Source organism: Onychostoma macrolepis, chromosome 01, assembly GCF_012432095.1.
Source record: "Onychostoma macrolepis isolate SWU-2019 chromosome 01, ASM1243209v1, whole genome shotgun sequence".
NCBI classification, from domain to species: Eukaryota; Metazoa; Chordata; class Actinopteri; order Cypriniformes; family Cyprinidae; genus Onychostoma; species Onychostoma macrolepis.
In genome coordinates, this window is record NC_081155.1 from 44,690,733 (window position 1) to 44,979,090 (window position 288,358).

The 288,358-nt window shown below is 35.6% G+C and overlaps 15 protein-coding genes and 3 long non-coding RNA genes across 67 annotated transcripts; 7 read left to right on the top strand and 11 right to left on the bottom strand.

Annotated features, from left to right (window-relative positions):
• Positions 1–807: 807 nt before the first annotated feature.
• On the bottom strand, positions 808–6,368 carry slc5a3a (solute carrier family 5 member 3a). Its single transcript, XM_058791313.1, has 2 exons — positions 6,064–6,368; positions 808–4,868 (listed from the first exon to the last, which is right to left on the bottom strand). The coding sequence occupies exon 2, from the start codon at positions 4,807–4,809 to the stop codon at positions 2,767–2,769; it is 2,043 nt and encodes a 680-aa protein (XP_058647296.1). The 5' UTR covers positions 4,810–4,868; positions 6,064–6,368; the 3' UTR covers positions 808–2,766.
• Positions 6,369–15,811: 9,443 nt separating this feature from the next.
• On the bottom strand, positions 15,812–61,283 carry ptgfrnb (prostaglandin F2 receptor inhibitor b). Its single transcript, XM_058790993.1, is given in 10 exon segments — positions 15,812–21,388; positions 24,198–24,503; positions 34,173–34,280; positions 36,480–36,869; positions 39,879–40,301; positions 50,140–50,499; positions 52,680–52,979; positions 52,982–53,086; positions 57,291–57,656; positions 61,021–61,283. Coding segments are annotated over 10 exon segments (2,565 nt in total). The 5' UTR covers positions 61,064–61,283; the 3' UTR covers positions 15,812–21,224.
• Positions 61,284–65,943: 4,660 nt separating this feature from the next.
• Positions 65,944–71,511, top strand: LOC131538479 (uncharacterized). The gene is made up of 2 exons (XR_009270593.1): positions 65,944–66,904; positions 67,342–71,511. It is a non-coding gene; the product is annotated as an uncharacterized LOC131538479 (long non-coding RNA).
• On the bottom strand, positions 70,555–80,389 carry LOC131538443 (carcinoembryonic antigen-related cell adhesion molecule 21-like). Of its 2 annotated transcripts, none has more exons than XM_058772322.1 (5): positions 80,161–80,389; positions 75,560–75,856; positions 75,216–75,458; positions 73,806–73,964; positions 70,555–72,402 (listed from the first exon to the last, which is right to left on the bottom strand). In XM_058772322.1, exons 1-5 carry the CDS (start codon positions 80,216–80,218, stop codon positions 72,125–72,127), a joined length of 1,035 nt encoding a protein of 344 aa, XP_058628305.1. In that variant the 5' UTR covers positions 80,219–80,389; the 3' UTR covers positions 70,555–72,124. The 2 variants fall into 2 exon arrangements, with proteins under 2 accessions (XP_058628305.1, XP_058628310.1); XM_058772327.1 differs by lacking the exon at positions 80,161–80,389 and adding an exon at positions 76,626–76,732.
• Positions 80,390–89,496: 9,107 nt separating this feature from the next.
• Positions 89,497–92,122, top strand: LOC131538463 (uncharacterized). The gene is made up of 6 exons (XM_058772340.1): positions 89,497–89,583; positions 90,012–90,320; positions 90,581–90,847; positions 91,012–91,122; positions 91,533–91,573; positions 91,867–92,122. Exons 1-6 carry the CDS (start codon positions 89,523–89,525, stop codon positions 91,918–91,920), a joined length of 843 nt encoding a protein of 280 aa, XP_058628323.1. The 5' UTR covers positions 89,497–89,522; the 3' UTR covers positions 91,921–92,122.
• A 6,296-nt stretch (positions 92,123–98,418) lies between these two features.
• si:ch211-132g1.6 (uncharacterized) lies at positions 98,419–106,328 on the bottom strand. Its single transcript, XM_058772335.1, has 6 exons — positions 106,255–106,328; positions 105,299–105,391; positions 101,953–102,264; positions 101,604–101,846; positions 101,306–101,467; positions 98,419–99,726 (listed from the first exon to the last, which is right to left on the bottom strand). The coding sequence occupies exons 2-6, from the start codon at positions 105,357–105,359 to the stop codon at positions 99,638–99,640; spliced, it is 867 nt and encodes a 288-aa protein (XP_058628318.1). The 5' UTR covers positions 105,360–105,391; positions 106,255–106,328; the 3' UTR covers positions 98,419–99,637.
• Positions 106,329–109,337: 3,009 nt separating this feature from the next.
• Positions 109,338–110,728, top strand: LOC131544105 (uncharacterized). Its single transcript, XM_058782104.1, has 3 exons — positions 109,338–109,440; positions 109,631–109,918; positions 110,469–110,728. The coding sequence occupies exons 1-3, from the start codon at positions 109,374–109,376 to the stop codon at positions 110,726–110,728; spliced, it is 615 nt and encodes a 204-aa protein (XP_058638087.1). The 5' UTR covers positions 109,338–109,373.
• Positions 110,729–113,098: 2,370 nt separating this feature from the next.
• Positions 113,099–114,109, top strand: LOC131538473 (uncharacterized). The gene is made up of 3 exons (XR_009270592.1): positions 113,099–113,175; positions 113,647–113,687; positions 113,837–114,109. It is a non-coding gene; the product is annotated as an uncharacterized LOC131538473 (long non-coding RNA).
• A 146-nt stretch (positions 114,110–114,255) lies between these two features.
• Positions 114,256–131,347, bottom strand: LOC131538436 (pregnancy-specific beta-1-glycoprotein 7-like). The gene is made up of 7 exons (XM_058772311.1): positions 131,110–131,347; positions 128,967–129,067; positions 127,601–127,896; positions 127,261–127,500; positions 122,687–122,980; positions 116,924–117,217; positions 114,256–115,284 (listed from the first exon to the last, which is right to left on the bottom strand). Exons 3-7 carry the CDS (start codon positions 127,881–127,883, stop codon positions 115,259–115,261), a joined length of 1,137 nt encoding a protein of 378 aa, XP_058628294.1. The 5' UTR covers positions 127,884–127,896; positions 128,967–129,067; positions 131,110–131,347; the 3' UTR covers positions 114,256–115,258.
• Positions 131,348–131,855: 508 nt separating this feature from the next.
• LOC131544636 (carcinoembryonic antigen-related cell adhesion molecule 5-like) lies at positions 131,856–140,458 on the bottom strand. Its single transcript, XM_058782991.1, has 6 exons — positions 140,310–140,458; positions 137,181–137,477; positions 136,841–137,080; positions 134,607–134,900; positions 134,276–134,506; positions 131,856–132,943 (listed from the first exon to the last, which is right to left on the bottom strand). Exons 1-6 carry the CDS (start codon positions 140,365–140,367, stop codon positions 132,918–132,920), a joined length of 1,146 nt encoding a protein of 381 aa, XP_058638974.1. The 5' UTR covers positions 140,368–140,458; the 3' UTR covers positions 131,856–132,917.
• Positions 140,459–158,717: 18,259 nt separating this feature from the next.
• On the bottom strand, positions 158,718–162,903 carry LOC131548947 (T-cell surface antigen CD2-like). Its single transcript, XM_058790572.1, has 5 exons — positions 162,721–162,903; positions 161,697–161,987; positions 161,353–161,592; positions 161,027–161,191; positions 158,718–160,103 (listed from the first exon to the last, which is right to left on the bottom strand). Exons 1-5 carry the CDS (start codon positions 162,779–162,781, stop codon positions 160,039–160,041), a joined length of 822 nt encoding a protein of 273 aa, XP_058646555.1. The 5' UTR covers positions 162,782–162,903; the 3' UTR covers positions 158,718–160,038.
• Positions 162,904–163,073: 170 nt separating this feature from the next.
• LOC131548954 (uncharacterized) lies at positions 163,074–190,188 on the top strand. 11 transcript variants are annotated; one of them, XR_009273296.1, is made up of 6 exons: positions 163,074–163,469; positions 164,506–164,808; positions 165,302–165,510; positions 175,697–175,785; positions 176,572–176,874; positions 177,370–179,182. XR_009273296.1 is itself a non-coding variant. In XM_058790663.1 (5 exons), the coding sequence occupies exons 2-5, from the start codon at positions 163,704–163,706 to the stop codon at positions 165,562–165,564; spliced, it is 474 nt and encodes a 157-aa protein (XP_058646646.1). In that variant the 5' UTR covers positions 163,074–163,469; positions 163,625–163,703; the 3' UTR covers positions 165,565–165,862. The 11 variants fall into 11 exon arrangements, 10 of the variants coding, with proteins under 10 accessions (XP_058646646.1, XP_058646576.1, XP_058646636.1 ...); XM_058790663.1 differs by lacking the exons at positions 175,697–175,785; positions 176,572–176,874; positions 177,370–179,182 and adding an exon at positions 163,625–163,713 and having other exon boundaries at positions 164,506–164,567; positions 164,670–164,808; positions 165,302–165,862; XM_058790593.1 differs by lacking the exons at positions 176,572–176,874; positions 177,370–179,182 and having other exon boundaries at positions 175,697–175,965.
• Positions 190,189–195,095: 4,907 nt separating this feature from the next.
• LOC131547355 (uncharacterized) lies at positions 195,096–206,717 on the top strand. 38 transcript variants are annotated; one of them, XM_058787874.1, is made up of 19 exons: positions 195,096–195,282; positions 195,755–196,048; positions 197,105–197,365; positions 198,080–198,178; positions 198,537–198,569; positions 198,688–198,723; positions 199,154–199,180; positions 199,509–199,541; positions 199,813–199,845; positions 200,114–200,146; positions 200,414–200,446; positions 200,715–200,747; positions 201,622–201,654; positions 202,833–202,865; positions 203,137–203,169; positions 203,453–203,485; positions 203,783–203,815; positions 204,128–204,188; positions 204,380–206,717. In XM_058787874.1, the coding sequence occupies exons 1-18, from the start codon at positions 195,216–195,218 to the stop codon at positions 204,184–204,186; spliced, it is 1,206 nt and encodes a 401-aa protein (XP_058643857.1). In that variant the 5' UTR covers positions 195,096–195,215; the 3' UTR covers positions 204,187–204,188; positions 204,380–206,717. The 38 variants fall into 38 exon arrangements, with proteins under 38 accessions (XP_058643857.1, XP_058643866.1, XP_058643877.1 ...); XM_058787883.1 differs by lacking the exons at positions 200,114–200,146; positions 200,414–200,446; positions 200,715–200,747 and adding exons at positions 201,018–201,050; positions 201,922–201,954; positions 202,224–202,256; XM_058787894.1 differs by lacking the exon at positions 202,833–202,865.
• A 6,536-nt stretch (positions 206,718–213,253) lies between these two features.
• On the bottom strand, positions 213,254–229,317 carry LOC131550574 (uncharacterized). Its single transcript, XM_058792747.1, has 13 exons — positions 228,926–229,317; positions 225,236–225,529; positions 222,707–222,967; positions 222,095–222,355; positions 221,269–221,367; positions 220,878–220,910; positions 220,722–220,757; positions 220,265–220,291; positions 219,966–219,989; positions 219,645–219,710; positions 215,949–215,984; positions 215,254–215,309; positions 213,254–215,068 (listed from the first exon to the last, which is right to left on the bottom strand). Exons 1-12 carry the CDS (start codon positions 228,996–228,998, stop codon positions 215,260–215,262), a joined length of 1,260 nt encoding a protein of 419 aa, XP_058648730.1. The 5' UTR covers positions 228,999–229,317; the 3' UTR covers positions 213,254–215,068; positions 215,254–215,259.
• Positions 229,318–241,284: 11,967 nt separating this feature from the next.
• On the top strand, positions 241,285–250,481 carry LOC131544113 (uncharacterized). Its single transcript, XM_058782117.1, has 5 exons — positions 241,285–241,288; positions 242,690–242,983; positions 247,378–247,638; positions 248,123–248,416; positions 250,000–250,481. Exons 1-5 carry the CDS (start codon positions 241,285–241,287, stop codon positions 250,329–250,331), a joined length of 1,185 nt encoding a protein of 394 aa, XP_058638100.1. The 3' UTR covers positions 250,332–250,481.
• Positions 250,482–253,005: 2,524 nt separating this feature from the next.
• LOC131544123 (uncharacterized) lies at positions 253,006–257,506 on the bottom strand. Its single transcript, XM_058782145.1, has 2 exons — positions 257,431–257,506; positions 253,006–255,342 (listed from the first exon to the last, which is right to left on the bottom strand). The coding sequence occupies exon 2, from the start codon at positions 254,539–254,541 to the stop codon at positions 253,006–253,008; it is 1,536 nt and encodes a 511-aa protein (XP_058638128.1). The 5' UTR covers positions 254,542–255,342; positions 257,431–257,506.
• A 1,635-nt stretch (positions 257,507–259,141) lies between these two features.
• Positions 259,142–265,465, bottom strand: atp1a1a.3 (ATPase Na+/K+ transporting subunit alpha 1a, tandem duplicate 3). Its single transcript, XM_058763208.1, has 22 exons — positions 265,317–265,465; positions 265,067–265,180; positions 264,452–264,511; positions 264,026–264,229; positions 263,647–263,760; positions 263,423–263,557; positions 263,218–263,335; positions 262,859–263,127; positions 262,474–262,782; positions 262,220–262,354; positions 261,945–262,137; positions 261,653–261,828; positions 261,258–261,394; positions 261,000–261,150; positions 260,743–260,911; positions 260,505–260,659; positions 260,291–260,414; positions 260,063–260,208; positions 259,841–259,971; positions 259,590–259,691; positions 259,421–259,512; positions 259,142–259,264 (listed from the first exon to the last, which is right to left on the bottom strand). Exons 1-22 carry the CDS (start codon positions 265,326–265,328, stop codon positions 259,236–259,238), a joined length of 3,075 nt encoding a protein of 1,024 aa, XP_058619191.1. The 5' UTR covers positions 265,329–265,465; the 3' UTR covers positions 259,142–259,235.
• A 1,738-nt stretch (positions 265,466–267,203) lies between these two features.
• LOC131532007 (uncharacterized) lies at positions 267,204–268,939 on the bottom strand. Of its 2 annotated transcripts, none has more exons than XR_009268838.1 (3): positions 268,839–268,939; positions 267,640–267,866; positions 267,204–267,526 (listed from the first exon to the last, which is right to left on the bottom strand). It is a non-coding gene; the product is annotated as an uncharacterized LOC131532007 (long non-coding RNA). The 2 variants fall into 2 exon arrangements; XR_009268837.1 differs by having other exon boundaries at positions 267,640–267,869; positions 268,839–268,897.
• Positions 268,940–288,358: the final 19,419 nt, after the last annotated feature.

Sequence of the window (288,358 nt, forward strand, 5' to 3'; positions counted from 1 at the left end):
GTTTCATAACATCACATAATACAGTGATGTCTATTTTTGCATTCCCCTGGCATTTACTGTTTTATTTCCTGCTTTCATGTATGCATGTTATGTCACCTGTAAAGCATAAGGATGTTCTCAGGTGGCACGCGATGGACTGAAACCAGTTCACATACTTCTAGAAAGATTGTTGGTAAAACTGTCATGCAAGTTAAAACAATAGGTAGCCTATTCTAAAAATATACCTATTCAGGCTTAAGGAATAATAATTGACAGCTATATGGGTAGTTACCTTTTTAAATTTAGCATCAGGAGATAACAGTATGAAAAAGATAATATCAAATGTATGGATTCAGTAAGATTAATTAACGATGCATTAAATTGATCAAAAGTGACAGTAAAGACAATTATAATATAAAAGATTTCTATTTTAAATAAATTCTGTTCTTTTGAACTTTATATTCATCAAAGAATCCTGAAAAATAACATGCATCAGTTTCCAAAAAATATTCGGCAGCACAACTGTTTTCAACATTGCTAATTATCAGAAATGTTTCTTGAGCAGCAAATCAGCATATTAGAATGAATGATTTCTGAAGGATCATGTGAAGAATGTCACATAATCAGCAAACTCACCACGTCGCCAGACCTGAACCCCATAGAGAACATACTTTCCAGAAGGCCAACAATTCACTAAAAATGTTTTATTGGTCTTATGAAGTATTCTAATTTGTTGAGATAGTGAATTGTTGGGTTTTTGTTAAATGTGAGCCAAAATCATCACAATTAAAAGAACCAAAAGACTTAAACTACTTCAGTCTGTGTGCATTGAATTTATTTAATACACGAGTTTCACAATTTGAGTTGAATTACTGAAATAAATGAACTTTTCCACGACATTCTAATTTATTGAGATGCACCTGTATATACGTTCTGCACAGTGATTATGAAATCAGACAACAGTATGAAAGCATTTGAAAACTAGTTATGTTAACAATGAGAAATATGGAATGCATAATTGTGACAGCTAATTAAAACAGTAGTTTCTAAGAAGTAAAAGTAAAAAGTACATCCCTCTTACTTCTGGGAATTCAGAGTTGCCTGTAAACACACATACACATTCACACACGCTGGCCTTGATACTTCCAAACCACAATTGACCTGTACTTAGCCAAAGTTTGAACCCAAGTCAACTTGACTAGTAGATTGTCGCGTAAGTGACATTAATAAACCTAGCTCTGCAGACAGGGGAAACCTGTCTAAAAATGTAAACTCAACAAACCTATACAAATACAGAGCAAGAGAACTGTGTGGCATTTCATACCAAACTCTGTTGGCATAAAAATGTCATGTAAGGTCACATACGCAAAGTAATTAAAAAAAAAAAAAATCTTCATCTACATAGGGTGAGTTTCCAAAGAAACAAAACCACAAAGACCTGAATACAGAAATACTCACCACCTTACTGCTAAAAACTAACCAGCTATGAAAGACGCAAGCCAAGTAAATACAAAAGCGCCAGAGAGAGAGACGCCAAAATGATTTTTTTTCAGTTGCTATGCTAACATGGACTGGGAACGTGTACATTTTCAGGTCGGAGAGTTAAATATTTGAATGTTTTATTATTTGAACAAGAGTTTTTTTTTATTATCCCACATAATTCCAGTGACATTAAAGAATGACAAACACGCATTAACAAACAAAACCAAAAAAGTACTATGGTTTTTTTAATGGGGTCAGCGGTGAGTAGAGATGTTTTCAGTGGCGAGATTGACTTACACAGTGTCAGTTCACAGACTGTTGAATTTAACCTACATTACTCTAATGGAGTTACAAATGCACAATAAGACAAAACAATATAAGCAAGTAATACAAGCTCAATCAACCGCATTTGTGAAAACAGTGAAAAAAAAAAAAATTACTCATCTCGTTCTTGTATTTAATTTTCAGTTAAAAAATTTAAACAAACGCAAATATCAAGGTTACACTAAGGCACTTATAATGGAAGTTAATATGGCCAACGTATTCAAAAACTTAGGCAGAAACATGAAAATTGTTCTGTAAAGCTGTTAAAGTCATTGTTTTTACCTAAAAATGGTTTGTAAGTTTTTTTTTGTTAACGCACAACTGGTGGCTAAAGTTTTGGCACCATTCACTTCTATTGTTCTGTTAAATGGTCCAACATAACCAAGATTTTTCAAGAAAAGTAGGGATGCAACAGTAAGAAAAAAGTAGAAGTGGAGATTAAATGTTGTGATAATCAACATTAGGCCACAAATGCTGTCAACTGAGCTGAACTGGTTCTGAACCAGGAATATTCCTTAAAAGGAAAAACCATGTGGTTAATGATTCATGTGGTTTTGATATGATCAATACTAAATGTGGAGGTGACGTGTGACTTTACAAAAAAAAAAAACATACACATTTTAACTTATGAAGATGTTTCTTATTTTTAGATTTTGGCCTTTCAAATGTCACATGCAATTACATTCAATACTTTTAGAGTATTAATTATATATAATGTGAACGTCTGACATGTGATTGCACAGTATAGGCAGCGCGTTGGCAGCCAGCACTAAAAATCAATAATACTTGGCATTAAAATGTGAGTTGTACATTATGCAATACTACAGTGCAAAACACTATTGAGAAACATAAATTACAACCATAACTACACTGTAGATATATAGGTTTATAATAATCTATAAGAATATCAATAGAACATGTTTGCGATGTAAACTCAAATAGATCGATAGTTAAAATTATGCATTATACATAAATTATATATTACAAAGAAAAGTATACAAACAAGAAAATGCCAAGTGTGCAAACTAACAAGAGACCAAGATTGAGGATAATTTTGGTTTTTGGAGGTTCTTTGAGCATTTCAGTAACATTCCTGTCTTCGTCTCCAAAAGGTGAATCTGGTTCCTCTAAATTTGTATTATACCCACAAAACCACTCCAAACATTTCACACACCGTCCCTTATCTTCACCTACATGATCAATGTCCTGTTGTTTGTGGGTATGTTGAGACTCCAAGTGGCCATCTGGAAGTATTTCAGGCCCTGTTTGAATAACCTGAGATGATGGTTTTATTTCCACTTCATTCATTGTCTTCTCTTTTTTTGTTTCATCAGAAAGCTGAGGAAGTTTGCTGTTCTCGGTTTGATTCCTGTTGCGCAGTCCCCACAAAGTAGTCGTAGCAATCTGTTCCTTGCTCGGTGGATCTGTGCATAGACTGATGACTACTGTCACGAGCCCCGAAACCCAAAACAACACAGCCGCCACATACATGAAATGAACATCCTTGATGAAAGCAGGGCGGTCATCGGTTGTGTCACAGTCCGGCTCTCTATAAACAAAGGCAAGAATGAGTCTTACAGCTCCTAGCAAGAAGCCCACAATGCCACCCCAGAATGCACCGGTCTCATTGCAACGTTTCCAAAGGACGCCAAGCAAGAACAGTGCAGCAATGGGTGGAGTGAGGTAATCCGACACCTCCTGAATGTAGAGGAACATCTGACCACCTTGCATCTCAATGACAAATGGGACCCAGGCTATGCTAATGGCCACTATGAGGACCACAAACATGCGTCCCACCACCATGAGCTCTTTGGAGGAAGCCTGGTGACGCACCATCTTATATATATCAAGGGTGAAGATAGTACTGGCGCTGTTGAAGATCGAGTCCAGGTCACTCATGAGAGCAGCGAGCATCACCGCCATCATCAAACCTCGTAGACCTACGGGCATGATGTTCATGACGAGGCGAGGATAGGCGATGTTAGTGCAACCGGCTTTGCTGTTGCAGACTCGCATACAGTGCTCTGGACTGATGCAAGCAAGCTCATCAGCAAAGAGCACACGGGAGATCATCCCTGGAATCACAATGATAAACATTGGTAAGACTTTTAGGATGCCTGCCATCAGGGTTGACCCTTTAGCATGGGCAATATTCCGGGCTGCCAGGACTCTCTGGACTATGACTTGATCGGCGCACCAGTACCAGATTGAGGCTGGAGTCTGGCCCAGAAGAAAAGCAGGCCACGGCAGGTCTTTGTCCAAAGGACCTCTTAAGATCTTAAACGAATCTGGCTTAGGATGCACATCGCAGGAATTAAAGTTGGTGAAATTATTCTTGAGAACAATGGCAGTGACATTGGGAGAGGCGCTCATGTACTTGGTGCGTAAACCCTCAAGACCTCCGACCTTAACTAAACTGATAGCCATCAGGCATAGTGCTCCCGATATCATGAGGAATGCCTGCAGAGTGTCCGTGTAGATAACCGCCACCAGGCCGCCGGTTATCGTGAGAAGGGCGGTCATGGTGATGAGCAGGATTATGGACATGTACAGGTTCCAGCCCAGAGATTCCTGGATAAAGAGCGCTCCGGAATATAGATCCACTGAGAGCTTGGTGAAAATGTAGAGGAGAAGAGTTAGGGACGCGAAGAAAACCTTCAACCGCTTCCCGCCGAATCTTTTGGAGAGGTACTCCGGCATGGTGTACACACCTGAGTGGATGTAAACGGGTATGAAGACCCAGCCCAGGAGCTGCAGCAGAAGAATTGCATTAAACTCCCAAGCACCTACGGCAAACCCACTTGCTGCACCTGAGCCAGCCAGGCCGATGAAGTGCTCACTGCCAATGTTGCTCACGAACAGCGATGCACCGATCATCATCCAGTTCATGGAACGACCGGCAAGGAAGTATCCGCTCACAGTACCTCGATTTGCCTTCCACATCGCAAAAAAGCCAATGGCCAGGACAAGAACAAAGTACATGGCAACAACAACGATATCTGCTGCTTCCATTGTTGATGCCATTTTTTAATTGTTGGTGGAACGAGATATACCATTCGGTGGGCCACATATAGCAATGAATTCTGAAAGAGAGAAAATAAATAGATTTGAAAAAAAAACACTAACCCCATTTAGATGTTGGCAAACATGGTACAGGCCAGGAAAAAAAAAAAAGAGTACTTCTATTTAGGTCAGATGTCTGCAGACAGTGTTACAATTTATGAAACACTGTCTTTTCCATTTGTCACTGTACTTGCATTTCTCCTTTTCAGATTCTGAGGGCAGATTTTAATGACTGCTAAAATATTCTTGATACAGTAAAACTTTAAGTACAAAATAATTATTAGGGCTTTAGGAAAAAACAAATACAATGTTTAAAATTAAGCAAATTATGTTCAGTTTAAGTAAGGTAACCTAACAGTGTGTTTGTTTGTGGTTGGTGGATCGTGTTGATAGTTAATGTGATTAATTACACCTGTTTTCTCTGCTAGAACTTAGGAGAACTGACTTCAAACATCCACTGAAATCACCCAAACCCCAGCTGATTCAAGATATTGAGCAAAAATGAAGAAAAGCGATGTGAGTGAGGAGAAAAGAATGATCCTGCTGCATTTGACACACACAAATACAGATATTTTAAGTGAGACTTTAGAGTCCAAATACTCATTGGGGTCACAGCAGGAAGTATTTTAATTTAACTAAGTATAAAACTACTTTAAAACATTTATTTAAACCATGCAATAGTATTATGCAAACAGTTTGATGAACTTAATAGGCCTAACTGACTGACTACATGGAACATTTATTTGTGCTTTTATAAAAAAAAAAAAAAAATTGTCATTTAATTTAACTGCTAAATAAATAAACCAACAAACAAACAAAAAACAAAAAAACAGCAATACTTATATGAAAAATAAAATTTTGCCAATTATAACATATAAACAGTCACCTTACACTTACTGTATGTGTTTACACTAATAAACACACATTTGAAAATCGTAATTTTAAAAAAAAGTTAATTTCAAAGTTATCTGTCATCTACCACAGTTATTTGGTACCATCGTTATGCAAAACCACAAATGAACTTTAAACCAGTTATACCTGACAAGCACAAAGTAACACCCTGCGCAATAATAATAATAATAATAGCCTAATAAAATCACCCAATCACATGTAAAACTAGATTAGCTAAACTTTCAGATATCAGCGTCACAGGTCATGAACAGTCTCACAGAGATCTCGGTGATTTCTAAACGGTAAAAACTCATCCATACTTACCGAAGTCTTAAAAAGCAGAGATGCAATGCACTTGTAACGGTGTGTGAGGAGACAGTTATCGCCTCCATTTACTCCCCCCGCGCGCGCCCATGACGTCATCAAACCCGAGCTCTTATCCGTTCCGCCCACCCGCGGCTTTTTCGCAAGCAATGTGAATTCCGGTGTAGTACCACAGTGATGCTATCAGATGGACGTAACAGCGTGCTCCAAGGTACTTAAACCACGAAATGTCCCTTAAAATGCTTGTATCATGGCATACCATTGCAAATAGCGATGCAAATCCCATATGCATTATTATGATGCACTAACTGTCTGTGGCGTTTTGTCAGAAATTAGGACTACTGAATTCTATACACTTTGTTTGAAAAACGTACCATAGAAGATTTATTTCTGTAGCTTACAATTTTCCCATGCATTGCTTAATTACGCAATTATAGCTATTATTGGCCTATATAGCCTAATTGCGCCTAAGCAATGCAGGGGCAAATTATAATTACTTGCTGAGAACTAGTATCAGTTTATTTGAATTTACAGTAGGTAGTCACTGTACGGTATTCTAGTAAATTTTAAATGACTGACTTCAGACTCAAAGTCAGCAGCAACATGCAACCGATTTCCACTCATCATTATATCAGCATCTGTGAGTGCTAAGCATAAACCAGATAACCAGTAGAGATAAACTAACCCGTGATCACACCACGTAAACTGGAGCATAGCACAAGATTACATTTTTCAAAAAACACTGGATTAACTGCGACTACAAATAATCGTCAGATGATGGCGACATCGTCTTTCAATTCAAAAGTTTCCAAGCAGACAATGAAAGAGCACAAATCCAGAAGCTTTGTGATAGAGTGATACTTAGTACATGACTAGATAAAGATCTTTTTGTATGTGTACAGAGGCCAGGTGCGACTATGTAGGTCAGGGCTGAACCATAAACGTTCACAAGCCTACAATACAACAAAGTGAACTCATCACTATCTTTTTAGTGCTCTGTTGTGTAGTCTATCATAATCTAAACTAGCATATTATACAATTATAAAATACCAAACAGTGCAGTATAGCTCTGTATGTTAACGAAAATGACCCAAAAGAGTAGAGGACATGCATAGTGCCATATCTAATTAATCCCCACACACACTTTAAAAAAAAATTCATGCACCAGGCTACGGTATTCAGTAGCCTACATTTTGTAATGGTAGAAATTTCTAGCTTGACATCTCTTGAATACAGTACCCCACCTCCCTCTCTAGATTGCAGTTTTGTGATTGACAGCACTCTTTCAGTATGCACTAGGGGGCAGAAGTGCTCAAAGCTGACAGCAAAGCGGCTGCTTGTTCAAACACTGTAGTGAACACCAAAGCAGCTGTCAGAGGATGTGTGAAAACCCTCTAGCTATATTTGCAATAGCATACATGTTACTTATACTATTTTGGCAATTTAATACTGTATTCTGTGTCCGGTATGTACATTTTCTCCTTAAATGCACACAATGCAATGCACTTGGCTTGACCTTCCATTTGCAAAATGATTAGTAAATGGAAGGAATACGTTCTTTAATCACCATTCACTTTTATTTCAAAGACCAGCTCGGATATGCCTTCTGTCGAACCTATTTGCATTTGTGCTTCACTGAAGAAAGAAAACCATGTAGATTATTTCTTTCTTTTTTTTCAATGTAGACAAAATTACATTACTTTAACATGAAACATAAAACCTTCAAATCCTATTTAGAGGTGTTCTTTATCTTAAATTGCCAGAATAGTTTTGCTGCTGTTGTTGCTGTAGTGACCCTTCAGATCAGTTCCGCCTTTGACCGCAGCTTCAGGCCCCAGCAGCCATTGAACACAAATAGAATGAAGAGAAAAATAGGTTAGTCGAACCCTTGGGTTGTCTCAACACTGGCTTGAACTGATTCTGTGTCTGAGCTGAGAACATAAGTGACTGTGTAGTAGAGGACGACAGAAGATCCCTCAATATATACAAACTTTCTTTCTTTAGTGGTGTTTAGAAAGTTGACCTCACAACTACACACACACACAAAAATAAATAAATAAATAAATAAATAAACCTTTCCCCCGCCATTTTTCATTTGACCTCTGCTCTTGTTTCCTAGACTAGCTGTCAAGTAAACCTGGCATTATACTATGCATATTGTGATAGGACAAATTGCTTATGTTCCTCTATTGTAAGTCTGTTAAATGCATAAATATAAATGTAAATATGTAGGTCTCAACAATTAACAACATTTGTGCTACAGAAAATGAACAATATACCTCGAAAAAAAGAACATTTCCATAAGGTGAGTTGCATTGCATTCAAGTATATTCAGTTCATGCAGTTCCTGGGATTCAAACCCATGACCTTGGGTTTGCTAGCACCATGTAGACAAACAGGAATGCGATAACATCAGAGCCACATAACAACAACCTGGCAACCAGCCGGAACACCATAGCAACCACCTAGAAATGGAATAGCAACCACATCACAGCCTGGCAACCACTCTAAAAAAACCCAGAAACATTCTGGCAATCACACCCTGCAATGTGATAAAAACCACACAGAAGCCCTAGCAGCCTCCCTAATAGAAACCCTAGTAACTAGCCATGACATTCTAGAAACTACCCTGCAATGCAGAACGCTATAAAATATACAGAACGCTCTAACAAACATATAGTAACACACAGACAACCATTGAGAACACTTCAGCAATGCATTAGTGACCAAACACCCTAGCAACCATCCAGAGCACTTTAGAAACAACCAGCAGCACATTACCAAACACACAGAACACCTAGAAACCACATAGCAACACTCTGACAACCATCCAGAACATTTTACCACTTACCTAGCAACATATAGGCAACCGCACCGGATCCTGTAGCAACTGCATAGCAACACACTATAAATCACTCAGAACATCATACGAACCTCATAGCAACACCCTGGCAAACATTCAAGCACTTTAGCAACTACTCAGCAACGCCCTGTCAACAATACAGAATACAACCATCTGGAATAGTCTATCCAAAAACATACCGACAACCACACAGAGAATGTCCTATCAACTGCGTAGCAACCCCCTGGCAACCATCCGGTACATTCTAGTACTGAAATGTCCAAAGGGCAACTGTCTGACATAGACCTAGAATTTGATAACAACATTTACATTTACATTTATGCATTTAGCAGACGCTTTTATCCAAAGCGACTTACATTGCATTCAAGTTACAGTTTTTAAATTTTATCAGCTCTTGCTTTCCCTGGGAATCGAACCCATGATCTTGGCGTTGCTAGCACCATGCTCTACTATTTGAGCTACAGGAAAGCTATAAATTTAGTTTTCTCAACATTTAAAACCAACTTTAGAGTATAAAACCTTGCTTGAATAATATCAAAAACAGTCTGCAGATCACTCGAAGCTTCTTGTTTTGTAGGTGCAGAACAATAAATAACAGTGTCATCCACATAAAAATTAAAACTCGCTTTGTCAAGACAGTTTATGTATATAGTAAATAATAAAGGCCCCGATACAGAACCTTGGAGAACTCCCTTAACCACATCCAATGAATCTGATTTGCAGCCTTCAACCTGCACACATTGAGTTCTTCCTTTTAAATAAGCATTAAACCACAAAACTTCATTTTCTGATAAACCAACACATCTCAGTCTATTTAACAGAATATCATGGTCCACTGTGTCAAAAGCTTTAGTCAAATCAATGAATAGACATGTACAGTGGTGTTTTTCATCTAGGAACCCCAATAAATCATTTAAGACTTTCAAACCAGCTGTAATAGTGCTATGCTTTTTACAAAATCCTGATTTATTAATAGACAGAAATTTATGAACATGTAAATATTGCGTCAGTTGTTCACTAATATGTTCCAGAAGTTTTGACAACTACTACTCAGAATATACTGCATAACAACATGCTAATAACCACACAGAAAGCCCTAGCAACTGCATAGCAATGATTATAAACTACTCATAACATACTGCATAACAACACCCTGGTAACCATACAGAATGCCCTAGTAACTGCATAGCAACCCCCTAACAACCATTTGGAACATTTTAGAACCAATCCAGAAACATACTGCCCACCACACAGAATACCCTAGCAACTGCATAGCAAAACAATGATTATAAACTACTCAGAACATACTGCATAACAACACCCTGGTAACCACACAGAAAGCCCTAGCAACTGCTTAGTAATGATTGTAAAACTACTCAGAACATACAGCATAAGAACACCATGGTAACCACTCAGAATGCTGTAGCAACTGCATAGTAACCCCCTGACAACCAGCTTTTTATATTTTCACACTCATATTTTCTTCACTAGTTGGTTGATGAAATGGATTCATTCAGCTGCAAGCACTGGAAACACAATGACTTTGATTCTTTGTAGGTCAATGACAGCCACTAGAGCTCGACAGGCTGAACATGTGAACTCGGTCGCATAAAAGAGTGCTTCCTCCTCAGAGCCGCGCTGCACCAGTGAGCCGTTACAGAGGCCAGCGTTTGCTTCATGTGGTGCAGACCGCAAAACTTCACGTTACAATAATGAGGACATGCTATTTTAGTCACACAAGTGATGATGAAAGCACACAGTCTCTGCTTTGCGATGACATGAGAGTTTCTGCGCTAAACGTGCTGATAAGATGCTCCTACAGGAGAAACATTGTGAACATTAATGATCCGACGGCAATGTTCATATTATATGATAAAAGGAGGACATGCTGGACACAGATGGAGCTCATCAGACTATTTTGGGAAACAGAAATACATAAGAAATGCTTTCAAAGCAGAGTGTAAGAGAAAAACGTATATGCATTGCATACATGATGCAAATGTGTGAACACATCTCAGATTTTATTGCTCAGACATTGCTTTTTCAAGGCTCAGGTGGCAGTTGGCAGTGTTATTTATGAATTATTCATATACGATTAAAGCATTTATTAATATTATGGTTTTATTTTTAGCTTTATTTTAATTACCAAATTAAAAAAAATAATAAATAAAGTTAATTAACAACACTGATGATATTGGAGGTCTCAGTTATGTTTTTGTCTCAAACATTTCTCCTAAAATTAATAAAAGTAGACCTAAATGAGTCACTAGTTGTCATACAATGAAGAGTATAGAGCTATACAATGAATATGCATAGCCGCTGAGATCATTTGATGAGAAATATTTGAGTTCATATTGATGCCTTTTGATTACAGACTTTTATATCGACAATTCTGAGCACAGTTTGAGACGTTGTTGAGAAGCCAACATGATCTCACAGAATTCCGTGTAATGTTCACAGACTTAATTAACCTCCGAATCTGTGGTGGCATCACGGAATCGCCGAAAATTCCGTGATGGGCTCACAGAAGGCATCAGCCGTGGTCTTACATCAGTTTGCATTTAATTTCATTGTAGTCTATGAGAAACAACTGAGATATTAAAGAGATCTTGTTCTTTTTCTTTTCGATGGAATGATTCAGCAAAATGCAGTAAAAGTCCATTTTATTTAAAGTATATGTGACTCTGTCAGTTTAGTCCACAAATAAACGCAGAGTTGATGCCTTTGATGTTTATAGTTGGACTTTTTAACCATCAGTCACTTTAATCCTTAAATGAACAGCTTAGAGAATTATTGCTGACATTATTTGAAGCTAAAATTCACAGACTAAAAGACATTTACACCGACCCGAAACGGCACACTTAAATATGTCTGAATGTCAATGCATTAGAATATCAAAGCAAGTGTCATCAAATGCTACTCAAGTGTTTCTCTATTCTGAGACGGCCCATGAAAATGATTTGTATTAAACATAAGGAGAAGTGTTTCAACAGATACTTCAGCTTTAGTAGCTTCACAAGAAACTTGAATATGGTGTAGAAACCTAGTCTAAAAATCCCATCGGTTGTAAGTAACATCTCGGCTGGCCTGTAGAAAATAGTTTATGGCTTGATTTTATGTGTGGCCTGCACTGTCTGTTTGGAAACAGTTTACTGTGCTCTGAGTGTTGTATATTGTCAGGAAGGATGTTTAGAGTGGTTTTGTGGATGTGCATGAAGTTCTCTGCGGAGGATCCTTCTGCTGTCTTGAATAGATCCCAAAACTCACTCTACTCAACTACACAATCTGTATGATATTTTGCTCATCTGTTATGAAAGTGTCAGTAGCTTAATATATTTAATCTGAATGTGGTGTAGGCTGTGCAATGTCTTATTTTAGACTCAAAGCTTATATGCCACTACTTCACTGTAATGCATATTGTGTGAAGCACAATGACGTACTGCATTTGCAGAAATGTGCAGTAACCACAGCACTCTGTGTGAAATACTGTAGGCCACAATGCAGTGCATTGCATTTCCAAAGACGAATAAAGTGGAATTAACATTACCTGCAATATTTTAACATAAACTGGATTTTAATCCTATTTTGTGTACCTATCTGTCAAGATTCACAAGATTAATGTCATAAGATTAGTACAGTATGCTTATATGCAGTTCAGAATTAATCCATCTTCTTGACTCATTAGCCTATTTGATCAGAAGGTCTTTTCACAATTTAAATAATTAACACCGAAGAAGAAGAAACCCAGGGTAAGCCTTGGTTATCTTGAACATACTTTACCCAGGGTTAACAGTTAATCATTCATAAGCTGATGTTTTGTACTGTGCATGGACCCTTTTACATTTCTGGGGTTGTCAGAAGTGAAAGTTAATTTTTATTAGTGGATACTACAACAAATATAATTTTCACATTCCCATTTGCTCCAATAGCAAAAGAAACAAATCTACAATAACGTTTCTACGACTTTACAAAAGAGGGAAAAAATACTGAGAGATTGAGTACATTGCTAGAAAGATGTCCAATCTGCCATCACTCCTTCAGCTGTAGTATTCAAAACACATGTGCAGTAGTGTTAACTAGTTTTCTGTAATTTAATGGCAAGGTAATATAACAGTATAGTGTTATGAATTTAGCCTACTTTTTTTTATTTATTTTTTTATAAACACTTTGCCAGATTTACCTCATATTTGCCTCATATTACATACTGCAGACTGTACTCTCGAGTTTTTCCTGAATGGAGCTTTTGGTGAACTATAAAGGTAAAAAGCTGAAATGACATGTTTATACAATGCGTGGTGTTTCTGTAATGGTCCAAAGCATGCGATTGGCTGTCTGTAACATTCATAACATTCATGGTGCATTCAAGTCATGTAAAAAATGTTGTATTTACGAGTTGAATGCACATGAACGCCATCACAAAGTCATAATTGACACCTTAGTTATATGCTACGTCCAACAAGCCATGCCGCTTTCACACTACAGTACACATCATGTTTTCACAGAGTTTAAAATAGATCGTGGAGCAAAGAGGAAACTGACAACATGCCAACAGACAAGACAACAGGTTACTTCTGATATGAAACATGGTCTCAGCTTTCAAATTTTGTCATTCAAAAAAAATAAATAAATCTAACAGTAAATACAGTTTTGTGGCTCTTTAATGTGTCATGACAGATCGCTGTTCAAGTGGCGCGTGAACCGATCATCTCTTCCTCTTTACTAGTTATAGCACAAAATAAACGTTACTGAACATCAGAAGGCATTTTATAAGCGCAGAAAGTCATCAGTACACACCATTTTTCAAGTTCAAGTCAACCAAAGTCAATCTACTCTCCTGTCTGTTTTTTTTGTCGGACAAGATGGCGGATTCGGCGTTATGATTGGTCAGAACGCCTGTCAATCAAACTCCTGGTGACGGGTCAATTACATTTACATTTACAATTATTTAGCAGACGCTTTTATCCAAAGCGACTTACAAATGAGGATAATAGAAGCAATCAAAACCAACAAAAGATCAATAATATGTAAGTGCTGTTAGGGTTAAGGTCATTGCACACTGAGTCCGAAATTTTAGCATGCGTTTTTCCGTATTCCTCATCCAAATTTGTTGAAATAAATGAAAGTTTTTTTGTTTTTTTTTGTCATTGATAATGAAGCTATTTAAGTATTGTTGTTATCAAAATATGATAGTATTGCATAATTACGGTAGATTATTTGATGATTTACTACACCATAAATTTAATAAAAACAAAAAACAAAAACATGGGTAGCAGTGCTAACCCCACAAATAAATTATAAGCGTGAAAAGTTCCTTTATCCAGGGTTAAAAGCAGGTTTAGGACAACAATAAACAAGATTAAGCCTAATGTGAAAAGCCATGAGAATTTTTTATATTTACATGAATTTTCATACTAAATTGTATGAAAAAAGTTGATAACTGAATATCACTTGATGAATTAAACGTGCATGTGGCGTCAGCATGCTGTATTACTGAAATATTATATAGCCTACTGTAAAAACAGTAGCCTATATACTGTGCAGTATACAATAAACAGTAAGATATTGTGCAAATCATAAACTTTAAGGGTTAAAACAAAGCATTTTCAGTCTGGTATGGAAAGTGTCATATGGATCAGACCGACTGTGGAGAATCCTGAGCACATGAGCACAGCCCACGTCTGAGAAGTTGGCATCACTGGTTGATGATGGATGGATTTGTGCCCTGAGCAGCAGACTGCCTTACAAGGAGAACTGGACCTGTTTGTACACAGGCACATCGATCCAACATTGTCAGTGTAAATTTATGTCAGTGATCTTGACGGTATTTTTCCACTAACATAAACTGTGCATGTGCCAGTCTCCATGTCAAGAACATGTCCAGGGGCCAAAATCACAAAAAATAAAATAAAATAAGTTCTGAAGAAGCTCAATTCTCGAAAAAAGAAAATTACAAGCATTGGTGTTATCTGAAAAAATGCGGTATATTATTTTTGTTGCTACTGGCTTCAACTGAGTTTAGCACTCTGCGTTATTTGATTTTTTTCGTTTTTCTTAATTATTTTTAAATATCTTTGTTAAGAAGGGATAGTTCACCCAAAAACAAAAATTCTGTCATCATTTACTCACCCTGAAGTTGTTCCAAATATGAGTGAATTTATTTTTTTCTGCTGAACAAAGAAGATACTTTGTTGGTAACCAAACATTTAAGGGTAGCTATTGACTTCCACAGTATGTATGTTTGGTTACCAACATTCTTTAAAATATATTATTTTGTGTTGCATCTTTGGTTGTACTATCCCTTTATGAACAATGGAAAGAAAAATAACATTCTTGAAAAGTATTTTTAGGAACGCAAAATACTCTTAACATTTTCTTAAGTTCTTAAGTAGTTAAGGAAATATTTTATTCTTAATGTTCTGTAAATTCATGCAGGTCATATTTCACAATATTTCACATTTGCACAGTATGTAAACACACACACACACACACACATATATATATATATATATATATATATATATACACACACACACACACACACACACACACACACACACATATATATATATATATATATACACACACACACACATACACACACACACACACACACACACACATATATATATATATATACACACACACACACACATAGATAGATAGATTTTTTTTTATAATTTTATATTTATATTTCAAGATTTTATTCTGTGAATCTATCCCCAGGTCATATTTCACACTATTTCACATTTGCACATTATGATAGATAGATTTTTTTTTTAAATCTATTTTTATATATACGTGCATGTTGTGCAAATATATTCATAAATATGCGCAATATATGTTGGCACAGTGACTGACAGGTTCAGTGTAAATCTGTGCTCTCGCTCCGTTCCACTCCACAGTTTCTCACCCTGGTCAGTTTACATTGTTGCCATGACATTGACGAGACACCAAAGGATTCCTCTGTCTCTCTAAGCGCTTTAACATTTACACTGAGGAACAGAGATGTTCTCATAACACTCCTTCCCTTATTTTACCACTCGGCCCGGAGAGATGCAGGACTTTACAGGGCACTGGAGGCCACACTGGAAAATGAAACAGCATTTATGAGCTAATAACTTTATACCAGGAACCACCGCACACATCCCAGGACGTTTACAAAGATCGAATGAAAACAGCCAAGGCCAAATATTTGAGGTGACACTCACCTAGCAATACAATACTACAGTGTTTTTAAAAATGCCATGGCACATGATTATGATTATCATATTCCGTACCACATAAAAGTACCATTGCACTACCAATTGCTGTATCAGTACAGAGTGTCTGTGATGCTTTGGAAGGAGAATATGTTTCTGAATGAGCTTCAGGGTTGCCTCAAGAGCAGAAATGCAAATATAATAACACATATAAGCGAGAGTGAATTCGAGAAGAGCGACAGACTGCAGCTAAAAAAAGAAGAGGAAAGTGGAACATGCTGCAACACACAGCCTACAAATTGCCCGTCACAAGTGACAAACGTCTTTCCAGTCCCACACAGCCAATCAGCAGCAATTACAGCAGAAGAGTTTCCCAGAGAGTGGAAAAAGACCAAAAACAATGCAGAAAACATTTACTGTCATTTCCTTTGAGCCCCACGGAGGTATTTGACACATGCATAAAAATATATGGCGCTATCATGTAGAATTCAGTCCAAATGATGTATGATTGAGGTTTTCATAATGATATGTCATAAAAACAGTTTCTATTTTTTAAAAATGCTGTTGTTGTTTTTTTAAGTCTCTATTTTCTAATCCTGCAAAAGTATCAAGGTTTTTACAAAAATATTGGGCAGCACAATGGTTTTCAACATTGATAATAATCAGAAATGTTTCTTGAGCAGCAAATCAGCATATTAGAATGATTTCTGAAGGATCATGTGACACTGAAGACTGGAATAATGATGCTGAAAATTCAGCTTTGATCACAGAGATAAATTACATTTTAACATATTCAAATAGAAAACAGCTATTTTAAATTATAATAATATTTCTGATCAAATAAATGCCTTGGTGAGCAGAAGACACTTATTTAAAAAAAAAAAAACCTAATATAGAGATGCATGAAATAAAAACAATTTAATATGTACATATGCAAGATGAAGCAAATGATATTATAACATTTTAAATTTATTAATATTATTTATAATTTATTTATTTTTAAAAACAAAAGCACTGGACCATGACATCACATCCTGTTGCCCATATTCCTTCTAAAATATTTCTGTAATAATTTTGCATGCTTATTATCTAGTGTAACCACTCTTTAATCAGTTGGTTAACCACATAACTCAATTTTTCACTCAACAAACCAGTCAATAACACAATCTTACACCAATCATAATTCAGTACGCAAATTTAAAAAATAACAAAGACCAACTACTATTCAGTTTGACATCAACAGTCATTTTCACTGGTGAACAATGTCAAAAGAAAAGTTTCAAACTTCAATCTTATTTTTTTTTTTTTACAAAGTATAAACTTTACAAAACCCAAATTCAGAAGCACTCTCAAGACTGGAAAGATCTAGAAAATAAAGTTTAAATTGTCTGAATTAATGGCAGTTTAATACTGAGAAAAAGAGGTTGAAAACAAATCCACACCAGAATGTTTGCTGAGCACAAACACTGCGAATATCCACTATCTTCCATGTGGGAGATTCACAGGAGCTTTTTTTTGTCCCAGCACTGTTAGCCGATAGCTTCAGGAGTGGAGACAAAGACCCTCAGACGCAGACAAAGCTGAAAAAGGTCGGCCGATGCCCTTGAGGCGTCACTGAAGAGGAAAGTGCTTGTTCTGGGGGTCTCTTGGCCCTAATGCACAGCATTGAGTTTCAGCTCTACTTGTTCCGTGATGCAGCGTTGGAGGTGGAGAACGGAGGGCCGAGCTGTTAGCGGAGCTTCAAGACCAGGCCCAAGGCACAGATTCAACCTAAGCAAACCCTGACCTTCGTGTGACTCAGACTAACCCGTCTGTAGGAGTCAGTGAGTCGATATTTCATCAGCTCGAGGGGCGGCCACACTAAAAACTAGCTTTCATTCATACTCATGTGATCGCGGGGTGTGTGAGAATGGGCGTAGGACTTTCATCTTTCTCTCTCGACCAAAGTTCAAATTGGGTGGGTTTGCAAAATAAACATTTACCAATTAGGGACATTAATGCCACTGATTCACCTCTTTCACATCAGTACATGTTTACAAGAATCTGAACTTGGACTAAAAGAGAAAAGATAACCTTTGATGTTAGCTTGACAAATGCTGAAGGTCATTACAAGCAGACTAGGTTTGCTCTGGTGTTGCTAGGGCATTTTAGGTGGTTTCCATAGCATTCTGGGTGGTTATGATGTTCAAAGTGGTGCTAAGACGTATCTAGACAGTTGCTAAGATGTTCTAATTGATTGCTACAATGTAGCTGTTGCTAGGATGCTCCTGGTGTTTGTTTGTGTTTTAGGTAGTTGCTAGGGCATTTCTATGCAGTTGCTAGGATGCTCTTGGTCTTTGCTACTGTAGATTGTTGTAGGTAGTTGTTATGATGTTCAAAGTGGTTTCTAGGCTGTTTCTAGGATGTTCTTGATCTATGCTACAGTATATTGTTGAGGGTAGTTGCTAGGGCGTTTCTATGCAGTTGCTAGGATTGTCCTGGTTCCCAGAATGTTGTAGTTGCCAGGGCGTTTCTATACAGTTGTTATGTTGTTCTGGGTGGTTGCTACAATGTTCAAAGTGGTTTCTAGGCTGTTTCTAGACTGTTCTTGGTCTTCTTTGCTACAGTAGATTGTTGTAGTTAGTTGCTATGGTGTTTCTATGCAGTTGCTAAGGTGATCTGGGTGGTTGTTACAATATTTAAAGTAGTTTCTGAGTTGTTGCTCGGATGCTTTTGGTGTTTGTTATTTAGACAATTGCTAGGGCATTTCTATGCAGTTGCTAGTATGCTCTTGGTCTTTGCTAAAGTAGATTGTTGTCGGTAGGTGCTACAGTGTTTCTATGCAGTTGCTAACTTGCCACAGTGTTTTGGATGGTTGCTAAGATGTTCAAAGTGGTTTATAGGCTGTTTCTAGGATGCTCTTGGTGTTTGTTAGTATTTTAGGTAGTTGCCAGGGCATTTCCATGCAGTTGCTAGGATGCTCTTGCCTCTTGGTCTTTGCTACAGTAGATTGTTGTAGGCAGTTGCTAGGACATTTCTATACAATTGTTGGGATATTCTTGCAGTTTCTAGGATGCTCTTGGTGTTTGTGTTTCATGTAGTTCCTAGGGCGTTTCTAAGCAGTAGCTAGGATGCCCTTGGTGTTTGCGTTTTAGGTAGTTGATAGGGCGTTTCTATGCAATTGTTAGGATGCTCTTGGTCTTTGCTATAGCAGATTGTTTTAGGTAGTTGCTTGGGCATTTCTATGTAGTTTCTAGGATTCTCCTGGCTCTCAGAATGCTGTAGTTGCTGGGGTGTTTCTATGCAGTTGCTATGTTGTTCTGGTAGGTTGTAACAACATTCAAAGTTTCTAGGCTGTTGCCAAGATGTTCTTTGTCTTTGCTGCAGCAGATTGTGGTAGTTGCTATGCAGTTGCTTTGGTGTTTTGGGTGGTTGCTATGATGTTAAGGGTGATGTAGGTAGTTTCTATGGTATTTTATGCAGCTGCTTGTCTGTTCTAGATCTTTGTCACAGTAGATTGTTGTAGGTAGTTGCTAGGGTGTTTCTATGTAGTTGCTAGGATGCTCTTCTTGGTCTTTGCCACAGCAGATTGTTTTTGGTAGTTGCTAGGGCATTGCTATGCAGTTGCTAGGATGCTCTTGGTGTTTGTTAGTGTTTTAGGTAGCTGCTAGGGCATTTATATGTAGTTGCTAGGATGCTCTTGGTCTTTGCTACAGTAGATTGTTAGTAGGTAGTTGCTAGGGTGTATCCATGCAATTGCTTTGGTGTTCTAGGTGGTTTTTACAATGTTCAAAGTAGTTTCTAGACTGTTTCTCTAGACTATTCTTGGTCTTTGCAAAAGTAGATCGTTGTAGACAGTTGCTAGGGTGTTTCTGTGTAGTTGCTATGGTGTTCTGGGTGGTTGTTACAATTTTTGAAGTTATTTTTAAGCTGTTGCTAGGATGCGCTTGTGTTTCTATGCAATTGTCATGGTACTTTGGTTGGTTGCTATGATGGTCAAAGTGTTTCCTATAATGTGAAGTGAAGTGAAGTGATGTGTGGCCAAGTATGGTGACCCATACTCGGAATTTGTGCTCTGCATTTAACCCACCCAAGTGGACACACATTAGTGAACACACACAAACACGCACACACACACACACACACACACACACACACACACACACACACACCTGGAGCAGTGGGCAGCCAGGGGAACAGTTGGGGGGTCTGTGCCTTGCTCAAGGGTCTCACCTCAGTCGTGGTATTGAGACTGCCCCCATGTTGCTAGATAGTTGTAACATTTTTAAAGTTATTGCTACAGAACTGCTGATCAATTCCTAGGATGTTTTTAAACAGTTGTTAAGGATGGTTGTTCTAGGGTGTTGTTAGCTAGCTAAACAGATATGTTAACCCAATACATGGGTAGTATTGTCATTGGAAACAGGAGATGATGATATATTTTAACATTAGAACTTAATTATTTATAAAAAAAAATACTACTTATTCAAAAAACTATTTTTTCAAACATCATATATTGAAATCTAGTGTGACCGCCCATCGGATTACAGTCAACCAGTTGATAATGGTTGACTAGTTAGCTTCTAGAGGGATGGGTTGGTCAGAGCTGGTAAACTCTGGATGGGTTGGAGAACAAAACTGAACGGTACATACATTACAACACAGAATCACAGTAAAACATCATCTTTCACATTGTGACATGGGTTCAGCTCCTCCCATGTCTTGCAAAAAGAGAGTAGCACCAAACTCAGAAGAATCATGGTAGAAACGAGTGTCTTTAAACCCTGATCTGGAAGCAGACGGTCTCTTTGGAGCTTGATGTAGAGTAATATAATCCTTCAATCTATCAAAACCTGCTTGGATCTAGTCAGGCATCTCTTCTTGTTTCAATGATGAAACGTTCATAAATCCAACAAAACGTGCACCCAGCTGATATAAGAATGTGGTTAGTGCAATTTTTGAGTAATTCGCCCTGGTCGTTGACTCTGAATCAGTAGTTTTTTCCTCTGAGATTGTAGTTTCTCCTTCCAGGTGGTGCATAACATCATGGGATGCGTCCCAGCGTTCAGCAGTTGTCACCACGCCGTCCAGTTCGGCAGGGGACAACTGTACTGTCTTTGTCAATCCATCTCCAGCTCCATGAGTTTGTTGCGAGAGCGTGGAGTAGGTGTAGTGGTTTTACAGCAGCAGTGAGCACAGACCAGGCCCAGGACGAGAGAAACGACGCCTACAGTCACTGAAGCACAGATGCCGTACAGCAAAGGCAACTTCATTGAGTCCCACACTGAAAGGGAAAAAAATATACACACTTACACAAAAAGTTAGTGTATATTCACAAAAGAATTATTAAAAAATTATGGTATAAACTGCTTTTTAAAGTTTTAACAGAATTAATATAAACAATTATATAAATGCCTAATAAAGAAATAATTATGTCAATGCATAAAGGCATAAATAAATGCATTAAGTACAGGTGCTGGTCATATAATTAGAATATCATCAAAAAGTTGATTTATTTCACTAATTCCATTCAAAAAGTTAAACTTGTATATTATATTCATTCATTACACACAGACTGATATATTTCAAATGTTTATTTCTTTTAATTTTGATGATTAGAGCTTACAGCTCATGAAAGTCAAAAATCAGTATCTCAAAATATTAAAATATTAACATTTGAGTTTGAATAAATGACCATCCATACAGTATAAATTCTGGGTATCTCTTGTTCTTTGAAACCACAATAATGGGGAAGACTGCTGACTTGGCAATGATCCAGAAGACAAACATTGACGCCCTCCACAAAGAGGGTAAGTCACAGAAGGTCATTACTGAAAGGTGTGACTGTTTACAGAGTGCTGTATCAAAGCATATTAAATGCAAAGTTGACTGGAAGGAAGAATTTGGGTAGGAAAAGGTGCACAAACAACAGGGATGACCGCAAGCTTGAGAATACAGTCAAGCAAAGCCGATTCAAACACTTGGGAGAGCTTCACAAGGAGAGAACTGAAGCTGGAATCAGTGCAGCAAGAGTCACCACGCTCAGACGTCTTCAGGAAAAGGGCTACCAAGCCACTTCTGAACCAGAGACAACGTCAGAAGCATCTTACCTGGGCTGTGGAGAAAAAAAAACTGGACTGTTGCTCAGTGGTCCAAAGTCCTCTTTTCAGATGAAAGTAAATTTTACATTTCATTTGGAAATCAAGGTCCCAGAGTCTGAAGGAAGAGTGGAGAGGCACAGAATCCATGTTGCTTGAAGTCCAGTGTGAAGTTTCCACAGTCAGTGATGATTTGGGCTGCCATGTCATCTGCTGGTGTTGGTCCACTGTGTTTTCTGAAGTCCATAGTCAACGCAGCCATCTACCAGGAAATTTTAGAGCACTTCATGCTTCCTTCTGTTGACAAGCTTTATGGAGATGCTGATTTCATTTTCCAGCAGGACTTGGCACCTGCCCACACTGCCAAAGGTACCAAAAGCTGGTTCAATGACCATAGTGTTACTGTGCTTGATTGGCCAGCAAACTCGCCTGACCTGAACCCCATAGAGAATCTATGGGGTATTGTCAAGAGGAAGATGAGAGACACCAGACCCAACAATGCAGAAGAGCTGAAGGCCACTATCAGAGCAACCTGGGCTCTCATAACACCTGAGCAGTGCCACAGACTGATCGACTCCATGCCACGCCGCATTGCTGCAGTAATTCAGGCAAAAGGAGCCCCAACTAAGTATTGAGTGCTGTACATGCTCATACTTTTCATTTTCATACTTTTCAGTTAGCCAAGATTTCTAAAAATCCTTTCTTTGTATTGGTCTTAAGTAATATTCTAATATTTTGAGATACTGGTTTTTGACTTTCATGAGCTGTAAGCTCTAATCATCAAAATTAAAAGAAATAAACATTTGAAATATATCAGTCTGTGTGTAATGAATGAATATAATATACAAGTTTCACTTTTTGAATGGAATTAGTGAAATAAATCAACTTTTTGATGATATTCTAATTATATGACCAGCACCTGTAAATGCACAAATAAGTAAATGCATAAATAATAAGTAATGCATAAATGTATATATGTGACCCTGGACCACAAAACCAGTCATAAGGGTACATTTTTTGAAATTGAGATAAATACTGAACAAATAAGCTTTCCATTGATGTATGGTTTGTTAGGATAGGACAATTTATGGCTGAGATACAACTATTTGAAAATCTGGAATCTTAGGGTGCAAAAAAATCAAAATACTGAGAAAATTGCCTTTAAATTTGTTCAAATGAAGTTTTTAGCAATGCATATTACTAATCAAAAATTAAGTTTCAATATATTTACGGTAGGAAATTTACAAAAAAATCTTCATGGAACATGATCTTTACTTAATATTCTAATGATTTTTGGAATAAAAGAAAAATAGATAATTTTGACCCATACAATGTATTTTTGGTTATTGCTACAAATATACCCCAGCGACTTAAGACTGGTTTTGTGGTCCAGGGTCACATATAGTAAATGCATAAATAATACATGCATAAATAATAATAAATTCATTAATAAAAATGTATATATAATAAAGCATACATAAATAAGTAAGTAAATACACAAATAAATAAATGCATAATAAATAAATGTTTTGTACAGGCACAAAGAGGCACAAAGTTATTAAAGCAAATTTCATAGCTTTGATAGACAGGACATTTTCTGTGAAAAAATACTTAATTTTCAGTCTTCTATCATATTCATAAGACTTGACAGATTCACTATGCATTACTGTTGTATGAAAGAGAACTGTTTGAACAGTTTTTATTCTCCTATTTATCTTCCATGGTAAAAAGAAAATCATACAGGTTTTGAAAGATTTCCGGAAAGATGACAATTACATATTTTGCTAGACTATTTCAAGCAAATGCACAAGATTTCTTAATATTACACATGCATGCTCCAACACGCATTGAGAAGTTTCGAATGAACGCAATTTTGTCGTGGGAACGAGTGTCAAATGCTGGCAGCCTCCCATTAACATATAAAAGCTTGTGAAACTTGCATGACTTGGTTTGAGGGTAACATTTAGCAATTCTGTGCACTACTTTATTACTCACATGCAAACTTCACATTGAGGAAGACTCTCTGTGAGGAGACCTCCGGCGCTTTGCTCCAGACCCCGGTGACGATCGAGCGGATCCAGGGTCTTGTGGTGCAGTAATAGTCACCCGCGTCGCTGTCCTGTGTGCTGTGGACGTTCAGGGCGAATTTTCTGGGTCCCAGGCGCTCCAGGCTGCAGTCGCTGCTGTCGTTGCGAGGAGCCTTGTGCACAACGCCCCAGCGGTCCATACTGGCTAGCAGGGACGGGCTGTTTGAGCCCCTCAGACGACTCAGAAACCACTTCATCTCGTATGCTACATAATCTGATGGGGAAGAAATCACAAAAAATATGATTAATATGCACTGCAAATAAAAGCAGTAAATCAAAAATAAATAAATGCATAAATCATGCATTTAATAAAGTCCTTTAAAAAATGCTTGAATATGTAAATTAATGCATAAATTAAAAACGTATAAATGTGTATATAAATTCTTAAATAAATGCATAAATAATGCATTTAATGAACGCTAATAAATGCATAGATAAATGAGTAAACAAATGTGTAAATAAAGCAGAAATAAATACATGTATAAATGCATGAATAAAAGTGTAAGTAAATGCGTAAATAAATGCATACATAAATCCATGTATAAATGTGCGAAGTGCATTAATAAATAAATGTATAAATTTGGAAATAAATGCATAAATAAACAAATGCATAAATAAAGAAAGCTTAACTTGCACTACTCCGTGTACAGGGAGTAGTGAACACTGCTTAGGGACCCTGTGACTTTAGTTATGCTTTTTTCCCTCTCAATATAATACAATAACATTATGTCATAAGAATATATTAAGTTTCTAATCTACCTATGGAGCATAAAAAGCACAGAAAAATGCCTCTAGATTCAAAAATATTACCAATGAGAACATATTTTTAGGACTGCAAATCTCCAAAAAAACCATTTCCTTTGAGATGCATTTATTTAAGGATCCTCTACCACTTTTTTTTCTAGCATAGCTTATTATTATGGAGGTCGTGCCAAGATCTCATCAAATTGCAAATCTTTCAGCTCCATTTCTTGCAGAAGTCTTTTTCCCTCACTAACACACACTGGTTCAAAGAACTAAAGATCAATTAGAAGATGTGGCATGTCCTATAAAAATAATGCTTTCTGTCTCCCATCGCTGGAACGGCAATGAAATGCACATCTATGCGCAGAGAAAGAGTGAGAGAGATGACTATAAAGCCACGATGGTCCCAAACTAGCAATTAGACTGACTGTACGATGGCCCACTGCTGTCAAACCCACGCGCTGACTCAAAGACCTGAACACAACAGCCCTCTCCCCATTACACAGACCGAGACAATGAATGTCGGGAAGAGGAGGAAGACGGAGAAAATGAGAAAAACCACCAAAACATTGCAGGACATTAGCCTTGATGAAATTGTTATCGCTCTTTCATAGTTCAGGAAATCATGACGCATTCCTAAGAATGCTGTAAACCCTAAAACCACTGTAAAAATTATGATTTAAACAGATTTACAGCTAACATAATACACAAGTTTTAATAGAAGAATGAATGCAAATGCATTATTAGATAAATGCACAAATGCATGAATAAACGCATGAATGAATAATAAATAAATAAACTTATGTTTAATTTTACATTGTTGCCATGACACATTGCCAAGAATGCTGTAAACCCTGAATACACTGTAAAATTACAGCTAATATAATACACTAGTTTTAATAAAATAATTCATGTAAATGAATTAATAGATCAATTCATGAATAAATGCATGAATGCATAAATGCACAAATAAATGCATATATAAATGAATAAATAAAACATAAATAAATAAACACACAACATATTTATAATATATACACAAATAAATAAATGTACACATGCATAAATAAATGCATAAACAAATAAATGGCCAAATTCAGAAATAAATGCATAAATACAAAAATGCACAAATATAGAAATGAATGAATGAATGAATGAATGAATGAAACACATTTAGGTACAAATGAATGCACAAACCAAAAAAATAGATAGATAAAATATGAATAATTAAAGAGATCCATGTATGCTTCTTTCAAGAATCAACTTCTCAGGTATTTCTCCCTAACATAATAAAAAAAGAGAGTCAATAATGGACAAAGTAAGAATATAGAGCTTATCAAATGAATGCGAGCACACTAAGGAGATGTATGCGACATTACTGGAGTCTTTTGTTCCAGAGAAACATCAGAGAAGCAGAAGACTCTCAGTGCTGTATGAGAAACAGCAGAGTTACTACAGACCTCACTGGTGATTTTTCAATCCGGTGGGGAAGACATAAAGAGAACAAAAGTGCACTGACCTGGAGCGCAATAGATTTGAATCATATTCGATATCCTGCTAATTACAGTTATTCTGTGGAGTCGTCAGAGGATTGTGGGTAATGTGGTTAATTATAAGTCCAGCGTTCATGTTTGACCAGAATGCTATTGTGGAAAAAGAAATCCTTGAACGCCAAACAGTCTCATTTATAGCGATGGCCATTTTGCATGTTCAAATGACTTTTTTGTGAAAATAATAAATCCGATAGTGATTTTTGAGTGTGAACACTAGTAACTGTGATGCTCGCATCTAATCAGTGCACGATAATGGTAATGGTAAAACGGTAATGGCAGCGTTTTATCTTTGTGACGTATCAAGTCGTTTGAGATAGCGAGACGCTCTCAAGCAGAAATGCTAAGGCTCTAATATTCCTCCCACGATCTCCTCGATCCCGTGTCCATCCTGAGCTAATGTGTGTGGATCTTGACTTACAGTAATGAGGAAGGGTCAGGGGCTGGAGCGGAGCAGACCTCGTGAGATACGAGCTGACGGACGCGCACACATCTGGCCCGAGGGACTTATGAGTAGCGCAAAGCCATTCGATTTAATGTGCTTAACCCCAATGATTTGCGCAAGGGTCACAGATTTTTGTGGATCCTTTAAACACACGTGGCAGTCCTCTGAATGTAAAGGCCTATTCAAACTCATTTCCGCTGTGACACAATTTTGAAGTCAATGAGAAATGAAAATTTTTATTATTCCGTTTGTCTTCGTAATCTTTATCAAATGAAACAACGGTGACCACCTCAGGATGTGTTTTTTTTTTTTTTTTTCAGCTGAGGAGAAACAAAACTCACTGACCAATAAGATAAATAGATTTTTTTTAATTGAATAATAATAATAATAATAATAATAAATATATTATATTTAGAAACATAAAAATGTATATATAAAATATATAAAATATATCAAATACACAAATAAATGTATAACAGCAAATGATATATGTATGTGTGTAATAATATTAAATAATTACTGAATTTCAGAATAAAGTTATTATAAATTATATTATTTTATAATTATATATTATAAAAGATTATATTAAAAATATTAAAAACAAAATATATTATTGTAAAATATTTTAAAAATGTTTTAAATATAAATGTTAGAAAATGTATGCAAATTTCATACATATTTACAGTTATTTATAATAGCGCTTTTACCATGCAGATTGTGTCAAAGCAGCTTCACAGTATTAAAAAGGGAAATAGTGTCGAAACATGTTTGTATAAAACATACAACAATAAAATATATACAATTAAAATCAATTATACAACAAAAATATATAAATCAATACAATTTGAAATTTTTTTAAAAATTGAAATGTATACGTTTTTTTAAAAATTTGTTTAGAATTTTTAAATTACATTTTTATACTATAAAAATACAATTGCAATTTGAGGGGAAAAAAACGACTGTTTTTCTTAGTACTTAAAGCCTGATAATCATGCCCTCCAGCATGATTTGAGATCTTCCAAAAAAAGCATCTTGAGCCTCATCAGAAGTAAGAAAATCTGACCGACTGTACAAAGAGTCACATGATCAATAGAGAAAGTTCCAAATTGAAAGCTGATTTTGCACCTTTTATTTTCAGTGTGCTGTCAGACATTTAAACCGTATATCATGAAGATGTCTGGAGGAAGAACTAAAGGCACATCAAGGTGATACAGATGCAGAAGCTTGACTCGAACCTGCTCTTTTCTGGGACAACAGACATGCAGAGCCTTACATAAAAGACAAAAGATGGTTATGAAGCCCCGCAGCCGAGGGGAAGTACATGCTGTTCATCCCCTGAGATTACAGTGTTACTGATGTGGCAAGACTTTGGCCTTAGGAGGAAATAAAGCAGCGGAGAATGAGATCTATTAGAGGAATGATAGATTACAACGAGTTAAAGCATCCTTACAGATAAAACAACACGGCAGGATCTGTCTCCAGGAAAAGTTGTTCGTATTACAGCTGACACAATCTGATCTAATACTGTAATACACAAAACTCACAACTAAACGCATACAGAGTTATAAACACGTGCATAGAAAAGAAAACTCACAAGAGAGCTCATTCAGTCCTTATGAGTATTGTTATTGTTAACTAATTAAAAAAAAAAAAAAAGTAAAGCTGAAATAAAATAAAATACAAATATTAAATGAAAAAATTAAACATACAAGATTAAAAACTTGAGATAAAATGTCAGAATTGAAAGTGAGAAATTTTGGAAATTGTGAGAAAACTCAATAAAAAAAAAAAATTATGAGATAAAAGCTCAGAATTGTAGATAAAATGTCAGAATTGTTACAAAAAAAAGAGTGAAAATTGCGAGATAAAACAGAATTTGATAAAAAATTCAAACTTTCATGAAAAAAGGTCAGAATTACAAAATAAAAACTCTAAATAAAAACTAAGAATTTGAGAAAAAAGTCAGAACTGCATGAAAAGTCAAAATTGTGAGTTGTAGTTTTAGTTTTTATTCTATGCAGAAATAAGATTCAATTATTTTGGTACTGGCTTATGCACAAAGAATGCATCTGATGTTAATCAAAACTAGGTAACTTAAAATGGAGCTGCATATATTTTGAAAGGATCTTATGAAGCGACCTAAACTAAGACTCATAAATAAGAGGTTGTGCAGAAGTATAAACACACCTGAGGTGCAGCGCTGAAATAAATGGCTTGTGTTTGTGCACGTTACCTTGAGCGGTTCTCAAACAGTTTTAATCAAACAATAAAAATCACATAATACAGTATATATATATATATATCTGCATACGATACAATAACTCATTGAACTGCGTCTACATTATAAATGATAATACATGACGTCTTGATCTTGAGGCAGCGTGACATGTTGCTGCACGCTGAAAAACACACACAGCGTGACCCAGTTTCACATGACATCAGTTTATGAAGTCTTTTCCCAACATTAAACATTCATTTCCACGTTTGTGCTGCAATAAAGGCAAGCACAGACACGTCTGATCCCAAGCACCAACGTCCTCCAAAAGACTTGTTTATTTCCTTGTTCTAACCGACATTTAACTTTGCATATATTTCCAGCGAAAACCGTCATCATGAAGGTGAAATCTGGATGTTTTTGGGGTGTTGAAACACTTTCTCATACTTCAGTTCAATTAAAGTCACTGTAAGGTAACTTGGCCATTTGACTTCCTTCCTTTCCTTTGACTTTATTTTTTACTTAAAACCTATATTTTGTTTTTAATAAAATGTTAAATGTCAATTATATAAAACAAAATATATAAAATAAATGTAAAAATAAAAACTAATAATTAAAAGAAATTTAAAAATATAATGAGTAAAAGATAATGTGCAACCATCTACAAAACAAATGCTTAAGGACCCAACATGAATGAGTTTAATTTACGACGATGAAGTACAGTATTTTTTTGTATTTTTCAAGTGCCATTTGCAAAAGTAACTTCTCAGACCAGCCCTATTTGAAATTCAATTGCATTTATGCACTGACCTGTGAGTGACAGCGGCAGATGGTATAAATGGATCAAATTAAACATGTCACAAGTTCATTACAGTACGTGAATTATTGAACTCGAATGACTGCTCACAAATCACTGTGTAATGCAATAAAGACTTCATATTACAGTATGTCATAAAATGAAAACCTATTATGCTTTTGAAATTGTTTAAATGATTTTTGGATATCCCCATGCTATCATTTCAGTTTTGGCTAATATAATGTATATTAATTATATATATAATACAATATAATTATAGTTTACTAAAACTAAACTTAAAAATATATATTTTCATTGTCTGAAATAAGATAAATGTTAACTGGAATAAAATAAACTATGAAAATGTAAACTTGCATTATTTCAACTAGTTGTCAAGGCAACATTAATCTTGTTTTTAAAATTTTGTTTAACTTAAAATAAACTAAAACTGAAATTAAAATGAATAAAACCTATATCAATATAAGAAATAAAAAACGTCGCAAATAAAATTACGCGATGAAATAACTAAAATTAAAATGAAAACAGAAAATATAAAAACCTAATTCAAAATATTAATATAAACTATAATAGTATTTCAATGATACATGGCAATACATAGACTAGTTATTTATCAAAACAGTTAAAGTTCATGTTGAAAAATTACTGCATGTTATTGTTAATTTTGTTCATTATAAAATCACACTAACATATTATGGTTATAAAAGGTTCTGACTGTGACATTAAACAAAATAAAAAGTGACAGGTTTGCTGAAATGGAGAAAGTAAGCTCTCTGTATTTGTCTATATATCTCTCAGCAAATCTCTCCTTTCCTCCTGTTTCACACATGAGCCAAAAAGTCTGAATTAAGACTAATATATATATATATACAGTGAGGAAAATAAGTATTTGATCACCCTGCTATTTTGCAAGTTCTCCCACTTAGAAATCATGGAGGGTCTGAAATTGTCATCGAGGTGCATGTCCACTGTGAGAGACATAATCTAAAAAAAAAATCCAGAAATCACAATGTATGATTTTTTAACTATTTATTTGTATGATACAGCTGCAAATAAGTATTTGAACACCTGAGAAAATCAATGTTAATATTTGGTACAGTAGCCTTTGTTTGCAATTACAGAGGTCAAACGCTTTCCTGTAGTTTTTCACCAGGTTTGCACACACTGCAGGAGGGATTTTGGCCCACTCCTCCACACAGATCTTCTCTAGATCAGTCAGGTTTCTGGCCTGTCGCTGAGAAACACGGAGTTTGAGCTCCTCCAAAGATTCTCTATTGGGTTTAGGTCTGGAGACTGGCTAGGCCACGCCAGAACCTTGATATGCTTCTTACAGAGCCACTCCTTGGTTATCCTGGCTGTGTGCTTCGGGTCATTGTCATGTTGGAAGACCCAGCCTCGACCCATCTTCAATGCTCTAACTGAGGGAAGGAGGTTGTTCCCCAAAATCTCGCAATACATGGCCCCGGTCATCCTCTCCTTAATACAGTGCAGTCGCCTGTCCCATGTGCAGAAAACACCCCAAAGATGATGCTACCACCCCATGCTTCACAGTAGGGATGGTGTTCTTGGGATGGTACTCATCATTCTTCTTCCTCCAAACACGTTTAGTGGAATTATGACCAAAAGTTCTATTTTGGTCTCATCTGACCACATGACTTTCTCCCATGACTCCTCTGGATCATCCAAATGGTCATTGGCAAACTTAAGTCGGGCCTGGACATGTGCTGGTTTAAGCAGGGGAACCTTCCGTGCCATGCATGATTTCAAACCATGACGCCTTAGTGTATTACCAACAGTAACCTTGGAAACGGTGGTCCCAGCTCTTTTCAGGTCATTGACCAGCTCCTGCCGTGTAGTTCTGGGCTGATTTCTCACCTTTCTTAGGATCATTGAGACCCCACGAGGTGAGATCTTGCATGGAGCCCCAGTCCGAGGGAGATTGACAGTCATGTTTAGCTTCTTCCATTTTCTAATGATTGCTCCAACAGTGGACCTTTTTTCACCAAGCTGCTTGGCAATTTCGTAGCCCTTTCCAGCCTTGTGGAGGTGTACAATTTTGTCTCTAGTGTCTTTGGACAGCTCTTTGGTCTTGGCCATGTTAGTAGTTGGATTCTTACTGATTGTATGGGGTGGACAGGTGTATTTATGCAGCTAACGACCTCAAACAGGTGCATCTAATTTAGGATAATAAATGGAGTGGAGGTGGACATTTTAAAGGCAGACTAACAGGTCTTTGAGGGTCAGAATTATAGCTGATAGACAGGTGTTCAAATACTTATTTGCAGCTGTATCATACAAATAAATAGTTAAAAATCATACATTGTGATTTCTGGATTTTTTTTAGATTATGTCTCTCACAGTGGACATGCACCCACGATGACAATTTCAGACCCCTCCATGATTTCTAAGTGGGAGAACTTGCAAAATAGCAGGGTGTTCAAATAATTATTTTCCTCACTGTATATGTATATATATATATATATATAAAAAACTTTTTTTTTATCATCACTTGAGAAACTTTACTCCTACAGTGTGAACATTACATGAACTTTCATTGTATAAACACACCTAAAGGAAGTAAAACATGGATGATAAATCAACAGTAAAGTATATCGAATGACTCAATGAAGCCATAAATGCCTGATCTTTAGGGCCTGTGAATAATAAAACACTACAGAACAAAATGTTCGAATAGAAAACAAACCGGACTGAAGGTGTGCTCTCACACACACACACACACTGGTGCTTGGTTTCAGAATAAAGATCCTAATGCAACACATGCGGGCACGAGCACATCTGCTGTTAGCTGATCTGTTATTATTGCACAAATCTCATCTGGGTCTCGCTGTGAAACTGTTGATTTTGGATGATGTGTGGAACATCTCAGGAACAGGGTGAGAAATGAATGTCGTCTGATAGTGTTTAATGAACAAAGTAAGGCTGATAACAGCAGTCAGCGATAACATAATATAACCTAGTTATTCACGACCTGAGTTTAGTAAAATAACACATTTGACATGAGATGAACTGTTTTGAACTCAAAGTACTACTCTTGCCAATGTGATGTTTTCTTTGTAATGCTTCATTTTGATTTGTTTTAGCGTCAATATATGTGATAACAATGTTTGTTTCTTCATCAGATTTGGAGAAATGTAGCATTGCATCAGTGTCTCAGCAATGGATGCTCTGCAGTGAATGGGTGCCGTCAGAATGAGAGTCCAAACAGCTGATAAAAACATCACAATAATCCACACCGCTCCAGTCCATCAGTTAACATCTGGAGAAGACAAAAGCTGAAACAAATCCATCATTAAGACGTTTTTAACATCAAAGTGTTGCTTCTTGCTAAAATACTAGTCCATAATCCATAATAACGCTTCCTCCAGAAAAAGTCCATCTCCTGTCGTCTCTCACATCAAAATCCAGCCACATATTTGTTTTGAACTGTTTTCACTTGTAAACGGTGCTTATTCTGTGCAGATTCCTCTCCTGATTCAGACCAGAGCCCATTTTTTCACTGGAGGAATCGTTGTTATGGATTATGGACTTGTATTTTAGCTAGAAGCAACAATTTTATGTAAAAAATGTCTTAATGATGGATTTGTTTCTTACAAACATGCAGCTTTTGGCTTCTGAAGACATTAACTGATGGACTGGAGCGGTGTGGATTATTGTGATGTTTTTATCAGTTGTTTGGACTCTCATTCTGACGGCACCCATTCACTGCAGAGCATCCATTGCTGAGACACTGATGCAATGCTACATTTCTCCAAATCTGACGAAGAAACAAACTCATCTACATCTCGGATTGCTTTAGGGTGAAGACATTTTTGGCAAACTTTCATTGTTTTTGGTGAACTATTGCTTTAAAAGAAGATCAATTTACCTAAAAAGCACAATTTCATAAGATGAAAATAATGTATATTTTATTGTTGTTTTTTTTCTTATGTTTTAAATATGAATCTAACACGATTTACTTTATGTTTAAAGAAACAAACTACAATACATTTAAAATGTTTAAACTGATAATTAAATGTACACCAGCAGTGTAATTAGCATTCACCTGTGTTGTTTATTTCATCTGTGTGTTGATGAGAAAGAAACGTGTAACTCGCCTGTAGTTGGAGACGTGCCGCTTACACTGACGTCACACTCCATCTTCACAGTTTCCCAGGGGAAAACACTCGCTGTGTCTGAACTGATGGACACATCAAACGTGGGACCTTGTAAGAAATGATAAAACAGGACAAAAATAACATCATTTAAGTCTTATAAGATAGACATATTAAAGCATACTGTATATTGAGCATCGTGTATTATTTACACTACTGTTCAAAAGTTAAGATCTGTAAGATTTGTTACATGTTTTTGGAAGAAGTCTCTTCTGTTCATCAAGGCTGCATTTATGTGATCAAAAATAGAGTAAAAAATGTGAAATATTATTACAATTTAAAATAACTATTTTCTATGTGAATATATGTTAAAATGCAATTTATTCAAGTAAATTTAGCAAGTCGCTCGTATCATTTGGGTATATGTATATTTTGTACTATATTCCAAGTGCTCTAAAGACATTACTGTTCAAAAGTTTGGAAATGAATGCTTTTTTTTTACAACAGGGATATATTCAATTGATCAGAAGTGTCATTGCTCTTTTGTTGATTTTGATTGCTTCCATTGTCCTCGTTTGTAAGTCACTTTGGATAAAAGCATCTGTTAAATGACTAAATGTAAATGTATTTCTGTGATCGAATCTGAATTTTCAGCATCATAACTCCAGTCTTCAGTGTCACGTGATCTTCAGAAATCATTATAATATGCTGATTTGCTGCTCAAGAAACATATCTGATTATTATCAATGTTGAAAACAGTTGTGCTGCCCAATATTTTTGTTGAAACTGTGATGCATTTAATTTCATTTCAAGTTAAAAAGAACAGCATTTATTTGAAATATAAATCTTTGGTAGCATTATAAAAGTCTTTAATGTCACTTTGATCAATTTAATGCTTCTTTGCTGAATAAACGTAATCATTTTCAGTTCAAGTACTGTAGTTTATTAATTTAATTATAGATGTATGGTTACAGTTGAAATCTAACAGAATTTGACTGATGTGTGTGATCACAGTCGTGCATATGCTGGCTTCAAATGTGGCTCATCTTTGAGTCAAAACTGAAAATCATCATTATACACCAAGCAAACATACATCATGTGCCATAATGAATCATAGGGCATAAAGCTTAATGATATCTTATTTATCAGATCTAACACGTTTGCAGTAGGCACAGTCCCTGTGTTCAAGCACATATAGTTCATTCACTCGTTCTTCATTATCACTTTGTGTTTCCTATAGATCAGAACGTCACGTTCAGCTTGTTGAATGATTCATGAGTGTTACATTTATCCTCAAACGTCCAGCTGTGTGAGAGGCAATCTACAGATACTGCTCACAAACCAGGGACGTCACTACAGTTTATACATGCTTGCAATATCTGAATTTTTAAGATCTATCTGTTGATCTAATGTTATTACTGGGATTTTAAACAAATACTTTTGTTTCATCTTTCTGTTTAAAATACAACTGGATTTCATTTAAACGCTCTTCAGCCTCACAACATAGAAAGAAGAAAATAATAACACATATTGTGAGGTAGGGCTTGTTACAACTACCTCAAAATATGATTTACTTCATTTCCTTTTGATTTCAGGGTCAAATTTGATATAAATAATAATTTTACTAATGACAGTACTCATAATAATAATAATAATAATAATAATAATAATGTCATTATTATTATTAATAATAATTTAAATTTGTAAAAGCACTTTTCTCAAGCCCAAAGTACTATAAGCCAAATAAAAGTCAAAAAGAAAAGAAAAGAAAACAATAAAACAAAATACAATATAAAACATCAAATAAAGAAAAGAAAATTAAGACATTAATAAAATAAATAAAAAAACACCTTAACTGATTTTTTATTTCGTCACAAAATGTGAACTACATTATTGCCCTGCTCTCGATTTTCTGTAAATAACAACAATAATAATAAAAAAATAATAATAACAGTATTATTGTTATTGGTATTATTATTTTATTATTAACAATAATTTTATAATTTTATCTAATAATAATAACAACAATAATGAGATTATAATTTTTTAATTAATAATATTTTTATTTTTATTTTAATAATTTTATTTGTAAATGCACTTTTCTCAAACCCAAAGTGCTACAAGCTAAATAAACATGAAATATTAACACAAAATAAAATTCAATGATACACCAAATACAATAAAATAAAACAAACACAGGTTATATAAACAACAACAATTTCTAATTTCTTAAAGCAGCAGGGGCATTCTTAATGGTAGAAATGGACATGTTTTTGTGAGATTCACCCGAATATATCTTGCATTCTGTACCTTTGTGTATGAAATCGATCTGAACCTTATTGGACACTCCCTTGGCCATCTCAACCCAGTCTTCCCCGGGCTGCTTCGTCCAGGCCTTCATCTCACACCAGTAAAAGCCGCGATCGGTCACCTGCACCGCCGGGATCCGGAACTGGAACTCCCTCTTCCCGGTCTTCACCAGCATCAGATCCCGGTCTTCCTCCAGCTGCAGAACCATCTCAGGGCCCAGAGAGGCCAGTTTGCAGCTGGGTGACCCAACAGCCTCCTCGGACAAGACGAGGATGGAGAAGGCGGTTCCCGGCGGGAGGTTCTGGATGTGAGCCTGGCAGCTCATCTCAAACGTGGAGCCGGCAGCCGAAGCTTCACGGAGACGCCGGGCCGCAACACTGAGAACAGGACCTAAGGGAGACACATGAGCAGAACATAACACATCTCTATTAATAGTGTCTTTAAGATTTGTGAGATTAAATGGAGACTTTAATTAATGCACATGAGGTTTCTCTCCTCAAACTCATATTCACTTATTTTTGCTCTGCAGTTAAAAGTTAACAATCAAGGTTATCATTGTTAACTTAAACTGAAACTATTAAAAAACATTTTGTTGATTGAAAAAAAAAAAAAATTATATATATATATTATATATATATATATTATTAGTTAGAAATGTTGCCTAGGGCAACTAAATGAAATATGTTCAAGATCTAAAATTAGCTAAAAATTGAAATAAATCAAATTAAACAAGCAGTAATATTTACAAATAACAAAAAAAAAAAAAATACAAATGCTAAAAGCACAAAGCTTAATTACAAAAGAAAGAATAAATAAATAAATAAATAAATGAATACAATTATTTTAATTTAACATAAAATATATATTTTTTTCATATTTTTATTTGTATTATTTAATATTTAATATAATATTCATATTAAAATATACAAATATTAATTACATTTTTTTATTATGTAATATTAAAATAACACTGATCTCAGCCGCTATCCTCATTATATTGCTGCAAGCAATATGAACATTAAATATTAACAAAAGAAAATTAAATGATTCATCAAACAATAAAATAAAAATGTAAAAATATATATATATATAAAATCACCATTTAAGATTATGTGATGATGGTGATGATGATGATTATATGATTATGATTATTATTATATTTTTAAAAAGTTTTAAAAAATATTAAAAAGTAAAAGAAAAAAAAAGAAGAGCAGATTAACCATCCAATGCATAATTACACTACGATACGATTTGCTTCATATTTCTCCTTTTTGGAATAAAATTTGGAATAATGATTAAAAACAACATCATCAACAACAAGAAGAAGAAGAAATGCTTCAAGCATTTACCCTTTGTCTCTGTGTTTATTTCTCCTAATTAATTTTCAGCTACAATATTAAGATAAATTTAAAATTTAAATAAAACATAGCTGAGAACTGAGCTCTGAATGATCGACATCCAAATATTATGCAGAAATATAGTCATGATGCAACGCACTGCATTTGCTTTTTATGCAGCTACAGAGAGCCATGTCTTCTCGCTGAAAGTTATTGGTCTTGAATTGCATAAGACAATGGATTGGCAAGTCTCTTGGAATATAAAAAAAGTGTCCCAATATAAGAGCCACAATATTAGATAATGACAAAATTATGCCAAATGTTCAGATGCCATTATGGCTGCAATTGCAGCTGTGTAACTTGATGCAGCAACAGTTTTTAACACAAGCGTTCGGCATGTCAGAATAAACTGCACCCTGTGGAGAAATGCATCAGTCCAGAAGCTCACAAAACACATCAGAATATAATACAAATGCATCATTTATACTTCCTCATGAAACGGAGAATTCCCCATTACAGAGACGGTGCTGGTTGAAGTCAACCGGTGCAAGTGCTTCCATGCATATGGTTATTCCGTTTAGGTAATTATAGAAATGATGCAGGAAATCAATGAGCTGAGATGTCATGTGTCAAGACCAGAATAGAAGCATGAACATTTGATCTGCAGTACTCACAGGTGTCTGAAACAAACTAGACACCTTTGATATTTCACATACAGTGCAAACTAAACAGGGAAATGTAGTTTTCTAGTCTTGCTGAAACTTGTTGCATGGTCTTGTAATTTTCTTCTTTGGGTGAATTAACTTTCTAAGATTACGTAGTCATCCAAATGCATATTTACACCACCTCACAATACGACTGGTTTCACTTTTGACCTTTTGATTGTGGAAAAATGGTTGATATAGTAAAATGTGACCCTGGCAATAGCCAAAAATACATTGTATTGGTCAAAATTATAAATTTTTCTTTTATGCCAAAAATCATTAGGATATTAAGTACAGATCATGTTCCATGAAGATATTTTGTAAATTTCTTACCGTAAATGTCTAAAAACTTCATTTTTGATTAGTAATATGCATTGCTAAGAACTTCATTTGGACAACTTTAAAGGTGATTTTCTCAATATTTTGATTTTTTTTGCACCCTCAGATTCCAGATTTTTAAATAGTTGTATCTCGGCCAAATATTGTCCGATCATAACAAACCATACATCAATGGAAAGATTATTTATTCAGCTTTCAGATGATGTATAAATCTCAATTTCGAAAAATTGACACTTAAGACTGGTTTTGTAGTCCAGGGTCACATATTAATACTGTCATCATTAATAATAATACATTTGTGTGTAAAAGAACTTTTCACAAAGCCAAAATGCGACAAACAATATTATATATATTTATATAATATTAACACAAAAAAAATAATAATAATAATAATTATTTATAATTCTTATTATTAATAAAAATAAAATTAATAATAAAAATTATAAATAAAACTAAACTAAATAAATTACATAACCATCAAAATACTTTAACTACCTCACAATATGATTTGATTCACTTTTGTCCTTTTGATTTTGAAAAAACAACAACAATAATAATATGATTTTTTTATTAATAGCATTATTATTATTATTATTAATAACATTATTATTATTATAATTATTGCTATTACTATCATCATCATCATCAATGTTATTGTTCTTCATGTCATTGTTGTTGTTAATAACAACAACAATAATAATAATACCTTTTGAATAAGTTAAATAAAAATAATAAATTAAAATAAATTATTTCTAAGTGCATACTATATGTACTTCATGACATTATTTGATTCACTTTTGTCCTTTGGATTTTGGAATAAAATATAGTTTATACTGATATAATAATAATTATAATATAATATATAATATAATATAATATATGTACAAGCAAAATAAACATTAAATACTGACAAACAATATAATTCAATGATACACCAAACACAATAAGATAAAAAGGTTAAATAAACAATAAACTAACCATAAAAAATGACAAAACCATCCAAATGGATGCACACTTACGCTTGTTAGCAAAGCTGACTTTCAGCGCTGGGGTCACATGCTCGGCAACCTTTTTCCAGTTTCCATGTCGAGACGCTACCCATGCGGTCACAGCACACGTGTATTCTCCGGCGTCGGCGTCCGTCGTGCGAAGGAGGCGGAGCTTGAACACAGAAGGTTCTGTTCGTGTCACTGTAATAAGCCCCGCCTCCATGCGGCTCTTGTACGTCTTGCCTGGCACAAGGTTCCCGTGCTCATCCAGTGAGGCGATGGTGTGAGTAGATACCGGGACGTCACCGGGCTGAACGTCTCTGTACAGCCACGACACTCCCAGCCGCCCGCTACGAAGGTTTGACACATTCGTGACTTTGCATTCCAGCTCCGTCGGGTCACCAGAGAACTTTGCATTCACAGATGAGCTCAGAACAACAGCGTAGTCTGGATCTGAGAGAGAAAGAAAAAAATAGTCAAAGTTAAACGACATTTTTGTGTTGCACATCTATTTCAGATCAATAAAAAACACAAATAAGGAATGAATAAGTTTTTTTTTTGCATTTTAGGGTATTAATTCAAGTTTTGTTCTGAAGCAGTATTTAACTGAAGTTTTGTGTCCACATTGTATGCTTCACTCATTTAACATTCAAGCCCATTTTAGACTGGCAAAACAACTCAAACCATGTTTGTTTAGGAAAAAAATAAACAAACATCAAAACTCACAAAACAAACAACAAAAATTAAGCAGAATTCTGAACAAAATAAAACAAACAATATTAAAACAAACCTAAAAAGATGCAACAAAACAAAAAGTTAAAGAAAAACAAAGCAAAACAAAGACAAAGCACACACACACACACAAAAACTAAACTAAGAAGTCCCTGACAAAACAAAACATAAAAATCAAAAAAGCAAAATAAAAAACAAAACAAACAAATTAACAAAAGTGGCTAAAAAAAAAGTAAAACAAAACAAAGAAACAAATAACATCAACAACATCAAAACACGCAAAACAAAAAGCAAAGCAAGGGCAACCAGACAAAACAAAACTAAAATTAAAAACAAAAAAGCTAAACAAACAAAAACAAAACACCCTAATTAAATCACACAAAACAAAAAATCTAAAAAGCAAAACATGCAAAAAAGCTAAAAAGGAAAACAAACTAAAAACAAAATACTTAAAAATTACACAAAACAAACAAACAATGACAAATCACACAAAACAAAAGGCTAAAAAAATTAAATAAAGCAAAACACACAAATAAAAATAAAAAGCCCTAATAAATCACAAATTTGAAAAAGCGAAAAAAAGCTAAACAAAACTGAAAATACAAAACAACACGAAAAAGCCCTAACAAACCAAATAAAAACAAAAATACAAAAGAAATCAAAAAGCCTTAAAAAAAAAAAAAAAACTAAAAACCCTAACATAATAAACCTCACAAAACAAAAAGCAAAATAAGCAAAACAATAAACAAAACTAAGAGCCTCCAAACAACCAAACAAAAGCTAAAATGCAAAAAACAAAAAAACAAATCACACACACACAAAAAACTAAAAATCAAAACAAATAAAAACAAAACACACAAAAGAAAACAAAAAGCCACAACAAAACAAATCACACAAAACAAAAAGCTAAAGCATAAAACAAACAAAAACAAAACTAAAAAGTCCTAACAAAACAAATCACAAAAAAACAAAAACAAAAAGCAAAACAAACCAAAAAACACAAAACTATAACCATAACAAATCAAATCACAGAAAACAAAAAGAAAGTGGAAAGAAGCCAAAGTGACTCAAAGAGCCCATGTTTGTTGAACAAAAGAAAGCTACCAAAAATACATTTTAAAAGTCTTAGAGACGAGAGACAGTATAAGTGTTCCTCCCAGTCCTCCAAACATCGGTTCACGTGCACAATCACACACTCATAAAGGTGCGGGCTGACCCTGTTTCCAGGCTCTCGGCTCACCAGTGTCAAGTGTTTCTGGGCTTCGCGCCCGGTGGGCAGTGAACGACTCCCTGCGTCGCTTCCTATACAGCTGGGACCTTCATGCATGGGTGAGCAGTACTAGGGACACACAAAGACTTACAGTGTGCCAAAGAAAACGCTGTTCTCCCACATATACAACCTCCAAATACTCTCAGAACACAAATAGCTCAGAAAAACACATGAGAGAGGAGCAGGACTAATGAAAATCATCCAGACGCTCACTCACAAACACAACTGACTTGAGCCTCACATGTGGTGGTGGGTTTTTCGTTAAGCTTTTGGACGTCACGCAGACTTGAGTCACTGGGACCATCTGCGCTTTGGCTCTCATCCGCATCACTTCCTGTTCAATAAGCTCCTCCCACTTATTAGTGGAATAATACACAGACGTTCTTCATATGCATCAAGGGTTCATTCACTTGACATCTTGTTGACTCTGATAAAGAAGACTCGTCTTGTGTTAAAATTTGGAGACAAAATATTCTAAAATGTCCTAAAATAGGTGCTTAATGGGATAGTTCACCTAAAAATGAAAATTCTGTTATTTAGTCACCCTCATGTTGTTACAAACCTGTATGAGTTTCTTTCTTCTGTTAAACACAAAATAAGATGTTTTAGAGAATGTTGCTAACCAAGTGGTTGATGGTAGCCATTGACTTCCATAGAATGAAAAATACAATGGGAGTCAATGGCTGCCGTCAGCTGTATGGTCATCAGCAATCTTCAGAATATACTTTTCTGTGTTCAGAAGAAGAAAGAAACTCATAGAGGTTTGGAACAAGTGGAGGGTGAGTAAATGATTACAATTTTAATTTTTGGGTGAACTGTGCCTTTAAAAGGGCGGACAACCAAGTTCAGTTGACGATCAAACTTAAATGACCCTTAAAACCGTCTTGCTGATGGAAACCAAACACATTGCTCAAAATAACAAAATTTGCTCTAGAGAGAATTTCATGAGAAATGTTTAAGGTCATATTAAGGTCTTTGACTTTTAATTGCAGACTTTGTTGTTTTGGCATATCTGAGCACAGTTTGAGACATTATTCAGGTATTTTTTAAAATAACTGGGGTCTTTTTTTTCTGAAAAATAGATAAATTAAGCAATAATTTGATTGCTGCTTAGGAGAAACAACTGAGACATTAATAGTTAAGTCAAACTTAACCCATTTAACCTGATTGTAGGAGGAAAAACTGGCATCGTCCATCTAAAAGTAGTCTTGGACATCAGTACATTAAAAAATAAAAAATAAATAAAATTAAAAAAGGTTTAAACTAACGTTGTCATTATTGTTTTTTTTTTTAAAAATCAGTAATTGAGATAAAACTGAAATAAACTAAAATTAAAACATTAGATGAAAAACAAATACAAAAACTTAAAAACAAAATAGAATTGTTGCTTTGGGAACTAACTGAAATAAATAGCTTTACGTTGAAGTAAAATTACAAAAACTGAAATAAAAATAACTATAAAAATTAAAAAGCTAAATAGAAATATTAAATAATATTGTTTATATAAATAATAATAATAATAATAATACATATTATTAATAACATTAATTATTATGTTAAAATAATATTAAAATTACAAAAGAAAACAATTACTGGAATAATGTAAACTATAAAACACTTACGCTTTATTATTTCAACTAGTTGTTTGATTTTGAATTTACTTGATGTACTAAAATAAAACAAAAATAATAATTAATTGAAGCTATATAGACATAATAATAATAATAATAATAATAAATCCAACCCTACCAAAAAAAGAGACAAAAACACAACAAAATTACTAAAATTAAAGTTACAATGAAAACTGAAAATATAAAAATAAAAGCCAATTTAAAATATAAATAAACACTTATATAATACCACTATAAATTATTATAATGTAATATAATATAATTATAGTATAGAATATAGATAGTACTAAAATAACATTGGTTAAAACTGGCTTAATATTTCTTTTAAAAGTTAGTTACTTGGTTTGTTCCTCCTGCAGAAGACCTTCATTATTCTGAGCACAGTTTGGTTATGTGACTTATTGGGATGGCGTGAGGAAAAGCAGACAGTTAGCAAGCCAGAGAGAGTTCTAGTTAAGGAAAGATAAATAGAGACAGGACGAGAGCAGGTCGACAGTGTGTTTCTTTACCCGGACAAACAGAGCCTATGAGATGAATGTCCCACAGGAGCTCTAAAGCCGGTCTCTATGGACGGGAACCGAGTGTCCTGGGAACGGAATAAGGGCCCGAGAGAGTGACTGTCAATCAGCTCAAACAAGAGCCTCTCCACTGCACACATTCACTCCACATGATCAGACTTTATCTCTTTGTGCTCCGTCTTCTTCCCTCTGTTTCATTCTCTCATGCTTTCTTTAGTTTGCTGCACAGCTGTGCAGAGAATGAGCTGCAGTGCTTGTATGTTATCAGACTGGAGCAGCAGATCAGTCCTCCTCTGTTTGGTTTATTTGTTAATTAAATACAGAGAGGCTGATGCAGCGAAAGGTGAGTTTAGATTACAGGTCACCTGATCCCACTCTTTTTACATCAGCACTACACAATGGAAATCAACACTAAGATGCTGAATGACACCAGACAATCTCTCATATATTGAGAATAGAATAGAACTTAATATGGTAAATGAGAATATAACTATAAATCTCAACAGGTTAGAATAATCAGAATAAAATAGAACTGACTAAAATAACAAACAATTAAAATAATTTTATAAAAATCAGAATAAGACTTATTAATCAGGATAAGTTTAGAAATCAGAATTAAATACAAAATGTAATAAAAAAAGATTCAATAAAATTTGATAACAATTATAACAATACTAACACTTTAATTATATTATCATAATTATTATTAAAAGAGAAAATAAAAATGTATCAAAATACAAATTTAGAAATCAGAATAAAATCTATATGAATTTAATAAATTAAAAGATTCAATAATAAAAGCAATGTTGTTGTTGTTGTTGTTATTATTATTATCATCAGAATATATAAACTGGCAAAATAAACACTTAAAATATAATAATAATTTTATGAAATACAAAAGAACAATTAATCATAAAATACATTAGAGATGAGAATAAAATAGGAAATAATTTAATAAACTAAAATGTCCAATAAAAATAATCACTTTTATTAATTACAAATAGTAATTACTTTTTATGAAGTAATTAATCTTATGAATCAGAATAAGATTTAACTAAATAAAACACTAAAATTAGAATAATAATTTTAAACAAAATATAATAATTGATCAAATAGAGCAATTAATCAAAATATAAATGTAGAAATAAGAATTAAGAATAAATCAAAAATATAAAATAAAAAAGAAATATTTTATGAATAAGAATAAAAGTATAACTAAAGAAAACACAACCAATAGGTTAAAAAAATCTAATATAATAATTATTCAAATTATATTTAAAAATCTAAATAAAATAGATAACGGAGAATCATAATAATAAAGCAAAAGATTCACTAATGATAATAATTTTATTAATCAGGGTAGAATAGAACTGACTAAAGAAATCCCTTCTTTAGAAATTAGAACAGAATAGAGAAACTCTTCTTTAAGGAGATAAAAATATATTTTTAAATATTTTTTAAAAAATCATCAAGATTAATTAAATAAATAAAAATTAAACAAATATTATATTTATTATATAAATTATAAAATAAAAGGAAAAACTAGAAAAATGTAAATAAAACAAAATGTAATCCATATATGTACACAACGACACAACAAACAGGCCAAACATGACACTATAGAGACTATACAGAATTAACATGGTTTTTGGTTGCTGGGCTCACCGGGTCTCAAAATCATTAACGCTAATGAGTTTGAGCAGCACAAATCATCCATCAGTGCATGACAAGATGAAAAACAGCTACTGAAATCTTCAGCTGTTTCCCCAACAATTGAGCCGGCGTTGCTTCATACGATCTCGGAGCATATGGCATGGGTTCAGGCGCTACAGTATATCAGCGTGGTGTTAGTGCACTTCACTGCTTTGATTGAGCACTGCGCAGACGACAGCAAACACACCGTTCTTCAAAACCGGCTGATAACGGAGCAAACTACACCATGCAAAGTGTGCAAGACTTATCAGAGAACCACGATAAGAGACGCACCGCCTCCAACACGACTTCCTCATCAACACCTCAAGACACCGCAGGCGCAGACCTTGATCTTACAGCACAAAAACAAGCCACAAATAATCAAGCCACACACACACAAAGCAGAACTCAAGTCATCTGGATCACCGTGTATTAAAGAGCTCAATGATGAGATTGAATTATAAAAGCAATCACAGCAAGACAAATAAACACGAGCGACAACCGAGTCATTGGGAGAATGTTGGCAGGAGTTTGTTTACACAAACGTGAAAAGCTGAGGAACAGATATTTCATTCTAGGAAATGCATTCATTGTCTCTTCTGCCGATGTGTAAATTGTATATGTATATTATAATGTTACAAAAAAGATTTCCATTTCAAATTTTATTCAATTTTATTCATCAAAGATTCCTGGAAAATAAATTGCATCACAGTTTACACAAAAATATGAAGCAGCACAACTGTTTTCAACAGCAGCAAATCAGATTATTAGAACGATTCTGAAGGATCACGTGACACTGAAGACTTGATCACAGCAATAAATTACATTTTAACAGATACTTACATAGAAAGAGTTATTGTAAATTGTAATAATATCTCACAATTTTACTGATATTACTGTATTTTTAATCAAATAAATGCAGCCTTGGTGAGCAAGTGTTATGTAAGTCTCACTGATATACTTTTATAGTCTTTAATAATTACGTTAATTTTTATATTTTCTGTTTTCAGTTTTATTTTAGTTACTTTTTTGTCATTTTATTAATTTTTATTTATTAGCCGTAGTTTATTTAGTTCATTTATTTAGTTTTTTAGCACTTGAAGTTAAACTAAATGAAAATGAGAAATGTTGGATTGGCAATTAGTTAAAAAAAAAAAAAAAGTAAAAAACATTTTTTGGATATATTTTACATTTTATATATATATATATAAAGTTTATTGTATTTCAAGTAACAAAAAAGCTTCCTAACTATAATAAGCATGTAGAAGATATTTCTTATAAAAAACATTACATAACTTTTGAACAGTAGTGTACAGTATATGTGATGCTCCCAGTTTGAGGGAAACGATCCATCAGCATAATGATGCTGCCTACTTTTTGAACAGATTTGGATCAGGAGCGTCTCAAAGCATCCAAAGCGAAGGAAGTGAGAGAACAAAGGAGGGAAAAACAATACTTTTCGGCGTCCCACACAAAAACATGTTCTCAAGTTCAGACATTAGCAGTTGCACAGGTCAGGTGTTTGGAGAAACTTTCCTGAAACCGCGTTTAATGATCGAGAGCCAAAACATTCAAAGCTGTTCAGCTGAAACGAAAGAGGCTCTAACATAACGAGATTCTCTTTAACGTTAGGTGGCGTGACTGGAGCGCAGTGGGGTGGTGCTGGGATACTCGAAACCAATAATAACTTTCAATTAACGCAGGTTAAAGAGGTTGTGTAAGTGTGTGAGTGAGTGGGTGTCGATTTACCGCACAGACTCGATGTCTTCATTGGCTCTAGTTTTACAAATAAACCTCCACCAGCAAAAACTCACGCTCTTCAAATTATTATTTCAATGCAGTCCGCCAAAGTCAAGAGTCCTGCAAATCTTGACTTTAAATCGATTTTAACTTGTGAAAACCTGCTGTTGTGCTCTAGAGAGTCTTAAGACCTTTTAGTTTTCAGATGTGTATTAAAAAAGATGTTTATCGTCACATCTGGCCTTGAAAACACGACCGGGCCACTTCAGGAAGTCACAGACAATACGTGATGTTTTCTGAATCTTTTTTTATGGTTCAGAAAGTTGCTGGTCTACAGTGCTGGTGGGAATTTCCTGCATTAAATATTGAAACCCTGTATGCCATCCCAAACATGGCTTTTTTTCAGCAGGAAATCTGTAAAAGGACGCTCGTCTCTTTCCTTGCACTGAAGGAAAATGCTTGGACAGTAAGGAAATAAACAGCATTTGATCTGTGCAACTTACAGCTTACAAATGAGGACAATAGAAAACAGTGTGACACTAGATTACATCTAGATTATTTTAAATTTAAATCATTAATTATTTTTATTATTTTTAAATTATTACAGCATCATTCATATTTTTGTTTTATTTCCTTTTAGCTTTATTTCAGTTTAGTTTCATTATTTTATTTTTTATTTTTTAATGCTTCAATGTAAACTTATTATTATTATATTATAAGTATATATTATTATTATAAGTTAACATAAAACTATCTGTTTTACAAATAAGCATCCAAAACGTACATATAATCTCAAACTTGAAACTGCAAATCTTGCTATTTAAGAGCTATTAGAGGGAAGGTTTGCAGTAATTAAGGACTTTCTGTCTAGTCTTCAAACAATGTGCACAACCAAACACAGCAAGTTTGATGTCATTGGACCAGTCGTATGAGCCAGTTGTATGTTGTTTTCTGTATTTTTGGAGCTGAAACACAATCCCACGCATTTCAGACTCATTGAGATGAGTAAACAACACCAGAGTTTGCCTTTTAAGGTGAGCGACGCCTTCTCTTTCTCTGTAGTTCCTCACAGAATAAACAGGTTGAAGCTCTTGCCTGTGAATCACGCTGACAACGAGATCCCAAACGACTAACGCTGACTTCTAACATGAGCAAGGGGCTTTTAGCCTGTAAATCTAGACAGCAGTCCTCCATCAGGAAGACCACCCACAGCCTTCATGCATTAGCTGGTGACAGAGCGGATCTTCAGAAACACACGCGAACACATGCATCTCATGCCTGAAACTTGCTTATTAACATGACAGAGCTAAACTATTACAAACAGACCGCAAATCTAACGAATGCAACCTTTCTACTTTCACTTCTAGACAATGGACATTGATGGACGGGTTAAGAACTAACCAGTCTGGTAGTGACGGTAAAATAACATGCTTAGTCTAGCATGCATGCTTGATTTTATCTGTGGTTTTACACTTACAGTTCTAAGGGCTGAACGATATTTTGAATAGTCACAGATATTTGCAATCATTTAACTGGTGACATAAAAACTCTTATGAATCATTTCCATGAATCATTTCAAACTGTCCGTTTAAATGAATCATTAAAACTGATTCAGCAAAGTTTGCAGGTTCCCACAAGGCTTTTTTTTTTTTAAAGCATTTAAATATAATATATGTATGGAAATGTCTCTTTATTGTTTTCATATACACTATTGGTAAAATGTTTTTGAAATAATTCTCTTCTGCTCACCAAGGCTACATTTATTCAATAAAGATTTCAATAAAATCAGTAATATCATGTAATATTTTTACAATTCAAAATAGCCGTTTTCTATGTGAATATTTGTTAAAATATAATTTATTTCTGTGATCAAAGCAACATTTTTTGCATCATTAATCCAGTGTCACATGATCCTTCAGAAATCATTCTAATATGCTGATTTGCTGCTCAAGAAATATTTCTGATTATTATCAATGTTGAAAACAGTTGTGCTGCTCAATATTTTTGTGGAAACTGTGACACATTTTATTTTTCTGGATTCTTTGATGAATAGAAACTTCAAAAGAACAGCATTTATTTGAAATAGAAATCTTTTATAACATTGCACGTCTTTACTGTAACTTTTGATCAATTTAATGCATTTTTGCTGAATAAAAGTATTAATTTATGTTTAAAATTTTTATTATTTTTAATTTACTGTTTAGTTATTAAATAAATATATTGCCAGCAATAACTAAATAGTTGCTTGAATTTATTTACAGTTTTAAGTCATTTTAGAGTGAATACATAAATATAGAGATAAACGCAGCTTTAAAAAAAAAAAAGAGAGATTTTAGCTACATTATCCAGCCTTAACTGATACTAAAAGATGCCTCATCCACATTATTCTGATAAAACGTGATCTATGAATCATCTTCTAATAGAAACCCAAGGCCATGGCTTCAAATATATTTTCCAGTGCACTAATATAAACGGCATATCATGCTTTTAATGTCATTTAAATACCAAATAATCAACATCAAATTAATATTTTATGGATGAGGGAAGCAGAACGCATTTATATGCAGCCGTAAAGAGCTTCAGATGGCATTTTCTCGAAATGTCACACTGCCACAAAACGTGAGACGCTGCGGGGTGTTTATGTAAAGAGTCATGATATTATGAATGATACTTCAGAAACAAGTATGAAAATTAAGCAACGTACTAACTTTGCTTAATAACGTGAACGCCTACAGGGTCCGAAATCTTCTCTGCGGCCCGGTACCATCGTCCACCGTCGCGCTGAACCCACGCACTTGCTTTACATGCGTAGAGTCCCGCGTCAGACAGCTCCACGCCATGAACCTTGAGCTGGAAATCCCACTTTCCCAGCCGCCTCACATCCACCGCATCAGACGCGTTGGTCAGCACGCCGTCACGACTCAGACAGGCCAGAACCCGCGTGCCGTTCATCAGCCACGCCACCTCCAGATCCACCGAGGCTTCGGCAGAAACCGAGCAGGTGAGGAGCAGCGTCTCTCCGGTGGACAATGTGCTGTCGTCCTGAACCTGGACGCTGAGGGAGCTCGCTGATGATTTCAAGAGAAAGAAAAGCAGAAAATATGCAAGTATTAGAGATGGAACTGAAATAAGTCAGATCTTAATGATGCAAACTAAATAAACACATACAGTAAGACTCGAATTTGCAACCTCATGTTGTTCCAAACCACTAAAACTACTAAAAATGATTTTCATTCATTGAATTAAACCTGAAATCAAATATAATACAAATAGTAGATTAAATACAGCTTTGGCAACTTATTGAAATAAAATGTTAAGTGTATAAAATGTAAGCTAATTTAAAATATTTATAAATACTACGATAGTGTAAAAATAGTAAAAGCACATAAGAAAATTATAAATATACTTGTATTATGTGGAAAAGAGCAGCATGCTGTTCTGAATTTCTCCTTTTGTTTTCCACAGGGAAAAAAAACTACTTATCCGGGTTTGCCATAACATAAGTAAATGATGCTTGATTTGTCATTTACGGTTGAACTATTCCTTTAATTTGTCAAAGCAAACTGTCAATCGTTTCTCCTGGGGATCGGTGATACTCAGCACATCACGTTTAGACGACACACACTGCTTCTGTGCTTTATCTTCTCTTAACATCTTCTAGTTACAATCTCAAACGACATAAAGACTCTGAGAGTTTGTGTTTGTGTAATGTCTGCTGGATGGTTCTCCAGACACCCGCAGTCTTCCCAATTTTAATTAAAACTCTGCAGTAACATTGACAGTATATATGGTAACCAGGCAGGAATTTCACTGGCAACGTGAATTCAAACAGCCTGGTTTGTGAGAAAGGTCTGAAGACGTTAAACAAGATAAAACCGGTCAAAAGAGCATATCTACTCTTCTCGAGGGAGGCGCTACATTACTTCATCAATCAAATCTCTTTCATTCTCTTTTTTTCTCCAAGTGCAACTTATTTGTTCATTTGATCAGAATTGTTGTTTAAAGATCATCCGAGCGAATTGCATAATATTGATTCATTGTAAGTACTTTTATCCAATCAAATCAGATTATTTCATGGCATCATGATCATGACAGTTTCCCAGGAGGGCACAACACAACTAAACTAATAAAACTGACAATATTAAGCAAATACACAACAGTACAAAGCCATAATGGAAGAGAATTAAAGGAATAGCTCACTCAAAAATGTGCATGTCAGAATTTTCAATAGATTCACTTTTCCTTTAATTGATGTTTGCTTTTCAAGACTTTAAAAAGAAACTTAATGTATAAAATGCATACTTAAAAAAAAAAAAATGTTTTTACATAATTTAAATTACATTTAATACATAATTTTATTTACATAATAAAAATATACAATTTAAAATTCATAATTTAATTTCACTTAAAAAATACATATATAATTTCATTACATTTTATGCAAAATAAAAAACTAATAATTTATTATTTAATTTACATAATTTAAAAAATACTATAAAATTTGAATTATTATCATTTAAATTCATTGAATGGATATTTTTATTTATATTATTTATAAAAATAAAAAACGAATAATTTATAATTCATCATTTAATTTCACCGAATGCATAATTTAAACAATTTTAAAAACAATAAAATGCATAACTTAATTTACACATTAAAACAAACTAAATGTATAATTTAAGTTGATTTAATGCATTATTTTAAAAACAAAAACTAACAAAACTAATTATTTAATTTCAATGAATACATTATTTAATTTACACAATTTAAAAGCAAAAACTAATATAATTCATAATTTCATTAAAAATTAATATTTTTATTGAAATTTAATTAATTTAATTTAATCCATAATTTAATTTGCATAATATACACAAACATGTTCATTTATAATGTCATTTATAATTTAATTGAATGCATAATTTAATTTACATAATTAAAAACTAACAAAATGACAAAAGCACAAACTACGGTGAAAACTGAAAATACAAAAAAGTAGTAGCCAATTCAAAATCTGAATTAATACTATAAATAGAATAAAAATAATACTAAAATATAAAAATTGGTGTGACGGTTTCTCTAAAATTCTCCTAAAAATGTCTTAAAATATGAACAATGCAAATTAACATAAGTGAATCTTACATAATTTCTGCTAATATATTTTAATTGTATTAATTCCACTGTGTTGTGGCTTCATTCTGTTGTGCTATGGGCTATTTTTATCGTCTTGTTCTAGAGAGTTACTAACCTGTAGGGGTGACAGTCACTTCTCCCATCTCCATGGTCTTCTCCTGAATGCGGTTCCAGGCTCCCTGCTCTCTCGTCCACAATCTGGCCGTGCACACATACATGCCCTGATCAGCCGGCGTCGCTCCGGAGAGCACGAGACTGTGCGAGACGCCGTTTCCCATTTCTAGCCGCATCCCGCCATCTGTGTAGCGCAGCGTGTAGTCCTCGCCAACCGTCACGCCCAAATCTGGACCAAAGGTCAGCAGGTCCTCTAGCAGAGATGAGCCCTTCTTGACTGACCAGGTAAGAGACAGGTAAATTCCTCCATGAAGTTGTGGGAGACGTTGCACAGGAGTCTGATGGATCCACCCTCGCGAACCACAGGGTTTGGGGCATCGGGAGCCACAATCAGACTGTTGGGAACAACTGAAATAGAAGAAAAAAGAAGAGTTTTAGAGAAGAGGTACAAGCACAAACACACCGATAAACCGATATATCGGCCAGCTTGATTTATCTGTTGACTGGAAATTTGTGTAGCATCCAAAACCTCCCAAAAGCCAATAAATAAACTGTCCTTTTTTTATTGCAGTATGTTTTACAATAAAATACTATTTCAGTTTTCTACTTCAAAATTTCAGAGTGAAAACTGAAATAATTTTTTTAGTATATTAAGCATTTTCAATTTTCAATTTTTTTTTGCACAATCTGAAAATACTGAAATAGTAAAAATCATTTTTAAAAATATGTACACTACTGTTTAAAAGTTTGGGGTCAGTAAATTTTTTTAATATTTTTGAAAGAAGTCTCTTCTGCTCACCAAGTACAGAAAAATACAGAAAAAAGGCAGAAATGTTATGAAATGTTATTACAATTAAAAATAGCTGTTTTCTGTGTGAATATATTGTAAAATGTAATTTATGTGATCAAAGCTGAATTTTCAGCATCATTACTCCAGTCTTCAGTGTCCTTCAGAAATCATTCTAATATCCTGATTTGCTGCTCAGAAACATGATTATCAAAGTTGAAAACAGTGCTGCTTCATATTTTTTTTGTGGAAACTGTGATACATTTTATTTTTCAGAATTCTTTTGAATAGACAGTTAAAAAAGAACAGCATTTATTTGAAATATAAATCTTTTGTAACATTTTTGTTACACATTGTTACTGTCAATTTTAATCAATTTACTGCATCATTGATGAATAAAAGCATTATTTCTTTTAAGTATTATTTGTCAGTCTGCTCTATCGGTATCAGACAATGAAAATCCCGCTTTAAATTACATCACTACATTAGTATTTCAAAGAAGCACATTTACAATTTTTGTTTCTTTAGCTTTAAAAATTAGGAAAAGTCTACAGAACATGACATTTGGATTTTCAGTACACAAGTTTGTCTCTTGTATATTTAAGAGAGGATTAGATATTGCACTTTATTTTACTACTGCACTTTACTTTATTACTTTCCTCTCCTTAATTTTACATAAAACTAAGTTTCAAAAAAAGCTGGTAAAGTTTTACATGCAAAAAAATGCAGGTAAATTCCAATTCAAATACAACCAGTAATTATTACTGAATGACACGGACACGAAGAATAAAAAATGGCATGTGTTTGCTTTAACACACCTTACTTTCAATGAATTACAGTAATAATATGGCAGGAAATGCCATTGTACATTGTCATCCAACCAGTGAACTTAGATTATATATAGACGAACATAAAAGTGACGCAAAACACAGAGCATTACTGAAAAGAATCAATGTTAGTCTGACACAATAAAAGCAGACTTTGTGTCTGCCGGGTCTGATCATGAACGTCATGCACCAGTGACAGAACCAGATAGACCAGTTTGACCATCAGAGGTGAACTCATGTGGAAACAGATGCAATCAAAGTAGTACACTCTCTAAATACATTCAAAAGTCTTTACTTGCTCTTGATTGATGTGAAAATTGACCAGTACAAAAACACTTAGTGGAATCTATCACTCAAACTGTATATATCTAGTTCACTTGTTTAGTAAATGGACTAAACTCACTAGTCTCATGTTAACACGTCTAGGGCCAGTTTTACTAACAGCTTGCGCCAGCGCAAACCATCATTTGGCGTTAAAATTGTACTGTCAGGTTTTACTAAAGATGCACAGTGACAAATTAGCGCTGAAAAGGCGTGGACACGGTTATTTTTGCGCCTGAGCTTATTGAATATGCATTTGTAGGAGTTTCCCTTTCAGACACAAAATTTATGGGAGGAGAGTGTTCAAATGAATCACGCTACGCGATTTACTAACGTTTGCGCTCGTCAAATTACTGGCATTTGCGCCATTATTTAACGCCTCCAAAAAAACATGTCTTAAAGGGGTCCTATTATGCACTTTTACAAAGTGTTTTGGGGGTGTACTAGAACATGCTCTCATGCTTGGTGGTTCAAAAATCGCATTATTTTTCACATAATTTACATTATTGCAATACCTTTCTCCTCAGCCTGGCACAAACGACTCGATTAGTTCCGGGTATCATGAAGGCCCGCCTTCCAAAAAACAAAATGTGTTGTGATTGGTTAGCTGTCCCGGTGCGTTGTGATTGGAGAAACAGCTTAGATGGTGTTTCAGTACTGCCCCGCCCCTTGCCAAAGCAGCACGTTCCGTCTGCTCAACAAGCTCAACCCAGTGGTTGGGAAGAAAAAATAAGCCAGCATCTTTTAGGGTGTAGATTGAGCTCGTGCTCAGGAACGCTGCTCATCTACAGCGGAAATGTGAAGACAAACCTAACAAACCTCAGAAATGCTGTAACGAGCTATGTTACATGTAGTCAACATCATTAGACAGACTTTCTGCAGATCGGTATACAATCTTTAAATATTTTTAATACCGATTACCCTCAGAGGGAAGAACTACTGAACAGGAGAACTTCTGTTATAACTAGATTTTATGTTTTTGTTTTGTTTTAGTTACACTACGGTCACGAGCTTGGAATAATTTTCAACACTGATAATAATCAGAATTGGTTCTTGAGCAGCAAATCAGCATATGAGAATGATTTCTGAAGGATCACGTGACACTGAAGACTGGAATAATGATGCTGAATATTCAGTTTGAACACAGGAATAAATTACATTTTAACATATATTCACTTATAAAACAGCTATTTGAAATTGTAATAATATTTCATAATGTTTTACTGTATTTTTGATAAATGCAGCTTGGTGAGCAGAAGAGACGTCTTTCTACTGGGGTCTTATTGAGAAGAAACATCTGAAAAGCAGCAAAAATCTCCATTTGCATTTAATCTTATCGCTGTCAGGAGAAACAATTGAGATGTTTTACATGTCCTGTGGGTTCTTGCACAAATCTGCAGCGATTACTCTAATTTTCTGCATGTTCAGTCAGTGCTCATAAACTAAAGATAATGATAATATCATTAACCCGGTGAATTTTGCATAATGAGTGCTGCTGGCGTTCAGAGTTTAGGCTTGTTCACAGACAAAAACACTGAACAGTTTAGTGCTTTTAAATACGTCACACATAAGCTGTAATTAATGCATTGCACTGCATGCCCAACTCTTACTAATAATGTTTTTTAAAATGCGAGTTTGTATTTAACACACTTTTCCTGAGTTTCATTGTTGAAGGGTTGTTTTTACACCGCAGAAAATTATTTTGATTATTTTGTCTTGTTTACCAGTACAAATATCTAAACATTTTTAGCTCAAGATACATTTTCTTGAGATGCAACATAACTTGTTTACTGAAAAATGTAGTCAAGTGAGTTTATGCTTAGAACAAGAAAAGGTATCTACCAGAGGGGTCAGAAAAATGATCTGGTTTTCCTTTTAATTAAGTTTATTTTTCTTGCCCACTGACATACATTTTTTACTTGTTTTATAAATCAACTCATTTAATTTTGATGATTTTTCCCCAAAAACAAGGTTTAATATTTAAGTAATTTTGCTTCTTAAGTAAACATAATTTGACTTAAGAATTTATATGTACTGTATATATGTATATGAAAAGTATTTTAGAAAATTTGTACAAATTTTAAAATAAACAAACTGTAATAAGTAAATAAATAAATAAAACCAATACAGACATCCCTAAATTAATAAATTAATAAACTAAAATTAATAAAAACACAGCAAAATTATTAAACTTGAACTAAAATGTAAATAAATAACAAAATATAAAAATAATTCAAAATATTAATAAAAACTAGAATAGCATCTCAATAATACTGAGGGGGTACGTTTACATGACAATGATGTACTGAAAACAGAAACGTTTTTTCTTTGCGTTTTTGAAGTTTCCACCATTTTCACAAATTTGCGTTTTACTAGTTCACATGTAGACGATAATGATATTATTTTCAAAAACTTGCATTTTGAAACCTATTTTCACAGTCATGAACAGCCGAAGCGAATAAAAAGTTATCCACTTTGAGTTGAAAAAGACAAAAACACCCTGAAATATACACTGTTTGCTGTCTAGACTTTCTGTCTCAAATGTGGATTCAGTAACTTGGGAAACAATACTGCAATATCTCATATTAAACCTCATTTTATGCACATTCATTATGCATATGTATTGCAATGTTTCACGCCAGGTAACTTTCTACCATGTAAAACAGCACATACTGACCTTGCAGCTGGACGTCTGCGTTATAGTTTCCACTGATGACGGAGTCTGTGCTCGGAGTACTGCAGTGGTAGGTGGCGCTGTCACTAACTCGAGCCTCCTGGATTCTCAGCTCAACGGTGTTATCCGCTAGTCGTGACAGACTGATGTCGCCGCTCTGAATGCGGTCCTGAAGAGAGCGGTCTGTGAAACGATCATCAAACGTCGAGATCACTTTGATGGTTTCTGTTCCTCGTGTTACTGTCCATTCAAAGTCCTGCTCCTTCGGGCCCTCGTACTCCGATACATCGCAGCGAATGGACAGCGGCTGGCCCTCGACCCGGAGCAGGGGGCCCCTGGACACCGTCACTGACCTGCAGTGGCATAGAGCTGTGAAACACAAACACAACACTGCTTTATTGACTGCTCTTTATTTTGTAGTTACTTTCAAAGGCAGACCATTTAATGTCTGGATTTCCAAATGAAAAAGAACAATTAACTTCTATATTTATTATGATTTTATACACACAATAAAAAGTGGTAACCTGCTATTGTTACCTTAAAAAGCTATTTCTACCTGTGTAATCCATAAAAACTTTTTTGGTATAAATTATTGTAGTTAGGTGATTTAGCTATATTCAATAATAATTGTGACAAGAATAAAACCAGTTAATTTAGATCCAGTTAATTTAGAGGTACCCAAACTTTTTAATTGAAAAAAAAAAAAAGACTTCATTGAAGGCTGTGGCGGGTCAAAAGCACTTTTTAAATTAATGTATTGGAATTAATTAATATTAATTTAGCATTAATTTAAATTAAAGTTAAATTAACTTAATTTACATTAATTTAAATTATTATTAAATTAATGTACTAAACATAAACAATTTTAAAACAACCATACAAATTTAAATTATTTTTTTAACTTTTAAAATGTATTATTAATCAAATTCACTAATTTTTTTTCAAAAATGTTAAAATGGAAAAAAATATATATATTTTTAAAATAACAGAAAATGCATTTATGTATGTATGTATGTATGTATGTATGTATATACACACACATATATGCATATATACTTTACTAAAAAATGCACATATTTTTAAAGTACATCTACGTATATATACTTTAAAAATGTAATTAAATTGTTATATATATATATATATATATATATACCTACAGTATATAAACAATTTAATTACATTTTTAAAGTAGATTCACTTACATTGTTTTCAAGATTACAAAATGCAGAAATAAAACCAGAAAGGTTAAACCAAAATTAAAAATGATATACAATAAAATCACATAAATTACAATATAATATAAAAACAGATATATAATATAAACTAAAAGTCAAGTTTGAGCGTCTCTGATTCACAAGTTATCAGTGCATCTGAAATTGACTGGATGGTGAAAAGTGAGGAAGCATCAATAATTATGTGACATATGATGTGACATAACTTTACCACAACATCTGCATATTTAACCTGATTCCTGGTGTCATAAGCACACAAGTGCTGGCTATAGTTTGGCATATGGCACTTTACAATGGGATTATGAGAATTATCTTCAAAGCATGCAGCACTTTCATAAAAAAAAAAAAAAAAAGACCACAAATGCAAATGAAGCACCATGCTAATGATAACTCTGTCACTCTCACCCCACTAGACTTGCAAATGACACTAAATGAAAAAAGACTATCCTAAAATATTCCTTTCTTACGGGAAAGCTCCTGTAACACAGACCGACACGCTTTCAGCTGTAGGCGCCTACTGAGCAACTTCAAAACTGGGGAAGACACAGGAGAAATATGTGCTTTAAAGCATTGTTATTTTCACCATATACTCATTTATTCTCTTTTGCAGTATATTTAAAGTAAATCAAGTCCATTGGGAATCTTGTCAGCGTTGGAAAATCACAAATTCTTAATTTTTTTTTAGCTTTGAAGTCGATCCGGGAGTGTTTAACAGACCGATCTGTGATAAATGAATACAGAATAGCAAGAAAAGGGAGGAGAGGTGATATATTCTGGTCTGGTTTGAAGTTTGTTTATGTGCACAGGTGCACATTAGAATATGCATATTCAAATACATGCATGCATAAAACCCAAACATGTCAGCATCTCACACTGTACAAAATCATGAATTGAAAATGCTACCATAACAACATTTTAATGTAGGCACTATACATTTTGACTATGTAAATCTGAAACTTTTGATCAAAACATTTCTATAAAAATGTAGAGGTTTATTTAGGTCTCATATAATATGCAAAGCAGATAGTTTATGCCACTTTGCTGTAAAAATAAATGTTCAAAAATAATCAAAAACCAACTATATAGCTCAAGACTAAAAGTTCATGGTGTTTCTTTACAGGTTCTTCAGATCCGTTTTTTGGTTTCTGGCACCAGTACATTGAAGGTATTCTACAGAACTAGTGAATAAAATGTTATATGAGGAACATATGAAGGCTGTGAAACCCTTTTTGATTCAAATTACAACAATTATTTTGAGGAGTATAAGTTTACAAGTCATTCATATCATAGTGCAGGGTTATTAGTTGCCGAACACTAAAATGAAAACTAAACCCATTAATAAAACATTTCTGTTACTTGAAATAAATAAACTTTTAACTAAAATAAAATAATACAGAAACATCTAAAAAAAAAACACTTGTTTTATTGCCAAAAAAACTATTTCAAAAACACAAATTCAAAAACAAAATTTTAAATGAAAAAGGAAAATACAAAAATTAAAACAAATTCAAACTATTAAGAAAAACTATAATGATACTAATGATTTTGTCATTGCATATCATGTTATTTATATCAAATATTTAATATTATTTAAGTCTTCAATTTCAGTACTACAGTATATTTGACTATGCTAAAACTGTAATAAATCAATAACATTTTTATAAGAATAACAAGAGGATTGTTTAGATCACATTTTTATGAAAATGCTACAATTTGTATTATGTGAGCTACAATAATCTTTACCGCACAAATATAAACATTCAAGAAAAGTAAGAAAATCAAGGCAGGACAATTCTATTGTGATTCTCAGCTGTAGTTAGATTTCAATTAATATGCAAATCTAAACCACATATACTATACTTCGTTTTAGGTATGTACAGTAAATTTTGACCATGAAAATCTGATAAGAGTAAGAAATCAAGGCAGAACAATTCTATAATGACTTAGAGATAGTTAGATCTCATTTAATATGCCTTTTGAGGTATTTACTGTACATTTTGACAATGCAAATTTAAAAATACTCAGCATCCAAGGCAGATTAATCCTATAATGGTTATAATTAGAGTTCATTTAATATGCAAACCTAAACTATTCTTCATTATGCATTCACTTTACTTCCTTTGAGGTATTTACTGTACATTTTCATCATGCAAATCTAATAATAAGCTAAGAACAAAAATAAGACAGAATAATTATATAATGACTGGGAGGTTTAATAAGATCTCATTAAGCGTGCAAAACAGCAATGGTTAACGCTGTAGAAAGTGCAATCACTATAATCTTACGTAATCAGGTTCATAGTAAATCATATTTTAACAGAAAGAAAAGCAGCTAAGTCAGATGTCACCACGTGAAACACATTTTAGGTCACCTGGCGAAGCATTTTCATGTTTCTGTCAGGAACGCTGTTACTTGTCAATACATCAGACGCTGGCCGCTCGCGGAGGGTTTGTCATTTCTTTGCTACATTTGTAGTCGAGTTGTTCCCGCAGGAAACTCACCGACAGCGGCGCACAGCAGGAGCAGCGCTCGAGTCTTTCCCATGTCGCTGAGACGCGCGGTCCGCCGCGTTATTCCCGGTACGAGCCGAAGACCGACCGACCACCGGAGAGACACACAGGACCGGGATACACCTGAGAACCGGAGCCCTTCGCCGCGGTGACGTCACGCGCTCCGTTTGAGCGCGAGCGGGAGACGAGTGACGGACGCGTGATTGATTCGCGCTCGCGGAGGTTTAACTACCGAAACTACCGAGTGACGGAAGTGAAGCGGGATTCCCTGCGAGAGACTGGAGGAACGTCACACACTCTGCGTCACACACTAGATAGATGGATAGATAGATAGACAGGTAGATAGATTTTAACTACATTTAAAATGCATAGATAGATAGATAGATAGATAGATAGATAGATAGATATAATTAATACATATATTTATTTATACATATATATATATATATATATATATATATATATACACATATATATATATATATATATATATATATATACACACACACACACATACATAGGCCTATATATAAATAAATAGATAGATAGATAGATAGATAGATAGATAGATAGATAGATAGATACACACACACACATAGGCCTATATAGATAAATAGATGATAGATAGATAGATAGATAGATAGATAGATAGATAGATAGATAGATAGATAGATAGATAGATAGATAGATAGATAGATAGATAGATAGAATTAATAATATATTAATAATATATATACACACACACACACATAGGCCTATATATAGATAAATAAATAAATAGATAGATAGATGTATTAATTATATCTATCTATCTATATATACACACACACACACACACACACACACACATGCCTATAGATAGATAGATAGATAGATAGATAGATAGATAGATAGATAGATAGATAGATAGATAGATAGATAGATAGATAGATAGATGTTAACTACATTTAAAATGCCTATATATATATCCCCTGCTGATTTGGTAAGTTTGCCCACTTAAAAAAAAAAGAAGGGTTTATCATTTTTATGGTAGGTTTATTTTAATATCCAGAAAAAAGCAGCATACAAATGTTAAAAAAATATATATTTACATTTTAGTAAGTCAAATAAGTATTTGATCCCCTACTAACCAGCAGGAATTTTGGCTCCCACGGATTGGTTATGTGCACATGTGGAACACAGATTAGTCCTGTCACTTTAAGAAGATACTCCTAATTTTAGCTCGCTGTGTGTATAAAAGACTCCTGTCCATAGAATCTGTATCTTCCATTCCAACCTCTCCAGTACCATGGGCAAGACCAAAGAGCTGTCAAAGGACTTCAGGGACAAGACTGTAGACCTGCACAAGGCTGGAATGGGCTACAAGACCATCAGCAAGAAGCTTGGTGCGATTATTGAGAAATGGAAGAAATACAAAACAACCATCAGTTGGCCTCGGTCTGGAGCTCCATGCAAGATCTTGCCTGCATGATGGGGTTAGGATGATCATGAGAAAGGTGAGGGATCAGACCTGAACTACACGGGAGGAGCTTGTTAATGATCTCAAGGCAGTAGGGAGCACAATCACCAAGCAAAATATTGGGAACACACTACGCCGCAATGGATTGAAATCCTGCAGCACCCACAAAGTCTGCCCTCTGCTCAAGAAATCACATGTACAGGCCCGTCTGAAGTTTGCCAATGAACATCTATGATTCAGAGAAGGCTTGGGAGAATGTGCTGCGGTCAGATGAAATCAAAATTGAGCTCTTTGGCATCAACTCGACTCTTCTTCTTCTTCTTGTATAATTTGCAGCAGACTAGACGCAATGCCGACGTATTGCTGCCCTCCACAGGTCATCTAGATACTCCACTTAACACTTAGATCCTTGTATAAAGTCCAGTCATATGCAAAAAATTGATAACGACCTTCGCTGATTTATAATCCTTTATGCTTAGAATAGATTTTATAGAAGCATTCGTGACTCCACATTCATATAATTCTGAAAACATGCGACGTCTTGCTGCATGATGAATGTCACACTCCATCATTGCATGGCTCACTGTTTCTTCTGGTCCACATCTACATCTTCCATCTGGATGTTTTCCAATCCTTGCTAACCCAAAATTCAGCGCACGATGACCCAACCTTAGTCTAGTTAAAACAACACTATCCTTTCTTTCTAACCTTATTATTCTAGAATGCCCTACTATTGGCTGAACTGAATAGTAATGTCTGCCTTTATATCCCTCATTCCATTCTTTTTGCCACAGTTTTACTGTTCGTTCTTGGATAATACTTTTACACTCAACTCTACCATATAAAACTTCCAACTCTACTTCACCTCTATTTACAGCCTTTCTTGCCATTTTATCTGCCTCTTCATTTCCCTGAACACCCACATGAGCCGGCACCCAACGAAATCCCACTATATTCCCCATTCTATTAACTCGATTCAATGTTACTAATAATTCTACTATTAAGTCTGACCTAGCTTCACTTTTCCTTCCCTTTCATGCCATTAAAGCTGCAGATGAGTCTGAACAAATGACTCTTTTTCCCGGACATTTTCCTCCACCCACTCCAAGGCCAATAAAATAGCCACCAGCTCTGCAGTAATGACTGACATATTATCTGTTAATTGTTTTCCATTCTTTAAATTTAACTGAGAAATACTTATTCCTATTGCTGCTTTCCCACTTCTTAAATTCATTGAATCATCTGTAAATATCAACTCGACTCGTCGTGTTTGGAGGAAGAGAAATGCTGACTATCACCCCAAGAACACTATCCCTACATTCAAGCACGGCATAGGCCTAAATCCCGGGGGACAGTGACCCGAAACACACGGCCAAGGCAACAAAGGAGTGGCTCAAGAAGAAGCACATTAAGGTCCTGGAGTGGCCCAGATAGATAGATAGATAGATAGATAGATAGATAGATGGATAGATGGATTTTAACTACATTTAAAAAGCTTATATATATATTATATATATATATATATATATATGCATAGGCCTACAGTATATATAAATAAATAAATAGACAGACAGATAGATTTTAACTTGATTTAAAATGACAATAAAATCAACAAACAAACAAATAAATAAAAGAGAGATAGATTTTAGCTTGAAAATATATTTTTTAATTACAATAAATAAAATAAATAAATAAATAGACAAACTAATAAATAAATAAATAAAAAGATCATCTTAATCAGCTAAAACCACCGAAGCAACACTAGACTAGTGTTTTTCAAGCAAGCAATGCGAAATATTAATGTAGCTACGTTTTAGGCTAAATTTCTTAATTGGAAAAAAGTCATTTATATATAGGCTATTTCTACCGAAATTAGATTAGATTGATTAGACAGATAGACAGATAGATAATTATTATTTATTATTTATAATTCTGCATTATTGCAATTTAGATATATAATGAGTTTCAGCTCCATTCTAGAATCATAACTGTAATCTATTTAGTAGCAAAATGACTTTTAAACTGAGTTAACATTCTCTCAGCAGCAGATCAGAGGCGCATAAGCCTCTTATGCCATCTAGTGTTGAGAAACAGTTGCATAACCTACAGTCATGTAGTAAACACTTATTTGAAGTGACTTTAAGTAGCCTTCAGGGAACCAGCAGAGACACTGACATCACTCTTTATGTCTCACTTCTTGGTGGGCTTGAACCACCAACCTTCTGGTTGTCAGTCTTAAACCACTGAACTGCTTTATATCAGCTTAAATGGCTAATGTGATTATTACGCTGCAGTCTTGAGTCTATATACTCAGTTAATTGAGTTTGTGGTGCATCTTTATTAGCAAAAGTCAGTGTTGATGCGCCACTATCATGGTATAGGTCTGTTTGGTTTCAGTTCAAAATAAAAAGAGAGAAGCAAGAAAACACTTCTAATCGATGCCAAATGTCCTTCTGCTTATGCCAAATAGAATAAACTGCAGCGTTTTGGTCAAGAACGCAGTACAAAATGGTTTTAGTGATGATTGTAAGGGAAGATTATTAAAGATTAAAAGCCTTTGCAACACACTTTCTCACTTTGTATGTGTTTAGTACCTCAAGCAGTGTTTAAATAATTTTCTTGTTTACTGATTAGTTGCTACAACACATAATGAAGCATGCAACCCATATGTATCATAATCTTTGATGCATGTACAAAGTTATTTTCATTATATTCATTAGTTGTCCCCAACTGCTTTGCATTCATGCTTCTGATGTATCTATGAAACTGATAAACACTTATTTTAGCCACTTCCTGTGTGGACAGAAAAAAACAGGAAACACCTACATATAGAAACGTGTAATGTTAGTGATGGAAGCCTTTCAGATGAACTTGCACAGTGTGCTTACTGGCCTCAAATTAGATTAAAGTGTATCTTATTTCCATGATGACAAATTTCTGACCCAAACCAAGATTAGCACACACTTCTCAACTGATCACAACTGTGGAAAAAGATCTTATGATTAATTGGAAAAAGTGTCACGATGCACATCACCACATTTTCTAGCTTTACTAAACTAAATACTGTGAAAAAGGACAAAGTACATTCTTATTTAATAAACCAATTTTAATGCATTCAGTCTTCCAACTATTTAAACATGGTTTTGGGCTGTAAAGTCAAACATAAGTAAAATGCCAACAAGTCTAAATGCATTTCTGCAAAGATGAAAAGTTTTGAAGATTTATCTTTTTTGAAGTTAAATCTTTGCATAAATGTATTTAGACTTGTTGGAATTTTACTTATGTTCGACGTTACAGCCAAAACCATGTTTTGCACATTTAGCACAATACAGCAGGATGTTGAAATAGAAACAAAGAAAATATTCTAAATATGTATGTATATATATACAGTGGGGCAAAAAAGTATTTAGTCAGCCACCAATTGTGCAAGTTCTCCCACTTAAAAAGATGAGAGAGGCCTGTAATTTTCATCATAGGTATACCTCAACTATAAGAGACAAAATGAGAAGGAAAAAAAATCCAGAAAATCACATTGTAGGAGTTTTAAAGAATTTATTTGCAAATTATGGTGGAAAATAAGTATTTGGTCAATAACAAAATTTCATCTCAATACTTTGTTATATACCCTTTGTTGGCAATGACAGAGGTCAAACGTTTTCTGTAAATCTTCACAAGGTTTTCACACACTGTTGCTGGTATTTTGGCCCATTCCTCCATGCAGATCTCCTCTAGAGCAGTAATGTTTTGGGGCTGTCGCTGGGCAACACAGACTTTCAACTTTTCGATGGGGTTGAGATCTGGAGACTGGCTAGGCCACTCCAGGACCTTGAAATGCTTCTTAAGAAGCCACTCCTTCGTTGCCCGGGTGGTGTGTTTGGGATCATTGTCATGCTGAAAGACCCAGCCACGTTTCATCTTCAATGCCCTTGCTGACGGAAGGAGGTCTTCACTCAAAATCTCACGATACATGGCCCCATTCATTCTAATAAATAAATAATATTTTATTGTATTTCTAATTCGTGATTCGTTTGTTTTGCTCTCTGCTCTTCCGCTTTTGTCACTTCTCATCGGTGCATGCACTACACCGATGTCCTGCGTCATCCGCCCAGAAAGGCTTCCACGTACAACATTTAGCGCAAGCTAGAGAAAAGTGTTTATAACGTTTTAAATTTGGATATTTTTCTTACAAGAACACATTGATTCGCTACAGGAAGCCTTTATTCACCACCCAGAGACGTGTGAGGCATGTTTTATTATGGATGGATGCACTTTATTGCACTTGTTTTGGACTGTTGAACAGAAACACCCACCCACTGCCATTATAAAGTTTGGATTAGCCAGGAAATGTTTTAATATCATTCCGATTGGATTCGTCTGAAAGAAGAAAGTCATATACACCTATAGGTTGCCTTGCAGGTGAGTAAATCATGGGGTAATTTGAATTTTCGGGTGAACTAACCCTTTAAATTATTATTTACTCACCCTTTTGTTTTTCTAATGCGGTATGCCCTTTTTTCTTTTTCGGACCTGCTTGTCCTTATAATGTCAGTATATGCCAATAAATATCAAGCTTTTGAAAAAGATGCAAAAGGATCAGAGTGGTCGCATGTATTTCTTCTGTAGATTATTCAAAATATAACCTTTTGTGTTCCTCAGAAGAGAGAACGTCATACAGGTTTGGAACCACGCGAGGATAAATAAATAATGACAGAATTTTCAGTTTTGGGTGAAGTTCTTGTATTGCAATTCATTCTTGTCTCTGACATTTCACCTGATAATAGTTTTGATAAATGGATGTGGAATGATCCTGTTTTGGTTTTGTACTTATATTTATTTATTTTTAAATTTTACAGGGGCAGTTTTGTGATGCTGTAAATAGGAGTGGATATCTTGCTTGGCTGAAAACTGCAGAGAAACACATCTCATCGTGCTGAAAAAAAGAATGAGAGTATTCTCTCCAAGGAGGTCCAAACACCAGCACAGACTTTGATTAGTGAGCATTAACATGCATTCAGATTTTATGGTAATGAATGGAATGCTGTTGTTTAACCTCCTAAATGTCAGCATTATAAACCTTATGACATTAATGGACCAAATAAGAATGTTTTTTGCGTCTTTGCACTGATTTGCTTCTACATTATGATGTTTAATTGTTGTAAGAACATGTTCTTTACATGTATTGAAAACATTGAGTGTGAAGACATTTTGGTGTAGGGAAAAAATATTTACAATGTTTCAATAAAATAAATAAATGTAAACGTGTATTGTTTTGTGGGTTTATTTAATATTTTCACCTGAACACTGGTGCAGTGTTGACCAGTTAATCCATAAGTGTTAACTTTCAACACCAACTTTGGTGTTCTCATCATCCATTCTGGTTTTGATATTTTACATCAATTACTTTAGAGTTTGTTAGTTAACACTGTCAGAGTGTTAAAAATGTTAACTCTTTCAAAAGTGTTAATTTAACACTTTAGCAGTGATTCCCATATGTACGTGTTAATTTTAACTCTGAGGGAGTTAAATCCACTCTTTTAAATTTGCTGATGAAAATTACAGGCCTCTCTCATCTTTTTAAGTGGGAGAACTTGCACAATTGGTGGCTGACTAAATACTTTTTTGCCCCACTGTGTATATATATATATATATATATATATATATATGCAACATTTATGCATGCAAGATAATATATATTTTTATTGAGTGCTAAACGAACAAATGCCTTAGAAAAAAAAATCTGTTTTCCACATGACTAAACCCCATTATTGCTCACCCCTATTGCTCATTTCTATTATTAATTTTTACCACCAAGAACAAGCTATGGAGCAATATTCACAGCATGAATGGAATTAATAATCTTTCAAAATATTTAGGGAAGCAAGTTGAGGTTTTGTTTTAGTTGTGTGTCTTGTGCAGCCTTCGGAGGCCATATCATATCATCTCAACTCAACTCAACTCCCACACACAGGAAAACAGCAAACAATACAAGAACAAGCTGACATGTCAGTGGGTGAAATGAGATGCAGTTAACCACATCCCTGGGGCCTTCACACATGCTAGTTAGATGTAGATTTTAGTGAGAAAAACGCACCACACCACAGCACAAAAAATGAAACATGTTTTGCATTACAGAAGCATGCTTTGCATTTGCATGATTCTGTGCAATTGAGAGTATTGTCAAAGCGAAAGAACACATTCACACCTATTGTCTCTTTTATAGTCTAAAATATGTTCTGAGAAGACCTTAATGGGGAAGTAATGCAAAAGAATGAACTGAAAACTTTGAACTGAAAAATATTTTAAACGATTGATAGGTGCACAAACATTCAAATAGGCCTATAGAAATGTCTTTATTTTTCACTTTTATGGTCTCTTAAAACACAGACAAAAGGAATAATTACTCTATAAAATACTGTTTCATTCAGTTCATAGACACTTTTGTTTTCTACTTAAAGGTGCACTAAGTTAATTGTACCTCTAAAAAGTGACAACCTAAATATATTTACATCAATGTGTAGTAAAAAAGTTGGTTAATTTAACAAGCGAAATTCTAAATCAAATCACATGACTGTCGAGTTAATAAACACAAATAATTTGCGTGTAAAATGTACCCCAAAAACTCTCCTCCGGATTCACAGACTCTTCATAAACTTCAGATTTGATAGTTAAACATGTGTATGTTAATGAATTCCAATCAATCGTAGATAGGGTGCTCGTGCACGCTCATTCACAATTAGCATAACCCCCGCCTATGAATTACAGCTACAAATTGTGTATCCAGGAATGCAGTGGAATATTCTGGTTTACTTTCTCAGGTTTGGCTCCAGTATGTTGCATAAATGCAAAAAAAGACCAATAGGCCATATGCCTAACAATAAATATTCAATAATGTGTGTCCACCAAAGCCTTTTAGCCAGCTGAAAAATGTCAGGCGCTCTTCTTAAAACGGCCAGCTGGTGGCGCTTGAAAACACTTTGGTGTAGAGGTCTGTGCGGGACTGTTTTTTTGTTTTTTAAGTCCCTAGGTTAGCCTAGAGTTTAGGCTATATTCTGCACCAATCCGCTCCCGCGATATATTCACGCTTTGTTCACCCGCTGTCCGCTTAGAACAATTTCCTTCCCGACCCGACCGTTCCCGCTAAATTTAGATCTGGTTTCCAGAATCTCACATTAATTTCCTCTACTAAAAGAAAGATAGATAGGCTAACAAATAAATGTGTAGTCTGCACAAAATTGTATTTGTTATTTTATTAGTCTAGTCAAGAGTCTTGAATTTATTGACAGCACAATGTTAAACGAATTTGTTTGTTTGATTACAATATTTAACCGTGATTAATCGCATGATTGTCATGAGTTAACTCGTGATTAATCGCAACTTAATCGCACATTTTTATTTGTTCTAAATGCACCTTAAATGAATACTTTTCAAGATTTTAATACTCTAATCAACATACGGATGCTTTATGCAAATGTATGTTTATTATTATTGAAACCATAATCAACAGAGCATGAAGTCTACATGTTTCAAAGGTCATAGATGTTTTTCAGAGAACTTGTTCATGTCTATTAGACACATGAAAAAGGAAATACCAGGTTCCCATTACTTCTCTTTCTTTGCACGGAGCAATTTACTGACACAAACCTGTTTACATTTTTGCAGGACAGGGCAGCTCACTTCTTCTGAACATGCAAAATGTACATTTGTTATCAGATTTGTTTGTGTCTCTGTGCCCACATACTGTATTTTGATGCAGCTAAATTCTCAATAAAACTGTTTTCATTTATATATTTTACTGTTTCTGTTATCAGACAATGGAATGAATATGAAATAGTGACTGAACCGCGACCAAGACTACATAACCAGCTCTCCCTTCCAAGATGTTAATCTGCACGAAAATCCTGATAATCGAGCCGTCGTCTGATGAAATCAAATACACATAAGATAATGACAATAGCTGTGCTGTGATTTCGGCTATAGCCTACTTGCATGTAAAATTAGAGAAGCATCATAATATCTGTAATATCTTAAGACAACACAATAGCAAAAAGTGTCAGAGAAAAAAAATGTACGTTGTACAAAAATAGCCTGTAAGCTATTTTATTCGTCTTGTCAAAATACAAAATTTGTTTAACATATTGCTGTTAACACAGTAGGAAAAGTGTCACAGAGAAAAATAAATAAATACGACATCTGCCATTTAAAATTATAGGCTAAGCAAAATATAAACCAAACAGAGTTGAACGTTCTTCAAGGACAGCTCATCCACACTTTGCTCCATCCTTATTCTGCTCTGTCACTCATCGACAACCTGCCTGTTCTGTCTGAGGGCCGTATATTTACCACCGGTAGGCTACAGCCTGCTCTGAGCATCGTTATGCACATACTGAAACACAGACCCCATAAATTAAATGAAGCATTGGTTCATGCCTGCAGCGCATGCATAACAGTCCTGAGTGCAGGCTGTACCGGTGGTCGATGAGAATAAAGCGCAGATATGCTGTTCTGAAAGGAAGTCAGGAACAGGATATTGTTAGACCGCCCGCTCCCGTTCAAATGACACCAGATTTACCGACCGCTACCGCGTTTTATTTGGGGATTTAATCCCGCGTCGCAAGAAATCTGGTCGGGTCCCACGGTTCACCTCATAAACAGACTTAAATTTAAGTCGTTATTCACTGTATTCTATTATTTGAAAGCTAGACAACTCTAGAGGTTACTCGCGGAGTAACATTGTTTTGAACACTTGAGTTGTGCTTCGGCTGATTGTGTCATTCAGAATTGCTAGGAAAAAAAGGCTGAATTGTGAGATAAAAAGTAGCAATTTCCTTTTGTATTCAGTGGCAGAAACGGGCTTCCATAACAAACAGATCAAAGTGGTAATTGCTTTAGGGATTGGTATTGTTACCAACATAAACATTGTTGTATATTAATTCTTATTGCCTATTGATTGTATAAAGTATGTTGATTCTTGTTTTATTACAGATACTTTAGCATTCCCTTTTTGGTTCAATATTCAGTTGTTACTTCAAGCTACATCCACTTATTAATATAGTAATATTCTGACTTCTGATTGCTTTCCTTTATTTACGAATATGATGTAAACAGAGTAAGGATGAAATTATGCAGTTTCCCTGGAAATCCACCCCGATAACTTTAAATTATAAATAATTATTAGAGGCTTACGGTGATTTAGACTAAGGCAAAACACCGCTTGGAAGATGTACTCACTCATTATGTACGTTTTTTTGATTTCAAACCAAAAAAAAACAAAAAGAAGGTATCTTTTGGTTGTCAATATTTTGCATTGTAAATCATTACATAAATCGCCCTCAGAAGACTTTGAGTATAGCACACAAGTCTTAAGGACTATTGTTTATGGAGCTTAAATATAAATCACCATCTCTTTCCCTGTATGGACAAGAACCACTTTGACTTTCTGCCTAAGACCTCCTTTGGTGTTTGAAGAAAATAAAGAAAACTATACAAGTTTGGAAGAACATGATGGTGAGTACATGACCAAATTTCATTTTTACCATGCTATTTCTTAAAATTACACTCTTAGCATCACAGTATGGATCATGAAAATGATTCCATTAAGGCCTCAAGTTACTGTCTTTCAGTGAACATACAAGCATCTCATTCCATTGGTCGGTACGGCTCTTCATGTCTCTTGCGTTGTTGTTTATTCCTCGGCCGAGGTAAGGGAGGAGGATATTCCTCGTCGTCCTCAGGCGGTGGAGGAGGTCGACCACGGGTCTGGGCTTTGGGCTGAGTCTCGGTTTGAGTTGGGGTTTGTGGAGATGGGTCTTCTTGCGGGACGGGGGGCGCCGGTTGCCCCCTAGCAGTGTGTTTGGATCTGGCTGTACCGGTATGACCTTCATCTGGAAAAACTCTCAGCCTGAGCTCATCTTCATCTGGAAGATATCAAAGACGTTCATAAAATTTTAATTTTGTATAATTAATTTTTTTTGATGCCGGACGCCAATATCTTAGTTGCAGATGATGGATAACAAATACTGCAATTCAATTTATATTAATTTATTTTCGTTATGTTTATACTCAAATTTAAATAATTCTAAATAAAATAGTTTGAGAAAGAATCTCTGAACAAATTATTTGAATTTGATGAAAAAAGAAAAAACTATTTCACAAAATAACCAGATTTACTTTAGATAGCAACTTCTTGATTGTGTAATCAAGTTATTGCCACACTCGCTGCTGTGAGGATGGCGAAGTAGGCAGACGAAGACAAAGGTAATTCCAATAATATAAAGCCTTTTACACACAGGGTAACATCTACATTAACCGACAAACACAAAGAGCTAAAGAAGGAGACTAAATAAGACAACTAATGAGGATAAAACAGGTGCAGGTATGTACTGATAATGAACTTTACAAGGTAATGAGCAGAACCAAAAAAGGGCAAACAGGAACATGAAAGGAAAACAGAAAAGAACCAAACTAAAAGTGCATAATCTGTAACAGTTATAGTATTTTTTCACAGATAAAAATGTAAAAACCAAGTAAACACTGTAACCAGCAGTGCACTTAGAGATCTTTTAGGTTTGTGTGCTATTTTCTCAAATAAAGACCAAGTAATGCAAATTCTACACACAGTATTCAATCAATATAAGCATCAGCCTTGGTGATGATATACTGGATTACCACTAGTTATAATCTATTCTACTTATTTTCGAAGGTGATTCTTTTAGAACCTGTAAAGTGCTGATTGTGTGGATTCTTAGAAAACCTTTTGTGCTGATTGTTCTTTTTAATGCTTCAGAAAACCACATGAAAACATCTGTATACAGGATATTTAGCAGAGCTTGTCAGATTTTTTTTCTAGATCTGTCTGTTACCACATAAACAGAGATTTGGTAAATGCATTATCCAACTGTGGCTCAACGTAGTCAAAAATAATAATAATAAAATAAAAATAAAAATAATATATATATATATATATATATATATATATATATATTATGCATTAAATGTGTTTAAGTTTCATTTTATTATCATAGCCTGCCTCTTACCTGAATCTAATGCATATGGCACTACCAGAAACTGCAGTAAAAGGCTGCGTTCTTGTTTGAAACTGGTAATTTGCAACAAATAGCCAGAAGATCTTTGTAGGTTCATTCAGTAATCTATTTTTTTTATTTTATTTTTTTTATTTATGACCGTATTTGAGATTTGGCATTTAAATATGCTGAGGATTCCAGCACACCAAGAACAGTGACAGTTTGATCAGTTTGCCTTTTGTTAAAAATACAAATGCTCAATGCATAATTTCAGATGTGATGAAAATGTTTCTTACCTTGTTCTTTCTTTCGCTGGTTACATCTTCGACACGCACAGATGACCAGAACACATATCAGCAGCAGCAGAAGGGCTCCTCCACCTGCTAAAATGCTCACCATGATCCAGAAATCAAAGCCAAAGAGTTTATCAAAACTAAGGCCTTTATGTTTTTGACCTGTAAGACAAGAGCAAATGTCATGAAATCAGTAACAAACAAGTGAATCATTAAAAACATGTATGTTAAGTTGCATGATGCATAATACTGGCCAACATTATATCATGAGACTATCCTTAAAATGCACAATATAAGTCAAGCTTTCAGAGACACGCTTCTGTTGGAATTACTTCTGTTGGCGTATATAATTGTGTACAAATTTATTTTTATTGTCTACTGCTGAATGACGTAAAATCATCGACAAGTGTGCAGCATCCATGTTCCTCCTTCATTTATGTTTGAAAACATCCCAAGATGCTTTTCACGGAGTTGGTTGAGGGCTGGAGTCTACAGTATGACTCAGAGTACCATACAAACCATTTAAATGTATTCTGGGTTGTATTTTTATTTACTTTGCAAAGTTGTGTCCCTTGCAAAGATGAGGGAATGTCAGGCATGTTGGCAAACTCAAACACATTGAATTTAATTGGATTTTTAACATCAACAACAATGAAGCATTTTCTCCTTTCTAATGAAAATTAATTAGCCTATTTATTTTGCTATCTTAACGTTTTTAATCACTAGATAACTCCCAGACAAACATTTATGCCATTTCATAGTTTTTGATGGCTTTGATGTGGAGTAAAGCAAAAAAACACTGAAAAAATGTCTCAACCTTAAAGTAAAGTGCTGTTGTATTAAGTGACAAGCTGTATGTTTGACATCGCAACATGTTCAACCCAGAGAAGATATTCAAATGTGAAATTTTAAGTTCTGAAAGCTAACTGCAATCATTTTTCACAGTGAATAAGTGTGTCCAAACTTTTTGACTGGTAGAATGCATTTCCATGTTTTGAAATGTCTTCAGTTAGTACTCAGTTTAACACAATTCTGTATAATCAATGTGTTGTTGGAAAATACTATTGTTTTTTTTTTGTGTGTGTGTTTTTTTTGTCATTGTTTCACAATTGTATACGTCAACAGCAAAAACAGGAAACAGCCAGACCAAAAACCAGTGCGTATTTCATTAAACAAAAGTGAAGTCATTCAAAGTCATACAGTCATTAGACCATTAATTCTAATTTAGAAAGACCTCTTCATTTTTAATGTCAGTATTTAAGGGCAGGTCTGTTCAAAACCCTGAAAAAATCATGAATTAAATGTTGTCTTTAGGACAAAATAAAACAAGAGCATTAGAAAAATAATATTCAAATAAAATAATCATAATGCAAAGCATGTGAAATAACATGAGAATAAATAAAAATGACTTGCATGATACTGGAACGCTGTCACTTTGCTCACTGCTCTTTACAGGATTGCTTACGCTGCATGAGTACGGTTTATTCTCCTGTACTTGAATAAAAATCAAGAACAGTTGAGGTGTTTTGTAATTCTGGATGATTTTGCCTTCTTTATACCAGGATACTGTCAGATCTGTATGGTCTTCAGTCTCACAGGTGAGAGTAGCGTTCCCATTTTTGCAGCTGATCTTCACAGTAGGTTTAGGAGGCTTTGCTGTAACAGAAAAGTGGTTATACTACTGGAACTACAATAGAAATATTCAATCTTAATTTGTTAATATTCACATTGAGTTAGAAGGGTGCAAATGCTCTTACCATAAACTTTAATTTCGTTTTCTCCAACATCAGTCTGTGTACCTTCAGCATTAAAAACAGTGTATGTATATTTGCCGCTGTTCTTCAGACTAACACTTTCAAATGTTAGTGATCCATCTTCTTCCATCTTTGCACCTAGAGTGTTTTTCTTGATCTTCCCATTATTCCAGTGAAATAAGTCACCGCTAGAGACATGGACCCATTTGATCTCTTTAGATTTGTCAATGTTTTTCTTTGGCAGTTGGATGGTGCAGGACATTCCTTCTAGTAGCTCTTTTCCACATATCTTTGTTGAGACTGTAATAGGATGACATTAGCATTTAATAAAACTTAACAGGGTTCATTCACAGATATGTGGTTTACTATGAGGAATAAATAAAACCATTAGAGAATAAATATTTCTCAAGGACCTTGAGTCAAGGTGGTTTCTTTTTAAAAGTCAAATTGTGTTTAGACACTAACCTTACACAAAACTATTCTATTCTGCTACTGACTATAAAAAAATTATACAGTTCATGTAACACACACTGACTTCTATAACAACACACTGTATGGGGTAAGTTGCCACAGATGGAAGCATGCATCAGAAGACCTGTTACAGGCTTTTCATCAAAATCTAAACAGTAAAACTATTATGAAAAAAGTAAAAGTAAAAATAAAGTTACCTTAAAAATATCAAACTATGTCATGGCCAACAGGAATTAAAATACATTTTGCAACAGATATACCCTGATCTGACATATATAAAGGTCTGTCTTGAAAATAGATTACAATGATTATGTTCAAATATGCCTTCGTTATACAGTCCCTCCAGTTTTTCGCGATTCCGCGATCGCTGAATGCAATGCAAAATAAACAAAATGTCGCATTTTTTTGTGATCCTGCATAATTCGTCATTTAACCGCAAAATAATCGCAAAAAAATAAATGAAAGACCTCACATAACACAAAATGATATTCATCTAACTGAATTATTTTACGTTACGTGGATTCAGATGTTGTTCACGTGATGAAGTCTGTGTATGTGAGCGGTCAGTCAAGAAACAATGGCGGCAAAATTGTCTCACCTGCCTCCTCACATCACATCAGGGCCAAGGACCGGGCTGAGCAATATCCCGATATACTGCACGAGCAGGGCGGCGTTTCCGTATGGCAGAGTATGCAGTTGCCATAGACCTAGCCCAGTCAGGTGTGCCGTGGAAAATTATCCAAACTTCATATCTCTATTATAATTCGTTGTTATTATTATTTTAAATCAGAGGGTTTTAAAAATGTTTAACCAATGATAAGCATTAAAAAGAGCTTGTCAGTAAAACTTCGTAATGCATCTCTCAGCGAAACCTCGTAACTTCACCCGCCTCCATTCAGATTGACGCGCCGCGCACAGCCTGGAAGAGACAGATCTCTGCTTTTTCGCAATGAAAGGGTAAATAAATAATTGATGTTTGAATAGTACAGCGTTTTCTTTACTCAAACACTATGTCTGTAAAGGCTAATGTTTTTGTGTGCTTGAAGAGCGGAGAAGAAGGTTATTTGCCGTCTAGACAATATAGCCTACTACGTTTTAAATATCATGTGCATAAACGCTTAATTTGAGATTTTGACCAAGTTTAGTAAATAACAAGAAAAACTAAGCGCCCATATAGCTACAATAAACGTTATATAACCTGTAAAAGTTGATGAAAGCATATATTGCGATGCACTTGCTGCCTCAGATAACAGTTGCAGCCGTTCTAATGACACTCCATCTCCGTCATTCGCTGGTCAAAAACTTTAACTCCATTTGAACTTGAATTTCATATCATGTTAAGTGCATTAAGTGCACGCTGATCAGTAAAGTCTGATACAATACCAACGCTGACGACGCAGTGTTGTTTAATTATTAAATTTTTTCCTGTTCTATTTTTTATATATCAATATATCAGAATTTATTAAGAGACCAAAATACCAAATGTATGAATTGGATTTACAAGAAGTATGTACAGCTACAACACTTCTTTGTTAATGTTTACATAGGTAAGGTGGAAAAAGGGTCCTAAGGTTGTTTTAAAAGTTAAAATGTTTCAGAATTGACTAAGAGACCAAAATAAACCATTTTGTTTGTTATTTGTGAATATTGTGCATCTAACATAATACATAATCTGCACGTTTAATAAACTCCAGCTGGTTCAAAATCGCATGGGATTAATTGTGCAGCCCTATTGGGGACACTGAATTTCCAGCGATATCGTCGACTTGATTGCACAAATACTATTAGAACTGTACTGAGCTGGATGATGACATCACTGAATTCAATAATGAAATACCTTTAACTGAAAATTGAGTGTTTACTGTTGTCCTTCTGCACTACCGACACACTATTTTCCTATTTGATACTGTAAAGCTGCTTTGATACAATCTGTATTGTTAAAAGCACTATATAAATAAAGGTGACTTCACTTGAGTTAATTTGTTAAATGTGATATCATAATTTAAAAGAAAAAAAAATCGCAAATTTGTCACAAATTTATGGAAATTACCACCACAAAATCAGTCATTTTGATTGCAAAAATCACACAAAAAAATCGTGAAATCCTGGAGGGACTGGTTATATGGTTATAACACTCATGTGTTTATGTATGTCAGTGTGGTTCTGTTAAGCTGTTTATCCAACAGTTATTCCAAAAATTATAATGATGATACTGGAATTTAATAAAATTGTTGTACATATTACTCAACTCAAAAATAAAGGTTTTTTAAAAAAAAAAAAGAAAAAAAAGCCAAACAATAAAAAATAAATAAAGATTTTAAAGCGGGGTTTTGCAGCAATGCAATAGAGCATTTTGTGTCTCAGTCAAAAGTTCTCAAAAGAACCCCTTTTTTCCCTTAGTTTGAAAACATTTGAATAACCTAAAGAATCATTTTTCACTAAAAAGAACTTTAAGTGGAATGTTAAATGTTCTTCATAGAAACATTGAGAAAAAAACAACAACTTTAAAAGCACCTATTTTGAAGAACTCATAACAGAACCAGTACCAGCACGGTCTCCCCTATAATTTGACGACTTGTCTAATACTTTTAGTGTGCTCTCTTAAAGGTGGATGCAAACAAACTCTCATTGCAGCGGTTTGCATGTAAACGTCACTAGATTTACTGTTGAAGTCATAGTTTCAACCTAGTTAACAAACACCTTGCAGAATCTGCAAAATATTAATTATTTCACCAAAATAAGAGGGATCATACCAAATGCATGTTATTGTTTATTTCATACTGACCTGAATATGATATTTCACATAAAATATGTTTACATATAGTCCACAAGAGAAAATAATAGTTGAATTTATAAAAATGTCCCCGTTCAAAAGTTTACATCCACTTGATTCTTAATACTGTGTTGTTCCCTGAATGACCCACCGCTGTGTTTTTTTGTTTAGTGATAGTTGTTCATGAGTCCCTTGTTTGTCCTGAACAGTTAAACTGCCTGCTGTTCTTCAGAAAAATCCTTCAGCTCCCACAAATGCTTTGGTTTTCCAGCATTTTTGTATATTTGAACCCTTTCTAACAATGACTGTATGATTTTGAGATCCATCTTTTCACACTGAGGACAACTGAGGGACTCATACGGAACTATTACAGAAGGTTCAGAAGGAAAAAACATGCATTAAGAGCGGGGTGGGGGTGAAAACTTTTGAACAGACTGAAGATGTGTTCATTTTTCTTATTTTGCCTAAAAATCTTTTTTTTTTTCATTTAGTACTGCCCTTCAGAAGCTCCAGAAGATAGTTACATGTTTCCCAAAATACAAAATAAGTTTAATTTACCCTGATCTTCAAATTCAAAAAGTTTTCACCCCCCAGCTCTTAAAGCATCGTTTTTCCTTCTGGAGCATCAGTGAGCATTTGAACTGTTTGAACTGAATTGTTGGAAAGGGTTCAAATAAACAAAAATGCTGGAAAACCAAAGAATTTGTGGGACCTGAAGGATTTTTCTGACGAACAGCATGCAGTTTAAGTGTTCGGGACAAATAAGGGACTCATGAACAACTATCACTAAACAAAAAACACAGCTGTGGATCATTCAGCTAACAACACATTATATATAAACTAATTTATAAAAAGTAATTTTTATAAATTCATTTTTCATCTTTTATGTGAAATATCTTATTCAGGTCAGTACTAAATAAACAATAACATGAATTTGTATGATCCCTCTTATTTTGGTAAAATAATTCAACATTTTGCAGATGTATGTAAACTTTTGACTTCAACTGTACATTTAAAAATGTCAAAAAATGTCTGTAGAAGTACAGTTGTAGTGTCCACTGTAAAAGTGCATGCGTTGCCTTTAAGAGATATTTCTACCCGATCATACTCTTGAATGACAAGCGAATTTAGATGCTCATGCATAAAGTACTTTTTACGCTGACTGACAAAACGTGATTTTCAGACATTAATTGTACATAAAAAGAACACAATATGCACGAGGCCACAGCTTACTATCCTTAATATGTTAATCACATCATAACTTTTGATCTCAACCACAAAATATATTAAAACTAACAGTAAAATCCCTAAAAATTAAGTGAAAATCAACATATCTATACAAAATGAAATCACAACCTACCAGAGAGTGCAGCAAAGCCACAGAGGAATAAAAATAAGAGACTGTGTTTGCAGCTCATTGCTCTTCTGAAAACGGCAAATGTTCCAGAACCTTTTGACAATCAACTGGAGGAAACAGAAAGAATTTCCTGTTCGTGATAAGAGTTGGCGGTTACGCAGACAGAACCATGAACTACAGATGTCAGTTGTGTAGAGGGAGGCATTTTGACCCTGTGCATCACAGGTGTGGAAGGATGCCATCTAATGTGCTGCGCTATCAAGCAGGTGCTTCTGTATAACAAAAATAGAATGGATCTGATATTTTGTGACGTTGGCCAGCTATTTTTACCTTAATTCTATGGACTAGAAAGCTGGTTTTGCACTGATTTAAAAAAAATATATTTGACATGATTTAAGGAGACAGAAAAAGCATATAGAAAGCTTGCTCTGAGTGTGTTGCATATATAATCGTACTGGATCAATCTAGGACAGTGTTTGTCTACTGGTGTGTCATGACCTAAAAGTGGGTTTTGTTAGAAACTGTTGGAGGAAACATAAATCATTTTGGTGTGAAACCATCTGTCATTTTGCAAAATGGCAAATTACAAAGTACAGTATTTAGCCCAATGAGTTTATTTCATATGGTGGTCTGATACATCACACTTTCTGTGTGAGTCTACGTCTTGCTATTTATTTATTTTTATATTTCTGGACATTCTGTGAGACAAAATAAATTAATAAAACAGTAAATAGCTTTATATTGCTCATTTTATATCGCTTAAATCAATAGCTTTATATAAGTAAAATGAAAAACTTTGTCATTTATACAGTGATGTTGTGGTTTCTAAACATAAACAATTGCATGACAATTTAAATTTCATACCATACTGCCATCTTCTGGAAAACTTCCCTTTTTAAATAACTTCATTCCATTGACATCAACAGCAAAGAGCAGGAACAAAGATTCACCTTTATGGTTATGGGTGAGTGGATATTGATTATTATATTCATTAGTAGCCTATTAATACTATTAAAACATTATATTTTTACTATACTGGTTGTTTTTACTTGGCCTCGCTTACAAAAAAACATTAGAAAATTGCACTGTAAAAAGAAAGAAAAGTTGAGCGAACTTTGAAAAAAAATGTTTTACCAGCTTCAGCAGATTTTTGAGTTTGCTCAACTTATTTTTGTGGGAGATTCTCAAATTTTTGTTGTATAAACTTAAAATGGCAAGTTGAGAAAACTCAAAAAATCTGCTGAAGCTGGTTGCCTTAAAATTTTAAGTTGGCTCAAATTTTCTTTTCTTTTTTTTACAGTGTGGTATCTGATTGTAATCTGGCACTTTACTGAAATTCATGCACCACGTTACTGACATAGTAGTCCAAGGTACTTCCAAAAAATACCGCAGTACTATCATGGTCCAAAAAAAAAAAAAAATTCAGAATGTCTATTTGCAAGTTGTGTTTGATTTCATTTTGTTTTTAGATTTTAAGATGAGTACAGTAAAAATCATTCTGTTAAATGCCCCAGAAAACCACATAAAAACAGAACATTAAGCGGAGCTTGGTTAGATCTGTTTACTACATCTGTCTGGTGCTGTCTAAACAAAGTGATTTGGCAAATGTATTAGGCCTATCTAACATAGTCAATAAATAAATAAATAAATAAATAAATAATAATAATATAAAAAAAATTAAAACAAAATAAAAATTCACAGAAAAGTATCTTGTGATTTGTATTAACAATTGTAGCGGTTTGCCTGTAAACATCACTAGATTTACATTTAAAAGTGTTCAAAAATGTACATTTGCACAAGTGTCCTGTAAAAGTGCATTTGTTGCATTTAAGAGATATTTCTACATGATCTAACTCTTCAAATGTTATCTTTATAGTATTTCTTTGGTGGTGAAAAAAGTGAAAACAACATGAATTACATAATATGCTTGAGAACAAAGGCTAATATGGATTACCATTTATAATATTTTACTTGCATCATAACTTTCGACCAGCATTAAAATCACTAAAACTTTTGTATATCTACACAAAATGAAATCATAACCTACACTTCCGTGGTAAATTATATTTTGTTAAATGTAACAAACTGTAACGTTAACTTAGTTGCTGTCTTCCTTGTTTGCCAAATGAATGTCGGAGCCTTCGCATTTGACATTTTCTATGGAGCGAATTTTGTGCCAATATTCATCAAACAAATCCAGTGTTTTGCAAATAAACACAATCTGCTTTGCAAAGAAAACTCGTCTTTCAAACAAACGCAAACCGATTTGCAAATACAAAACTATTTGAGAGAAAATGCAGAGGTATGGACAATATGTATTGTGTGTTATAACTGTGAGACTCATTTGCTATTTTATGAGGAAATGTGACTTGATTTTCTCACAAATGAGTGCAGGCGAATTTTCTCACATGTGTCCAAACAGATTTTCTCACAAATGCAATCCAAAAACAGCAGATGGCGCTGTTGGTCAATTTACGCTAGTCTCTCGAGACCCGAAACACCTTTTCAGGGAATACAGCAGACCAACATGAGTGGGAAACAGGTGAGTTTCTGTCTTACTATATCTATAATTAACCATTTAGCCTAGGTGTTTTCACAAATTGTCCCCGCTACAAAGTTAGTGAAATTCACAATAAGTGCTGTAATGTTGTTAACATGATTGTTTAGTTCAAAAATCAGTAGTGACATGGTTAAACATTTAAGTAGGTAGTCTTTCCTTATAAAAAACTGATCCATTCTCTTTACCTCTTATCCTCTGTTGGATTGCGGGATATAGAATATATAGGCTACATATGTTGATACAATTGTTTAACATTCAAAACAATGCAGGGGTATAACAATAAATTGTGTCACAATATATAGTAATTTTAAATGCAAATGTATTATGGATAGCGACAATATTGTGTACCAAAAATGAAAGCTTAGACAATTTAATTTAGTATCAGATATAGTAATATCACCCAAGAGGTCATTAATTATTAACAAAAAAAAAAAAAAAAAGAAATTGAAAACAAATAATTATTTAGTGCAATATCTAAACCTTTTTAAATGTTATAACACTGTGCAATTATTTGTGTCAAAAATAATTATGTAATTTTGTAGCTAAGCAAAATGATGAATATTTCTCTTCTGGTGTCACTCTTGTCATGTGAATTGGGGAGAAGTTCACACTGATATAATACTAAATTCAGCGTTTTCATAAACAGTGGTTTACCAGTATTTCAGAACGATTTTAACAATGGAATGATTAGAAAATAATCTTTGGGGTCGAAGGCCATGGGTTTTGTCACGGTTTCATGATGACCACGAAAATAACTAAAAATACAGATACGAGTATTGCATAGTTTTAAACTGCAAAGGTTCTACTTTTATTTGTGTATAGTCTTAATAACAACAGAACAATGTGCTTTTGTAAAATAAAGAAAACAAACAAACAGGGTGTGTTCTCTGCCGTCTTCTGGGAATTTTCTTCACTGGCACATTAATAAAACAACCTGAATCTCAGTGAAAATATGCCTCACATACATGATACATATATGTATAGAAAGCTTGACATCTCTACTTTTAAATAAACCAAATTCAAATTGAAAACAAATATTCTCTGATTAGGCCTATATAATCTGTATGAAAGTAAGGAGAGGGACAGTTTCTCCTGTAATGTGATCCCGCCTCACACTGAGCGCTCTGATCGCATGTTAATGATCTGAGATCAACCAGATAAACATGTAGATGCCCCTGAAAATGGCATCAAAATGTCAAGCTTCATCATAGAATTTAGCCTACTTTCTTTTTCTGTGCGTTGGATGATGGCACGCTACACGGGTGAAGACACACTCTGGACAGCGAGGACTCTTCTCGGAGTGACTCAGATGACGAATGTTTGCATTTTGAAGAGCCACTAATATAATTCCTGACAGTAGCCTTTTATTCTTAACTTCATGAGTTAAAATGTTGCTCGGCCATATATAAAAAGCTACATATTTTGAGTTGGGCTTTTCCAAACAGGCTATCGTCAGACTAAAATCTTCCAGTATTCAGAGTAAAATATTGTTTGAAATATGAAATATCTCCTTACAGATATTTTAGTTTTAAATGTTGTACAAGGCATGTATATAAACTACTGTATGCTATACTGTACATAAACATAAATATGATAATAAACTATGATATCCCTTACGAAAATTAAAGTTGGTTTTACTATAGTAAAAGTGTGGTAACCATCTTTTTTTTTTTTTGCAGGTTACCATTTCTGTAATGGCAGCTTTTATGCAAATACCATGGTATTTATTTAGTAAAACCATGGTTAATTTTCTAAAGGGATATCGATGTTTAGATAATATTTTGTATAGCTGAATCACAATAAAGCTCATCTGAACTTAAACTAGTTTGATTATAGTAGTCTATTTGTAATTAGTTTAGCCTACTCCTTTCAGTAGGTTGTCTATGTGTAGTTTTATACTTGTTTAAACTTTTACTGCAGAGGTAGCCTACAACATTTCTCTCCACTGTAGGCTATGTCACATCATATATAGCAGAATGACAATAAATCTTACTTGACCTAATGTAAAAATAAAATTCATTTTTCGCTATCCAAAATACATCTGCATTTTAGTATTACAATATATTGTGACAATTTATTGTTATACCTCTGCATTTTTTTGAATGTTGAACAATTGTATCAACATATGTAGCCTATATATTCTATATCCTGCGATTCTACAGAGGATAAGAGGTACAGAGAATGGATCAGTTTTTATAGAGAAAGACTACCTACTTAAATGTTTAGCCATGTCACTACTGATTTTTGAACTAATCAATCATGTTAACAACTTTACAGCACTTTGTAGTGGGGACACTTTGTGAAAACACCTAGGCTAAATGGTTAATTATAGATATAGTAAGACAGAAACTCACCTTTTTCCCACTCATGTTGGTCTGCTGTATTCCCTGAAAAGGTGTTTCGGGTCTCGAGAGACTAGCGTAAATTGACCAACAGCGCCATCTGCTGTTTTTGGATTGCATTTGTGAGAAAATCTGTTTGGACACGTGAGAAAATCTGCCTGCACGCATTTGTGAGAAAATCAAGTCACATTTCATCATAAAAAGGCAAATGAGTCTCACAGTTGTAACACACAATACATATTTGTCCATACCTCTGCATTTTCTCTCAAATAGAGTTTTGTATTTGCAAATCAGTTTGCGTTTGTTTGAAAGTCGAGTTTTTCTTTTCAAAGCAGATTGTGTTTATTTGCAAAACGCTGGATTCGTTTGATGAATATTGGCACAAAATTCGCTCCATAATTTTCAGCACACCTTCACATCTCACTGGACGTAGAGGTTACGTGTTACAGTGTGCTCACTTTCAGCTTTATAAATAAGTTTATTAACTTTTTTTGTATAACATATTTTTTATTGAATTTTAACAAAGTTTTTCAAAAAAAAAAAAAAACCATCATCCTTCCCCATAACTTACCCCAGATCGGTTAAATAAAAAATAAAAATAAAAATAATAAATAAATAAATAAATAAATAAAATAAATAAATAAAAATAAAATAAATAAATAAATAAATAAATAAATAAATAAATAAATAAATAAATAAATAAATAAATAAATAAATAAATAAATAAAATAAAAAATAAATCCGTCAGTAATAAAATTCTATAACTTCACACATCTAAAGCATCTTCAATATCTCCATTTTTAACAAAGTCTAAAAACACCTCCCAGATATAAAAAAAATCAAAGGGTTTCTTTCTAATTACATATGTAAGTTTTTCAAGAGCCAAACATGTTATTAAGTTTTTTAGCCATAATCCGATGGAAGGGCAATTGGTATTTTTCCAGCACAGGGCAATGGAACGTCTTGCTTGTAACAGACACAAATCCACCAACTTTCTTTCTTTAGTGGGCAACGAGCAATCCTCTTCATACATACTCAATAAGTTTATTAACTTTTAATTGTTATTGATGCGGTGTATTTGTTACTGCGCGTGCCGTAAAGCATCCGCATGTTAACGTTACTGAGGTGATGTTAAGCAGCTGTGATAACGTTAAATCTGAAGTGTCCTACAACTGTGTTTAGAGCGCTTTATGCCTTCAACAGAAGCTGGCAGAGCAATTGTCAAGAAAAGAAGATACCATTACGACTTTTTTTTATTCTTTAAAAGAGATTATACGACTAGGTGAAGATCTGACATCGCGGAATTCTTCAAGGATAACGCAACTTTTCTGCCAAACGAGGTAGGTTTAGACATTTTATTGTCTTGTTTGTTACACACACACACACACACACGAGAAGTTTGTTCGGTAACGTTACTGGCACGCTGTCGGTGAACGCACGCGCTTCAGACACGCGTCAGGAGCGCATCGAATTCTTACACGGACAAAAGAAAAACAAAATTATGTCAAAATGACCATTTTTGGCTAGTGACAGTTTTAAATAAGTTAAAATGTCTTGACTGATGTAAAGTTGGGATGTGCGTCGATGTTTTAAAGGGACAGCAGTTAATGACATTCACTGTTTCTTCTGTTTTCTTTTCTAATGCCAGGTCGTAATTGCTGCTGTATTGTGCATCCCAAGTACCCCCTGCATTCTTATCAATACTTTTTGTACGCAAAGAAAATAAAAATAATTTTATTCAAGTTGTTATTTAACAAAAACAGCGTATCCGTGTGGTGCGGCTGATACAGAACAGCGTACGCAGTTTGCGTTTAGCGGGTATTCTCCAAAATGGTGCTACTGTGACGCAGATGCGACGAATTGTTGAATAAAGTTGTATTTTTATTTTCTTTGTGTACAAAAAGTATTCTCATCACTTCATAAAGTTCAGATTGAACCACTGATGGCAGATGGACTATTTTGACGATGCTTTTCAAACTTTTCTGGGTCAAAATATGTTAAATTGTGTTCTGAAGATGAACTAAGCTTTTACGGGTTTGGAACGACATGGCAGAAAGTGATTAATGACAGAATTTTCATTTTGGGGAGGAGTAACCCTTTAAGTATATCATAAAACATTGTTGACAAGATCACATGATGGATACAATTGGAGACCACTGGAAATGCAAGTTTAGCATTTTATAAACAATGCACCTCACTCTATACTTCACTTTCATTCATTTAATTTCTTGTCATTTCCAGTCTTCCTGTGAAGAAATCCTGAACGAGGGTCGACGGTTCAGATGAAGGGAACCTATGCTTCCAAGACTCATGTATGAACAACTTCGAGAATCCATGTACAATTTGAGCTTTTTTCAAATCTCAACATGGAACTTGGACTGAACATGCAGCAGAAGGGGAAAAAAAATAGTTTCCCCAAGCTAGCACATGGCAAGAGATACTAAAAGCACACAAACACTTGGAGCCCTGCTGTTAATTTAGATTGTATAGTTCTCTTAGTTTCACATTGAAATGTTAGGCATGAGTGCATGAATCTTTGTTTTTTATTTTCAAATGATGTACAAAGTTTTTTTTTTTTTCTTTGCAGTACCATGTCAATTGTAGATGACAGAATTCACATTTTTGATGTGAACTGTCCTTTTAAATAACATTTCACTTGACTATTGACTAGAAGTCTGTAGCAATTGTTATTAAATGACAGCCCTGGCTTTGTATTAATTTTTTCCCATGTATCTGAAAATGTTTTGAATCTTGACTGTTTCACAGTGAAGTTTGTGACCACTATTTGGTGCAACACCAATATTGTACAAGTAGCTGCTCATGTTTTCTTTTTTCTGCCTGGTGCTGTTTAAAACTAAAACACATTGTTAAATTAATTGATGTCATAATATTTTTGTCTTCACCTGTTAAAGGCAAATAAAAGCTACTGAACACACTTTTAAGAATGTTTACATGAGGTAAAAATAAACCATGTTCAATTTGTATATATTGTGCTGGATTTATTTGCTACTCAAGATAGGCCTATGCTATCATTTTTTTTAGAAATTTCTGCAAAACGGATTGTCTGTTTATGGTACAGAAGAAAATGTAAATCTACAGAATTTTCCTATTTAATGTGGAAGGAAATGTCCGTAAATTTAACAGAAAATGTCCTGGTAATTTTCTGCCAGTACATTATCCGTTTTTTTACGGAATTTGTTTTTACAGTGTAGAGTGCAGCAAAGCCACAGAGGAATAAAAATACGAGACCATATTGGCACTGCTCTTCTGAAAATGGCAAATGTTCCAGAACCTTTTGTGATTATTCATGTGATTTATGTAGGTAGAAAGGGAAAGCTGCTCTTAATGTGATATATATATATATATATATATATATATATATATATAATTTTATACTGGATCAATCTAGAACAGTGTTTCTCAATTGGTGGGTCACAACCAAAATAAGTTGCAGATCTGTTTGAATTGTGCGAGGAAATATAAATGGTTGAGTGTCTAACTCCACAGTATATTTTGGTGCAAATTCATCTGCCATTTTGCAAAATGGAAAATTACAACATAATTTAGGCCTATTTAGACCAGTGAGTTTATTTCATATGTTGGGCTGGTAAATCATACTTTCCATATTAGTCTGTATCATGCTTCTGCATATTGTTCCACATTTTGCATGACGAACAATAAATAAATAAATACAACTGTTAATCGTGTAGTTTCTTATCATACAATTTCATTGCAATTTAAATTTCACTCAATACTCCCATCTTCTGGGCAACTTATGAAATGCCTTTAAAATTATACGGTATATGAACCTGGACCACAAAACATAAGGGTAAGTTTTTTGACATTGTGATTTATAACACCATCTGAAAGCTGAATAATTAAGCTTTCCATTGATGTATGGTTTGTTATGATCGGACAATATTTGTCTGAGATACAACTATTTGAAAATCTGGAATCTGAGGGAGCAAAAAAATCAAAACATTGAGAAAATCGCCTTTAAAGTTTTTCAAATTAAGTACTAATCAAACTAATCAAAAATTAAGTTTTGATATATTTATGGAAGGACGTTTACAAAATATCTTCATGGAACATGATCTTTACTTAATATCCTGATGATTTTTGGCATAAAAGAAAAATCGATAATTTATTACCCTTTTGACATTTTTGACTCTTATGGCTGGTTTTGTGGTCCAGGGTCACAAATCAGATCGCTGGATCATTCTCACAGAAATTAAGGTAAGAAAGGTTTGTCACACGACATAAACGAGGTTCTAAGCAGAGCTTCTTCTGGCATTGCTGTAAAGTTCATGTCATGTTCAATCATGTTCAATCCTGCCCCAAGAGGGTGCAAACAGACCTCAACTCCTACAGACTCAAGACAATAGCGTATTGTCAAATGTTCAGCAAACTCACAGATGCCTCAGGAGATTACTGTAGAGTACCGAGGTGAAGAAAGCAGTAAGATGATGTTCTTCAGACGATGCCATTTTATATGGATCTTAATAATCTGCGAATCTGTTTCAGGTAGGTAAATTAAGCTGTTTGTATAAATGGACATGCATAGTTCTGTGATGCTATCATAAACTTATTTTGATAAATACTTGGTGCTGAATTACTATTTAGGCACTATGCCTAAGCATTGTTTTTTTTTTTTTTTTTTGTCCTTTTTAGTAAGAAGTTGTTGTAAAGAAAACTCAAACCACTATGTAATTGATCTTTTAATTTGGTGCTTTGGTGATTTGAATGTAACTGTTTATAGGCTATTAAATCATAAAATCGAGTAGAAATTATGAAATAAAACTGCTAAAACAATGAAAATATTTTGAACTCGGATTCCAAGTACTTAAACTTTTTTTGTGTGTGTGTGTGGATATAATGGAGGCTAATAATGTAGGATACAATGTAATAATTTTTCTGCTGCAATTATAATTTCTATAATGTCTTATTAACAGGAGATGATTTGACTAAAGCGGTGAATAGTGAAACTACGTTCACTCCAGTGACTGGATCGGTTGCTCCTAGTACCACCAGCATTACATGGAAACACAGAGACAATAATGGAGCTGTTGTGAAGGTCATTGAATGGGATCGGGAGGATGACAGCACTGACATTCCCAACGCCAACTTCAAATCCCACGCAACTCTGGACAAAAGCACTGGAAATCTTAACCTAAAATATCTGCAGCTCAAACACAGCGGAGTTTACACCATCGACATCAACAGCAAGGAGCAAAGAAAACAATTCACCCTGACTGTTATAGGTATTGTAGCACATTTCATATTCATTACAGTATTTACACATCTGTTTCAGAAATAATGGAGACATAATTTAACCGTTTTTTATAATTTTATTACATTAGTTTGTTCATTTTCATTAGCAATATATGTATTAGAAATGATAATGTGTAAACATAAAATAATAATATTATTAATAATTGCTTAAAATAATAATATTATTACGTAATATTGAATATATATTTTGAATATTTTCCCAAAAATGTTTATTGATCCTAATTCATAGAGCCTGTCAGCAAACCTCAAATTGTAAAAACATGCTCTCTGGAAGATGTTAGTGTATGTTTCTTGAGCTGTGAGGGTGAAGCCTCTTCTGAAAGTAGAGTCATTTGGAAATACTGGGATGGAGAGAAGCTACATGAACAGTATCCTAATGTGAGGACATTAACAGTGGCCAACAACAGTAACCCAGACAGCCACTACACCTGCACATTGAAAAATGCAGTGAGTGAGGAGACCAGTGATCCAATGTATTTGAAAGATCTGTTTCATGGTAAGACATAACATTTCTTTCTCGGATAGGAAATGGTCGGCTGTGTGTGTGTGTGTTCAGTACTCACTGTTGTGTGTGTGCACTTGGATGGGTTAAATGCAGAGCACAAATTCCAGCCATCACATCACTCACTTTAAATAGTTTTGTCCCCTTTATCTATCCAGATTCAAACGCAGAAACTGTCATTGCAGTCATCATTTCTTTCATTGTTTTGATCTCTGTGATCGCTGTGATGGTTGCTGTCATCCTTTTCCTAAAAAGACGTCAAATAAGTGGTAAGACTATCATTAAATCTTTTCAAACCTTTGAAACGTGTTTCCTTTATCTGTGCTTATCGTTTGCTCAAAACGCAACATTTTAACCCCTGTCCAAAACTTGAGGTGACTTATCATTTGCAACCTTTCTACTCCCATAATGTCATATATTTCAGTGTGAAATCAGATATTCAGCAACAACAAAAAATATAGAGTGGTAAATAAATTACCAGAATACAGCCAGACTTTAATTTTGAGTTTGATAAACAATGCCTAAATTGTTATTAGGCTTTTGGTTAACATTATCCAGTAGCATGCTACCTGACTGACGACAGGAGAAAACGTGCCCTCATTGAATGTGTATTACTGAAGTAAATTGGGTTGATTATGTTTACTGCAAATGACTGAGTCTGTCACTATTGTTCTATAAGGTCATAATACTACTCGCCGTGGGAAACAAACGATTTCCAGGGTAAGTTTATTTTCTTAATTACTTGTGGAAAATCATTACTGCAGTATCACAGACAAATTAAATCAATCTTGGTTGATGTTGTGTCCAATGATAAACATCTGTTTAAATGAGCACTGGACTGACCAATCAGCATCCACGACCGGAACTACTGTACATGTTGTTGTTTTTTTACAATGTACATTTAAAAAAAAAAAAACAACTAGAATATTAAAATGGCATTTGTGAAGCAGACATGAAACTGATGAGACTGATGCTGTTACCTGCCACATCACGGACCCATTTTGTCCCTTCAGATGCAAAGCCACACATGGATCTTCTTGCCCCATTTGTCTGGTCATCGGCTCTAAATCCCAGCTTTACTAAAGCAACTGGAGCTCCTAACCATCTGTGCCTTCATAACTTTGACTGTTGCTTTTGGACCTCTCCGTCTCCTGGACCTGGTTGATGGTGTTGGAACTTCATACTTTGGTTTGATTAAACAACCCCACAAACAGCATCACCAGCTCCACTTATTAATAACCAGACATCTACAGAAGATCTTATTGAGAATTAACTAAGGTTTCGATGTTGACTTGTTTCATTTGAAGTAACCATGTTAGAGATCAGTGTCTGCTTTAGTTGGGCTCTTGGCCCTTGACTTCTGTGTTAGTTGTTTTTTTTTCTCTCTTTTTCTTTGGTTGTTGTAACCATGCTTTCCTCCAACATATTTGTTACAACTCAAAAGCCTAGAGAAAATGATCAGTAGTTGGTTGTTATATGTTTGTGATGACGATCATCTGTTAGTGAACTGATCTCATTGTGTGTCTAATCTCTAATTCAATGGACGTTGTATTGACTATAGTAAAAGTGATTCTAAGAGCCAGTGGTTCTGTGACAGTCAGTTGATATAAAGGACTTTCCAAGCAGTTTGTCCACAAAACGTTTTCCTCTATGGTAATAATTAGACTCATACAGACATCAAGAATCAGCTTGTGAACCTCAACAATGGTGACTATTACATTTTTTTTTTTTTAAATCATGCAGCAATGCATGCTGGGATCCATGGATGAGTTTTGTACTATGCTAGTACCCAGCATGCATTGCAGCATGATTTTTTTTTTTAATGGTCACCATTGTTGAGGTTCATAAGCTGATTCTTGATGTCTGTGTGAGTCTAATTGCTGTCATAGATTAAAAGATTTTGTAGACAAAAAAAAAGTCCTTTATATTAACTGTCACAGAACCGCTGGCTCTTAGAATCACTAACAGATGATTGTCATCAAAAACATATAAGAACCAACTACTGATCATTTTCTCTAGACTTTTGAGTTGTAACAAATTTGTTGGAGGAACACATGGTTACAACAGCCAGAGAAAAAGAAAAGAAAAAAAACAACTAACACAAAAGTCAAGGGTCAAAAGCCCAACTAAAGCAGACACTGATCTCTAACATGGTTACTTCAAATAAAACAAATCAACATCTAAACCTTAGTTAATAAGATCTTCTGTAGATGTCTGACAGAAATAAAGTCAGTCTGGTTATTAATAAGTGGAGCTGGTGATGCTGTTTGTGGGGTTGTTTAATCAGATTTTGAGAGATTTAATGTATTTTATTTCAGTTGATTTCATCTAAGGTTATGGCTGAAGTCAGTTGTAGTAGTTCTTGTGTTTCTCTTTTCTTTTAACAACTTTATTCTTAGTTAAGACAACTTCACAATTTAAGTTCACAAAACTTAAATTATGTTTATTGCACTTGTTTTTGTAAGTCCTGTCAACTTTATTGTCAGTTAAGACAACTTCACAATTTAAGTTTATAAAACTTGACATTTTAAGGCAGCACGAACACTTACTTTTTTAAGTTGAAACAACAAAAAAAAATTACATAAAAAATAATAACAATAAATAAAAAAATAGTTGATTGCATGCAAATACAATTTTAAAATGTATTGACATCATAAAATATTAATTAGTTTCCATTTGCACGTATTTGTACTAGGCTATTTAAAGCTCAAATGTTTGAAGCAGTTATGTTAACTGATATATCTGAGTTCAATTGACTCATTCTTTTAAGTTTGATAAGTTCAGCCAAGAAAAACATTGATATTTGAGTTATCAAAATGTTAAGTTATGATAACTAATTGACACAATCATTTTTTTTACAGTGATGCTTTACTACTATGTCCCTATTTAGGTATTAATTTGTATATATTTTGTTGTATGAATATCTGAACATACAAAACATCAAAAGAAAGAACAGATTATCTGCTTGTAAACAAAAACATTTTATTCTGGCTTCTTGCATTCTTTTTTTAAACACTTGAATGTGGGTAAGTTTAATAAATAAAAAATAAAGAAATAAACAACATTTTGAACAAAAAGCTGAAAAAAGACTATGAATTGGATTCAGAATGATAATTAAAACGTAGATGGAGTTGATCAACACCCCAAAGCTTGACAGTCGTTATTACCTCTTCATTGGTCGACATTGTATTCCATAACGCTACACAGTTTTGATGCTGTTTTATGTCAGTTAATCGTGTCAGATTACATGTGGAAGCATCTGTTGTTTCGGTTTCTTCTTCACTTGTGTTTTTTGGAAATTCTGTACTAGCACCCCCTACTGTATAACAATGAAAACACGGATTCTAGCAGCACATATATTTAGACTTTTTCTAAATATAAGTCAAGTATACTTAAATGTCATTTTAAGTATATTTCTGAGAAGTACATAAAGCCCATTTCTGAGAAGTACATAAAAAGTAGACTAAAAGTATACTTTCCTATTTTTTTTTTTTGTTTAAAAGTAGTATACTAATAGCACACTTGAATAAACTTATTTTTCGTAAGGGTGAATACTATGCTTCAAATGCAAATAGCCTACTTAGTTTTCAAGGAGGGACAATGAGAATCTCTTTGTTACGGGCCAAACGAGACATGCAGATCCATGTGCAAGGTTTTATTCAAGGACATGGTCATAAATACAGGCAGGGTCGAACAATGGCAAACAGGTATATCACGGGCATGGGTCAGTCGACAGCGAACAATATCCAAAGGGGCTTGACAAAAGAGGTAACCCAAAAGCGTAAGCAATAGTCCAGGCAGGGGAAAACACAATCCTAGACTAGACTAGACTAGACTAGACTAGACTAGACTATGTAAGGTAGCTAAAGCTAGGACAGGGATAAATGCATACAACACTCAGCAGCGAGGGAGAGAAAGTCCATGGCTTATGTAGGGTGTGTGATCAGTGCAATCAGCTGTGTATGTGTAATCAGTGCAATGGATGATGGGAAATGCAGTCCAGTGTGATGTATGGCGTGAGAGTCAATGTGGTGAGCGAAGTTCATAGACCGGATTCGTGACACTCTTACTGGCACCAAGCAGAGAGTTTTGCAGTCGTGGATGATTGTGTAGAAATAAATACCTACTAAAAATGTGTATTATATTAAGAAAAACATAAAACACATAAACATTAAATAGTATACATGAAAACCAAGGAAAGAGATTTGCGTCTTCAGGGAAATATTAACAGCAACACGTGCATATGAAAAATCTAAGCTTTAAGCTAATTTTACATCTCTGTTCTACAAACCGAATTCCGGAAATGTTGGGACGTTTTTTAAATTTGAATAAAATGAAAACGGTTACACTTAATTTTGATAGTCCACTTTAGACATTCTATTAACTATAAGTAACTTTGTAACTACATGTCAACTAATTCTCATTAATTTGCAACTGCATGTCTACTAACTCTCAGTAGGGTAGGTTTAGGGTTAGTAGAATAAGATGACATATACTTGCAAAGTTTCTGATAGTCAGTATGTTGTATGTTGTGGACTCTTCAAAATAAAGTGTTAGAAGATATTAAGCAGGCAATCTACTAATACTCTAATAACTGCTAGTTGACATGTAGTTGCAAAGTAACTTACTGTTAGTAGAATGTCTAAAGTGGACTATCGAAATAAAGTATTACCATGAAAACTAAAAGACTTTCAAATCAGATGAGCCAATATTGTATTCACAATAGAACATAGAGAACATAACAAATGTTTAAAGTGAGAAATTTTACACTTTTATCCACTAAATGAGCTCATTTCAGATTTGATGCCTGCTACAGCTCTCAAAAAAGTTGGCATGGGGGCAACAAAGAGCTGAACAAGCAAGACATTTTGAAAAGTTTCAGCTGGGAGAACATCTAGCAAGTAATTAAATTAATTGACATCAGGTCTGTAACATAAAAGGGATGTCTTAGAGAGGCAGAGTCTCTCAGAAGTAAAGACGGGCAGAGGCTCTCCAATCTGTGAAAGAGTGCGTAAAAAGATTGTGAAATACTTTAAAAACAACGTTCCTTAACGTCAACGTGTCCTCCAGGCTAAAGAGGAGGGAGACCTTCCAGTGTGTTATCAGCGTTCAGTTCAAAAGCCAGCATCTCTGATGATATGGGGTGCATAAGTGCATATGGTGTGGGCAGCTTGCATGTTTTGGAAGGCACTATGAATGCTGAAAGGTATATAAAGGTTTTAGAGCAACATATGCTCCCCTCCAGATGACATGTATTTCAGCAGGACAATGCAAACCACATACTGCAGCTATTACAACAGCATGATTCATAGTAGAAGAGTCCGGGTGCTGAATTGACATGCCTGCAGTCCAGATCTTTCACCTATAGAGAACATTTGGCGCATCATTAAACGAAAAATACGTCAAAGACGACCACGAACTCTTCAGCAGCTGGAAACCTATATCAGGCAAGAATGGGACCAAATTCCAACACCACAACTCCAGAAACTCATAACCTCGATGCCCAGATGTCTTCAAACTGTTTTGAAAAGAAGAGGAGATGCGACACCATGGTAAACACGTCCCCATCCCAACTATTTTGAGACCTGTAGCAGGCATCAAATTTGAAATGAGTTCATTTTGTGCATAAAATTTTAAAATTTCTCAGTTTAAACATTTGTTATGTTCTCTATGTTCTATTATGAATAAAATATTGCCTTGTGTGATTTGAAAGTCTTTTAGTTTTCATTTTATTCAAATTTAAAAAATGTCCCAACATTTCCGGAATTGGGGTTGTAGTTTGTATTGTGTAATAGGTTGCAGTTTAAATAAATGTATATGCTTTATACATTTATATACCAATGCCCTGTTGAAAAAAAACAAAACAAAAAACAGCATATGCTGGTTAGGTAGGTTTTGAGGCATGAATGCTGGTTTAAGCAGGCCATGTGCTGGTCCTAAACAGGAGGGACCAGCTTTGGACCAGCACATGACCAGCTAAGGACCAGGTTAAACCAGCTCAAACCAGCATCCATGCTTCAAAACCTACCTAACCAGCATATGCTGTTTTTTTTTTTTTTTATTGCTAATGTTAGATCACTCCAAATATTTACTCCAAGATGTTAAAAAAAGTTGAAGATCCAGCACGCCAGTAGTCACTTTGTAGTGTGCTAATGTATGAGCAGTTCATTAAAGCAGTTTATTAATGTAGTTTATTTAGTGCTAGTAAAAGACCAACCACATGTTTTCCTTTCAGTTTCTGTTTTCCTCATTATCCACGTGTTTTGGACTGAGATATAAGACATGTTTGCATCTAATCAAAATAAAGCAAAATAAGAAGAACAGTGAATAAAAGTGTACTTAGCATAACAAAAATGTCACTTCTCTGTTTGACGTTGGTCACCATTGTTGTGTTCATCACCATTGAAGCTGCCTCAGGTACGTTGTTATTGTTTTGTTGAAGATGAGATGGTATCCGTTCTTGGTGACTCTAAAGCAGCTTTATAAATATAATAGTCTAATTAACTATCAAGCATGTTTGATCTGGTTTCAACAAATGTACCTGTAACTGTCCCGGTTTTGTTATTGAATAAGTTAACAATATTGAGTATTAATAATCAGAACAAGTGTGTATTGCTATCTGGCCTCATAGCTGCTAAAAAGATGATCACATTAAGATGGAAACCTCCTCATTTTCCTTCTGTTAAATGCTGAATTCTTACATTTTTGGATGTAAATGACTGTCTACAGTAAGAAATGGTGCAAATGAAAAGACCCTTTGTAGTTGGCATACTGTTGCAGAGTCACTGAAAACCTGGTTTTGATGATCTCTTTACCTGCATTTTAAGTTGGTTTAATTGGAGTTCCTGAACATGAGTAATTCCCCTATGTCTTTGTGTGTAGGTACCCCATTTTTTTCTTTATCTTTTTATATCTGTTTATTTTTATTAATGCATGGGTGTGTAATATCTTTGATATAGGCTACATTCATGGATATACTTCCCTTTGGCTGTTTGAAATGCTTTGTGATATTTATTTTCTTTTAATAAATATTTGATCACAAAAACAAAAAAGTCTAATTAACAAACATTAAATGATTCCAGTGTATTTTGTGTAATTAGATCCACAACTGTTTTCATTCTACCCTGGTATTTGATTTATATCACCATGTCCGTGTATCATAAAATTAATGGCTAATGGTTGCTATGGAATTATGTCCAAATTCCATGTTAATAACATTATCGTTATTGATGTGTTCGCTTCCAGTATAGAAATTCACCAACTGGAATAAATTTGATTGCTGAGTGTTGACTAACTTCCATGTTGTCCAGCCAGAATAGATCCTCCTGTCAGCAGCATTAAATGGAAACACAAAAACAGCAGTGGAGTTCTTGTCAATGCGATTGAATGGGACGTTGATGATGGTGTTATCATCCCGATTCAGAGATTCAAAGGCATCACAACTCTTGTTGAGAAAACTGGACAAATCACTATAACTAATTTAAATATCAAACATAGTGGACTTTATTCCATCGACATCAACAGTAAAGAGCAGGAATAAAGATTCGTGGGCAAGTAGATATTTGTCATTACATTTATTCAGTTCACTCATATTAATACTGTAAAATCATCATTCAGTTAATTTAGTTGTTTATAGCTAATTTCAGATACAGGAATAATACCTTGGTAATTTGAAATATGCACTTCCATGAATAACACAGTACTATGGTACATGTCCTAAAACCACTGTAGCATTATAGTACAGATTTTTAGGTAAGCGATAGTTTGTGTCAAAGTAAAACAACGTTAGTATCTGATACCATCATTGTACCATTGCCACAACACTTTTTCCGAGGCTGTAGCTGTTTTTCATTTCATTTTATTTTCTCTGTGAACTGGATTTTCATACTGGTTTCATTGTTTCTTTCACTAAACCTGTGATAAAAACAGAGAAGAGCAGTAACCCTGATGTTGTGTATTTAATATGCGAGTACAGCGAAACAATCGTCTGGAAGAATTCTGCTGGAGAAACACTGAAGGGCTCAAAGCACCATCTGAAAGGAGAGTTCATCACAGCTGAAAAACAAGGAAATCCAGAAAACTTCTACACCTGCACACTAGAGAACGCCAGTGAACCGGTCTATGAGAGAGATCTGTTTCATGGTAAGATAGTGAAGAAACTCCATACAACATAAATCTGTATGTAGCTAGATAAATATGCTTTTTTCTAAATTATGGCATAAATCAGTAATGCAATATGTTATTTACATTTAAATGTGTGTTACAGGACTGGATTTGTTTTATAAGTATAAATTTAAACAAGTCTTGTCGTTGCAATTACCATTTCTTTGATCACTGTGGTTATTATCATAATCCTTTTGAAATGAATAACATAATGCCATGAATAATTGACACTACATCTGTTAATAAAGGAAACAGGCTTGATTATGATTTCATGTTGACTGCAAATGACTGAGTGTGTCACTGTTATTTTTGTTCTATAAGATTATTGTGCTGCTTGCTGTAGAAGTCCCATGATTTACGAGAGTAAGTTTATTTAATTTCTTTGTGGAAAATCTAGACTGCATGTTTTACAGTGTACATGAAAATATGTTTTCCTCTCAGGAATAACTCATATGCGAATGACAGATGCTGCATCAGCCACACAGTTCTGCTCATCATGAATCCTCTAAAGCCCAACTGGAGCTCTTATGACTCTGTTTCTCTTTGGCCTCTCTGTCTGAACAATTCAGATTCATAAGGTGATTTATGTGTGTTTAGGGAAGTATGCACACTCATGTCTTGTCATTCATAATTAGATATTTCTGCTGTGTTTGGATCTGTTTTGGTAGAATCTGGAGCTTGAAGATTCCTCAGCCTGAACTCTCTCTCATCTGAAAGATATCAAAGACAAGATGTTCATAAAATTGCCATTATTGCCAATATTTCAATAATTTAAGAACACATTCAAATGTTCATGGGTCTTTGATATTTAATAATATATATATATATATATATATATATATATATATATATATATATATATATATACATACACTGTAAAAAGTGAAAGTTGACTTAACTTAAAAATTGAGGAACCCGTTGCCTTAAAATTATTAAGTACATAATAATTAAAATAAAAAGTTAAGTGAACTTGACAATTCAATTAACTTATTGTTTTTAATTATCATATACTTAAAAATTTTAAGGCAACGGGTTCCCTCAATTTTTTAAGTTAAATCAACTTATCACTTTTGCAGTGTATATATATATATATATATATATATATATATATATATATATATATATATTTTTTTTTTTTTTTTTTCACAAGTGTTTTATTATTTTTTTATATTGTTATTGTGATTTGGACTTTGACCCTTCATCTCATATTGAAACTACATCTATGTATCTAAAAGTATAAATTATATCACAATTTCCATTTTATTTCAATTAATTATGCTGGCCTATTTTCAATCTTCATGTAATTTAATTATTTATTAGCTTTCCATTAACTCAAGAACCCCAGTTGGGAAACCCTTATAATTTCCATGTAGTGGTCACGGAAATATATATATATATATATATATATATATATATTTTTTTTTTTTTTGATGGCTAGTGTCAATATCTTGGTGTAATCCTATATCCAGTATCTCCAATATATAATATTACACTATATAATTTAAAGATAGTTAAATAGCACAAGCTTCAGTGAATTTTTACATATTTACTAAATTATAAATAATTTGCAAATGAATCAATATGAAACAAATAATTATAATTAAACCTTCTTTTGAAAGTGTGGGTTCTTAGAAAACCTGTGTTGGTGTTGATTGTTCTGTTAAATTCTTTAGAAACACACATAACGTCTGTGAACAGGATGTTAAGTGGAGCTTGATTAGATCTGTTTACTAAAATCTAATAGACTACAGGAACCTGTGGTAAAAGGCTTTGGATTTCCTGTTAAACTGCAGGTGAATTATTATTAATTAATTAATTAATTGATTTTCTATATGCTTTTTACTTTTCTATTAACTTTTACTTTTTTTATTTTCTCTATTTTTCTATTCACACTTTATTTATTATTTAAAAAACTGTCACAACACATATATTGTTGCTCTTTTGTTGTTTTGATTACATTTATTCACTTAGTGACTTAAGTAATAGAAGCAAAGGTAACAAATAACAAATTTTTCAGAAGATTCCTTTATAGGCTCATTCCAGTGATTTAAATTTGTATTTATATGACCATATATTTTAATATTACTCCTATAATTTAGCATTGGATAAAAGCATCTGCTAAATGAATAAATATAAGTTTACGATTTTGCTTTTAAATATGCTAATGACTGTGGAGGATTGTGGTGTGAACTTATAAAAGCTCAACAAGAACAGCGGCAGCTTCATAATATGATCAGTTTCCCTTTTATTGAAAAATTAATTTCAGAGCTGATTTCAGACGTCTCTTACCTTTTTGGTGCATCTTGTGTTGGCTACAGCTTTGACATGCACAGATGATGAGAACGCATAGTAGCAGCAGCAGAAGGGCTCCTGAACCTGCTAAAATGCTCAACATTATCCAGAAATCATGGCCAAAGATTGTATGAGGACCTGGGCTTTCACCTGTAGGACCTGTAAGACAAGAACAAATGTCGTGAAATCAGTAACAAACAAATTGATCATTAATCTATTTTAAGCTGATTAAAAAATCCTAAAAACTGAAACAAACTCATTGAAGAACGAGAAGCATGTGAAAAAAATGACTTACATGATACTGTAACGTTGTCACTTTGCTCATTGCTGACAGGACTGCTTACTACGCTGCATGAGTACGGTTCATTCTCCTGTACTTGAGCAGATGTCAAGAGCAGTTTTGGGTTTATTTCATTCTGGATGATTTTGTCTTCTTTGTACCAGGATACATTCAGATCTGTACGGTCTCCAGTGTCACAGGTGAGAGTAGCGTTCCCATTTTTGCAGCTGATCTTCACAGTAGGTTTAGGAGCCTTTGCTGTGACAAGAACATGGTGGTTATTTCCTACAACTGAAACTACAATAGACATTTACAGTCTTATTTTGTAATTATGGTGGAGGGGTATGAATATTTGTCCACTTACCATAAACTTTAATTTCCTTTTCTCCAACATCAATCTGTGAACCTTCAGCATTAAAAACAGTGTATTTATATTTGCCGGTGTTCTTCAGACTAACACTTTCAAATGTTAATGATCCATCTTCTTCCATCTTTCCATCTAGAGAGTTTGTCTTCATCCTCCCATTTTTCCAGTGAATTAAGCCACTGCCAGAGAGATGGACCCATTTGATCTCTTTTGATTTGTCTAAAGTATTTTTTAGATTAGTATTTTTTGTTGGCAGCTTTATGGTGCAGGACGTTCCCTCTAGTAGCTCTTCTTTACATATCTCTGAAACTATAAGAAAATAAACATATATTAGCACTTAATAAAACTCAATATAGTGATCATATTTCAGATTTCTCAGGGTTAGTTTCTTTTAAAAAAACAAATTTCTGATTATACATGAATCTTAGACAAAACTGCTGAACTCAGTGAAATATTCTATTCTGCCATTATTGACAGTTGATTTAACACACCCTAACAACAGGGCCTGTCAGCACACTGTATGGGGTAAGTTGTCACAAATGGGGACCAGGCTTTTTAATCAGAATATAAAAAGTAGAACTATTATGAAACAGGTAACAGGTAACAAACAAACAATAAATAAAATAAACCATTGTTATGACCAATAGGAATTTTTTTTTTTAAATGTGTAATATTACAACATATTTTTCCTGACCTGACATTTACATACAGTGAGGAAAATAAGTATTTGAACACCCTGCTATTTTGCAAGTTCTCCCACTTAGAAATCATGGAGGGGTCTGAAATTGTCATCGTAGGTGCATGTCCACTGTGAGAGACATAATCTAAAAGAAAAAATCCAGAAATCACAATGTATGATTTTTTAACTATTTATTTGTATGATACAGCTGCAAATAAGTATTTGAACACCTGAGAAAATCAATGTTAATATTTGGTACAGTAGCCTTTGTTTGCAATTACAGAGGTCAAACGTTTCCTGTAGTTTTTCACCAGGTTTGCACACACTGCAGGAGGGATTTTGGCCCACTCCTCCACACAGATCTTCTCTAGATCAGTCAGGTTTCTGGCCTGTCGCTGAGAAACACGGAGTTTGAGCTCCCTCCAAAGATTCTCTATTGGGTTTAGGTCTGGAGACTGGCTAGGCCACGCCAGAACCTTGATATGCTTCTTACAGAGCCACTCCTTGGTTATCCTGGCTGTGTGCTTCGGGTCATTGTCATGTTGGAAGACCCAGCCTCGACCCATCTTCAATGCTCTAACTGAGGGAAGGAGGTTGTTCCCCAAAATCTCGCAATACATGGCCCCGGTCATCCTCTCCTTAATACAGTGCAGTCGCCCTGTCCCATGTGCAGAAAAACACCCCAAAGCATGATGCTACCACCCCATGCTTCACAGTAGGGATGGTGTTCTTGGGATGGTACTCATCATTCTTCTTCCTCCAAACACGTTTAGTGGAATTATGACCAAAAGTTCTATTTTGGTCTCATCTGACCACATGACTTTCTCCCATGACTCCTCTGGATCATCCAAATGGTCATTGGCAAACTTAAGTCGGGCCTGGACATGTGCTGGTTTAAGCAGGGGAACCTTCCGTGCCATGCATGATTTCAAACCATGACGCCTTAGTGTATTACCAACAGTAACCTTGGAAACGGTGGTCCCAGCTCTTTTCAGGTCATTGACCAGCTCCTCCCGTGTAGTTCTGGGCTGATTTCTCACCTTTCTTAGGATCATTGAGACCCCACGAGGTGAGATCTTGCATGGAGCCCCAGTCCGAGGGAGATTGACAGTCATGTTTAGCTTCTTCCATTTTCTAATGATTGCTCCAACAGTGGACCTTTTTTCACCAAGCTGCTTGGCAATTTCCCGTAGCCCTTTCCAGCCTTGTGGAGGTGTACAATTTTGTCTCTAGTGTCTTTGGACAGCTCTTTGGTCTTGGCCATGTTAGTAGTTGGATTCTTACTGATTGTATGGGGTGGACAGGTGTCTTTATGCAGCTAACGACCTCAAACAGGTGCATCTAATTTAGGATAATAAATGGAGTGGAGGTGGACATTTTAAAGGCAGACTAACAGGTCTTTGAGGGTCAGAATTCTAGCTGATAGACAGGTGTTCAAATACTTATTTGCAGCTGTATCATACAAATAAATAGTTAAAAATCATACATTGTGATTTCTGGATTTTTTTTTAGATTATGTCTCTCACAGTGGACATGCACCTACGATGACAATTTCAGACCCCTCCATGATTTCTAAGTGGGAGAACTTGCAAAATAGCAGGGTGTTCAAATACTTATTTTCCTCACTGTATATATATAAAAATGTTCTGAAAATATAGTACAATGTTTAAGTTTAAATCTGTGTTTAAATGTGTTCACCTATTTATCCAGCATATTATGATATTATAAATATTCTAAATTCTAATTTAAGACAGTTTTGAAGGAGATGTTTAAAACCAAGAAACCAGTGCTTGATTGAATAAGCAAATAAGACTTTTGAGTCAAAACCTACTGAGATACATATTCTCTGTCAGACAGCTAAAGAATAAATGTTTCAAAAGGTTTTTGTGTCAATGCCCTAGAAAAAAAAAAAAAAAAAAAAATTTGGTTCACCAAAGAACATTCCAGTCAGAACCATTTTCTCTTAGTGTGAAGAACATTTTAATAATCTAAAGACTCTTTTCCACTATGTATTTGTATGAAAAGATTATTTGGATGTTAAGTGTTTTCTAGTAAAGGCAGATGCGCACAAACTCTGTCACGAATCTGGTCTGCACTTCCATTCATTCACCACCAGAGGACTTTCACACCACACATCACAATGGACTCCATTTCCCATCATTCACTGCACTGATTGCACACACAGCTGTAGGCACTGATCACACATCATCACTAATCACACACACTATTTAAACCCTGGACTTTGTTTCCCTTCTGGCCGAGTATTGTATGTGTTTACCGCTCCCCTAGCCGTAGATACTCTACAGAGCCCCTGATAGTTTTCCCCTGCCTGTTTTGGATTGTGTTTTCCCCTGCCTGGACTATTGCGTCGCTTTCAGATACGTCTCTCGTCAAGCCCCTCCGGATACTGTTCGCTGTCGACCGACCTTTGCTTGCCCTAGGATTACTCTTGTCTTGTCCCTGCCATACCTGTTTGCCATTGCTCGACCCTGCCTGTATTTATGACCATGCCTGTTAATAAAAGCTTGCACTTGGATCCGCACGTCTCACGTCTCGTCAGCCCCGTTACACTCTAAGTGCAGCAGTTTGCATGTAGGATTTGCAAAAGGGGCTGTTTTACTTCAGTTCATTAAACTATCTACACAAAATGAAACTATAACTTACCAGCAAGTGCAGCAGAGAAGCCACAGAGGAATAACATCACAAGACTGTATTGGCAGCTCATTGCTCCTCTGAAAACAGCAAATGTTCCAGAACCTTTTCGCAGTAATCTCAAAGAGATAAAAATCATTTCCGTTCACAGAAACAGAAAAGAGAAGAGAAGAGAAAGTTTGCGAACTGAGTTGAGTTTTGCAGAATCATCAACTAAAGATGACAGTTATGCAGACAAAAGGCTGCAAACTCTTACGCATGCAGTGAGACTCATAACTGACACTGTTTTCACGCCACACATCAGTTTTGCCCGCAGTGGAAAGAGCCCTCGGTGCAAATGTAATAATGATATCGGTGAGTCAGAGTTGGCAACTCTCCAGTGTGTGTTAGCGTTTGCGCTCTGGAGAGCATCGAAAGCTCCTAGTTCGTGTTTTTGTAGCGTTGAGCACAGTGTAGCCAGGGGCGGCTCCAGGATGTTTTTGTCGGGGGTGCTAAAAAACTAATTAAATTGAGAGAAAGTAATGAACACCTAAACTTTAGCTATCAGTTTTTTTTTATAGCTACAGCAGCTTCGAAAAAGGCATATTTAACTTTTTTTCTGTGGTATTACATTACTCATATGTCACTGTTATTAGTAATATAACTTCTAATGCCAACTGCCAAATATGACACTTACAAAGTAATATAATTTATGAAGGAATATAGAAAATTTGGGATTTTTTCTTTTGTCAATTCAAAACTATTTCCACACGGGCACACATTGCTTGTTTTAAAACAGGTCTATTATGAATTATAGGCCTATCATTAAAATTATTAACATTGCAGTCATCAATGAAAATTCAGAGCAGCTTTATTTCAGGCAATGATTTTCAAAAACAACCTGTTTAACGCGAAATACGTTTCTTCTCATGTTTTTTCACTATACAAGCCACAAGTGAAATATTAAGGAAATAATTTAAGACAGTTACCGTTATCAGCATATGCTACAGTTGATTCGTCTCTCTTTGTCTCAGAGAGAATATGCGCCGTTAATGCAGCGTTAGCCGTCAGATTGTTTTTTTAACTTTCACTTTCTCTATTGAATTGACAGAGTTCACCGTCTTGCGCAAAGTTTGCGCGTTGCTTACTTGAGTTGCTTGATCCCTCCCCCATAACAATTGTTTATAGGCCACATATTTGGCACTTTTTTATTTTTATTTTAAATTTTTAAAAACCTTTTTTACAGGGGGGGCTGTGCAGGGGCTAAGCAAGTGTAGCCAATCACAGACATATCTGTTGATTTCTCAAACGCCTCTGATTGTGATCCTCTCATTGTAACAAACAACAACCGCTAACTCAAAGCTCCTTTATAACGCAAGAAGCTCTCTACACTGCGCGATGAATCTCATTAATATCGTATACACTATACTATATTAATGAGATTCATCGCGCAGTGTAGAGAGCTTCTTGCGTTATAACGGAGCTTTGAGATCGCGGTTTTAATTCATTATAAAGGGAACGCTATTTATGGTAACTTCACTACTTAAAAATGAGAAAGTAGTCGTGTGTCAAACCCCACAGTATTTTTGGTGCAAATTCATGTCGTTTTGCATAATTGCAAATTACACAGTGTGTTTATTTCATTTTATTTATTACATTTAATCTTTATTTCGATGCTCTCCAGAGCGCAAACGCTAACACACACTGGAGAGTTGCCAACTCTGACTCACCGATATCATTATTACATTTGCACCGAGGGCTCTTTCCACTGCGAGCAAAACTGATGTGTGGCGTGAAAACAGTGTCAGTTATGAGTCTCACTGCATGCGTAAGTGTTTGCAGCCTTTTGTCTGCATAATTAGAGGTGGTATTTTTAAGAAGATATTATTCATTATTAATCCTTGTTATTAATTCAAGATTAATCATTATTTTATCTAATGGATCTAAATATGTTTGGTTTGAAATATGAGTGATTTGTATTAACTGTATTAACAGGTGCATATGCTGTTTTTGCATATGATTATTAAATTTCATGTTTCATTTTCGAGTTATGTTTCATAATTATTATTTTTTTTAACTTTAAAATAAATTTGCATACTTTTAACTCAGCCGTCTGACTTGGATTGGATTTGTTCGCATCACTGTGAACTGGAACTCAATACATTTTTCAGATGTTGTTATTGTTATTTTTCTCCATTTTTCTTCCTTTTTCACTTTGATACTATATTGTGTTTAATATTTAAAAAAGTGTTTCCTTTAATCATCTGTGTTTTTCATTTGCTCAAAACCCAAAACCAACATTTATGAACAGAATGAATGTCCTGAATATATGAATCTACTGTTACATATATACCTGAGAATCTCTTACTGGCACCAAGCAGGTGTGGAGGTGACTGTCAGAGCTGGGTAGTAACTGATTACATTTAATCTGGATTACGTTGCCTAATCAGATTCCAAAAAAGAAGTACTTGTAATTAGATTAAGTTATGTTTTAAAATGCTCATAATCAGACTACGGTTACTTTTTTATTGATTAGATGATTTGATGTTATTCACACAGCAGCAACACATTATTCACAATTTAGTGGTTCTCCCTAATTGTTCTTTTTAATTTTTTAATTTAACTTTCTAGAACAGCCTGACTAGTACAGACAGTACTAGTCAGATGAATGTTATTACACAGAAAACTGAGAGGACACACAGCATCTGACCACTGGATTTACAGAAATCTTTTCAATTTTAACAAGTGTTATCTTAAAAATATTTGCATTTCACTGATGAACACTAAATTATCACTTATAGTGGGTCATTTAACCATTGCTATGCCTTCGGAAGGCTTTTGTCGTTCAAACACATTCAAATGCACATATTCACATTATTTCTTATTAATGCCAGCCGAACCTCTTTCACCTAATATATTTGCTTGAAGTACCACCAGAGATTTTAGGGTATTCATTTATTAATTAAGTAACACATTTGCATGTTCATGGTTCTCTGACGTTGGTTAATGGTCACATCACATGCAAACAAATAAAATCGTTCTTCTAATCTAGTGATTTGATTGTTTGAATTTATTTATTTTTTCAATTTTACATTTTTATGATTTAATTAGCTTTTCATTAAACACACAAACCTCCTGCAGTTCCTTCACAAAACCCAGATCGGGAAAGTTTGGCATAATGTAATAATGTTTAATGCACTTCGTGTTGTTAATAATAACACAAGGAATATATTTTCTTTCTCCTTGTATTTTTATATCAATATGGTACATAATTCTGACTCCAATCTGCAGGTAATCTACCCACTAGTGACTATGTATAAATACGCTATTAAAAACTATTTTATTAAGAAGAAAATTAAAATGCATAAAATACATATAAATAACAATACATTTTCACAAAAAGTTCTGCTTCATTTTACTTTTGACCAAGATTTGGATAAAGAGTAAAAATGCATGTATTTCTGTTAAAAAAAAATGTTTTATGCTAACAATGATGATAGTTTTTTTTTTTTGCAGGAATGCATGAAGTACTAAACTAGTATATACTGAACACAATGTCAATCATTTTGAATAACACTGTCAAAAGTAAAATGTGTTAAGACTTTTATTTAAAGCAAACATTCAAATTCAAAAGAATATTTAGGACGTCTTCAGGGAGGCATGAACATAGCGAACTGTTCATCAAACAGTTGCTTCATACATTTAGTTTAACAGCATTAAAGGCAAACATTTTCTCATTCAGCTGACTGTGCATATGTGCATCTTCTCTACTGACTTCTATTCAGACAAAGCGCCCCCTGGTGAGTGAGATCTGCCCTGCCATCATGTTTCGTGGTCATTTTTCATGCATTGTCAAGTGCACAGTGGTCATGGTTTGTAGTCTTCCTGAATACAGACGCACACTTGGGTAAGACATCAAGCATTTGCTATTTATGTACACAAGACAGCAGCAGTAGCAACCAATAGCATTTAATGCCACATGTTTGTGGTTTCTGTTTTTGAACTTCCTATATATTCTCTGTTCTTACACTCTGTCAGTCTTACATGTGTAAAAGACATTCAGAGCAAAGAAGAAGAAGTGTATTAACGTGTCTTTTGTATAACAAAAATGTTTCAGCGATGCTTGACATTACTTGCTGTCTGCGTTGTGTTCATCACCACAGAAGCTGTTTCAGGTACATGACGTTTTTAAGGTTTTATCGAAGATTAAACAACATCTGTTTTTGTCAAGCCAGCAGTTTAATTTTAAATTATACTGAAGTATAACCTAATTTTATACAAATTATAAATGACTGTAGTGAATAACAGGTACTTGCTTGTTGGACGTTAACTAATTCTCTCATGTTTCATACATAATGGGTGAAGATGTGAAGAAAGCAGTGGGTGAGACAGTTTCCTTTCGTCCAGACACATTAGAATCTCCTGTCACCAGCATCACATGGAAACATGTTAGTCTTTCTACTGTGAAGGCGATTGAATGGGACGTTGATGATGGTGTTATCATCCCGAATCAGATATTCAAAGACATCACAACTCTTGATGAGAGAACTGGACAAATCACTATAACTAATTTAAAAGTCGAGCATAGTGGAGAGTATACCATTGACATCAACAGTAAACAGCAGGGACAAAGATTCAGCTTGGAAGTTATGGGTGAGAAGATATTGATTATTATATTCATTAATATTAATACTGTAAAAGCATTATATTTTATGATCTTTTTAACATATAATACAGCTAGTAAATTAATTCTGTCAGCTTTATTTATTATTATTATTATTATTTTACCTTTTTGTAAACGTATTACTTTTATATTGTTAATATGTTTTTGTTAATTGTAATTAAAAAAACATAAATAATAATAATAATATGCTAACAGAAGTTAGCTAGGTATTATAATGTGTTTTGAACACCACAGTGTTCAGTGGACATATTTTGGAGCACCATGTAAAAATATCATGAGATGTAATAATCATTTATACCATAGTATATATTGTACAGAATGATTATATCACTGTATTGTGGAAGTATATTACAGTGATGGTATCAGATTGTGATAGCTGAAGTATGTGTTTCGAAGAATGTCATGGTGCATGTCCCAAAAACATGATACAAATGGTGCTTTCTTAGTGTAAGTTATGATTGGTATTAAAATACAATGATATTACAGTCTTAATGAAGTTTCTCATTGTTTCCTTCACAGAGCGGGTCCCCAAATCTAACATAACTGTAGAGGAGAGCGGTAACACTGATGTTGTGTATTTAAGATGTGAGTACAGTGGAACGATCATCTGGACGAATTTAGCTGGAGAAACACTGGAGGGCAATAAGAACCATAAGCCAGGAGAGTTCATCACAGTCAAAAACACAGGAAATCCAGAAAACTACTACACCTGCACACTCAAGAATGCAGTGAGTGATGAGACCAGTGATCGGGTCTATGAGAGATCTGTTCAGTGGTAAGACAGCGATTTACTTTAACATCATTTACTAAAGAGGAAAATCACCGAGTCAGAATGTGTTTTTATTTGTATTTATAGTCACACTTAAAAATATCTGAATGTCATTGCATTAGAATTAAAATATGTGCAAGTGTCATTTATTAGAAGACAGAACGACAGCACAAACAGAGTTTAAAAGTCAAATATTTCACAAAACAAAAAGTTTGTTAGGTGTAGAAAGAGTTTAGTTTGAAATTTGCAATCTTAATTGGCTCTCTTCCACACAAGGGCTTTTTTCATGATTTCCTTTGAGGGAGACACTAGTCAAGCTTGAATCGGTTTGGAGGAGACTGAGAATGAGCTCTGGTCTGCATGGTCATTCGTCACCAAACATAGGTCCTTGAAAGTGCTTGAATTAAATATGAAATATATTTTGTTTATGGAGCTATTTCAAAAATCGTCCTATATGTGCTATCAAAGACAGAACGAAATGGCACTGATCATATTTTTTTTTTTTTCCCAAGCACATTTTACCAATACCAAACCACATCAATCTTAATAACTACTATTAATTTTGTGTTTAATCATTTATAAGTGATGTATAATTGTCCATGAAGGCTGGAAGTGAAAAACTTCTTATATTCAGGTGTGCAGCATTATTAGGCAGGTTTTCTTTTATAGATGAAATGAGCCAAAAATAGATTTAACTCAGACTGAAAAGTAAAAAAATGATTAAATCCCCATGAGAAAAATTATAAACTAATGCAATACAGAAATTGCAAAGTTAAGGCATGGCCATTGGTCAGCGAAATGCTCACTGGGTCAGCAGGGTTAGACAATAACAGGTGGAGAAGAAAAGACACATGTTAACAGCAAAATAATTAAGAAATATTTAAAAAATAATAATTAGTCTCCAGCGCCTCCATTTTCCAGAACAGCAACCTTCCTGCAGTCTCCAGAATTACAAGGTGTCAGGTTCTTAGAGACTTTGCTTGGGTAAAAAATCCTAAAAATAAATATTAAAAAAAGACCCTCACTTAATAAGAATAACTGAAGTGTTGTGAAATTCATGAAGACAAATTTTGTATAGGCTTTAAAGACAGATAAGTTGAGAGAGACTCTTGAAGGACCAGCATCACATCCTCTTGTACCACTGTTTGAAGAATTTATCTTCCAGAATCTGGCAGTACGTTTTAGGAGCTTATTTTTAGTCAATCTCTGCAAGACAGACTTTTCAGGACTAAAAATAAACTCCCAAAACTTACTGCGACATGGAGCGAAGGAGAAAATGCAGAACTTGAAAAATAAGAAAAACAGCTCAGTGAAAAGCATTTACAGTTTAAAAGCAAATAGAAAGTCTTATTTTTTTATTTCTTTTCTTTATATTTTTTATTGTGCAGATTTGCACATGCACAAGGTTTAAAATGTTCATGAAATATTTTCAAAAAATATTGAAGTTTTGAGCACCTGCATTCCTCTCGGTCAAAGATGAAAAAATGGGATTTACAATAATAAGTGATTTACAAAATAATTTTGACTTGAGTTTATTTATTAATGTGCACATTTTTAATGTTAACAGGTTTTACCGTGTTATTACAACATTTAACCATTTTTTTATTAATTTAAAAATTGCAAAATTCTTTCAAATTTATATCTTGCACAAGAACTACAGCAAACAACAGTTCGATGCATATTTCATCAATATTTTAGAAATTGTATTTGAATATTACAAGTATTGACTTCAATGGATTTCATTAAATTCCTTTGAACACGACTGCTTAGAACGGTCTAAATTTATGAAACCTTAAAACATTATTACACTGAAATTTTTAGTGTAAATGTTAAGTGTAAGTGAAATGGTGCTTTAAAAAGTCATTGAAAGCCCTTGAATCTGGTGATCATGAAAGAGTGGGAACCCTGCCATTTGTAAAAGACATAAACCAGTTTAGTTTTGAACAATATCATAGTATTGTAGGCTAATTAAAAATATATATTATGCAGTACTATGATATTGTTTAAATGATAACTTATTGATTACAATTTTATATATATATATATATTTATTTTTTTTATTTTTTTTATTTTATTACCCTACAATACTATAATATTGTTTGAAACGAAACTAGTTTATATCTTTTACAAACACACTCGAGGTGTAAACAGCAAATACAGAGGAAGTTCAGAAACAGAAACCACAAACGTGGCATTGGTTTGGTCTTTCAGTGAGCATTCAGCATTTATTGCTGCTATCTTGTGTACATTCATAGCAATGGTTCAATGTCAAGGTCTGGCACAAACATGCAAGACCTAAAACCTAAATCAAATCACTTAAACCTGTGCAGTTGTGAAATTGTTTTATTAGCTTAACTTTTTTTTCATTAGATTTACAGGGATTTGTCATTTGGATTGCCATTGTTTCAGTCAGCATGGTTTTTATCATCCTTTTCCTGTTTGTACCGCCTTGTCACGGTAAGACCGCTGTTGTATTTGATCTTTTACAACATTTAAAACGTATTTCTTTTATATGTGCTTACCATTTGGTTAAAACTCAAAACATTTTAAAAACTTGAGGTGAGTTGCCATTTGCAAACTTTCATATTGCGACATATTTTTGAGTGAAACCATGAATTTGATTGGATTGTTAAACAAAAAAAATAAATAAATAAAAATAACCAGACCTAAATGTGATTTTGTTAAAACAATGCTTAAATAATTTAAAGTGCTTAAATTATGCTATTGGTTACCATTATCCAGAAGCCTGTGTGGCCTGACATCTGCAGAAAAGGAAAGAGCATTTTGATTATGAAGATGAAATTTTTTTAGAATAGCACGCTCTCGTGAAATGTTCACAATAAAACTTGGAAGCTGTATTAATAAAGTAAATAGAGTCAATTATGATTACATGTTTACTGTAAATGACTGTCACTGTTGTTCTCTTAGATTATTGTGCTGCTTGCTACGGGAGACACAGGACTTCCAGAGTAAGTTTATTTTCTTAATTCCTTGTGAAAAGTATTCATGTGCAATATCACAGACAAATCAAATAGATTTTAGTTTATAATCAACTTCAGCTATGTTTTAAAATGTACATTAAATTATTAGTATTTTTTCCTGTTTTTCCCTCCCTCAGAAATGACAGTCGACTCTAAATCCCAGCTTTACTGAAGCAACTGGAGCTCTTAACTATCTGTGCCTTCATAACTTTGACTGGTGATTTTTGACCGCTCTGTCTGCTGGGCCATGCAGATGGTGTTGGAACTTCATTCTCCAGTTCTGAATCTACTGTTATGTATGCAAATATTTTATTTTCAAAGAGGGACAAAATAGGTCCTCTGGTCAGGTTTTTTTTTTTTGAACATGTATTTAATAGAATCTACCATGCTGTGTATATCTGAACAAGATGTCCAGGACCTCCAGCAGAAAAATAGTCCCAACATTGCAGTGTATTTGATTGTGTACTGTATATGGGGTGCTTTTTTATCCCCAACACTCTATTAACAGTCATCTATCAGGAACAAATCCAGTGAAGAGCAGAAGCAGGAGACAAAGTGATGATAAAAAGTAGCAGAGTTTATTGAATAATCTTAGTTGCGTATGTTTCAATGCTCAGACTTCGTCTGACCAGCACAAATCCAACAAGTAACGTTACACCAAACCTCTTCACAACAACATCCCATAAACCTTAAATCTCCATAAACATTCCCTCTTATCTCTTATTAATGAAGACAAACAGCCATTGAAACCACAGTCATGAGACTAAATAACAATGAAAAAATAATATAAAAAAAAAAAACAATGTATGAATGACCAATCAATAAACGAATCAATGGAATGAGTACATAAATGACTATAATGATTATTATAAATGACTATATGATTAAATGTAATAACACAATTCAATGATAAATGATTATGAATGAAAAAAAATGAAAGAAATTAAAACACATCAGAAATGTATGATTGCTCTCTTGAAGCAAAACACATGTTTAAAAATAGAAGAAAAAAAATTATTACTTTATTTTATTTATTTCAGACTTTTCTGAAGTGAATTTGGTCTTTGTGCTTCTCATAATTATAATCCTATGAAACAGGAAGCCATGGCTGGATAATTTAATGTTTGTAGTCACCCTGGTGTGCTAAAATTGTTAATATGAATGGGAATATGCTACAGAGATATTTTACAATAATTCCTAGGGGTACCAATAATTGTGGATTAAAGTGTATTAGAGAAAAACTTTCATAAAGTGATTTCCCCCCACTGTCATTTGTTTTACTTGTTAAAAGATTAGATTTTTTGTGTTTTTTAAATATTTATTTATTTGAATGCAAGCGCAAAAGGATAAACAATACAGATTTATTTTTTTTCACAGCCTTTGATCATATTTATTAAGGGTGCCAATAATTCTGCCACTACTGTTTAATTTATTTCTGTTAGAAAGGGATGAACCAAAAAAAGTAACATTGGATCATCTGTCAAATGGAAGTATGAATTACATCACTCTGTAAAGAGCGTTTGGATCAGTTTTGGTAGAATCTGGAGCTTGAAGATTCCTCAGAACTCCATGGGCTCTTTCTTATCTGAAAGATATCAAAGACAAGATGTTTAAAAAATGCCATTTTCAGATGTTAAAATAGTCAAATATTTACCCTGTGAGTTAATATTTCAATAATTTAACAACAAATTTGCATGTTCATGGTTCATTTGATGTTGGTAAATGGTCACATGGCAGTATTTTTTGTGTTATTGTCAGACTGTGTCTCCATGTCCTGTGTTTTCCCCTCCTCTTGTGACCATATTTGGAGTTCCTGTCCTCGTTAAGTGTTTATGAGTTTATTAGTCCCCAGCCGTGCTTGATTGTTCCCCACCTGTTTCAGTTCTCCTCCTTTGATTTCCGTGTGTTTATAAGTCCTGTGTTCCCTGACCTCTGTGTTCCATCTTAGATCGTCAATGTGTTTGTATGTTCCTTGTTTCTGAAGTTTATTATTAAAGATTGTGTTAAACGTGATACTCCCTCGTCTCCGTGTTTTCCTCCGATGACAACACACACACACACGTGACAGTTATATTTTGCATTTATATTTTTTAAGCGTTTCATTTTGTTTGCGTTTTAAAACTCTTAGGCCTGCACGACTTGGCAAAAAAATAAAATGATAATATAAATATATATTTTTTCATATATTATTATTGTAATTTGCATGGAACATTGCATCTCCTATGAAAACACTTATAATTTATAAATACTATATCAATCTATATCAAAATTTTAAAATTTTATTTTGAATAATTGTTCTTCCCCGTTTTAATTTGACATTTGGTTTAATTAACTTTTCATTAATTCAGAAACCCCCAACTGGGAAACCCTGATGTGGACTGTACAAGACTGTAGAGTTGATCTATTATATGCAGTGGTTGTGGATTTTTGGCCAATGCCATGTTAATCCAATATCAATATTTCCAAAAGGCTATACATGAATTCACAATATTTCATTTAAAGACTTTAAATAACACTACAGTGGATTGCATATTTATTTACATAATATTTACTAAATTATAAATAAATCTGAAAATGTTTAATGTATTCCTAACAGAATGTAACAAGTTCTCAACTTGATGAATTCAGATTCTACTACAAAAAGTTGAGAAAACTAAAAAGATCTCCTGAAGCCAGTTGCCTTGAACTATTAAATTCTTAACTTCTGATTTTTACAGTGTATTAGAGATGAAAATAAGAGTGAAGTGTGTTGCTTGGTTAGTGGTTTCCTGTGTTCTTCTGAGTACTAGAAGAACATGAGAACTAGAATTAGACCTCCTTCACCTTTTCTCTTTTTTTGTTGTACTAAACAATTGGTCCCTCTATGGTCACAGCATTGGCCTGTATACAGGATATTAGGAGGAGCTTGTTTAAATCTGGTTTTAGATCTGTTTACTAGAATCTGATACATATGTTTTTACACGAAATTGTGGGAAAAGGCCTTCCTGTTGTTTGCTGGTTAATTATGACAAATTTATAGTTTTGATATCTTTATAGTGAAATTTATAGTGAATATATCCTTATAGGTTCATTCAGTAATTTATAATTATTTATATGACTATTATTATTACTAATATAAAGTAGGTTTAGGAGTCTTTGCTGTGACAGAAACATGATTCTACTAGTGGAACTAAATACACACTCTTATATTGTAATTATGATGGTATGAATATTTGTCTTCTTACCGTAAACATTAATTTCCTTTTCTCCAGCAACAATCTGTGAACCTTCAGCATTAAAAACAGTGTATCTATATTTGCCGGTGTTGTTCAGACTAGCACTGTGAAATGTTAGTGATCCATCTTCTTCCACTGTTAGATCTGGAATGTTTGTCCTGATCTTCCCTTTGTTCCTGAGAATAAAGTCACCACTAGAGAGATGGATCCATATGATCTCATTAGGTTTTTCATAGTTTTTTGTTGGCAGCTTGATGGTGCAGGACGTTCCCTCTAGCAGCTCTTTTCCGCAGGTCTTTAAGACTGTAATAAGATGATATTAGCACTTAATAAAACTCAACAAAGTTCATGCACTCATATGTGACCCTGGACCACAAAACCAGTCTTAAGTCGCTGGGGTATATTTGTAGCAATAGCCAACAATACATTGTATGGGTCAAAATTATCCATTTTTATTTTATGCCAAAAATCATTAGGATATTAAGTAAAGATCATGTTCCATGAAGATATTTTGTAAATTTCTTACCGTAAATATATCAAAACTTCATTTTTGATTAGTAATATGCATTGCTAAGAACTTCATTTGGACAACTTTAAAGGTGATTTTCTCAATATTTAGATTTTTTTGCACCCTCAGATTCCAGATTTTCAAATATCTCCGACAAATATTGTCCGATCCTAACAAACCATACATCAATGGAAAAATTATTTATTCAGCTTTCAGATGAATAAATAAGTGTCAATTTTTCAAAATTGAGATTTATACATAAGACTGGTTTTGTCGTCCAGGGTCATATTATTCAAAATATTTATTCTCTATAATATTTATGTTTATTCCTTAGTAAACCACATGTGGCTTACTAAGGAATAAACAAATATTATAGAGAATACATATTTTGAATAATATGAACTATTCTGAAAACACAATACAATAATTCAGTTCAAATCTGTTCACATACAAAAAAATAAGACAATTTTGAATGAGATGTTTAAAACCAACAAATCAGTGCTTGATTGAATTGGCATTTGCTAAATAATACTTTTGACTCAAAACCAACTGAGATACAGATTCTCTGTCAGACAGCTATAAAATAAATGTTTCAAAATAAGTGTTTTCATGTTGATGCCTTAGAAAAAACAACAACAAAACATTTTGGTTCACGAAAGAACATTTCAGTCCATACCATTTTCAGTCAGAACTATTTTTTTTCTTAGTGTGAAGAACATTTTAATAGACTATATTTTTCCTCTATGTATTTGTGGAATGAAAAGGTTCCTTGGATGTTAAATGTTCAACTGGTTTAAGACCTGGGCCTTTACATGACAAGACAAGAACAGATGTCATGAAATTAATTACAAAAAACATCATGCATAATACACTATATGGGCCAACATTATTTCATGAGACAATGCAAGTCAAACTTTTGGACACACTTGATTGAATTTACTTCTCATTCCAAATGTATAAATCATTTTTAATGTATTCTGGGTTGTGTGTTTATTTACATAGTTTTGTTCCTTCCAAAAATAAGGGAATGTTAAACATTGACAATCTCAAACGCCATTGAGTTTGAACGAATGCACAACCTTTGACATCAACAAAATTAAGTGTCTTATCCTATTTATTTTTCTATCTTAACTTTTTTGATCAGCACATAATTCCCAGACTTCCGTTTGTGTTATTTCATAGTTTTGAGAATTTTATGTGGAATAAAGAACACTGTAAAAAATAATAAATTAATTTTAAAAGTCTTTTTTGCAGCCCTGAAATTTTAAGTTTATTCAAATTAAAATGTGCAGTTGCAATAAGTGACAACTTTTGAGTTATCGCAATAAGTTCATTTTTTTTTAACAGTGAATAAGTGTAACTTTTGACAAACTTTACATGATTACATGTGATCTAGATTACTCAATCAGATTCCAAAAATTCAATACATGCAATTACATTATATACCCTTTTAAAGTACTCATATCAGACTACAGTTACTTTTTGTTAAATTACTACATGTTTGCATATTATTGACACAATAGCAATACATTATTCATAATTTATTGATTCTCCCTAATTCTTTTTTCTCTTTAAACTCACAAACCCCCTGCAGTTCCTTCACAAACTCCAGTTTGGGAAACCTTGAGATAATGTAATGTTTCACGTACCTCACGTTGTTTATAATAACGAATGGAATATATTTTCTTTCTCTTTGTATTTTTATAGCAATATGGTACAATATTATCCTATTTAAATCAATGTGATAAATGTGTAAAGTCAAAAGTAATCTAAAAGTAGTCTGATTATATTACCTAAAATGAGTAATGTAATGGATTATGTTATAACTACAATTTTTAATAGTAGCTTAATAGTAGATTGCATTTTTGATTTGTTTCTCTGCAAACCCTACCCGTATGCCTTAAGAACACTTGGAATACAGAAATAGTTGCATGGGATAATTTTATGACATTTGAATCCTTTTTGTAAAAAGATTGAAGAACGTTACAATTCCTTAAATGGACAAGTGCAAGCATTTTTTTTTTTTTTTTATAATGCCTTCTGTTGTGATTCGGAAAAAAACAACAACAACAAAAAAAAAAAAACAGTAGCCTAAAATAGATTTAGAACAACATCAGGCTGACTAATTATTTAAGTTGTGAAGAGGTAAATAAACTATAAACTAGGAGAGAGAAAGCGAGCAAAATAAGGGTTATGCGTAAAAGAGCGTATAGTTATTGTGTTGGTGTAACAGCCATCTGCTGGAGTGCCCATGACAGCCACCAGAGGGCACTCCTTCTGGATTATTGTGTGTTTGTTCTGGACTTAATTTCCCATCACCCTTTGCTCTATGTATTCGGTCTCATTGTTTCCAGCTGTGTGTTATTGTCTTATTAGTTCCCCTTTATATACCGTGTTCTGCGTGTCCTTGGTTGCTGTAGTATTGTTTTCTGTTACTCTGTGTTGGATTACCTTTTGCCTTTGTTTTCTGCTTGTTGCCCTGTTTTGAATCTTTGTCTTTGATTATTAAACTGCACTTGGATCTTCAATATTTTTCCCCCCAAGTGATCCATGACAGTTGGGGCCCCGTACCTAAAAATTGCTTTTGGCCCCCAAATTACTAATCCACCCCTGGGCATATTGCATGTAATATAAGGGAGTAATGAAATAGGCTATAGGGCAAATTACAGACAATTTTGTTATAAGCATGCAGTTTGTGCATTTCGATTTATACTAAAGAAATGTGTTCATAGAATATGTAATTTAACAAGTTTGTTCTTAACATTTAATTTCAACTTTTTTTTCTCAAAATTGAATGTGCTTTTTCTCAATGATGTTTTATAAAAGGTGGGGTATGCATTTTTTCAAAAACTTGAGTCGGGCCCAGTACCAAAACAAACTTGTAGCCAGTCAGCAGTAAGGCGCGTGTCTACTCATGATGCAGAGGAGAGAGCACTCATCAGTGCACATAGTGGACATTAACCGAGCAGAATGATGACAGAAAGATAGAGATGGCGGTGGAAAAACTTCTGCGGAACAAAAGAAGGCTTACACCTCGTCTACACTGAACGCGACAGTCCTGTCCTTGAGCTATCAAAATAGGGGCGAAACCCTTTTGTGGTAGGGGTGTGTTTGTTTGTGATTTCAAATGTCAACATTGGCCACCAGAAATCACTTAACCCACTTTTAACAAGATTCAGGAGGAACACGATCAGATAATCAACCAATTCGGCACAGGTGGAACTCGTCTAGTTAATCATCCTATATATATATATATATATATATATATTAGTGCTGTCAAACATTAATCACGAACAAGTTTTTGTTTACAAAATATATATATGTGTACTGTGTATATTTATTATGTATATATAAATACACACATTATGCATGTGAATACATGTAAATATTTTCTAAATATATACACATGCATGTGTGTATTTATATATACACATAATAAATATATATTAGTACACACATATTATGTAAAAACTTTTATTTTGGATGCAATTAATCGTTTGACAGCACTACGGCACAGCCAACTTACCTCTGTCCCACGACAGTTTTCCGGCATCCCTCCTCCACCCCAACTCCTTTCTCATAATCTGTTCTCATCCCATTTAGGGATAGGGGGAGTTCTCTGGGTTCGGGCTATATTCTGAGTTTGGAGCCCTCCCTCAGGACAGAATGCAAAATATGCTTACTATTTGCTCAATCAGATTATATGTAAGGGTGAACTCGTGAAGCACAAAAACTTTATTCTCGAAATTTAATGAGTTTAATTTAATTTAATGAATGAATTTTATTTTGACATTTTTCATGCAAGTTTAATCATGCATTATAATGACTTTAATCTCGAGATGGTTTTATTTTTTTTAATTATTGCTTGGCCCTAATCCTCTTCCATGGTATGAAAATGATGCTGATCGACAGAACGACAGAAATTAATAGGTGTGTTTGACTTCATGCAGTATTGCGCAGACCTATCGGCGAGACTTGTCGCTTTAAATTGGGGGAACGGAATAGAAAGCTGAGACATCAAGTCGTACACTTTCTGCTCTCGCAGATACACGATCACAGATTAAGTAAATAAAATGCAATATTTGTCAAATACACAGATGTTTCAGAAACGTTTTCATGAGCAACAAACACTTTTTATATAGGCCTACTGCAGCGCCATCTTTTTAAGAATGAAGTTCAACATAAACATATACTATTTAAATATCAATAAAGTGGGGGTATATGTGCTTTTTTTCAGTCAGCGCTGTCTCAAGTCAGACAAAATTTCTAACCAGCATGCACTGCTTCAAGTCAGTCGCCGATCCGTCTGCGCAGTGCTGCATTAAGTCGTACATATCTTGTATTTAGAATACAGTTCAATCACTCCAAAATAGATGAACGACAACTCACACACCTGCATTAGTGCCTATATTTAGCCTTTTGCTTCGCAGGGCTTGAAGGATGTGTTCATTACACTCTAAAAAATGCTGGGTTAAATACAACCCAGCGCTGGGTAAAATATGCACGACCCAGCGGTTGGGTTAAACATTTGACCCAACTGTTGGTTGAAAACAACCCAGCATGTGTTCTGTCCAATATTTACCCAGCACTGGGTTGTATTTAACCCATCATTTTTTTAGAGTGTACGCCAAACATTCAGAAGGTGGCACCCACTTTGAAATTGCAACATTAATTGGTTTGATTGCAGATGAGTATCTATTATTCATTGCCTCTATCCAATGAATAATGAGGCTAGTATTTTGCTGCCTGCCTTGATGGTGGACTAGCCTATAGGGGATGTTACGGTTATGGAGGCCTCGCCTCAGAGCCCGAGGCCTATCCACCTTTTTTCTTATGCCATAAGCATTTTCAAATACTGGGTACAATGGGGTAACATTATTTTACTCACCCTTCAACCATCGGTCATTAAAAGGAAATTTAAAAGTGTAAAAGCATTAACAAATTACTTTTAACATACCATGAATAACTAAATAAGCTAAAGATCCTCCTTCTATTAAAGACGCGTTACATATCATTATAGTAATATATGTGTATATTTCTTAGCAATTACATTTTACAGCATCTGTTTGAAAACAAACCTGGAAAGAGACATGAGGACTTTTAGTGCATTCGAGGGCATTATTCATGGTATATATCATAAATTAAATCACAGTAGGTTTATGAGCCTTTGCGGTCACAGAAACATGATGGTTATTTCCTACTACTGGAACTAAATATACACTCTTATTTTGTAATTATGATGGTATGAATATTTGTCCTCTTACCGTAAACGTTAATTTCCTTTTCTCCAGCATCAATTTGTGTTCCTTCAGCATTAAAAACAGTGTATCTATATTTGCCGGTGTTGTTCAGACTAGCACTGTGAAATGTTAGTGATCCATCTTCTTCCACTGTTAGATCTGGAGTGTTTGTCCTGATCTTCCCTTTGTTCCTGAGAATAAAGTCACCACTAGAGAGATGGATCCATATGATCTCATTAGGTTTTTCATAGTTTTTTGTTGGCAGCTTGATGGTGCAGGACGTTCTCTCTAGTTGCATTTTTCCGCAGGTCTTTAAGACTGTAATAAGACAATATTAGCATTTAATAAAACTCAACAGGGTTCATGCACTCATATGTGGTTTACTATAAGGAATAAACATAAACATTATAGAGAATAAATATTTTGAATAATATGAACTATTCTGAAAATACAATACAATGATTCAGTTGAAATCTGTGTTCACCATAATTGAATTTCACAAAAAAAATACAATTTTACATTTAAGACACTTTTGAACGAGATGTTTAAAACCAACAAATCAGTGCTTGATTGAATTGGCATTTGTTAAATAAGACTTTTGACTCAAAACCAACTGAGATACAGATTCTCTGTGAGACAGCTATAAAATAAATGTTTCAAAAGAAAGTTGTTGATGCAATGTAATGCAATTAATAACAAAAAAACATCTATTTTAACTGTTAGAAATTCCAAAAACGCCATCATGCATAATACACTATATGGGCCAACATTATTTCATGAGACAATGCAAGTCAAACCTTTGGACACACTTGACTGAATTCACTCCTCATTTTAAGTGTATAAATCATTTTTAATGTATTCTGGGTTGTATATTCATTTACTCTGCATAGTTTTGTTCCTTCCAAAAATGAGGGAATGTCAAACATGTTGATTATTTCAAATACTACCGAGTTCGAACGAATGCTCAACCTTTGACATCAACAAAAAGGAAGCGTGTTCTCCTTTTTTTTGTTTTTTTAAGTTAATAAGCCTATTTATTTTGCTCTCTCAACTTTGATAATAACAATAAAAATGTAAAAAAAACAAACAAACATACAATTGATGTTTAAAGTCTTTGTGCTGCTTTAAAATGTTAAAGTTTATTCAAATTAAAATGTGCAGTTGTATTAAGTGATTACTTTTGAGTTACCTCAACAAGTTCATTTGTTTTTTTATGTAAATAAATGTAACTTTTGACAAACTTTTTGACTAGCAATATAAAATATGTTTTTAATGTCCTGAGATATCAGTACACAGTTTAATACTGTTAATACTGCACAGTCAATGTGTTTTTGGAAAATACTGTTGTTTTTAGGGTCCAAGCCAGAATGGCGCAGGGCCCTATTGTTTCCTTCAGGATTCTTTTTTTTTTTTTTTTTCGACTATCCGGGGGTTTTGGGGGCCTTAACGTGCTCAAAAACTCTTGAAAATTTGCACACACGTTGGAATCTGCGGTCATTAGGACGCCGCAGAGGCTGGGACCCGGGCGTGGCACGGGGGCTCTACAGCGACCCCTAGAACACAGTCTGAAAACTTGATCTGTAGCTCACACATACTTGCACGTATTCAAATGAAACTCGGTACACATATAGATCTCATTGAGCCGACCAATTTTCGCTCTCTATGTCATAGGCTCCGCCCAACAGGAAGTCGGCTATATAGGGCTGTTTGAAAAGCACACGCTCTGGAATTTGATATACTCCTCTGAGGACTTCCATACGATTGCCACCAAACTCGGTGAACATGATCTCAAGACATTGGGGATGCTAAATTGCGGAGGGATTTTTGATATCTCAAACGGTTTGCCCGTGGCAGGGTGATGAATTATGGCGAAAAATGAGAGACAGGAAATGTCTAATAACATCCACATATATTGTCTGATTTTGATCAAACATCAGGGATTTGTTTGTTGTGCGATGCCGATCGAATAGATGTGACTATTATGAGTAAAAGTTATAGCGCCACCAACTGGCACCAGGAAATGTGTCGTTTTCAAAATGCTTTGAATTCAGCATCTTATTTTTACCTGATTTGCTTCAAACTTCATCAGAATAATGACAAAACACGACCGATGTAAAACTGTGAAGGGAATATTGATATCTAAAATATTGTTGCCGTGGTAATATGTCAAAGTTGAATATTTTTTTCCGGTTATTTTGAGGCAGATAACATGCTTAGAATTCCATGAAACTCAATACACATATCCGTATTAATGATAGTTAGACACCAACAAAAGCTCATAAATGGGCGTGGAAGAGGCACTCTATAGCGCCACCTTTTGTCAAAAGTTTGGGGGTTAGTTTTAGCTACAGACACCAAACTCGGTACATAAATTGTTCTTATTAAGCCGGACAACTTTCTAATTTACAGTCATTAGCTACGACCAACAGGAAGTCGGCTATTTTTATTCTAATATTTGTTTTTTGAGAAAACAGGCTGTAAATAAACTCATACTCCTCCAAGTAGAAACAAGTAGTTCACACCAAACTTTGTCAAAATGATGCCAATATACTGAAGATTTTAAATTGCGGACGGGTTTAGGATATCTCGAACGGTGTGGTAATGGTGATTTATTAAAGTAACAGTAAAACAAATAGCAGTAATTTTCTTATATCTTTAAAGTGCAGATTCCAAACACTTCAAAACTTTTTACATAAATATAACAAGTCATTCTGAGGAAACATGCTTAGTTTCAAAAATGTATCATGCTCAGGGGCCACAAAACAATTAAAACTATCACTGAAATTGGTTTAAAGGTGAAGAATGTAATACCAAGGATGACCACCAGATGGAGGCATGACCTTAATTTTCATGAGTTGTCTGAGCTGGCAGTTCTGCCTGTCTTTCTATCAGAATGAAAAATAATGCATAGAATCAGCTGAAACGATCTGTACTGTCAATATTCTTTTACATATATACACACACACACACACACACATATATATATGTATTATTAGATACTTTTTAAAATAGTTATAGAATATAAAAAGTATTGGTAACAATTTGCATTAAGGTCTCTGATTAACATAAGTTATTACATTAATTAACATGAACTAAAAAGGAACAATATATTTTAAGATAATTTATTAATCTTATTTAATGTTAGTTAATACCAAGAGTGTAATACCAAAGATGACCACCAGATGGAGGCATGACCTTATTTTTCATGAGCTGCCTGTTTCTGTATCAGAATGAAAAATAATGCATAGAATCAGCTGAAAGGTTCTGTAGTGCCAGTATTCTTATATATATATATATATATATATATATATATATATATATATATATATATATAAATGTTTTTTATTTTTCATTTATTTTATTTTTTAATAGTTATAGAATATAAAAAGTATTGGTTACAATTTACATTAAGGTCTCTTTGGTTAACATAAGTTATTATATTAATTAACATGAACTAAAAAGGAACAATATAATTTAAAATAATTTTTTCATCTCATTTAATGTTAGTTAACACTAACATTAAAAATATTACTTTATTTTAATTCACAGAACATAAACTAATGTTAAGATACAACTTTAAATTTTAATAATGTATTAATACATTTTAACATAACATTAATTAACAGTAATAAATATTATGTAATATTTGTTCATGTTAACTAGTATAGTTAAAGAACAGTTTTTAACATTAGTTAATTCAAAACTAACAAACTAAGTATGAACAACATATGTTTTACTATATTTATTTGTGTTTGTAAAAAAATCTTTATGTTAGTTCATGGTACTGTAACTGATGTACATTAACCAGAAATTTTAATGAATAATGTAGTAGTCAATTTTGAACATATCATTAACCAAGATTCGTAAATGCTATAAAATTATTGTTCATTCTAACTTAATGTTAACTTATATAATGTTAAAAAATAAAAACCTATTGAAAAGTGTTACAAAAGATTTACATTGTTCTTTATGTGTGAGTTTGTGTGTGAGAGAAAGAGAGAATAGAGACTAACATTAATAAAAGCTACATAATTATTGTTGATATTAATTAATATATTTAATGTTAATAACTGAAACCTTATTGAAAGTGTTACCAAAATTTTAAATATTGTTGTGTGTATGTGTGTGTGTGTGTGTCTCGCAGTCTTGATAGTTTTGATTAACCCTTTCATTGCTGTATCCATCAAAACAAGACTGCCAGAAGGTTACTGTAATGCATGTGCCCGCTGGGCACAGTTTTCATGATGCCACCGGCGTGGCGGTTGCGCTGACGGCTTGGGCCTGCCATCGCTGCTTGCAGCTATATTATTGTCATTGTTTTATGCAGTAAAAACAGGAAACAGCCAAACCAACAACCAGTGCGAATATGAAACAAAAGTGAAATTGTGAAAAGGCAAACAGTCATTTTATAGATAATTCATTCTGCCTGAACATGTTAGGCTTTTTTAACATCAGTATTTAAGGTCAGATCTATTAAAAAGCACAAAAGATCATGAGTTAGATTGTTGAAGAGCATTTAAAAAAAAAGATAAATATTAAATATTTATAACAGTCAATACATTGAAGAATGAGAAGCATGTGAAATTAAAATGACTTACGTGATACTGTAACGCTGTCACTTTGCTCATTGCTGACAGGATTGCTTACGCTGCATGAGTACGGTTTATTCTCCTGTACTTGAGCAGATGTCAAGAGCAGTTTAGGTGTTTTGTCATTCTGGATGATTTTGCCTTCTTTATACCAGGATACTGTCAGATCTGTACGGTCTCCAGTGTCACAGGTGAGATTAACGAAACCATCATCATAGCCAAACATCACAGTAGGTTTAGGAGCCTTTGCTGAGACAGAAATAGGTGGTTATTTCCTACAACTGGAACTACTGTAGAAATATACACTCTTATATTGTAATTATGATGGTATGAATATTTGTCCTCTTACCATAAACGTTCATTTCCTTTTCTCCAGCATCAATCTGTGAACCTTCAGCAGTAAAAACAGTGTATGTATATTTGCCGCTGTTCTTCAGACTAACACTTTCAAATGTTAATGATCCATCTTCTTCCATCTTTGCACCTAGAGTGTTTTTCTTGATCTTCCCATTATTCCAGTGAATGAAGTCATGGCTAGAGACATGGACCCATTTGATCTCATTAGATTTGTCAATGTTTCTTCTTGGCAGTTGATGGTGCAGGACGTTCCTTCTAGTAGCTCTTTTCCACATATCTTTGTTGAGACTGTAATAGGATAACATTAACATTTAATAAAACTTAACAGGGTTCATTCACAGATATGTGGTTTACTATGAGGAATAAATATAAACATTATAGAGAATAAATATTTTTCAAGGACCTTGACTCAAGGTGGTTTCTTTTTAAAAGTCAAATTGTGTTTAGACACTAACCTTAGACAAAACTATTCTATTCTGCTATTACTGACCATAAAAAACAGTAAGTGTCATTTAACACACACTGACTCCTATTACAGGTGTTTCATCAGAATTAAAAAATAAATAAATAAAAAAAAAAAAAAAAAAACCATGATTATGGCTATGGCTATCCCTGACAATACAGTACAATGATTCAGTTCACTTCCTTCAAATCTGTGTTCACCTATTTATCCAACATATTAAGGTACTAAAATTTCATAAGTTATTTTAATTTTAAGACAGTTTTGAAGATGCTTGAAACCAATCAATCAGTGCTTGTTTAAAAAAAGCATTTGTTAAATAAGACTTTTATTAGACTTGAAACCTTATAGTTTTCAGTCAGAAAATGAATCTAAAGAATCTTTTCCCACTACGTTTCTGTGGAATGAAAAGGTTCCTTAGATGTTAAATGTTCATCATGGAACCACTGAATTTTAAGATTGTAGCCCTGGTCTCCACTGTAATTTGATTGCATAGCCTATCTTTATATTCAACTTTTTCTAAGTATATTCTATTGAAGGTACAGTAGATGTGCACAAATGCTCATTTCAGCAGTTTGCATTGTCACTAGATTTGCATTTAAAACAGTCCAAAATGGCTGTAAAGTGCAGTTGTTGCCTTAAAGAGGTATTTTACCTGACCTGCCTCTTAAAAATGATCTTAACTAGTGTTTCTTCGGTGGCGACAAAAGTGAATGTTCCTACATCAAATACATTTTTAAGTTAACTAAAAATAAATAAATAAATAAAAACATGACTTGCAGTGATTTACATTTATATTTTAATCTAATTGTAGACCAACAGTAAAATCCCTAAAATGCAGGTACAAGGGGCTTTTTACTTCAGATTATTAAGATATCTACACAAAATCATAACTTACCAGGGAGTGCAGCAAAGCCACAGAGGAATAAAAATACAAGACTGTATTGGCAGCTCATTGCTCTTCTGAAAACAGCAAATCCAGAACCTTTTCACAATCAGCTGAAGGAGACAAATAATTTCCGATCAGAGAAATAGAAAAGAGAAGAGAAAATTTGTAATCAGGGAGTTGGCAGTTTTGCAGAATCAACAAATAAAGATGTCAGTTCCCCTTTTGAACAGTCTCTTCCATTGCACCGTAGGCTCCTGTTTACTCTGATTCTAAAGCCTGATTTGTTCACGTTCGTGTAGCTGCACGAACAAATTACACTTCAGCCTGCCAAAAGGAGTGGGGCCGACTGCTGTATAAATTGGCTCTAAGTGCCATTTTGTCAGAATTTTCTCCTTCAGCCTGACGATAATCTTTTCCAAATTTCCAGTGATGTCGTTTCAATCTCTGCACTCTAAAAAATGTTGGGCTAAAAACAACCCAACTTGGGTTATTTGGCAAAATAGCGCTGGGTAAATATTGGACAGAACACATGCTGGGTTATTTTGACCCAGCTGGTTGGGTTAAATGTTTTTACCAAACATGCTGAGTTGTACGGAGCCCTTTACAGGACATTGTGGTGGGAGGAATTATTATTATTTTTTTTAAATGTTTTGCGTTCCCTCGAGAAACTTTGCATTTCCTCGCAAAACCATTTGAGTTCGGACAAACGCTTCCCGTTTACTTTGCAGCTTGCAGTGGTTATAGCTCGTATGTTCACAATGGAGCAGTTCATAGAGTTTTATTTTGAACTTGGACTCGAATAAATTAATAAGTCAGTGCTTAGTTCAAGGCACGGTTTTGGGACATAAAACGCTTAATGTGGCTTAATGTTTTAAAACAGTGACGTGGAGGACCAAATTCGATAAAGCTGATACAATTATTAGGCTAATATTAATAACCTTAGCCCAGAACATGAACCCAACGCCCTGCACGTAGCCTAAGCCTTTTCTCCCCCATAAAACGCTTAAGGTAGGCTATAATGAAAACTAAAAATACCAAATCCGTTGCATTCATATTCTGGGCTATTCTCCTTTACTAATAGTAATATTATTAATAAGGTTATTAATATAAACCTAACAATTATATTGCTGGCTTAAAATGGACTGGAAAAAAACAAAACAAAAAAACACATAATTACTAGAGGCAACAGCAATAATCAAAAGATGAACATTTATTATTAAGCAAGAGCACATGGACAAAATACAAGACAAATTGAATTTATTTGGATGAATACAGAATAGTTTACAACATTACAGACATTTAAACTAGTTTAACAAGCATTTCAGACATAAAAAAAAAAAATTGTAACTGCATTTTAATTTAAGTGTATTCAACCATTCTCTGTTCTCACCCTAGTGAAAAAAATAGTATACTTAAGTACAATTTATTCGTATGTACTTTAGTATAACTAAATATAGATGTGGCAGACTATGAATTGGTATACTTAAAGGGGACCCATTATGTTCCTTTTTACAAGATGTAAAATAAGTCTCTGATATCCCCAGAGTGCGTATGTGAAATTTTAGCTCAAAATACCCGACAGATAATTTTTTATAGCTTGTTAAAATTGCCAATTTTATGGTGTGAGCCAAAACGCGCTGTATTTGTGTGTGTTGCTTTAATGCAAATGAGCTGGTGCTCCCGGAGAAGAGGGCGGAGCTTCAAGAGCTCAAGCTCTGGCATTAGCAGTGCTAGCCTTTGCAAATAAACATTCCCGTATTAGTACAAGCCTGTTATCTTTACAGAAAACATACTCCGTTTCAAAGTCTGTCATCTGATTATACTGTGCATAATAAATTCGCGTTTATGAATAACACAGACAGGGAGCACAGCGCGATAAAAAATAACAACATAGCTGGTCTCATGGTGCATGGCATGCTATCACACACTTTATAACTCCCTACTCGTGATTATGAGCTCAACAAACTCAAGCGATCGACTCACATTGCTTTCATATGCAACTTTTAACTACCACATTCCTATTCACGATCATTCATGGGCAGCACCAGTGAAAACAGGCAGAGACGATGGTAGCTTTAGCATCATTAGCCTCACAGAGTGCCAAGGAGCTCTTTCAGAAGGAAAATTTGGAAAACAAACGCGTGGTACTTACTTTGTCTGGAGCTGATGTTTGCGCACGAAGTGTTGGTATCGATCCCTACACATATTGGGGACATTACCGATTTTTTTCCTGGACATTTCCTTAGACAATGAAACTTAACCACAGTGTCCTCAGCGGCTCAGATGGAGGGAGTCTATGGAGACTCCTATATTCGTTAGTGCATCCCAAAACACAACACTTGAAATGCCTCTTTGGTGCTGACATTGTATATCTCCAGCAGCTACAGCAAGTAATCAGTAATGGCAGAGTCTTACTGCTGCTTCTCACTCAGAGCTGTGTCTATGCTTATAGGGCAGCGTCACAAATGGGCGGGACTTTTTCCCCTCAGTGACGTGAACAGAGGGAGAATCTGAAACTGCTCATTCTGAGAAACTGTTTATGATTTTTTTTAAATTATAAAAAAAAATGAGTGGGTGGATTTTTACCATTATAGGCTGGTTGTTTTCACACACTTCGGCCACACAACTGTGTTCAAACACCTTATAAAAGTGATTTTTGCATAATAGGTCCCCTTTAATGCACTTCACTTTGTTAATAATAACAGAAGGAATATATTTTCTTTCTCTTTGTATTTTTATATCAATATGGTACAGAATTATCATGTATAAATCAATGTGTTAAATCAGCTAGGCCAAAAGTAATTTTAAAGTAATGAAAAGTAGTACCCATAACTCTATTAACAACCTTTTATCAGCCAAGAAGCCAGTGAAGAGCAGAAGCAGGAGACAAAGTGATGAGTAGCAGAGTTTATTGAATAATCTTAGTTGCGTATGTTTCAATGCTCAGACTTCGTCTGACCAGCACAAATCCAACAAGTAACGACATCCCATAAACCTTAAATCTCCATAAACATTCCCTCTTATTTCTTATTAATGAAAACAAACAGAACTTGAAACAACACAGTCATAAGACTAAACAACAATGGAAAAATAAAAAAAATCAATAATATAATATAAATGACCAATCAAGTAATGAATCAATGAAATGAGTATATAAATGGCTAAAATGATTATTGTAAAATATTAAATGTAATAATAAAATGATTCAATGATAAATGATTAAATGAACAAATGAAAGAAAGTAAAACAACAAAAGAAACGTATTGTTTTTCTCTTGAAGCAAAACACACACAGTTTGCATTTGAGGATCCTCAGATCCTTCAGAAGAGAGCATTTTCTTTTCTTATTTATTTATTTATTTTTCATGAAAGACAACGTGTGGTGATAGATGTTTTATTTATTTATTTATTTATTGAGACTTTTCTGATGATTAACGGAATTTGACATTTGTTTTTTCTCATATGTATAATGCTATAGAACAGGAAGAGTCACCCTGGAGTGCTAAAATTGTTAATATGAAAGGGAATATGATACTTTAGAGATATTTTACTCACAATAATTTCTAGGGGTACCAATAATTGTGGGTTAAAGTGTTTTAGAAAATAAAAAAATCCTAAAGTGATTTGCAAACGCAAAAGGATAAATTCAGATTTTTTTTTTCACAGTCTTTGATCGTATTTACCAAGGGTGCCAATAATTCTGACCACAACTGTGTAATTTATTTCTGTTTAATTTAGATACCAAGGTAAAGGGATGAACCAATAAACAGTAACATTGAGTCATCTGTCAAATGTAAATTGTGAATGCGTCTTATTATGGTTTTATTGAATTCCAAAATTCAAATTCTTAAGGTGATTTTTGTGTGTTTAGGGAAGTATGAACACACAGGTCATCATCTGTAATGAGCTGTTTTCACTGCGTTTGGATCAGTTTTGGTGGATTCTGGAGCTTGAAGATTCCTCAGAACTCTACGAGCTCTGTCTTTTCTGAAAGATATCAAAGACAAGATGTTCATAAAATTACCATTTTTAGATGTTAAAACAGTAAAATATTTTCCCTTTTAGTTAATATTTCAATAATTTAACAATAAATTTCCATGTTCATAGTTCATTGATCATTCAAAAAAAAATATATATATATATATTTTTTTTAAATATATATTGTTATTGCAATTTGAACTGAACATTTAATCTCATATGAAAACTATCTATCTATAAGTGTTTTTAGAAATTATATCACAATTTCAATTTTACTGCAATTAATTGTTCTTCCCCATTTTAATTTGACATTCGATTTAATTATTAACTTTTCAGTAACTCAGAAACCCTGATGTAGACTGTACAAGACTATAATAATAGAATTTAATAGAAGTTGATCTATTATATGCAGTGGTTGTGGATTTTTTGATGCCAATAGGCCATATGAGAGATCACATTATTTAATTAAAATATTTTAAATGGAATGCATATTTATTTACATAAGACATATAATATAATACACATAATAAAATAAGTATAATAAATTATAAATAAATCTGAAAATGATTCATGTATTCCTAACAGAATGTGATGAGACAAGAAACATTTTGTTTTTGACATATTAGGCATTAAAATAAAAGTCAATATTTGCAAATAAGTGTTTATGCATGGTTTATAGGTTTATTAAAAATCCTAAAAACTACATAATGCATAATACATTACACGGGCCACAGTTAATTTTTTAATCGGTCCTTAAAATGCACAATATACAGTAAGTCAAATCTTTGGACACAGTTTATTGAATTTACTCTTCATTTCAAATGTATAAATCATTTCTGCTGACTTAAAATTTTAAGTTTATTCAAAATAAATTTGCAGTTGTGTTAAGTGACAACTGAGTGAATAACTGTAACTTTGGAAAAACGTTTTGACTGCCAATGTAAAATATGTTTCCATGTCCTGAGATATCTTATATCAGTTAGCACACAGTTTAATACTGTTCTGCACATTCAATGTGTTGTTGGAAAATACTGTTGCTTTATTGTCATTGTTCCATGCAGCAAAAACAGGAAGCAGCCAGACCAACAACCAGTGCATATTTCATAAAACAAAACTGAAATCATTAAAAGTCACACAGTCATTTGATAGATCAGTAATTGTGCCTGAATATATTAGGTTTTTTAACATCAGTATTTAAGGTCAGATCTATTCAAAAGCTCAAAGGATCATGATTTAGATTGAGCATTTTTAAAAAGATAAATATTACATATTGAATACATAATTATAACATAAAGCTAATATATTGAAGAAATAGAAGCGCATGAAATAAGAACGACTTACGTGATATTGTCATGCTGTCACTTTCCTTACTGCTGACGGGATTGCTTGCAGTGCATGAGTACGGTTTATTCTGCTGTACTTGAGCAGATATCAAGAGCAGAATTGGGTTTTTTTCATTCTGGATGATTTTGCCATCTACATACCAGGATACAGTCAGATCTGTACGCTTTCCAATGTCACAGGAGAGCATCGACATTACTTGAAACGTCAGATTAGGTTTAGGAGCCTTTGCTGTGACAGAAACATGTGGTTATTTCCTACAACTGGAACTACTGTAGAAATATACACTCTTATTTTGTAATTATGGTGGTATAAATATTTGCGATCTTACCATAAACTTTAATTTCCTTTTCTCCAGCATCAATCTGTGAACCTTCAGCATTAAAAACAGTGTATCTATATTTGCCGGTGTTCTTCAGACTAACACTTTCAAATGTTAGTGATCCATCTTCTTCCACTGTTAGACCTGTAGTGCTCGTCTTGATCGTCCCATTGCTCCTGTGAATGAAGTCACCACTAGAGAGATTGATCCATCTTATCTCATTAGGTTTTTCATTGTTTCTTCTTGGCAGCTGGATGGTGCAGGACGTTCCCTCTAACAGCTCTTTTCCACATGTCTTTATGACTGTAATGATATTAGCTTTTAATAAAACTCTGCAGGAGTCATGCACTCAAATGTGGTTTACTATGAGGAATAAACATAAACATTATAGAGAATGAATATTTCTCAGGGTGGGTTTCTTTTTAAAAGTCAATTTCCGTTTAGACACAAACCTTAGACAAAACTATTGTATTCTGCCATTACTGAGCTCTGAAACACCACGCCAGCAGAGGAAGCCCTCGTCTGAGTACAGACTGTTTGCTGCTCCCTATACGATCATTTCCTACTGCCTTACCGATCAGTTTCCTTGTTTTGCCTGATTGTCTTGTGTATGATTCTGCCTGATTACTCGATTCATGATTGTCTGGATTACCCTTTGTTTTTGTAGCCTGATTGAACTGATTACTGTGTTTGAACCTTTTGCCTGCCTGCTCACCTTTGCCTTTTGGAATTCCTTTAGAATGGATTCTAACGCAGCATCGATACAACCATAAAACAATACGTTTCATTTAACACACACAGGGGTTTCATCAGAACTTAAACAGAACAACTATTACGAAACAGGTAAGAGGGTAGCAACAAATAATTAAAAAAAAAAAAAAATTAAATTAAATAATAAATTAAATTAAGTTAAAATAAATTAAAATAAGTTATGAATTAAAATAAATATTAATTTTTTTTTTTTTTTTTTGTAAAACATCTTTTGTAAATCTTTTGCTCAGACTCTCCTCTCAGTGAAAGGTGTACAATTTTGGAATTAATTGTCTGATTATTTAAAACTGCTTCAAATTATAATGATTCTAAAAAAGATACAAAATCTTGGTTGATTCAGCAACAAGATTGTAGTTATATTTATTTTTTTAAATTATTTATTTGGTTAATTCTTGTTGTTTTTGTAACTGTAATTTATAAAAGCCCATTGGGACAAGTGTTGCAAATTAGCTTTTTCTACAAGCACTGTGATACATGCATGTTATTTCAGTTTAATCTATGTTTACTGTATCTGTCCCTAAACAAATAAAACATTAAATAAATAACTAAAAATTTAAGTATGTAAAATTACAACATATATTCCCTGACTTAATGTTTATGTAAAAATAAACTGTTCTGAAAATACAGTATGATTCAGTTCAAATCTGCCTTCAAATGTTTAATTATTTACGCAACATATTATGATACTAAAATTTCACAAAAAAAAAAAAAAAAACACACACATATATGTGTGTATATATATATATATATATATATATATATATTTTTTTTTTTTTTTTAATTAAAAAAAGCATTTGCTAAATAGGACTTTTATAAGACATGAAACATAAAACAAACCTAAAGAATTCAAAATAACCTTTTCCACTGGGTTTTTGTGGAGTAAGATCAACAAAAAGAAAGCACTTCTTCTTTTCAAGTTAATATGCCTTTTTTTTTTTTTTTTTTTGTCAGCACATAATTCCCAGACTTCCATTTGTGTTATTTCATTATTTTGATGTGGAATAAAATACACTGTGAAAAAATAAATAAATAAATTGATGTTAAACGTCTTTGTGCTGCCTTAATATTTTAAGATTATGCAAATTAAAATATGCAGCTGTATTAAGTGACTAACTTTTGAGTTCTCAAGTTCAGTTTTTTCTTTCTTTTTCTTTCTTTTACTTTTTTTGTTTGTTTTGTTTTTGTTTAAACAGTCAGTGTAAGTTTAAGTTTTAACAAACGTTTTGACTGGCAATGTATAATATGTTCCATGTTCTGAGATATCTTATACATCAGTTAGTTAGTGCACAGTTTAACATTGTTCTGCACAGTCAATGTGTTGCTGGTGTGACAGATCGGCTGCCTCTTGCTGATTATCATCATCAGCACGTCCCTTAATTGCTGCTCTTCACAAAGCTCCAGACAGGAGTGTGAGTGTGAGAGAGAAGGGGTCTGGTGGCGAATGAGAAGCACATAAAATAAGAACGACTTACGTGATACTGTAACACTGTTACTTTCCTCATTGCTGACAGGATTGCTTACGCTGCATGAGTACGGTTCATTCTCCTGTACTTGAGCAGATGTCAAGAGCAGTTTTGGGTTTTTTTCATTCTGGATGATTTTGCCTTCTTTATACCAGGATACAGTCAGATCTGTACGGTCTCCAGTGTCACAGGTGAGATTAACGTAACCATCATCATAGCCAAACATCACAGTAGGTTTAGGAGCCTTTGCTGAGACAGAAATAGGTGGTTATTTCCTACAACTGGAACTACTGTAGAAATATACACTCTTATATTGTAATTATGATGGTATGAATATTTGTCCTCTTACCATAAACGTTCATTTCCTTTTCTCCAGCATCAATCTGTGAACCTTCAGCATTAAAAACAGTGTATCTATATTTGCCGGTGTTGTTCAGACTAGCACTTTTAAATGTTAATGATCCATCTTCGTCTACTGTTAGATCTGGAGTGTTTGTCCTGATCTTCCCAGTGCTCCTGAGAATGAAGGCACCACTAGAGAGATGGGTCCATATGATCTCTCCAGATGTGTCAGTGTTTTTTGTTGGCAGCTTGATGGTGCAGGACGTTCCCTCTAGTAGCTCTCTTCCACATGTCTTTGTTGAGACTGTAATAAGATGATATTAGCACTTAATAAAACTCAATGAAGTTCATGAACTCATATGTGGTTTACTACGAGGAATAAACATAAACATTATAGAGAATGAATGTTACAGTTATTCAGAATACAATACAATGATTCAGTTCAAATCTGTAATTGAATTTCACAAAAATATTCTAATTTAAGACAATTTTGAACGAGATGTTAAAACCAACAAATCAGTGCTTGATTGAATAAGCATTCGTTAAATAAGACATTTGACTCAAAATCTGCAGAGATGTGGATTCTCTGTCAGACAGCTATGAAGTAAATGTTTCAAAAGGTTTTCATGTCAATGCCCTAAAAATAATAATAATAATAATAATTGAAAAATTGGTCCACCAAAGAACCTTTCAGTCCAAACATTTTCAGTCAGAACCATTTCTTAGTGTGAAGAACATTTTAATAGTTTAAAGAAACTTTTTCCACTTTGTATTTGTGGAATGAAAAGGTTCCTTGAATGTTAAATGTTCATCTGGTCTCCGCTATGATTTTATATTTGACTTTCTGTACGTGTCTTTTATTAAAGGTAGATGTACACAATTGTTCATTGCAGAAGATCTCAAAGTCAAATAGTTTATCAAGACCTGGGCCTTTACATGACAAGACAAGAACAGATGTCATGAAATGAATAACAAATAAGAGACTTCTATTTTAAGCTGTTAAAAATCCTAAAAACAGCATCATGCATAATACAATATACGGGCCAATGTTATTTCATGAGATGGTCCTAAAAATGCACAATATAATTCAAACCCTAGGACATACTTGACTGAATTTACTTCACATTTCAAATTCACAAATCATTTTTTTAATGCATTCTGGGTTGTATCTGTTGGTTTACTATGAGGAATAAACATAAACATTATAGAGAATGAATATTTCTCAAGATGGGTTTCTTTTTAAAAGTCAATTTCTGTTTAGGTCAACTGGATGTTGTTCGACCAACCTAAATAGGGTAAGCCTAACCTCTGTTTATTGTAATATTACTCTAGCTAAGTGTGCATGGGAAACCATGGCATGACCAAACCAAAGCTATAGTAGGCCTAGTGGTCATAAACTCTGACTAGAAATAAGCATAGGAGCGGCCGTCTAAAGTATTAGTCAGTTACCTCTGTAATAACCAAGACTGATGAGTATGTGACCATAAGGTACACTAACGGCCGAAGCGATATCTTTGAGCGACATGAGAACCTGAATGAATGAATGAGTACAATAATATTGAAGAGTAAATTGAATAATCAAATGTCTAGATAAATTATCCTATGGATGATCAATAATAATTGGCATTCTAACCTAGATTCAAGGACATAATAAAATGGAGTCAGAATAGAATTTAGCTTAAATTAAATAACTTTGCTCACTGAAAAGACCGAACACTCAGGAAGCCTTCAGCCGTCCCACTGGCAGCCGTCGTTGGACCAGCGGGTGGACCTTACAGTACTTTACAGAGTATTATTTTTTTCTGGAAACTTATGACTTTAACTACATTTGAAAGACAAGTATTGTACTTTTCACTCCACTACATTTCAATCAAGATCGTCAATGTAGGAAGTCGTTACAATGTAGCAGCTTTGAAAGTCAGTGGGTGATTTATTTATTTATTAGACAGCCTATCAGTAATCACTCTTGTAAGGTTACGTGAAGTGATTTCCCAGCATTTTATGAACACTGACCACTTGCAAATGTGATATTTATTTACAATAATTCAATAATAAGAAGTTAATGTGGTATATATTAGACACAATATTGTCTGATTTTGCAAAACTGTGTAAATGAAAATATTACCCATAAAGCCACAGAAGAACTGTTTGACTTGAAGCAGCACAGCACAGACCGTTCTGTGTATGACATCCACAAGAGTGATTAGAGAACATTTTTGAATGTTTGTTTTGATGTCAAATAAATCTTGCTGTTTTTTCGCTTTTATGCTAAAGCAGTGTTGCTGTTGTAAAGTTATACAGTATTCAGTGTATTCAAGTGTATTCAGTAGGCGTAATGTATTGTAAGCTGCTTCAGAGACAAAGTATTGTGAGTATTACATACAACAATAATAAAACAGTGGATTTACATAAAAAGAAATTTACTTTTGGTACTTAAGTACTTTTAAAAGCATGTACTTCTGTATTTTTAATTAAATAAAAATCAGTCTTTACAACTTTTACTTGTAATGGAGTAATATTTGACCAGCAGTATCTATACTTGCACTCAAGTAATGGAATTGTGTTTGTCTTTAGATAAGTGTGAAGAGTGAAATAATATACCTCTGTAAAAACAATTTAAATTCACGTCTCGCACACTTTAATGCTCTTTGAATGAAACATATACTCTCCGTTCGAAGTGGAATCAAGGCAGAATATCCTGTGAAGTCCATTTTGCAGAGAACTTACAGTCGAATAGAACAAACATCTGAAGTGATAAGAGATACATACCAAAAGAAAAAAAAAAAACGACTACATGTACTTTGACATAAGTGTCTTCTTTTAGAAGTAGATTGCACAAACTCTCATTGCAGCAGTTTGCATGTAAACGTTACTAGATTTGCATTTATAAGTGTCCAAAAATGACAGTAAAATGCAGTTTTTGCCTTAAGGAGGTATTTTTTGACCTGTACCTTGTTCTTATATTAAGTACATTTTTAAGTTAACTTAGAAAATATGATTTACAGTGATGTTTTCTTAAGTATGCACTTGATATAAATAACACAATGCAACAAAGTATATTTAGGCCAACAGTAAAGGGATTTTTTTAAAACTTCAGTTTATTAAAATATCTACTTAAAATGAAAACATGACCTACCAGTGTGTGCAGCAAAGCCACAGAGGAATAAAAATAAGAGACTGTATTGGCAGCTCATTGCTCTTCTGAAAACAGCAAATGTTCCAGAACTTTTTCACAATCAGCTCGACTAGACAGAAATAAATTCCGATCAGGGAGTTGGAGGTTTTGCAGAATCATTAACTGAGGATGTCGGTTATGCAGACCAATCAAATCAAGGCAGCAAACTCGACTGATTTATTGAAACACCCCTGACTGGTCATTGCGATGGCTATATATAAATGAGAAATTCATTAACAGTTCCGATCAAAACTTTGTCAGGGGGCATATGCTCACCAACCCCTAAACATATTCCTTCAGAGCAGTTTCACAGTTGAAACAGTCAATAATACAAAAAAGGAAGAAAATTACAAACAATAGGGCAAATACAATAGAAAAATAGGCTAACTGATTGGGTTTTATTGAAAACTCACCAAGACGGACATTTTGACATATTTTTGTGTGTATTTGTCCCTTTAAGTGCACAACCAAAGCGCAAAGTAGCCTATATTTGTCCGTGTTTCACTCCGTCTCAAATTGTGCACACGAAAAACATGTCTCTTCCACAGTTCAGTACGCTTTTAACACTTTTTTTTAGTACTGATGCACGAGAAAGAGATACAGGCAGATGATGGAATTATATTTCAGGAAAATCAATTATCATAATTGATTACAGGTGATTAAATGTAAAAATATGAAAAATTAAAAAGGAAAGATTAAAAATGGATACAATATCCAGAATGAATTCTGCTAAAATTCTAAGAGAATAGACTAAAGTCTGTGTACAGTAAGCTGCAAGAGCTAAAGAGATGAAGATCTTCAAAGCATGCATAAAACAGTAATATTAAAATAATGCAATAAAACCATAAAATAATAATTCATCATGAATATATAGTATGAATGAATATGAAAAATAAGAAAATATAACCATATTGGACATTCTGATACACCAAGTATTGAGCAAGGCCGGCAGGAGACTTTATACGACAGATTACATGATTTGACTGATTTGGAGATTACGCAGAAGGAGCGACAGCGCACTGCATTAAAGGGGACCTATTATGCAAAAATCACTTTCATAAGGTGTTTGAACACAGTTGTGTGAAAACAACCAGCCTATAATGTTAAAAATCCACCTACTCTTTTTTTATAATCCCAAAAAATCATAAACAGTCTCTCCAAACGAGCTGTTTCAGATTCTCCCTCTGTTCACGTCACCAAGGGGAAAAAGTCCTGCACATTTATGGTGCTCTCTACCTTATTAGCATAGACACAGCTCTGAGTGAGAAGCTGCAGTCCGCCATTACTGTTCTCTAGCTGTAAGTTAGCTGCTGGAGATACAATGTCTGCACCAAAGTACCAAACCAATTAATTTTGTTTTGGGATACACCAATAAACATAGGAGTCTCCATAGGCTCCCTCCATCTGAGCCGCTGAGGACACTGTGGTTAAGTTTCATTTTCAAAGGAAATGTCAGGGAAAAGAATCGGTATAAAGCCCCCTATATATTTAGGAATCAATACCAATGTTTTGTGCACGAACGTCAGCTCCAGACAAACGAAGTATCACGAGTTTGTTTTCCAAATTGCATTTGTGAAAGAGTTTCTTGGCACTCTGTAAGGCTGCTTGCTTAAGATATCATTGTATCTGCTTGTTTTCACTGGTGCTGCCTTCGTGTGCTTCCAGAAAGATCGTAAATAGGAATGTGATAGTTAAAATTTGCATATGAATGCAATGTGAAGTAGTCTGCTTAAATCTGTAGAGCTAATCACCAGTGGGACTTATGAAGTTTGTGATAGCATGCAAGGCACCATAAGACCAGCTATGTTGTTGTTTTATCATGGCGTGCTCCCCGTCTGTGTAATTCATAAACACTCATTTATTATGCACAGTACAATCAGATGATTTGCATTTAAAGGGACATACAAAAAAACTGTTTTGGCTGTTTAAAAGTGGCAATTTTAACAAGCTATTAAAATTATCTGTGGGGTATTTTGAGCTAAAACTTTACATATACACTTTGGGGACATCAGAGACTTATTTTACATCTTGTAAAAAGGGGCATAATAGGTCACCTTTAAAGGAAAGGAACATTCATGTTTTCATAAAAGCTGGCCAAAATAAAAAATGAAACTATAATTAAATCATATTTGAGAGAAAGGGGCCCCCCTGGTGTTTCATGGGCCCTATTATAAAGGAAATGCTTGCCTTTGACTACATACAATCCATTCAGAATTTGAATAAAAGTGTTTAGAAGAGTTTTTCCACTCTTCTAAGAGGACCAACGATCATGTAGTGCCCTGCACACACAGCAATCATATGAGCTGATATATATTCCCTCTAATCCATCATTATAAATGTAGGTTTCACTTTTGAAATTGCAATGATTGACAAAGTGATAACCAAAGCAGTGGGCAGGAGATTTTTTTAAATAGTTGGGCATTAAAGGGGTCATATGATGCGATTTCAAGTTTTTGGAGTGTTACAAGCTATTTGTGCATAGATAAGGTCCCTGAAGTTTCAAAACCAAAGAGATATTCTTCATAAAAGTTAAAACTCGACCACGCCCCCCTAAAACGGCTTATTCAAACACACCCCCACATCTACATCACGGTGTGGGGAGATTTGCAAAACACCAAATGTATATGCAATGAAATGGGGCGTGATTTTTATTCTCGCTGTAGTATTGTATAGTAGTGTTGCTGCCGCCGGCGCCATGTCCTGGAGACGCTGTATGTCATTGTGAAAGCGAAACTACTTTGTTTGGGCTTCCAAAAGAGGACAGTGGTTAAGTTGTATTTACAACACTGTTCCAGAACAGTTCAACCCAAATATTAGAGTGTGTGCAGCACATTTTATGGAGGACTATTTCCTGAACCTGGGAGAGTAGCCTACAATACCAGCTGTGCTCAAAGGCTGCTTCTATAAAGTGGGGCAATTCCAACTTTGCAAGGACAGTCTGGTGCTTCTGACTCACAGCCTGTAAGTATGTTTTCTTATTTAAAGAATTTGCCACTGACGATTCAAACGCAAGTTTTGAGCTGTGTAGAGTAGTGCTTGTTGTTTGTCGTTTCTCCGATTACAAATGCAGACATGGTAATGTTTACGCGGCGCGATGCAACGCAACCTGTAAAAAGACAGCGTAAGTCATTATAATAATTATATAGTAATTATGTCCCCACTGGATGCAACAAATGCCTCGTTTATAGTGGGTTTTACTCACCGGGACACAGCATCACAATACGGTAAGCAGCGTAACATTTCTGTATCACACTTGAGGTATTCGGCCAATCACAACGCACTGGATAGCTGGCCAATCAGAGCACACCTCGTTTCTCAGAATGATGAGCTTTGTAAAAATCGACGCGTTTCAGAAAGGTGGGGCATAGAGGAGCAACAACGATGTACAGCATAAACACATTGCATTACACCAAATACACAAAATAGTGTTCTTTTTAGAAATGTAACATGACCCCTTTAAGTAATGTAAACAGATTAACACAGATAATGCCTTGATTAACAGATAAATATTTGAATTTTCGTATCAAAATATGTTTGAAAAGTGATTGCAATTATGACTTTTAAATCTTGCAGTTCTCACTGAACACTGCTATTCTTGCTGTGGTAAAGTGTTTTGTTTTGCAACAGTTATTTTTACATAATTTAAGGATAAAAACACAGTACCAGTCATCATGACATTAACTATGAATTTCCAGATGTCATACAGAACTCTGTTGACACTTTTTTCAGCACACACATCTAGCGTATATTCACAAAATTGTTTGTTTGGGTGTCGATTTCAATTTTCAACAGTTTGAATTTTATGAGTATATTTATGAACTCTAGATGGGACTTTAAAGGGATCATGAACTGAGAAATCAAAATGACACATAAGACATCATTGTGCAATAAAACAACTCAAAACTTCCTTTTTAGTGTAAAAACAGCTTAGCCAGTCTGCCAAAACATCCGATCAAAGAAACAGAAAAGAGAAGAGAAAGTTTGTGATCAGGGAGTTGCTGGTTTTGCAGAATCATCAACTGAGGATGTCGGTTATGCAGACCAAACAAATCAAGGCCACAAACTCGACTGATTTCTTGAACACCACTGACTGGTCATTGCGATGGCGATACAGGATATAAATGAGAAATATAATAACACAGCCATGTCATAATTATTCAATGCTGTTCTTAAGTCACTTATTTTTATGGTAGGGAACAAAATTGTAATTGTAAACACAATTAAGCTTTTAGATACGCTATTAAAAAAATAATAAATATATATATATATATATATATATATATATATATATATATATATAGAATTAGCTTGGGCTGTTAGTGTCACGGCCCTGCTGGTGTGCCCTGGTTGGCCACCAGATGTCACTGTGTGTGTTAGCACATGGCTTATTGTTTGTTGTTTGTGCCATGTGCTTTCCTGTCTATTGTCTGACCCCACCCTCCTTGTTATCTCATTATTGTTTCAGTTACTTCACCTGTGTCCTCCTCGTTTGGCTCCCCATATAGTCTCCTGGTGTCTGCAGTCCTGTGCGGTTTTGTTGTTAATGTTGGATGTTTGGTATCGTGTGTGGGTTTGTCTATGTGTGCTGTAGCTCTCTCTCTGCCTGCCTGCCTGCCTGCCTGCCTGCCTGTTTTCCCCCTCGGGGTGGTTTTTGTTCATCTTTTGTTTCTTTTTTTAATAAAAAGACCCACTTTCTCACTTGAGTCCTCGCCTCATCTCTCGACCGATCCCTGACAGTTAGTTACACATACATTTCGCCCATGCATGTGCTGAAGTTGAGTAGCAAATATGGCAAAGTCAACATGGGATCGTTGTCCTGATGGAAGATTCAGCGTTGTACCATTATAAGATTTCTAACAGAGGCAGTCAGGTTTTAATATTTTTATTATTTTTTTTAAATGTATTGCATTTTAACTATACACATGTACATATACATTTCCATGTAACAAAGAGAACACACAACAAAAAATAAAAAATTTAAATAATACAAAATAAATACAAAAGCCTCTCGGTATTTTGCATTAATATATAATATCACCTCTTTTCTTAGTCTTCTATCAGCATACTTCCAACTCCACCACATTTTGAAAGGTCCCCAAACTCCATCAAAAATTATGTATTTATCTCTTAATATATGTTATATTTTCCATTGACATTTATTACCATTTCTTTCAGCCAACGTCCTATATTTGGTGCACATTCCAATTTAAAGAAATAAGCCGTTTTGCTTGAAGAATAAATATATTTATAAATATATATTCCGTCTTTTTTTTTTACTTGATCTCCTTAGGATATTACGGAGCCCCTAAAGGGACATTGGCAAAAAAAAAAAAGATACCTATCGCGTGCGCACGAGAAACCTATCGCGTGCGCACGAGATACTAACGCGTGCGCACGAGATACTAACGCGTGCGCACGAGAAACTATCGCGTGCGCAAGAGATACTATAGTTACAGTTTCCGGATGCATCACTTCTGCCATCTTACACAGAAGAAAACAAGAGCATGCATGTGCATGAATTAGCCTAATTGAGATCTATTTTGGCCTTCAATACTAAAACATTGTGTCTGTTCTTGCATTCGGACACAGATAAATCATTACTGAACAGCATAAGAACGGCTTTTTCTCTCAGGCTATATTCCACCTGAGCAATAACTAACATCTCAGGACTGTCCATCTGTACATAACTTCTCAAAACTTTTAATCTGTAAAATAGCACATTCATAATTCTTTCTATTTTCTCTATAGGCCTATGTTGTACATAACCTAAAACATCTGCACATTCATAATTCTATTTTATCTATAGTTTTATTACCATAGTTATTGTTTTTTAATGCATTGTCTATTCTGTTTATTATTAGCCTTATATTTCACTCTATTACCTTAAATTATATGCATGACTACACTCTCTCTGTACTTTCTCCACTGGATGCTCCTGTCACCAAGACGAATTTCTTGTGTTTTTGTGCGTGTAAACACACTTGACAATAAAGCTCTTTCTGATTCTGACATTTAAAACGCATTTTGAGGTCTGGAAGGATTGGTAGCTACAGTATAAAAGCTCAAATTTTAGATTTCGATATGGCAATAGCCTATTGTCCCACATAAAACTTTAATAGCCAGTCAAATATGTATATAATCGAAAGCGATTAATTTATTTTTGATAATTATTACTTTACTTCAGTTTGGTTTTCAATAACTGCTGTTAGTTTCGTTTCATTTTCGTTTTTATTTCTTTGACATTTCTTTGACATTTCTTTCTTTCTTGATAAATAAATGCCTTTATTTTCGTTAAATACAGTTCCTAATATAACATTTTACCGTTTAAATATGTATACGATATTTCATTTACTTCTAAAATGCTTGTTAAACGAGTTTAAATGTAATAAATATTGTATTCATGTTTAAACAGTAAAATATGTTGTATTAAGAACTGTATTTAACGGAAATAAAACATGCAGGCAAATAAAGAAAGAAAGAAATCTCAAAATAAATGAAAACTAAAATGAAACACAGTTATTGAAAGCCTATAACTACAATAAAGTAATAATTCTAAAAATGAATGTGACGAACATTCTAAAATGAGTAAAATGATATAAAAATAAAATATATATAATATAAAAAATTATATATGACTTGTTGGAATCAGACAAAAATCACTGAGCTACAGCCGTTTGAAGGCAATAGAGGCGGGCAGCAGATCTGATTTTGAGAAAAATCGAGTTAAAGATTACAAAGCAAAATCACCAAGCAACGTTGCATATTTTCCTCCAATTCTTTTCTTAATAATAATGACTATATATTTATCAATCACAATATAGCTATTTTTTTATCTTTGTTATTCAATATAAGAACAAATATGCAAATAAACGGTAGTTTAATCAAGAGCATGCAAGTGATTCCACATTTTCTTTTTATGTATGATTAATATTGAGACAGATCTATATTAAGACCTACTGTAATGCATAGATCAATACGCAATAATTGTACTTTATAAGGGAGATCGCGACTCGAGGAAAGGCACTCGCTTTGCAAATGTCAGCGCGATCGTATTGTTTTCGTCAGCATATGTTTGAAAATCTTAAGACATGTTATATTAGGAACTGTATTTAACGAAAATAAAGGCATTTATTTATCAAGAAAGAAAGAAAATGTCAAAGAAATGTCAAAGAAATAAAAACGAAAATGAAACGAAACTAACAGCAGTTATTGAAAACCAAACTGAAGTAAAGTAATAATTATCAAAAATAAATTAATCGCTTTCGATTATATACATATTTGACTGGCTATTAAAGTTTTATGTGGGACAATAGGCTATTGCCATATCGAAATCTAAAATTTGAGCTTTTATACTGTAGCTACCAATCCTTCCAGACCTCAAAATGCGTTTTAAATGTCAGAATCAGAAAGAGCTTTATTGTCAAGTGTGTTTACACGCACAAAAACACAAGAAATTCGTCTTGGTGACAGGAGCATCCAGTGGAGAAAGTACAGAGAGAGTGTAGTCATGCATATAATTTAAGGTAATAGAGTGAAATATAAGGCTAATAATAAACAGAATAGACAATGCATTAAAAAACAATAACTATGGTAATAAAACTATAGATAAAATAGAATTATGAATGTGCAGATGTTTTAGGTTATGTACAACATAGGCCTATAGAGAAAATAGAAAGAATTATGAATGTGCTATTTTACAGATGAAAAGTTTTGAGAAGTTATGTACAGATGGACAGTCCTGAGATGTTAGTTATTGCTCAGGTGGAATATAGCCTGAGAGAAAAGCCGTTCTTATGCTGTTCAGTGATGATTTATCTGTGTCCGAATGCAAGAACAGACACAATGTTTTAGTATTGAAGGCCAAAATAGATCTCAATTAGGCTAATTCATGCACATGCATGCTCTTGTTTTCTTCTGTGTAAGATGGCAGAAGTGATGCAACCGGAAACTGTAACTATAGTATCTCGTGCGCGCGATAGTTTCTCGTGCGCACGCGTTAGTATCTCGTGTGCATGCGATAGGTTTCGTGCGCACCGATGGGTTTCTCGTGCGCGCGATAGTTTCTCGTGCGCACGCGTTAGTATCTCGTGCGCGCGATAGTTTCTCGTGCGCACGCGTTAGTATCTCGTGCGCACGCGATAGGTATCTTTTTTTTTTTTTTTTGCCAATGTCCCTTTAGGGGCTCCGTAGGATATACAGTAAATGGAATAAAAAGATTAAAGGTGACAGTGGTGTGTTAATATCAAGGATCTTTTCTATCATTCCTTTGACATCTTTCCAAAAATTCCTTACTTCTTCACACTCCCATATACAACGATATAGCGTACCTTTAAACTCACTGCATCTTAAGCAAGTGTCCGGAACATTTTCATTATATTTATGCAATACAACTGGAATTATGTAAACTGGACTTATGTCATCAACCACTTATATTGTAGCAGTTTCAGATTTGTGTTGTTACGACCCATTTTACTAGGGTGAGACGTGAACGGATGATGTTAACAGGATTCCAGCCACAGCCAACAGATCACCAAAACAACACATAAATTTAAATAATTTATTAAAGAACAATATAAAGAATACAAGGAGCATTAGCTTCAGAGAGGCCCAAGGCCAAAATAACAAACAAAAAGAACTAAATAAAATAAAGGTATATAAATAACCTAAGTAAAAAGAAAAGAAAATACAAATGATCTTCCCTAACTCCCTAAACAAAGACACAACGCAAAACCAGATCAAAAACAAATAGCAGACCTCTCCTACACTCCAGATAATTTTCTTAGTATAAACAGAATAAACCACAAACAATAACCACTAAGCCATTGGTGATCTGTTGGCGGAGGCGGAATCCGAAGTTCTTCACGCCACAACAGCAAACGCCAAAGTGAGCTCTCCATGTTTTGGTAGCACCGCCCTTTTAAAGTCTCCCGCCTCAAGATCCACCAGTCACGTTCCTTGATGAAGAGCCAATCCCTGCACACATACACACTCTCGTACACAAAGCAAAACACACAAAAACAAAGATGCCAAGGATCGTAACAGTGTTCATTGTTAGTGATTGAGCTTCCTTGCATGCTTCCATCCAGTCCTCCATCTGAATATCCTCCTTAAGATCCGATCTCCAAGCTTCCAATTTATAATTTGAAGAGTCCTTTGATCCTGGCACCAGCATATTATATAATGAAGAAATTAAACCTTTACTAATACAATTTCTTGTCACTTCTTTTTCCAAGATAGACAGTGATGGCATATCAAGGGAATTATTTTGTGATCTGAGGATAGTTTATTATTTGTAAATACTTGTGAATTTGTGAATATTGTATGTATTAACTATTTGCTCAAATGACATTAGAGTATTGTTAACATATAGACCTGCTATCTTTTGAATTCCCTTGTCAGCCCAAATCTTGAAACCTGCGTCTAATCTGCCTGGTTTAAATTTTTCATTGCCTCAATTAGGACTAAAACAAGATAAAGGGTAGAAGGCACCTAAATATTTTTTCACCTCAAACCAGGGCAAGCCTGAATTAATTGCATATCTTAAATTTTCCATATCCACCCAAGACGGGCAGTCCTGAGATAAAAATAAAACATAATTGTTCTAAGTTGCACAGCCCAATAATACCAATGAAAATTAGGACACTGTAGACCTCCTCTATCATATGGCAAATATAGAAGTGTCAGACGGAGTCTGGAATATAGGTTTTGATTTTGTAGGTTTTGTATAGACCTTTTTCACAGTCCGCGTGTCGTCATATCCGGATCCGATTAGTAGCGTGAAGGAATTTCTGCCTGAATTATTGTCAATAGACAGACCCAGTTTTGTGAAGAAAGTTAAACTTCACAAATTACAAGCATACACAAGTTAACTTAAGATGAGAAAATAGAAATTACCTAAAGCAATAAAGGGAAGTAACAGATCTCAAAGATTGGGGAAGATTATTCCAATCGGAAGGAGCTTTATATTGAAAAGACCTACGTTCCGGCTTCACTAAAAATTCTGGGAACAAAGAAAAAAGGAACTTGCAGATGTCTAAGTGAATAAGAAGATCTACGTGTCACTCCCCTGGACTGTTTTTGTTGTGTTTTCCCTCCCCATGTGCTCCATGACCCAGTTTCTTCCCTGTCTCATTATTAGTTGATTCCCCACACCTGTCTGTCCCTCGTTAAGTTTAGTATAAATGTGTAATCTGCCTCATGTTTCCTTGCCGGGTCTTAAACGTCATTCCATGTGTTCTGTGTCTCCTACGCTTCCTGTGTTCCCAGTGATTGGATTATTAAAGTTCGTTTTGTTGAAGTATTCTTCGTCTCCATCGTTCCTCGCTTCCAGCACCTGAGAATCATGACAGAAGACCCGACCCACAACCGTGTGTACCCTCCATTTTTATTTCCATTTTTTCCTCAGTGTCTTTTTTTCCCCCATTGTGTTCCCTCATGGATCCCCTCCTTCCCTCGGAATACATCCTGCTGGAGGGGGAGAGATCGCTCGAGCGCCACACCAGACTGTTCCTGGTCCTCGCCAACCTCTCCAGCTACCCGGACAACTCGCTCCGTGCGTTCTATGACGCCAGTTTAAACTTGGTCCCCCGGATCCTCCCCATCGCCCTGGCTCATCAGCTCTCCGTCTCTGCCTCGGGCTTCTCCTCCACCTGCTCCGCCGCCATTGGTCGGCCCCCTGGAGTCGGCGGCCATTCCTCCTCCATGGCTCCTCCCTCCGTGGCTGTGGTCTGGGTCCAGCTTGGCTCCTCCTGCTCCGGGTCCCTCCTGTCTCTTCCCTGGCTCGTCCGTCCTTCGCCGCCTCCCTGATCTCTTTCTGCCCGCTCCCCCCTCCCCGGTGGAGCTGTTACGGCGCAGGACGCACCTTTCGGGAGGGGGGAGTAATGTCACGCCCCTGGACTGTTTTTGTTGTGTTTTCCCTCCCCATGTGCTCCATGACCCAGTTTCTTCCCTGTCTCATTATTAGTTGATTACCCGCACCTGTCTGTCCCTCGTTAAGTATAAATGTGTAGTCTGCCTCATGTTTCCTTGTCAGGTCTTAAACATCATTCCATGTGCTCTCCTACACTTCCTGTGTTCCCAGTGATTGGATTATTAAAGTTTGTTTTGTTGAAGTGTTCCTCGTCTCCATCGTTCCTTGCTTCCAGCGCATGAGAATCGTGACAATATGGAATCAAATACTGTTTCAGATACCAAGGACAATCATAATAAACACATTTAAAAATAAACAGAAACCAATTAAATTGTCTTCTTGATAGGGTGTAACTTGAGCCCCTTTCACACAGAGATTCCGGAAAATACACGGATAATGTGTTCCGTGATTTGTTCCGGGATCTTTGATTTTGGTTCATTCACACTGCCAGCGATTTTCCGGAATCTGTGTGTGCGTTCACACACATCCCGTAAAGATCCCGTAAAGACTGATGTGACAGGTAATGTGACACGTACCGTTTCACTAAAGCTGGCGACAATCTCAGCTTCAGCGTGGATAGTGGGGAGCTCCCTGATCTCTGCTTCATTACAGCTTGCACATATTTTTTCGTCGCGAACGTTGATCTGCCTTCAAAACACCTGGTAAAACAGTCACATGATAATGTGCATCATCACTACGTCACACCCTTTACGGCATTGATCCGGCTTTTGTTCACACAGCACTCGTTCTGGGACTGAACCCGGCAATGTTACTAGGTCCCCAACCCGGGATCGATCCTGGAATCAATCCCGGGACATGTTTGGGTTCACACAGAAGGCACTCTGGCAATTTTCCGGGACCAACGTGCAGTGTGAAAGGGGCTCAATTAAGCATTTCATACATATGGCAGTGATGAGTACGATATGGACACCTTAACACAAATCTACACAGAGAGTTATAAACCACATTAAGAGGCTTCAAATACAGGTGATGGTCATATAATTAGAATATCATCAAAAAGTTGATTTATTTCACTAATTCCATTCAAAAAGTGAAACTTGTATATTATATTCATTCATTACACACAGACTGATATATTTCAAATGTTTATTTCTTTTAATTTTGATGATTAGAGCTTACAGCTCATGAAAGTCAAAAATCAGTATCTCAAAATATTAGAATATTTACATTTGTGTTTGAATAAATGACCATCCCTACAGTATAAATTCTGGGTATCTCTTGTTCTTTGAAACCACAATAATGGGGAAGACTGCTGACTTGGCAATGATCCAGAAGACGAACATTGACACCCTCCACAAAGAGGGTAAGTCATAGAGGGTCATTACTGAAAGGTGTGGCTGTTTACAGAGTGCTGTATCAAAGCATATTAAATGCAAAGTTGACTGGAAGGAAGAATTTGGGTAGGAAAAGGTGCACAAGCAACAGGGATGACCACAAGCTTGAGAATACAGTCAAGAAAAGCAAATTCAAACACTTGGGAGAGCTTCACAAGGAGAGAACTGAAGCTGGAGTCAGTGCATCAAGAGTCACCACGCTCAGACGTCTTCAGGAAAAGGGCTACCAAGCCACTTCTGAACCAGAGACAACGTCAGAAGCATCTTAACTGGGCTGTGGAGAAAAAGAACTGGACTGTTGCTCAGTGGTCCAAAGTCCTCTTTTCAGATGAAAGTAAATTTTACATTTCATTTGGAAATCAAGGTCCCAGAGTCTGGAGGAAGAGTGGAGAGGCACAGAATCCATGTTGCTTGAAGTCCAGTGTGAAGTTTCCACAGTCAGTGATGATTTGGGCTGCCATGTCATCTTTTGGTGTTGGTCCACTGTGTTTTCTGAAGTCCACAGTCAATGCAGCCATCTACCAGGAAATTTTAGAGCACTTCATGCTTCCTTCTGTTGACAAGCTTTATGGAGATGCTGATTTCATTTTCCAGCAGGACTTGGCACCTGCCCACACTGCCAAAGGTACCAAAAGCTGGTTCAATGACCATAGTGTTACTGTGCTTGATTGGCCAGCAAACTCGCCTGACCTGAACCCCATAGAGAATCTGTGGGGTATTGTCAAGAGGAAGATGAGAGACACCAGACCCAACAATGCAGATGAGCTGAAGGCCACTATCAGAGCAACCTGGGCTCTCATAACACCTGAGCAGTGCCACAGACTGATCGACTCCATGCCACGCCACATTGCTGCAGTAATTCAGGCAAAAGGAGCCCCAACTAACTATTGAGTGCTGTACATGCTCATACTTTTCATTTTCATACTTTTCAGTTGGCCAAGATTTCTAAAAATCCTTTCTTTGTATTGGTCTTAAGTAATATTCTAATATTTTGAGATACTGATTTTTGACTTTCATGAGCTGTAAGCTCTAATCATCAAAATTAAAAGAAATAAACATTTGAAATATATCAGACTGTGTGTAATGAATGAATATAATATACAAGTTTTACTTTTTGAATGGAATTAGTGAAATAAATCAACTTTTTGATGATATTCTAATTATATGACCAGCACCTGTAAGTATCATAGGTATTTTGATAAACTATATCGGCATAATCAATAAGAGGTAATATAACCTGAGAAACAATTATTTTCCGAACTTGACAATTAATTGAACGATAAAGTAAGTGCAAACGACCATATTTTCTGTTAACAATATAATCAATATTAGGCTTGAAAGTAAGTTCAGGGTCAATCCAAGGCCAAGATATTTAAATTAATCAACAGCCTCGAGATAAACCATCAAAAGTAATATTCAAATCAAAAGAAAAGGTACTGCACCGACGTGTGCCAAATAACATACAGCAAGACTTCTTCTTGTTCAACATAAGAATATTATGAAACCAGATTAAAATCAGATTTTAAATAGTTGTGGACTTGCGACAGGTCAGAATTAGTGGTGTAAATAACAGTGTCGTCAGCATAGAGATGTACAGAGCAATTTAAACATATTTGAGATAAATAATTAATATAAATAGAAAAAAGTAGTGGACCTAGAGTAGAACCATGAGGAACACCTTTTCCAATAATCGAATAATCAGACTGAAAACCTTGGTACACAACATACTGACGCCTATTGTGCAAGTAAGCATTAAACCAAAGAAGAACATTCCTAGTTAAACCAATGGAAGACAATTTATCGAGAAGAAGGTAATGATTGACCATATCAAAAGCCTTTGAAAGATCGATGAAAATGGCACCTGTGACTTGGCCTTTATCAAAGTAAATCACATCATAAAATAAAATAAATAAATAAATCACAACAATCCCGTTCTATTGGCACAGCCATTTTTTTACGCTACTATTTGAAACCTCGCTCTTCGAACGCGAAAGTGTGATAAAAGACCTATTTAATATTATCCATGATGCTGTGTATATCTGAACAAGATGTCCATGATCTCCAGCAGAAAAATAGGCCCACAACATTAAAGATATTTTAGAGATATTTTACTCACAATAATTTCTAGGGGTACCAAACATTGTTGGATTAGAGTGTATTAGAGCAAAACATTTATTTCATAAAGCGATTTCCCCCCACTGTCATTAGTTTTACTTGTTAAAAGTTTTTTTTTTTTTTGAATGCAAGCACAAAAGGATAAAAAAATACAGATCATACTTCTACTTATCAAGTGTGCCAATAATTCTGACCATGACTATTTAATTTATTTCTGTTTAATTTAGATACCAAGGCAAAGGGATGAACCAATAAAAAGTAACATTGAATCATCTTTCAAATGTAAATTGTGAATGCGTCTTGTTATGGCCTTTATTGAAATCAAAAATTCAAATTAATAAAGTGATTTCTGTGTGTTTAGGGAAGTATGAACCCTCAGGTCATCATCTGTAATGAGCTGTTTTCACTGCGTTTGGATCAGTTTTGGTAGAATCTGGAGCTTGAAGATTCCTCAGAACTCTACGAGCTCTGTCTTTTCTGAATGATATCAAAGACAAGATGTTCATAAAATTGCCATTTTCAGGTGTTAAAACAGTAAAATATTTACCCTGTGAGTTGATACTTCAATAATTAAACAACTGATTTACATGTTTATGATTCTTTGATGTTGGTTAATGTTCACATTGCAGTATGTTTTGTGTGTTATATTTTGTATTTATATTTTTAAGTGTTTCATTTTGTTTTCATTTTTAGCTGCATGACACAGCTAAAAAAAACATTCATTTGAAATAAACATTTCATCTCATATGAAAACTATATCTATCTATAAGTGTATTTATAAATTATATCACAACTTCAGTTTCATTTCAATTAATTGTTCTTCCCCATTTTAATTTGACATTCGATTTAATTATTGACTTTTCAATAACTCAGAAACCCCCAACTGGGAAACCCTGATGTGATGTAGACTGTACAAGATTGTAGAGTTGATCTATTATATGTAGTGGTTGTCGATTTTTTTGATGGCCAATGCCAACACGTTGGTGTAATCCAATATTTCCAATAGGCTATATGTGCTATCACAATATTTAATTAAAAGATTTTAAATGACACACGCTACAGTGAAATGTATATTTATTTTTCGATAATACTTGCTAAATTATAAATGAATCTAAAAAACGATTAATGTATTCCTAACAGAATGTGACGCGACAAGAAATATTTTGTATTTATGACATATTAGGCATGAAAATAAGAGTGGATGTGTGCAAATAAGAGTTTATGCATGGTTAGTGGTTTCCTCAAAGTGGATTCCTGTGTTCTTCTGAGTATTTTTGGATTTTAAATAAAGCTTTGTTCTGCTTGTTTGTTGACTGGCAAATGTAACACCAACTAGAATTAGACCTAGAATTTCCTTAACCATTTGTTTATTTTTTTTTTTTAAACGAAACATTTCTTCCCTCTTTGCTTACGCCATTGGCCTGTATACAGGATATTAGGAGGAGCTTGTTTAAATCTGGTTTTAGATCTGTTTACTAGAATCTGACATGTTTTTACAGGAAACTGTGGCAAAAGGCTTTGCCTTCCTGTTGTAAGCTGGTTAATTATGACAAATAAATAGTTTTGTGAAGATATCTGTATAGGTTCTTTCTGTAAATTATAATTATATTTATATCACTATTATTATTACTATTATTCCGCTTTGGATCAAAGCATCTGCTAAATAAATGTAAGTTTACGATTTGGCATTTAAATACGCTGATATAAATGCTCATATTAGAGGAGACGAAGACGTCTCTTTATTATTTCCTTTTGCACTGGCTACAGATCACGAGAACACACATTAGCAGCACAGAAGGTCTCAAAGAGTTTAAGACCTGGGCCTTCACATGACAAGACAAGAACAGATGTCATGAAATGAATAAAAATAAGTGGATAATTAAAAACAACTGTTAAAAATCCTGAAAACAGCATCATGCATAATACAGTATACGGACCACAGTTATTTCATGAGGCGGTCCTTAAAATGCACAATATTAGTCAAACCTTTGATTGACACAGTGATTGAATTTACTCTTCATTTAAAATGTATAAATCATTTTTGCTGACTTAAAATTAAAGTTTATTCAAATTAAAATGTGCATTTGTATTAAGTATTTGTATTGTATATATTTTTTTTTCCTTTCCTCTTTTTAAAAGTAAATAAGTGTAACTTTTGACAAACTATTTGACTGCCAATGTAAAATATGATTCTATGTTTTGAGATAGGTTAATACTGTTCTGCATAGTCATTTTGACATCAGTATTTAAGGTCAGGTCTATTCAAAAGCTCAAAAGATCATGATTTAGAATAGATGAAGAGCATTTTTATTTTTAAAAGATAAAGATTAAATATTGAATAAATAATTATAACAAAGCTAATACACTGAAGAATAAGAAGCATGTGAAAAAAGAATGACTTACCTAATACTGTCAGGCTGTCACTTTTCTCATTGCTGACAGGATTGCTTACACTGCATGAGAAAGGTTTATTCTCCAGTACATGAGTTAATAACGCCTCAGTCAGGTCAAAGAAATGTTTTGTTAGTTTATTTTCACACTATCGTCTGATACAATACAAAACACTCGAGAAAAAGAAGAAAAAAAGGCTCCCTAGAGAGAGAGAGAGAGAGAGAGAGAGAGAGTAACGGAATGGATGGTTTATGTTTTTAGCCATTAGGTCTATCTATCTCCGGGGATTTCACTTGCATATAACACACAAAAAATAGAAATTATCATCTTTGTGTTAATATGCCTTGTCCCCGACCGTGTATATATATTTGTTGGACATGGGATTAACTGTAAAAACCTGGTAACCCAGGATGACGGGTCTATCGGCTAACAGAACCCCCACTGGATTGTTTTTCTTCTTTTTATTTTTATACGGTATAAAAAAAAGATGTCCGCATATTTTAGTAGGCCTATAACTTTTATACTCTGTCACGTATAGCACAGAGAGTGAGAACGAAAAATAATATTTGATTCATGAACTAATTATTGACAGAACTACACAGAACAAAATTATAAACGCAACACTATTGTTTTTGCCCCCATTTTTCATGAGCTGAACTCAAAAATCTAAGACTTTTTCTATGTACACAAAAGGCCTATTTCTCTCAAATATTGTTCACAAATCTGTCTAAATCTGTGTTAGTGAGCACTTCTCCTTTGCCGAGATACTCCATGCACCTCACAGGTGTGGCATATCAAGATGCTGATTAGACAGCATGATTATTGCACAGGTGTGCCTTAGGCTGGCCACAATAAAAGACCACTCTAAAATGTGCAGTTTTACTGTATTGGGGGTCTGGTGGGGTCCGAAAACCAGTCAGAACCTGGTGTGACCACCATTTGCCTCACGCAGTGCAACACATCTAGTCAGAATATGCAGCTCGCATATTCTGACTAGAGGAAAAAATAAAGACAATAGTTACACCCCATTTTTTTCATAAAGGACAAACTGAATTGTAATTAGCAGATTTTTATTTCCAAAACGAACCAAATAATTAAAAAAATAAACATACCTTTACTTACATACCAAACTCTTTCATTCAAAACTACGCCATTGTTGCTTAAATAAAGTTTGAATACACGAGTTTAAAAATCACAGTATTATATTACTTGTGTACGCCTATGAAACACATATCTCGTAATTTCAGTTTAATTTACATTAAATACTAGCTTCAATGACAGCCCCACTATTGGATGTTTGACACACATGCGCAGTATTTTAATGCGCATGCGCATCAAACATCCAATACATATTGGATCTGACCCAGCTACGTCATCATGCTACAGGCTGCCTCGCTGCCTAATGAGGCAATGACTTTGAAGGCAGCGTTTTTGGCACCTCACGAAACTGATTTCGGACAAGCTTCTGAGGCAGCATAACGGTTTAACGATCTACAACAAAATAGATCGAGTTTTGGTGATTGTAAAGTTTTGCATGTGCATTGATTCAGGAAGTATGCTACCAGGATGGTGTGTCCATTAAAACACATAAGCCAGTAATCAATCCATGATCTTTATTTTCTGGCTGCAGCATTGGAACCAACTATAGAGTTGTATGGTTTCTAAAACAATAAGAATAAACATCTTAAATAACAGTGTAACAATTCAAACACTGAAATACCAAATATAATCAAACTAATTCAACATTGGACGGTTCAACAAATAAGAAAACTAATACATTGTATGAATGATAAATCACCCACAACATTCAGGAATTAACATTACACAAATTCAAATGAGATAAACGCACTAAATCAGGAACACATCAACTCAACAGAAACCTCTCTCAATGGCACAAACACACATCAAACAAAGGCAGCCAGACATTCATTAAATGCACCTGAGGAGACTTAGCTCCGCCCATGGATAACCATGTCATGTGTCCTCATTTGAATTCTCAACAGTGATAACTAAATGAATATTTAATTACTATAATACTAATTTCTCGCTAGAAATAACATCAAAAGTACAAAAAGTTAATCAGAAATATACATTTCACAAACTGACCACCAAACACAACTTCCAGCCGCCATCTTTATTTTTTAGCTCAACCGTCTCGGAATGGAACGCACAGGATTGTGGGATATCAAAGGCAGCGAAGGATACATCTGTGCTGCCTTCAAAAATCGATGAAGGCATCTCAGGAGACAGGAAGTGAAGCTAACTTTGGATTCGGCAGCATTTTTCGAAGGCAGCATTTTTCAGTTTTCGGATGCAGCCCTATTCAAACAGGGCTAAGCTTAAGTACATCATAGACCCATTGAAACCAATTGACCAATTGACTTACGATTAATTTTCCAAAAGCATCCCTGCTGAAAAAAACAACTCAAGGTCTTCAGCAGGGATGCTTTTGGGAAATAAAAAAATTATGATGTTTTTTGATGGAAAAGTCTTGATAACTTTATAAGTGGAGCTCAGAGAACAATACAGGCAGTTCATGACCTCTTTAATGGTATATAATGGTATACTCTTTGTATGGCACAATTAAAATTATGAATTTTGAAATGCCACCTTTACGAGTGAAGCCCACCTTCATGTGTACAAATATTTCTGAAGAATCTGATAGGCATTGATAGGATCTTGTGACATTGATGAGTGATTTTTATCTCAATCTGTCCTGTTTCAAACTCCACAGACAAGTGAATGACAAATGCTGCATCAGCCACACAGTTCTGCTCAGGATCCTATAAAGCCCCACTGGAGCTCTTATAACTTTGTTTCTCTTTGACCTCTCTGTCTACATTGTTATTTAAAACAAAAAAATATAATTCATAAGGTGATTTATGTATGTTTAGGGAAGTGTGAACACTCAGGTTGTCATCTATGAGCTGTGTTCACTGTTTGGATCTGGAACTGGAATAATCCTCAGCCTGAGCTCTTCTTCATCTGGAAGATATCAAAGACAATATGTTCAAAAAATTTGTATTATTCAGATCTTAAATAAAGAATTTCGGTTAATATTTCACTAATTTAAAAACACATTTAGATTCTTCTAGTTCTGTGATGGCTGATGGCCATATGACATTTATTTTGGTTTAATTTTAAAATTCTTTATATAAAGGTCTGTGCAATTTGGCCAAAAAAAAAAAAAGATTTAGCTTTTTTTTTCATATTGATATTGTGATTTGGACTGTGACATTTAATCTCATATTGAAACTATATCTATATATCTAAAAGTATATTAAAAAAATTATATCACAATTTCAGTTTTATTTCAATTGCGCTGCCCCATTTTAAATTTACATTCGGTTAAAATTATTTATTATCTTTCCATGAACTCATGAACCCCCATTTGGGAAACCCAGTAAAGGGTTCTATTTGACAAATCAACTTATTTCTGAAAGTGTGGGTTCTTAGAAAACCTGTTTCTTCAGAAACACACATAACGTCTGTGAACAGGATGTTAAGTGGAGCTTGATTAGATCTGTTTACTAAAATCTAATAGACTACAGGAACCTGTGGTAAAAGGCATTGGATTTCCTGTTTAACTGCAAGTTACTTACAGCAAATAACCAATTTTTGAGAAGATTCCTTTATAGGTTCATTCCATTAATTTATAATAGTATTTATATGACTATATATTATTATACTCCTACTATTACTTAGCATTGGATAAAAGCATCTGCTAAATGAATAAATGCAAGTTTACGATTTGGCTTTTAAATGTGCTAATGACTGTGGGGGGTTGTGGTGTGAACTTTTAAAGCTCAACAAGAACAGCGACAGCTTCATAACTTGATCAGTTTCCCTTTTGTTGGAAATACAAACACACATTGCATAATTTCAGAGGCGATGAGGACTTCTCTCACCTTTCTTGTGCTTCTTGCGTTGGCTACAGCTTTGACATGTACAGATGATGAGAACACATATCAGCAGCAGCAGAAGGGCTCCTGAACCTGCTAAAATGCTCACCATGATCCAGAAATCAAAGCCAAAGAATTTACGAGGACCTGGAACACCTTCACCTGTAGGACCTGTAAGACAAGAGCAGATGTCACGAAATCAGTAACAAACAAGTTGATCATTAAAAAACATCCATTTAAAAAATAAAATCCTAAAAGCTGCATCATGCATAATTATAACACAAATATAGTACATTAAAGAATGAGAAGCATGTAAAATAAAAATGACTTACATGATACTGTAACGCTGTCACTTTGCTCATTGCTGACAGGATTGCTTACGCTGCATGAGTACGGTTTATTCTCCTGAATGTGAGCAGATGTCAAGAGCAGTTGAGGGTTTTTTTCGTTCTCTATGATTTTGCCTTCTTTATACCAGGATACAGTCAGATCTGTACGGTCTCCAGTGTTGCAGGTGAGCACAGCATTCCCATCTTTGCAGTTGATCATCACAGTAGGTTTAGGAGCCTTTGCTGTGATAGAAACATGTGGTTATTTCCTACTGGAACTACTGTTGAAATATTATTTTGTTATTCTTTGCATTGTGTTGGAAGGGTACAAATATTTGTTTTCTTACAATAAATTTTAATTTCCTCTTCTCCACTGGTCTCTGTACCATCGCCAGCATATAAACTGTATTTATATTTGCCGGTGTTCTTCAGACTAACACTTTCAAATGTTAATGATCCATCTTCTTCCATCTTTACACCTAGAGTGTTCATCTTGATCTTCCCATTTTTCCAGTGAATTACATCACCGCTAGTGAAATGGATCCATTTAATCTCATTGGGTCTGTCACTGTTTTTTGTTTTCAGCTTGATGGTGCAGGACGTTCCCTCTAGTATCTCTCTTCCACATATCTTGGAAACTATAAAAAAATAAAATGATTTTAGAATTTAATAAACTCAGGGTTCATGCACTCGTATGTGGTTTACTATGAGGAATAAACATAATCAATAAAAAGAATTTAATAAATTAATTATTCCGTTCTACCATTATCGACAATAAAAATTATACAGATCATTTACAGTAACACACACTGACTCCTAACAACAGGGCATGTCATCACACTGTATGGGGTAAACTGTCACAAATGGGGACCAGATGGCCAATTACAGGCCTTGTATCAGAATTTAAACAGTAAAACTATAATGAGGCATGTAAAAGGTTACAAAAGTTAACATTTTCCTGACCTGACATCTATAAAAATAAAATAAAAACTGTTCAGAATATACAGTAGTGCAATGTTTAATTTCAGCACTGCCTTTAAATCTTTGTTCACCACTTTTTTTTTAATTTTCACAAAAAAAATATTTGCATTTAAAATTGTCCAAAAATGACTGTAATGCAGTTTTTGCTTTAAAGAGGTATTTTACCTGACCTGCCCCTCTTAATGCAAAAATATGTTTTACATTTATTTATATAAATAACAAACATGCATGCGAACAAAAGTTAATGTGGTTTATTATTCTTATATTTTAATCACATTGTAACTTTTTATCTCAATAACAGAATATATAGGCCAACAGTAAAACCCCTAAAATTAAGGGGAAATGAGCTGTTTTACTTAAGTTTATTAAAATATCTAAATGAAATCATACCGGAGAGCGCAGCAAAGCCACAGAGGAATAAAAATAAGAGACTGTAGTATTGGCAGCTCATTGCTCCTCTGAAAACAGCAAATGTCCCAGAAACTTTTCACAATCAGCTCGACGAGGCAGAAATAAATTCCGATCACAGAAACAGAAAAGAGAATAAAAAGTTTGCGATCAGAGAGTTGGTGGTTATGCAGAATCATCAACTAAAGATGTCAGTGATTATGCAGACCAATCAAATAAAGGCTGGAAACTCTTATGCATTCAGTGAGACTCACAACTGACACTGTTCTCACGCTCTATTGCGTCTGTTTTTCACGCAGTGAAACTAATAATATGATATTGGCGAATCAGATTTGGCAACTCTCCAGTGTGTGTTTGTGTTTGCGCTCTGGAGAGCGTCGAAAGTCCCTAGTTCGTGTTTTTGTAGCGTTGAGCACAGTGTAGCCAATCACAGACATATCTGTTGTTTTCTCAAACACCTCCGATTGTTACTGTCCACTGAATTACATTAAAACAGAACAGAGCGCCCCCTGGGGGAACATATCCGCACTGCTCTTAGTGGAAGACCAACACGACGACTCATATTTGCGGGTTCTGTTTGCGTCCTGGGTGCGTAAAAGACTTTCTGAACAAAATACTGTATAAAAGTGCATTAACGTGTCCTTTGTATAGACTAACAAAAAATGTCTTTACGATGCTTGACGTTGGTCGCACTCTGCGTTGTGTGTTCATCTCCACAGAAGCTGTTTTAGGTAGGCTACGATGTTTTTAATGTTTAATCGAAGATGGCGCAGCAGTTTAGTTATAAATTATATTCTAGTATTGTAGCCTAATTTACATGACTGCAGTGCACGGAAGACATTTGCTTATTGAATGCTAATACACTCTCCCATATTTTATTATTAAGGCGAAGATGTGATTAAAGCAGTGGATGACGAAGTTTCTTTTCTTCCAGACAAAGTTTTTCCTCCTGTCACCAGCATCACATGGAAACATGTTAGTCTTTCTACTGTCAATGCGATTGAATGGGACGTTGATGATGGTGTTATCATCCCGAATCAGAGATTCAAAGACATCACAACTCTTGATGAGAAAACTGGACAAATCACTATAACTAATTTAAAAGTAGAGCATAGTGGAGATTATACCATTGACATCAACAGTAAAGAGCAGGGACAAAGATTCAGCTTGACTGTATCTATACAGATAATAAGATTAACATATTGTTAAAACGTTATATTATTTGACTATTAATATTATGAATTTTTTTAGTCATGCATAAAACAGTGCCATGATGCAATAATGGTTTTGTAATAGGTCTACCACGGTACTATGGTATAGCAGGTACACATAAAGATAGCCTACATTTTAAGGAAATGTATTTTTTTTATTACTTACATAATTTATGATTGCAGAGGGGGAAAAAATGCTTTTATTGAACATTTACGGAGCAGCACATCTTGCGTAATAATAATAAAAAAGGTCTGTTTTGTTTTAAATCTATTAAATGTGGTGAGGTGGTGAAGAGGGCCTTTTAGCCCACACTACTGACACAAATACTTTAGCTCAAGTAATTCTGTATGTTTTGCAAGTTAATTCTTGTTCAAAACAATCACTTTAGCAGTGTTCGTAAACTTTTATTTAAAAAAAAAAAAATCAATAAATCTATTGTCATTCAAATATGTTAATTTATATATTTTTACATGCCTCAAAATATATAGTAATTCACATACATATAAAATATAATTTTATCGATTCTCATTTGCTACTCTCTCATGTTTTATTTAGGGGAAGAAGTGAAAAATGTAGTTGGTGTAGTCGGTGGTACAGTGTCTTTTCATCCAACCAAAGTAAATCTTCCTGTCACCAGCATCACATGGAAACATGTTAGTCTTTCTACTGTCAATGCGATTGAATGGGACGTTGATGATGGTGTTATCATCCCGAATCAGAGATTCAAAGACATCACAACTCTTGATGAGAAAATTGGACAAATCACTATAACTAATTTAAAAGTCGAGCATAGTGGAGAGTATACCATTGACATCAACAGTAAACAGCAGGGACAAAGATTCAGCTTGGAAGTTATGGGTGAGAGGATGTTGATTATTATATTCATTAATATTAAAACTGTAAAAGCACTGTAGTATTATTATTATGGTTGTTTTGCTTAACCTCACATACAACAATGGTATCAGATTGTAATATCATGGTTCTTTGATATACAGTATACTATTTACCTGATAATGCAAAGTACCTCCAAGAATACCAAAGTACTGCCAAGGTACATGTCCACAAAACACTGTACTAGTACTTTTTTTAAGTATTTGGCTTTGTTTTAAAGTACCAGGGTATTACAAACTATGGTAAAAAACTCTGTTGTGTCAGCAGCAGCACCTGATTTAAAAAAATAACATACTGAAATATATATTAGTGGGCTAATTAAAAAAATGGAAGTATTTTTAAATATGAAACTAAAACTGCCAGTAAGATCTCTTTTGCATGGCTATTGTAGTTGTGTTTGATTTCATTTTGCTTTCTCAGTGGAGTGAAAGATCATATGTTTTCATTGTTGCTTTCACAGAGCGGGTCCCCAAACCTAAGATAACTGTAGAGGAGAGCAGTAACCCTGATGTTGTGTATTTAATATGTGAGTACAGTGGAACGATCATCTGGAAGAATTCTGCTGGAGAAACACTGGAGGGCAATAAGAACCATAAGCCAGGAGAGTTTATCACAGTCAAAAACACAAGAAATCCAGAAAACTACTACACCTGCACACTAGAGAACGCAGTGAGTGAGGAGACCAGTGAACCGGTCTATGAGAGAGATCTGTTTAAAGAGTAGACTGCCTTTACTAGTACAATATTATTAATCAGAGAGGAAATGTTTAACATATACAGTAAATTGATGTGGTTATTATCACAATTTTCCTGATTATAATTCCCTGTCATGAGACTATACTGTTTTATCTTTTAAAACATTTGAAATGTGTCCTTCGAAAAATGAGATAAGGTCAAAGATGCTGACAGACTCTTGGAGTTTGAATGAATGCACAAACTTAGAATTTTTTTATTTTATTTTTTTTTAACTTGTTGCAGGACGTTCCCTATGTGGTTTACTATGAGGAATAAACATAAACATAACAGAGAATGAATATTTCTCAAGATGGGTTTCTTTTAAAAGTCGATTTCCGTTTAGACTCTAAACTTACATCACCGCTCTGATTATTTTGCATGTCTCTCTTACTTAACACACCTGCTTCAGATCATCAGCTCGTTAGAAGAGAAGAGAGCTCCATGCATGATGTGTTCTGATTGACGGGTCCCTACACAGGGTTCATTGCTACCTCCTGAGCGCGGGAAATCAGTTGAAGTTTACTTCACTTCGGGACATTCATTCACAGATTTGCACAACACCACTGCCTGCAGTGTCTTCACACACAGACGAAACTTATTAGATAAGTGCAGAGGTGGACAATAACACAGTACATTCACTTGAGTATTGTACTTAAGTACACTTTTTGAGTATCTGTACTTTACATGAGTATTATTTTTCTGGAAACTTACAGTACGACTTTAACTTCACTACATTTGAAAGACAAATATCGTACTTTTCACTTCACTACATTTCTATCGAGAAGTAGAAAGGCGTTACATTGTAGCAGCTTTGAAAGTCAGTGAGTGATTTTTTATACAGCCTATCAGTTATCGCTCTTGTAAGGTTACGTGAAGTGATTTCCGAGCATTTTATGAACACTGAGTTGCAAATGTGATATTTATTTACAACAATTTGATAATAAGTTAATATTGTGTTATATATTAGGCACAATATTGCCTGATTTTGCAAAATTGTGTTAATGAAAATATTACCTATAAAGCCACAGTTGTGTGTCTCCTTACAAAAACAATAAGTTGCTTCAGAGGCATAAGGTATTGCTAGTATCACATACAACAATAATAAAACAGTGCATTGACATAAAAAGGAAATTTTATTTTGCTACTTAAGTACGTTTAAAATCAATTACTTCTGTACTTTTACTTAAGTAAAATCAGTCTTTACAACTTTCACTTGTAATGGAGTAATATTTGACCAGCAATATCTATACTTTCACTCAAGTAATGAAATTGTGTACTTTGTCCACCTTTACATAAGTGTGAAGTGTGACATAATATAACTCTGTAAAAACAATTTAAATTCACGTCTCACACACTTTAATGCTCTTTGAATGGAACATATACTCTCCCTTCGAAGTGGAATATGTGAATATCCAGAATATCCTGTGAAGTCCATTTTGCAGGGAACTTACAGTCGAATAGAACAAACATCTGAAGTGATGAGAGAGATATACATAATGTGCAGAGCGGGGGGTCGCGAAGACTGAAATTGAGAACCAGTGATCTAAAGAATCTTTTTCTATGTTTTTGTGGATTAAAAGTTAATTGGATGTTAAATGTTCATCATGGAACCACATGACAATAATAATAATAAAATTAAAAAAAAAAAAAAAAAAAACTTTATTTTTAAGATTGTAGCCCTGGTTTCCCTTATAATTCTACTACATGTAGCCTAATATTTGACATAAGGTAGATTGCATAAACACTCATTGCAGCAGTTTGCATGTAAACGTTGCCTTAAGGAGGTATTTTTTGACCTGCCCCCTGTTCTTATATTAAGTACATTTTAAAGTGCACTTAGAAAATTTGATTTACAGTGATGTATATACTTAAATATGTACTTGATATAAATAACGCAATACAACGAAATATAGCCTATTTAGGCCAACAGTAAAACCCTACGGAAGTTCTAAGTGGCCATGCATTATTATTTTTTTCCTTCTTGTTTTCTCGTGATCTCAACATAACTAGGGTCACCATATTTTAGTTTTCCAAAAAGAGGAGAGTAGGGGGCGGGGTTTGTGGGTGGGGATTCGCATAACAATATACGTAGCAAGGTTTTTTGTTTGTTTGTTTGCTTATTTTGTTTTATAATAAATAAAAAGAAAATAAGTACAAAGAAGAGAGAATGCTAGTGTTAGAGGCTCTTTTTTCTTTATAAATAAAACAAGTATTTAGCATAGAAATGGAATAGAGAGTGCACATGTTAGAGGGTCATGTTTTTTTATTTTTTATTATTAAAAAAGCAGATAAAATTAGAATTAGCATTATAATAGAGAGTGCTAGAGATAGAGGGTCAAATGAAGATGAGAGAGATGTGTTTTCAGCCGTTTCTTAAAAATGATAAAGCACTCAGGTGCTTGGATCGAGTGTGGCAGGTCATTCCACCAGGAGGGAACAGTTAATGTAAAAGTCCATGAAAGTTTTATCATGGGTAGAATGCAAAATGTTTCAATACAAGCATTTCAGTCAAATGTAATTTATGCAATATTTCAAACCTTTAACTAACTTGGGAAAATCAACCCATGGCAACAGTTTAAAAGTAGCCCACTTCTGTGGAAAACGCGGACTTGGCAACCCTACATCCAACAAGAGCTGCAGGAGACATATTTGACTGATCACAGGTCGAGAATAATGAGAGATAACTGACAAGACCATGCTCGAGTATTTGCTGCTCAACTGATCCTGAGCTCATTGACAAATACCTGATCTTGTAAGATGTGCTCCCTTTACACAGAGTGCGTGATCGCGAAATCGAAAGTGGAAGTAAAAAGCGCAAACGCTCATTCAAAAATATTCAAATACACCTCATACAGATAGCGGCTCACTGATGCAACAATTATATACGTTTTCAAATGTAATTTATTCCTGTGACCAAAGCTGAATTTACTCGACTGTTTTAAATATTGATAATAATAATAAATAATAATAATAATAATAAATATTTCTTGAGCAGCAAATCAGCATATTAGATTGATTTCTGAACGAACATGTGACTGGAGTAATGATGCTGAAAATTCATCTTTGATCATAGGAATAAATTACATTTTAAAATATATTCAAATAGAAAACAGTTATTTTAAACAGTAAAAATATTTCACAATATTACTGTTTTTGCTGTATTTTGGATAAAATAAATGCAGGCTTGGTCAGCAGAAGAGAATTCTTTAATAATAATAAAAAAACATTCAAAAATGTTCAATAACTTTTGACTGGTAGTGTAGATATGTATCATTGCATCTAGTTGTTTTGGATAATAAAAAAACGTCAGGTCTGACAATATTGTGTCTTTTCGAATTTAAATCTAGATTTATTCGCATTGGCCCATGGAAACCTCTATGAACACACTTGACTTGACTTGGCCAAAAAATCGCGGTGGACGAATTTACGTTTCATTAAGAAGTGTTTGCATATTCTGCACTAATGGCGCGCGCACAGGATAGATGCCTGCCTCTGTTGCGAGTCCGAATCAAGCACTTCACCGATTCAACTACTCTCCTCTCCTCCTCCTGCCTGGCTCTTTACGCCGCATCACTCATCGCAGAGCAAGCCTGTTCTTGATGAAGCTGCTGTGAAAACGTGGGAAAAGCCGACGAGGAAGAAGTTGCGGTGAAGCGTTCTTTAGGCGGAGCAAAACAGTTCATGGCTCCATCTATAGCTCATTGTGATTGGGTGGTTTACGCTGTCAATACAGGAGACAAACCAATGGGTCACTGGCTGCTCGTAGTCCCTGCGCGATGGTCTTTGGCAAAAAAAAAATTATATTCTGTCGGCCTCTTCACTGCGTCGGCCCACCAGGAAAATGCCCGGTATGCCCGATTACCAGTCCAGCCCTGATATAACGTAGGGTGGCCATATGTGCCGTTTTACGGGATAAGTCCTGGCCATGATTTCTATATTTGGTTTTGTTTTCCTGTTTTCATTCTTGCTGAAGTTAATGATAGAAAAGTAGTTTGAGGAATGATGTGCAGGCATTGTACACAATTGACCAATCGTGGTGCATGAGAAGGTGGAAACGCCTTTTGTGGCCCATGGCAAACAAAGTAAACATTACATGAAAAGTAAAGGTTAAACGATTTCAAATGTTATTTATTTTATGGTTTAAAGTGAAGTCTTGTTTAACGTTTTGCCTATGTAGGCCTATTATTGGAAATGAGCTGGCAGCAGAAATCGCACAACAAAACAAAATGTTATCAAGTAAACGAGTAAACAATTTAATGATGCAATTGTAAACAAGGTAATTGATATGACAACTAAAAACAACTAATAATAAAATTAATGCTGCGATTTCAATATTCATAAGGATTCATTTTTAGATGTCAATGCATCAGTTTTGTACGTTTAAATGCTGAAAATACGTCAGTATTGTACGTTTTAGTGTCTGTAAAAACGTAAGTAAATGTACGTTTTATAGAACCACCTTTTATGTAAAATACATATGAATTATTATGAGATGACGTTGGCAGACATTAACTATTAGGGGTGTAATGGTAAACAGTGGGATGATTGGAAAGGATGAGTTTTGAAACTTCCATCTCCGGGAGAGGAGAGAAGGAGGTGAGAGAGTGTGTGTTAGTCGGTATGAAGTTATCAGTTTGTGGTGGAGGAATTGGTCACTGATGGTTCTGGTTTTATTTGTGAAGAAAATTGCAAAGTCATCAGCTGTAAAAGTTGATGAAGGAGGAGGGGGAGGAGGACAGAGAAGAGAAGAGAAAGTTTTGAAAAGTGTGCGAGAGTCAGAACAGTTGTTGATTTTGTTGTGGTAGTATGTCGATTTAGCCGAGGAGACGTTTGCAGAGAAGGAAGAGAGGAGTGACTGATACGCACTAAGGTCAGCAGAGTTTTTTGATTTGTGCCATTTCCTCTCTGCAGCCCTTAGTTTAGCGCGATGTTCACGGAGAACATCAGACAGCCAGGGGGCAGAGGGGGTAGAGCGTGCTGGTCTGGATGAAAGGGGGCAAAAGTTGTCTAAGCAAGATGTTAGAGTGGAGCAAAGAGTGTCAGTAGCACTGTTTGTGTCCAGTGCTGAAAACTGAGAGGGTGAAGGAAGTGCAGATGTAACCATTGAGGATAGACAAGTGGGAGAGAGCGAGCGTAGGTTATGGCGAAAGGTGACCTGTGGGGGAGTATGTGCTGTGTTCAGAGTTAGTGTGAGGTTAGAAGTGATGAGGAAGTGGTCTGAGGTGTGCAGTGGAGTAACTAATGTGTTGTCAGTGGAGCAGTAGCGTGTGTAGATGAGGTCCAGTTGGTTACCTGATTTGTGAGTAGCCATAGTAGACACTCGTTTGAGGTCAAATGAAGTGAGAAGAGTGTTGAAGTCAGCAGCCTGGGGTTTTTCTAGGTGGATATTGAAGTCACCGAGCAGTACCAGAGGAATACCATCCTCAGGAAAGTTTGACAGTAATACATCCAGCTCCTCCAAGAAGTTACCCAGTTGACCTGGGGGACGATACACAACTACAAAGTGGATTTTAACAGGGTAGGTAATAGTAATTGCATGAGATTCAAATGAGCTGTTGCCTGTAAGAGATAGTAGAAGCTCAAAATTCCATTCATTTGAAATAAGGAGGCCCGTACCTCCACCCCTCCCAAGTGTGCGAGGGGTGTGGGAAAAAGTGAAGTTAGTGGAGAGTGCTGCAGGAGTGGCAGTGTCCTCAGGTTTGATCCAAGTCTCAGTTAGGGCCATGAGGTTGAGACCGGAATGGGTAGCAATAGAAGGAATAAAGTCTGCTTTGTTTACAGCAGACTGGCAGTTCCAGAGACCAATTGGAATAGAGAGTAAAGTAGTAGAAGACCGGGGGACAGGCCATAGGTTAGTAGGATTGGCCTGTTTCCAACATACAGTGCGTGCCTTCCGAGTGTTAGTAGTAATAGTGCTAACTTGACAGCGCAGTTGGTACTTTATCAAAATAAAGATACAGTGAACCAAACATCAGCGCGCCCGCCTCTGTGTCACCGTTGGAACGCGACTGAAGTACGAAGCCTATAATTTATATAATGAATAATAGTTTTGCATTCAGATACATCGCAAATATGGAAATATTATGGAATACTTGGATTTGTGCCAAATGAGAGAGGTAGGATACACGAGCACAAAGCTCCATTTCGCAAACAGTTGAGTGCGCAAGCCTTTAAAGTACTCCTTTGTCAGTGAGAGACGCGTTCGGAATCAGCGCATGGTCACTGTCTAGCGGGCTTTGTTTTCAGCAACTCATGGCATTTGCTGTTCTTCTGCTGCGGTTATCAAACAGCGTTGCATTACTGCGGGTGCCCCCTGCTGGATTGATGGTGAATTGCCGATAAGTCTGTACCGTGACGGTTTGGTATGTATACATGTATCGTTGCACCCCTATTAACTACGCATTTCCAGATGTCAGACAAAACTATGTTGATACTTTTTTTTTCAGCGCACACATAGACCAGACAGCTAGCTTATATTCACAAAATTGTTTGTTTGGGTGTCGATTTCAATTTTCAACAGTCTTATTTATATGCGTATATTTATGAACTCTCTGGGACTTTAAAGGGGTAATGAACTGAGAAATCAAAATGCTTTTGACACAAGACGTCATTGTGCAATAAAACATTCTATAAGTTTCAGAACTCAAAACTTCCTTGTTAGTCTAAAAACAGCTTGTAGACCAGTCTGCCAAAACATCCGATCACAGAAACAGAAAAGAGAAGAGAATGTCTGCGATCAGGGAGTTGGCAGTTTTACAGAATCATCAACTGAGGATGTTGGTTACGCAGACCAAACAAAGCAAGGCCACAAACTCGATTGAGGGACATGTTCGTTCCACACACACATGGCTAAAGGAACGTTTACATTGACATCAACTATAAAGAGCAGGCACAAAATTCATATTGATTATTAAAATACTTTAAAAGCCTTGATTTACACTGATCAACACAGATGGAATGTGATTGTAATATCATACTATGATACACCTCCAAATAAACTATCATTTATATTAAAGTACCACAGCATTATTATCTGAAATCATCATTATACCACTGTCACAACACTGTTTAAAGCTACTGTAGTTGTTTTACAGTTCATTTTGTGTTGTCTGTGAACTGAAACTTAATACATTTTTCAATCGTTGTTGTTGTTGTTGTTATTATACTCCTACTATTACTTAGCATTGGATAAAAGCATCTGCTAAATGAATAAATGCAAGTTTACGATTTGGCTTTTAAATATGCTAATAACTGTGGGGGGTTGTGGTGTGAACTTTTAAAGCTCAACAAGAACAGCGACAGCTTCATAACTTGATCAGTTTCCCTTTTGTTGGAAATACAATAATAATAATAACTAATAATAAATTGTTATATTTGATTTATTCTGAACTGTCTTGAAATCATTATGACTATTAGACTGTGAGGAGGCTTTTGTTACCGCAAATCTACGGCCAGGATAGATCAAACTGAAGGCTCGTGAATGATAGGAGCAGTAGGCAAGTCATCGGAGACCATCACTGGTGCTAGCAAGTTGTACGGGAAACAACTAAGTAAACTACACTTTTAGTCATAAGCAAGCAGTAGGCGGCAGACAATTAGGTATTAGTCTACCTACACCCTCTGACTAACATCAGATTGGCGAGTTTGTGTCCGTGAGATCTACGCTAAAGCGTGAGACTCTCTGCGACATTAGGTCCCCAGTGAACGGATAATTGAAAGTATGGGATGTCTAGAATAATCAAATATCTAAATTAGAATACAAGCGATATTTGTGATCAGTTTTTAATTAGAAGTACAGTCTAAATTTAATGATCACTTAATTGGAATTGAAGTCAGATTGAACACGGAGCTAGACCAAAATTGAAACTAAATCCTGATAAATTCAGAAGCACATTAAACCTTCGACCAGGCCGCTGGTTTCCGTTGTTTGGACTAGCGGGTGGATCCTTACACAGACATATCTGTTGATATCTCAAACACCTCTGATTGTGATCCTCTCATTGTAACAAACAGTATATACGATATAAATGAGATTCATCGCGCAGAGTAGAGAGCTTCTTGATTGTAACGGAGCTTTCAGCTTTGTGAAGTCGCGATGAACTGAGTGACAGCTTTTTATTGATTAAGGAACGCTTTCACGATCTAAAAATGGGTTGCAGGAGGAAACGTTAGCGGTCGTGTGTCAAACTTCACTGTTTATTTTGGTGCAAATTAATGTGTCATTTTACATTTTGCATAATGGCAAATGACAAAATAGTATTTTGTGTTTATTTCATTCACTGCAAAGATGATTTTGGAAGTTGTAAATAAAAAAAATCTGGCAAAATTTATTGGCATATGTTTTAATTTAAAATACAGTTTTTTTTGGGGGGGGGGTTGTCTTTCTGTATCAAAATGTGATTAATGTGGTTTATTATTCAGTGTGTTACTGTCCACTGAATTACATTAAAACAGAACAGAGCGCCCCCTGGGGGAAGATATCAGCACTGCTCTTAGTGGAAGACTAACACAACGACTCGTATTTGCGATTTCTGTTTGCGTCCTGGGCGTGTAAAAGACTTTCTGAGCAAAATACTGTAGAAAAGTGCATTATCGTGTCCTTTGTATAGACTAACAAAAATGTCTTTACGATGCTTGACGTTGGTCGCACTCTGCGTTGTGTTAATTTCCACAGAAGCTGTTTTAGGTAGGCTACATAATGTTTTTAACGTTTAATCGAAGATGGGCAGCAGTTCAGATATAAATGATATTCTAGTATTGTAGCCTAATTTACATGACTGCAGTGCACGGAAGACATTTGCTTATTGAATGCTGATTAACATACTCTCCCTTATTTTATTAACAAGGCGAAGATGTGAAGAAAGCAGTGGGTGATACAGTTTCTTTTCGTCCTGACAAAGTTGTTCCTCCTGTCCAAAGCATTATATGGAAACACAGAAACGATAGTGGAGTTGTTGTGTGGGCGATTGCATTTGATGATGCAAACCAGAGATTCAAAGGCATCACATCTCTTGATAAGAAAACCGGACAAATCACTATAACTAGATTAAATGTGCCATGATAATACAATAATATAATACTGTTCTATATGTTTTGCAATTTAATTCTTGTTCAAAACAATGAGCAGTGTTTGTAAACTTTTCTGTTTATTTTGATAAATCTTTTTTTTTTTCAATAAATCTATTGTCATTCAAATATGTTAATTTTTTAAAATATAATTAACAAGACATGCTTTAATTTGTATATATATATACAGTGCAAACCTGGTGAAAAACTACAGGAAACGTTTGACCTCTGTAATTGCAAACAAAGGCTACTGTACCAAATATTAACATTGATTTTCTCAGGTGTTCAAATACTTATTTGCAGCTGTATCATACAAATAAATAGTTAAAAAATCATACATTGTGATTTCTGGATTTTTTTTTTAGATTATGTCTCTCACAGTGGACATGCACCTACGATGACAATTTCAGACCCCTCCATGATTTCTAAGTGGGAGAACTTGCAAAATAGCAGGGTGTTCAAATACTTATTTTCCTCACTGTATATATATATGTGTGTGTGTGTGTGTGTGTGTTAATTATTACATGGGTAAATTGTTACATTTAATAACTATATTTAATTAGAACAATAATTAGAAAATAAAATCGTTGTGCACAGAATCAGCAGCACCTGATTTAAAAAATAAATAAATAACATACTTAAATATGAAGTAGGCTAATTAAAAAAAATGGAATTATATTTTCAAATATGAAACCAAAACTGCCAGTACCTGGTGGCAAGTCTTGATGAGTGAGTCATTATTGAGTCATCCATTCAGCTGACTCATTCAAATGACTGATTCATAGTATTTTAGATAATTACATTAACGAGTCTGTTGTGGCCTAATTTTTCACGTTAGTATTTTAAGGTATTATCTTCACTCCTACGGCCTACCCTTGCCATTGGCGTATAACGTTAAGTTAGTCTGATTCAGATGATTATACCGTGTGGTTTTTTTAATGTACATTATGCTCGTAGGTACTTTTTGTTGATGTAACATGTTATCCGGAAGCTACCAGTAACTACAGAAATTGTTGAATGTTGACTAACATACTCTCTCATACTTTATTATTTAGGTGAAGATGTGAAGAGAGCAGTGGGTGGGACAGTTTCCTTTAGTCCAGACACATTAGAATCTCCTGTCACCAGCATCACATGGAAACATGTTAGTCTTGCTACTGTGAAGGCGATTGAATGGGACGTTGATGATGGTGTTATCATCCCGAATCAGAGATTCAAAGACATCACAACTCTTGATGAGAAAACTGGACAAATCACTATAACTAATTTAAAAGTAGAGCATAGTGGAGATTATACCATTGACATCAACAGTAAAGAGCAGGGACAAAGATTCAGCTTGACTGTATCTATACAGATAATAAGATTAACATATTGTTAAAACGTTATATTATTTGACTATTAATATTATGAATTTTTTAGTCATGCATAAAAAGTGCCATGATGCAATAATGGTTTTGTAATAGGTCTACCACGGTACTATGGTATAGCAGGTACACATAAAGATAGCCTACATTTTAAGGAAATGTATTTTTTTTATTACTTACATAATTTATGATTGCAGAGGGGGAAAAAATGCTTTTATTGAACATTTACGAGCAGCACATCTTGCGTAATAATAATAAAAAAGGTCTGTTTTGTTTTAAATCTATTAAATGTGGTGAGGTGGTGAAGAGGGCCTTTTAGCCCACACTACTGACACAAATACTTTAGCTCAAGTAATTCTGTATGTTTTGCAAGTTAATTCTTGTTCAAAACAATCACTTTAGCAGTGTTCGTAAACTTTTATTTAAAAAAAAAAATCAATAAATCTATTGTCATTCAAATATGTTAATTTATATATTTTACATGCCTCAAAATATATAGTAATTCACATACATATAAAATATAATTTTATCGATTCTCATTTGCTACTCTCTCATGTTTTATTTAGGGGAAGAAGTGAAAAATGTAGTTGGTGTAGTCGGTGGTACAGTGTCTTTTCATCCAACCAAAGTAAATCTTCCTGTCTTCAGCATCACATGGAAACATGTTAGTCTTTCTACTGTCAATGCGATTGAATGGGACGTTGATGATGGTGTTATCATCCCGAATCAGAGATTCAAAGACATCACAACTCTTGATGAGAAAATTGGACAAATCACTATAACTAATTTAAAAGTCGAGCATAGTGGAGATTATACCATTGACATCAACAGTAAAGAGCAGGGACAAAGATTCAGCTTGGAAGTTATGGGTGAGAGGATGTTGATTATTATATTCATTAATATTAAAACTGTAAAAGCACTGTAGTATTATTATTATGGTTGTTTTGCTTAACCTCACATACAACAATGGTATCAGATTGTAATATCATGGTTCTTTGATATACAGTATACTATTTACCTGATAATGCAAAGTACCTCCAAGAATACCAAAGTACTGCCAAGGTACATGTCCACAAAACACTGTACTAGTACTTTTTTTAAGTATTTGGCTTTGTTTTAAAGTACCAGGGTATTACAAACTATGGTAAAAAACTCTGTTGTGTCAGCAGCAGCACCTGATTTAAAAAAATAACATACTGAAATATATATTAGTGGGCTAATTAAAAAAATGGAAGTATTTTTAAATATGAAACTAAAACTGCCAGTAAGATCTCTTTTTGCATGGCTATTGTAGTTGTGTTTGATTTCATTTTGCTTTCTCAGTGGAGAGAAAGATCATATGTTTTTCATTGTTGCTTTCACAGAGCGGGTCCCCAAACCTAAGATAACTGTAGAGGAGAGCAGTAACCCTGATGTTGTGTATTTAATATGTGAGTACAGTGGAACGATCATCTGGAAGAATTCTGCTGGAGAAACACTGGAGGGCAATAAGAACCATAAGCCAGGAGAGTTTATCACAGTCAAAAACACAAGAAATCCAGAAAACTACTACACCTGCACACTAGAGAACGCAGTGAGTGAGGAGACCAGTGAACCGGTCTATGAGAGAGATCTGTTTAAAGAGTAGACTGCCTTTACTAGTACAATATTATTAATCAGAGAGGAAATGTTTAACATATACAGTAAATTGATGTGGTTATTATCACAATTTTCCTGATTATAATTCCCTGTCATGAGACTATACTGTTTTATCTTTTAAAACATTTGAAATGTGTCCTTCGAAAAATGAGATAAGGTCAAAGATGCTGACAGACTCTTGGAGTTTGAATGAATGCACAAACTTAGAATTTTTTTATTTTATTTTTTTTTAACTTGTTGCAGGACGTTCCCTATGTGGTTTACTATGAGGAATAAACATAAACATAACAGAGAATGAATATTTCTCAAGATGGGTTTCTCTTTAAAAGTCGATTTCCGTTTAGACTCTAAACTTACATCACCGCTCTGATTATTTTGCATGTCTCTCTTACTTAACACACCTGCTTCAGATCATCAGCTCGTTAGAAGAGAAGAGAGCTCCATGCATGATGTGTTCTGATTGACGGGTCCCTACACAGGGTTCATTGCTACCTCCTGAGCGCGGGAAATCAGTTGAAGTTTACTTCACTTCGGGACATTCATTCACAGATTTGCACAACACCACTGCCTGCAGTGTCTTCACACACAGACGAAACTTATTAGATAAGTGCAGAGGTGGACAATAACACAGTACATTCACTTGAGTATTGTACTTAAGTACACTTTTTGAGTATCTGTACTTTACATGAGTATTATTTTTCTGGAAACTTACAGTACGACTTTAACTTCACTACATTTGAAAGACAAATATCGTACTTTTCACTTCACTACATTTCTATCGAGAAGTAGAAAGACGTTACATTGTAGCAGCTTTGAAAGTCAGTGAGTGATTTTTTTTATACAGCCTATCAGTTATCGCTCTTGTAAGGTTACGTGAAGTGATTTCCGAGCATTTTATGAACACTGAGTTGCAAATGTGATATTTATTTACAACAATTTGATAATAAGTTAATATTGTGTTATATATTAGGCACAATATTGCCTGATTTTGCAAAATTGTGTTAATGAAAATATTACCTATAAAGCCACAGTTGTGTGTCTCCTTACAAAAAACAATAAGTTGCTTCAGAGGCATAAGGTATTGCTAGTATCACATACAACAATAATAAAACAGTGCATTGACATAAAAAAGGAAATTTTATTTTGCTACTTAAGTACGTTTAAAATCAATTACTTCTGTACTTTTACTTAAGTAAAAATCAGTCTTTACAACTTTCACTTGTAATGGAGTAATATTTGACCAGCAATATCTATACTTTCACTCAAGTAATGAAATTGTGTACTTTGTCCACCTTTACATAAGTGTGAAGTGTGACATAATATAACTCTGTAAAAACAATTTAAATTCACGTCTCACACACTTTAATGCTCTTTGAATGGAACATATACTCTCCCTTCGAAGTGGAATATGTGAATATCCAGAATATCCTGTGAAGTCCATTTTGCAGGGAACTTACAGTCGAATAGAACAAACATCTGAAGTGATGAGAGAGATATACATAATGTGCAGAGCGGGGGGTCGCGAAGACTGAAATTGAGAACCAGTGATCTAAAGAATCTTTTTCTATGTTTTTGTGGATTAAAAGTTAATTGGATGTTAAATGTTCATCATGGAACCACATGACAATAATAATAATAAAATTAAAAAAAAAAAAAAAACTTTATTTTTAAGATTGTAGCCCTGGTTTCCTTATAATTCTACTACATGTAGCCTAATATTTGACATAAGGTAGATTGCATAAACACTCATTGCAGCAGTTTGCATGTAAACGCGTTGCCTTAAGGAGGTATTTTTGACCTGCCCCCTGTTCTTATATTAAGTACATTTTAAAGTGCACTTAGAAAATTTGATTTACAGTGATGTATATACTTAAATATGTACTTGATATAAATAACGCAATACAACGAAATATAGCCTATTTAGGCCAACAGTAAAACCCTACGGAAGTTCTAAGTGGCCATGCATTATTATTTTTTTCCTTCTTGTTTTCTCGTGATCTCAACATAACTAGGGTCACCATATTTTAGTTTTCCAAAAAGAGGAGAGTAGGGGCGGGGTTTGTGGGTGGGGATTCGCATAACAATATACGTAGCAAGGTTTTTTGTTTGTTTGTTTGCTTATTTTGTTTTTATAATAAATAAAAAGAAAATAAGTACAAAGAAGAGAGAATGCTAGTGTTAGAGGCTCTTTTTTCTTTATAAATAAAACAAGTATTTAGCATAGAAATGGAATAGAGAGTGCACATGTTAGAGGGTCATGTTTTTATTTTTATTATTAAAAAGCAGATAAAATTAGAATTAGCATTATAATAGAGAGTGCTAGAGATAGAGGGTCAAATGAAGATGAGAGAGATGTGTTTTCAGCCGTTTCTTAAAAATGATAAAGCACTCAGGTGCTTGGATCGAGTGTGGCAGGTCATTCCACCAGGAGGGAACAGTTAATGTAAAAGTCCATGAAAGTTTTATCATGGGTAGAATGCAAAATGTTTCAATACAAGCATTTCAGTCAAATGTAATTTATGCAATATTTCAAACCTTTAACTAACTTGGGAAAATCAACCCATGGCAACAGTTTAAAAGTAGCCCACTTCTGTGGAAAACGCGGACTTGGCAACCCTACATCCAACAAGAGCTGCAGGAGACATATTTGACTGATCACAGGTCGAGAATAATGAGAGATAACTGACAAGACCATGCTCGAGTATTTGCTGCTCAACTGATCCTGAGCTCATTGACAAATACCTGATCTTGTAAGATGTGCTCCTTTACACAGAGTGCGTGATCGCGAAATCGAAAGTGGAAGTAAAAAGCGCAAACGCTCATTCAAAAATATTCAAATACACCTCATACAGATAGCGGCTCACTGATGCAACAATTATATACGTTTTCAAATGTAATTTATTCCTGTGACCAAAGCTGAATTTACTCGACTGTTTTAAATATTGATAATAATAATAAATAATAATAATAATAATAAATATTTCTTGAGCAGCAAATCAGCATATTAGATTGATTTCTGAACGAACATGTGACTGGAGTAATGATGCTGAAAATTCATCTTTGATCATAGGAATAAATTACATTTTAAAATATATTCAAATAGAAAACAGTTATTTTAAACAGTAAAATATTTCACAATATTACTGTTTTTGCTGTATTTTGGATAAAATAAATGCAGGCTTGGTCAGCAGAAGAGAATTCTTTAATAATAATAAAAACATTCAAAATGTTCAATAACTTTTGACTGGTAGTGTAGATATGTATCATTGCATCTAGTTGTTTTGGATAATAAAAAAACGTCAGGTCTGACAATATTGTGTCTTTTCGAATTTAAATCTAGATTTATTCGCATTGGCCCATGGAAACCTCTATGAACACACTTGACTTGACTTGGCCAAAAAATCGCGGTGGACGAATTTACGTTTCATTAAGAAGTGTTTGCATATTCTGCACTAATGGCGCACGCACAGGATAGATGCCTGCCTCTGTTGCGAGTCCGAATCAAGCACTTCACCGATTCAACTACTCTCCTCTCCTCCTCCTGCCTGGCTCTTTACGCCGCATCACTCATCGCAGAGCAAGCCTGTTCTTGATGAAGCTGCTGTGAAAACGTGGGAAAAGCCGACGAGGAAGAAGTTGCGGTGAAGCGTTCTTTAGGCGGAGCAAAACAGTTCATGGCTCCATCTATAGCTCATTGTGATTGGGTGGTTTACGCTGTCAATACAGGAGACAAACCAATGGGTCACTGGCTGCTCGTAGTCCCTGCGCGATGGTCTTTGGCAAAAAAAAAAATTATATTCTGTCGGCCTCTTCACTGCGTCGGCCCACCAGGAAAATGCCCGGTATGCCCGATTACCAGTCCAGCCCTGATATAACGTAGGGTGGCCATATGTGCCGTTTTTACGGGATAAGTCCTGGCCATGATTTCTATATTTGGTTTTGTTTTCCTGTTTTCATTCTTGCTGAAGTTAATGATAGAAAAGTAGTTTGAGGAATGATGTGCAGGCATTGTACACAATTGACCAATCGTGGTGCATGAGAAGGTGGGATCTACAGAGAACGATCAAAGCGATGCAAATACGCCTATATATTAGATATGTTCCTTCATTCGTTTGACTTGAAGCGCGCTGCGCAGACCGATCGTTCTATGACATCAAAGAACTGTGAGAGCGATTCGAAAGCACAAGGAGCCGTCTGCTCTCTATAGCTCTCACGGATGTCATACAACAAGGTATTACGTAACGTTTACGAGCACAAAACATACATTTTTGTACGTTTTTATTGATGCTAAAAGTACAATTTAGACGTATTTCAACGTTTAAAACGTACAAATCGATACGTATTTTTAGCTAAAAATACGTAAAAATATTTACGTATCTTTTATATCATTAAGATATTCATATCAATGCATTTTTATCATTTTATCAATAAGCGATTTAGACCCCTTAACCTACCCCAAACCTAAAACCTACCCATTTTACAGCGAATATGCATTTTTATCATTTTATAAATAAGCAATTTAGATTTTGGACCCCTTAACCTACCCCCAAACCTAAACCTGCCCATTTTATAGCGGATATAAAAGAATATAAAACTCAATTGACCGAAACATGCAGGAAAATAACCATTTTAGTAACAATATAGCATTAAAAATGTTTTTATAGTCGCCAATCCCACTCCTACATCTAAACCTAAACATGGCTATTTCTGTACAGTATAAGAAAAACATGACAGACAGATAAATGCAATTACAATCAGTATTGCAAAAATTTCGAAAGCACTACCAAAAGTAATCCAAATGACGATGCATCACAGCCGCAGTCCTCTCTGGCGGAATACAGTAGGTTTGTGTGAGGTGCAGAGCAGAATTTATGTTGTTAATCGCTGAAAATATTATCCAGATTATTTTCCTGATCCTCTCGCTCTCAGTGAACTCGTGAAGGCGGCGCCTTCAAGGCGCTCGCGTTCTAGCATCATTCAAACCGATTCAAACACACACCAGAAACACTGCATGTCGCAATCTGTTACGAATGCAGGCGAGAGCCAATGAGCCTTCGATTATCCTGTAGTAAAACCTGTCATTTGAAGCGGCAACATTTGAATTCGTAACGAATGAGTCAGTCAGCGCGGGCTTTGCTGTTTACGGTCGCTGGACTCGCTGCTCGGGATGGAGATGAAGATCGCCTAATAAAGGCTTGGATTTGGGTCTGTTCCTCGCAGTCATATGGATTCTAAAGATCTGGATTACAGCGCATGAAAAATGTTTCATTTCGTAATCATGTTGCGGTTTTGGTGTTTTTTATAGTTCTATTGTCAGTCACAGCATTTTGGAGAAAACGCCTTTTGTGGCCCATGGCAAACAAAGTAAACATTACATGAAAAGTAAAGGTTAAACGATTTCAAATGTTATTTATTTTATGGTTTAAAGTGAAGTCTTGTTTAACGTTTTGCCTATGTAGGCCTATTATTGGAAATGAGCTGGCAGCAGAAATCGCACAACAAAACAAAATGTTATCAAGTAAACGAGTAAACAATTTAATGATGCAATTGTAAACAAGGTAATTGATATGACAACTAAAAACAACTAATAATAAAATTAATGCTGCGATTTCAATATTCATAAGGATTTATTTTTAGATGTCAATGCATCAGTTTTGTACGTTTAAATGCTGAAAATACGTCAGTATTGTACGTTTTAGTGTCTGTAAAAACGTAAGTAAATGTACGTTTTATAGAACCACCTTTTATGTAAAATACATATGAATTATTATGAGATGACGTTGGCAGACATTAACTATTAGGGGTGTAATGGTAAACAGTGGGATGATTGGAAAGGATGAGTTTTGAAACTTCCATCTCCGGGAGAGGAGAGAAGGAGGTGAGAGAGTGTGTGTTAGTCGGTATGAAGTTATCAGTTTGTGGTGGGAGGAATTGGTCACTGATGGTTCTGGTTTTATTTGTGAAGAAAATTGCAAAGTCATCAGCTGTAAAAGTTGATGAAGGAGGAGGGGGAGGAGGACAGAGAAGAGAAGAGAAAGTTTTGAAAAGTGTGCGAGAGTCAGAACAGATTTTGTTGTGGTAGTATGTCGATTTAGCCGAGGAGAGGTTTGCAGAGAAGGAAGAGAGGAGTGACTGATACACACTAAGGTCAGCAGAGTTTTTTGATTTGTGCCATTTCCTCTCTGCAGCCCTTAGTTTAGCGCGATGTTCACGGAGAACATCAGACAGCCAGGGGGCAGAGGGGGTAGAGCGTGCTGGTCTGGATGAAAGGGGGCAAAAGTTGTCTAAGCAAGATGTTAGAGTGGAGCAAAGAGTGTCAGTAGCACTGTTTGTGTCCAGTGCTGAAAACTGAGAGGGTGAAGGAAGTGCAGATGTAACCATTGAGGAAAGGCAAGTGGGAGAGAGCGAGCGTAGGTTATGGCGAAAGGTGACCTGTGGGGGAGTGTGTGCTGTGTCAGGAGTTAGTGTGAGGTTAGAAGTGATGAGGAAGTGGTCTGAGGTGTGCAGTGGAGTAACTAATGTGTTGTCAGTGGAGCAGTAGCGTGTGTAGATGAGGTCCAGTTGGTTACCTGATTTGTGAGTAGCCATAGTAGACACTCGCTTGAGGTCAAATGAAGTGAGAAGAGTGTTGAAGTCAGCAGCCTGGGGTTTTTCTAGGTGGATGTTGAAGTCACCGAGCAGTACCAGAGGAATACCATCCTCAGGAAAGTTGGACAGTAATACATCCAGCTCCTCCAAGAAGTTACCCAGTTGACCTGGGGGACGATACACAACTACAAAGTGGATTTTAACAGGGTAGGTAATAGTAATTGCATGAGATTCAAATGAGCTGTTGCCTGTAAGAGATGGTAGAAGCTCAAAATTCCATTCATTTGAAATAAGGAGGCCCGTACCTCCACCCCTCCCAAGTGTGTGAGGGGTGTGGGAAAAAGTGAAGTTAGTGGAGAGTGCTGCAGGAGTGGCAGTGTCCTCAGGTTTGATCCAAGTCTCAGTTAGGGCCATGAGGTTGAGACCGGAATGGGTAGCAATAGAAGGAATAAAGTCTGCTTTGTTTACAGCAGACTGGCAGTTCCAGAGACCAATTGGAATAGAGAGTAAAGTAGTAGAAGACCGGGGGACAGGCCATAGGTTAGTAGGATTGGCCTGTTTCCAACATACAGTGCGTGCCTTCCGAGTGTTAGTAGTAATAGTGCTAACTTGACAGCGCAGTTGGTACTTTATCAAAATAAAGATACAGTGAACCAAACATCAGCGCGCCCGCCTCTGTGTCACCGTTGGAACGCGACTGAAGTACGAAGCCTATAATTTATATAATGAATAATAGTTTTGCATTCAGATACATCGCAAATATGGAAATATTATGGAATACTTGGATTTGTGCCAAATGAGAGGTAGGATACACGAGCACAAAGCTCCATTTCGCAAACAGTTGAGTGCGCAAGCCTTTAAAGTACTCCTTTGTCAGTGAGAGACGCTGCTCGAATCAGCGCATGGTCACTGTCTAGCGGGCTTTGTTTTCAGCAACTCATGGCATTTGCTGTTCTTCTGCTGCGGTTATCAAACAGCGTTGCATTACTGCGGTGCCCCTGCTGGATTGATGGTGAATTGCCGATAAGTCTGTACCGTGACGGTTTGGTATGTATACATGTATCGTTGCACCCCTATTAACTACGCATTTCCAGATGTCAGACAAAACTATGTTGATACTTTTTTTCAGCGCACATAGACCAGACAGCTAGCTTATATTCACAAAATTGTTTGTTTGGGTGTCGATTTCAATTTTCAACAGTCTTATTTATATGCGATATTTATGAACTCTCTGGGACTTTAAAGGGGTAATGAACTGAGAAATCAAAATGCTTTTGACACAAGACGTCATTGTGCAATAAAACATTCTATAAGTTTCAGAACTCAAAACTTCCTTGTTAGTCTAAAACAGCTTGTAGACCAGTCTGCCAAAACATCCGATCACAGAAACAGAAAAGAGAAGAGAATGTCTGCGATCAGGGAGTTGGCAGTTTTACAGAATCATCAACTGAGGATGTTGGTTACGCAGACCAAACAAAGCAAGGCCACAAACTCGATTGAGGGGACATGTTCGGTTCCACACACACATGGCTAAAGGGAACGTTTACATTGACATCAACTATAAAGAGCAGGCACAAAAATTCATATTGATTATTAAAATACTTTAAAAGCCTTGATTTACACTGATCAACACAGATGGAATGTGATTGTAATATCATACTATGATACACCTCCAAATAAACTATCATTTATATTAAAGTACCACAGCATTATTATCTGAAATCATCATTATACCACTGTCACAACACTGTTTAAAGCTACTGTAGTTGTTTTACAGTTCATTTTGTGTTGTCTGTGAACTGAAACTTAATACATTTTTCAATTGTTGTTGTTGTTGTTGTTATTATACTCCTACTATTACTTAGCATTGGATAAAAGCATCTGCTAAATGAATAAATGCAAGTTTACGATTTGGCTTTTAAATATGCTAATGACTGTGGGGGGTTGTGGTGTGAACTTTTAAAGCTCAACAAGAACAGCGACAGCTTCATAACTTGATCAGTTTCCCTTTTGTTGGAAATACAATAATAATAATAACTAATAATAAATTGTTATATTTGATTTATTCTGAACTGTCTTGAAATCATTATGACTATTAGACTGTGAGGAGGCTTTTGTTACCGCAAATCTACGGCCAGGATAGATCAAACTGAAGGCTCGTGAATGATAGGAGCAGTAGGCAAGTCATCGGAGACCATCACTGGTGCTAGCAAGTTGTACGGGAAACAACTAAGTAAACTACACTTTTAGTCATAAGCAAGCAGTAGGCGGCAGACAATTAGGTATTAGTCTACCTACACCCTCTGACTAACATCAGATTGGCGAGTTTGTGTCCGTGAGATCTACGCTAAAGCGTGAGACTCTCTGCGACATTAGGTCCCCAGTGAACGGATAATTGAAAGTATGGGATGTCTAGAATAATCAAATATCTAAATTAGAATACAAGCGATATTTGTGATCAGTTTTTAATTAGAAGTACAGTCTAAATTTAATGATCACTTAATTGGAATTGAAGTCAGATTGAACACGGAGCTAGACCAAAATTGAAACTAAATCCTGATAAATTCAGAAGCACATTAAACCTTCGACCAGGCCGCTGGTTTCCGTTGTTTGGACTAGCGGGTGGATCCTTACACAGACATATCTGTTGATATCTCAAACACCTCTGATTGTGATCCTCTCATTGTAACAAACAGTATATACGATATAAATGAGATTCATCGGCAGAGTAGAGAGCTTCTTGATTGTAACGGAGCTTTCAGCTTTGTGAAGTCGCGATGAACTGAGTGACAGCTTTTATTGATTAAGGAACGCTTTCACGATCTAAAATGGGTTGCAGGAGGAAACGTTAGCGGTCGTGTGTCAAACTTCACTGTTTATTTTGGTGCAAATTAATGTGTCATTTTACATTTTGCATAATGGCAAATGACAAAATAGTATTTTGTGTTTATTTCATTCACTGCAAAGATGATTTTGGAAGTTGTAAATAAAAAAAATCTGGCAAAATTTATTGGCATATGTTTTAATTTAAAATACAGTTTTTTTGGGGGTTGTCTTTCTGTATCAAAATGTGATTAATGTGGTTTATTATTCAGTGTGTTACTGTCCACTGAATTACATTAAAACAGAACAGAGCGCCCCCTGGGGGAAGATATCAGCACTGCTCTTAGTGGAAGACCAACACAACGACTCATATTTGCGATTTCTGTTTGCGTCCTGGGCGTGTAAAAGACTTTCTGAGCAAAATACTGTAGAAAAGTGCATTATCGTGTCCTTTGTATAGACTAACAAAAATGTCTTTACGATGCTTGACGTTGGTCGCACTCTGCGTTGTGTTCATTTCCACAGAAGCTGTTTTAGGTAGGCTACATAATGTTTTTAACGTTTAATCGAAGATGGGCAGCAGTTCAGATATAAATGATATTCTAGTATTGTAGCCTAATTTACATGACTGCAGTGCACGAAAGACATTTGCTTATTGAATGCTGATTAACATACTCTCCCTTATTTTATTAACAAGGCGAAGATGTGAAGAAAGCAGTGGGTGATACAGTTTCTTTTCGTCCTGACAAAGTTGTTCCTCCTGTCCAAAGCATTATATGGAAACACAGAAACGATAGTGGAGTTGTTGTGTGGGCGATTGCATTTGATGATGCAAACCAGAGATTCAAAGGCATCACATCTCTTGATAAGAAAACCGGACAAATCACTATAACTAGATTAAATGTGCCATGATAATACAATAATATAATACTGTTCTATATGTTTTGCAATTTAATTCTTGTTCAAAACAATGAGCAGTGTTTGTAAACTTTTCTGTTTATTTTGATAAATCTTTTTTTTCAATAAATCTATTGTCATTCAAATATGTTAATTTTTAAAATATAATTAACAAGACATGCTTTAATTTGTATATATATATACAGTGCAAACCTGGTGAAAAACTACAGGAAACGTTTGACCTCTGTAATTGCAAACAAAGGCTACTGTACCAAATATTAACATTGATTTTCTCAGGTGTTCAAATACTTATTTGCAGCTGTATCATACAAATAAATAGTTAAAAATCATACATTGTGATTTCTGGATTTTTTTAGATTATGTCTCTCACAGTGGACATGCACCTACGATGACAATTTCAGACCCTCCATGATTTCTAAGTGGGAGAACTTGCAAAATAGCAGGGTGTTCAAATACTTATTTTCCTCACTGTATATATATGTGTGTGTGTGTGTGTGTGTGTTAATTATTACATGGGTAAATTGTTACATTTAATAACTATATTTAATTAGAACAATAATTAGAAAATAAAATCGTTGTGCACAGAATCAGCAGCACCTGATTTAAAAAATAAATAAATAACATACTTAAATATGAAGTAGGCTAATTAAAAAAAATGGAATTATATTTTCAAATATGAAACCAAAACTGCCAGTACCTGGTGGCAAGTCTTGATGAGTGAGTCATTATTGAGTCATCCATTCAGCTGACTCATTCAAATGACTGATTCATAGTATTTTAGATAATTACATTAACGAGTCTGTTGTGGCCTAATTTTTCACGTTAGTATTTTAAGGTATTATCTTCACTCCTACGGCCTACCCTTGCCATTGGCGTATAACGTTAAGTTAGTCTGATTCAGATGATTATACCGTGTGGTTTTTTTAATGTACATTATGCTCGTAGGTACTTTTTGTTGATGTAACATGTTATCCGAAGCTACCAGTAACTACAGAAATTGTTGAATGTTGACTAACATACTCTCATACTTTATTATTTAGGTGAAGATGTGAAGAAAGCAGTGGGTGAGACAGTTTCTTTAGTCCAGACACATTAGAATCTCCTGTCACCAGCATCACATGGAAACATGTTAGTCTTTCTACTGTGAAGGCGATTGAATGGGACGTTGATGATGGTGTTATCATCCCGAATCAGAGATTCAAAGACATCACAACTCTTGATGAGAAAACTGGACAAATCACTATAACTAATTTAAAAGTCGAGCATAGTGGAGAGTATACCATTGACATCAACAGTAAAGAGCAGGGACAAAGATTCAGCTTGGAAGTTATGGGTGAGTGGATATTATTATATTAGTTAATATTAATACTGTTAAAGCATCATATTATAATTCTGGTTGTTTTTACAAACAAACAAAGAAAAACGGCACTGTGGTGCAGTAATTGGATCAGATTGTAATACCATGTTACTTTGATAAATACTATGATACTGTAATTCATGCACCAGTGTATTTACATGCTACTGCAAGGTACTTCCAGGAATACCACGGTAGATGCTCAAAAACACTGTAGTACAATGGTACTACTTTATGTTATGGTTAGTATTCACATACAGTGTAGGGTTGTGTGATATTGACAATATACACTAGTAAACATTTGAAGTGGATCAAAACCTTTCATCAAAGTTGTCCTAAAACCTAAAACCAAAATGCATTCTTGTCTTAGGACAACTTTGATGAAAAAAAAAAAAAAAACAGTAATATTGTGAAATCTTATTGCAATTTCTAATATTGGTTTCCTATTTTAATGTACTTCAAAATAGAATTTATGTCTATGATGCAGCTGTTAATTTTCAGCATCATTACTCCAGTCTTCAGTCACATGATCCTTCAGAAATCATTCTAATATACTGATTTATTATGAGTGTTGAAACTGTTGTGCTGCTTCATATTGTTTTTTGGAACGTGTGATACTTTTTTCTTTGATTCATTGATGAAGTTTAAAAGAGCAGCATTTGTTCAAAATAGACATATTTTTTAACAATATAAGTCTTTACTATGACTTTTTATTCATTTAACACATCCCTCCTGAATAAAAATATTAATTTCTTAAAAAATGAAAGAATAAATGTACTGACCCCAAACTTTTGAATAGCATCGTATATTGTAACACAAAATGTATTTTTTAAATAAATGCTGTTCTTTTTAACTTTTTATTAATCAGAGAATCAAAAAAAAAAAAAAAAAAAAAAATATATATATACACACACTCTTAAGAAAAATGGTTCTAAACAGTACCAGAAAAGGATTCTTCAGCTTGTAACAATAGCAGAACCCTTTTTGGTGCTGAATATAACCCTTTTTATAGGGTTTCATAAAGAACCATGCTTTGAAAATGCATTAATATTAGTACATTAGTATAATTATATCTTTAATAGTATTATTAATATTATTTGTATTTATGATTTATTAATATAGTTTTTTACCCCTCTATCTGCCTGGTCTTATATTATCTTGTATTAAGGTTTTTACATGATAAAACAACAACAATAGCATGTCAGTTTAGTACTTTTATTTATTTATTTATTTTTTAATGACATGCGAAATTGTAACAAAAATGACAGTGCTCTAACAACAGTTATTAGCAGAATACATTAATAAATGACAATTGACATTGAACATAAATAAATACTTAAAGTAAAACAAAATAGAAACAGAAAATAGTGTGATGAAGACCAAGTTCCAGTGAAATACTGTATTTTCATAATCCTCCATGATGCCTGAAAGTCCATCATTATGCATATTTTGGTGTGATTGAGTGGCAGTTTCTCTTCTCTGCAGATGACGAGGTTGTAGGATGTGACAGCATCTGAAATGCACAATTGAGTTTACAGTTACAATGCCTCTCCTTCCATTTGTTTAAAACAATTGATTATGAAGGTCAAAAGTAGTATGTCAAAAGGAAAAAAGTAATATAAAGTCATGGGATAGCTGTGACTGGGTATGTTTATGCATAAACCCAAGTAATAATAATAGTAATAATCATCATCATCTCACATAAATTCTATCTTTGTTACTTACTTGGTGGTGAAGAGGAGATACGTATCTTTAACTGAACAGGGCTGGTCACACTTACATATTCTGTTCAACTAAAAAGAGACAAAAAGACATTACAATTTGAAAGTTAAATTATAGACATTTTAAGAAAGCAATTATTTACCTGCTGAATGTGTTGACAGTCTGTGTAGAATGGCTGAGCCTATTAGGGTTTTACATTAAAACAACAACAAGAACAAGATCTGTTTAAAGAGTAGACTGCCTTTACAACATTATTAATCAGAGAGGAAATGTTTAACATATAACTGGATGTGGTTATTATCACCATTTTCCTGATTATAATTCCTTTTCATGAGACTATATTGTTTAATCTTTTAAAACATTTGAAATGTGTTTCCTATAATATTCTGTGCATTGCTTTTTAAAACCCAAAGCAAACATTAATGTCCTGGATATAGGAATGAATATGAATGTACTGTTACATACGCACTATGACAATATGAGAATCTCTTACTGGCACCAAGCAGAGAGTTTTTTTTTAGTTGGGTAACTGTATAAATACGCTACTAAAAAGTATTATATTAACAAAACAAAACAAAAAAAGCATAAAATATGTATAAATGACAATACATTTTAACAAAAGGTGAAGAGCACTGGATGCTTTTTACTTCTCATTTACAGGGAATGCATGAACTAATTAAATAGCATACATTAAATGTAATGCAAATCATTTTGAATAAAATCCTCTGTCAAAAATAAAATGTGTTAAGACTTTTTTTAAAGCTTAAATTCAAATTCCAGATATTCCAGGCGTCTTCAGGAAAGGATGAACATAGCAGAACATGCTTTTGAAATAAAATGTTTTATATTAGTAAAATATTTTATATATAAATATTTAATATATTTAAAATGCAGGGCACGCCATTGGCACGGGACAGGGGGGTCATGACCCCCACAGTTTTGAAAAGACAGCAATCGACCCCCGCACTTTTGATTTGGGAAAAATAGCCTGCACTGTTCGCTAACTAGAGCTTCTGGGAACGAACATCAACTTCATTGTAATTCATACACCAATGCTAAGTTTTAAAATGTTTATTTCAGACATCTTTTAGTGTCAAGGAGAAAGTAAATTACGATTATGTTTGGTGTTAACCTACATGTATGTAGCTTATTCCTATTTGACAGCGGTCCTAAACAGGCAGGGGATTGTCTTACTTGAGCCTGTCTCTGCTGCAACACGAGTTTCTTGTAGTCTGCCTGAAAGATGAAGCCAGCGAAACAGAAAAGTATTGCCTTGTTTTTTTTTCAAAAGGCAAATAAGGTAAGTTGACATAAATTTTATACATGACCAGCCTTAATGAAATGCCAATTTTCATCATTCCCCCAGATGCCATTTAGCCATGTTTGTGATGGCCTTAAATTCGAAATGATTTAATCAAAGAGATAATCGTTTAAGCACACTAATGGTATGCAGAGGAATCACTAAATTAAATATAAATTAATGTTAAAACCAGTGATGGGAATAACGGCGTTACTACGGCGTTATTTTTTTCAGTAACGAGTAATCAAACGAATTACTGTTTCCCCCGTTACAACGCCGTTACCGTTACTGACAATAAAATGTGGCGTTACTATATTATATTATTAGAATTCAATTTTTCAGTTCATCTGAATGGATGCGCAGTGTAGCTGTATTTGACGTACCATAAACAATGTGAAGACGCACGACTCGCCGTCGCTTTCTCTCACATACACGCACGCAAAGAAAGATACAGAGCGAGAGAGTCTTTCATAACATGCAGAATTTACGAGCTACATGTAAACGATATTCTTTGTTGTATTTTCCTGTCAAAATAACGGAGTTCCTTTGGAATTCTTCAGCTTTTAAGAACTGCTGGTTTCTCTGGTAGTGGGCGGAGCTAATGCACAAACGACAATCTCATTGGCTGGCGCTCACCTATTATCAGCACTGTTTTAATTTCAGCAAATCAATTCGAGCGAACGCAGACAATGTGATTAATATTCATGAACCCAGCAGCTCATTAATCCTTAGTGCGTTTTATATTGATGACAAACATGCATTCATACTTGGTTATTCTAATTACTAAAGTTCTATCATCATATAACATTAAATTATCATAATATGATATTATAATGCTTGACTGACTGATACTAAGTGTCAGTAGATAAATAGTGTAGATTAATGTACAATGTTTTATAATAATAACTTATTCTTTTTAGTGTCCATTTCATTAATTTAACATATTTAATATTCGGGGCATCCAAAGTTATTTGACGTTTGAATTTTTTTTTTAAAGTAACGCAATAGTTACTTTCCCTGGATATTAGTTACTTTTATAATGATGTAATTCAGTTACTAACTCAGTTACTATTTGTGAGAAGTAACTAGTAACTATAACTAATTACTTTTTTAAAGTAAAGTGCTCAACACTGGTTAAAACACAAAACATTTAATTATTTTAATCTTTATTTGAGTAAAATTATTATTATTTTTTATTTAACATTTAGGTACAGTACATTTTTTTATTTTTTTTATTTTAGGTACAACACATTTTAATTTTATCATTATTTAATTTTTTATTTACCTGTATGCAAGCACAGTAATGTTCAAACTGTGTTATTTGCAATGTTGCAATGGCTGACAACAATACATATTCTTATTAGGAATTAAACTGCCTTGTTTTTGAACTGTGCAGAGCTGTAGCTGAATAGTTAGGCCTGCAACGCTACTGTATTTAATGTTGGTCATTATGGTGGTACTCGGAGAGCCAAATATTTTCTGAGGGTGTGCCTAACCATTTGATCGTGTCTGTTTGAATCATAACCATATGGTAACCTGTGTTAACTCTTCTTCATTCAAAACATCATAACATATCATCATCCCATGTAATTATTAACTATTAACCCAAATAGTGTGAAATAACAGAATCAAAATGTATAAAGTAGAATTGTGCAAGTTTGAAAGTTGAGACATCCCACATAAAAGGCTGGTCTACAGGGGACAGATTCGTCATTCTTCAGGCATTTTGCTCATCCCTAAATTTTGATCATTCATATGTAGCCTACTTCTTATTTTTACTTTGTATTGTAGTAATAATCAATATTATTCTATTAATGATCAGGCAAGTTTAATATATGATGATGGTTGATTATTCCAGTATATTGTGGCAGTACTATGGTACAGTGATGGTATCAGATTACTTTAATATATACCATGGTGCTGAAGTAAGCCCTTCCATAAAATACCATGGTACAGTATATGTCCCAAAAACAAATGTTTTTTTTGTAAGTTTATGATTTGTATTAAAATACTATGATTTTTTTTTTTTTATCATAGTTTCTTTCACAGAGCGGGTCCCCAACCCTGTCATAAACACAGAGAAGATTGTAGTTTAAAAAAAAAATGATATCAAAATGAATTTGAAAGTATAACAGCGTAAGACTTTCATGTTTCACTTCTCATGTTTACCATTGTACTTTGTTTGCTCCAGTGATCATTTACATTTAGCTGCTTTTGATCATCCAGAAATTACCAGGTGGTACTAACAGAGACTTGCTTGTTGAAAGTTCACTAACATAATCGTTCATATTTCATAATATTTGGAGAAAGCAGCTTTACCTCATCCAGGCAGTTGATTCTGCTCCAGAGTTAATTTTGTTGCAGATTTTTATTTTAGTCACAGTTTGTGTCTTTTATCAACTAACATTTAACACATCACCTTCTTCAGTACTTGTTGTGGCAGAAATGTTTTCCATTTCTCAGTAAAGCTGTGTTGTTGTTGTTGTTGTTGTTGTTGTTAATCTCACATTCGCTCTTTTGGTTGTTTTTTCACCCTTTTGGTTGTTTTTTTATTTTTTGCAACTTTTCACTATAATGCCCTTTCAATTCAATAAGTTTGATTATGGTTACACATTGATTGTGGTTACAAAACTAATATATATAGATCAGTTATCGGCCCGCATTTTAACAAAAAGCGTTCACCACTAGGTGGCAGTATTTAACCACTAAACCGTTTGTGAACGGAACGCCCATTTGTTTCAGTTTCGCTTTGGGCTTCCTTTATTGGGCTTCTGTCGTCTTAATGTCGGCAGCTCGGGCGTGTTTCTGAAACACCGTGCTGTTTAAAATACTAAAGAAAGGTGCAAAAAGCAGTACTTTGTACCAAAATGCTTGTCTTGACGCATTCGACGGCCGTTATTTGGGCTGTGTTCATCGTCACAGGAGCTGTTTCAGGTAAATTATGTGTTCGCCGCGTATTATGGCGCCGCGTTCCTTCTCGACTAATTTAAATTCGATTAGTTTTAAAAGATAGTACGGTAGCCTAATTTACAATACCAAACGATTGTGGAGTATTTTAGATAATTACATTAACGACAGTCGTGGCCTATTTTTTCACGTTAGTATTTCAAGTTATTATCCTCACTCCTACGGCCTACCCTGGCTAATGGCGGATTCAGATGATTATACCGTGTTTTAATATACATGTATATAATCAATATGTTGATTTACTATGCTGTTTACTATGTATTTTATGTACATTACTTATTTAGATATATAATATCTATGGCCAGATATAATATTCGGCATATAGTGCATTATACTTTTAGGTACTTTTTGTTGATGTAACATGTTATCCGGAAGCTACCAGTAACTACAGAAATTGTTGAATGTTGACTAACATACTCTCTCATACTTTATTATTTAGGTGAAGATGTGAAGAAAGCAGTGGGTGGGACAGTTTCCTTTAGTCCAGACAAATTAGAATCTCCTGTCACCAGCATCACATGGAAACATGTTAGTCTTTCTACTGTGAAGGCGATTGAATGGGACGTTGATGATGGTGTTATCATCCCGAATCAGAGATTCAAAGACATCACAACTCTTGATGAGAAAACTGGAAAAATCACTATAACTAATTTAAAAGTCGAGCATAGTGGAGAGTATACCATTGACATCAACAGTAAAGAGCAGGGACAAAGATTCAGCTTGGAAGTTATGGGTGAGTGGATATTATTATATTAATTAATTTTAATACTGTTAAAGCATCATATTATAATTTTGGTTGTTTTTGCAAACAAACATACAAAGAAAAACGGCACCGTGGTGCAGTAATTGGATCAGATTGTAATACCATGTTACTTTGATAAATACCATAATACTGTAATTCATGCACCAGTGTATTTACATGCTACTGCAAGGTACTTCCAGGAATACCACGGTAGATGCTCAAAAACACTGTAGTACAATGATGTGTTATGGTTAGTATTCACATATAGTGTAGGGTTGTGTGATATTGACTATATATATATATTACATGGGTAAGTTATTACATTTAATAACTATATTTAATTAGAACAATAATACACCATTAGACTGTTACCATTGAAATAAAATCAGTACCAACAAAATCCATTTTGCGCTGCAGAGGCACAGAATCAGCAGCACCTGATTTAAAAAAAAAAAATAACACTGAAATATGAAGTAGGCTAATCAAAAAATGGAATTATATGTTTAAATATGAAACTAAAACTGCCAGTAAGTGGCGGCAAGTCACAGTCTTGATGAGTGAGTCATTCAAATGACTGATTCATTCAGGATTGAAGCAAATGACTGTCTTTATCAATTAGATATTGATTCATTCACTCAAACAATTAGTTCAAAACATGCTGATATTCAAAACACCTATGTATTTTGTATGAGACACGCAATGGTTCTGCTCTTGATTTGTAACCATATTTATTGCCATTTTAACTGCATCCTAACAGGCTTCATCACACAATGAATGCTTGGACTTTCAAAGTGTATTTTTGTCTGGTTTTTGCAGAAGTGAGTGATATACTCAATTATATCAGCTCGCACTTTGTTAAAACAACAATTATGATATTGTTGACGATACATATAGCACACCCTGAGTATCACAATATTACTCTCTGATGCCATTATTGTACCATGGTAGTGTCAGATCTTTTTTTGCATGGCTGTTGTAGTTGTGCTTGATTTCATTTTGCTTTCTCAGTGGAGAGAAAGATCACGTTTTTCATCGTTTCTTTCACAGAAGAGGTCCCCAAACCTAACATAACTGTAGAGAAGAGCAGTAACCCTGATGCTTTGTATTTAATTTGTGAGTATGATGAAAAAATAATCTGGAAGAATTCTGCTGGACAAATACTCACGGGCTCAAAGCACACAACAAAAGGAGAATCCATCACAGTCAAAAACACAAGAAATCCAGAAAACTACTACACCTGCACACTCAAGAACGCAGTGAGTGAGAAGACCAGTGATCCGGTCTATGAGAGAGAACTGTTTGTGACAGGTATGACAGCAAATTACTTCAGGTCATTTTTTATTTTTAGGTGCTGAGATGAGTTGCTTACATTGTGATATACTGTATCAGGCATCAGGGGTTCTGTGGTTGCTTATACTATTAACCAAGAAATCAGTAATCTAAAGCCCCGTTCAGACTACAAGATTTTCTTTGTCGGTAACGACAGTCACTGTGTCAGATTATGTGATTTTGACTGATAAAATCTTGTCGTGTCATGAATAAGAAACATGTCAGACTATATGATGCTACCCGAGCAGTCATCGCATGCCGTCATTAATGACAATTTTCATTGTGGTAGTCCCTCATCATGCAGGAGTGTTGTTGCTGTAGCTCCACGAACATTTCCTTCATTGTAAAATTACACCTAGCAAGTCTCTCTTTAGTTTCGCTTGTTTGAAAGCTTGTACAAAGGCGCTTCTGTGCTCCTATTGGCCAGTGCCACAGATGTGATGGAACTTGTCGTGTACGACGGGAGAAAAAATGAAACATGCAAGTCTTTCAGTGTTGACGTCGTGAAGCATCGCAGAGGTGTCGTGCACTAGGACACACTACACGAGATGAAACGATTGAATCGTGCGTCCCGACACCCTACGTCAAGCAAAATCGGGCTAAAATCATGCAGTCTGAACGGGGTTTTAAGTTAGTAGATGTATTATGCTTTCTAGCAATTTGTTTTATGAAACCAATTTTCTCTTTCTGAAGAATCAAGCGCAGGACTGATCGTGGGGATTGTAATTCTTGTTATCCTCCTCATCATTATCGGCTTGATTTGTGCCTATCTACTCTTAGAGTCCATTTACAGTAGGTTTCCTATTGTGCTTTTATCCTTTTCTTTTTTTTTTTGAGTATTAAATATGATTTGTGTCTTTAAATTCCACTACTTTTCTCCAACCTCTGTGTAGACATTAATGTATTTCGGTTATTTTTATGATAAGAGATTTTTTTCAAGGTTTACATTAAGTTCATTAAGAATGTCTTCATATTTCATTTTAGCCTGTTTTACTAATTGCATTCTTTAGAAACTTTAGCACTGTGTGTTGGTTAAAAATTTGCAACGATAGCAAATATTTTGATTATTGCAAAGTCTGCATTCAGCAACAATTGTATTTTACTCTGATAATTGATCACTTTAAATTATATGTACTTTTTTCTACACCAGACCGTGTTAATGAATGCTGTCCAGGTATAGAAAGTAAGTTTCTGTTTGTTTGAATTATTTTCTTCCAAAAAATTGTCATACCAGCAACTTTCTATAAAAATCCTTGATATGGGTCATTCAATAGACATTTATTGACTGTTTTTCTCCTCAGGTGTGTTACGCCACGTGGATTGTTGCGCAGAGAAGAGTATGTCATTTTCATTTGTGTTTATTATTTACCCTAAACTCATCACAAATATGACATTTTAATTATATTCTTAAAAATAACTGTGAACAACATAGTTTCAGTGGATCAAGCTGTTCTATTCAATAATTAAATGACAGTGATATCAGATATTCGATGGACATTTAATTGCTTTAAACTGTTATTTGTCCATTTCAAAATACCACGTTTCAAACACATTTCTTATGACTGAGCACCGTTGTTATTTCAAAACTCTAGTTGTTGCAGTTCTTTCATAGTGACCTGACTGTGAATATTTGATCTAATCATCAGTAACTATTGACCCACTGAATTTTCAGACTTTGAATAGACTTGATGAACATTTTAGGTTGTCCTGCTCTATATGTCTGTATAACTCCTGGATCTTCTTTCTTTTTCACAAATGACACTGAAGGAAAGCAATATGATCTAGCGCCAAAGGGTAAGCATGTAATAACCCTAAGTTGTAATAAACTGTCATCTCTTAATACGAATATTTAAACTATCTATGGTTTGTTCTCAGTAAAGCGAATGTGATTACGTTTTGTTCTCAAAGCTACTTTTAAAACAATTATTCTTTATTAAATCATTACTATCTAAACAGTATCTGCTACACTGATATGTGAATCCAGCTGGTTTAAATTACAGAATAATTTATGGCAAGTTAAGCAACCCAGTTCACTTCTAACTTTTTATGACTGTCAATATAATATTAAAAAAGTTTAATTTAATTTTATGGCTAATTGTTTATTATTTGGTTAATTATCAAGGTGACGAGAAGAAAGTAGATGTGGTCAGCACAGGTAAGATTAAAAAAAAGTTTGATTTATCATAGACAAATAATTACATCAATAGTCCTTTACAAATATGAAGACTTAACGATTTTACATAAATTATATTTACAGCGGACTGTCAATTACAGTTCTCCTGCATGCTCTTTCAAAGTGAATAATTGTATCTGATTATGTTGAAGATGATGATGATGATGATATGTTGACAAATGACTGTCAACATAATATAAAAAGTTGAATTACATTGTATGGCTAATTGTTTATTATTTGGTTAATTATAAAGGTGACGAGACGAAAGTAGATGCGGTCAGCACAGGTAAGATGATTAAAAAAATAATAATATTTTTTGGTTTATCATAGACAAATATTCCATCAATAGTCCTTTACAAATATGAAGACTTAAAGATTTTACATAAGTTATATTTACAGCGGACTGTCAATTACAGTTCTCCTGCATGCTCTTTCAAAGGGAATAATTGTATCATTATGATGATGATATGTTGTTGACAAATGACTGTCAGCATAATATAAAAAGTTGAATTACATTGTATGGCTAATTGTTTATTATTTGGTTAATTATCAAGGTGACGAGAAGAAAGTAGATGTGGTCAGCACAGGTAAGATGATTAAAAAAATAATAATATTTTTTGGTTTATCATAGACAAATATTCCATCAATAGTCCTTTACAAATATGAAGACTTAAAGATTTTACATAAGTTATATTTACAGCGGACTGTCAATTACAGTTCTCCTGCATGCTCTTTCAAAGGGAATAATTGTATCATTATGATGATGATATGTTGTTGACAAATGACTGTCAGCATAATATAAAAGTTGAATTACATTGTATGGCTAATTGTTTATTATTTGGTTAATTATCAAGGTGACGAGAAGAAAGTAGATGTGGTCAGCACAGGTAAGATTAAAAAAGTTTGATTTATCATAGACAAATAATTACATCAATAGTCCTTTACAAATATGAAGACTTAACGATTTTACATAAATTATATTTACAGCGGACTGTCAATTACAGTTCTCCTGCATGCTCTTTCAAAGTGAATAATTGTATCTGATTATGTTGAAGATGATGATGATGATGATATGTTGACAAATGACTGTCAACATAATATAAAAGTTGAATTACATTGTATGGCTAATTGTTTATTATTTGGTTAATTATAAAGGTGACGAGACGAAAGTAGATGTGGTCAGCACAGGTAAGATGATTAAAAAATAATAATATTTTTGGTTTATCATAGACAAATAATTACATCAATAGTCCTTTACAAATATGAAGACTTAAAGATTTTACATAAATTATATTTACAGCGGACTGTCAATTACAGTTCTCCTGCATGCTCTTTCAAAGTGAATAATTGTATCATTATGATGATGATGATATGTTGTTGACAAATGACTGTCAACATAATATAAAAAGTTGAATTACATTGTATGGCTAATTGTTTATTATTTGGTTAATTATCAAGGTGACGAGAAGAAAGTAGATGTGGTCAGCACAGGTAAGATGATTAAAAAAATAATAATATTTTTTGGTTTATCATAGACAAATATTCCATCAATAGTCCTTTACAAATATGAAGACTTAAAGATTTTACATAAGTTATATTTACAGCGGACTGTCAATTACAGTTCTCCTGCATGCTCTTTCAAAGGGAATAATTGTATCATTATGATGATGATATGTTGTTGACAAATGACTGTCAGCATAATATAAAAAGTTGAATTACATTGTATGGCTAATTGTTTATTATTTGGTTAATTATCAAGGTGACGAGAAGAAAGTAGATGTGGTCAGCACAGGTAAGATTAAAAAAAAGTTTGGTTTATCATAGACAAATAATTACATCAATAGTCCTTTACAAATATGAAGACTTAACGATTTTACATAAATTATATTTACAGCGGACTGTCAATTACAGTTCTCCTGCATGCTCTTTCAAAGTGAATAATTGTATCTGATTATGTTGAAGATGATGATGATGATGATATATTGACAAATGACTGTCAACATAATATAAAAGTTGAATTACATTGTATGGCTAATTGTTTATTATTTGGTTAATTATCAAGGTGACGAGAAGAAAGTAGATGTGGTCAGCACAGGTAAGATGATTAAAAAATAATAATATTTTTTGGTTTATCATAGACAAATATTCCATCAATAGTCCTTTACAAATATGAAGACTTAAAGATTTTACATAAGTTATATTTACAGCGGACTGTCAATTACAGTTCTCCTGCATGCTCTTTCAAAGGGAATAATTGTATCATTATGATGATGATATGTTGTTGACAAATGACTGTCAACATAATATAAAAAGTTGAATTACATTGTATGGCTAATTGTTTATTATTTGGTTAATTATCAAGGTGACGAGAAGAAAGTAGATGTGGTCAGCACAGGTAAGATTAAAAAAGTTTGATTTATCATAGACAAATAATTACATCAATAGTCCTTTACAAATATGAAGACTTAACGATTTTACATAAATTATATTTACAGCGGACTGTCAATTACAGTTCTCCTGCATGCTCTTTCAAAGTGAATAATTGTATCTGATTATGTTGAAGATGATGATGATGATGATATGTTGACAAATGACTGTCAACATAATATAAAAAGTTGAATTACATTGTATGGCTAATTGTTTATTATTTGGTTAATTATCAAGGTGACGAGACGAAAGTAGATGTGGTCAGCACAGGTAAGATGATTAAAAAATAATAATATTTTTGGTTTATCATAGACAAATAATTCCATCAATAGTCCTTTACAAATATGAAGACTTAAAGATTTTACATAAGTTATATTTACAGCGGACTGTCAATTACAGTTCTCCTGCATGCTCTTTCAAAGTGAATAATTGTATCTGATTATGATGATGATGATGATGATATATTGACAAATGACTGTCAACATAATATAAAAAGTTGAATTACATTGTATGGCTAATTGTTTATTATTTGGTTAATTATCAAGGTGATGAGAAGAAAGTAGATGTGGTCAGCACAGGTAAGATGATTAAAAAAATAATAATATTTTTTGGTTTATCATAGACAAATATTCCATCAATAGTCCTTTACAAATATGAAGACTTAAAGATTTTACATAAGTTATATTTACAGCGGACTGTCAATTACAGTTCTCCTGCATGCTCTTTCAAAGGGAATAATTGTATCATTATGATGATGATATGTTGTTGACAAATGACTGTCAGCATAATATAAAAAGTTGAATTACATTGTATGGCTAATTGTTTATTATTTGGTTAATTATCAAGGTGACGAGAAGAAAGTAGATGTGGTCAGCACAGGTAAGATTAAAAAAAAGTTTGGTTTATCATAGACAAATAATTACATCAATAGTCCTTTACAAATATGAAGACTTAACGATTTTACATAAATTATATTTACAGCGGACTGTCAATTACAGTTCTCCTGCATGCTCTTTCAAAGTGAATAATTGTATCTGATTATGTTGAAGATGATGATGATGATGATATATTGACAAATGACTGTCAACATAATATAAAAAGTTGAATTACATTGTATGGCTAATTGTTTATTATTTGGTTAATTATCAAGGTGACGAGACGAAAGTAGATGTGGTCAGCACAGGTAAGATGATTAAAAAAATAATAATATTTTTTGGTTTATCATAGACAAATAATTACATCAATAGTCCTTTACAAATATGAAGACTTAACAATTTTACATAAATTATATTTACAGCGGACTGTCAATTACAGTTCTCCTGCATGCTCTTTCAAAGTGAATAATTGTATCTGATTATGTTGAAGATGATGATGATGATGATATATTGACAAATGACTGTCAACATAATATAAAAAGTTGAATTACATTGTATGGCTAATTGTTTATTATTTGGTTAATTATCAAGGTGATGAGACGAAAGTAGATGCGGTCAGCACAGGTAAGATGATTAAAAAAATAATAATATTTTTTGATTTATCATAGACAAATATTCCATCAATAGTTCTTTACAAATATGAAGACTTAACGATTTTACATAAATTATATTTACAGCGGACTGTCAATTACAGTTCTCCTGCATGCTCTTTCAAAGTGAATAATTGTATCTGATTATGTTGAAGATGATAAGGATGATGATGATGATGATGATGATACGTTGACAAATGACTGTCAACATAATATAAAAAGTTGAATTACATTGTATGGCTAATTGTTTATTATTTGGTTAATTATCAAGGTGACGAGAAGAAAGTAGATGTGGTCAGCACAGGTAAGATGATTAAAAAAATAATAATATTTTTTGGTTTATCATAGACAAATAATCACATCAATAGTTCTTTACAAATATGAAGATTTGACTTAATTTCACTGTCAATTTCTGTCAAATTGTTTTTAAATTTATTTTAAAGTGAATAATTTCAGATTATGATGATGATAAAGAAATTGGGGGAAAAAAGACTTTATAATACTTTACTCTGCATTCTCTGAATATGATGTTTTTGACACTCTTAGTGATTAGCCGTCCTTGACACTTGTTTGTTCTTATTAGTGATGTTTATAGTCCGTATGTCTCTGATTACAGACCAGAATAACGTCGAGGATAATCATGTTTCAGATGCGACACAGAGTCAAAATCAGTGATGGTAAGATAATTGCACATCAATGAGTTTCTGGACTGAAACAGCCTGATTTCTCTCGTTCATAAACAAAGTTGAGCATTAGTAATCTGATCAAGATCAAAATCTGGCTCTTATTAGGTCAGCATGTTATTCGGTACATTGTTCCTGTTTTTGCCTGTTTTCTAAATGCAAAATCTTCTTATTTTACTCCCTAGAAAATAACAGCTCTGCTTCTCTGAAAATGTCAGCAGAATTTGGTGGAGAAATGCACCAAAGCAGCTGAATGAGGATTTTTCTTCTTATTGGCTTATAAAATTTATTTTGCAAGGACAATATGCTTTTCAAAAATGGGCAGTGAGCCTCGTATGATTGAAACCATTATTTATTAAATTGATTAAATATGGCTAGTTTTAAACTTTTCAAAATGATTTGTGTATTTTCATAAATCAGCCCTTTTAATTGCTACAGTGTTCCCACTGCAGGGGATTTCCCCCCCTCTCAAATATGATTGTCCACACTGATATTTGCAAATCGCATGGATCCATGTGTCGTTTGTGACTTTTTCACCAATCTGTATAGTCTTTTTTTTAGTGATGGCATATTTTTGGCATTGCATTTTGACCAAATCCTTGACACAGAAGTTGACCTGACCTGAAGCAAGCTGGAGAATTGTGTGTTAAGGAAGCAATGATGAGGGCATCTGTATACCTCATTTGAGAGCAGCAGCCTCCATACTATGTTGTAGGTAAAAACAAAACAAAACAAAAAAAAACAGTATGTGAGCCAAGTAGTATGTTCATAGTATCCACAAAACAGTAGACAGTAGTAAAACAGCCATATTTTCCATTACACCATACTACATATTGAATGTGTTAAAAGACAATTGTATTAATATATTCAAAGATCAAAAGAGGTGAGGAGATATAAGTCATTGATTCTCACAACCTACATGGGACTGTTTGTGACTGGATGTAAATGAGACTGTGTTCCATTGCCATTAAATAGAGTACAGCAGCTATTTACTCTTACACCTTAGCCGCTTTTCTCCAGTCGGCACGGATACGGCTTCATCTTCTACTGTTGTGCTGATAACGGAGCTCTTTGGAATGTAATAATGTCAGTTGTTGCCTTGGTAACGCAAGTGTAATGTAAACGGTGATATGGACCATGATCAGATATTTCTGGTTTTGGGACTCTTTTATCTGATATTTACTTCATTAACTCTTGACGCGAAAAATACCAGGCTCCCGTGGAAATACAACTGGAACCGTACCTGACAGTTCTTAGAACCGTTCGGCCCGACAGTGGAAAAGCGGCTCTTGTCTATACTGAGTTAGTTTATGTGTTTGCACGTGATGGGGGAACCTGCTCTTCTCTACTGAGAAATAAAATGATCCAAAAAAAAAAAAAAAAGTGGTTAAATTTGAATGATCAGCAGAGTGTGTAATTTTTTTTCTTCAATGTGAAATCAGAAAGAAAAAAAAAATGGCATACAATACTAAACCTTGCTGATGGCTCATATTTTTACTTGTGCTTCCAGACTATAACAATTAATGCTGCTTTGACCAATCATCTGTTTTGTTTTTAGTTTTTTTTTTTTTTTTTTTTTTTACTTATGAATTACAATATTGCCATTCAAAGAAAAACAGGGGCATGTCATTTTAGGTCATTTGTTGTAGTTTGTGCAAATGTCATTTTTGTTCATTCAGAAATATCCAGGTTTTTCTAATCCAAATGTAAAACCAATTAAATAATTTTTTTTTTTTTTTTTTTTCGTGTTTCAATGTCAATAGTATTTTGTGTGTATTTCATTTTGGTGTTTTAAGTGCATTCGATCTCTCTGGAACGACAATAAATTACCCGTATCAAGGCCTCAGCTTCTTTGAGCCAAATGAGAAACTCGCGCATTGCTTGGACTTTCCTCATAGTGTTGAGGGTGCGGTTTTGATTCACTCATAGCTCACTGATGTTGTCATAGTTTCATTTTTTTTTTTTTTTCATGTTTTATTATATTGTATATTATCACTTGTTTATGCTAATTGTGTATCACTATTTTATATACGTGTAAAATATTCAGCCTTTTTTCCCCTAATACAAGCACTATCTACCCATGTCTTTTTAATGTTGGTTGTTTTTGAAACCTACAATACATCGCTTATAAAAGCTTTATTCACCAGAATCTAAGGCCGATGATACACGGGGCAACTTTTTTTGAGCAATATTTCTTGGGCACTTTTCCATTGAGAATGCATAATAAATTTCTATCTGGATATTTTAGATCGGTTGTGGGCATTGTGTCTCACCTGGTTGCCCATTGAGGGCAGTATTGCCCAAAGTTACCCGGAAACATTGCTAAAAAGTTGCCGTGTGTATCATCAGGCTAAAAGTGCCCCAATAACTGATCACGCTGACCCTGAGGAGCTCAGTTTGAAGGATGGAAATATGTCTTTTACCATAGGAGAGTGTGTAGACCTCCTCTTTGTGGTTTTTGTAAGATGCATAGGTTTCTTTTTGAGAATTGTATTTGAATGTATAAAAATTGCATGAGCTTTATCCCCGAGTGTTTTTAAACATTTGTTGCTGTGTGTTTATTTCAAAAAAGGGAACCACAGAGGAACACTAACCCAGCAACTGTTGCTTAAATAGGGATTAAATAGAATTAAGGAAGCTCTCGCTTCACCATAGTGCTCTATAATTGTGACATCGGACGTGTGCATATATTTGTACATGAACTCCTGGAAGCTGACTATGCTCTCAGCGTTCTTTGCATCATAAAGATGGCTTGTAACAGATATTGTATTTTGCAGGGAATATATAGTTAAATTTAGTTTAATTATTTAGTCATTTATTTTACTATATTCTTTCAATGTATTTAGAAAGAAGTAAATGCTTTTGCCATTATTTAAATTTAGTTTTTTGCTAATGTAAGTCCCTATTCATATCTCAAAATATTATGCAATATTCAAATATGATGACTATGAAATGCGAAAATGTGTATTAAGTTTGAATAAAGTTGCCATTTAAGAAATGGTGGCAAAAGCAATTAATTGTTGCATGTTTTATTTTATGTTTTATTGTTATCTGTGTCCGTTAATACATTTTATTTTTATTATTATTACAATTATTCAAAATGAAAATTGTTATTTACTCACCTTCATGTATTTCTTACTTTTTTTTCTATGAAACACAAAAGCATATATTTTGAGAAGTTAGTCAATGTGGTCCATTGTTATTTGGACCTTCTCATTCTTCAAGACAAGTAATACAGGTTTGAAACAACACCAGGGTGAGTAAATGATTGGGGGAACTATACCTTTAAAGAAAAAAAACAAAGTTGCTTTTATGTGAAGCCTCACAAAACAAAGCCTAAAGATGTGGGGTTTTTATTTTTATTGTTTATTTTTATTTTTTTGATGATGATGATTCAGCTTGGTGAATCTATTGAGGCTTGTACTGTAGCCCTATGTATTGCTTGTTTAAAGCAGCAGTTTCTTTGTTAAACACATGTAAAATATTTATTTCTACTATATATATATATATATATATATATACACACACACACACTGTCGCTCAAAAGTTTGGGATCAGTAAGATTTTTAATGTTTTTTTATGGGAGTCTTCTGCTCATCAAGGCTGTATTTATTCGATCAAAAATACAGAAAAAAACTAATATTGTGAAATCTTATTGCAATTTCTAATATTGGTTTCCTATTTTAATGTACTTTAAAATATCATTTATTTATATGATGCTGCACTGAATTTTCAGCATCATTACTCAAGTCTTCAGTGTCACATGATCCTTCAGAAATCATTCTAATATGCTGATTTATTACGAGTGTTGAAACTGTTGTGCTGCTGCTTTTTTTTTTTTTGGAACATGTGACACTTTGATTCTTTGATGAATACAAAGTTAAAAAGAACAGCATTTGTTCAAAATAGAAATCTTTTCTAACAATATAAGTCTTTACTATGACATTTATTCATTTAACACATCCCTCCTGAATAAAAGTAGTAATTTATTAAAAAAAAAAAAAAAAAGAAAGAAAAAATTACTGACCACAAAATTTTGAATAGCATTGTATATTGTAACACAAAATGTATTAAAAATAATATTATTAAAATAAATGCTGTTCTTTTAAACTTTTTATTAATCAAAGAATCCTGAAAAAAAAAAAAAAAATATATATATATATATATATATATATATATCACAAGTCCCCCCAAAAATATGAGGCAGCACAATGGTTTCTAACATTGAATCAGCATATTAGAATGATTTCTGAAGGATCATGTGACACTGAAGACTGGAGTAATGATGCTGAAAATACAGCTACGATCACAGAAATAAATTATATTTTAAAGTATATTAAAATAGAAAACTGTTATTTTAAATTGCAATAATATTTCACAAAATATATATTTCTTTCTGTATTTTTGATCAAGTAGATACAGCCTTGATGAGCAGAAGAAACTCCCATAAAAAAACACAAAATCTTACTGATCCCAAACTTTTGAGCAGCAGTGTATGTATATATGTACATGTGTGTGTGTGTGTGTATATACACTATATTGCCAAAAGTATTCGCTCATCTGCCTTTAGACGCATATGAACTTAATTGACATTCCATTCTTAATCCATAGTGTTTAATATGACGTCGGCCCACCCTTTGCAGCTGTAACAGCTTCAACTCTTCTGGGAAGGCTTTTCACAAGGTTTAGGAGTGTGTTTATGGGAATTTTTGACCATTCTTCCAGAAGCGCATTTGTGAGGTCATGTTGGACGAGAAGGCCTGGCTCGCAGTCTTCGCTGTAATTCATCCCAGAGGTGTTCTATCGGGTTGAGGTCAGGACTCTGTGCAGGCCAGTCAAGTTCTTCCACACCAAACTCGCTCATCCATGTCTTTATGGACCTTGCTTTGTGCACTGGTGCGCAGTCATGTCTTTCTGTCTGTGAGTGACTGAGTGGTTGATGTTTGTTTGTTCATGGGATATTTGCCAACTGATCATTTTGTGAGTCTTCGTACAATACAACTATAATGTAGAGTCGGTATTTGTCATACTCGATGGTTGTTTTATGACGCAAATCCGTATAGTTTAAGTTTGGGACTGACATCCTCATTGAACTGGCACTGCGCTAGTCCTAGCAGTGCATTCTGAAAATGCACGGTATCCATAAAATCCCAGTCTGAACAAGTGGTTATGACCATCAAGCTGGTACCGAAATTGATCTGGAACCGTGGCTTACTTTTTCGCGTTTCTGGAGGATCTGTTTCATGCTGACTGGTCGGTGCCTGGAGCCTGCTTACCTGCTGGATCTCGATCGCAGACGTGTCGCTGAGTTTGATGGACCTGATCTCTTCATGATGAAGGAAAGTGCTTTTTTCCTCGTTTTTACTGCTGGTTTTTAAGATGTAGCCTGATGTTCTAGAGGTGGCTGGCCTTGATTTGAACTTTTTTACTCCCAGCATTTCTTCACTCTTCACGGGCTTCCTGTTTACGAGTGACGACACACAACATCATTGATCGCCACGGAGAAACGGATAACCCGTACTGGATTTTTACGTTGCTGACCTGGACTCTGTTATTATACCTAGGCCTGTTTTTTGGCTGTCCGGGTCCTACGTAATACTGTCTTTCCACGTCTGGGTGGTGCGACGGGCATGGAGAGAAAGAAGTGGTTGCTCCTTGCCTCTCTCTGTTTTACTTTTTCTTTGTCCTTATTTATTTCTGGGGGCACCTACTACTGGAATGGCTATTCCAGTCCAGTTCTCCCAATACCATGTGAATTATATGAAGGCAGGTGCGCATTTGGCTGTTCACTTAAAGGTCCCATGACATGCTGCTTTTTGGATGCTTTTATATAGGCCTAAGTGGTCCCTAGTACTGTATCTGAAGTCTTTTTCCCGAAATTCAGCCTTGGTGTAGAATTTCAGCCACTACGAGCCAGTTCCACAATAAGCTTTCCCTAGGACGTGCCATTTCTGTGTCTGTAGCTTTAAATGCTAATGAGGAGAAGAGAGGCGGGGCAAGGTGGAGGGTGGGTGTGGCCTTAACCAGCTAATGTTGACAGTGGATGTATCACAATGGCACATAGACACGCAGTCATTCAAGCTACAGGCTTTCCTGTAGCTCAAATAGTAGAGCATGGCGCTAGCAACGCCAAGATCATGGGTTCGATTCCCAGGGAAAGCAAGAGCTGATAAAATGTAAAAACTGTAACTTGAATGCAATGTAAGTTGCTTTGGATAAAAGCATCTGCTAAATGCATAAATGTAAATGTAAATGTAAGCTTTTCAGTTTGACCCAGAATCTGATCCGGATGGAGAAGCACCAGATGAAGAAGTTGCAACTCAGCGGCTACAGCAGGACGTCTCTGAATGGTTAGTTTAAAATATTGTGTCTGGATACGGTACTTTAGTTGGTTTGTTTTTGTATTCTGTTACAGTTATTATCATGTAGCTAATGCTAGCCATAGGCTCGGATGAAGGAACTAAAAAAATACTTTGGTATTCATTTGTACATCCAAACACTGAGCAACTGCCATGCTTCGCTCGTTTGCAAGCCATGATGTCTCTCCAGTAAAAAAAAAATATTGCGCTCGCCTCGCACGGTAGTAGCTCATTTTCTCATGGGCGGGCAAAGCAGAGAAAGGGGAGGTAACCTTTCACCGTATGACGACATAAAGGGAAGCCCAGGCCCAGACACCCCTATAGGCTTTAATACCCCGGCAGATTTTAAAGAAAGGTCTGGTCTTGGTTTCTTTCATTTGAATGTACATTCATTTGATTCTAACTAACGTTCCTCATAAATATTCAACTGCTTCCATATTTACAAACGACATCAGTGATCACTGTGTCGTAGCAACAGTTAGAAATACTAAAATACCTAAAACCAAACCACGCATTATAGTTAAGTGTAATATGAAGCACTTCTCCGAACAAAAATTCCTTCATGATTGATCTAATTATGACTGGGAAAAAATTAATATTAGTGCAGATGTTGATCGTGCCTGGAACTTCTTTCATGAGGGGTTTACCAATATAATTAATAAGTATGCTCCACTAAAGAAGTACAGAGTTAAAGGCCGAAACAATGCTTGGTTTTCTCCTGATTTAGCAAATATCCTCCATGAGCGCAACGTGGCATGGCCAAAAGCCAGAAAATCAAATCAGAACTCTGACTGGCTGGTTTTCAGGCAACTGCGTAATGCATGTACTCTAAAAATTAGAAAAGCCAAAGCTGATCATTTTCCTTCTCAAACCACTCATAACCTGAATAATCCATCAAAATTTTGGAAAACTATAAAATCATTATCAGAAAACAGTAAAGGCCAGGAGCTTCCTTCAAGCATTGTGATAGACTCTCAAAAACTTACTGATAAGACCAAAATACTTGATTGTTTCAATGAACATTTCACAGCCTCAGGATTTTTATTTGAGTCACTCAATACTCAACATTGAGTGTTCCTCTACAGTGGAGACTGTTGGTTCGGATCCTTCTAGTCAGTCTTTTAGTTTCAGTCCTATTACAGTTTCAGATGTAAATAAAGCCCTCAAGCATTTGGACACAACAAATTCTGCATGCCCTGATAAACTGGATCGCTACTTTTTAAAGCTAGCAGCAAATTTTATTGCTGTGCCTTTAACTAATATTTTTAATCTGTGCTTGAACACAAATGTCATTCCTTCCATCTGGAAATCAGCCTTTGTGGTTCCCCTGTTAAAAGGTGGTGACCCTTCTATCTTAAATAACTACAGACCGATCTCTAAATTGTCTGTTCTGGTCAAAGTTTTAGAGTCCCTTGTCAGTGATCAATTAAAGGATTTTTTTTAACAGTAAAAATGTTTTATCTGACTTCCAATCTGGTTTTAGAAAAAGGCAAAGTACAACATCGGCAGCTCTTAAGGTTTTAAATGACTTTATTGAAACTATAGACAACAAGCAGCATTGTGCAGCCCTTTTTATTGACCTTTCTAAGGCATTTGATACAGTGGACCACACAGTGCTTAAGCACAGACTGTGTAGGGCTAGACTTTCTGAACAAACTGTTAGCTGGTTTGTTAATTATCTTACAGACAGATCTCAATGTGTGCAGATGGAGGGAAACACTTCTCGCTATCTCAAAATAACAAAAGGCGTGCCTCAGGGGTCAGTCTTGGGGCCACTGCTTTTTATCCTATATAAAAATAACATTGATAGTAACGTGTCTAAAGGAAAATTTCATTTTTATGCAGATGACATTGTACTGTATTGCTCAGCACCCACCGCAGACCAGGCCCTCTCCCAATTACAACTTGATTTTAACACGCTTCAACAGAATCTTTATGATTTAAAACTTGTTTTAAATGCTGAAAAAACTAAAGTTATGCTTTTTTTCAAATTCAAAATCCAAATCAAATCTGCCTTCAATCCTCACTTCCCAGGGTACGAAGATTGAATGTGCTTCAAAATACAGATATCTTGGTATTTTAATAGATGAATCTTTTTCTTTTAGCTTTCATATTCAGCAGCTAGCAAAAAGATTAAAGCTTAAACTAGGGTTTATTTCAGAATCAAATCCTGCCTTTCGTTTGAATATAGAAAGAGACTGGTTGCTGCTACTTTTATGTCTGGTGATGTCTTGTACATGCATGCTTCGTCTCAAAGTTTGCATGCACTGGACACTGTATACCATGGAGCTCTGAGGTTCATCACTGGTTTTAAAGTCCTCACTCACCACTGTGAACTGTATGAATGTGTTGGATGGCCTTCTCTATCAACGCGGAGACTTCAACACTGGTATATCTTCATATACGTATAAGGCTACCTTCTGACCTACTGTATATCAAAGTAAATATTACCGGGACTTACAATCTTCGTTCCCAGGATCTTTTCCTTTTGTCTGTTCCAAAGGTTAGAACTGAGCTGGGAAAAAGGCGTTTAAGTATGCTGCTCCCTCTACACGGAACAAGTTACAGAAATCCATGAAACTCAACAAGCTGGTCTCATTGGTCGCTTTTAAAAGGATGTTAACTGACTTGGAGGCAGCCACATCATTTATGAGTGTTTGAAAATGGGACGTGATGTAAAAGTGCAAGGATACACAGATGCTTGTGGTGAATTTGCCTTTAATTTTCTCAAAAACTATACAGTAAAAATATTTGAAAATTATTACAATAATAGTCAGGGTCACTGTTAACAGGAATCAATTGGAAGAATGAGCAAACCTATAAAGCAAAGATTTTTACGAGTAAGTGCTTATGGGAAAATGTGTGAATGCACATTGAGATTTGGAGTGATTTGCCATTAATTTGTACAGAAATTATACAGTAGATCTAACTTGAAAATTAATACAGTAATAGTCACTCTAAACAAGTATGAGTTGAAAGGTACACACACACACACACACACACACACACACATATATATATATATATATATAGTAACATTGATAAATGATGTATATTAATAAATGTACAATACAAATGTTAATGTACAAAAAAAAAAATATTTACAACTATTAATTCAATGTTCAAGTCATTAAAAAAATCCTGAAATTGTATTATTTATGTCATTATATAAAATTATAAAATAGCAATAAATACATATTCTGATGTCGCTTTATGGTCTTTTTAGGGTTAAATTACGTTTAATGTAGACATATTTTGGGTCACCATTAACGGCAATCTATTAAAAATATCAGCACAAGTACAAAGGAAACGCCGTTATGACAGCTTCTTTATCCATTTTGACCGCTCCAGCATCCATACAAAAAGTGTGCAATTAGACGCGCAAACCAAAAAAAAAGTGCGGCTGGCTTGACCGTGTATTTTCAAACCGCGGCTGGCTTCACCGATGTGTTGGGAACCACTGGTCTAGAGAATAACTATTCTGACTAGTATTTTTTTTATCTGATTGTTTTATTTCTCAGTAAAAGAGCTTATCCCCAACCAATTTATGTCATCTAAATTTAATTATGGCACTCTCTATTTACACTGAGTGCAAACACAAAAACTATTTTTACCAACTCAACCCACCAACGCCTAATTTACCTTTATCACAAACAGCATATTAATACTAATCACACTTTGTGTGATTACCATTATTGTCTGCACTAAGTGCTATTTGTTACTATTTCTACTTGGTACAAACAGTATATACACCTATTTACACTCAGTGTAAATAAAATATATCTTTTATTAAACAGATAAACCACCTATACTGGGCACATGTCACATCAAAAGCAAAAACAAAAAACAATTCATTCTACCCAAATCTCTATCGACAGCCTCAAGTCATTGCTGTTTCTTGCATTAACATTTTTTACATCTAGTTAACAGCTGTGTTAACAAACAGTTATGAGAATCAATCATTTAGAATCATATCTCACGTCTCATGTTCACACTGGCAGACAACATTCAATTTTTTCGCACTTAGTAGCATGGATGTGACTGCTGCAGTGAGATAAGCACGCCTGAAGTGACCACTGTGCATCTTATGTTTGTTTCTCTTTCTGGTGGACACCAGTGTCATATCACAGGTCCAAGAAGGAAGCTGACACGTATCAGTAAGCTTTCATCAAGCATGCTTCTGAATGACACTTTTTAGTCAAGATGCCACGCCAAGACTATCACCACTAAAGAAACAAATGCAGATAATACAGATCGCCAAAAACATCACAATCCAGACAGATTCAACTGACAATAACAGTGTGGATAGTTTGAAAAAACAGAATTCCCTGCAGTGTGAGTACAGTGCAGCAAATAAACTGAGGGATGATTTGTGAACGCAGGCGTATTATATTGAAAACAAATAATTCACATTCGTGTCTGAAAAAAGAAAAAAAAGACTGTCCTTGCGAAAGGTGATACGATGAAATCTCCTCATTCTGCAGTTTTAGTCACTCCACCAAACTCGGTTATATTCTAGAAAGTAAAATAAACAAGAGAAATTTGTTTTGTATTTAGAGCACCAAAAACAGGAACAATCTACCGAACAACATGCTGAACTGAGAAGCAAACAGATTGATTTCAATCTTGATACTGAAATTGAACACAATATGAACACTAAACTGTAATTATGAATAATCACTGATGTGAAATTATCTTACCCATCATTACAATTTAGCCACTTGTTCGCCACCATCACTGTCCGCTTTCAGAGGCTCTATGAAAATAAGCATAAACAAACAGGAAGGAGTCAAGGGCAGCTAATAATAATAGCATCACAAAATACATCATTAACTGAGGAAATATTTTAAACTGCACAATAAAGTATTATAAATGACTCTTTCGTCAAAGCCAGTTTTCCAGTGTCTTTGTCATCACTATCATAATGTGTTATTATTACTGCATTGAGAACATGCAGAGAACTTTAACTGACAAAGAGAACAAACCACAGTAGATGTAGCTCAATGTTTTTAATCTTTGTAAATGATTAATAATGTAATCATTTGTCTATTAGAGACCAACAAAACTTTTCATATTACGTGTAATGTCTTCTTTTATCCCAGTACCTTGATAATTAACGAAATAATAAACAATTAGGCATACAGTGAAATACAACCCTTATTTATATTATTATTTATTATAAAATTTGTGAACTAACTGGTGCCTTGGTGCTCAACGAGCCACAATTGTTCTAGAATTTAAACCACCTGGATTTATACATTGGTGTACCAGAGTTACTAATGATTTATGAAATAGCTGTATTAAAGATGGCTTCAGGACTTACAGTCGGGTTAGTGCCACTAAGAATATGTTTCAGATATTTCTAGATTTGTTGCGACAGATTTATTTTTCTTACCGTTGCTATTTTCTGCTCCCTCCCGTTTATCTCCATCTATTATGAGAAAGGAAGAAGATACATTTTTATAAATTTAATGTACAATGGTACAGAATAAATTACTACTACTACTAATAAACCACATTAATTACAAAATGTAATGGCCTAAATACCCATCCAGAAAAAAAAAACATGAAAACCAATTGATGTTTGAATTCTCTCGCTTTGTTCATTTTATGTCACTATTACAGTAGGAAGTGTAACATACACATTTTAATACCCTGAACTTAAACACAGTATGTATGATTTCCTTTTAAGTTTTGTAAAGAAATATTGCACAGGGTAGAACGGAAAACAACAAACAATCTATCAGAAGAAACAATGAACATACGTTCAAGCTAACTAGGTCTAGTTATACAAAAATTAACATTTAGCAACTTACAACAGACTGCAAGGTAAATGAAATATTGCACCAGAGAAGGAGCCTAATTAAGATCACTCATTACATTACAGGGTTTTTACAGTATAAAATTCCCTGGGAATATGTGATTGTGTCATTTTATGATTTCTTTTTGGAGAGACACTAGTCAAGTTTAAATCCGTTTGGAGAGTATGGTCATTTGTCAAAAGCAAAAAAACCTCTATAATTAATGATACTATCCACACTGGATGCTTTGTGTCATCATCAGAAACACTATTTCTGAAGAACTACACATGCTTGCACTACTTCTGACAAAAATGGATTTGCACCTAAATCTGTATTGACAGCCTTAAGTCAGTGCTGTGTCTTGCGCCAATGAACAACACTCATCACATCTAGTTAACAGTTGTGATAACAAACAGTTATGAGAATCAATATAATTTAGAGTCGTATCTCATGTCACCCATGCACATCTCTGGTTATGTTCACACTGGCAGACAACATCAGATTTTTTTTCACACAACCACATTCGATTAGTAGCATGGCTGTGACTGCTGCATTGAGATGAGCACGCTTGAAGTGACCCCTGCCAATGCACATATTTTGTTTGGATACCGGTCTCTTTCTGGTGGACACCAGTGTCATCACAGGTCCAAGAAGGAAGCTGGTACGTATCGGTAAACTTTTGTCATACCACCAACACGCTTCTGAATGACACTTCCAAGTTAAGATCCCATGCCAAGACTATAATGATCACTAAAGCAACAGATGCAGATAACACAGATCGCCAAAAACAACACAAGCCAGACACAGATTTAACTGATGATATGCAAACAGTGTGGATAGTATGAAAAACAGTATGAAATTTTTAATTTCACACTCATACAACGTTTACTGCTCATGTCCGAGAAACAAAAAGTTTTATAGATGATACAATGCAAAATCCTCATTATGCAGTTTATTTTTTCTCCACCAGATATGAAACAGAAGCAGAGTTGTTATTTGTCTAGAAAATGAAGTAAACAAGAAAAATTCATATTTAGAGCAGCAAAAACAGGAACTATCCACTGAAAAACGTGCTGAGCTGCACTCTAAAAAACGCTGAGTTACTTTTTCTATCCAAACACTGGGTTGAGACTGTTCGGTATGGATAATCAGTAACCCAACAGTACTGGGTTGGGAATGCGGACATGAAAGAGCATGTACGTCACAGAAGTTCAAACCCAAACGGTTCTATATGCACCAATTCTATCTGTATTCATGGAGCTTATGACAAACCAGAATGGCTCATGAGAGAAGCCAATAAAATGCTTTAAAACAGAGAAAGTAAAATCCTGTTGATTCGCTAGAATACACAGTGCTTCTTGAAAGTATGTGAATCATTTAATGTTCTATATTTCTGCATAAATGTAACCCAAAACATCATCAGAAGTCCTGACAAATGAGTTAAAAATATACTTTTTCATTTATTTATTCTGGAAAATGATCCAATATTACATATCTATGAGTGGCAAAAGTATGTGAATCTCTAGGATTAGCAGTTCTTTTGAAGGTGAAATTAGAGTCCATCTGTTCAGAGGTGTTTTCATTCAGCGGAATGACTATCAGGTGTCAGTGCCTGCCCTGTTTTATTTACAGAACAGGGATCTATCATAGTGATCATGTTTGTGGAAGTGAATCATGGCACGAACAAAGGAGATCTCTGAGGACCTCAGAAAAAGAGTTGCTGTTGCTCATCAGGATGGAAAAGGTTACAAGACCATCCCTAAAGAGTTTGGACTCCACAAATCCACAGTCAGACAGATTGTGTACAAATGGAGGAAATTCAAGACCACAGTTACCCTCCCTAGGAGTGGTCCACAAACAAAGATCACTCCAAAAGCAAGACGTGTAACAGTTCACGAGGTTGCAAAGGACCCCAGGGTACCTTCTAAGCAACTAAAGGCATTTCTCACATTGGCTAATGCAGTGCAATTAGTTTGGACGTAGCACAGTGCTCATTCAACAAATGCACAGCTAAACAAATGAGTTTTGAGTCTGGATTTAAATGTGGCTAATGTTTTAGCACATCTGATCTCTTACTATCACAGTCTGGACCTGTTTTGCTGCATCTGGGCCAGGACGGCTTGCTATCACTGATGGAACAATAAATTCTGAATTATACTAGCAAATTCTAAAGGAAAATATCAGGACATCTGTCCGAGAACTGAATCTCCAGAGAAAATGGGTCATGCAGCAAGACAACGACCCCAAGCATACAAGTCGTTCTACCAAAGAATGGTTAAAGAAGAACAAAGTTAATGTTTTGGAACGGCTGAGTCAAAGTTCAGACCTTAATCCAATTGAAATGTTGTGGAAGGAGCAGAAGCAAGCAGTTCATCGGCGGAAACCCACAAACATCACAGAGTTGGAGTGGTTCTGTACTGAGGAATGGGCTAAAATTCCTACAAGCTGTTGTGCAGGACTGATCAGCAAGAGTTACAAGAAACGCTTAGCTACAGTTATTGCTGCAAAAAGGGGTCACACCAGATACTGAAAGCAAAGATTCACATACCTCTGCCACACCTTTGATTTTTCTCAATAAATAAATGACAAAGTATATATTTTTGTCTCATTTGTTTGATTAGATTGTTTTTGTCTACTTTCAGGACTTGTGTGAAAATCTGATGATCTTTTTTTTTTGCTCATATTTATGCAGAAATATAGAAAATTCTAAAGGGTTCACAGATGTTCAAGCAGCACTGTATATACTTCCAGTGTTACAGTCTACAGTATGTCTTTCTTGGCAGCACTCAGCCTGATTGGTCGTAGTGTTAGCAGTGTGTTCGCTGGCGGGATAAAAAAAAATGAATGAAGCTGGTTAAATTTGTTCCTGAAACTAATTGTGTTCTCGTGATTTTGACCCAGAGAGGATTTTCTTTTTTCTAAAAATGCTAGTTCATGTTAGCGCACAGGACTAAAACTTACTGACTTTATTCACACAGGATATAACAACTCCCCCCCCCCCCCAAAAAAATTAGATAATTAAAAAAAAACTTTTTTGGCATTTTCCCACCTTATTACACTTGGGGTGTTCCCAGTCAAAAAATTTAATTTGAACCCAGCAGTAAAGTAATTTTTATTTTTAACCCAGAACATTTTAGACTGTGAAAAACAAAACGATTGATATTGATCTTCTAGATAAAATGACTGATAATGAAATGAACACAATATAGTATGAATGCTCAACTGTTATTATTAAGAAGAGAAATCAGGCTGCATTAATCTCGACACTCATTAATGTGCTGTTATCTTACCTGTCTCAGTATTTACATAATCATTTTCTTCAACATTCTCAGCATCACTGGAAGATTTCAGAGGATCTATGAAAACACAACGATAAACAAACAGGAGTTAAGGGCAACTTATAACTAACAGTATTATGAAGCACATCATTAACTGAGGAAATATTTGTTGTCACTTTTATAAATTGAGCATAATATATTCACTCAAAAATAACATTCAGAAAAACTGTAACTGACAAAGAGAACAAACCACCGTCTTACGAAGTCTTTATCTTTGTAAATGATTAATAATGTAATCCTTTGTCTATAAGAGACCAACAAAATCATACGTACTGTCTTCGCCTTTCGTCCCAGGACCTTGATAATTAGCCAAATAATAAACAATTAGCCATGCAATTAAATTTTATCAATATACTGTTTAGTTAGTAATGATTTATCAATGAATAACTGTATTAGTAACAGCTTTAGGACAAGCAGATAGGGTTAGTGTTAGATTCATTACATATAGTTATTATTTTAATTTACAGTGATGCAAACTCACATTCGCTTTACTGAGAACAAACCATAGATAGTTTAAATATTCGTATTAAGAGATGACAGTTTATTACAACTTAGGGTTATTACATGCTTACCCTTTGGCTCTTGACTATATTGCTTTCCTTCAGTGTCATTTGTGAAAAAGAAAGAAGATCCAGGAGTTATACAGACATATAGAGCAGGACAACCTAAAATGTTCATCAAGTCTATTCAAAGTCTGAAAATTCAGTGGGTCAATAGTTACTGATGATTAGATCAAATATTCACAGTCAGGTCACTATGAAAGAACTGCAACAACTAGAGTTTTGAAATAACAACGGTGCTCAGTCATAAGAAATGTGTTTGAAACGTGGTATTTTGAAATGGACAAATAACAGTTTAAAGCAATTAAATGTCCATCGAATATCTGATATCACTGTCATTTAATTATTGAATAGAACAGCTTGATCCACTGAAACTATGTTGTTCACAGTCATTTTTAAGAATATTATTAAAATGTCATATTTGTGATGAGTTTAGGGTAAATAATAAACACAAATGAAAATGACATACTCTTCTCTGCGCAACAATCCACGTGGCGTAACACACCTGAGGAGAAAAACAGTCAATAAATGTCTATTGAATGACCCATATCAAGGATCCATATCAAGAAAGTTGCTGGTATGACAATTTTTTGGAAGAAAATAATTCAAACAAACAGAAACTTACTTTCTATACCTGGACAGCATTCATTAACACGGTCTGGTGTAGAAAAAAGTATATATAATTTAAAGTGATCAATTATCAGAGTAAAATACAATTGTTGCTGAATGCAGACTTTGCAATAATCAAAATATTTGCTATCGTTGCAAATTTTTAACCAACACACAGTGCTAAAGTTTCTAAAGAATGCAATTAGTAAAACAGGCTAAAATGAAATATGAAGACATTCTTAATGAACTTAATGTAAAGCTTGAAAAAAATCTCTTATCATAAAAATAACCGAAATACATTAATGTCTACACAGAGGTTGGAGAAAAGTAGTGGAATTTAAAGACACAAATCATATTTAATACTCAAAAAAAAAAAGAAAAGGATAAAAGCACAATAGGAAACCTACTGTAAATGGACTCTGAGCGTAGATAGGCACAAATCAAGCCGATAATGATGAGGAGGATAACAAGAATTACAATCCCCACGATCAGTCCTGTGCTTGATTCTTCAGAAAGAGAAAATTGGTTTCATAAAACAAATTGCTAGAAAGCATAATACATCTACTAACTTAAGCCCGTTCAGACTGCATGATTTTAGCCCGATTTTGCTTGACGTAGGGTGTCGGGACGCACGATTCAATCGTTTCATCTCGTGTAGTGTGTCCTAGTGCACGACACCTCTGCGATGCTTCACGACGTCAACACTGAAAGACTTGCATGTTTCATTTTTTCTCCCGTCGTACACGACAAGTTCCATCACATCTGTGGCACTGGCCAATAGGAGCACAGAAGCGCCTTTGTACAAGCTTTCAAACAAGCGAAACTAAAGAGAGACTTGCTAGGTGTAATTTTACAATGAAGGAAATGTTTGTGGAGCTACAGCAACAACACTCCTGCATGATGAGGGACTACCACAATGAAAATTGTCATTAATGACGGCATGCGATGACTGCTCGGGTAGCATCATATAGTCTGACATGTTTCTTGTTCACGACACGACAAGATTTTATCAGTCAAAATCACATAATCTGACACAGTGACTGCCGTTACCGACAAAGAAAATCTTGTAGTCTGAACGGGGCTTTAGATTACTGATTTCTTGGTTAATAGTATAAGCAACCACAGAACCCCTAATGCCTGATACAGTATATCACAATGTAAGCAACTCATCTCAGCACCTAAAAATAAAAAATGACCTGATCTGATTTTTTTCTAAGTAATTTGCAGTCATACCTGTCACAAACAGATCTCTCTCATAGACCGGATCACTGGTCTTCTCACTCACTGCGTTCTTGAGTGTGCAGGTGTAGTAGTTTTCTGGATTTCTTGTGTTTTTGACTGTGATGGATTCTCCTTTTGTTGTGTGCTTTGAGCCCGTGAGTATTTGTCCAGCAGAATTCTTCCAGATTATTTTTTCATCGTACTCACATACTAAATTCAAAGTATCAGGGTTACCTCTCTCCTCTACAGTTATGTTAGGTTTGGGGACCTCTTCTGTGAAAGAAACGATGAAAAACATATGATCTTTCTCTCCACTGAGAAAGCAAAATGAAATCAAGCACAACTACAACAGCCATGCAAAAAAAGATCTGACACTACCATGGTACAATAATGGTATCAGAGAGTAATACTGTGATACTTGGGGTGTGCTATATGTATTGTCAACAATAATATCATAATTGTTGTTTTAACAAAGTGCGAGCTGATATAATTGAGTATGTCACTCACTTCTGCAAAAACCAGACAAAAATACAAAATAATTTCTAAATAGAAAAGCAACTCATCTCAGCACCTAAACCTGATTTTTTCTTTGGAATTTAATATTGAAGTAATTTGCTGTCATACCTGTCTTAAACAGTTCTCTCTCATAGACCGGATCACTGGTCTCATCACTCACTGCGTTCTTGAGTGTGCAGGTGTAGTAGTTTTCTGGATTTCTTGTGTTTTTGACTGTGATAAACTCTCCTGGCTTATGGTTCTTATTGCCCTCCAGTGTTTCTCCAGCAGAATTCGTCCAGATGATCATTCCACTGAACTCACATCTTAAATACACAACATCAGGGTTACCGCTCTCCTCTACAGTTATGTTAGGTTTGGGGACCTCTTCTGTGAAAGAAACGATGAAAAACATATGATCTTTCTCTCCACTGAGAAAGCAAAATGAAATCAAGCACAACTACAACAGCCATGCAAAAAAAGATCTGACACTACCATGGTACAATAATGGTATCAGAGAGTAATACTGTGATACTCGGGGTGTGCTATATGTATTGTCAACAATAATATCATAATTGTTGTTTTAACAAAGTGCGAGCTGATATAATTGAGTATGTCACTCACTTCTGCAAAAACCAGACAAAAATACACTTTGAAAGTCCAAGCATTCATTGTGTGATGAAGCCTGTTAGGATGCAGTTAAAATGGCAATAAATATGGTTACAAATCAAGAGCAGAACCATTGCGTGTCTCATACAAAATACATAGGTGTTTTGTTATTGAATGAATATCAGCATGTTTTGAACTAATTGTTTGAGTGAATGAATCAATATCTAATTGATAAAGACAGTCATTTGCTTCAATCCTGAATGAATCAGTCATTTGAATGGATGACTCAATGACTCACTCATCAAGACTGTGACTTGCCGCCACTTACTGGCAGTTTTAGTTTCATATTTAAACATATAATTCCATTTTTTGATTAGCCTACTTCATATTTCAGTGTTATTTTTTTTTAAATCAGGTGCTGCTGATTCTGTGCCTCTGCGGCGCAAAATGGATTTTGTTGGTACTGATTTTATTTCAATGGTAACAGTCTAATGGTGTATTATTGTTCTAATTAAATATAGTTATTAAATGTAATAATTTACTCATGTAGTAATTTATATATACTGTATATTGTCAATATCACACAACCCTACACTGTACGTGAATACAAACCATAACATAAAGTAGTACCATTGTACTACAGTGTTTTTGAGCATCTACCGTGGTATTCCTGGAAGTACCTTGCAGTAGCATGTAAATACACTGGTGCATGAATTACAGTATCATAGTATTTATCAAAGCAGGGCTCGCAAAATCGCTAGCCCGACGTCCCGGGGCTATTGTGTTTTCCAGTCGGGCTACCAAAATGTATCACCGCCTGCCCGACGGGCTCCTTAAATACAGATCTCCCGCGGGTCCTTAAAAACTCTGAAAGTGAGTTGTATCCAAATTTAGGCCATAAAAAGTTTTAAATATGTTAAATGGTGTAAGAAATGTCTTAATTATAATTTCAAGAGGTCTTACAGTTGGGGACGGAAAGACAAGAGTCGTGATACGGCAGGATTAAACTTCAAAAGGCAATGATGTCATTGAATAAATATGAGCGCGGCACGTTTCAAGTCAAAACGCGGCGCGGATGTCTTTATGTGAATGTATCTGAAGGGAACCCACTGTCCTCAGAAACGTGTCGTTGGCATTTTAATTTCATTTTACCTATAATTCCTGATAAAGCAGCGTTTATGAGCTCTGAGCTGCTTTGTGTACAGCGTTTCCGGGAAACCGCAATATCTCAGCGCTCCTAAAGCGCCACCTCGTGGCAGAGAATGAATTTGCATTTCCAATAAGCCTTTCTTACTGTTTATGGTCAGATCAATGCAGAGATCAACTCATGTTTTTACGCAACAAACACATAGAGTTGTAAATGAGAAAGAAGTTGATGTGCCTTCTAAAAATCTAAACAATTAAGACAGTAATATTTATACGTTTTAAATTAACAATTTATATGTTTGATTGATCCCTTTTCATAAAAACTGTCTATAGCCTGAAACACTGTTGTATAAGATTTTTGTTTTTGTGGAAACCTGTATCTGAACTGTAAATCATGTAATTTTATGGCTCAAAACTGTATGTTACCATAGACATTGTCCAACCTCGCTCATACTGTGTTCATTTTACTTGTGCAGCTCTTAAAATGGGTCATAAATTAAATATATTTTTAAAAAATTCTGCAGATACCCTGTAAATAGTGAAATAAAATTCCTTCCTTCATATTTGTTGATTTTTGTGTATTGAAAATATTTTTGATTGACATTTAAACTCCTATCTGATTTTCTATATTAAATAAATAAAGAAAGAAAAGAAAAGAAAAGAAAAGAAAATAGTAATTTTTTAATTCGGGATAGTTAATTAATTTTCGGGCTACCAAAATCTGAAGAGTACCTGCCCGAAGGGCTACCAGGGATTTAGAAATTTTGCGAGCCATACAAAGTACCATGGTATTACAATCTGATCCAATTACTGCACACGGTGCTGTTTTTCTTTTTATGTTTGTTTGTAAAAACAACCAAAATTATAATATTAATATTAACTAATATAATAATATCCACTCACCCATAACTTCCAAGCTGAATCTTTGTCCCTGCTCTTTACTGTTGATGTCAATGGTATAATCTCCACTATGCTCGACTTTTAAATTAGTTATAGTGATTTGTCCAGTTTTCTCATCAAGAGTTGTGATGTCTTTGAATCTCTGATTCGGGATGATAACACCATCATCAACGTCCCATTCAATCGCCTTCACAGTAGCAAGACTAACATGTTTCCATGTGATGCTGGTGACAGGAGATTCTAATGTGTCTGGACTAAAGGAAACTGTCCCACCCACTGCTTTCTTCACATCTTCACCTAAATAATAAAGTATGAGAGAGTATGTTAGTCAACATTCAACAATTTCTGTAGTTACTGGTAGCTTCCGGATAACATGTTACATCAACAAAAAGTACCTACAAACATAATGCACTATATGCTGGATATTATATCCAGCCATAGTATTATATATAAATAAGAAATATACATAAAATACACAGTAAACAGCATAGTAAATAAACATGTTGAGTATAATAATCTGAATCAGACTAACTTAACATTACATGCCATTGGCAAAGCGTAGGAGGATAATAACTTAAAATACTTGAAAAAATTAGGCCACAACAGAGTCTGCCGTTAATGTAATTACCTAAACTACTCCACAATCATTTGGTATTGTAAATTAGGCTACAATGCCATGCTATCTTTTTACAAGGATCGAAATTGCAACCATTTTGGTCGCATATGCTCCCATAATGTAATCTGTGCGACCTCAAAATATATTTAAGAGTGAATATAATTGTTCAATCAGTCAGTCACTGCTTTCCGCTCAGGTGACCGGGAGCTAACTACCGCGGGAAATGCAAAGGGCTGAAGAAGAGAGAAAATGAAAAGAAATACGGACAGATTTCTTTCGTAAACCACCTAAAGTTACAAATAATGGTGCTGGTGATAGCGACCATGTGGTGAATGTTGACCCAGCAGCCGAAAAGAAGGCGTACAGTTTTCGGAGAGAATGGTTGAAAGACTTTGAGAGGCTCCGCTGTGAAGATGCACTGTGCTCTGTGCACTGCGTTCACCTGTGGGACGGAGTTTGCAGGTAACACTAACAGCATTCGCCACCGAATCTACACATTTTAAGCTCGAGAGCTTGGTTAACGTAAACACGGAGAGAGTGCCAAACACAAGAAATGCAGGGACAAGTGTGTGGAAAATGTTCAGGATCATCAGGTTCAATCGTTGCTGCTCACGTAAGGAGCTGCGATAATATCGTAATTGTTGTTTTAACGATGTGCGATTTGACATTATCGAGTATATTGCAAAAACCAAACCAAACACCTACAGAGAGTGCACGCATACATGACGTGATGAAGTCTAGTAGGTTAGACTAGTGCACGTGCGCATTTAGAGTAATTTTTTTCACTGCATGATTCACTTTACTAAAATGCATCACAAAATTCAAGATATGGGGGCTTTATATCATTTCATATAGTTAATATCCCACAAAGAGTGCCATTTTTTCCTCAAAAACTTTAACTTCTTCAAAATACTAACGTAGTTCAATAAACAAGAAGTTAATATAAGAGACTTGTTTTAGACATATTTTCTGTTTTTGCTCTACTTCGACAACAAAAATAATTTCAAACAAAGCCACAGCACTGTTTTGCATCTCTGAGCAACATGATGGCGTTTCGTTCCTGGATGAATCAACTGTTTAAAGTCAGCATTGATATGGAAGTTGCAATTGTCTTTTCTTCTCCACTGTGACGTATATCCGAGTGAAACGGCATCTGAAATGAGAGGGCGGGACTTGATTTCATCCTTCGGGAATTGATTGGATCGTTGGAAGTTGGGGCGTTACTAACAAAATGGAGGCAGATCTGAAATGCCAGTTTGCAGATAGTTTTGGGGGATTTCTCGCCACTGGATTCACCGCTTACACCCAAGCATGAATAAATGTTTTATTTATTAGAGATGATGACCACGATCAATGGCACAAAATATGCCTAAACAGCACGCATATGAGAGAGAGAGAGAGAGAGAGAGAGACTGCCTGAATGACTGAGCGTGTCCTCCATCAGGTTAAGTCATATATTCATGAAACAAATGAGTTTGCCATGTCCTAAGAGTAATGTTGTCTAATATCCTAATATCTTTTCAGTGTTTAAGGGTAACGTAACATGACTGTCAGTGCTATAAAGTGAATCAGCTTCAGCGTTTACCCCTTACGATTTGGTTCGGTCTCAGTGACTCACTTATTAAAAGTGACTTGCTGCCACCTACTGGCGGTTTTAATTTCACATTTAAAGTATCTTTTCTTTTTTTTTTTTTCTTTTTTTTATAATTTCAAATATCAGTATCCAACATTTTATGTTTACAATATTCAAATTATATACGCATGTGTAACTGCAGGTTAAATGCATTCATGTCCTGCATTAAGCAGTGTGTAAATACATCTAAATGCCACTTCAGAAATTCAAAATTCAAATTCAAAAGATGAATTTTGTTGATACCGATTTAATTTGCTTGATAACAGCCCAAATGTCTTATTATTCTAATTGACTGATTAAATGTAAGAATTTGACTCAAATGATGATGCACACATTTAGAAAAAAAAAATGGCTTAATTGTAAAAATGACCATAAAAGGTAAAAACCAATTTAAACTTATTGGAAAAGATTAATTTCTATCACTGCTCTGACCAGACCACCATACAGAATATGAAGAATATCAAAGTCAGCTGTCCACGGTAGTCCTTAAGACCAGCACAATAACACACTCAGCAAAATATCATCTAATTATCGTTATCGATAAAATCCTAGAAAATATCGAGATATAATGTCAATATCGCACACCCCTAGCTGCCAGTCGTTCCACACAGTTGGCAGAGCTGAATGTAAAATTCAACACCGCATACACCAAAGAGGAGCTCTCTCTCTGTGTTTAACCAAACTCAGATTAATTTAAGTCGTTTACGAAAGAAATCTGTCAGTGTTTCTTTTAATTTTCTCTCTTCTTCAGCCTTTTGCATTTCCCGCGGTAGTATGGAATTAGATTTCGGTCACATTTCTGCGCGCACAAGATCACATTTTGAGCGTGCAAAAAGGCATTTCGCACACGCGTGAACTAAGTTTTGAGGAGAAATGTGCGTCTCGCAGATAAGAAAATATTTTGAGCGAACAAAAATGTATTTTGCATTTAAAATAAGTATTTGGATGTGTTTGGAAACGTTGCGCATGTGAAAGGGAACGTCTGCGCACATCCAAATACTTATTTTAAATGCAAAATAAATTTTTGTTCGCTCAAAATATTTTCTTATCTGCGAGACGCACATTTCTCCTCAAAACTTAGTTCACGCGTGTGCGAAATGCCTTTTTGCACGCTCAAAATGTGATCTTGTGCGCGCAGAAATGTGACCGAAATCTAATCCCATACGGTAGCGCCGTCACCTGACAGCGGAAAGCAGTGAGTGATTGACAGCAATCTAAAATCTGCATTAAAGTTAAGAATGTAAAGATGAAATCTCATTCATTTTTGGTGGGTGCTCCTAAATTTTTGCTGGTGCTCCTAACTTTTTAAAGTTGGGAGCACCAGTGCTTCCAATTTAAAAAAAGTTAATTTCTGTTTTAAAACTAACCGGAAACCGGCAAAAAAATTAGTCGAGAAGGAACGCCGCCCCATCCTCGAGAAGATAATAATGAACACATAATTTACCTGAAACAGCTCCTGTGATGATGAACACAGCGCAAATAACGGCCGTCGAATGTGTCAAGACAAGCATTTTCATACAAAGTACAGCTTTTTGCACCTTTCTCTGGTATCTTTAACAGTACGCCAGAGACGCCGCCATTAGAGGACAGGGTGGTATAGGAAGTCCAGAAAAACAACATAAAAAAAATTAAAAAAAACGAAACTGAAAGTGACGTTTCTACACGGTGTCGAGATCCCGAAGCGCAGATGTTTCAAAACACTAGGTGCACTGAGCCTGTGAGCAGCGTGTTATGGTATGTGTTAGTGAAAAAAATAAAAAATAACTTCACTGCCACACGTGTATGGCGTTCTGCCGGGTCCATTAATATTACATGCACTCGTCTCACTGAACGTGACGTCTGCGTCTGCTGCAAGGGTTTCCAGCACTTTCCATACACTTATTCATGCTTTATTATTCATATTCATATTCACTTTTATTGTTTTACTCCTCCTCAATTTTGTATAGTTAGCTATTAAGTGCTATTTACCTTTCTTATGTATGCTATAGCTTATTCCAAATTGTAAATACTAATTTGTACAAATGATATTAACATTTCTGTATGCCATTGTACAAAAAGACATCAAATAAAAATACATTAAAATAATAAATATTTTGGAGTGGCAAAGAGTTTCAGACTTTCTGTTTATTTCATTTTTATTTTTTAAGTACTTAAAGCTCTGAAACAAAGGACGGCTTAATTTTTTGGGTTTTTACCATTTGCATGTATGAATATGATATTTTATCCAAAAATAAAACAAAGTTGACAACATTTAAAAAAGAGAATTTAAATCACATTAAAGAAAATATATCCTGCAAAACAATTGGAGGAATTGTTTACATTTTTACTGATAACCAACTATGAATATCAAACCAGAATTTAGAAGTAACATCTCAGTAAAAGAATAGATGATGAAGTGTTTCAGGAAAAGAATAACAAAAAACACATGGGTCCACTTAAAATTTAAATATTTTCTGCATAAAATCACTAACAGGGTAAATCCTAAACATAATTATGTAATGTGTCTCCTTAACCTTTGTAGCAACTGTAAGATAAAAGGTAAAAGATTTATCTCTTACTGAGGGTTCAACATCTCTCAGAAAATAGCACTGATAATCTCCTGTAGCTATACGTTTAAATTCTTTATAAATTAGTTTGTTAATACACACTTACTATCGAAGAGATCTATATTAGCCTCTATATTTCCCCTTCTCCCAAAACAGCTTATACAGCTGTTATTAAAACAGTTCAGTTTTGTAAGTAATGAAAAAATAATTATGTTTAGAAAAACGTTTGGAGAATTATTTTGTTCGTTAAATGTAAGGTTTTTTATTTATTTATTTTTTACATTAACGACAAAGCGGCCAGCGGCAGACAGTAAGATGACAAAAGCCTATGTTTGATCAATTTAGCCTTCTCAAGTCATCACGACTAGCCTAAAATAAAACCTATAAAACAATTCAAGCATATCACAATGGTACTTGTTTAAATGTTTAACCTATATAAATGTGCGCTGTTAGACGCATTTCAACAGTTTGTGCGGAGAGTGGACGCTGAAGCGCGCTCTGCAGGACATGGAGGCGCCAGCACGATCACTTGCTTTTTTTTCTTACAGTAGAAACAGCTTAAAATATGCCATACTTTTTGCTTGTAAAGGTAAGAGTACATCATTCGGAACTGTCTACTTTTATTTGAGTCGTGTGCATTCACATATAGTTTGATTATCGTTATGGATAAAATCCGAGATATCATTTTTGTCTATATCGCACACCCCTATATTTAATTCTTCTTTGCTTGTTTGGTAAACATAATTCACTGATCATCGTAAAATAAGCTTTTATCTTAGAAATAGGTTTTCTCAACGACAATGAGGACGCGACAAAAAAAAAAATAGGTAAATCATATTTATATAAGATTTTATTTATTTAGGCTATTTATTAATTGAAGGGGCGGGGGTTCATATTGTGAAATATCATTATAATGGTTGGTATAAATAATGGTTTTCTATTTTAATATACTTATTTATGTGATGCAAAGCATCATTACTCCAGTCTTCTGTGTCACATGATCCTTCAATGTATACTGTCAACGGAAACAATTGTGCTCCTTAAAGTTTTTCTGTGATATTTTTACAGGATTGATTGACAAAATCCTGGCAGATTATTATTAAAAATATAGAAATTGTATCAATTTAACATTATTTCTAAATAAAAGTAGGCTATTTTTTTTTTAAAAACGAAAGAAAAATGAATAAGTGATGTCCTTTTATTCTTCAAAGAATCTTAATATTATGTTTTAAACGTAAAATAAAGCAAAGAAGAGAGGCGCTTGAAAAACTGAAAATTATAATGTATTTTTCCATGTATGTGTCTATTTTTATTATTATTATTTCACAGCAACAGTCTCAGATCTAACAGATGATTGCGATCAACGGGTTGGCCATCACTGATGTGCTGTTGGCTACATTAAAAATTTTAAAGATAAAAACCCAATAAACCCCAAATGTAAAAAAAAAAAAAATCAAAAAGGATTTCATAAAAACGAAAAAAAAAAACGACATGAATATACCTATAAGCAACACAAACTTCACTAAATGATTCCTTTCGGAGACTTATGTTATTTATATGTTATAGACGTTTTATGTTACCATATGTCAGATGTCACGTTCATTGAGAGGAGTGAATGAAGAGCAAGTAAATTGCGCATTCGTTCACACACTGCACTGAGCCGTGTAAGCAGCGTGTTATGGTACGTGTTAGGGAAAAAAATTAAAAATAACTTCACAGCCACACGTGACGTCTGGCTCGACACTTCACTGCCACACGTGACTTACGTGACATCTACGTGACGTCTACGCCTCGTCTGCGACGAGTGCATGTTACAGCGTAATAATAAAGAACCTATCGGAACGCCATAGTGTTCGACCTCATGCAGCGCTGCACAGACCTACAGAGAGCAGCCGCTTGCAGTCGGAATTGCACGGGGGCGGAATTGAAAGCGGAGACGTAAAGTCAGACACTTTCTGCTCCCGGTAGTGATGCTCTCGGGTGTTTGCATACTTGTATCACAGATGAAGTGAATAACATGCAATATATTTGTCAAATGCACAGACGTTTCAGAAATGTTTTCATGAGCAACAGTAACACTTTTTATATACTGCTTAATACAGGGCCATCTGTTCAAGAATAAAGTTCAACATAAACGTGTACTATTTAAATACCAATAAAGTGGGTATATTTGCTTTTATCAGTTTTTTATATAACATTGCGACTTTTTTTTTATTATGCAAAAATTAGGTTTGTACAAGCACATACAACTCACAAGAAGTTTCAAAAACAAATAAACATTCATAAGAATACGTAAAGTGAAATCATTCATGCCAGGGGTAAAATTACAACAATTTAAAATAACAAAAAGCTTCGTAGGTCTTTCTTGCTTTTTTGTTCTTAATTTTATCTAATGTAGTACCATATTGTTTAATCTCTTTTATAAAATGTTCAAAGTTTGGCTTCGCTTTAGTCCATTTTTTTACATGAATGTGATATTTTCCAAGTAAAATAATATCTAGATCCAACTCCTCCCACCTTACATTTATCTAAACCTACACGTCTCCACCCCCTGATCTCTAAACCCACCCCTAAACCTACCCATCTCCACCCCCTAAATGTGGATCCAGCCCCGCCCCCTGGATCTTTGTTCTGCAGTGAGGGGCTACTGAATTGTGAAACAGCTGTGTTGTCATCAGCGCTCCTGCAGTCGCTCTGGAGAAACTGTGTGACATGGGCATATTTGAGAAAAAAAGTCGAGTAGTTTGCTTCACCGAATATAACTGTCGGTCATTTAATATTTCTATCGTAAAACAGTTGACTAACATTAAATGATTTGCTGCTTCCATCTTACCTCGCTCTCTTTCAATGTTTTCAATCTTCGCGGCACTCTCAGCGTCTGTGAATGCTAAACCCCGCCTACTTTGATTTGATTGGCCACTTTAATTATTTTGATATTGACAAGCGCTGTTAGCCCGCTGAGGCAGAGCAGACTGAAAATATTACTTTTAAAGCTTTTTCGTCATCCTAACAAGAGCGCTGCGTAATTGAGGACAGCAGATCAGTGCAAGAATTTCAAATAGGCTATTGGGGGGGACATTTGGCAATTTCTAATTATTGGGGGGGACTTGTCCCCCTCAATGTCTATGGTGGTTACGGCCCTGATGTGATATTTTCCAAGTAAAATAATATTTGTGAGCAGATTGGATTTGAAGATGTTAGAAACACATTGTTGTCATGTGGTGAATTTGGCCAATCGTGAAACAGCTGTGTTGTCATCAGCGCTCCTGCAGTCGCTCTGGAGAAACTGTGTGACATGGGCATATTTGAGAAAAAAAGTCGAGTAGTTTGCTTCACGAATATAACTGTCGGTCATTTAATATTTCTATCGTAAAACAGTTGACTAACATTAAATGATTTGCTGCTTCCATCTTACCGCTCTCTTTCAATGTTTTCAATCTTGGCGGCACTCTCAGCGTCTGTGAATGCTAAACCCCGCCTACTTTGATTTGATTGGCCACTTTAATTATTTTGATATTGACAAGCGCTGTTAGCCCGCTGAGGCAGAGCAGACTGAAAATATTACTTTTAAAGCTTTTTCGTCATCCTAACAAGAGCGCTGCGTAATTGAGGACAACAGATCAGTGCAAGAATTTCAAATAGGCTATTGGGGGACATTTGGCAATTTCTAATTATTGGGGGACTTGTCCCCTCAATGTCTATGGTGGTTACGGCCCTGATGTGATATTTTCCAAGTAAAATAATATCTAGATCCAACTCCTCCCACCTTACATTTATCTAAACCTACACGTCTCCACCCCTGATCTCTAAACCCACCCCTAAACCTACCATCTCCACCCCTAAATGTGGATCCAGCCCCGCCCCCTGGATCTTTGTTCTGCAGTGAGGGGCTACTGAATTGTGAAACAGCTGTGTTGTCATCAGCGCTCCTGCAGTCGCTCTGGAGAAACTGTGTGACATGGGCATATTTGAGAAAAAAAGTCGAGTAGTTTGCTTCACGAATATAACTGTCGGTCATTTAATATTTCTATCGTAAAACAGTTGACTAACATTAAATGATTTGCTGCTTCCATCTTACTTCGCTCTCTTTCAATGTTTTCAATCTTCGCGGCACTCTCAGCGTCTGTGAATGCTAAACCCCGCCTACTTTGATTTGATTGGCCACTTTAATTATTTTGATATTGACAAGCGCTGTTAGCCCGCTGAGGCAGAGCAGACTGAAAATATTACTTTTAAAGCTTTTTCGTCATCCTAACAAGAGCGCTGCGTAATTGAGGACAGCAGATCAGTGCAAGAATTTCAAATAGGCTATTGGGGGGGACATTTGGCAATTTCTAATTATTGGGGGGGACTTGTCCCCTCAATGTCTATGGTGGTTCTGACCCTGATGTGATATTTTCCAAGTAAAATAATATTTGTGAGCAGATTGGATTTGAAGATGTTAGAAACACATTGTTGTCATGTGGTGAATTTGGCCAATCGTGAAACAGCTGTGTTGTCATCAGCGCTCCTGCAGTCGCTCTGGAGAAACTGCGCCACAAGATCCAGGGGGCGTGGTTGGATGTACATCCAACTCCTCCCACCTTACATATACCTAAACCTTCCCGTCTCCACCCCCTGATCCCTAAACCCACCCATCCCCACCCCTAAACCTACCATCTCAACCCCTAAACCTACCATCTCTATTCCCTAGATGTGGATCCAACCCCGCTCCCTGGATCTTTGTTCTGCAGTGAGGGGCTACTGGCTGAGTCAGCCGGCTGCTCTCGAAACGCTATCGCGGTACTCTGATGCCACACGTGACAGTGACGTGGCGTCGGTTCAAGTTGGACAAATTTTCTAACCGGCATGCACTGCTTCAAGTCAGCCGCCGATCGGTCTGTACCATAGACTGTAAAAAAGATGGACGACGCGTCTCCGCTTCCTTCCATTATAGAAAAGTGAAGCGAATACATCTCAGTATGGCCGCTGCCATCTTGAGTAAATGACGTCATTTGGAGCCCGAGTCTGCGCAGTAGAGATTCGTTTGGAGCCCGAGTCTGCGCAGTAGAGTCGTGAGGTGGAGCCGCGGAATCAAACTCCCGCCCAAACTCCTGCAGACCCAATCAACCATAACGACACGCCCCATTTTTATAGCATCAAATTACTAGCTAAAATCAAACTTATCACAAAAACGAACAATTGAACATATATCAGCGTGATAACAACTACCTTAAATTACTAAAACCATATTTCGGAAAATTGTATTGGAAGTGTAATTTATTTTTTTATTTTGACTGAAGTCCCATTCGTTTACATGGAGAGGGCGGGGTTTATGACCTGTACTGCAGCCAGCCACCAGGGGGCGATCAAAGAGCCAGCAGCTTCACTTTTAAGGACGAGTGAGACACACCTGGTCTGTACGCATGGCCGCGGGAACTAGGGGTGCTGAGGGTGCTGTAGCACCCCCCATTCAATTTCATGTGAATGTTCACGCGATATTACCGTAATTTTACATTCCGACTTGTAAAAACCATTCACGTCCTCGTCCTTTTTATGAGCTCTTTTCCGAAGCATTCTCGCTTCTCAAGACGGCCACCGTCAATAAGAACTGCTCTTTAATTGCACTCTAGTCTCTGGTCAAACGCGCTCAAACCACTGCTAGTCTAATCTGTAGCCTAATGTAATCTATTAACTACACCAGTGGTTCCCAACCTGGGGGTCGCCAGAATTCACAGCGGGGGCACAGGAGCAGATATATTTTGAGGTTGGGCTGGACGATAAAACGATAACTACAATTATAGTGATATAATTTTCCTCAATAAAACAAGTTTGATAAACATTCAATGTGATGTTTATGCGGGAAAAGCGGAACAAAACAGCGCTACTCATTTGAACCGCGCCACACGGACCATATCCGCTCGGTTCAAACAGCGGCGCAGCGCAGAGCGAGCTGACTAGAGCAGATGTGTTTACTCGCCAATCAGGCAACCAATGAGAAGCGCTTGAATTCAGCAAAGAACACAAACGACTGGTATAAACTAGTATCAGTCGATATCAGTCAACTGATATAAACTAGTTTAAATCCAGATAAAACAGCGCTGACAAACAGCAGAAAAACGCTGTGTGCAACAATACAGTCAGAAGGCTTTTCAGTCAACAAATCGCCATCGTTTACCAGGGATTTACTGTAGTAACATTAACTACACCATGGTATTGTGGCAGAAATGTGTGGTATTTATATCAAATTTATTAATTCAATTCAATTCAAGTTTATTTGTATAGCGCTTTTTACGGTACAATCGTTGCAAAGCAGCTTTACAGGAAATTAAGTTTCTACTATACACATACACACATATATATATATATATATATATATATATATATATACATATACACATGCATGCATACACATATGCACACATATATACACATACATATGTGAAGAAGAAACCCAATATATTTAAGTTATGACAGACTTAACTTGGTAATTGTGTAATTATTATATTAATGTAGACGTGTATTAAATGTATTAAAGGAGTAATGGAATGTAATTACACTATATTTGTGATTAAGCTATAGGCTAGCGTTTGTGCATTTATAGTAAATGTATTTAGATGTATTTATATAAATAGGCTACCTAGAAACCATATAGGTGGATTTTACCACAGTACTGAGGTGCTATATGTGTGGTTTTAAGATTACCATATGCGTACGTAGGGGGGGGCCCATGAAAAAGGTTGGAAACCACTGCTCTATGTCATCTGCAATACTTTCTCGTAGGCAGATCTGGTTAGTACAAACCTCCCTGCCTGACACTATCAGAAAAAACTGACTTACATGCCAGTTACTCCTGGTCGAGTTTTTCACCCAGATTCTCAAGCAATGCTTGACAAAGCAGAACAAGCACGCTGTAGAAGAGAGTCAGTGAAGCGCACATTTGGTCGCTCTAGGATACCTAGACAGTCATATCAAGGCTGTCAGCCTCCTCAGCCTCCCACTTTAATCGGCCACAACCATGGGAGTTTGGTGGAAGACAGAACAGTCATTTTCGGACATTTGATGACAGTTGAAGTGCCAGGTGGGAACCATAGCGCAAACAGGTGGCTCAGTCCGGTCATCAGTTAGGGATGCACCGCAGAGAAAGCGGAATCCCAGGGGCTCAGGCTGGGTAGATTACTTTCAAATTATAATCCCTTACTGATTCCAGATTACATGACAAAATTGTAGTCAGTAACGTAATCCGTTACATTACACATTTTAGGTAATATAATCAGATTACTTTTAGATTACTTTTGATTTAACTTGTTTATCACATTGATTTAAATAGCATTATATTGTACTATAATGATGTAAAAAATGCAAAGAGTAAGAAAACTTGTTCCATTCATTGTAATTTACAACATGAAGTGCATTAAACATTATATTACATCAAGGTTTCCCAAACTAGGGTTCGTAAAGGAACTGCAGAAGGGTTGTGAGTTTAATGAAAAGCTGACAATGAATTAAGTCATAAAACATTTAAATGAAAATAAATCATTTTAAAACAAACTCCCTTTCTTTTCTTTTTTTAAAATTTGAACTCCTTTTCGAGGAAAGTCTTTTCAATGCTCTAACTGAGGGAAGGAGGTTGTTCCCCAAAATCTCGCAATACATGGCCCCGGTCATCCTCTCCTTAATACAGTGCAGTCGCCTGTCCCATGTGCAGAAAACACCCCCAAAACATGATGCTACCACCCCATGCTTCACAGTAGGGATGGTGTTCTTGGGATGGTATTCATCATTCTTCTTCCTCCAAACACGTTTAGTGGAATTATGACCAAAAGTTCTATTTTGGTCTCATCTGACCACATGACTTTCTCCCATGACTCCTCTGGATCATCCAAATGGTCATTGGCAAACTTAAGTCGGGCCTGGACATGTGCTGGTTTAAGCAGGGGAACCTTCCGTGCCATGCATGATTTCAAACCATGACGCCTTAGTGTATTACCAACAGTAACCTTGGAAACGGTGGTCCCAGCTCTTTTCAGGTCATTGACCAGCTCCTCCCGTGTAGTTCTGGGCTGATTTCTCACCTTTCTTAGGATCATTGAGACCCCACGAGGTGAGATCTTGCATGGAGCCCCAGTCCGAGGGAGATTGACAGTCATGTTTAGCTTCTTCCATTTTCTAATGATTGCTCCAACAGTGGACCTTTTTCACCAAGCTGCTTGGCAATTTCCCGTAGCCCTTTCCAGCCTTGTGGAGGTGTACAATTTTGTCTCTAGTGTCTTTGGACAGCTCTTTGGTCTTGGCCATGTTAGTAGTTGGATTCTTACTGATTGTATGGGGTGGACAGGTGTCTTTATGCAGCTAACGACCTCAAACAGGTGCATCTAATTTAGGATAATAAATGGAGTGGAGGTGGACATTTTAAAGGCAGACTAACAGGTCTTTGAGGGTGAGAATTCTAGCTGATAGACAGGTGTTCAAATACTTATTTGCAGCTGTATCATACAAATAAATAGTTAAAAATCATACATTGTGATTTCTGGATTTTTTTTTAGATTATGTCTCTCACAGTGGACATGCACCTACGATGACAATTTCAGACCCCTCCATGATTTCTAAGTGGGAGAACTTGCAAAATAGCAGGGTGTTCAAATACTTATTTTCCTCACTGTATATACATATACACATGCATGCATACACATATGCACACATGCACACATATATACACATACATATGTGAAGAAGAAACCCAATATATTTAAGTTATGACAGACTTAACTTGGTAATTGTGTAATTATTATATTAATGTAGACGTGTATTAAATGTATTAAAGGAGTAATGGAATGTAATTACACTATATTTGTGATTAAGCTATAGGCTAGCGTTTGTGCATTTATAGTAAATGTATTTAGATGTATTTATATAAATAGGCTACCTAGAAACCATATAGGTGGATTTTTACCACAGTACTGAGGTGCTATATGTGTGGTTTTAAGATTACCATATGCGTACGTAGGGGGGGCCCATGAAAAAAAGGTTGGGAACCACTGCTCTATGTCATCTGCAATACTTTCTCGTAGGCAGATCTGGTTAGTACAAACCTCCCTGCCTGACACTATCAGAAAAAAACTGACTTACATGCCAGTTACTCCTGGTCGAGTTTTTCACCCAGATTCTCAAGCAATGCTTGACAAAGCAGAACAAGCACGCTGTAGAAGAGAGTCAGTGAAGCGCACATTTGGTCGCTCTAGGATACCTAGACAGTCATATCAAGGCTGTCAGCCTCCTCAGCCTCCCCACTTTAATCGGCCACAACCATGGGAGTTTGGTGGAAGACAGAACAGTCATTTTCGGACATTTGATGACAGTTGAAGTGCCAGGTGGGAACCATAGCGCAAACAGGTGGCTCAGTCCCGGTCATCAGTTAGGGATGCACCGCAGAGAAAGCGGAATCCCAGGGGCTCAGGCTGGGTAGATTACTTTCAAATTATAATCCCTTACTGATTCCAGATTACATGACAAAAATTGTAGTCAGTAACGTAATCCGTTACATTACACATTTTAGGTAATATAATCAGATTACTTTTAGATTACTTTTGATTTAACATTATATTACATCAAGGTTTCCCAAACTAGGGTTCGTAAAGGAACTGCAGAAGGGTTGTGAGTTTAATGAAAAGCTGACAATGAATTAAGTCATAAAAACATTTAAATGAAAATAAATCATTTTAAAACAAACTCCCTTTCTTTTCTTTTTTTAAAAAATTTGAACTCCCTTTCGAGGAAAGTCTATTCACCTATCTTAATGAATTGGGGGAATTCTGAAATCTCAAAAACTGCTCGCTGAACTCACAATTAAATTACATGCCAAATCAACAACAAAAATCTGAAATGAATTGCCCCATGAATGTTGTTTCACGATTGGCCAAATTCACCACATGACAACAATGTGTTTCTAACATCTTCAAATCCAATCTGTTCACAAATATTATTTTACTTGGAAAATATCACATTTATGTGAAAAAATGGACTAAAGCGAAGCCAAACTTTGAACATTTTATAGGAGAGATTAAACAATATGGTACTACATTACAAAAAATCTGCTCTCGCCGGTGTTCTGAAATATTCGGTGTCTGAGATTTTCGGTGACGCTGGGCGGAGCATACATGAATATTCATGAGTTTCCTGTTTCGCGTTAAAGCGCCACTGAAAATATTGACTATGTTTTCAGAAAAAGAAATGCTTCAAAGTGTGATGAAGTTCAGCAGGTATTTAGGCTACTGTTAATTTAAGCACAATAGTTTGTAGATTGTGTGGTATGTTATGTTTAATTATTACAGCTATTAAATTGTTGATGTGCCTGAGGATACACTCCAACTTACTGAGCCAACAAACATTTTTGTTTATGTACCTAATTTATTTAGACAATCTTTAAAACAGTTAATAACTGATATAAATGTATCTTTGCTGTTGTTGACATAATAAAGTTTCAGTTGTGATCATTCTGTGGTGTTTCTTATTGTTTGCTCAGTTGGTAGCTTATATAACATCAACCCAACTTTAGTAATAAATTAATGTTTTTGTAATATACATAAATTGTAATATAATCATTCTTAACACAGTGCTCCAAATGGTTAGAAACATGGTAGCTATTTAGCATTTATGAATACAATAAAGACAGCAGGTTATTTTGGTGCTAGTTTTAATCGCAAATGTGTGTTTAGAGAAGACAACATAACCTAACCCTTTAATCGCCGATGGACCACATTTTCTACCCCCCCCCCCTCTATTTCTATTCTATTCTATTCTATTGACTGAATGGCTAGATGACAGAGACCAGTGGTGCACAATTACATGTAATGACCAATTATATATAAGACTCATTTATTAGATTTTGCACTGTTGTGTTGAAGATGGATGAGGCTAAATTCAAAGCACTGACAGACTTTAAAAGATTTGGAAAGATACCTCAGGGTCTTTCCAGACATGACAAATTCATATTTCTAAGAAGAGCTAAAAGCTTCATTTTTGAAAGTCAGTCATGTAAAATGTACATCTGGATTTAGTGGCTTCACTGGTTGTTTATATTTGTATACTTTTAGATGAAGCTTTGTATTATATTAAAAAGAAGGTACTTTGGCAAAAGTGGTCAGCAAGGAAAAAGTGCCCAAGAAATTTTTGAAGAGCTCCACAGCAGCCCAATAGGTGCTCACTGTGGCATTCAAAAAACCCTGAATGCCATAAGCAAGCGCTTTTATTGGCCTGGTATGTCTGTGGACATAAAAAAATGGGTGAGTTTAATATGTGAATCCTTCGTCATGTTTTCATACATCTATTATTCCATCAAAACTGATTTTGATCATATATTTTAGGTCAAACACTGTGCTGCTTGTCAAAAAAAGCAATGTTCTCTGAAGAACTCAACAGAATATACCCCTATCATGGTAATTCATGTTTTTATGAAAAACACAAGGAATGTTTTTGTTACAGCAATTTTATATATTAAACATGAATGTTTATTAGGTGGCACAGCCTTGGGATATTGTGGGGATGGATTTAGTGGGAAAGCTCGAACCAACGAAAGAAGGCTACCAGTACATCTGTGTCCCCCCCCCCCCCCCCTCCACATACACATTTGTACATAAAACTTAACACCAAATCATTTGATGTCTTTAATTTATTCCGCATTATAACTTCATTTCTTTATAGAACTGTGCAAATTAATATGTGGTATGTTACTTTAGCTACTTAAATCATGTGAAATGATTTTCGCTAACTAAGTACTACAATCTGTTATTTATCAGCTGAACAAGCAAAACTAAATATTGTATCAGATCTTTATGCCACCTTAGATATTTGTGTACAAGTTATCAAACAAAACTTTAAAAGACCCTGGAAAGGGTTTATAACACATGTTAATGGTATATCCTAATGACAGGCAGGCAAATCAGTTGCTGTAATCATGAAATCAAACATAACATATACAATCTACAAACTATTGTGCTCAGATAAACAAAACTTCAAAAGCTAAAAAAAAAAAAAAATAGCTAAATGAGCTAGATCGCCACTGTCGCTGAAACATAATTACATTACGTAAAACTTTCTGTGCGGTGATGATCCTAGAGTGCACTGATATTTTCAGTGGCGCTTTAACGCGAAACAGGAAACTCATGAATATTCATGTATGCTGTGTTCATTATTATCTTCTCGAGGATGGAACTAATTTGAAGCCGGTTAGTTTTAAAAAGATAGCATGGCATTGTAACGTTAGCCCAATTTACAATACCAAATGATTGTGGAGTATTTTAGGTAATTATATTAACGGCAGACTCTGTCGTGGCCTAATTTTTTCCAAGTTAGTATTTTAAGTTATTATCCTCCTACGCCTTGCCAATGGCATGTAATATTAAGTTAGTCTGATTCAAATGATTATACCGCGTGTATCTATCTATCGATATATATATATATATCAACATGTTTGTAAATCTCAACACATTTTACTATGCTGTTTACTATGTGTTTTATGTACATTTCTTATTTATATATAATACTATGGCTGGATATAATATCCGGCATATAGTACATTGTTTGTAGGTACTTTTTGTTGATGTAACATGTTATCCGAAAGCTACCAGTAACTACAGAAATTGTTGAATGTTGACTAACATACTCTCTCATATTTTATTAATTAGGTGAAGATGTGAAGAAAGCAGTGGGTGAGACAGTTTCTTTTCGTCCAGACACATTAGAATCTCCTGTCACCAGCATTGTATGGAAACATGTTAGTCTTTCTACTGTGAAGGCGATTGAATGGGACGTTGATGATGGTGTTATCATCCCGAATCAGAGATTCAAAGACATCACAACTCTTGATGAGAAAACTGGACAAATCACTATAACTAATTTAAAAGTCGAGCATAGTGGAGAGTATACCATTGACATCAACAGTAAAGAGCAGGGACAAAGATTCAGCTTGGAAGTTATGGGTGAGTGGATATTATTATATTAGTTAATATTAATTCTGTTAAAGCATCATATTATAATTCTGGTTGTTTTTACAAAAACGAACATAAAAAGAAAAACAGCACCGTGGTGCAGTAATTGGATCAGATTGTAATACCATGGTACTTCGATAAATATGCACCAGTGAATTTACATGCTACTGCAAGGTACTTCCAGGAATCCCACGGTAGATGCTCAAAAACACTGTAGTACAATGGTACTACTTTATGTTATGGTTTGTATTCACGTACAGTGTAGGGTTGTGTGATATTGACAATATACAGTATATATAAATTATTATATGGGTAAATTATTACATTTAATAACTATATTTAATTAGAACAATAATACACCATTAGACTGTTACCATTGAAATAAAATCAGTACCAACAAAATCCATTTTGCGCTGCAGAGGCACAGAATCAGCAGCACCTGATTTAAAAAAAAATAACACTGAAATATGAAGTAGGCTAATTAAAAAATGGAATTATATGTTTAAATATGAAACTAAAACTGCCAGTAAGTGGCAGCAAGTCACAGTCTTGATGAGTGAGTCATTCAAATGACTGATTCATTCAGGATTGAAGCAAATGACTGTCTTTATCAATTAGATATTGATTCATTCACTCAAACAATTAGTTCAAAACATGCTGATATTCATTCAATAACAAAGCACCTATGTATTTTGTATGAGACACGCAATGGTTCTGCTCTTGATTTGTAACCATATTTATTGCCATTTTAACTGCATCCTAACAGGCTTCATCACACAATGAATGCTTGGACTTTCAAAGTGTATTTTTGTCTGGTTTTTGCAGAAGTGAGTGATATACTCAATTATATCAGCTCGCACTTTGTTAAAACAACAGTTACATTATTGTTGACGATACATATACAGGGATTAAAGTTCTCCGTCGCTACGACGGATTTCCGTTAATTGCAGCGAGTCTACGACTGTTCTCTTTTATAGGTTCACTCAACGCTGCGTAAGCTAAGACGCTTTGGGGAACGCCCTCTGGGTGTGCCGATTGTCTGAAGCCCTTATAGAATCACGCCAGTTCATTGGCTGATGGCGCGGATGCCGTCTTCGACGTTCTTACGTCGCCTCCTTATACTGGCAAATGCGCCATCTGCTCCTCAGATTTCTCTGCCTTCACGAAGCGGCCATATTAGCCCTTCTGTTGCGATTTTTCTGGCCCGATTTTGATCGTTTTTTTCTTGGGATTTCTTCGTCTGCACTTCGGCGACTGCAGGCCCGACAGGCCTGCCGCTTCAGCTCCATCGAGTCACTCCTGACTCTCGGGTCAGGATGAGGAGAGTTTTTCCAGAATCCTTACGAGGCAGGGCCAGACCATTCAAACGTTTCTGCCCACCTCTAACACACTCTCCTCACTCAGATCTGTCACTTTGAGGCTCCAGGGCATTCGTGTACTCAACTACCTGGATGATTGGCTTATCTTGGCACACTCCAGGGAGTCAGTGAGCCGTCACAGGGATGTCGTCCTATGCCACATTCGTGCTCTTGGCCTCAGAATGAACACCAAGAAGAGTGTTCTCTCCCCTTCTCAACAAACTGTGTTTTTGGGAGTGCACTTGGATTCCATTCAAATGCAGGGCCGTCTGGCTCCTGACCGGATTTCAGGCCTCAATACATGTTTGGCCCGCTTCAAGCTTGTCTATCATGTCTCCGTGAGCACTTGTCGCAGGCTCTTAGGCCTCATGACCGCAGCCTCCCCTGTACTACCTCTGGGGTTGCTTCACATGAGGCCGTTCCTTTGGTGGATGAAACTTTCAGGGGTCCACTCCACAGGACCAGCCACTCGCCTAGTAAGGGTGTCGCGCAGTTGCCTTCGCACCCTTTTAATATGCCGGGACCCCCTTTTTCTCCAGAGTGGAGTCAGAATGGGCGCGATTCACTGTCGTCAGATGGTCACGACGGACGCATCCCTGACAGGCTGGGGCGCTGTCTTCAAGGGCAGACCGGCCTGGAGCTGAGAGCTGTCTTCTTGGCATTGATTCACTTTCTCCCCTCACTCAGGGCGTGTCGTGATTGTCAGAACACACAACATGGCGGTAGTGTCCCATATAAATTGCCAAGGGGGTTCACGGTCGTGCACCCTAAACAGGCATGCATGCCGTCTCCTCCTTTGGGCTCAGAACAAGTTCCTCTCCTTGAGAGCGGTTCACGTCCCGGGAATATTGAACCTTGTAGCCGACTTTCTGTCGAGACATAAGCTCAGGTTGGGGGAGTGGATGTTGAACCGCCAAACTGTAGCCCAGATTTGGAATATGTTCGGCAAAGCGGAAGTGAACCTCTTTGCGTCGCAGAAGTTGTCCCAATGCCCGCTTTGGTTCTCCTTGAGTTCCCCGGCACCTCTGGGCATAAATGTGTTCACTCACCCTTGACCGGACACGAGACTGTACGCGTTTCCGCCCATCAAGCTGATTCCGGCAGTTCTTTGCAGGGTCAAGGAGAGCGGAGTTCATCTCCTTCTCGTAGCCCCGTTCTGGCCATCCCAGACGTGGTTTTCGGAGCTGATTCCTCTTCTGTATCAGCATCCTTGGGAGATTCCGATCAGGCAGGACCTGCTCTCTCAGCTTCAGGGCAAGATCTGGCACCCTCAACCCGAGATCTGGAAGCTGTGGGTATGGCCCATCCAGGGTCACAGGTTTTGACTTCTGGCCTTCCTGCTGAGGTTCAGGAGACTAGTGCTAGAGCCCCCTCCACTAGGAAGCTGTACTCTTCCAAATGGAAGGTCTTTGAGTCTTGGTGTTTAGCCCACGCAGTGGACCCAGTCGGCTGCCCTATTGGTTCAGTGCTAGAGTTCCTGCAAGAGAAACTTGTGGCAGGGGCAGCTGCTACCACCTTAAGGGTTTATGTTGTGGCCATCGCCTCTTGGAGAGAGCTGGATGAGATTCCCCTGGGGAGACATCAGTTGGTCTCTGCGTTTATGCGTGGTGTCTGGCGTCTGAGACCAGTACGCCCCATTGGAGTTCCTTCTTGGGACTTATCAGTCATCCTTGAAGGTCTAATGGTAGCCCCATTTGAGTCCTTAGAGTCAGCTCCAGAATGGATTCTGACTCTGAAGGTTACTCTTTTGTTGGCGCTAACGTCTTTGAAAAGATAAGGAGAGTGACAGCTTTTAATAATTATTAAGGGAGTTTGCAAATGTGATATTGATTTAATACAACAGATCAATAAACAAGTACTGCATGATTTTGCTCTATATCATCAACGAAAATAGTTCCAAATAAAGTAACAGCTGAGCCGCTGCGCATCTCTAAAAGCAAACACAGCGTTGTTTCATTCATGAATGAAAGTGTGTTTTTGAACGAATCTAGTGAGTCAGTGATTTATGATTCCCCATTCACAAAGACAGTCACTTGCTTCGTTTCTGAATGAATCATCCGTGCGAACGAATCAATTGAATAAATGATTCAGTGCTAAAATCAGTGACATACCGCCACCTGCTGTCGGTTTCAGTTTCATTTTTAGCTTATAATTTCAGTTATTTAAATCATTTAATATTTCTGTATTCAAAATTTTATATTTAAAACATGAATCTCCACATTTAATTGCACTCATGCCACCTCTGAGCCTCATATGATTGGTAACTTATTTGTCTTATTCTACTTCTTATTATATTGTTTTAAATAGAAGTTTTAAAAAGCTTATAACCATACATTTTTGAATTTGACAAAGATGAAAATGATGCCATTGCAAAGGTAAAAGGGGGTGGTTGTCGGGAGGAAAGAATGGATGAGTGGATATTATTATATTAGTTAATATTAATAATATTAATAATATTATCCGTGTTTCACTCCATTTCAAATCGTGCTCACGGAAAGCGCTCGAGAAACAGTATCTCCTCCGCGGCTCTATGCTTTCAGCTCGCTTTTTCTTTTCTTTTTTTGTCTCGAGCGAGAGACTGTACAACATTCACGTTACATGATTTGACTGATTTTCACGTAGAGCGGGTGACAGCGCACCGCATTAAAATAAATGATCATTCATGTTTTCATAACGGCTAGCCAAACTCAAACACGAAACTGAAATTAAAACATCTTTGAGAGCAAGGGCCTCCTGGTGATTCGGGGGCCCTACGCAGCTTGCGTATTCTGCGTATAGGGAGGATCTGCTCTGGACAGGTATGGCTGTGGAATGGGGTTTGGCCAAGGAAAGATTTTCAGTCAAAATATTATTTTTTTTTGCTTTAACCCCTGCATATAGCACACCCTGAGTATCACAATATTACTCTCTGATACCATTATTGTAGTGTCAGATCTCTTTTTGCATGGCTATTGTGTTTGTGTTTGATTTCATTTTGCTTTCTCAGTGGAGAGAAAGATCATATGTTTTTCATTGTTTCTTTCACAGAGCGGGTCCCCAAACCTAAGACAACTATAGAGGAGAGCAGTAACCCTGATGTTGTGTATTTAATATGTGAGTACAGTGGAACGATCATCTGGAGGAATTCTGCTGGAGAAACACTGAATGGTTCAAAGCACCATCGCACAGGAGAATTCATCACAGTAAAGAAAAAAGGAAATCCAGAAAACTACTACACCTGCACACTAGAGAACGCAGTGAGTGATGAGACCAGTGATCCGGTCTATGAGAGAGATCTGTTTAAGACGGGTATGACAGCAAATTACTTCAATATTAAATTCCAAAGAAAAAAATCAGATCAGGTCATTCTTTATGTTTAGGTGTTGAGATGAGTTGCTTTTCTATTTAGAAATTGCTTTTACATTCAACAAATATATGACAACAGTCACACTAAAAATATATGAATGTCATTGTGTTAGACAGCTCTTTTCCACCCAAAAAGGATATCAGTGTGGGAAATATTGCACTTTTTTTTTTTTTCAAGTTTGTTTGTTTTTACCAAACACCTCATGAAGAGACAGTAAGCAAGTTCCGTAGTATTCGTAGTATCCGTAGTATGAGTTTTGTGATCCGTTGCACCACTTAATATATATCAACATGTTTATTTACTATGCTGTTTACTATGTATTTTATGTACATTTCTTATTTAGATATAATCCTGTTCTGTAGTTACCAGTAACTACAGAAATTGTTGAATGTTGACTAACATACTCTCTCATACTTTATTATTTAGGTGAAGATGTGAAGAGAGCAGTGGGTGAGACAGTTTCTTTTCGTCCAGACAAATTAGAATCTCCTGTCACCAGCATTGTATGGAAACATTTTAGTCTTTCTACTGTGAAGGTGATTGAATGGGACGTTGATGATGGTGTTATCATCCCGAATCAGAGATTCAAAGACATCACAACTCTTGATGAGAAAATTGGACAAATCACTATAACTAATTTAAAAGTCGAGCATAGTGGAGAGTATACCATTGACATCAACAGTAAAGAGCAGGGACAAAGATTCAGCTTGGAAGTTATGGGTGAGTGGATATTATTATATTAGTTAATATTAATACTGTTAAAGCATCATATTATAATTCTGGTTGTTTTTACAAACAAACATAAAAAGAAAAACAGCACCGTGGTGCAGTAATTGGATCAGATTGTAATACCATGGTACTTTGATAAATACCATGATACTGTAATTCATGCACCAGTGTATTTACATGCTACTGCAAGGTACTTCCAGGAATACCACGGTAGATGCTCAAAAACACTGTAGTACAATGGTACTACTTTATGTTATGGTATGTATTCACGTACAGTGTAGGGTTGTGTGATATTGACTATATATATATATATATATATATATATAAATATAAATTATTACATGAGTAAATTTTAATTAGAACAATAATACACCATTAGACTGTTACCATTGAAATAAAATCGGTACCAATAAAATCCATTTTGCGCCGCAGAGGCACAGAATCAGCAGCACCTGATTTAAAAAAATAACACTGAAATATGAAGTAGGCTAATCAAAAAATGGAATTATATGTTTAAATATGAAACTAAAACTGCCAGTAAGTCACAGTCTTGATGAGTGAGTCATTCAAATGACTGATTCATTCAGGATTGAAGCAAATGACTGTCTTTATCAATTAGATATTGATTCATTCACTCAAACAATTAGTTCAAAACATACTGATATGTTCATTCAATAACAAAACACCTATGTATTTTGTATGAAACACGCAATGGTTCTGCTCTTGATTTGTAACCATATTTAATGCCATTTTAACTGCATCCTAACAGGCTTCATCACACAATGAATGCTTGGACTTTCAAAGTGTATTTTTGTCTGGTTTTTGCAGAAGTGAGTGACATACTCAATTATATCAGCTCGCACTTTGTTAAAACAACAATTATATTATTGCTGATGATACATATAGCACCATAGACTGTAAAAAAAGATGGACGACGCGTTTCCGCTTCTTTCCACTATAGAAAAGTGAAGCCCAAGCATCTCAGTATGGCTGCTGCCATCGGGAGCCCGAGTCTGTGCAGTAGAGACTCGTTTGGAGCCCGAGTCTGTACAGTAGAGACTCGTTTGGAGCCCGAGTCTGTGCAGTAGAGTCGTGAGGTGGAGCCGCGGTACCAAACTCCCACCCAAACTTCTGCAGATCCAATCAACCATAACGACACGCCCCGTTTTTATAGCATCAAATTACAAACTTATCACAAAAACGATCAATTGAACACACATCAGCGTGATAACAACTACCTTAAATGACCAAAACCTTATTTCGGAAAATTGTACTGGAAGTGTAATTTATTTTTTTATTTTGACTCAAGTCCCATTCGTTTACATGGAGAGGGCGGGGTTTATAACCTGTACTGCAGCCAGCCACCAGGGGGCGATCAAAGAGCCAGCAGCTTCACTTTTCAGGACGTGTGAGGCACACCTGTATAGCACACCCCAAGTATCACAATATTACTCTCTGATACAATTATTGTAGTGTCAGATCTCTTTTTGCATGGCTATTGTAATTGTGTTTGATTTCATTTTGCTTTCTCAGTGGAGAGAAAGATCATATGTTTTTCATTGTTTCTTTCACAGAGAGGGTCCCCAAACCTAAGACAACTGTAGAGGAGAGCAGTAACCCTGATGTTGTGTATTTAATATGTGAGTACAGTGGAACGATCATCTGGAAGAATTCAGCTGGAGAAACACTGGAGGGCAATAAGAACCATAAGCCAGGAGAGTTTATCACAGTCAAAAACACAAGAAATCCAGAAAACTACTACACCTGCACACTAGAGAACGCAGTGAGTGATGAGACCAGTGATCCGGTCTATGAGAGAGACCTGTTTAAGACAGGTATGACAGCAAATTACTTCAATATTAAATTCCAAAGAAAAAAATCAGATCAGGTCATTCTTTATGTTTAGGTGCTAAGATGAGTTGCTTTTCTATTTAGAAATTGCTTTTACATTCAACAAATATATGACAACAGTCACACTAAAAATATATGAATGTCATTGTGTTAGACAGCTCTTTTCCACCCAAAGAGGATATCAGTGTGGGAAATATTGCAAATTTTTTTTTTTTCCAAGTTTGTTTGTTTTTACCAAACACCTCATGAAGAGACTTGTATTTGAATGAATAAAAATGGCATGAACTTTATTCCTGAATGGCGTTAAATATGTTGCTATGTTTCTTTCTTCAAAAAAGGAAACGCAGAGAAACACTAACCTAGCAACTGTTGCTTAAATAGGGATCAAAATAGAATTAAGGAAGCTCTCGGGTCACCATTGTACTCTGCTCTATTGTGACTATGAATATTGTGACGGGGTGGAAGAATCACGCGACAAGGAGAGCTCAAAATAAATACCCCGGAGGGTGGATTTATTCAATTAAAGTGCAGTGCAATAGGTGCAAGGTGGCTGGTGGCTGGTGGCTGAGGTGCGGTGCTCTCCGTGTGTGATTCGTGCCGTGCGGTGACAATTCCGTGGCTCCTTTTGTCAGGGCTGGGTCGGTCGGTCAGTCGCTGGCGTCTGAAATGAGAGAAGAGTGCACACATTAAGCCACAATCAGAGCGAAGTCCGTCTTCTCCCTCTCACCCAGCCGCGTCCGGCTTATATGGTTGGGGACTGATGAGCTTCAGGTGCGACCGGCCCAGCCCTGATGAGGCGGTGCAGGTGTTCCGCCTTTGTCTCCAGGGCAACGCTGATGAGAACTCGTCACACTCCCCCCCCCTAAGCGTTGTCCTGGTCCTGGAGGCAAAACAAGATGGCAGTAAGGGGGAAATTGGGGGTGGGCGGGGAGTGACCCCTGACAGACCTGCATAAGCTGACCAGATCCGAGAGAGTCGGTCGGCGTTGGCGTTGGAGGCTCCGGCCCGGTGACGGATGGTAAAGCAGAAGTCCTGGAGCGCGAGGAACCAGCGCGTCACCCTGGCGTTGGTGTCCTTTGCTTTTGCCATCCATTGCAGGGGAGCGTGGTCGGTGAGCAAGGTGAATCTTCGGCCCAACAGGTAATACCGCAGCTCCAGGACTGCCCACTTAATGGCCAGAGCCTCTCTCTCGACGGTCGCATAGTTCCTCTCGGCCTTTGTCAGCTTCCTGCTGATGTAGAGGACAGGGTGTTCCTCACCTTCCTGGACTTGGGACAGGACGGCTCCCAACCCTGTTTCCGACGCGTCTGTCTGCAGCAAGAAGGGGCAGCCGAAGTCCGGTGCTCGCAGGACTGGTCCCTCGGTCAGAGCGTGTTTGATTTGTTGAAAGGCCTTTTCTGTCACTGGGCTCCAGATGACACGCTCAGGCTGCCCCTTCTTGGTCAGGTCTGTCAAGGGGGCGGCTATGGAGGAAAAGTTAGGGATGAAGCAGCGGTAGTAACCCGCCAATCCCAGGAACGCTCGTACCTGGGTCTTCGTGGTGGGTCGCGGGGCATCGCGGACCGCCTCTACCTTCTTTTCCTGGGGTCGGATCAGGCCCCGTCCGACTCGGAAGCCCAGGTACTTGGCCTCGAAGAGCGCTAGGTGACATTTTCCTGGGTTGGCGGTGAGTCCAGCCTTCCGTAGTTCCGTAAGCACCCTCCGCAGACGGTCTAGATGGTCCTCCCAACGCTCCGAGTGGATCACCACATCATCCAAATATGCGGCCGCATATTGCTGGTGTGGACGGAGGACGATGTCCATAAGCCGCTGGAACGTTGCAGGAGCCCCGTGAAGGCCGAAGGGAAGGGTCCGGTACTGCCAGTGTCCCGAGGGGTGGAGAAGGCCGTCTTCGCTTGGCTTCGGCAGAGAGGGGACTTGCCAGTAGCCCTTGGTTATATCCAGGGTGGATATATACCGGCCCTTCCCAGGCGGTCCAATAGTTCATCCACTGGGCATTGGGTATCCGTCGAACTCCGACACTTCGCTGAGGCGCCGGAAGTCGTTGCAGAAGCGGAGGGTGCCGTCGGTCTCGGGACCAGGACGATGGGGCTGGACCATGGGCTGCGTGATGGTTCGATCACCCCAACTTCAGCATTTGTTGGACTTCCTCCTCGATAGCCTGCCGACGAGCCTCTGGGATCCGGTAGGGCCGTTGCTATGACTACTCCTGGCGGTGTTCGGATGTCATGCTGGACCAATTGGGTTTTCCGGGACAGGGAGAACACATCCGAAAACTGACCGACCAGGTGCTGCAGCTCAGCCTTCTGGGTTGCCGACAGATCGGGGTTGGTATCCACCAAGGCGGGTGTTACGGCAGCCAGGGCTACGGTTTCTTCTCTGGTCCCCACCCACTTTTTAAGCAAATTGATGTGGTATAACTGTTGGGAGCTCCTTCTCCTGGTTGTTGTACTCGGTAGGTCACTGGTCCGACTTTTTCCGTTATGGTGTAGGGCCCTGCCAGGTGGCCAGGAATTTGCAGGCTGAGGTGGGGACCAGTAACATAACCCGTCGCCTGCCTGGAATTCCCGAGGCTGAGCTGGCCTGTTGTAGTGGCGAGCTTGGGCCTGTTGGGCTTTGGCCAGGTGTTCCCGGACTAATGGCATGACACGGTCTATCCGGTGCCTCATCTCGGAGACGTGCTCGACAAGGGACCGGTGCGGGTGGGTTGTTGGCGTTCCCAAGCCTCCTTAGCGACGTCGAGCAGTCCCGAGGTTGCCTTCCAAGAGTAGCTCAAACGGAGTGAAGCCGGTGGACGCCTGTGGTACTTCCCGAATCCCGAAGAGGACGTAGGGTAGCATTTGGTCCCAGTCTCTCCTATCTTCGGCGGCGACTCGCCACAACATTTGTTTAAGGGTCTGGTTGAACCGCTCTACTAGGCCATCCGTCTGGGGGTGGTACACAGTCGTCCTCACTTGCTTCACCCGGAGCAGGCGGCAGAGGTCAGCCATTAGCCGGGACATAAACGGTGTTCCCTGGTCGGTCAGGATCTCCGAAGGGATGCCCACCCAGCTGAATAACAAGAAAAGTTCTTGTGCGATGGTCTTGGCGTTGGCCTTCCTGAGGGGGATGGCTTCGGGATACCGGGTGGCATAATCCACGATGACTAGGATGTGTTCATGTCCCCGGGCCGACTTTGGCAACGGCCCTACCAGGTCCATCCCGATGCGCTCGAAGGGCACCTCTATGATGGGCAGTGGGATGAGCGGCGAGGGGGGAGGGTGGTACGGCGATGTCTTCTGGCACTCGGGGCAGGCTTGGCAGTACCGTCGGACCTCGGCCTCCAGGCCGGGCCAGTGAAACCGGTCCCGGATTCTTTGGATAGTATTGCCTGCCCCGAGGTGTCCGGCTAGCGGGTGGGCGTGAGCCAAGTGCAGGACCGCTTCTGTCTTCGACCTGGGGACCACCAGCAACTTTTTTGTCTCCCCCCTTCGCTCGGCGACACAGTAGAGCAGGCCGTTCTCCACAACGAAGTGGGGGAGAGGATGGGGCTTGGGCTGGGTGTCCTTCCCTTCCAGGACACGCACTTGGGTCCAACAATGTTTCAGCCTCTCATCCTCTCGCTGGGCCCGGCCAAATGAGCCCCCTCCCGTGACCTGCTGGAACACATCATAAAAGAGATTAGTATTAGGGGAGGGGGACTCACCATCGCGTCCACTGTCCGAGGCCAGGAGAACGGGACGACCGCTGGGCTTCTTGGCAGCGCGTCGTCTACGGCGGCCCCCGTTGGGGTAGGCAGGCTGTGTGGTGGCGCGGAGCAGGGCCTCGAACCCCGGCCAGTCTCGTCCCAGCAGGACCGCCACGGGCAGGTCCTTCACCAGTCCCACATCCACTGGCCATGAACCTGGGGTCGCGGCGATGGTGAGGCGGCGCACGGGGACCTCCCGTGTATCCCCGTGGACACAGGTAATGGGTACTGTAGCTTTGGTCTCATGCGGTGGGGGCAGTATTCCTGTCTGGACGAGGCTGACGGCACTTCCGGAGTCTAGAACCGCCCTGTAATGCCGGTTACCAATCCTAACCGTGGCCGTTGGAGCCCCTTTCGGTAGTTCCTGATGGACGACACAGCCTGCCCACACGTCGGGGAAAGCCCCACGCGGGCGAGAATTTCCTTCTTCACCTCTTCGTAATTTTCCGCCGTTTCCGCTGGCAGGCTGAAGAAGGCGCGTTGGGCTTCGCCCGTGAGGAGGGGGGCCAGCGCTCGGGCCCAATCGTGGGGGTCCCATCGCTCCGTGATGGCCGTAGTTTCAAACATCTGTATGTATGATTCAACGTCATCGTGTGCGGTCATCTTCGGCAAGAGCTGGGCGGCCTGCACGCGCGGGTCGGGTAACGGAACGCGCTGGCGGGCGGCGGCGGGCGGCGATTTCCTGATCAGCCTGGCCTTGGCGCGTGGCCAGATGTTCGACAATCTGCTGCTGGCGCAGGCTGACGTCAGTCAATTGCCGGAGCAGTTCTTCCATCCTAGGGGAGGAGTACCAACCGTCCTAAAGTGCACAAGCGGGAGGAAAAAAAACGCTGATTAAAAGGTGGAGTTCACTTGCCGGTGAAATCTTCCGTTCATGCCCGCATTCTCCACCACTGTGACGGGGTGGAAGAATCACGCGACAAGGAGAGCTCAAAATAAATACCCCGGAGGGTGGATTTATTCAATTAAAGTGCAGTGCAATAGGTGCAAGGTGGCTGGTGGCTGAGGTGCGGTGCTCTCCGTGTGTGATTCGTGCCGTGCGGTGACAATTCCGTGGCTCCTTTTGTCAGGGCTGGGTCGGTCGGTCAGTCGCTGGCGTCTGAAACGAGAGAAGAGTGCACACATTAAGCCACAATCAGAGCGAAGTCCATTTTCTCCCTCTCACCCAGCCGCGTCCGGCTTATATGGTTGGGGACTGATGAGCTTCAGGTGCGACCAGCCCAGCCCTGATGAGGCGGTGCAGGTGTTCAGCCTTTGTCTCCAGGGCAACGCTGATGAGAACTCGTCACAATATGTACATCTACATGAACTCCTGAAAACTGCCTCTGCTCTCAGCGTCCTTTGGATCATAAAGATGGCTTGTAACAGATATTGTATTCTGGAGTTCTTATGTAGTTAGATTTAGTTTAGTTTAATTTATTTTACTATATTCTTTCAATGTATTTAGAAAGAAGTAAATGCTTTTGCCATTATTTTAAAATGTTTTTGCTAGTGTAAATTCCTATTCAGCCAGGTCATCTCAAAATATTATGTAATATTCAATTATTGCAATGTCAGACAAATATCAACTACCAAAATTTGTATTAGGTTTGAATAAATTTGCCATTTAAGAAATGGTGGCAAAAAGCAATTAATTGTTGCATGTTTTATTTTACGGGTTTATTGTTTTGTGTGTCTGTTAATAACTTTTTATTAATATTATTATTATTATTCATAATTCATATTCATAATTCATCCAAAAATTGAAATGATTTATTCACCCTCACATATTTCTGAATTTTCTCCCATGAAACACCCATATATTTTGAGATGTTAGTCAATGTGGTCCATTGATATTTGGACCCCATTATTCAAGTCATACAGGTTTGAAACAATACCAGGGTGAGTAAATGATTGGACGAAGAAAAAAAAACTCTGTCAATGACGCGACCTCTGTAGTACACACACACACACACACACACACACACACACACACACACACACACACACACTATATGAATGAACAGGTTTGACTACTTTAGTTATTTCCATTAATACAAATCTTGATGTATAAGCATATAATGATATTCTAGGGAATTTTATAGCAACAGTTTGGACGGAACCCTTTTCTATTCTAACATGACAATGCCTCTGTGTATAAGGCAAGGTTCAAAAAGAAATGATTGATTCAGTTATTTATTTTATTTTATTTTTAGACTGGACATTTTTAGACAGTATGACACTATTGTAAATCACTAGATCACATTTTTCATCTAGTGTAAGAACATTTGCTTTATTTAGTTTGGGCAGCTTATGCACTACTAACAAGTAACTCTTGGATGACTGCTTATGTTTAATCACACATATTGCAGTACACTAATGCAGAGACGTGCCTTGCTAATTAATTTTTTTTTTTTTTTTAATTAAAATCTGCATAAAGTTTGTAAATTATTCTGTAGAGATTGTAACAGTGGGTTTTAATTATATTACACTTGCAAATTCAAATAAATGTGAAAAAAGTTAGTTTATGGTGTACGGATGTTTACAATAAAAAGGTTTTAGAGATTTGAATGCAGGATTCGTCTTGTGTCCTCAAGCGCCCCCTGGATGAAGAACCACTGAACATTTGCCGCCTAATCCTGCACTGCATCGATAGTTAAGGCTCTTATACTTCACGAAGAAGAAAAAAAAACTATCAAAGTTGCTTTTATGTGAAGAGTCACAAACCAAAGCCTAATGATGTTGTTGTTGTTGTTTTTAATAATTCAGCTTTATGAAATGTATGTATGCTTTTTACTGTAGCCCTGCGTATATACAATATGTTTAAAGCAACCGTTTTAAAAATATTTATGCTAGGTGTGTTTACAGTTTAAATATATATACATATATACAGTATATATGTATGATGTGTGTGTGTGTATATGTGTGTATATGTATACACCAGAGGTTGCGTTAGACTTTAATATTATCCGTCATTTTGACGGACAGGGTCGTAAAAATTCCGTCATAATCTATTATTACCAGTCATTTAAATTTTCGTATTTTAATTATAATAACCCATTTAATTGCTTTTATTTTTGTTCACGTTTTCATTTTTAATAATGAACCTAAAGAACGAGCATATTGGCTCATGCATTTATTTATTTAAGAAGAGAACAGATGAACAGAGACTGCGTCAGTGACAGCGGAGGACACTTAAAACAACAAAATATGCTAGTGCTGGATAAAAAAAATAAAAATAAAACCGATTTATCTGTTTTAATAGATTTTATTTGTATGAACCAATATCGTTTCTTAACTCCCAATCGATGCTGTTTTCATTTGATGAATGCACAGTAACGTTAGACAATCGGCTACACTTTGCGCGTTGTTACTTTTGATATGAAATGCATGCAGTCTCAGGTTTCAAATTCTGTCCATTTTATTAGGAAATTAAAGCAATAAATACCGTGGCGTGATAGATCGCTGTAGACACCTCAGATCAAGCGATTCGCTTTACTATATTCGCCTGTGCGGAATCAAAGACATTTGACAAAGCAACAGACCTTTATTTTTGTTCTGGAGACGATCGCGCGCTCTGCTGCCTCACTGGAGCGCACTCGCCACCAACTGGACAGGGCTGGGAATTATATTTATAAACTACAATAGATCACCCTCAGTGTGTGCAATCTGCCAAAGTGACGGACGGCCTTCAGATTTTTCCGTCACTGCTAAAGAAATTCCGTCAATGACGCGACCTCTGTAGTACACACACACACACACTATATGAATGAACAGGTTTGACTACTTTAGTTATTTCCATTAATACAAATCTTGATGTATAAGCATATAATGATATTCTAGGGAATTTTATAGCAACAGTTTGGACGGAACCCTTTTCTATTCTAACATGACAATGCCTCTGTGTATAAGGCAAGGTTCAAAAAGAAATGATTGATTCAGTTATTTATTTTATTTTATTTTTAGACTGGACATTTTTAGACAGTATGACACTATTGTAAATCACTAGATCACATTTTTCATCTAGTGTAAGAACATTTGCTTTATTTAGTTTGGGCAGCTTATGCACTACTAACAAGTAACTCTTGGATGACTGCTTATGTTTAATCACACATATTGCAGTACACTAATGCAGAGACGTGCCTTGCTAATTAATTTTTTTTTTTTTAAATTAAAATCTGCATAAAGTTTGTAAATTATTCTGTAGAGATTGTAACAGTGGGTTTTAATTATATTACACTTGCAAATTCAAATAAATGTGAAAAAAGTTAGTTTATGGTGTACGGATGTTTACAATAAAAAGGTTTTAGAGATTTGAATGCAGGATTCGTCTTGTGTCCTCAAGCGCCCCCTGGATGAAGAACCACTGAACATTTGCCGCCTAATCCTGCACTGCATCGATAGTTAAGGCTCTTATACTTCACACAGTATTGTATTGTGTGGTCCGTGTATTACTCATATGAAGTCATATTTTAGTAACTTTTGCTAAAGAAATATGGAAGTGAGAGCCTATTTTGTGAACTTGACATTTACCTCACATGACTGGTGTTTACGAATCGGTTTCTTTAAGGTGTTTCTACCCTGCTAAAAAAACAAAAAAACAATAGCAGCCCAATAGAAACCATCACAGAAATTCCAGTGGTTTCCATTAAAATACCATTATAAACCTTTAGCTTTTTCCAGTAAAACCAGTACAAAATTCCCTTTTGTAGTGTGTTTTGGACATCTTTCCAATAAGATTTAACATCCCACCAATAGAATCCATCACATACCAGTAGACACCATTATAGTTTCCATTAAAACCAATACAATTCCCATTATAACTATTAAAACCATTACATTTTCTATTGTGTTTTGGGCAGGGCATAGATGTTGACCAAAAGTGTAAAACCTTTAGCCATTGTAAATAAATTTGTAATTGTGGTAACCACTCCTTTTTGTCATCTGATATTAAAAGTATGGAAAATTGATTTTTTAAATATTGCTGTCATCTGTATTCAACATCACTCAAATGTTTATTTAAATCTACAGTAGGCCTATATTCTTATGATGTAATCTGTGTTGCTTGCAGCTGCAGTATATATTTTTTGTTCATTGACTTTTTTTGTCACGTGGATCCTTGTTTTCCAGATATATAAAGAGACACAAAAACAAATTCATCTAATTTAATCTGACATATTTATTGACTTTGTATCATTCTGAAAACATCAAAATGAATGTATCCTTGCACATCCCCAATAGAAATTTGTTGTTTTAGTAGTATGTTTCTAGTTCCACCCAGCCTAAAACAAAACAGCAGAAATATTAGTTCATTCTTGATCTCTAAAAGGAATGAAATGCAACAAATAAATGTAAATGTAAGTAATCTCTGTCATTAAAATTCAACTTTCTGCTTGGGAAACATATATGTTTAGATGTACAGTGAAAGTGCATATTACCTCCTGGGTTCTGCCTAAGAATGTATTTTCTAACTTCATCATAGATGAAAATGAGCAGTGAATATGGCATAGCACAGAACCACCACAATGGTCTAAACGGAAAAAGAAAACAGGGTTAATTGGTTAAAAATCTTTAATTGGTCTAAAACAAATTTCAGATTCCACTTACTTCAATGGATACATTCGGACAGCAACATCCATGCCTGGGCAATAGGATAAGAATGCTGCCAGAGCAGTTTCCACACACAATCCAAAGGTGAGGACTCTATTCCTATGAAAGAAAGAAAAAAAATAAGATTAATATCTAGCCAATCTGGTTTTATAGACATACAATGAGCAACAATTGGTGGAGCTGAACAAAAAAAATCAGTTTGATAGACATCAGGCCAATATTTTATGGCTTGTTTGATGTGTACATACTTCATTCCCTGCTGGAAGATGGAAAGCCTCCTGGTCTTGCAGATGAGCAAATCAGTCCATTGCACAATCACAATACTGGCAAAGAAGGCTGTGTGGCATGTATACTCCACAATCTTTCTGCGCTCATAGGTCTGCATCAGACGAGGTATTATTTAAAAGAAAGGTATTTCTACAGAAATGCTGGTTCACACCTGTCAAGTTTGGTAGAGCTGTGGCACCTACCCATTGCTGGCCATAGCTGTCTTCTAGGTCACTGACATATCTGTCTTCCCAACCAATTCGAATTCCTACTAGGTCTTTGGGCAAGAATCCATTCTCAGCAAGAATTACAAAGTAGGTAAAGAACCCCCCAACTGCTTGCATCATGCCTAAAATTTAAGTATAAAGACACGTAAGAAACAAACAGCAATGAACACCTAGAGCGCTTTCTACAGAATAGTATGCTCTTACCAATTTGACCATAGCTCATACTGATGAGCCTCTCATTCACCAGCCTGTCTGTTTCAGCATTTCTGGGTTGTCTCTTCATGATGTCGCTTTCAGCAGTTTCGTAGGCCAGTGAGATAGCAGGAACCTGTGGCAAGAAATAGATAAAACTGAATGCATGCACATTTAACAGCTCTCTCTCTACATTTATATATCTAAATTGAGTTCCTTTCCATACCATGTCAGTGCCCAGGTCAATGCAGAGGATGGTGACGGTGCCCAAAGGTAGAGGAATACCCACAAGGACAAAAAAGAGGAAGGGTGACATCTCAGGGATCTTACTAGTCAGCGTGTAGGCAATAGACTTCTTCAAGTTGTCAAAGATCAGACGGCCTGAAGTTGAAGATAAATTTGAGAAATAAGTGTCTAAGTAACCTTTATCATTCTTCATTGAAATTAAGTTTTCAATATCATACCTTCTTCTACTCCAGTGACAATTGAGGCAAAGTTGTCGTCCAGAAGGATCATGTCAGCAGCCTGTTTGGATACGTCAGATCCAGCGATACCCATAGCCACACCAATATCAGCCTTCTTCAGAGCAGGAGAATCATTGACTCCATCACCGGTTACGGCTACAATGGCACCCTTATGAGAGAAATAAAATGCATTAAGTTAGAACTTGCTATGTAAAATCCTCTAGCATCAATAGGATTGGATAGATAACAGAAGGTACCTGTCGCTGACAGCCTTCCACAATGATCAGCTTTTGTTGTGGAGAGGTTCTGGCGAAAACAATTTCTGTATGGTGTTGGAGGATCTCATCCAGCTGTTCTGGAGTCATACTCTTCAGTTCACCACCATGGACCACAATGGCCTTAGCATCTCTGGAGATACACTTTGTATTAGCAGACATCTAGAGCAAATTTTTTGTTTGTTGAATATTGAAACAGAGGGGAAAATATGTTGTAAGTGGCAAAGGTAGCAAGTATACCTTGGATTGACTTCTTCAACAGAGATTTTCAGCCGGGCTGCAATATCATCCACAGTCTCGTTGCCTTCAGAGATGATGCCAACACCTTTTGCAATAGCTTTAGCTGTAATTGGATGGTCACCAGTTACCATGATAACCTGTAATAGATGATTCAGATTTATTATTTGATCATTTCATATATTTCAGTTGAAAAATAAGGTGCAACACTCACTCTATAAGGAAAAAAAGTAACTGTTAGTTTAAAACAAGTAACATTTTGGCTGTTGTCAAGGCCTTCATCAGTAATTGCACCGTTATTTGAACCTCCTTTTCAGATAGTTTGACCATCTATCTTTAACCATTATTTAGTGTATTTACAGTGTATTCAAGCAGTAGATCTTAAATGAGTACAACACCTTGATTCCAGCACTCCGGCATTTGGCCACAGCATCAGGTACAGCTGCACGAGGAGGATCGATCATGGACATGAGGCCAACAAAACACAGGTTCTCAGTGGGGAAGTTCACTTCTTCAGAATCAAATGTAAAACCCTCAGGGAACTGGTCATCAGGGAGGCTAAAGTGGCAGAAACCTTTGAGGGAAAACATGGAGTTGTTCATAATTCTGTAATTTATTATTCTCTATGTTAACAATCTGTAATCATAACATTAGTGTTTTCACAAGGTGAACTTCAAAAGGTGGCTTTACCCAGCACTCTTTCTCCAAGACCACCAAGCTCTAGATAAGCATTTTGGAATGAATCTTTCATTTCATCGTCCAAAGGCTGCTCTTTTCCTTGAATCAAAATAGTAGAGCATCGATCCAGGATTCTCTCAGGAGCTCCCTTCATCACCAGCAGGTGCTTAGACTCTGAGGAATTGGGATTCTTGTGGACTGAGAGCTAGAAAAGGCATATTAAAGGCCTATTAGGATGACCAATTAATCTAAAAACCAATCTCCAAAGAACACCTCAACAAAAATACCTGATACTTGTTGGTGGAGTTGAAAGGGACCTCAGCAATCTTTGTGTACTTCTCTCTCATTTCAGTGACTGAACCACAGCACAGCTCAATACACTTCAGCAGGGCAGACTCTGAGGCATCACCAGCTGTTTCTCGCTGCAAAACAGATGTGATGTGAAAAAGCTGCCTCTCTCAGTGATACTAACTCTAAAACTTGCATGCTTTTAAATGCATTTTCAACATACTTCTAAAATCTAGATATTAAGATAGCACACCTTAAGGACTGGAAGATGGTTCTGATTTGATTGGAAGACGGCACGATTGCAAAGGCCAGCAACACGTGCAAGAGCAGCCCAAGTAGCAGAGCTCTTTTCAAAAGAGGTTCCAGTTTGGTTCTCTGTGGTGTCTGCTACATGAATATGGCTGTCAAACCACATGTGAGCGACGGTCATTCGGTTCTGGGTCAAAGTTCCAGTTTTGTCAGAGCAGATGGTGGAGGTCGAGCCAAGAGTCTCCACGGCTTCAAGATTCTTCACCAGGCAGTTCTTCTTTGCCATACGTTTGGCGGTCAGAGTCAGACACACCTATGTGAGGAAATACACATTAAGCAATCATTGGAATTTGGAAATATGTATGAAACATAATATTTCTCTGACTTACGGTTACAGTGGCAGGGAGACCTTCAGGTACATTAGCAACAATGATTCCAATAAGGAAGATGACCCCTTCCAACCAAGTGTAGCCAAGAATCAGGGAGAGAATTAAGAAGGTCAAACCCAGGAAGACAGCTACACCGGTGATGATGTGGATGAAGTGCTCAATCTCTTTAGCAATTGGTGTCTGTCCACCTTCCAGACTGGAGGCAAGTGATGCAATACGACCCATGACAGTACGGTCACCGGTGTTGATGACAATCCCTCTGGCAGTTCCTATTGAATATTGTCATGTTCAAGCATCATTTAAAACATTTAGTCATTCATTTTGTCCACACCTGTTATAAAGATATTTGAATTTTGTACCGTCAACACAATTTGTAGAAAAAAATGCAATGTTTCTTGTCTCCAAGGGGTTTTCACTAGAGAAGTCAGGAGTACGAGTCTGGGGCTCAGATTCACCAGTGAGGGAAGAGTTGTCCACCTGGAAAGGAAAGCAAGGAGGTATGTTTAATGACATTTCTTTTGTTTCATTCTCTTTTTTTCCCCCATGAAATTCTTTGGCTTTTACCTTGCATGCTTGTGCAGCGATGACACGAATATCAGCTGGGATTCTGTCTCCACTTTTGACCTCCACAAGATCACCAGCAACTACTTCCTCAGCGTCGATTATCTTTTTCTCTCCATCACGTATAACCAGGGCTTTCTACATGACAATAAATGTACATACACATGAATATCCTTTGTACATTGTGAAAGCTCTTTTTGGCATGAAGTGAATTTACATTTTTATACCTGAGGAACGAGGTTCTTGAATGACTCCATGATCCTAGAGCTCTTGGCATCTTGATAGTATGAGAAACATCCATTGACTGTGACAACAAAAGCAAGCACAAGTCCCAGATACAGCTGCAAGAAAATGAATAAATAGTCATTAATTTGATTATTTTATCCAAAGTTCACAGCACACTTATTAGGAGACTAATCCACTGAGAGAAACCTCTTTTCAAATGCAATGCTAAAGAGCATGATGGTTATCAGTTCAGATATTTAATGAATAAAACACACTTTCATGAAAAAAAAAAACTATATATATATATATGTTACAAGGTTTATTGGCATATTAACTATTTATGTCAATGCAGAAATGTAAACAAAACATTATCTGTCATACATTGTCATTTGCTGGTTCATCTTCTGAGGCAGCCTGTATCGAATAGGCAAAGAAGCAAAGAAATGCACCAATCCACAGCAGTGTCTGGAATCCACCAAACAGCTGTCTGCAGAACTTGACCCATTCTGGAGTCGTAACAGGTGGAGTCAAGGCATTTGGTCCATCACGGGCTAAGATTTCCTTTGCTCGAAAATTGGTCAAACCCTGCCACAAGTTACAAAAATGGAGCTATTAAAGGCATTCAGAAAACAGATGCTCATACATAACAATATTACATGCATGTGGCTAAAGATCCATTATTACAATACTCTTTTTAACTAAAGGTCAGTCATTCCCCAAAAAATATAATAATTTGCTTCAAATTCAATGCAAAACAGATAATGCATCATTGTTTTCCCCCTAAAAGTGTCACTAAAACTTACTCACCTTGGTCATATCAGTGCCGTATTTTCGGTTAAGTTCATCCAAGGTCAACTTGTGGTCTTCCTGCAGAAGAGAAAATACGTTTGAAATCTCAGTTACCACAGTTTAAGACTACACTAGATGGTAAAACCATATTGTTTTGCCAGAATTATTCTACTAATATTTTTTTAAAAATCAAATATTTATAAAGGAAGGTTAACATGGGGCTTCAGAAGATTTTTTCCCGCTTAATTAAATATTTATTATATGCTTAATTAAACGGAAATTCAATGTTAAACCACTGTGAAAGTTTGCTTGACTGTAGTAGCACATGCTCAAGATAAAGTGCTTTTTTTTTTTTTTTTTTTTTAAGAATAGCAGTGGGTCATTCCCTGAGATACTTTATGTAAATTCATTTGGCACTGCAAAACTGCCTAAAACCAAAGAATCCGCAGAGGACTGTAAAATATCCACTCTGGTCCATATTAATTGGGAGAACTTAACTGTCCATAACTGTGTATGTTAGATGCTTACAATGTAATAGTGACAATTTTGGCCAAGCTTACGGACTGTGTAAATCAAACCGGAAATTCAGAAAGTTGTATGTATGAATGAATGAATTTGAAAATCATTTCTTACCAGTTCCACTTCTTTCTTTAGTTCATCCATGTCCTTTTTGCTCTTTTTCCCTTTTTTGGGCTTTTTGACTCCATCTTCTGACGTTGCTGCCAATTCGTACTTATCATTCCCTGTCTGTAAGATGCAAAACAATAAATATAACACATACAACCAGATCTCCCAAAAAATCTGCTTAAATAAATGTAATACATGCAGAATGAAACAAATTAAGCGATGAATCCAGCAGTAGCTATAGCTTTAGTTGACTTACCCCGAGCCCCATTTTCCTTGCTGATATCCACCCAAAATCCAGAGATTTCAGGAGTCTGGTCTTGCAGTTGGAGACAGAAGTCCCTGTGTGTCCAAACCAGGTTCATGGATTTATACCCTGTCATCTCACCTGTGTAATGGGCAGGTGTTCTGGGAAAATTTGGGAGGAGTTTGTCAGGTGTCATTTGGTTTTAGCATTTATTTAACCTTCATTTATACAGGTAGGTCATTTCTGTGACACCCGGGTGAAGGACTGGTCTATTACCTATTGTCTTATCAACAGATCTATGGCTTGTTAATAATAACTCACGACAAATAACTTCCTTTAAATGTTAATTCAAATCCTTATTTGTTTAGTTTTTGGTATTTATTTGGTCTTTTATGAAGTATTGTTATGGAAATAATTACACCTGGCTTACCTTTATTACTTTTACCATTATTTATTTTTTTTTTCATTTACATGAGAAGAAATTAATGACTGTAAATTGTGTTCTGTGGCCCTGAATATCTAATGAATCAAACTGCTTCTCTTCAAAGAAATGCAAAGAATTTTGTGATGAAATCCCAAATCAAAGGACCATTATAATGTATAAACTAATGACCAAGATTGTCAGAATATGGCTATTTTGCATAAACTTGTCGTTCCCTCTGATTTACTTGTTTAACTCTGCAATGCATTTGAAATATTAATATAATCTCTTGCGTTATTTATTCTAGGATTTGTTGAACTAAATGTTAAAATGGTATGCACAATGTTTTATTTTAAGCTTGTTTCATTTATTGGTAGAAAATACTCTTTCATTCTTTCAACTTCAGCATTATAATATGAATATGAATATAACTTCTGAGCGAAAAATGTTTTGGAGTAGGTCCGATACCTTTTTTTTTTTTTCTCAGCGTATTTACCTATTAATCACATTGCTAAAAGCCAACATGCTGTTAGAATTGAAATATTAGAAATGAATTATGGATTATATGTTTATTTACCATATTACTAAACTATCTATCCTCCTGTTCACGGCTAAAATGTCTTGGGTTACTATTTCCACCAACCTCTATTTAGTGTTCGAATGAATTTCTAGCAAATTAAGCTCCATTTAATTGGTCATATTGCTGAAAATGACCAAAATCTGTAACATTTTAAAAATGCATATACAGTATATTTAGTAAATAAGAAATGTTTTGAAACTAAAGTTATCACTGTCATTTACAATGCAACTTTGTTGAGGCTGTAAACACACTCTGTTCACACCCGTAAGCTGGTATTACATCCTGAGTACTTTCTTTCTTTCTTTCTTTCTTTTCTCATGGGTTTGTTTAGGGTTGAAGATGTAAAATCTAACAATATAAATATATAGGTAAGAAAAAGACATTTCAATAGAAGATCTCTATCTGACGCAACAGAGTTAGGAGAGTCTCACGGCCCCCATGTCCTTCAAACTGTCTTAAATATCCAAACATATTGTCCTATCATTAGACAGCGTACCGGAACCATCAGTTTGCAACCTGGATCTAAGGACAGGGTGTAACATAAATAAACCTTTCCAAGAGGTGTTCTCAAGGGTAAAGGGATAGTTTATCTGAAAATGAAAAGTCTGTCATAATTTACTCAACCTCCAGTCGTTCTAAACCTGTATGAGTTTCTTACTTCTGTTGAGCATAAAATAAGATATTATGAAGAATATTGGAAACCAATCAGTTTATGGTCCTCCTCATAGTATTTTTTTGGAACAAATCGCTGTTGATCACAACGATGATAAAACAAAGGACAAGTAGCAATGACAAAAGGGTTCCCTAACCCTAACCCAATGACAAAATTTAAGTAGACAAAAAACTATGTCGATGTTTATGTCATCAGCGTGGTAATGCCGTCTTTCTCTTAGGCCCCTTGAATTTTGCAACATCTCCATCACAAGTGGTATATATTGCTTTGTGTTTCTTGTGCCATATAATCTACATTTTTATTTATATATCTAAATCTAAATTTGACACGTTTTTCTTAAAAAATTGAGTTGGTCTATGTTTTTAAATGGGTTAAGCCTGTTGTCTCTCAAGATTGATGAACAATCCATCTGTTAGAACAATGCACTTGTCTTTTATTTGGAATGACAAACAGTCTTTCTTAAAACTGGTTATTCATCTCTTGACTTTCTCTTTTTCCCGAGAATGGCTCCCCCTGGAGGAACCAACAAACTGTTCTTGTCTTTTAAACTGCATGACACCAAAAAGCCAAAGGTCAAAGCATGTTTTTTGTTCAGACTAACGTATATAATCACTGTAATATGGCCAATGAAACATCCAGCGGGCCATCATGTAACATTTACCTTTGTGAGGAAAGCTTGAAACATGCTTTTAAAACCTTTCCTCAAGGCAAAGGCTAATTTTAGGAAGGTGTAGATTTGGAGAGATTAGAGGATTTTGTTTTTTCAAATGCTTGGAGTGAATAAATGATAGACATCTTAGCAAGGTCACGTTGGTTGAAAGCAGTTGTGACGAGCATTGTTAAAGAACACCACCTGTTACCTCCATCTTCATCGTAGATGCCTTTGATCTGCTGAAAACACACAGCCTTTTTAGTCAGAAATAGACCTTTGCCTTCCTTCACAAACTGACAGCATGTCTATCTGCATATCAGATTACTGGGAAAATCATTCTTACGTGTCGGACACAGGAAATAATATCAAACAAACTTGCTGTGACTGGGTGAGGCAGGTGCTTCATGACCAGAGTTTTATTCTATAAAATGTTCCCTTATCTCAAACAAGCCATTAAATATATATTTTTGAAAAATTTAATGACTATTTAGATAGAGCTGATTACTAAAGATAGACTAAAGAGAGGTGAACAGACAAACCAAAGTATTCTAGCCATGCAAAAACAGATGAAATAAAAAAAAAATAATAGATTTTTAATACAAGATAGCAAAATAAAACATATCTATAATATTTTTATTGTATGTTGGCTGTAAAAAAAAAAAAAAAAAAAATTGTCAGGTATTTGTTGACAATGGCAAAAGTGGCTGGCCTTTCATACTGCAGCTGGCAAAAAATGCCAACTTACAGACAGAGACATGTGATCACAGTTTTCTTAGGGCCAGGTTATCTGAGAGACCATCTCAAATATATTACCAAAAATTGCTTTTTAGTTTTACTATTTACTAAATCATTTCTAACTGCATCTGATAAGAACAGAGACTCAGTCAACTGAATCAGTAAGAGAAACATAAGCTGAAAGGACCTTGAACATTAAACATGTGCTGCATCCTTGAACGGTTGATATGAATATGATACTGTACTGTATTTTTTTTAAAAACCTTCTCCATAAATAATTTGATTCTCTGCTCTGATGCACATTCTTAACTTGTGAGTAGATCAGCACCGTTATTTAAAGAAGCAAAAAGAGAAGTTCATGTGGTAAGTCATGTTCAGGAAACCAACAGAAATCCCCACATCAAAATAGAGAAGAAAAAAGAACAAGGCCAAAAGCATTGCAGAGGCAAAATGCACAACCAGATTTTACACACCTTTTCTTATTTAAATGTTTCCACATAAGAAAAAGAGATGGCACATCTTCCGCTTCCCCATTCTTTCAAAGTCACCGTTAGTTGAAAAGGGTGTGCTCATATTGTCAGAGAGTCACCTCAGTCACCGCAGTCTCCACTAACTACACTCACCAGATCCCAATCCCCGGATTACTAATCACCGCCACCTGTCAACACTCATCAACAGCACTATATCCCTGCACTCCTCCCGTTCACTCACTGTCTGGTCTCAAACTTGCCATGTTGACTAACCTGACCCACTTAACTGTTTGATCTACTTACCAGTTCCTGTGTTGCTCTCCACCGCTCCAGCTCTCCACCGTCTCCAAGCGCCGCTGTTCCTCCCGGATCCCCTGGAAATAGGAAAAGGACATTAACCCTCAGTTAAGGCCCCACTGCCATCCCTATTCCCCACCTGCTTACCTGGACCTTCCGCTCATCTCCTTACCCCTCTGCATATTGTCAATAAACCTGTTCATGTTACTGCACTTACCTCTGTGTCTATCTGCTGACACATATTGTCATTCTTTAAATGGCTTTCTGCTGATGAAAATACAGTATACCCATATATTATACTTGTATTAACTTGATATTTATCCAGAAAATATATTTATTCATTCATTACCAAATAAAGAACAAGAGGCATTACATATTCACATTATCATATTAGCATTAGCTGCCAGAGAAAATAGAAAGAAAAGAGAAAAAAGCAAAAATTACATAAATTTGAATGCTTTCAAAGCATTGTTTTTAGCACTTTTTTTTTGGTTTTAGTTTGTGCCAAGAGATTTACATATAATTTAAAGTCATTTATAAAATGTGAAAAAAAACCAATGTCAATAAAGTCAATATTTGAACAACCGAAGTGACCGCCTCTTGACGTCAGATACACGCAGGCGGTGCAGCTCCTTGCTACACTGTACATTTATGCCATGTTAAATTATACACGTTTTAAAGAGTTCAATACACCTGGAGGTTTGTGGAATGGCTTTGGGAAGTTTCTAATTGGCCAACTAAAAAATTCGTCACTTCACGCCTCGATTACTGTAATGCCCTTTCCGGTTTACCCCAAAAGCTCCTCCAACGACTTCAAAATGTTCATAACTCTGCTGCAAGACTCATTACTCGCACAAAATCAGTAGAACACATCACACCGATCCTCATTCAACTTCACTGGCTCCCAATACCCCAAAGAATTCAATATAAACTCCTCCTCCTCACCTTTAAGGCACTCCGTAACCTTGCTCCCACATATCTGTCTGATCTGCTCCACCCTTACACTCCCTCCCATGCCCTTCGCTCTTCTTCTTCTGGTCTCCTGTCCATTCCTTCAGTTAAAATGGTCAAAATGGGGGCCTTCAGTCACGCTGCCCCCGAATTCTGGAATTCACTACCCATTCATGTTCGTCAGCTGGACTCTATCAATATTTTTAAATCACAACTCAAAACCTACCTCTTTAAATCTGCTTATTCAGTGTAATCTTTTGTGTTTTTATTTATTTTATTTTATGTATTGGTGTGTTATTGCTTGTGTTTTTGTTGTAAGGTGTCCGTGGGTGTCCTGAAAGGCACCATTAAATAAAATGTATAAATAAAATAAATAAATAAAATGCACTCAGTTCAGAGGTAAGAAATTAACTGGCTGACTAGCGAATATCTGAACAAAATTTTGATTCATTATTTGCTATATAGCTAATATTTGGTATGTAAGCTGTAGCTGAAACATTTTGGTGTTATTTGTGAAAGCAGGTAAAATGAGATGCAAAGAAATTCTTTTTTTGTGTGTGTGTGTGAATTGTGTAAGCTTTGAAATTATGTTTTTACACTGTGCATTCTTTGAAACCTATTATTTGCCAGTTAATGGCTACTTTTGAGTTGCTGATGTTCAAGTATTTATTATTAGCATTATTAGCATTTTTGTAGGCTACTTTAATATTTTTTGTACTTTACTTTTTTTTTCATTTATATATTGATTTTTAATAACTAAGTCAAATAAACTCAATATTTTCCCTCATTAAAATATTTTAACCCCAAAGAAAAATATTGTGCTTTACAAAAATGTACACTTATAGGAGATGAAGAACTTACTCTTTCAGTAGGCTACCCCTATAATATTTGACACTCTCACTCATGGAATAAATTAATAATAGCAGACTATGATCTTTTTTTATTTTTATTTAACAATATTTTTTTTAAGTGTTACCAGAGTCAAAAAAAAATTTTTTTTTTGAAGAAGAAAATGTTAATTTATCTTTGTCTTTTTTAACAGCTACAACAACAGTTGTCCTTTAAGTATACAGAAGGATTTCTGGAGAGACAGGATGTTTCTTCAGCCACTGGTTTATTCCAGGTACATCAGAGAGATCATAGTGTGCTATGTGTCCAAAATTTGATAAAATTCCACCCCCAACACTCCCTCCCACCCACCCATAACCGGACAGCTGTTTGTACACCCCCCACTCATCTAAATGACTATCTGTTTTTACCGTCCAGTGATCGTAAGGAATGTCTGTTTTGGGAAATGTGTTTTTGTGTGTGGGCCATTGTTAGGTGCTTTAAACTTTAAATTATGAAACTGTTAAACGGCACAAAGGGTTGTTTTTATTAAAGTTTTTCACACACATATCAAGAAAAAATATCAAACATATGTGTAAAATGAGCAACGGCTGTTTTTCCCTACAAGTCAAGACGTGGTAGTGCTGTTAAAACAATTTAAAAACTAGTTAGAGTTTGACAAAGTTAAATAAAAAGAAGTAGAGGTGAACCTGTTCGGTCATCTAAAACAAAAAAGCATCTGACATGTTAGTTAAAACAATATATCTCAATATCTCAATATATCTCAATATCTCAAAATCTATGTTGTAGTCTAACATTACAAGTTAAATAATATAGAGTTGACTTATCTTACCATCTTCTAAACAAAAAAGCATCAGAAGCGAACGTTAAGTAAGATACTTGTCAAAATCTTGTACATTACAAGTCAAATAAAATAGAGCCGACCGACTTACCGTGGTGTAAAATAAATAAATATCAGATCGTTAAAACAACAGCATAAGATACTTGTCAAAATCTTGTAACATTACAATTTAAAAGCTAGCGTTTGTTACAAGTTAGAAAAGAAAAGAAGGGAAGAAAAAAAAACTGTGATCTAAAATAAATAAATAAAAACAATCGAGCATCTCGCGCTGATCCTCACACGCTGCTGTCAAAACTCAGAATGCGCTTACGAGCGCTGTCAGACCACACCTAGCACCGTAAGGAGAGACCAACGCAAAGATTTAAAAGAATTAAACAAAGTAATGTTTTAAAGGGATCCCTGGGTATTAAGAGTAGTGATAGGATACCACGGAATGTCACCGATTTTGATTGATGACCGACAGCTGTTGACCTTTGACCTTAGGCATTAACTTTATGACCTTTTAATGATCGCAGCTGTGTTATGACATGTGTTTGTAATATATCATGTTTATGTATCCTCGTCCATGAAATAAGAGAGCGGTTACATTGTTTGTTAATGCGCAGCAGCTGTTTGTGATATAGCATGCCGGACCTCCGATTCGTAACGCGACATGTGTTTGTAATGCATCATCTTTATGTATCCTCAAATAAGAGAGTGGTTACATTGTTTGTTATTGCATGGCAGCTGTTTGTGATATAGCCACCGGACCTCAGGCTCGTAACGCGACATCTGTTTAAATCGGACTGATGGGGCAGCAGGTGGTGTCACGCCATCCCATAGGTTTCAGTCATCCTGCATGGATGTGAGAAAGAGATGTTGGTTTAAGGACAATTTGAAAAATAAGTAAAAGAAAAACAATTTTCAGAGATAATTCTTAAAATTCAAGGTGATTTATTGTTATAGCCAGTGCTGACAATGCATTTTAGATGTGTAAAATTACATCACTAAAGGAGACAATAAATGAGTAATAATGAGAGGAAAATATTCTATTGGTTGTATTCTCAGCATTATAATGAAATAAAGAATTAAAAACTTAGCTTAAGGAATAAAATAAATATTGCAATAAAAAACTTTGAGTACAATGAAAATGACTTACATTTTCAGGGAGGTTGAGAAATTACATCTTTACACATTGACAGCAGATCCTCAAATAAAAGGCTTGCAGATAGTTGAAGCTAAATTAGAAATTCTCTGAGTGCAGAGTACTTCCCCATCGTTCAGTGAAATGAGAGGCAGGGGTGGACCAGCCATCACACACACACACACACACACACACACACACACACACACGCTCAGGCAAACTATACCAAACTATAGGAACCAAGAGTCAAATATGAAAAATATCGAGTAACGTTGGGGATAAAAAATATTAGAAAAACATCACCGGTCATCCGGCAGCTGCTTGGCTTACTCCTTGATTAATTATAGAGGTTCAAACGCTTACACTAGTTTTAGGCATCGCTAAAAATATAAAAATGTACATTTTTCCAGGAGCGGGAAAAGAGATTGTCGTGTTAGGGTTAGGATCAATTATAAATTTATAGATTATAAACACCAAATGGCAAAAAAATAAAAAAATAAAATATATATATATTAGTAGGCCAAAGGATAAGGGCTATTGTCCCGGACATGTCTGGACTTGCTATAGATGTAGTAATTTTAATTCTCCATCAATACCTACAGTAAACCTATCCATCACAGTAAACTTTCTACATTAATTAACATAATTTAGTTTAATTTATAATTTAAAAAGTTGTTATGCTCATGGAGAAAAATTTTGCAGAGGTCAATCATTTGGACTATTACTACACATATGGTTTGTGGGACACTCCATACAGACGTAATTAATGTTTTTTTTTTTTTTTTTACTTTACAGATTCTAGACCTACCCATCACACAAACATTTCTGCACATGATTCCATTTTTTATTAAATTTTGTTTGTAAGCGATCTTAATTATGAGGACTCAAGAAATTTCATCATAAACCACATTTATATCAGTGTAATACCCATGTCATTATACAAATTTGTGTTCTGAGAAATCATATAAACAAGTACACTCATACATAAACATTTCAAGCTAAAAAGAGACTTATCTCTATTTTAAAGAATATGGAAATAAATAAAATATAGATTTATATATGACATCATAGTAACAAACATGTTACTCAAGCAAAGCAAGCCATTTATCATACATTTGAAACAAAAATTTTAGTTTTTCACTAACCACACATAAACGTTGTTTTCTCAATAACAAAAAACACAAACATGTACATTCATGCTGCTCACATATTATTGTAGCCCAGTTTGTGACAAATACAGTATAATCAGACTTTAGCCATTATTATATTTTTAAGATACTGAAAAACACAAATGTCAGGGTATGTCAAAACTTCTCCAATTCCCCAAAGACCCCATTTTAAATAAAACATTGTTTAGTATGTTTGTAAATATTTTAATTATAATGACTCAAGAAATATCCTCATAAACTGCATTTATGTAATTATAGCATTGTAAAACACATATAATCATACTATTGTCTTGATAAATCATATAAACAAGTACAGACACAGCACACACAGCACACACACACACACCATTCAGAAAGGTCAACAGTCTAGGTCTGCACTGAGCGCTAAAAGCGACTTTTCCAACTTTTTCAAGTGTTCCATCTCCCCAAAATCATATATTGTCCATTTTATACTTTTTAATGTAGCTTGAACATTTGAATAAAAGGTTGACAAATGTATCTTCATAACCGTTGTGTTTTGACACAATGTCATCAACCGATTCTCTTTAATTTATAAGATTTACTTTTATTATTTCTACAAAGGTTCATGCTACAGTACTTTTATCAGTCTAATAAATATGCGGTCAATACATGATGAAACAATAATCGTGGAACCAAATAAATTTTACACAATGTTTTTAAGAAAGGGATGTTTTAAAATACAACTAAACCAGACGACAGATTAGTTTTTTCTTTTTTACAAACCTACGTTTCAAGTAATTTGCCCCTGAGGCGTTTCACATCCGAGCGGAATAGCTCTTATTTTCTAAGTTACAATACAGGGCTCCGGATGCAGCTTCTTAACCGAACAAAGAAAACATATTTTCACATTCATTCAACATATTTGTTATATTATGCACGAGTACCGTGGGTTCATACCTTTTTTTAAAGGCTTGTCTGATGCTTTAGATGCATCAGAATGTGGATTTTTTTATTTTGTGGATTTTATTATTTTACTCACATATAGAATAGGTGTAGAATAACTTTATCGTCCATGCTTTTCCCCTTTACAGACCCCCATGCACAATTGTAAATTCAAGAGGCCTAGTTAGCACCATTTAATAAAAGTACCACAATGCATTCAGAATACAGAAAATCCCCTCTTGATCTATTACGACAGGCGTTTTACTTAGTCAAATGATCAGGATTATGGATGATACTGTACACATTTTGTTTGTTGGACTGTTATGTCACTACTATAACTGTACTGTAGGTGAGGCCTTCTCTCTCTGTGAGCCATCAGCATTCACTGTTTATATAAATAAATGAAAATTAAGAAAATTCCTTGAGAGTGTTTGACCAAGTCGTTATTTCTTTCTAGGACGATTATTCATCTATTTGATGTGAGAACCCATTAAGTATCGACACAAAAATTAAGGTGTGCTGTTTTACACTTACAACTGAATTGACATATCTTACCATTGTGCTCAAAGCTACACATTCAGTAAAGTTTGAGGTCGTACTCAGTCTTGAAAAGGCTACAGACACAAAATATCAAGGCATTTTTTAGTGCTCTCTATGTAACTCACAAGTAAATATCATATGAATACAGAAAACCCACTCGTGATCATTTGGGTATATTTTTATAAGCGTTGTTTTAAATTACTTTTTCCTTACGGCACTAGATTTAGACCTCTTGCTCAGATGTGCACATTTTATTCGTCGTACTCGTTTCAACATTTCCGCTCGACATTAAAGCGTAGGTAATGTGATCACAATTAAGAAACATAACATTACACTACATGCCCTTGAAAAGGCTATAGATATAGTCGTTTATACAGGAAATATGTTTGCACAACAGAAATATGTATCAGTATAACAAATACCTAATACTGAAATCCTCGCTTCTAAATTTGTTAAAGTTTTAATGCTGATTTTGATGGCCTACCCCGCTAGCTGATACCACGCTATACTTTTTCATTGTTTTTAGATGAAGACTATTCTCAGAATCTGGTCAATCATGTCACGAGTGTTTGCAGGAAAATACGAACAAATACATTATAAGAAAATAAAAGGATAGTCCTTCTACAAGAGATTGTTTAAACCGAGATATGCTTTTAGAGCATCTTTTTGGTCTGTCTACGAAGCGGCCGCTAGACACAAGGCCTCGACATGAAGAGCGAGTCTCTGTAAACCACTGTTGATATGTAGTTAATTTAAGCGAGAGGAGGGATGATTTTTACCATTTTAGTCAGTCATTGAGTTTTAGGTCTGATCCAGGAAACAGCAGTACAACTGCAACTGCGCGTTGTCATGTTTGTCTTAATAACCTGTTCTTTTTTAAGAAAACATGCAGAGCAATTTTTAACATATCTTCATTTTTCACAATTGTAAATGTTTGTTTAGCTTAAATATTAGTTTAAGTCGGTTACATAGGTGTCAGGCATGAAGCTTATATTTATTTTTAAATAATTATGATAGAGTTACAAGTCTTGGTTGGTTGGGTGAAAACTTGACAGTAAAAGTGTCAGGGACTAGAGTGTTACTCAAACACTCATCTTTTAATAATTATATTTTATTGCATGTTACTAAGACAAATTCTGTAACACTGATCATAAACATGTTGAAATGAATATAAATGTGCAAATCTATAATATAGCCTAACGATGCAACAGACTGATCCCTGCTAAGTACGCCTAAAATTGCTTTTTCATTGCCTTACACTATGAAACCGGAACAATTTTATGTTTCCATGACTTGGATCATTCTTTCTGTTTGATTTCGTTTAGGTCAGTTTCACCATTCTTATCTCATTTTCCCATCTAATTGTAACTGCTAGGCCTCGCGGTTTGTTTCCTAGTTTTTGCTGTCATGTTAACGAGCTCTTTGTTCGTATCCAGCTGTATTTCTGTGAATTTGCTTGATTTAATAAAATATGCTTTAAACCTCGTCTTCATTCGAGACATGCCCGTTATATTATTACATTATCCTAGTTTATATCAGATATATGATACAAGATCATTTCTTAATAATTATTTTCCGTCTACTCATTTTCTTTTTATTCAATTGACTAAAAAATAAAAACCTTCTCAGAGGTTCTCACGAACTACTTGAGTTTACTCTTGCACAGTTTGCAAGAACAACCGGTGATAATGCACGATAAAACAGTTAAAGTGCACGTTTTATGACTGTTGAAGGCGTTACGTCCTTGGTTGATTGACGCCTACAGCCCCAACCTACATTCAGAATTTGGTATTTAAATAAGGTTTAGCAGCCACATAGTTAACCGGAGAAGACATTGCAGTCTCCTGTTACAATGGCTGCTACTGTTCCAAACAGTCCTGAAACATCTAGAAGAATGATGTCTGTAACACCGCCAAGAAGTTCTGTTGAAATGAGAGAGGAGCTGACTTTAGCACCAAGGAAAAATCAAGGGAAGAGCCTAAGAAAGGTTCTCATTGAAGATGAAGATATTGTGAAACAAGATTTCACTGTGTCTTGTGATCGTGTGGGGAGATTTGTGTTTGACAAAGAGTTGCAGATTATGAAACTCTACGTTTTGGAATCTTACGATGAATATACACCCGAATGCTCCTACCTGCTTTTGACCGCCATTGACCAAAATTATATTATGCTGATAAATAAACGTCGGAAGACTCTGAAACAAACGTTTTGTCTCAAAGCAGCGATGAGTCTGACTCTGATGAGTATGATCGAGATTGGCCTCTTCCTGAGGTCAACCCTTTCGAATGCTGCAAAAAGAGTCTATATTTCGAGCAAAGCGACGTACCTGTGTTAAACACCATTTTTTCAAAGATAGACGAGCTGTTTCAGTCAAGTTAAATTTATTTTAAACCGAATAATCAGTCTGTGTATTCAGTATAATTGTGTATTCGGTATAATCAAAAGCTGAACTATGATATTGTAATGTTTCTTTTTCAGCGTTTACTCACCCATCTATGTGTTCCTTGCTGTATGTTTAATTGTTTAATAATTGGCTATTGGATTAAGTTTTCCCAAGCCACAATACAATACCAGCAAAAATCCTAATAAATGACCGAGTTATCTCATAATCTTTAATCAAAATATCTTTCATCAATCAAAACATTGTGAGGTTTCGCCGGTCAAAGCAAATCCCTAACCAGGACCCCTTCACCCGCCTCCACTTTTGAGGGCAACACCCCCATCTCAACAACCAACCCACCAACAGCCGAAACGTAAAAACCTCTGCCCCAACAATTTATTGCGCAATACAAAAGATCCTCATGACCACGGCTACGCTACATCGCGACCCCTGTGTGCGAAGAGCTGCTGTTCTGGATAAACTCTGCAGTTATCGTGTACTTTCCTAGATCTTGACAGCACGGTCAACGGAGCTACTGCAACATCTTGTTGATCAAAACATTATCTACATGGACTGCCAGAATCAGCTCCAACAATCCAATTTGTCTGAGCCTGACGCACTCTGCAATTTTTCAATTAATAAGGCTTCGACGGATCTGACCCATAAACCGGAAATTGAAGCTGAAATTGGAATTGCACAAGGCCTGGACCGTCGTGGATTAAAACAGTCGGTCCAGATTCTAGGAAACGGCGACAACATTCTATATCGATTAGGGGACAAAGTTTATCTCCTAGAGAGAATTGAATTCTAAAAAGGATGTCTAACGCTGCGCAAAAGCTGATGGAGCGTGACCGGAGTTCTGGCGCTGCTGCAGATGATCAGCTGAGGTGCGGCTGCCCCGCGGGGAAAACGTGTCACGTGATTGGCTTCATAGACTCTACGTTCAAACCGCATTACCGAGGGCAGATGATCAAACTGATGCAAACGGTCATCGAGCATGCTTGCGATCCAAATCATGATTGTACGGGGGATACCAAGCGTGTAAAAAATCTCAAGAACGAAATGGACTTTGTAAGAAGCGTGAAAAATAACCCATGGCCTGATTTGACTGGCATGTTTATTTACAGCAAACATCCAGCCTCTTTAATCATCAAAGAAATTCTGGATATGATGACTGAACGTAGGGATCAGATGGGAATTCACGAGGTTCTCTGTCTGTGTACGTGTGTAACAGATTTATGCACGTCGCTGGCTGCAAAAAAAAAAAAAATTGAATCCATGATGAGTGAAATTGTTGGAACGCTTGACGATTTCATATTACAGCAATTGGGGAATTGGAGAAGTTTTGACATACCCTGACATTTGTGTTTTTCAGTATCTTAAAAATATAATAATGGCTAAAGTCTGATTATACTGTATTTGTCACAAACTGGGCTACAATAATATGTGAGCAGCATGAATGTACATGTTTGTGTTTTTGTTATTGAGAAAACAACGTTTATGTGTGGTTAGTGAAAAAAATTTTTTGTTTAAAATGTATGATAAATGGCTTGCTTTGCTTGAGTAACATGTTTGTTACTATGATGTCATATATAAATCTATATTTTATTTATTTCCATATTCTTTAAAATAGAGATCTCTTTTTAGAAGTCTCTTTTTAGCTTGAAATGTTTATGTATGAGTGTACTTGTTTATATGATTTCTCAGAACACAAATTTGTATAATGACATGGGTATTACACTGATAAAATTTGTGGTTTATGATGAAATTTCTTGAGTCCTCATAATTAAGATCGCTTACAAACAAAATTTAATAAAAAATGGAATCATGTGCAGAAATGTTTGTGTGATGGGTAGGTCTAGAATCTGTAAAGTAAAAAATGTAGAAAGTTTACTGTGATGGATAGGTTTACTGTAGGTATTGATGGAGAATTAAAATTACTACATCTATGGCAAGTCCAGACATGTCCGGGACAATAGCCCTTATCCTTTGGCCTACTAATATATATATATTTTATTTTTATTTTTTTTTTGCCATTTGGTGTTTATAATCTATAAATTTATAATTGATCCTAACCCTAACCCTAACACGACAATCTCTTTTCCCGCTCCTGGAAAAATGTACATTTTTATATTTTTAGCGATGCCTAAAACTAGTGTAAGCGTTTGAACCTCTATAATTAATCAAGGAGTAAGCCAAGCAGCTGCCGGATGACCGGTGATGTCTTTCTAATATTTTTTATCCCCAACGTTACTCGATATTTTTCATATTTGACTCTTGGTTCCTATAGTTTGGTATAGTTTGCCTGAGCGTGTGTGTGCGTGTGTGTGTGTGTGTGTGATGGCTGGTCCACCCCTGCCTCTCATTTCACTGAACGATGGGGAAGTACTCTGCACTCAGAGAATTTCTAATTTAGCTTCAACTATCTGCAAGCCTTTTATTTGAGGATCTGCTGTCAATGTGTAAAGACGTAATTTCTCAACCTCCCTGAAAATGTAAGTCATTTTCATTGTACTCAAAGTTTTTTATTGCAATATTTATTTTATTCCTTAAGCTAAGTTTTTAATTCTTTATTTCATTATAATGCTGAGAATACAACCAATAGAATGTGTGTGTGTGTGTGTGTGTGTGTGTGAGAGAGAGAGAGAGAGAGAGAGAGAGAGAGAGAGAGAGAGGACCCCTTGTTCCTCTAGTCTGGTATATCTGCCTGAGTGTGTGTGTGTGTGTGTGTGTGTGTGTGTGTGAGAGAGAGAGAGTGAGAGAGAGAGAGAGGACCCTGGTTCCTCTAGTCTGGTATATCTGCCTGAGTGTGTGTGTGTTATGCCTAGTTCACACTGCACGATTTTCAAACTCGTCGGATCGCTGTTGTTTTCACACTGCGTGACTATCTGGGGTAGCATTCAGTCGCTGCTGTGTTCACATTGCACGATGGATCGGCGACAGGGGCTTTCACATTGCACGATTTCACAATAGGAAGAATCGCCGACAACTCTGTCTGATCTGCAAACTACATTTCACAACAAAACACACGCGAGAAGTGATAAGGAAATAACGCGAGAACCCGTGTGCGTCAGACCTTTGTTCTCGGCGAGACTGGAAGTATTAAAAATATAGCCCGCAAATGGTTCAGCGCTGATTTCCAGCTACAAAACAAAACAGATTATGCAGGAGGGAGATGCAGGAACAGGGATTGTGTTCTGGTAAATAATCATTTTGCAGTAACTGTTATGCTGATGTTGCGGCTGGTCAAGCGTTTGTGCTTGTTTCTGTATGATATACATTTTACATTTACATTTACATTTACATTTAGTCATTTAGCAGACGCTTTTATCCAAAGCGACTTACAATTGGGGAATACATCGAGCGATTAATCTTGAAGAGGCAATCAGACATACGAAGTGCTTGCAACACCAAGTCTCAGACATTGTTCAAATAAATACAAACTACCAAAGGAAGGAATAAGTAAAGATAATTTTTTTTTTTTTTTAAGTTTAGGATGAAGTCAAGTGCTGTCGAAAGAGATGAGTTTTCAGTTGTTGCTTGAAGATCGACAGGGATCCAGCATTCCGGATAGAGGTGGGAAGATCGTTCCACCAGCCAGGAATGGTGAATGAGAATGATCTAGAGAGTGATTTTGCGCCTCTGTGATGGTATCACGAGGCGTCGCTCACTAGCAGATCTCAGATTTCTGGAGGATGTAGTTTGTTAATAGAGAGTGCAAGTAAACGGGTGCTGAGCCAGTGGTTGTTCTATATGCAAGCATCAGTGTCTTGAACTTGATGCGAGCCGTGATTGGTAGCCAGTGCAGGAGATAAAGAGAGGTGTAACATGGGCTCTTTTGGGCTCGTTGAAGACCAGTCGTGCCGCTGCATTCTGAATCATTTGTAGAGGTTTGACTGTATTAGACGGAAGTCCAGCCAGAAGAGCATTGCAATAGTCCAGCCTAGAAATGACAAGGGCCTGGACAAGAAGTTGTGCAGCATGCTCTGTCAGAAAGGGCCTGATCTTTCTGATGTTATATAGTGCAAACCTGCAAGATCGAGCAGTTTTTGTAATGTGGTCTTTGAAGGTCAGCTGATCATCAAAGATTACACCAAGATTTCTGACCGAAGTTGATGGGGTTATTGTTGATGAACCTAACTGGATCGTGAAGTCATGCTGTAGAGTCGGAGTGGCAGGGAGGACAAGAAGCTCAGTCTTTGCCAGGTTGAGCTGCAGGTGATGTTCTTTCATCCATGCCGAGATGTCCGCCAGGCAACCTGAGATCCTTGCAGTTACCGTTGGATCATCTGGTTGAAAAGAGAGGTAGAGCTGTGTGTCATCAGCGTAGCAATGGTATGAGAATCCATGTGCCTGTATGATGGGACCCAGTGATGTAGTGTATGTGGAGAAGAGGAGGGTCCAAGAACTGATCCCTGAGGAACCCCAGTGACCAGTGTATGTGCTTTGGATACCTCACCTCCCAGGCCACCCTGAAAGACCTACCAGTGAGATAGGATTCAAACCAGCGAAGTGGAATGCCAGAGATGCCCAGTGATGAGAGGGTGGACAGGAGTATCTGATGATTGACAGTGTCAAAAGCGGCAGATAGGTCCAGCAGAATGAGGACTGATGATTTGGAATGGGCTTTTGCAATTCGCAGGGCTTCAGTGACCGAGAGAAGCGCAGTCTCAGTTGAATGGCCCCTCCTGAAACCTGACTGTTTAGCATCCAGTTTGTCGTTCTGTGAAAGAAACAGTGAGACTTGGTTGAAGACAACTCGTTCAAGTGTTTTCGCTATGAACGGAAGGAGAGAGACAGGTCTGTAGTTTTCTATAAGAGAAGTGTTTAATGTAGGTTTTTTGAGCAGTGGGGTTACCCGAGCCTGCTTGAACGCAATGGGGAAGTTACCTGTGAGTAGGGATGTGTTGATGATGTGTGTGAGTGCAGGTAAGAGTGTGGGTGAGATTGCTTGGAGAAGGTGTGAGGGGATTGGGTCAAGAGGACATGTTGTAGGATGGTTGGAGAGGAGAAGCTTGGATACTTCAGCTTCAGTGAGTGGACAGAAAGAAAAGATGGGAGTTTTAGCAGTGGATGTGGTAGGGTGAGGGTCCTGTGTGCGTGGAGGTGAAAACTGACCACTGATTGATCTAGTTTTGTCTGTAAAGAAAGTGGCAAAGTCATCAGCTGTAATAGAGGTGGAGGGAGGAGGTGGAGGGGGACAGAGGAGGGAATTAAATGTTCTGAAGAGATTACGCATGTCTGGAGCGCTGTCGATCTTGTTGCGGAAATGTGAGGATTTGGCAGTGTGGACTTTAGCAGAGAAGGATGTGAGCATAGACTGGTACCTACTGAGGTCCGACAGATCGTTTGATTTGCGCCATTTTCTCTGCCGCTCTGAGTGTAGTCCGATGTTCACGAAGAACCTCGGATAACCAGGGGTTGGAAGGAGCAGCCCGTGCGGGCCTAGAGGAGAGAGGACAAATGTCGTCTAGACAAGAGGTTAAGGTAGAGCATAAAGTCTCAGTAGCTGCGTTTACATCCAGAGATGAGAAATGGGTGGGTGAAGGAAGAGAGGAGGATACCACAGAGGAAAGATGGGAAGGAGAAAGGGAGCGCAGGTTTCGTCTAAAAGTAACTGGTAGGGGGGTTGGTGGCACAGGAGAAGCAAAGTGTAATGTAAATGTAATGAAGAAATGGTCCGGTATGTAGCGGTTGTACCAGAATGTTATCTGCAGTACAATTGCGTGTGTAAATTAAGTCAAGTTGGTTGCCTGATTTGTGCGTGCTAGTAGTGGTAAGGCGTTTGAGATCAAACGAAGCTAGGAGTGCATGGAAGTCTGTAGCATAAGGCTTGTCTAGGTGAATGTTGAAATCACCAAAGACTAGGAGTGGAGTGCCATCCTCCACGAAGAGGACAGCAGCCCGTCCAGCTCTTCTAGGAAGGTGGCTAGAATTTGGCTAGGGGGACGGTAAATGACCACGATCTGGAGTTTTATCGGAGCTGATACAGTAATGGCATGAGATTCAAATGAGTTGTAATTGCATAGGGAAGAGCGGGTTGAGTATTTCCAATTGTTAGAAATGAGCAGACCAGTGCCTCCACCCCGCCAACTTGCCGGGGGGTGTGAGAGAAAGAGAGATTAGTAGAGAGAGCAGCTGGGGTTGCTGAGTCTTCTGGACGAATCCAGGTCTCAGTCAAGCCCAAGATGCTGAGCGTGGATTTTAAAGAAAAAGCAGAAATGAAGTCAGCTTTGTTGACAGCTGACTGACAATTCCAGAGACCCACAGAGAAGGAAAGAGGTGTAGTGAAGGAGGTAGAGATAAGGCGCAGGTTAGCAGGATTACGTTGCCGTCTGCGTGGGACGTTAGAGCGTGGTTGAGAGAGAACCGGAATAGTTTGGAAACACATGATAGAGGTGGCAGGAAAGAGGATGGAAACGGAGAGTGTGTAAGGAAGGGGAAAAAGAAAAGATACTTAAGTGTGTCGCCGGAGTCGTTGCTCGGTTAAAGTCGCGAGGAAAAGTCGATGGTCTTTACCCTCGTCTGTCTTCACACGAGGAGGCTGAACGCTTCGCTGATGCTTCCGCCAGCGCCGGACCTCTGATAAATACAGCCTAACACACTACCGTGAAAACAGCTGTGGCGGCTTCTGATTGGCCCAGCCAATAGCCTTGTGCAAATAACTCAAGACGAAACTAACACTTCGCTAGCAAGGAGCACTGAAAATGATCCAGGTTCCTTCTTAGCCGAGGTGCAAATTATTATAATTAACAGAAAGTGCAATCAAACAACGAAACCTCAACGAAAATGCAGAATAGAAATAGAAGGAAACGAAAGTATTCCTTCCCAACAGCAGGTAAATAATTTAAACAACAGATCTATGACTAAGTATCGCAACACTTACGAGCTGCTGTCCGCCTCTTCTGGTGAATATTCGGCTTCTCCCGACTTGTAATAGCGAACAGGCAGTTTAAATACTTTTACAGTCGCTGTGGCGGCTTCTGATTGGCCCAGCCAATAGCCTTGTGCAAATAACTCAAGAAAACTAACACTTCGCTAGCAAGGAGCACTGAAAATGATCCAGGTTCCTTCTTAGCCGAGGTGCAAATTATTATAATTAACAGAAAGTGCAATCAAACAACGAAACCTCAACGAAAATGCAGAATAGAAATAGAAGGAAACGAAAGTATTCCTTCCCAACAGCAGGTAAATAATTTAAACAACAGATCTATGACTAAGTATCGCAACACTTACGAGCTGCTGTCCGCCTCTTCTGGTGAATATTCGGCTTCTCCCGAATTCTACATTAATATGTAATTGTACATATTAAAATACTGATATGGTCTATAACTCCTCACCCAACTTCCCTCTGCCCTGTATCTTTGTCTCTCATTGGCTGAAGGTCATCGTGATGTAGTTTTCAGTCAGAAATCATTGCACACAGCGTGATTGTGAATCGCTGAGGCGACAGCTCCAGATATTTAGCATGCCAAATATTTCACAGGCGTCGGCGATGTGTCGGCGATTCTCTCAGATCGCGTCTTTGGTAATTCACACTGCGCGATTGTCACTCGTGTGAACGAGCTCCGATTTGCCTCCGATGTCGGGCATTTGTCGGCGATTTATCAAAACCTGTCGGCGAGTGAAAAATCGGGCTAAAATCGTGCAGTGTGAACTCGGCATTAGTGTGTGTATGTGTGTGTGTGTGGTATTTTATTGCAATATTTTCCTCTCATTATTACTCATTTATTGTCTCCTTTAATGTCGCGTTACGAATCGGAGGTCCGGCATGCTATATCACAAACAGCTGTTGCGCATTAACAAACAATGTAACCGCTCTCTTATTTCATGGATGAGGATACATAAACATGATATATTACAAACACATGTCATAACACCTGTCATAACACATGTCATAACACAGCTGCGATCATTAAAAGGTCATAAAGTGAATCCCTAAGGTCAAAGGCCAACAGCTGTCGGTCATCAATCAAAATCGGTGACATTCCGTGGTATCCTATCACTACTATTAAGACTTGTATGGCTTAATATAACGTAAATGATGTCTCTTAATGAAATATGTAGTAAAAACCCATTAAAGATTTATGTTATTTAAAAAAATCACCTCGTTTTATACATATTTTGAACTATGGGGGGCGCCATTTTTCTGATGACGTAAAATGGTTGCACTCGGTGAGCTACTAGCGCTACCTGTTGCTATTTTTACCACAACACAACTCGGAATAGACAACTCAGAAAATAAAATACTGATATGACGACCACAGCTACTGAAAGAGCTTACAGGTGGCGATGGATATAAGTATAGGTTTAAACCAAATGCTTTACCATCAGTTTTTCCCCACAAGGAGTGTAAACGCCCCGGATATCGAGAGAAATCTGCGCTGAGAAACTCCTCTAGCGGCCGCGCGTCATGTTTATATTCCAACAGATGGCATCTAGTATTTCTTGTCTCAGCCGATTGTAAGCTCTTTCAGTAGCTGTGGTCTACTAAAAGACTCAAAGGCATCAGGGCTAAAGTAGGGAGAACAAAGAAGCGGGTCTTTAGGAAATTTTATTTGTCCACAGGCATCTTCCCATTCTTTTCTCCTTTTATTATTGCTAGGAAAGCAGTGAAGTCTACATTGCATCGCTTCTTTTGTTGCCCTTCGACTGAAAATTACAACCAAAAGTCTCACAATGTGGTATCGTATCAGTATTTCATTTTCGGAGTTGTGTATTCGGAGTTGTGTTGCGGTAAAAAGCGCCAGTAGTTCACTGAGTGCAACCATTTGACGTCATCAACGCAGAATGTACTCTGCACATAAAATAATGGCGCCCCCCATAGTCCAAATACGATGTCGTTTTTTTTTAAATAACATACATTTTCATGGGTTTTTTACTACATATTTCAATAAGAGACATCATTGACTTTATATTAAGCTATACATGTCTTAATACCCGGGGATCCCTTTAACATTAGAACGAACGTTATTTTTTATAAATCTTTAGCATTTCAATTGATGAAACAATTCAGCATACAGACTTCTGACGTGCTATGTAACCCAGACTTTTTTCACTTTAAAAATTAGGTTACACAAGTTTTGTTTTTTCTAAACATTAAACTCTAAGCCGCAGGAAAATGTTGTTTTATATATTTTATTTAGTTATTCACACTTAATTTAGTAATTTCTTTATTTACTCTTTGATTTTTGTCAATCTTAAAACTTGTGGAGGAGGTAGGCCCTATATCAGTTAAAACGCATACACGCGGAAGTGGACGCAAAGAAAATGTTTTGGCGGTGGGTCTTTGGATTTTTAGCCTAAACTTTTTACATTATCGCACGAAATGTAAATATTCTCACGCAGGGCTACGAAATGAGAATGGCGCTGTGTGTCTGGGGCGTACGATTACTGACGCGATCGTATCAGATCAAGAGGGTTGTTGTAAAACATCTAAAGGTGTTTCTGGAAATGCAACTCATTTGCAATCTAACGAGTTTTTGAGGGGATCTGGCATCGTAAACTCTGGCGTTGCTGTTCATTGATCAAAGGACATACATGTTAACCATTTTATGACATACACCTGCGAGTGTGAATTTTGTCAAAAGTTCACTGGAATGGTTCACTGACCGGTCAAAGGATGTGTGCCCTTTTGAACCTTTTACGACAAACATCTGGTGAAGTTAAAAGTTAGGTATAGTTTAGGAAGAAAATACTCAAACATAAACACAAACATGCACATAAACAATCCCCTACATTTAAACATTTAAACTTTTATGATGTCTCCTACAAACCTTTTACAAATAAAAACTTCTTAGAATCACACAGGGTATCTCTACAAGTTGATGAAAAGCAGTATGATTAAACAACGATATAACTATTCTTTTAACAAATAAGTTAAGATTTGTAGTTTTTATATCTTTCAAACCTAAAATCATGATGCTCTAAAGCAAGGATTAGAAGCAGTCAAACGATCCTCTGATGAATGCAAGGCACTTACAGAGAATTTTCTTCATGAATTAGACCTAAATTCGACTGAAAATTAGTTGTCATAAGGTTGTTCGCAAGAAAAGTAATACAAATTATCTATACAAAATAATACATGTTAACATAAAAAAAAAAAAAATACCAAATTATTTTGACCTCTGCTGAAAATTTTGATGTGCTAAAGCAGTGGTTCTCAATCCTGTCCTGAGGACCCCCAACCACAGGATATTTTGTATATCTCCCTCATTTAACACACCTGATTCAACTCATCAGCTCAATAGTAGAGTCTGCAAGACTTGAAATGATGTGGTGGCTGGGGGTCCACAGGACAGGTTTGAGAACCACTGCGCTAAAGTATTCATTGGCAAAGCTCAATCTTCCCCCGAGGTCTCTCAACTAGTCAGCAGACGGTGGTAGCTCTCCTTTCGTCCACCCGCTCTGTCTCTTGAATTCCGCAACCAGACCTTTATCTCACTCTCAACTTCAGAATCAGGAGGATTT

Excerpts from the sequence above, each read along its gene's own strand:
- slc5a3a (XM_058791313.1), bottom strand. The coding sequence starts at position 4,809 with ATGGCATCAACAATGGAAGCAGCAGATATCGTTGTTGTTGCCATGTAC.
- LOC131538443 (XM_058772322.1), bottom strand. The coding sequence starts at position 80,218 with ATGAGCTGCAAACACAGTCTCTTATTTTTATTCCTCTGTGGCTTTGCT. Across the intron at positions 75,857-80,160 it reads TGGCTTTGCTGCACTCTCTG|TCTCAACAAAGATATGTGGA; the intron begins GTAGGTTGTGAT and ends ATCCTATTACAG. Across the intron at positions 72,403-73,805 it reads CCAGCGAAAGAAAGAACAAG|ATGAAGATGAGCTCAGGCTG; the intron begins GTAAGAAACATT and ends GATATCTTCCAG.
- LOC131538463 (XM_058772340.1), top strand. The coding sequence starts at position 89,523 with ATGATGTTCTTCAGACGATGCCATTTTATATGGATCTTAATAATCTGC. Across the intron at positions 90,848-91,011 it reads TTTGAAAGATCTGTTTCATG|ATTCAAACGCAGAAACTGTC; the intron begins GTAAGACATAAC and ends TTATCTATCCAG. Across the intron at positions 91,123-91,532 it reads AAAAAGACGTCAAATAAGTG|GTCATAATACTACTCGCCGT; the intron begins GTAAGACTATCA and ends TTGTTCTATAAG.
- si:ch211-132g1.6 (XM_058772335.1), bottom strand. The coding sequence starts at position 105,359 with ATGAGCTGCCAATACAGTCTTGTGATGTTATTCCTCTGTGGCTTCTCT. Across the intron at positions 102,265-105,298 it reads CTTCTCTGCTGCACTTGCTG|TTTCAGAGATATGTAAAGAA; the intron begins GTAAGTTATAGT and ends ATTTTCTTATAG. Across the intron at positions 99,727-101,305 it reads ACACAAGATGCACCAAAAAG|ATGAGAGAGAGTTCAGGCTG; the intron begins GTAAGAGACGTC and ends GATATCTTTCAG.
- LOC131544105 (XM_058782104.1), top strand. The coding sequence starts at position 109,374 with ATGTTTCAGCGATGCTTGACATTACTTGCTGTCTGCGTTGTGTTCATC. Across the intron at positions 109,441-109,630 it reads CACCACAGAAGCTGTTTCAG|ATGTGAAGAAAGCAGTGGGT; the intron begins GTACATGACGTT and ends TAATGGGTGAAG. Across the intron at positions 109,919-110,468 it reads ATTCAGCTTGGAAGTTATGG|AGCGGGTCCCCAAATCTAAC; the intron begins GTGAGAAGATAT and ends TTTCCTTCACAG.
- LOC131538436 (XM_058772311.1), bottom strand. The coding sequence starts at position 127,883 with ATGTGGAAAAGAGCTACTAGAAGGAACGTCCTGCACCATCAACTGCCA. Across the intron at positions 127,501-127,600 it reads AAAGGAAATGAACGTTTATG|CAAAGGCTCCTAAACCTACT; the intron begins GTAAGAGGACAA and ends TTTCTGTCTCAG. Across the intron at positions 122,981-127,260 it reads TGACAGCGTTACAGTATCAC|TCTTAAAGACCTGCGGAAAA; the intron begins GTAAGTCATTTT and ends GTCTTATTACAG.
- LOC131544636 (XM_058782991.1), bottom strand. The coding sequence starts at position 140,367 with ATGAGCTGCCAATACAGTCTCTTATTTTTATTCCTCTGTGGCTTTGCT. Across the intron at positions 137,478-140,309 it reads TGGCTTTGCTGCACACACTG|TCTCAACAAAGACATGTGGA; the intron begins GTAGGTCATGTT and ends ATCTTATTACAG. Across the intron at positions 134,507-134,606 it reads AAAGGAAATTAAAGTTTATG|CAAAGGCTCCTAAACCTAAT; the intron begins GTAAGATCGCAA and ends TTTCTGTCACAG.
- LOC131548947 (XM_058790572.1), bottom strand. The coding sequence starts at position 162,781 with ATGAGCTGCCAATACTACAGTCTCTTATTTTTATTCCTCTGTGGCTTT. Across the intron at positions 161,988-162,720 it reads TGGCTTTGCTGCGCTCTCCG|TTTCCAAGATATGTGGAAGA; the intron begins GTATGATTTCAT and ends ATTTTTTTATAG. Across the intron at positions 161,192-161,352 it reads TGACAGCGTTACAGTATCAT|GTCCTACAGGTGAAGGTGTT; the intron begins GTAAGTCATTTT and ends CTTGTCTTACAG.
- LOC131548954 (XM_058790585.1), top strand. The coding sequence starts at position 163,412 with ATGCTTGACGTTGGTCGCACTCTGCGTTGTGTGTTCATCTCCACAGAA. Across the intron at positions 163,470-164,505 it reads CTCCACAGAAGCTGTTTTAG|GGGAAGAAGTGAAAAATGTA; the intron begins GTAGGCTACGAT and ends TGTTTTATTTAG. Across the intron at positions 164,809-165,301 it reads ATTCAGCTTGGAAGTTATGG|AGCGGGTCCCCAAACCTAAG; the intron begins GTGAGAGGATGT and ends TTGCTTTCACAG.
- LOC131547355 (XM_058787874.1), top strand. The coding sequence starts at position 195,216 with ATGCTTGTCTTGACGCATTCGACGGCCGTTATTTGGGCTGTGTTCATC. Across the intron at positions 198,179-198,536 it reads ACTCTTAGAGTCCATTTACA|ACCGTGTTAATGAATGCTGT; the intron begins GTAGGTTTCCTA and ends TTTCTACACCAG. Across the intron at positions 200,748-201,621 it reads AGTAGATGTGGTCAGCACAG|GTGACGAGAAGAAAGTAGAT; the intron begins GTAAGATGATTA and ends TTAATTATCAAG.
- LOC131550574 (XM_058792747.1), bottom strand. The coding sequence starts at position 228,998 with ATGAAAATGCTTGTCTTGACACATTCGACGGCCGTTATTTGCGCTGTG. Across the intron at positions 220,292-220,721 it reads GGATTGTTGCGCAGAGAAGA|GAAAGCAATATAGTCAAGAG; the intron begins GTATGTCATTTT and ends ATGACACTGAAG. Across the intron at positions 219,990-220,264 it reads ATATAGTCAAGAGCCAAAGG|GTCCTGGGACGAAAGGCGAA; the intron begins GTAAGCATGTAA and ends CTAATTATCAAG.
- LOC131544113 (XM_058782117.1), top strand. Across the intron at positions 242,984-247,377 it reads ATTCAGCTTGGAAGTTATGG|AGCGGGTCCCCAAACCTAAG; the intron begins GTGAGTGGATAT and ends TTTCTTTCACAG. Across the intron at positions 248,417-249,999 it reads ATTCAGCTTGGAAGTTATGG|AGAGGGTCCCCAAACCTAAG; the intron begins GTGAGTGGATAT and ends TTTCTTTCACAG.
- LOC131544123 (XM_058782145.1), bottom strand. The coding sequence starts at position 254,541 with ATGGGACCCCCACGATTGGGCCCGAGCGCTGGCCCCCCTCCTCACGGG.
- atp1a1a.3 (XM_058763208.1), bottom strand. Across the intron at positions 261,151-261,257 it reads GTTGAAGAAGTCAATCCAAG|AGATGCTAAGGCCATTGTGG; the intron begins GTATACTTGCTA and ends GTGTATCTCCAG. Across the intron at positions 259,972-260,062 it reads ACAGCTATGGCCAGCAATGG|ACCTATGAGCGCAGAAAGAT; the intron begins GTAGGTGCCACA and ends CGTCTGATGCAG.